Source organism: Kogia breviceps, chromosome 15 (genome assembly GCF_026419965.1).
Source record: "Kogia breviceps isolate mKogBre1 chromosome 15, mKogBre1 haplotype 1, whole genome shotgun sequence".
Lineage (NCBI taxonomy): Eukaryota > Metazoa > Chordata > Mammalia > Artiodactyla > Physeteridae > Kogia > Kogia breviceps.
In genome coordinates, this window is record NC_081324.1 from 63,195,256 (window position 1) to 63,466,931 (window position 271,676).

Here is a 271,676-nt window from a genome sequence, read left to right on the forward strand (position 1 = left end):
TCCCAAGGCCCAACCAGTGCTCAGAGCTCACACGCCAGGACACACAGCCAGGCCCAGGGGTGACCCTCGGTCTGGCACAGGGGCTCTGGACCCCCACCAGGCCACCATGATCACCCAGCACCTCTGGGACCCCCGTGTCCCCACCCCACCTAGGATGACCAGGCCTGATTCACAGGGAGGCCATGCACTTGCAAGAGCCTGGCACACTGTAGATGCTCACGGGCTGCCTGGCTCCACACACCTGACACCCCTTCCAGGCCCTGAGATGGGAGGGGTGGTCCTAGGGTGCTGGGCTGGGTCTTCAGGAGCTCTGTGCTGTGAGACCTCCAGAGCCCAGCACAGCCTCAGGCAGAGCACCTGCCCCAGAGGCCACGTGTGGGTCTGACCTATGGGGAGGGGTCAGGCAGGCTGGGGGCCCTGAGGGGCATGAGTGAGGCAGGGTTGCCAGTGACTTCCAGCTCTTTATTACAACACACCCTCTGTTAATCCTCACTCCAGCCTGGTTCCCAGGCTGGCTCGCAGGGAGCCCCTGGGTGCCCCCACCCCTGGTGCCCTAACCCCCTGCCCCCACCCAGGGATTATAGCTTGTCCAGCAGTGCTCCCAGCTGGGTCGGGAGCCCATGACCTTCTGGAAAGGCCCCTGCTTGCGGGAGATGCCCCATGGGGCGGCCTGGGGTCGATTGGTTGGCAACACCTGCTTGAGCGTCTTGTAATGAAATCCCAGAAATGAACTATGTGTAGCCCCCAGGATTGGTCTGGCACAGGACGGAGCAGCGGGTGAAGGGGCTGGGGGAGGGTGTCCCAGGAGGGCATGGCCTGGATGGGGGGTGCACAGTGGGTCTCACCCACGAGTCCCAGTGGGAGTCACCCCTCAGTTGGTGGGAAGGGGGTGTTGGGCTGGGTTTCCTTGTGGGATGGGGGGGACAACTGGAGTGAGGGAGTGAGGCCCAGACAGTCAGCTGCAGAGCCCCCCACTACCCCCCATCCTGTCTGTACGGAGAGAGGCCACGGGGCTGAGTGCCACCAGGGCTCCCCAGCCCACTTCCTGTGAACGTCCGCTGGGCTCTGTGGCCCCGGCCTACCACGCCCACAGACACTGGCGGAGGGGACTGCTGGGCACACTGAGGCCAAACCCTGCCTGTCCTCGCCGAGGGGCAGCTATGTCAGGACTTGAACCCAGGCCCACAGATGCCCCACAGATGCCCCAACTGTGCCAGGCTCCATACCCTCCTTTCTGCCATCATAAGGGGTGTCCAGGCCCCAACAGTGTCCATTCTGGACCCCGCTTGTGTGAGTTCACCAGCTGGACGACGTGACCTCTGGTGACAGTTCCAGCCCATCCCCCACCTCATCACTCACCCCACCTCTGCTCCACAGGCCAGGAAACTGTGGGGAGAACAGGGCGACGGCCACAAAGTCCCAACATGCAGTTCCTGAATGGCCTGCCCTGTGCACAGCCTCGCCAGCCCTCGTGGTGGGGTTGGGGGGCAGAGGTCAGGGCCTGTCCTCCGAGCCACACGCCTCAGGCAGGGGAAGCACCCTGGATCTCAGTTTACCCCTGTGAAGAGGGAGCGTGTGGTGAGGCGGGACCTTCCACTATGTGTGTGAGTCCACGGGCAGAAGGCCCCGACTGAGGTGGACTCTGGGAGCAGCTCCCTGCCGGCTCAGGGCACCCCAGACTCCCCCAAACACTCCTTTCCTGGGCATCTTCCTGATGAATACATATGCTGGAAGGTTAACAGGCAAATAAAAAGCACAGTTAGACTCAAGTTAACGGCACAAGTGGGTGTGAGATCCGGGGGAGTCCATGGCTGGACAAGCGTGGCCACGGCCACTTCAACACGCAGACGGCCAATGGCTCCGCAGCCTCAGGACAGCGGCCAAGGGGGCCCAGCTGACCAGGCAGTAACAGGGGGGTCCCCAAGCCCTCGCTGCCTGCAACCCTCACCCTGCCCACCACACTCTGCTCCATCCTGCATCTGCCCACCTGCTTCACTATTATTTACTGGAGGGTTTTCTTCAAATGGATTTTTTTTACTTAAATGATTATATTTTGAAAGGAAATCTTACAGCACAACTGGAAATGGAAAACAAGCATTGCAGGCGACAAATAGAAGGTATCCATACAAACAGAATGAAAACAAAACATGTTATGAAACCCTGCGAGGCCCGGACCCGCAGGTCTGCAGCCCTGATCTGGCTGCTCAGCTCCAGGCAGAGCTAGGAGGGCCACTGGTCCCGACACATGGGCGGCCCCACCGGAGGGTCAGAAAGCTCTTCCTTTACCCAAGTGGGCGCCTCCTGTGAGCACTGTCTAGTGGGGACATGAAATGACTGAATCTTGGCCCCAGTTCAGAGGAGGTGTCTGGGGATTGGGATCCCCACCTCCCACCGTCCTGGGCAGTCCCAGCCTCACCCCAAGCCCTTGTACAAGGCCCAGGGCAGAGCAGGAAGACGACAGCCCCAGCCTGGCAGCATCCACACAAAGACCAGGGCAGAGCCAGGAAAAAGGTTCCCCGGGGAACTCTGGGTTAAACAAGGTTAAGGGGTTCCCTGCAGGATTTCTCTGTGCCTTGTGTCTGTGTCCAGAGGTGGCCCCACCCAGCTCCAGCCTTTGGCCCTGTGCTCCCTGTAGGCCTTATCGGCACCTCGACTGACGTCCCTCTATCTAAACCAAAAAAGGAGAGAAAAAACATCCCACTCCTTCAAGAAGTTGCTTCCTGGGTGGCAGTCTCTATCTCTGGAGTCAACGGGGCCCAGTTGGTGGAGTGGCACCAGGACCAACACTCCCCACCCCAGCCCTGAGCCCATGGGAGCCCCTGAGAATCTCAGCTAATTGGCCCCAGCCGCTGTGTGCTACTCAAACAATTGGCAGCCTGTCACTGTTTTATGTGATTTCCAAGGTGTTCCTGGGATTGGGGACGTCGTGTTTTGGACCCAGAGTGCAATGGAGCTGCCAGGCCAGAGGCCAGCTGGGCCTCTGGGGTGTCCCCAAGCACCCCACGGGGACTCACACCCCCCTTGGTTCCAGTCCCAGACCTCGGGACTCCCTGCAGGGTCTTTCTGCTTGGGATGGGCCCCACAAGGGATGCTCCAGGTGAAGGCCCCAAAGGCACTGCTGGGCTCTCAAGGGCACCGGGGGGCTGCAGCTGTGATGGCCCCATGTGGTGGGAGATGGCACGGAACCAGCAAAACTTTTGCTTCCCAGGGGTGGTGTCGGCAAGGCTGTGAGCACTGCCAGGTCCACTGGGGACTGGTGATCTGGCAGGAATTGACCCCATGGAGGAAAGAGACACACTTGTGCATTCATGGACTTCCTCTGCAGCCCTGCACTCCTGGGTCCCAAGCCCCAGATGCCGGCCCCAAGGATCCCCTGTATCCTGGCCACCACTGGATCTGACCCCTCTGGGTTTGCCGGAAGCTGTGCTCCATACCAGCTGGGGGCAGCCGGCCCTGAAGGGTGGGGGCTCCTGTTCTGCCAAGAGCCATCTGTCCCACTGTGCACTAGGCACCCCAGGTGGGATCCTGTGCCAGGGACTTCAAAACAGCCACCTGCCCCCGCTGCCTAACCCTGAGCCCTTGAGGGGCCAGGGGCCTCTCAGAGGCCCTGCATAGAGGGTTGGGCCTTGGCTGTGGACCCTGGGCTACGCTCAGCTCAGCTCGGAGCCAGTCACTGTCCTGGGGGACCCTCGAGTCTGACCTGGGGCAGAGCCTGGGCCAGCTCGGGATGGGGGATGGGGGGCACTTGCCAGGGGCCCCATGGGGCAGACACAGGGCCGAGCTCAGCACATCTCGGAGTGGCTGGACTTAAAGGGCAGTCCCACCGGACATGGCCGGCCTGCCTGAGAGATACGGGCAAGGCAGCTGTCCCCAGCCATGGGGCAGGCAGGCAGGCAGATGGGGATACAGGAAGGACCAGGTGCACAGGAAGCATGCTGGCCAGGACCGGGCCCAGGTCAGCGTCGGTACAGTGTCCACGCACTTGGAAGATCTCATGCAGCCCAAAGGCTGGGCAGACGCAGGCCCCCTCTCTAGGGTGGACACACGAGTCCAGGAAAAGGGGACTTTGTCACCCAGAGGAGTGAGAGGTGGAGAGTAGGAGTGGGAGGGGTACAGCGCGGCCCACACAACCCATTGCATGGAGGAGGGGCCCACGGTCACAGGCTGACTGAGCCCCAGCCTCTCCAGGGAGCAGGGCCATGCGGAGGCCCCGTGGACCATGACGGTGATGATGGGCTGAGGTCCTGCCCCTCATCACTGAGCCGGCCCCATGGGGAAGCCTCCTCAGAGCCACCCGCCAGGGACTGGCCTCTCCCCAACCAGGGCCGTGGCCCAGGGGTGGGTGGCCCTCCCTGGGCTCAGGAGCAAGGGGCCCTCCAGGAGGGCCTCCAAGGAGGGTGCTGGGGCCAGGAAGGTGGCAGCCACGGGGCGGTGCAGGCGGGTTGGTCGGCCAGACTGGGCAGCAGAGTACGGGGACAACGGTTCTGTCCTGCAGGCACCTCACTGGGGTGCTTGGTTCCCTGTCACTGTGTCCCCTGGCGCTCCCATCCCATAACCGCCCCTGCCCTCTCCCAGTACAGACCCTCCCACCCGCCTCCTGGCAGCCCACGGCCCCCGGTGCCCCTCATCACAAACCCCGTGTGCCTGACAGCAAGGGGCCCAGTGACTTGGTGACACCAGTAAGCCTCCCTCAGACACCTCAGCCCCAGAGCACCCTCACTCTTTGACCAGAGGCCTAGCAGGGCGGTAAAGCCACGGGGACGGGCCCAGCGGCCCCAGAGCTCCAGCAGCACCCCTGTGGTCTCTGGCGAAGCTCCCCGCCCCCAGCATGACGTTTCCCGACAGGCTCCCAGGGCTCCAAATGTCAGTGCAGTCACCTGGGCGTGGCGGGGGCTGGGGGAGGGCCAGGGGACAGCAGGCACCATGACACAGGGCACCTGGGAGAGGGGTTCCCAGCTGGTATGCCAGAGCAAGTGCGACGGAGCTGTTGCCTTCTTGGGCCAGAGCTGCAGGGGTCCCTAAGGCCCCTCCCCCACGGCAAGCGTCAGCCCTGCCCCCCAACCCCTGTGCACAGAGTAGCCCCTCCAGGGACCCAAAACCAAGGCACCTTCACCTTGGAGGCCAAAGCACCAGACTGGGAGGTGTGGGAATGTCCATCACTCACCTCACCCCTCACCTCACCCCTCACCTCACCCCTCACTTCACCCCAACGACTTGCAGCCCTTCTTCCCTCTGAGCTCCTAGGTCACTGCCCCTCTCATTCCCCAGGACGATCCCTGCAAGGTTTGGCTTGGGCATCTGCATAGCCCACCTTCCACGGGGCCCTCCAGGCTCCTCCACCCTCCACCACCCAGAGCTCACAGGAGGGAAACCGAGGTACAGAATATCTCCAGGGGGCTCAGGAGCTGATCTGGAGCTCCCATCCCCGCCAAGCGGCCCCCATCCCTCGTGCTGGTCCTCAGAAGGCGAGTTGAGGCCCCCTCTGTCATTTGGATACCTCGCTTCCTGGGTGGTTAGGTTAGGGTTAGCGTCACACGGGACACACGGGCCTCCTGTGTCACAGTGTCCACGTCCACAACGTCCAAGTGCAGACCCCAGGCTCCTCCAGGCCAGGCCGCCGACCCCAAAGCCTCTCAGAAATGGAGCCGGAGATGGTGACTGGGGTCCCACACACCTGCCCTCCCCTCTGCATCCGCCAGCCCCAAGGAAGCCAGTCAGTGCTGATTGATGGGTGATTGTTTCACCTCCGACCAGCCTGAGCCCTGTAACTCGGGGCGTAAATCCCGGCTACCGGGTTTGGCTGACAGGGAATGACACGCAGAATTAAATGGAGGTGTAAAGTTTAACAGCCCGTCAAAGTGTCCTGAGAGGAGCCCGGCCCAGCGGAAAGCTAGTCTACATCCCCTCCAGGGGGTCCTCGCCAAGCCTCACTGTTCCAGCAGGCCTTTCTGTCCCCCTGCCCCGCCCTGCCCCACCCCACTTTGCCCCCAAACCAGGCTCCGTCACCAGCCTGGGGTCAGGGCCGCTCTGGGGGATCCACAGCAAGACAGCAGCTAGCATGCTCCCCGCGTGTGCAAGAGCTCACGTGTCCTGGTGTCCCCCTGTGGCCATGCTCCCTCAAGTCTCCGGGGGTCCACCTCTCCCAGGCCGAGCTCCGTCACCCTGCACCCTTGGCCTGAGGGGTCTGGGGCTCATGGGGAGGGAGCCCGGACTTCCCCCGGCCTCCCCCTGCCTTGGCCTCCTTTGCCAGTCAAGGTTCCCCAGACCCTGGGCAGAAGGAACGAGGAGAAAAGCCCTCCCGGGTCCCTGTGCTATGGACCGAGGTGAGGGCGGGCACCCATGACCCCTGGGCCTGGAGGCCCAACAGGCTAGTGGGGCCGAGGCTCAGCCCCTGCCAGGCCCTGTGCTCTGAACAGCAGGGCCCTCTCCTGGGGAGCACCACCGAGGCCCTGCCTTCCCCTCATCTGAAGATGAGGAACCAGCTCCGAAGGGCATGACCACACCACCTGCGGGAGCCCTCCTGGCCTGGGGAAAGATGCCTCCCGGGTCCCACAGGGGCTGGATGAGGACCCCGGCACCTGGCCGTGGGCTTAACACCCAAACCTCTTACTGGAGCAATGCAGAGCCCACCGTGAGAATCATCTCAATAAAAAGCCCCTTCCCCCACCATCAGGAACAGTCCAGTGGTTGCTATAACTTAATTGCCTCAGAGCTCCCTGTTTTGTAACTCAATAATTGTGATTTTGTTTCCTTATTAATGTCATTGTTTTAAACTTCCCCCACCACATTCTGCACTGGGCCTCCAAGTGCAGAGCAGAGGGGTACTCCACTAAAGAGGAGGATGTGGGAACAGTATTTCAGGGGCGAGAGAAACTCCGGCAGATGAAGGCCGGGTGTGCTTGGGGCAGGAAGATGGGCTGCACGAAGGCAGGAGGCGTGAGCATGGGTGCCGAGGGGGCTTGGATGCTGGGGGTGGGGGGGATTGGGGGCCACAGAGTCTGCACTGCCAGCGGCGGGGGGAGGGGAGGAGGATGAACTTGACCTTGGATGTGTCACGGTGAGTTGGAGGGGAGGGGCCTCCAGTGGTCCAGGGGACAGGGAGCGGGGAGAACCCTGCCAGAACAGGGGTGGGCGCTGCCTGCAGGGACGTGCACTTGGGGAGTCCACCGGCAGCCCCAGGTTCTGGGCCCTGAGACACCCCAGCCTCTCCCCAGACCCTGGGTGAGCTGCGCCGGCATTGGGAATTCGGGGCAGGTCCAGCCTGCTGCTGTGTCGGAGAAATGCAACACGATTAATTAGCCCCTAAAAAAAGCGTTTGAAGTGTTTATTGCAGGACAGCGCTCCTGGTTTTATAAGCAGATGGGGAAATAAAGTGGTGGGGATGACAAGCCGGGAACAGCTGCACAGGGACCCGGAACCTAATTCATAATTCAGCGGACTAATCAGAGAACATCTTCTGCCGGCACCGTAACGAAGGGACGTGAGGCCGAAACTGATGAGCTGCACCCGTGCCCTCTGCCTGCTGGGGGGCCCCGCCAAGGCGCCAGACCAGCCCCATCACGGTTCCAAGTGCCAAGCTCTGGACAAGAATTTTCTCAGCAACCACATTACTCATATATCCTCTTTCCAGGAGAGGAAACTGAGGCCGAGGGAGGCTGAGCCTGAGGAACAGGTCCTGGCGGGCGCACAGCCCCCACTCCCACCCCCCACCCCCGGGCCCAGGTCCCCCAGCCCTGGCTGTAACAACGGAGGTCACCCAGCTCCACGGCAGGAGAGAGAAGTGGTGGGGTAATGGGACGGGTATAGCATTCAGAGCTCACCAGAGCCCCTGGGAAGGCGGGTGGGGGCCAGGGTGGGGATGGGGCTGAGACAGAATTAGGGGCCTGGGTGGCACACGGGACAGCTCATGGGCCCCCCATGGGGACTGGGATCATTGAACATAAAAACTCAGGCATAGGGCTCCCCTGGTGGCGCAGTGGTTGATAGTCCGCCTGCCAATGCAGGGGACACGGGTTCATGCCCCGGTATGGGAAGATCCCACATGCCACGGAGCAGCTGGGCCTGTGAGCCATGGCCGCTGAGCCTGTGCGTCCCGAGCCTGTGCTCTGCAACGGGAGAGGCCACAACAGTGAGAGGCGCACGTACCACAAAAACAAAACAAAACAAACAAACAAAAAAACTCAGGCATATTCTATGAATCTTCCAGCTCCGACAGGAGCCCAGAGTTCACAGCAGCCATGGACTGTAAAAGGTGCAGGAAGAAATATCTGTGCCGCCTGGAAAGTCCTTGTTTCCTCCTCAGCTGCTATTAAAACAACGGGAGGTGAAGGGTGGGAGCCGGGTGACCCACCAGCCCCGCCAGCCCCTGCCACTCCCAGGGGGTTGGTGTGCCCCCTGCCCCAACCAGGACCTTCACCAGCATGCTCTGTATTCTCGTCCATGTGTCCCTTGTGTACCTGGCAAGATAGGGGACCCAAACGCCCTGAGCAGCTCATGGCCTCCCAGGCAGACACACCGGGTCAACTAAACCTTGCACAGGACTTTCCTTAAACACTTAAAACCACAGAGTGTTTGGTCCTTTGGCAGAAGAAGGCATGGGTGCCGTGGTGCCCCAATGGGGGATCTCAGGGGCCTTGTGGAGTTGGGCTTTGAGGCATAAGTAGGAGCTCGCCAGTATGAGAAGCATCTGTCACCATCCTCTGTGCCACCGGTGCTGGATGGGATCCAGACTAGGGTTAGAAAGGGAGCTCTGAGTCAGACCCTGACCCCAACCCCCCTTGGACCCCCAGGCAGGCCTGGTTGGGGACTTTTTCAGGAGGCCAGGCTCCTGGGCACCAGCTTTCAGCCCTTGGACCAGTCACTTCCCCACAGGCTTTGAGGGGAAGTCAAAGAAAGGGGAGAGCCTGTGCCTGGTCACCTTCCACAGGTGACAGACAGGCCCAATGGCTCCCATGTGCTCAGTCTGGGGGTCAGAATCCAGGCTGGGCTGTGGGGGCTGAGTTTCTCCTTTGTGTGACGTCCACTGGGTGCCACTCAGCACATCACTGGCCTTGGCGGGCTGGCTGCCTGGCCGGGCTCAGCAGGTCGCCCCTCTCCACGTGGCCATGACAGTGGTGAGACTCCTTAAGTGGCAGCTTGAGGCCCAGAGCAGGAGGCAGAAGCTCCAGGCTCTGAAGGCGCAGGGCCCAGCTCAGCATCACGTCCACGCTCCATCTGTGGTCAGAGCTATCCCAGGCCACCTGGGTCCAGGGAGGAACAAAGACTGAGGTCATGGAGTATCAGGGAACTCCTTGGGTTCCCACAGGCCCACCTCAGACCAGAGTGCCAGGGCAGGCAAAGGGGCAGAGGCCCACCTGGACCCCAGACCCCTGGAAAATTCGTCCAACTGAAGCTCCCGAGGTTCTGGGCAGATCACCTCGTGGGCTCCTTTCCGGAAGAAAATGAACAGAAAAGTCCCCAAGACTGTGGGTAAGAAGCAGCCGAGGGCCTCCTAGTCCTGAGTGGATCAGGTGTGTGATAAACCCAGGACCTCAGCAGGTGAACCCTTGCCAAGATGGGGTCTTGGTGCTGAAGTGGGATTTGGGCTCAGAGGCAGGGCCAGCTGCCTTCAACGCCTGCTGCCCGGCTGCTGTTTGCCGAGGATGCCCGGGCAGCCAAACTTAGCCAGCATGTAGCCCATCATCCCAGAGGCTGGTCCTCACCCACCGGCTCAGAAAGGAGACACATCTGCCCAAGGTCCCCTGGCCTGTAAATAAATGGCAAAGCAAGGGGGTGAGCCCTGTTCCTGGCTCTAGGGCCACACTTTGGCCACAGGCTGGCACTGCCCCTCCCCACAGCCAGGTCCCCGGAGTCCACATCTGCTATCTCCCACTCTTCCCGTACCTGCCAGGGGGCGGGCTGCTCTTGGTCACTCTCCCCCAGGGAAGGAGGCTGCTCCTCTGACCTTGGGCCCAGGGCCAGGCCCCTCCCTGGGCAGCTCAGAGCCCTGGAGGCTGGACGAAGGGCTGGATGTGACGGACCACCGGGCAGGGACCCGCTTGTGCTGGTCCAGTGACCCACGGTGGTGGCTGCCTCAGGACCGTGCCTCCGGCACTCCGGGCTCGCTGCAGAGTGCAGGCAGCGGGCAGAGCTACCCTCGGGCCACCACCCACACATTCCCTGTTTCGCATCCAGCGGCAGAGGCAATCTCGCTAAACAAACACACCCCGGATTAGCTCTGTGCAAACAGCAGCAACGCCACAGCACCAAAGAGGGGCTTGGAGAGCCAAACGCACAGTGGGGCTCTGGGGGCCGAGTCCTTCAGGCAGGAACATGGCAGGAACACCGAGCCATGGGGTGTCCCTGGGTTGGGGGCATGGGACATCTCCGAAGACACACGCCCGCCCAGCCCTCATGTGCACCGAGCTGGACACTGAAGGACCGTAGGGGCAGGGTGGACACGGCCCTGGTCTCTGGAGGGGACCAGAAAGCGTACCAGCTATAGAGGGAGTGCCCAGCCCTGTGGCACCACCAGCCTGACGCCAGCCCAGGCCCCCACACCTGTGCCTACCCCACCGCTGGTGCAGCTACCCCAACCCTGTGCTCTGCCCTCCGGCCAGGGCCGGCCCCACTTCGGGGGTCCCCCAGGCCCTATGTGGGAGCCCAGACCGGAAGACAGTAGGTGCCCATTTAATGGCCTCCATGGAGCTGCCCAGAGTGGCCTTTCCTCTAGTCCACTCCTCACCCCACCCAATTCCTCCTAGAACAGAACCAAGACTCAGGGGTGACAGGCCAACCACGCAGGATGCCCCTTGGCCCCTGAGAGAACCCTCACAAGGGCTGTCCTGGTCAGCGAGGCCATCAGGGTAGGAGCCCGGACCCCCAGCCTGCTGCCCTCCTGCCCAGGGGTCCTTCTGATATGGCCAGCTCCTGGGGTACAGGGCTCCTCCCTAGCAGCCTCTGTGCCCACGGCCCACTCCTGGGACTCCTGCCTCAGCCCTCATCCCCAGCTGCAGAGGAGCCCAAGGCAGGAAAATGGGCACCTGTTTTTGCGGTTTCCCTTTTCTCATTTTTCTGCACTTCCAGTTTTTCTTACACGGGAACGAGTTTCTCAGGTAATCAGAACAGAGAGTGCCAGCAGGGAGAAACCAGCCTCCCCTCCGGCGGCGGAAGCTGGAGGCCCAGGGCCCCAAAGGGGTCAGGCTCCCTCGGGCTGGGCCCCCACACGTGCGGCCCAGTGAAGGGCGCCCTCCCGGGCCCAGGCTTGGTGTCCTCCCTGTGTGCCGCCATCCATCCATCCATCATCCCGTTGTGTTCTGGGCCCCTCCCTGAGGACACGCCAGCCTCATTGCACTGCCACAGCGACGCTTGCATTAACTTGTATCTAATGGGATGCTTGGACATGGAGCGATTCCAGTTTAATTAGGCGTCAGGAAGCTGGGCATTAATTAAAGTAACAAAGACTCAGCACAACACGGGCGGGGCCTGGCTGGAAAGGCTGTGGCCAGGTGGTCAGGGGAGCCAAGCATGGCCAGCAGGGATGGCCCCACGCTCGTCCCGCAAGCTCTCGACCCCCTTAGCCCAGCATCCTCTAATCCTCTCCACCCTGGCCCACACGCCAAAGGCCATTTGGAGCCTCGCGTCCTGACCTCGCACGGCCACGGGCCACGTGCGGCCAGGGGAGGGGGCGGGGGACAAAACACGGACACTGTAGCCAGCACGGGTCAAGGCCCCTCCATCTCCCTCTGCTTGAGTTCCCTCACCTCCCGCCCTCTCACTCCTGCCTGGCCTCCACTCCCAGCACCCTGATCAAGAATCGCACGAGGCTTGAGTATTTGCTGCATTTATGAGAAGTGCTTTATCCGACTTTTAATTTTAAGGGCAGGAGAGTTGAGGGTTTATATTTCTTTCTCTAAGGAAAAACAGAAAACTAGATTAGGTGGCTTACTCTCCCACAACCCTGACTGTCTCCCGGGGTTTCCCTCTGCCCTGGGCTGCCCTTGAGGCCTCACGGGTATGCTGCCCCTCGGCCCCAGGACAGGCCCAAGAGTCCCTGGTCTAAGCCACTTCTCCCAGCCCCACACAGCATCACCTCCTTCCTCCTGGATATCTACCTCTGTTGATGTGTCCTGCTCTCCATCTTCACTCCCCTGAGGAGGCTGAACCTAGGGGTTTTAACTAAGGGGCACAGAGGCCCAGGTGTCCGATGCAGGTTGCTGGACAGCTGCTGCCTGATGGGCTCCAGGCCTCAAAGCCCACTTGAGTGAGAGGGGTTTCTGTTGAGGCCATGGGGCTGATTGGGCAAGAGCCGTGGACCCCAGTGAGGCTCAGCCAGGGGTCCTCACTGCAACAGCAAAAAGACCGCAGCCACCTCCATGGAGCCACCCCAAGATGCATGCTTTTCAGAAACTGCCAAGCCTGCCAACAGCTCCCGTTTCTGTGAGTACCTGGAACTCAGCCAGCGGGGCACGGACGTGGATGCCAGCCGGGGAGTGACAGGGCCATCCCTACCAGAAGGGCCCGGACAGGGTTTCTGAGCCAGGGCTGAGTGGCCTGGGCCAGAGTGCAGTAGGGCCCTGGCCAGCTCTGTGTGGAGAAGAGTGGGCGATGGCCTAATATCGACGTTTCCCATAATGGTGATCATATTTTCCCCACCGGTCGAGACCCGAGTCAATGGCATCTGAGTAATTGGAGATTGATTTTAATTAAGTCTTAGAAGTTTTGTGACTGTACCTGACAGAGGACTCCTTTTTGTGCTGCCGAGGGGACGGTGGGAGCAGGCCTGCAGCCGGCCTGCCCAAAAGGTGGGCAGGGCTGGCACCTGGGCATCCTTGGGCCTTGGCCTGACTCCCCCGTCACCCCCCAGGGCCGCCGTGTCCTCTGTCTCAATCTGCTATGATTCTCAGCCCGTGGGCAGAATTGGCCTGGTGGGGATTGGATCCTGGGGAAAGAGCCTGGGGGGGTGGGAAGTGGCCTGTGCTGGGTGCCTCCCCACCCAACCCGTTTCCTCATCTGGCCCCTGCCCCGTGGCCCAGGCCCCACTCCACAGGAAGCGTTGCCATTACTTCTATCCACCAGTTCATGGGGTTGCCCCAAACATGTGCTCCAAGGCTCCTTCCCTCCAAACCTCATCCTGTCATTTCCACCATCCCCAGGCTTCTCCCACCAGGGCCTGGGTCACCCCAGCCACAGACTACACCCCACACCTGCTGACCACAGGACTCAGAGGCCTCACCTGGGTTCCCTGCCCAGCCCCACCCACCCTCCAGAGCATCTCATGACAATGCCAGGAGCAGGGACCCTGCACATATCCCCACCCAGCCTCCCCCAGCGCCCCACCCTGGGGACCCCAGGCCTCCTGGCTGCCTCCCTCCACCCACCAGCTCACTGACAGTTTTAATGTCATGGAGGAGAGAAGGTCATTAGCAGGAATGGATTATTAATGAGGAGGCCTAATTAGGCAGACCACTGAATCACCAGTCTCACTCCAAATCCCTGAAAACTAACAGGGAGTCATGGAGCCCTCAGGGGGGTCCGCCAGGCTACAGGGGTGTGGGCCCCTGAGCACCGAGGACCCCAGTGGTGTCCAGGCCTCGGGACAGGGGTCCAAGGACTACCAATGCCATTTCCCTGGGGACCCCCAGCTCCGTCCACCTCTGGCTGAGCCCACACGTTTTACCAGCTGAGCCTCTGCTGCTGGGCCAGGGGCAGCCGTGGGCAGCACCCCACCCCCAGCCTCTGACCCCAGCAGGGGAGCCTAGGTGGGATCCACAGCACAGGCACTGCCCACAACAAATGTGTCCGAGTACAGCCTTGGTCCTCTGCCCTCGGGGCCTGCCCTGACCCCTACTGTCCCCCCCTCCCCTGGGGACAGAGGCAGCCTCTGCTCCGACCTGGGCCCACAGTGGGACTCGGTCTCCTCACAGTGAGAGGGAAGCTGGGGACAGAATCTGAGCGCACCCTGCACCCCTGCCCCAGGGCTGCGTGGAGGCAGCCCTCAGGACGGCTTGGGCCCCAAGGACCCTGGGAAACAGGAACTTCAGCATCAAGGTCAGTGCCTCACAGCTACCCAAACCCACTTCACAGACAAGGAAACTGAGACCCGGGGTAGGCAGCCCCAACTACAGAGCAGAGACTGGGACCAGGCCCCTCCCAGCCCCCTCCTGGCTCCTGGGATTGGTTGGGGTGCATCCTGGGACAGCCCGGCCCGAGGTCATCAGTCCCTTCCCGGCTGATGCAAGGAGTAGGGGGTGGGGTGGTGACAGGCAGAGGCGGGGAGGGCAGGTGGTGGGCAGACTCGCCCACCCCGCTGTGTCGCCCATGGGTCAGGGCCAAGGCCACTGGGTGCTCGCATGGGTGGACAGCCAACGCCTGCCCTGGGAGGCCATTCGCCAGGAGCAGAAGGAGGGTGGGCCCGTGGAGGAGCCTTAATGAGCAATTGAGTTTGGAGGAGCTGCAATCCCGCTAATGGCCTCAGAGCCGCTGAACTCAGAAGGGAACCATGATGGGTCTAATGAGGGGACACTGAGGGACACTCAGAGTAGTGACCCCAGGCCAGAGGTCAAGAGGGTCTGAATATGAGGTCCTGGGCTGGGCGCAGGGCCTTTGGGACCTTGGGAAGCCCTGAACCTCTTGGGGCCTCAGTTTACCCATCCAGGGGTGCCCTTGGAACAGGGCTGAGGAGGGAGGGGCGCACTCCACAGTGGGGGACCCGGAAGCCAACGCCAGGACCGCACCTGCCTGCTTGTCGCGCGTGGCGACTGTCTGTCTGTGTTGAGTGACAGGGGTCCCCACCCAGCCCTCCTTGTGGGGCTGCCATCTTCTCTTCGTTCCTCCAGCTGCCACCTTTTCCTAACTTGTGCTTTGAAAAACTTTAAACCCTCACAAAAGCTGCAAGAGCAGTTTAATTGGCCATCTGCCTGCCCAGAGCAGGAGATGGGGGACCTCTCTGTCCCACCATCACCTTGTGGCAGGCTGTGCAGAGACAGTACTGGCCCTGGCTAGGGCACAACATGGCTTTGAGGGCTCTGGGAGCTGTGATGACTTGGAGGAGGGGCATAATTAAGGTGGTCCTGCTTTGAGGCCAAGGTGAGGGGGCTGCAGAGTGCTGTCAGCTGGTAGTCTCACCAGGTGGGACCAGAAACCAAGATCAGAAAAAATGACTGACATGAAGGGCAGCAGGTCCCCAGGTCCTGCGCCTACCAGGGCTCTGGTCTTCCTGACATGCTGTCCAGGGCTGGGAGAGTCCAGAAACTCAGGGCAGCCAGTACCAGGCCTCCTTTGCCTGGAATTGCCCTGTTCCTCTCCCTCAGGTGAAGGCTTCATGAGACTGCAGGCCTAGAGGATTAGGGCAGCACTGAGCAACCATTCCACACTTTAGTGAGAATTGGTGGCCTGATCCAGGAGATGGCAGGGTAAGTCTGATAGCAGAGGGGTACTCCCAGGGCCCAGAGGGTCTACAGGCCGTGGGAGGACCAGGGATTGGCCAGTGGGGGCAGAGTATGTCCCTGCCTGCCAGCCTTGAGACCCAGGACACCTATAGGCACAGGGCAGAGACTCATGGGCTCACTGAGGCAACCCTGTAGCCACTCCACTAGCACCCAAGGGAGGGAGACAGGCTCCACCCACCAGGCCCAGTGATTGGGCAAGACATCCCTCTCTGCAGGCAAGTGTGGGGTCCTCACCGTCTGTGTGTGGGTAACATCCACCCCTGGGGTGCAGGCCCGGGAAATGGGCTACTCAGGGGTCCAGAGAAACCATACGTGGCCCGGATAACTTGTCCACCCCTCCCCCATGCCCCAGCACCAAGATTCCTGCAGTGTGCAGAGCATCAGCAATTTTGATGGGTTTTCATTTAACTTTTTCTTTATCACAATTACTTTGAAAACTATTAAGTGTAATTATTAATCATTAAGTAATTATTATCTGCTCTTATATTAATTTTCTGGTCATCGGGAGTGTCGCGAAGATTTAAGACCTTTGATTGTTAATAATATTTCCCAAACACGAGGGAGGTTTAATGCACCTCGATATATTCTGCCCTGCCTGGATGGAGCAGGAAGGGGCCCCCCACCGGGCTGCCCTGGCAGGGTTGCTCCCCCAGACGTCTGTCCTGGGGCCCAGGTGTGACCCAGCCCTCCCAAGCTCCCCTTAGGGCCCCCAAACACCTGGACAGGAGAGTGGCCCACTCCTGGTGTCCATGATCACCCCACACCCGCCAGCCTCTCTGAGGCCCTGGCACCAAGGCCAACCAGGAGGGTGCCCATCACAGGTCAGGTGCCACTGAGGGCCCTGCTGTCCCAGGTCAGCTCCAGGCCTGTGTACCCCCCCAGGCCTCACTGACCACTCAGCTCCACCACCATCCAGTGTCCCCAGGAACTCTGGCTGCAGCCCTGTGACCAGCAGACAAGCGAAGAGCCACCAGCAGCCCCTCTCTCGCTGTGTGTCGGCTCTGAGGGCAGGACAGTGGTGCTGGCAGCTGACTGGTGCTGGGGATCCCAGCGGGGACAGAGCTGGCATCGTGGGGTAACATTATGTGACACCAGTGACCTAGAACCACAATGAGTGCAAGCTCCCCGCTTACTTCCCGCTGTTCTCAGCAAGCTGACACGGTGAGGCCGCCGGCTAATGCTGGTCCACGACCCCTCCTGCTGCCCTTCATGGGCATCTTCCCACCCTGCCCTCATTGCCTGCTGCATAGAGGGCACTGTGTCACCCCATCTCACATGAGCAAACCGAGCTCAGATGCAGGAGACTGGCCCAGCTCTGGCTCTCTCGCCTAGGGCCACCTCTGCCCAGCGCCCGGGCCCTTGGCTCCCCAAGCACTGGCTGGGGTCTGAAGGGGAGGACAGCTGGGCATCTCATCCAGGCCTCCTTTGCCCTGGGGAGGCCAGCCTGTGTGACGTGGGTGTGGACGGACAGAAGGACTAGCAGTTCCTCTGCCCCCATGTGGCCAAAGACAGAATGTGGGTCAGTGTTGAGACAGGAGGGGGCACTGGGAGTGTCCTTGGGCTGGGGCCCCCCAAAGCCCAAGTCCTTCAAGATCGGCCAAGCCTGCCTCCCTCCCGCTCCACATGTCCCCCACAGACAGCCACATCCAACCTCCCCTCAAGTGTGATCAGAACCGCATAAAGGTGCCTGTGCTGGAGTGATTAGTGCCATCTGATGGAGGCTTGAACCCACGATCGGCTTTTCAACACGGTGCTGTGACAGTGGTGCTGATGGCACAGGCACAGTGGTCACAGTCATGGTGGAAGTGACGGTGGTGGTGGAGGTGGTATTGGTGGTGGAGGTGGTGGTGGTGTTGGTGGTGTTGGTGGTGGAGGTGGTGTTGGTGTTGGTGGTGTTGGTGGTTGTGGTGGTGGTGGTGGTGATGGTGGTTGTAGTGGTGATGGTTGTGGTATTGTTGTTGGTAGTGGTGGTGGTGGTGGAGGTGATGGTGGTTGTAGTGGTGGAGGTGATGGTGGAGGAGGTGATGGTGGCAGCTGTGGAGGTAGAGGTGATGATAATGATGGTCATGTTCATGGTGACAGCAGTGGTAATGAAAACTGATTCTCCAGGACCCAGAGTTTCCCAGACAAACAATGTCTTGGCCACAGTCCCCACGCCAGCCACTGGCCCCGTCCCTGCCTGTGGGCTGTCCCTAGAGGCATCAGGTAAGAGAGCCTAGACCAGGCCTGACAGCACAGTGGTATATCTTGAGCTGACAGACAACATTTAATCTTAGTTAAAAATAAATAAGTTCAATTATTGGAAAGGAAAAAAATAGCCTAGTATTTACTGCAAGTGAATCAAAGGTGATTACTCTGGGAAAAGTCCCCTTTTGGGATTCTGGGCACCACCCCCTGCTGTTAGGGTCACCACTGGCAGGTAGGGCCACCTTGCGGGCCTGATAGGAGGGAGCCCAGACCACCCACCCCACAGGCTGGGGCCTCCTTCCAGCCCCCTCCCCGGTGTGACTGGCTGGGCCAGCCTTGCCTCCCCTCCCTGGCCCCTGGTTGGGTGAGGTCACCTCCCCAGAACTGGCACCAGGGTCTGCTGAGATTAGGGGACCTGGCAGTGATCCCAGCCCCGACCCCAGGCAGCGTGGGTGATGAGCAGCAACAAGAGCCGCTGTAATTAGCGTGAAACGTGCCGCCTTTGCCAGGGAGGACAATCTCATCTCGGAAACACATGTAGGAAGCAAGTTCAATTTCACCCGAGGGGCCATAAAACCCTTTTCCAATCACCTGGAGCTGTTGGCTGCCAGCACCATTAATCCTGGGGCTGTTATTTAAAGCCAAGACATCACTCGGGGAAAATCAAGTCCAAACCCCACAAGGAGCCACTTCTGTTCCCACAGAGGCCCTGGGAGACAGACGAGGCCCGCCCAGGTGCTGGGTGGGGAGTGGGCGTCCTCGGCAGCTCTAGGATCACTTCATCTTGCTGCAGGCTGGCAGGGTCCCAGATGGGCCCATCTTGGGTGGAAAACTGAGGCCAGCAGCCCAGCCCCACTCCACCCACCTGCCCGCAGCAGACACCATCTTTCTTCCGGTCCTCAAACCAGCGACCTCCTGGCCTGATCCTCCCCTCCAGATTCCTATCATCCCACAGACTTTCTTTAAAAATCGTTTCCTTGATTACTGAGGGTAACAATGAAAACACGTAATTGAATCTCCAAGAAATTATCATTTTTATAACTTGCGCCCAGTTCCTGAGATAAATGAACGTCTCCCTGTATGGCGGGCGGCTCATGGCACATCAGCAAGGGGTGATCCTGCCCTTTATCACTGGCGTGGGGTCTTGTTAGGAAGAATGCCTCACACTGCCTCCTGGGAGGCACCTGGGCTCCACTGCACAGTCTGGAGTGGGCCGCGGTCGGCTCTGGAGGTGTGTAGGCAGTGGGTTCCTCTGCTTGGAAGCTGTGGGTGGTTGGTAGGGGATCAGAGACGGAGAGGGGTGAGGGAAGGGCAGCAGAGAGCAGGCCGGGCAAGAAGGGAGGGGGGTTACCCACCTGCCCCTTCCTGTTGACCAAAGCTGACCCCAGCAGCTAACTGCCCACTGGGCTGCGCTGGGCACCCAAGGGTCCTGGGGCATCTCAGGGTCAGCGCCAAAAGGGAGGGCGGAGTAGGTGACAAGTGTTTGAATGGTCAGTAAGTTTGTGAGCTGGTTAGCTGGTGGGTTTGGTGGTCACAGTTGGCTGGTGGCTGCGGAAACGTGCCTCTTGCTGGTTGGGTGGGTGGGTGGCCTTTTGGGTGGTGGGGAAGCTGAGATGCCCAGACAAGAGACTGCGTTTGCTACAAGTGTTGGCCACTGCGCTCAGCTGACCCACCTTCAGACAAAGGACCCAACAGTGAGACTATTCACAAGAGAAAGCTGGGAGGTGGGTGCTGGTCTCTGCTCCGTAGGGAGGGGAGAGGGAAGGCCCCAAATCGGTTTCCATTGTGGATGTCTGGGCGGACTCTGGCCAAGGGCTACAAGCTGGGGTTGCCAGGGGCCTGGAATACTGGCTCTGGAGGTCCGACCTTCCCCTGAAGCTGAGCCCTCTGGAGGAGCCCTGGAGGGGACCGGATAGGCAGCCAGGGAGGATGATGGAAGCCCCGTGGGGGGGGGGGGTGGATGGGATGACTGCACCCCACAACTATGTGCCTGCCTCCTTTCCATCCCCCACCGGCTCCCCCCACCCCCACCACTGTGGCCCTGCAGCCCAAGCTCAACTGGAGGCTCTGGTGGTATGGTCGGTGTTGAAGCCCCAAGGTCAGGTGCACAGTGTGACCTTGGTCCACTTCCCAGCTGTGTGTCCTGGGCCAGGCCAAGGGATGCTCTGACACTCCCTCATCACATCTCCCCATTCATGCAGGAATTGTAGTTAAGAGGACAGCCTGCCTGGGAAGGAAGCCAGGTTCAGGCCCCAAAAGCCCAGGGTTGAGAGAGTCTGTGTCCCCTCTAGCCTGCAGCCCCCAACCCGGGAACCCCCAACCCATGACACTGTCCTGACCCACTTCCCTCCGACTTCTGAGGCTCACCCCCAGAGCCCAGACAGCCAACTTCACCACCCCAGCAATCGGTCCCGCACCCCAAAACCCCATCTCACCAGGACAGAGCCCAGACCCTTGGCCTGGCTCCAAGAGTAGGGTGGCTGCCCAGGGGACTGAAGGCTTTAGAAAGGGATGCCCCCCCGGGGGGCTGAGGCACAGAAGCCTTGGGGGTCCAGTCCCAAGTCCGGAGAGCCTGCACTGAGAACCTGTCCAAGGCCCTGTCCCCAGCACGCAAGCAAACATCCAGTGTGTCCACCTTGATGATCTTGTGGGAGGCAGAGATGGTTCCAGACCTGTTCTCTGTGCCATCACCATGTGGGCACCCCAAAACAGTGGCTGTGCCCTGCTGCCTGGCCAGCCCATCACCCCAGGGCAAGGCTTGGGGCGGCATCTCTGGGCACACAGCATCAGCATCCCCCATCCCCACGCCACCACCACTGCTGCCTTGGGGGCTGAGGCAACGATTGGAGGTGGGGGCTCTTTCTCTCCAACCCCTCCGCCTCCTTCCTTGTCCCCCTGCACAGCTTCCCAGACACCCTGGAGACCATGCAGGTGACCACAACCTGCCCCTGCCGCACTGGCCCCCTAAGGGTGCCAGACGCCCCAGCCTGCCCCCTGCAGATGGGCTCTCACCTCCCAGCGCCTGAGCTACATTCTAGCCAAGGCCTCACAGCCTTGAACCTGGGACCCCCCTCACCAACTCTGGCTACCCACTGACAACCAGGCATCATGTGGCCAGCCCAAGGCTGCTGGCAGGGGGTGGGGGCGGGGTTCCCACACTGGGGAAGGTCCCCCCCGCCCCCCCAACCTCTGAGAGCCCAGACCCTGGGGAGGGAGCAGGCGAGGGGCCAAAGGAGTGTGGAGTGAGTCCCAGGGTCATTTATTTCAGTGTGAACAGTGGGATGAAACCAGCAGGAGGCATTCAGACCCCCACAGAACTGCAGATACAAGTGGGGAGGGGGTTTCTCCCCCAGCACTGCCAGAAGCTTAGGCCTCGGTGGAACCACCCCTGGCTCCTCCTACCCCTGCCCTGGGTTTGGGGTTCTCCAAAGCCTGCAGTCCGTCTGCAGAGTTCTGGCGCCATCTGGTGCTATATCCTGGGACCCACACAGGCCAGCCGGGAGAGGATGGAGCGTCCTTCAGAGGGAGGGAGCGCCTGGCACGGAGGTCTCCGTCCCTCACCTTACCCCCAGTCTCACTCAACCCCTTTGGGCCCATTGCCTGGACTCAGGGATGGACCCCAGGAGCTCACAGCCCAGCAAGAGCTGGCTAGGGGCAGAGGGTAGAGAGCGGGGTGGGCAGATGTCCTGGATTCTGGCCGCGGTATGGACTTGGTGAGGTGAGCCCAGCATTGACCATCAGGCGCTCTGGCCATGCTGCCTTCCCGGGCACCACTGTTGGGCTAGCAGGGGCAGATGGGCATGGGGGTATCGAAAAGGGAGTGAGCCTAGCTGGATGAGACCCTCTTGGGTGGGGGGGATCTCTGGGCTCAGGCAGGGTAGGCACACCCAGTTCACCCACCCTGGGTGCAGGGGACCCTGCAGCCGCAGCACAGCCACCACCCCAGGATTCAGCCCTCAGCACCCTGGCTGATGGTAATTTATAGAGAGTATTTTCCTTGACATTATCTCATCTGATTTTTTTTTTTCCCTGCACCGATGATCCATGGGTCTGATCACTGATTGAATCAAAACAGTCTTTCCTAATTTGCAGATAAAAGTTAGGTTCATGGAGAGCATTGCTTTAGTTTGAAATAATTTTCTCATAAATTTTGCTTAAATATGTAGTATCAATTATTGATTTTCTGCTTGACAAAATAAGTAAACAAGTAACAAGAATTATTACTGGAAAAAAAAATTTTAAGCTCCAATCAGATTTAGGCATAGTTTTCCAAAGTAACAGTTTCCATGGTTGTGATTTTACGTTACACATATACGGTATCATAGATTTGTCAGAAAATTATTTGTAGATCTTATGATAAAATACATTTTGACACTATCTCGTGGTGAATCTCAAATGTACAGTCTCCTCTGATTCTTAAATAGAAAATGTGAGCAGCAGCTGTCCAAAGAGTCGCCGAGGGAGGGGAGACAAATGGCCTGCCAAGCCCAAGCCCTGGGAGCTGCTCAGTCACAGCCTCTGAAATAGAACCACTGTGGGAGGATAGAACCCCATGGGCCCACCCCCAGCACCTCCTCTCAACTTCACCTGCACCCATTCCCAGGGCCCACCCCCAGCCTGTTTTCCATCCCGAAGGGCTGTCCCACAGGCTGGGGAGGGGAGGGAGCTGCCCAGCGTTCAGCTGCCTGTGACCGCTTGCCTGCAGTGTGCCTGCCTTCTGGCCCTGGGCTGGGGTGGTCACTCCCCAGGCTGCTCCCCCCCCACAGTCACACCCAGTAGACCTGTCCTCCTGGTTATGGGCCTAACCACCCCTTTGTGCCCCAAGAGGGCACAAGACCACCCTCAGAGCCCCATGGGTCCCAGCCTCAGGCCATCTGTATCTGCTACAAACTCAGAGCACAGGAGAACTGGGAGGCCCTGGGAGAACCACCAGGCCCTGGGAGGAGGTGAGATCTTAAGAGTGACCTGAAGCCCCAGAGAAGGGGGTGATCCCCAGCCTGGGGCTGCTCCAGGAAGCCTGCAGGGCCTGAGGGTCTGAGGGCTGGAGGGGGGGTTCTGGGCCAGCGCCCTGGTTAGGGGATACAGAGATGGGGCTCCTCCTGAGGGGCTGTGGCTGGTCCAGGGACCCCAAGTTCCAGGTCTGTTTCCCAGCTTTGGAAATAAGTGTGGGGCCTTGAATGTCGAGCCCACGGTGAGTCCTGGCAGGAGCAGGAAGGGTGCGGGCCTCCACACCTCCTCTCCCACCGCAGCCCAACCCCTGCTCACAGGCTCCAGGCTCCCTGAGGCTATTGGGCGTCATGGCAACTTGGGCAGGAAGCGGCTGCCATGGCAACTGGTGTCCAGGGAGGTGCACGCTGCATGACAAGGAGGGCCTTGGCCTGGCTCTTTCCACGACGCACTTGGGCCTTGCTTCCCGCCACGGCAAAGAAATCTGATGATGCAGACTCTCCCCCGCCCGCCCCATCCTGGAGCCCTGACTCAATTCAGGCCCCCACCCCAATCAACACGGATTTGCAGGGTGCCCCGCATACATTACCTTACCTGTCCCCATTTGTGGAAATGCCACCAAAGCTGAGGTTCCCTCTGAGAGCCCCCCACCGTTTGGGCCATTCTCAAGCTCAGGGCCACTTCGCAAGGACCACAGGGAGGGTGTGAGGAAGGTTTCAGGGTGTTGGGCTCTTCAGGGCTGGGCTGTGAGCCACCAGCAAACTTCCCAGATGGGGCACAGCCAGGGTAAAGGTTGCATCCAGGAGCATGGGGTTCTAGGCCGGGACACAGTGGGTGGGACCGAGGCTCCTGTGTCATCGGGTGTCCCAGGCACCCCCTCCTGCAGCCCCACCTGGGTGCCCTGCATGGCTCCCGAGACTTGAGGCCTCTGCTAGCAGTTCCCGAGTTGCAGCCACTGTCCTTGCTGTTATTACAGGGGGTCCCCAGTCTCCATGAGGAGATCCCCTCTCCCCATTTAATGTTCCCAGGCACCTGCTGGCACCTGACAAGGCGCTGCTCCCCGCCCCACCCCGGAGGCCCCCTCCTCCCCTGGTGGCTAAGCAGAGTCTGCTCAGGGGAGAGTTCAGGGGGCCGCTGATGCCTTAGTGAGGCTCCAGGCCCATTTTCGCGGCCCATCCCCAGCCAGAGCCTGTTGCTAATGCTTCACAGATGCAACCCTAGAAACAGAGTGACCTCCTGGGGCTGGGCCACCTGTGTCTAGGTGGACACAGCCTGTGGGCTGTGCATGCCCCCCCTCTGTGGTTGGCCCCCATCCGGCAGCCCCTGTAGTGTATCTGTCCTACAAAGAGGAGAGGAGTGAGACCACCGGCAGATAAGGGATATTGACAGACTTCTTCAGGCGGGAAGCGGGAAGCGGGGGCTGACATAGCAGGACAGGGGCTGACATCACCTGGGTGTGGAAGAGGCAGGGCAGCAAAACTGGGCTGGCTAGGGGACGGCTTGGGGTGGCCTGCAGCACGTGTGAGGGACGGCAGGTGATACGGGGACTGCCAGGCAAACTCCCCAAGCTGTCCCCCTCTCCAGACGTCTGCCCAGAGGCAGGAGGCCTTCCTTCCAGGGGACTGACTTTGGGACACCCCAGCTGCTAAAGGGGAGAGAAACTGCTCAGCTCCGTACTGCCACCCTATGCACAGGAGTAGAAAAGCCAGACATTTGAGGACAGGGCCTAATAGGAAGTCCTAGCATACAGAAAAAAAGAACCACAAAGAGAAAAAGCAAGAAGCAAAAGTTTCCCTCCCTGCAAAATCCACATTATCCCTAAAACAGAACAGGAAGCTCTGAAAGAAGAATAAGGGCACGCAAAGAACAATGGAGATGTATTGAAATTTTAAAGCACGATTGCAGCACTGCCTGTGGGCAGCAGTTCCAGGGACTGTGGGGCCCCTGGATTCCTGTGGGAAAATGCCCTCTGAGCTGACTCTGCCCAAATACAGCCAACAAGTGTGAGGTCAGAGTAAGACGCTTTCAGACTTGTGAGGTGTCTCATGATCTAGTCCCAAGGGGCAGATGGCTCCCAATCTCAGAGGCTAAAACAAGCACAAGTCAGTCGGGCCTTGGCGACTTGGCCGGCCCCACGGGATGGGTCTCTGTGGTCTCGCTGGGCTCTTCAACCCAGCTCCTGGCAGCTGGGGACCCACTGGGATGACCAGAGCCTCCCTCCCCACGACCTGGTATCTGAGAGCAAGGCCATGCCCCCCTCCCACCACAGAGGGTCCCCAGAGCAGCAAGACAGTCACAGCCCAACACACAAGCACTGTTCAGGTCTCTGCTGGTAAGACTCCACTGGCCCAGGTGAACCCCCAGGATAACCCAGAGCCCAGGGTCACGTTGCAGAGGGCCAAGGACCCGGGGACAGGAGGGATTTGTGGCTGTTTCCACCACACAGGCACTCGGGTTTCCACCGACCCACCTTTCTGAGGGCGCTGCTTGAGGATGTGCTTCCACAGAACAAGGGAGGGAACTGAGAAAGAGGAGGATGTGAGGCAGGGGCTCCAGGAGCAGAGAGGGTGTAGTGGGACAGATAGCACAACACAATGTTGTAGGAAGGGAGGAGAAACCATTGGGGGGCGGGGGCTGGATCTAGCTCTGCATGAGAGGCACGCTCTGCTGTCACTGAAAAGACCCCCAAAGTGGTGAAGAGCAGGCTGGACTCTGGTCCCATCACTGAATAGGCCATGGCCTCGGGCAAATGTCTTCATGCCTCAGTCCCCCGCCTACAGGGAGAGGATAATAATAGTCCTTGCAGGACCATCGAATGTTCAATAAATGATTTTTTAAAAAAACTTGGAGATATATTAGGTGAAAAGGCCAGGCTGTAGGATGATCTCTTCTGTGTGAAGAGAGAGAGACCATGAGACGTGCGGCCACCTCCAGAAAGGTCTCAGCCACTGGGATCACAGGTTGGGGGCAGGGTCACACTGGACACTTCCTGTTGTTTGACTTGGTTCTAACCACGTGTCTGCATGATCTGCTGTACATTTTAAGAAAATAGCTGAGGTGCGTGGGGTGGGGACGAGGTTACTTGAGGAACAGGGATGTGGTGGGAGGGGCCCTGCCAGCCCTGCTCTGACCACCGCCCAGCCCATTATGACCTACCTCCCTGGCCATGCCCAGGCCTTTGTGACAGGTGCCCCTGAGGCACCTGTGAGCCATGACACCCAGAGGGCCCTCAGTAAGAGGATGGCAGCTCAGGCCAGGCCAAAGCCTGGACCTGGGGTCAGGAAGGGGTCACAGGGAGGTATGGAGGGGCCGAAAACCCTGGGACCCCGTGGCCACTCCCACCCCCAGTGCCCCCAACCCCCAACTTTGAGCAGCCATGGAGGATGCCTGGACCCACCCTGCCAGGGGTTTGTAAGGTAGCCCTGCATGGTGCCTCTCAGCTCCACCCACTCAGTGGAGTCTGCCAGGACTTTCCCAGCCCCAGAGACAGGGGGTGGGGGGCCCAGGGTCGGTGACGAGGTACCTGGGAACTTTATCACAGGTGAAGAGGGAGAGATGCAGCGACAGAGGCCGCGAGACCACCCGGCGGGGGCGAGACAAGGACATGTAGAGACGGGGCTGTGGTGGGGCTGGCCCCTGCACTCAGGCCGAAAGCAGGGGACACCCAGGCAGGGGGCGGGGCCCAGCTCAGGGCCCAGACCCTGCCCTTGCCTGCCCCTGACCCTGGGGGCAGGGACCCCGACCTCCCCCAGGGCAGCACCCTCCCAGCTCCAGAGCGTGCTCCTGGGGCCTGCAGAGCAGTCCTTTCTCCAGCTGGAGCAGGAGAACCAGAATCTGGTGAGTGCGCTCACAGCCCTCCCAGGCCCCTAGCCCTCCACCACCGCCCCCTTCAGCCTCCTGCCTGCGAAGTGGCTGTTCCCATCTCTCTGCCCCCACCCCCAGAAAAGGCAGAACCAGGACCTGAGGGAGCAGCTAGGGGCCCTCCTGGGGCCGGGGCAGCAGTTCCCGCCCTTGCGCCCGGAGCACTCGAGCTGCACGGCCCAGACCTGGGTGAGTGCATGGCGGGGTGCAGCCCCAGCAGGACAATGGGAGGCTCTGGGGAGCTCCCTGTGGCTCCACGCGCTACCCTCACCCCACTCCTAAGCAGTTCTTGACCACGGATGCTGCTGATCGCCTTGGGGCTGAGCTGGTGGCTCCTCTGCAGCCCCTTGAGCAGTCCAGTGCCTGGCCCCTGAAGGACAGGGCCCCTCTGCAGCTGCTGCAGCAGGAGATGTGCCGGGGGAAAGAGTCCTTCGTGCAGCAGTCCCAGGTGGGCCCCGGAGGCTGGGGGCATGAGGGGAGGAAGGAGCTGACCACCTGCCAGCCTGCCCTCTGCCCACACTGTGCCTGCCCCCAGAACGAACTGCAACAGATCCGACTGTCCTTTGAGAGGAAGAAGATGGCCATCACCGAGGTGCCCACCTGCAAGGGTGGGAGGGGGCGCTGGGGCACCCACCTGTGATGTGCATCCTGCATGGGTCCCGCTCCTTGGAGTGTGACCCAGTCTCCACCCTCCCATCAGGTGTGGGACGGCGTGGCTGAAGTACACATGGCCCTGAACAACCAGGCCACCGGGCTCCTGGTAGGTCCCTAAAGGCGACACCCAGAGGATGAGGGGGCTGGGTGGGGGCAGTGGGGTTGGGGGGACCAGCTTTACCCTCTCTGCCCCCCAGAACCTCAAGAAGGACATCCGGGGTGTGCTGAACCAGATGGAGGACATCCAGCTGGAGATTCTGGGGTGATGTGCAGGGTTGGGAGCCAGCGGGGCCTGGCTGAGCCGGGATGGGGGTAGGTGTCCAGGTCAGGATGGGGTGGACCAATCTCTGACCCCTCCCCAGTTCCCCTGCACCAGACCAAGTGGTGCCAGGCTGAGGTGGGGGATACACGTGGCACTGACTGTGTGTCACCCCCCACCCCCGCCAGGGAACGGGACCAGTGCCGCACCCAGGTCAGGAAGGAGCAGCAGATGGCGTGCATAGGGGTAAGTCTCCCACCCCACCCTCTCCCTGGAGGCCCTGCTCGGGGAGCAGGAGAGGATCCCTGTGACCAGAATCACCCTTGTCCTGGGGGAGAGCAGGAACTCGCTCTGACTCAGCCCCTCTCCTGCAGAAGGCGCAGCTGCAGTTGGGAAGTTCCAAGGGCCTCAAATGCCAGCTCTGGTAGGTGGCCGTCAGAGCTCAGGGGCGGAGCCCAGTCCCCAGGGACTGTCCCCTGGGCACCCCCGCCCCCTGACCACTGCCGTCCACAGGCTGCTGGCCCTGAGGTTGCTGCTGGGCGCCCTGCTAGCCTGCACCACTGCCTACGTGTATGTGGTGGACCCCACGCCCTTCGAGGGGCTGGTGCCGCCCCTGCTGAGCCGCGCCACCGTCTGGAAGCTCCGGACCCTGCTGGGCCCGTTCCTGCGCCTTGAGGTGGACGACTTCCTGCCCTTCTAGGCCGGAGGCCCAGCAGCCCCAGCGGGGAGGAAGCAAGGCGGCTGGTGTGGCCCAGGGTGCCCAACGGCCGTGCCAGCCCCTGCCCATGGCACTGACACACACTGTCCCAGCCCAGAGCCTTGGAGGAGGGTGGAGGCGGGGTCTGTCCTGAGGGCTGGGCCTGTGGCTGGACATATAGTAGTGACACAAGGCCTGTGCACTTGTTTCTATGGAAACGGGGGCGGGGCACAGGAGGCTTTGCCACCTTCTCAGGCAGATCTTGCAGTGAGGGTTCCTAGGGGTGGTGCCCCTGCCTCGGCCCCCAAGCCCCATCTGCTGCCAGGGCAGCCTCTCCACAGGACGCCCCCAGACCACCCTGGCCACCAGAAGGGCTCTGAGCAGAGGGTGTGCAGAAGGGGATCCACTGAAAGTGAGGTCCTCAGGCCTCATCCCTGGGACTGGTGGACCTCGGGGATCAGGTTCTCAGCCCAGGCTCTGCTGTCCCTTCACATAAGCCACGTCCCTGTCTGGCCGACCACCCCCCTTCTCAAACCGGCCCAGCCACCACCCAGCCCCCGGCTCCTGTTCCCTCCCCATCCCAGGGTCCTGTCCAGTCCAGCCTCCTGGCACTTCCCCGAGGCTTGGAGGACAGGGGGACCATGCTGGTGGACAGAGCCATGGAGGTAAACACCAAAAATTTTATTTAGTGCATTAAACTGGGGCGGGGCAATACCTTTTAGAACAATAGAGAATAGCTTTGTGGCTGCTCATCCCCAAGTGGGAGAAACAGCCGCTGCCCAGGCAGAGGGGACGGCCAGGGCCCAGCTCTGCCCCTGGGAGCGTCCAGGCCCAGCTGGCTGGGGGCTGCAAGGCTGGGGGTGGCAGGGCCCTCTGAGCTTGCCAGGTGCAACATCTCAGAGTGAAGGAGTGAAGACCACCGGGCAGGGCCGGTGGGCTGGGGTATCCTCCAGCTGGCGGCTCCAGGAGCTTAAGGCATCTGTTCATGTGCTGGGTGCAGGGAGGGGGGAGTGTAGCGACCTGCAGGGGCGACCTGAGACCCACACCCAGCCCAACCCACAGAGGCCGGGGCTCCCTGGGAGGAAGTGGCGTGTAAAGTGCTTGGTCAGGCAGGGGGGTCAGGTGATGGTGACACCCGGGAAGGCTGTGCTGGTCCCAGCAGCTCCAGGGCCCCCACCTAGGGTTTCACACCCTCTGCAGCAGGTGGGGACTTCCTGAGCTGGGAGGGCACAGGGTCATGGGCCCTGGTGGGCTCGGTGTCAGTCAAGGTGCAGCTGGTGGAGAGGGGATGCCCAGCCCACACCCTAGGGTCCACGGCAGCCTGGCCTCTTGGGCCCTGTAGTCTCCTACTTGGTGTCCCGCTCGGGCCCTGAGAGGCTGGGGAAGAGGCTGGAGGCGGCCGAGTGTAGACGGCACACGGCCCCCCGGGGTGGCGCCCCAGTGGCCAGGCTCCAGGGGACCCGCAGTGATGAGCGGTCCACCGGGAGGCCGAGGTGGCACAGGTGCAGGCCGGGGGGCACCCTGGGCTGGCCACGCCGCCCCCATCCACGGCTGCAGGTGCCGATCCGCCCCCTGCGGGTTGCAGCGTCCCGTGAGAGAGAAGCAGAAAGGCGGAGGTCAGCAAGGGGCAGAGCTGCCCGGTTCAGGGTCTGAGGACCCGCTGGCCTCCCACGCAGGGCCAGCCCCTGCCCCAGTCCCCCAGCTCCTGAAAAGATGTGGATTCCCAACGCCCCCACCCCAGACACTTGCAGGGGGGACAGGAGATGAGCTCCAGTCTGCGTAGCTGCAGGACGGGCAGTCACTCCCTGCTCCTGGGATCCCGGGGTCCCTGCAGCCCCAGCTTCTCTCCAAACTCCCTGTTACTGCCAGGGATGACGCAGACTCAGGGAAGCCTCACGCTGGTCAGCCAGAGAACCGCTGGCCAGCCCCCACCCCCCAGGCCTCCAAGTTGGCTTAAGTCCACTGAAACGCCCACGCAGAATGTCCACGCCCGGACTGTCTGCCACCACCTCTCCCAGAGCCTGACCCCCTCTGCCCCCGCCCGGAGCCCCTGGCCTTGCTCAAGGAAAGGATCGAAATGACTCTTTTTCTTTTTTTAATAAAATTATAGATATATAGATGTAGATATAAAAACATAAAACAGACACAACGCAAGCAGACGCTGCCGTGTGCTTACTCTCGGGTCCCTGGCGCCAGACAAAACTCCGACCCCTCCCCGATGTGCTTTCCACGTGGGTGCCCAGGCTCCAGCAGGGCCTGGACTTTGCATGCCTCGGGTGGGGGGTCTCCAGTTTGCAGGGAGGGGACTCGGGGTCGCGTGGGCCCCCTGTGGCGGCATCCGGCCTCCTGTGCCGGCTTCCCCTGCCCCCATCAACTCCCACAAGAGCATAAAGCAAAGATTAAGGCTTCAATTAAAGCGAGTTTCCGGGCAGTGGGGGCAGCGGGGGCCCGAGCGTGAACACATGGGACGTGGCATGGCAGCTCAGCGCACAGACACGGGGACGCGCCCACCAGCTGGGCGAGACGAGACACACGGAGCCAGGACCCCACCCACAGCTGGCTGTCCGTCCGTCTGTCCATTTGTGCACCTGTCCGTCAGAACCCAGAGCAGTCCCGGAGCTGAGTGCCTGTGGGCTGGGCCTGGACTCCCTGCAGAAGAGTGGGCCTTGCCAAGCTACAAGCTTCCAGCGGGTCCCTGAAAGGCAATGGTTAGGAGCAGCTGGGCGGTGGGGCCCTCGGTCTGGGAGGACGGCCAGGGGCCCAGGCCTCTCTGTCCATCTCTGGGCCACAGTGACCCATGTGTAAGGGAAGTGGGTAGGGACTGGTCTGGTGACAACCTGTGCAGTCCACGCCCCCTTGCTGCCCCAGCTCGCGGGAGCAGGGCCACCAACACGCAGATCCTGCAGCCTCATGGCCCTTGGCCCAGCCGTGCCCTGGTGAGCAGATGAGTGGATGCACGGGCCGAACACGAGGGATAGGCCCGTGGAGGCGTGGTTCTCCTCCCGCTGATGCGTCCACACCAAGCCTGGGCCTCCTCTCCCGGGGCAGAGAAGTTGGGAGGGGGGCAGCCGCTGTGGGGAGGGGGGGTCCTGGCTCCCATGGCGCCACGGCGACGGGTGGCAGTCAGTCCTCACACCGAGATCTCGTATGTGGTCCCACCCACGCCGGACACCTTCTTAACGAGCGTGTGCCGGGCGGGGCTGGCGGAGGGCCCTGTGGGGCCGGTGGCAGGCCCCAAGCGGGCCAGGCCCGGGGACTGCCCATTAAGCTTACTTGGGGGGGTCTTCAGCTGAGGGTGGTCCCTGCATCAAAACAAGCACACACACGCACACACACGGTGAACACGGGACCATGGCAGGACAGGGGCCAGCGGAGGCAAGAGGACAGAGGACACAGACACAGACGGAGCACTGGGCAGCCCCTGCCTCTGACCCTGGACGGTGCCACACGGAAATGGGTGGGGGAGCAGAACCTGCCAGGGGAGGGCCATGCTGTCACAGGACACAGATGTCAGAATGGCCACCATCCCCTCCCAGGCCTCTCGGCACAGACCACAGAACACAGGGAGGCCAGGTGGATGCTGGCCAGGCGAGTCCCTGGACCCTGCCCTGTCCTGGTGCCCTGAGCTGGGAAGCCCAGCAGTGACGATGTGGCCTCTTCCCTGCTCCCTCCAAGGGAGACGAGGGGCTGCCCTTCTGCCCTCCAGCCTGCCCAGCACTGACCAGTAGCATGGACCTCGCTGCCCAGCATTCATGTGGGCAGGAGCCCCTCCCTCCCTGGGCTGCCTCACAGCTGCCCCCTCTGGCCTGTTACACCTACAACAGGAAGTCAACTGAGCCCGTGCTCACGGCAGCCAGGTGAAGCCCTGGTGAGCAAACGTGCCCAGCAGGTGCTCAGCTCTTGTACTTGGGCCTGGGACCAGCCTGCCCTTCTGAGACTCGGTTTGCCCATCTCTGAGCAGGGAAGCCCTTGCTTCCTGGGGGTGTGTGCCCCCCGAGGGCCAGGACCATGGTGCCCAGGGTGGCATGTTTTGCTGTGGGAGGATGGTCACCCAGACTTGACCTTCTGGACATGGACAGTGGCACCATCTCTAGAGGAAGAACCCTAGGGTCCCCCACATGCTGGGTCTGTGCCAGCCAGGGGAGAGTGTGGGTGTTGGGCTCAAGATGCAAATTCTCCTGCCCCTGGTCCCAGGACATGCCAGGGCGTCCTTGGAGCCAGGCTACCCTCACACTGGCCTCCAGGATCCTCCAAGGTGGGTGAGGCCCACCCCCCTAGGTAGCCTCAGGCCTCCTGGGCAGCCCCCACGTGCTTGGCCAAGAGGCCCTGCAGGCAGCCAGACACCTGCCCTGTGCCCGGCAGCTGACCGCACCCTGAGCACCCACCTCTGCACAGACAGCGAGGGCGGCGGTTCTGGGAGCTCCGCTTGGATGAAGGCGACGGCTTTGGGGCCCACGTAGGAGGGCGAGCGGGGAGTGCTAGGTGGGGACGGAGGGACCTGGCGCACGGGCGACCTGTGCGAGCCGCTGGCGGGCCGGGCCCCCGGGGCACCACTGTTGGCCAGGTCTGCCTGCAGGGAGGAAGAGGAGGTCCGCGGCGCCCGGCTCACGGCGCTGGACAGCGAGGACAGCGACGCCTGCAGCGCGGGGTTGCGGGCGCCCCCGAAGCTGGGCCCGGCCACCAGGTCGTCCCTGGAGCTGCAGCGCAGCGCGGGGCCACGGGGGCCCTCGGACAGCACGCTGGCCTGCTGCAGGCTATAGGAACTGGGTGCATCGTAGACGCCCGAGTCGCCAAAGAGCGAGTCAGCCTGAGAGCGCAGCAGCCGCTCACGCTCCTCCCTGTCCTTGCGCTCCTGGATGGAGGCCATGATGGTCCTGGACAGGTTGTCGTAGCGCACAGGTGAGGGCTCCCGAGGCCGCAGGCCCAGCACGGGGCTGAAGCTGCGGGGCGGGGGCCGTGGTGGGTCGCCTGCTGCCCCCGCGTGCAGGTAGGGCGAGCGGTAGCTGGCTGCGCCAGCTGAGGGGTGGGCCGGGCATGTGTGGCCCCCGGGAGAGCCAGGGTTCAGCAGGCTGTCGTAGGACAGGCTGCCATTGCGGTTGGGCAGCGCGTGGGGGGCAAAGAGGCCACGGTGGGGCGTGGGGGGCCCACCCTCAGAGCGCAGGGGCTGCAGGGCCACGTGGTCCCCGCCCCGCCGGCTGGCGGCCTTGAGGCTCAGGGAGCGCAAGGCGCCTGAGAAGGTGTCAGCAGCACTGAGTGGTGGGGATGGTGGGTAGGCCGCATGCAGGCTGCTGGGTGGGTAGTCAGGGACGTCCAGGCTGGGCTCGGATGCAAAGTCCAGGCTGTGGATGCTGTCCTCCCCCAGTGTCAGGGAGTCAGTGCCCGTGACCTGCAGGGGGAGATGGCGCACATCCATCTTGGCCCACCCACTGTGCCCTGACCCCTCACCAAGTGCTCTGTGCCCACTAGGAAGTTGCAATCCCAGTGGCATCAGGGGTGGCAGCAGGTGCAACTGACGAGCTGTTCCCAGAAGCTCTCTATCCCCTGTGCCCCACGGAGGGAAGTGGGGACAGAGTGGAGCAGAGCAGGGGGCCCCAGAATCTCTCCAGGGAAGGCTGTGCATCTGCTCCAGCCCAACTCCCCAGGGAGAGGAAGGGGCCTTGGGGCAGCCTTGGCATCAGGACCTCAAAGAGACTTAATAACCACAGTGACCCATGGCCTCTCCCACGCACCCCACAGCTGAGGGTCTGTGTGGGCAGTGCAAAGCAGATAGCAAGGCAGTGCCCTCAGAGCCCAGCAGCCCAGGGGGTAGCCACAGTGACAGAGAGGGGCCTTTTAGATTCTCCGTGATTCCAGGCACACAGACTTGGACTGGGACAGGAGCCTGCAGAAACTCAAAACCCAGAAGGCGCATGGGTGGGGACAAATATGGCCTCAGGGCACTTGGCCAACCAGCCAGACCCTCCATGAGATCCAGGACAATCCCAGGAAGGAGGCAACCCACCTAAGCCCCCTCATTCCAAGAAGGGCCACCGGACACTGGCCAGGGAGGCCCAGACTCACTGCCCTGACCAGCAGGCCTCAGAGGCAGGGTCAGGCAGGATATCAGTCCTGGAGGGAGTTCCCTGGGAGAGAGAGGCTGGTCCAAGTGTGCTGGCTCAGCCACAGGCCTGCCCTCTGGTGGCATGAAGGAGGCAGGCAGGCTGGGAACCTCAGGGGTCTGGGTGTCTGCTCAGGCCATCCGCTGCTCCACGTGAACGCAGAGAATAAATGTGCTTCCTCAAACAATCTCAAATTCCTCTGAAGCCTTCCCGAGGGCCCTGACGACCTTACAGAGTGACTAATGGTGGAATTCCAGGCATCCTGGCACACAGTGCCCCCAGGAGGCAGCTCCTAGAGCCAGCAGGCAACACTGGCCAAGGGCCGGGTGGCTAGGACTGCCTGTGCCAGCCCCTCCCAGGACACCAGGCCCTGCTCCCCTCTACCAGCCCCGGCTGGGATGCCCACACCCTCTGTGACCCAGGCGGGTCTTTCAGGGGTGAGGCCTGGGGTGGGGCGTCAGGTAGGATTCCTGGGGACACGACCTCCAGGGCGTGGCGAAGTCTGGGGGCGGGGCTCTGGAGCTTCCCGGGCGGGGCCTCTTGGGTGGAGCCTCTGGGGCGGGGCCTCGGGACCTCCGGGCAGGGCCAGGCCTCCTCACCTGCTCGCCTGGCCCACAGAAGGAAGCCTTGGTACCCGTGGGAAAGGCGGGCCGGAACTTGTACATGGCGGGTGTCGGGGGGCTGGTCCTCTGCGCCGACAGGGCGCTCTCTGGGGGAGATGGACCACTGTCAGACTGGGATCAGTCTGTGCCCCTCCCTCCGTTTGGCTGCCCCCGCCTCACCAGCACTGCCGGGGCGTGGGGTCTGCAGGTCGCTGCCAAATGTGCCGGCCTCCGCCTTGGGGGGCAGCGGTGGCCCCAGGTCCAGCGGCTTCTCATCCAGCCGGTCCAGGCTGCCCTTGGACTGGGAGGGGGCGCGGTCAGTGGTGTGTAGGGTACAGGCCACGGGCAGGGCTTAGCTGGGGACTCCATCCTGGGGCCTGGGACCTAGACCCCTCCCCCATTCCACCCAGTCCTTCCCCCTTCTACTCTTAGGCCCCTCCAACCTGACTGCTTCCCACCTCACCCCATCCCTTACCCCACCCCTGGGCCCCCACCTTGCTGTGGCCCAGGCCAGCCTTCAGCCCGTTGTCACTAAGTTTGACCTTGAGCGGTGCCGCCCGCTCCAGGAGCTCCGGCCGAAGGAAGGGCGGCTTCAGGCGAGCAGCAAGCGGCAGCCGGGGCGGCTCCACCACATACCTGCACCAGGGGCAGAGGGGTCAGTGGCCAGGGCATGCATGCCAAGGGCAGGACCCCACTTGCCAAAAGCAGAAGTGGATCAGGCTGAGGGCCCATGGCTGCCCACCCCAAACCCCGAGGAGGCCCACTGGACACCCGCCGGGCCTCACCGGGGCGCCAGGGGGCTGCACAGCACATGCTCCACGTTCCCATAGCAGCCGCGGGTGAAGGGATTCACACCCCCACGGAACTTCCCCGTCACCTGTGGACATGGGACCCCTCAGCCAGCCTGGCCAGCCAGGGTCTGGCCAAGGAGGGCAGGGGGGACAGGCAGGGACAGCAGGGGTTCCACAGAGGTGAGTTGGGCAGGGTCAGCCCAGGGGTGTCCCCCACCCAGGTCACCAGGGTCTGCCCCTGCATGCAGCTGTGGAATTTCTGGGCTCTGATTCACTGGTGGCTGCAGTGCCCACAGATGGGGGCGAGGAGGGGGGCAGGGCAGGTAAGACCCCACATGCCAAACCCCACCTGGCGTCTCCAGGGCCAGAGCTTCCCCTACCACGGCTGCACGTCAGCCGAGGGCCCCCACAGCCCTGCCCTGCCCCACCCCACCCCAGTCCCTGTACAGCCCTGGCTCCTCGCTCAGCCCGTCGGAGACCCTCCCATGCCCACCCCCATCACTGTATGGCCCCACCCAGGGTCTGCACCTGCTCATTGGTGGTGCGGCCCCGAGTGACCAGCACCACGTGGAAGCCAGTGAGGCCGATGACAGGGATGAAGAAGAGACCGGCCACACACATGACGGCCATGCTGGCCTGTTAAGGCCAACGGTCATGGGTGAGGATGGAGCAGGCGCCTGTGGACAGACTACCCGCCCCCTCCCCACCGCCCACTCAGGGAAGGAGACCCACTCCCTGGGGACTTCTGGGCTGCCGACCCACCCCTCCAAGCCTCGACTTCCCCTGTGAGAAGTGTCCCCGGTCCACATAGCCTTTGTGGTCAGGCCAAGGATACGTGATGGTGGTGTGCGCGGCACCCAGCCCCTCGGCATGGTTCAGCACGTAGACCAGGCCGAAGGCTACGACGCCCACCATGTGAGCACTGAGCGACAGCAGGAACAGGAAGAAGTAGCGGTAGTTGCGGCGCCCAATGCAGTTGTTGACCCAGGGGCAGTGGTGGTCGAAGTCCTGGGCAGGAACAGCGCGTCAGGGCACACAGCGGGCAGGGGAGGAGGGCGTGGGCTGGGGGCGGGGCAGGCGGTCACCTCCACGCAGTTGTCGCAGACGCTGCAGTGGGAGCAGCGTGGTGGGCGGTAGAAGTGGCAGGTGGCGCACCATTTCATACGGACCTGGATGCCCCGCACATCCACGTTCTTGTACAGCGGGGCCCGGAAGTCATCCTCCTTATCCTCGTCCTCATCCGCTGTGGGCCAGGGGCAGCACGAAAGTGACTTCCCTGGCAGGAGAGCCCCTCTCCAGCCAGCCCCACCCACGCACGCCCCACAAAGCCCCCAGCCAGGCTCTCCTTTGTCAGCCACTCATACTCTAGCGAAAGTCAGCCAGATGAGCTGCCCCAGCACAGGGCCCTACCTCGGGGGAAGACGCCAGGGTCCATGAAGGTGGCCATGCTGAAGTTGGCCAGCACAAAGAGGAAGAGGATGCCATTGTAGACAGGAACGGCTGGGGACACAGCTCGTGTCAACCATGGGCACCTGTGTTGGACAGTAGTGCAGAGCTGGATCTGGGAGTGTGGCAGGTGTGTGGGGAGGGGACGCGGGGCAGAGGAATTAGGCTTGGCCACACATGTGCAGTGCCCAGCATGGCAGTCAGGGAGACCACTGTTGCCACGGGCCCACTGCTTCTCTACTCAACACTCAGGGGCTGTGCACAGGCGCTGTGTGTGCCAGCCCTGACCCAGACACCCCTGAGCGTCTGTTAGGAGCTCAACTCCCAGTTGAGCAGACTGAGGCTCAGAGAGGCCCATGGGCCAGAGCCAAGCCACGTCCTCCTGCCCCAGCTGGGCATCTTTCCAGGTCCCCTGCCCTAGATGGGAAAGGAGCTGGCTCTGCCCATGTGCTCTGATGGGTAGAGGCCAGTGACCTGCCGGGCAGCTCAGGCCAGCCCTGGGCCTCACTCAGACCTGTCCCCAGCTTGGCAGGACCCTGTTGCCAGGGAGATTCTGGGGTGTGGTGTGGGGAGCCCCAATCCTCAGTCTGTAAATGCATGGAGGGGTTCATGCCTGCTCTTCCCTGAGGGGTGCAGTCTCAGGGCCTGGGCCCCGGGTGCATCCTCGCCCAGGCTGCCTCTTCTTTTTAGTTTGTCACCTTACTCTCCATAAGGCAGTGCAGAATACTTGGAGACTCTAAAAGCATGGCGCCCCCCACCCCTCCACCATCTCTCATCACCCCTCGCCACTTGGCTCCAAGGCTGCCCCCTCTTCCATGAAGCCTTCTCAGACTTCTGGCTCCCAGCAAAGGTCTCACACGCCTCCCTGGTGGACACTCTGGCACAGAGAGCATCTTCCTCAGGCCTCGCAGGACCTGACCAGAGCACCCCCTCACTGGAGACTTGCCAGTCCTCGGGCACATGGCCTGTGACCCCCTGTCCCAACCCTGTAGTGGGTCTCTGCCCACTAAGCTATTACAAAGCTCCTCTGGCTTCAGGCTCACCGTCCTTCCCATGGCTGCTGTGATAAGCAGGGGGCACCCAGTGGGTCTGCTTCCCTCCACGCACTCAGGTCCTCTGTGGAGCTGGGGGGCCGGTGGGGATCCCCTAAACCAGACTTGACCATGTGGACAGGGCATTGTGGCCACCCGCAGAGTGAGTCGTGCCCGTGGCCCTGCCCGCCCCCACGGCATACGCCGGCCACACTGGCACCCACGCCTGCCTTGGCTGGGAGCCAGCCCTGCCACCCCAGCAACCACCTCCATGGTAGCGGAACTTCTCTATTTTTAGTGGAAAGCAAGAGGCTATTTAAAGATTCTGCTCCCACGGCAGGCAGCACACTCGGCGGGCTAGGAGCCGTGTGTTGCCCCTTCCTCTTCTCCAGAACCTGCCGTGGAAGTGATGCACAGTCTGAGGACACGGGGTCCCTCTGCTAGGAGGTCTTCCTCCACCACCTCTGCCCAGGCAGCCCAGAGCAGATACCTTCCACACTCCCCATCCCTGCACGCTGGAGCCTGGCGTGCAGACAGCGCTCAATGTATGTTTGTGACCTCCGATCCAATGTCATTTGGCAGGATGATGCTGGGCGCCTGAGGCATGGTCTGCCCAAGAGGGTGGGAGGGGGCTAGGAAGCCCAGATGCCGGTGAAGACAGGTGAGAGAGAGCCAGGCACAGCCAGAACCTGGGAGAGGTGGGCACTGCGGACCCACCCTGGTGCTGCGAGCCAGCTCCCCACACGCCTTCTGGGAGGGCTGACCACGTAGTCTGTGCAAAAGGAAAACGTGGCTCTCGGGTACCTGCACTGTCGCACACTGGGAAGCCAGCCTGCTCTCGAGAGGAAGGAACTGGCCGAGAACGGACAGACACGCAGACATGAAGTGCAGCAGGCAGGCGGGCGCTGAAGGAGGGACGTAGGACGGGGCTGAACGCGGCCCTTCATCATTGCCCTCCGAGTTTTACCGGCAGATGTTCAGAGTCCACTGCCCGCCGGCCCTGCTCAGTGGACCATGCATCCCACCCTTCAGGCTGGGGGGTGGCGCTTCTGTCATCCCCATTTTACAATCAAGGGTATCCGAGGGCTTGTCGCCCAAGGCAGGGACTGAACCCCCGCCCTGGAGGCCCACACTGCTTTGTCCTCCCTGGGCCTCGATGACCCTGAGCGACACGGTTGGGGTTGGGGAGAGCAGCAGCTGCAAGGTGATGGAGTAACGCTTTCAATGAGGTGCTAGACGGCCTCTACCCAGGGTGGACACCACCCACCCACGGCACGCGTGGGCAGCACATACTGTGGAGGGCAGGGTGGGGCTTTAGCCGGTGCTGGGCAAGTCTGGGAGGGCATGGGTTCTCTGATTGGGACCTGAGCCACTGCACCCTCCACTCACCACCTCCAGCCCCCAAGGCTTCACTCAGACCCAGGATCAGGCACTGCCATGCATCCGTCCCCCCATCCTCGCCCCGGGGGCCTCTACCCCCAGGCTGTGCCATAAGCAGGGCTGAGGCCTGGGTCATGCCCAACAAGGACTGGCTCACTAGCCAATGCTGCCAGGGCCCAGGAACGGCTAAGTAGGGGAGAAGACGAAAGAACACACGCACATCCACATGAACATGCAGGGACCCATGCATGCACACATGTGTAGCATACACGCAGACACACACAATGCTCCAGGCGTACATGTGTGGATACTGCACAAGCATGCATACACACACGCACATGTGATCAACACAAAAGGCACGTGTGTGCCAACGTGTCTACGGATATGCACACTTGTGCACGCAATGGCACATTTGTACCCTCATTCACGCACAAACACAGATGCAGACTTGCCCCTCCTCCACTGACCCACACACCCCAGCCCTCTCTGGACATCTCTCAGCTCCCTGTGGGCTGGGCAAGTGTGAGGATGTGTGAGGACACACGAGCTCCGTGGGCGAGGCCTGGCAGGCAGCACTGCTCCGGCCGCCTGAGTCTGTGCCAGGCTCCAGGAGCACCTCTCTGCCCTCAGGGATGACACCCCACTCCCCTCCCAGGGAATGGTGTGCTCCAGGCTCGTCCTGCCGGGCAGGGGTTGGACACTGCCCACTGGTGGCAGACATACTGCAGGCCCCTCCCCCGGGCTGGCCCCCCTCCTGAGCCTCCACCATGGCCCCACCTGGGCCGGCGGGAGACACCGCCCAGCAGGACGGGGTTCTGCAGCGTAGCATGCGGCCTCGGCTAAATGCAGAATGGAAAATTTTAACTCAGACGTTTTCACTTAAATCAGGTTCTTCATTAACACTGACTAATGAAGCTCACACACGGGACACCCGGAACCAGAGGGTCTGCGGCCATTCTGCCCTGGTCCAGCCAGGCAGGGCCTCTGGCCACATGCACCCACCCTACAGACACCCAAGCGGATGGGGAAACTGAAGCTCAGGGGACCAGGGGTACACACAGCAAGTCCTGGCAGGAGGCTAACACCAAGTGTTCCCCTCCCCATATGGTCCCTGCCAGCAGCTCCATCCACCTAGGCCCGCCGCAGCCTGGCTTGGTCTTGGACTGGAACTCTCACTGTCCTAGTCTGGGCCTTGTGGCTGACTGGGTCTCTAAGCATAGGGAGAGCTCAGGCCCATCCTGGGGACCTGCCATGACATCCCAGAAGTCAGCCCACCGGCCCCAGACAGAGACAAGACAGCCAAGTGTGGGCCCCAGGCATGGGTATTCCACCAAGCAGCCCTGGCCCTCTGATGTTCACAGGGTCCCTGTCGTTCTGTAAGGTGGCTCCAGGAGGAGGAAGGGGAACGGGCAGAGACCTGGCCTCAGCGCTCTCGGACCCCTCCCAGCACTTGACCTGGCCTGATGCTGAGCCTTCTGGGGCCCAGAGGGACAGAACTGTACAAGAACCCAGGAAGCCTTCCTGGAGGAGGAGGGCCACCAGGAACCTACCCTGAGGCATGCTACCCATCCTTACGGGGGGACAGCCCCAGCTCTGGGCATCCTCCCCACACCCCAGCCTTTCCTGGTGACATGTCTGAATGTCCTGCTGGCCGAGCCCCTCAGAGAGCTGGCCCAAGGGAGGGGTCTTTGGTCCTCTAGGCCTGGGCTCCCCACCCTGAGTGACACCCGGAGCTGCTGCCTACGTGGACCTGTCTCAACGGGGCAACTCATATTTACTGAGTGTAGAGAGGGGGCCGGGGACTACTCAGCTTCCAGTGAAGTCCAAGGAGCAGAGCAGACAGAATCCTGCAGGGCCCCAAGGGCAGGGTAGGAAGGGCCCAGGAGCGGGTGTCTGAGTCTGCAGTGGGCCTGGGATTAGAAACAGGGCAGAGGTGTGGGTACCGGGGTGACGAGAGGACTGTCCCAAGAAGGGGACTGCTTGGCCCCCTGCTTACCCGGAATCAGCCCACTGTTGATGATATCATTGGGCCTGGGCCACCCAGCAGACCCCCTCAGGAACTACAACGCCAGCAGAACTGGGCTGGGCACCGGCCAGGGTCCTCAATGGCCATTCAGCCAAGGAATGTGGCCGTGGGGTGCAGGGATCCCTGTTCTGGGGGGCAAGTGAGGGTCCCTTGGCAAGATGATTGCTGCACCCGGACGCCAGCCAGACCCCTGCACCTCCATCTTCCACATGGTCTCTCAGGCAGAGTGAGTCACTCAGGGCAGGATGCAGGGTACGCCTGTGCTGCCCCGAAGCAACCCCGAACCTCTCAGAGCTGGGTCACTGAACCCAGAACCCAGAACCCCAGCAGTGAGAGCAGAGGGAGGGCAGGCAGCCTCCATGCCCAGTCCCTGGGGTGGGTCGAGTTCACAGGACACTAAGGATCCTCTGAAATCAAGAGAAGGCTCAGGACAAGCACCCTTCAGGGGGCCTGTGTGCACCTAAGGGGAGAGGAGGTGGGTGAGCTCCCTGGGGTGGGGTTGATCTCAGTTGCTTGTTGAACTTTTTCCCAGCATTTCGCAAGTTCTCATCAGAGAACGCATATTCCTTTTAAAGTCAGGACAAATGCTGAATTGCACTTGGGGAGTGAGAAACCAGAACCAGCAAGTGGAGGCCAGGCTGCAGGGAAGCAGGGCTGAGACTCCCTCAAGACCCCTGCCCAGGCCCCACCCTTCAGAAGCCTCAGCGGGACGCATCCAACCTCGGCCCGCGCCCGCTGCCCACAGCCTCATAGCCAGCAGCATCTGAGTGACAAGAACAAGTCTGCTCGCCAAAGCCAGAAATAAGCCTGTCCACACAGGCCTTTTTTAAACACACTGTTGGCAGCCTGTGGTGCCCACCCAGCCCAGCCTCCAGGTCGGGGCTCGCCTACCTCCAAGGTGCCCAGTGCAGCCTTCCGTCATTGTGCTGCTGCCCTCGCCCCGGCTAAGGTGAAAGGGTACCCAGCTGGCTCCTGCCCACCCCCGCCTTGGAACAGATGCCCCACTGGCTGCGGCCACCCCAAGCCTCAGGTCCCCAGGAAGGCTAGAGTTGTTGTTACTCTGGTGACCTGGCTGTATCCCAGCCCTAGGAATTGTGGCAGGAGGCGGTCGCAGACCTGCATGGCTGAAGTCTGGGGTCCCCAACCCTTCCCTGTGCCCTGGGGAGGGGAGGTGGCACGATAATGCAGAGGGAACTGTGGTCAGCGCCTGCCCTGGTCTGCACAGGCCCAGGACCTGCCTGCCCTCTTCCCCCCAGTGCCCACCGAGGTCAGTGTCCCTGGGTGTGGCCTGGCCTGGGCCCTCCAGCTGTGACCACTGGGCCTTCCTGAGAAGGAGGTCAAGAGAAGGCAGGGGGCACTGCCAGGCCAGCGTCGGCCGTGGCCATGGGGCAGGCACGTGGCAGCCGGGCCAGGCCACACCTACGCGGGAACAACTTGGCTCTGGTCTGGGGCTGGATGGCTGGGAGGGCACTCGAGAGTCGTCCTTGGCTCCTCCGCAAGGAGGGCTGGTGGCTCTGCGTGGCCCCCCTCCCCTGGTGGGGATGGCAGGGCTGCAGCCACACCCTGGGCAGCCCCCGCACACGCTCCCCTCCCCGGGCCGGCGCCTCGCACCCAGGGCCTGCCTTGTATGCTCACGGGGTGGCCGTCGGACACCAGTGTTCTCACACCCAGGACTCACCTGTCCCTGGCATCCCAGGACGGGCACGCTCGTGGCATCAGCCTTGGCCCAGAGTGGGGTCTCAAGTTGCCTACGGCCCTGGTGCCCCCACCCAGCCCAGCCCACCAGCCCAACCCCGGCCCTGGTCCCGCCAGGCCGCGTCCACCGCTGTGCGCAGCCCTGCCCCTTCTGGCCCCAGTGCCGCGGCCGACTCACGTGAATACGAAGAACAGGGTGCTGGAGCCGACCAGCAGTGCGGCCGCCGTGGCCACCGGGATGTACTTGGCGGGTTTGAGGCGCGTCCCGGGGCTGCGGGGCATCCTGGGCGCCGCGCCGCCGCATCCCTCCCCAGGGCCGGGCGGGCGGGGCCGGCTGGACGGGCAGGACCCAGGCAGCGGCGGTGGCAGCAGAGGAAATCCCACCTCCCGTGCGGCGGAGACAGCGTGCTGATGTCAGCGCGCCCCTTAAGGTGGACCGGTGGTGAGGGGCCGTGGGGCCGGGCGGGGCCCCCTTGCGACAGCCGGCCCCTCCCACCTGCCCAGCCTGCCACCTCCCTCCTCCTCCTCCCTCTGCGCTCGGGGCAGAGCCGGCGGCAGACCCTCCCGCGGCGGGGGGCCTCTCCTCCAACTCCAGGCTGGGAGCCCGTGACCCTCCGAGGCTATGCGGCCGCCGCGCACCTGAGGTCTTGCCCACCGGGGTACATACACACGGCGACTGCCAGGCCTCCTGTCCCCAACCCACAGGCCTCGGCACTGGAGCATGTAGGTCCCTTCCGGGTCCCTGTTTGCAGACCATTCCCTAAACACCTCGGAGCTCTTCCTGGGTAGGGCCCGCCCCACCCCACCCCACCCCACCCCACCCCACCCCACCCCACCCGCAGCATTTATGAGGGTGGGGGATCGTGACACTGCAGGGGCACCTTGGTTGTTTATCCCCTGCCCACCTCACAGCCCTTGAATCACAGGGCCAGGGGGCAGGGTAAGGAGGGAGGGGCTGCTGGTCCCTCTGCATCCCAGCCCAGGCTGCAGGCCTCCCAGGACAGAGTGGAGTGCCCCTCGGGAAGGGCCGGGCACCCTGCCTGTGCCTGGGATAGGCCCGCGGGCAGGCCCACCTCCTGCAGGAAATCCCACCCCGCGAGCACCGCACTGCTGTCGCTTAAGGTGGACCAGCAGTCTTGCAGTGCTGGGCTGCGCGTGGGCATACCACAGCCTCCACAGTGAGGACCGGCAAGTCTGTGCCCTCCAGCACATCCCGTCCCTGGGTCCTCTGTTCTGAAACCAAGACCCATCTGCCCCCTCCCCAGGTCGGAATCCAAGTGGGGCCCTTGCCCTCCCTGGCCCTGGGCATCTGCTTCTCTAAAGCCAGAACCCCGCGCAGCCCAGCAGCCACCTCCTCGGGCTACCTCCTCGGGCCATTCTGCACAGGCCCTGGGACTCCTCAGACTGGAAGACCCCACCTTGCCTTAAGGTCCTACCCCCAGCAGGCAGGGCCGTGAGCTGTTAGAAAGGAACCTGGGCTTGGGGGCCAGAACAGAGGCATTAATGCAGCTGCTGGACAGCAGAGGCGGTAATGGGCTTCCTCCCACCACCCCCAGTTACAGCCTCTGGCCCTCCGGGAGCCCACCCACCCCAGGAGGCCCAGGGCCCAGAGGTGAGCAGAGAGCAGACACCTCCTTGCTCTGCCCAAGCTGCCTCAGCCTCTGGTGGCCTCGGGGCCTGAGGACACACTGTAGCCCCCCCAGGCCTGGCCCTGGCTCCTGCCCTTTTGCGGTCCAGCACATGGAGGCCCCCGGAGGGCCTCCAGGTCTGTGCGGGGTGAGAGCTGTGCAGTGAGCACCTGTCGCTGGGCATGGGCAGGAAGGGCACGTGTCCCTCTTGAAGAGGTCCCTGCTGACTGCCTGGGCAGAGGGGTCCCAGGTGGGAGGGACCCAGTGAGGCCATGGCCCGTGTCCTCTCCTGAGTACAGCAGAGGGTGCCTGAGCTGCAGGCCAGGGGACTGACCTGGAACAGTGGCCATTTCGTGCCCCACCCCCACCCCATCACACACCCCCTCACACACCCTGGCCTCAGGGAGTCCACCTGGACATACACTGGCTGGGGGCTCAGAGGAGCCCCCACAGCATCCCTGATCGTCCTGGCTGTCACACCTTGCAGTGAAGCCTGGTCACAGCACGGCTGTGCCCCAGCCACCCTGAGGGGCCACCCCACTCAGGGTTCCCCCCTTGGAGACACATCTCCTCACCCAAGAGGAGGGAAGTCAGCCTGGCATTTTACAGTAAGTGGGATTCACTATGTACTACAGCCCAAAGCAGAGATGTTACACGTCCCTTCTGTGCTGGCAGGGGTGTCTGACCACCCTTCCCTGGAGAAGGACCATGGCCCAGCACCAGCCTTTCCGGTCAATGCATTGTGACCTCCACCAGCATCACGACTGAAATGGGGAGGTGCAAAAGCTTCCACGTCCCTCCCTGGGTGGGAAGGACCAACACAGGTGCCTGGCGAGCAAGCGAGGCCTTGGGATGCCAGCATGTAACCAAGGCCAGTGAGGTCTTCAGTTTGGCTTCCTTTGGAGGTGCCTCCACCAGAGGGGCCAAGGAAGTGAGGTTTAAACGGGACACGGGACACAGGGAAGACAGGCCAGGGCCGGGCTATGATGGAAGACTCTGATAGATGCTCCAGGGTCGGCTCCTGCCATGATCCTCCCCTTCCCCTGCGGGAGCTCCGAGCCCCAGGTGGTCTCCCGGGACACAAGCCATTACAGGCCTGACCATGTGCTTGGTGAACCTCTCTGCTGCTTAGGCCTACCTGCCTTACAGGACAAACTCCAAACGGCACTAACCCACTTGCATCCCTGAAGTCGTCCCTTACTGAAAGCTCCTGCAGATGTCCCCAGCCTCCACCCAGACGGAGGGCCAGGAGCACGCAGACAGGTCTTTTCCAAGGATGGCTGTGGGGCTGAGCCCCACCTGCACCCGGCACAACGCCAGATGTGTGAGCTGTGGACGGGTGGCTCTGCCAGGGCTGAGGGCCAACAAAAGATACCCGGCTGAAACCAAGGAACTCACTGGGTCTCTCTGTGCCACAGCCAAGGGGACCTGGTGGGCTTCCTCTCTCCTCCAAAGGCCAGGAAAAAACCTCCCTGCTCCTGGCCATGGGGCAAAGCAGGGCTGTTTAGGTCTCCAGGATAGCACTGGCTTCCCCAGGCTACCTGCCCCACCAGCACCAGCTCAGACGCACCGCGGCCCGAAGGCCACACAGCAGAGCATGTGTGACAGCCAAAGGGGCAGGAACCCACTGTCCCAGGATGGGGCCGACGCACACATGGTCCTGCCTCCATGCAAGTTTCAAACGTGTTGTTTATTTGCTATTTTGATGACTATAAATAAGTGTTTCCACTATGGAAAAGAAAGTTAGCACAGTACATTCTCACGACTGGGTAATGGATTTTCTGAAGTCGTCTTCATTAGGGCAAAAACTTAGAAAAAAACAACCTGAATGTTGGAAGTCAGTTCTTTATATAAAGTCCCTTGTAAAAACAAAACAGAATAAAAACAAAACAAAAATAAGGGTGCAGGGCAAAATTTTAAAAAAGAAAAAGGGAGAAGACAGGGAGAAAGAACACAATGGGAGCCGACTCATTGCTCCTCCTCAGCCACCTCCTTGGTCTCGTTCTTGGGCTCCTTGCCCTCCTTCACCGAAAGAGCTTCTAGCTTCTCAGCTACTTTCTCGGCACTATCATTTTTGCCAGATCCTGCCAAGACACAGGAACGTGGTAAGAATCACCACTCTGCCCAGCCCCGTGGCAGCGGACAGGCCACTTCCCTGTGTGCCTCCAGGTAAACACGTGCTCACGCCTGGGACCCCGCTCAGGATGCTTGGTGACCAGCATCGGGCCCTGAGTAAGCAGGTGACCACGAGGACCTCTCCAAGCCCCTGCAGCCCCTGGGAGACTCCAGGAGACGTCGTGACTTGGCTGCTAGGCCAGGCCAGAGAGCACGTGCACGGGGCCCCAATGGCTGGCTTGCCCCTCAGAAAGCATCCGTGTACCGGAGTGGCTGTGTTGCCCTTGACAGGTCAGAGTGGTCACAGCCCCCCGGAATGCTGCTGTGGCAGACAGAAAAAGCACCCGCCTGGGGCTGCAGCCAGGTGCAGAGTGAGTCTGCAGAGCCCCCCCGGGCGCCCGCCACCCCATGGGCATCTGGCACCTTTCTTTTCTCTCTCTTCAATCTCTTTCCTGCATTCTTCAAACTTCGTTTTGAATTTCTGTGCATCTGCAGAGATAAGAGAAGATACCCCACTACGGTCCCTGAGCAGCAAGGAGTACGTGTCTTGGTGGGTCTGAAACTCCAGGATTCACAAGCCCGTCCCAGGCTGCCCCAACCCTCCACCTCCCTGCCTGACTTGGCAACCATCTGGGCAGGGCAGGGTAGCCTTGCTCCTGCCAGGTGCTCTGCTCTCTGCTCCTGCAGGCCCCATTCCCAGAGCAGAGGCGAGGTCCACTCAGCATTGGATGTTCAGATACTGGGGTGCTGAGCTCCAGCACCCAACCAACCCCCCAGGGCCCACAGGGTGCTGCTTTTGAGAACCCGAGCTGGAAGGATGTCCCAGCAGGGGAGAAGTCTGCCTGGGCACTGCCTTGCTGGCACCCAGGCCATGGTGAGAGAACAGGTCGGCCTTGGGCAGACTGCCAGCACAGCCCCCTGTGAACTCAGCAAAGGAACTGCACTGTCATGGACTCAAGAGTCTGGGCCAGACCTCGAGGGCACTTAGATCCCTTCCCCGAGGGCCCATCAGACAGCAGGGCAGGAACAGTCCCCACCACACACTTCCCAACTGCCGTCAACTCTCCCGGGAAGGCAATAGCACTGGCGTTTGCAACCAAACCGCTACACCATTAAGAAGCAGCAACAGGCTGGCCCGGGTCTGCTTACTCTCGGCATTAAGGAAGCGGATGGCCAGCAGCTCCTGCTTGGGGCACTCGTCGGCGAAGTCTGCATGGGTATTCCAGACCCAGGCACGGTCACTGCCTGCGTTCGGCTTCAGCTCCATCATCGGCGTGACTGGTGAGAGAAGCCCCATGAGGATGGTGCAGCTGTCAAGCTGGCCCACCCACTCTGACCTCTGAAGGCCCCAAATGGGGCAAAACAGGCCTGGTTTGGGGTTTGCCAACCAGGCTTAGACAAAGTCCTGTGGGATCCGGATTTTACCCAAACCTCTGAAAACACCCTATGTTCGCTTAAAACCAGGACCGTCCTGAATCTGGGAACAGGGTGGCCCATTCCCTGACCACGAGGACACCTCAGCGAGGGTTTCCAATCCCAACTCAGCCAAGACCTCCAATGCCACCATGGCTGCTCACGCCCAGCCCCATGGCCCTGCCCCTGTCTGAGCAGCCCCCAGACCCAGGGCAGACATGGGCCACACGGTCTGGTGGGCCCAGCCCTTCCAGTGAAGGGCAAACACCACGTGGCTGTGTCCATGCTTGGCCACTCCATCCGGGACCTGGCCCACAGAAAGTGGGGAGCAACAGAGAAGCAGAAGCCAGGAAGCGATCACCCAGGAAGGCTCATGGTCAGACCAGGGCAACCAGGCAACCACTCTCAGCCTTGCACTGTCTGGGGACACCATGGGGAACGAGGCCACTAGAAGTGGACACCAAGGGCCTCGTGACCTGCTCGTATGTCACAGAAGGTTGAGCCACGGCCAGGAATAAGCACAGCTGTCCATCTCCTCAGACCTCACACAGACTCAAGGGGGACGAGCTCCCCAAGAAACGGGAGCACCCCAGAGCCACGCTCACCCCACGCCTCTGGCAGAAGCCTCCTGAGATACAGGACATGCCCAGCCCCAGGAATACGTCACATTTTGAACCGAGAGCGGTCATCCCAGCCCACAGACACCCAGTGAGCCTGCATTCCTACAGGGCACCCGGCCTGGGACCCACCTGCAGCTCACAGCAAACAACCCAGTGACTGGCCTGGCTCTGGGAAAAGCAGGGGGTCAGGGAAAAACCCCGGGTAAACACCTCAAATTGGGTTGGAAGACAAGGACCAGGTCAGAGGGACTGTGGTGCCAGGAGCCCCCTCCTTGCTCATCTGGCCACATCACCCTCCAAGGCCGCTCCCTCTGGTTCCTGCCAGGGTCACCTGTGTGCCCAGAGAAGGGGCCCTGCCCCGCCAGACACGTTTGCTACCAGACACACACTCACGGCTCCAGAGCAGCCCAGTGACCAAGGGACTGACATGAGGGGAATCTTACTGTCATCCCTTTGCCAGCCAAGCTGCGGGTGGCTTTCTCTGGACGCCCCACACTGTGCCCGGGGCCACCTACTGTAGTGGTTGGCGCAGATCTTGAGGGTCTTGTCCCTGCGCATGAGGAGGCGGATGGTCCCCTTCTCCTTGTGCTTCAGCAGCTTGACGTCCCCAGTGCCCCGCTCCTTCCACTCCGGGAGGTCGTTCTCTGAAGCGAACCGGAACAGCTTGGCCCGCCTTTGAGGAAAGCCATTGAGCAAGGGGTTAGGCAAGCACAGGAGACGATGAATGAGCCTGCACCCGTGGTGTCACGAGACACCCTTGCCTTTCTTTTTACTCCCAGAACCACAAGTCAAGACGTCAACAAGAGAGTGAGACAGCTCAACAAACTCCAGGTTTTTACCTCACAATAATAAAAAGGAAAAAAATTCCTACAGTTGTGACGTATTCCAACAGGAAGACCTGACCTCTCAGAAAGCCCACCATGTCCTGGGCAAGGCTGCAATCACGGGGCAGGGGGCTCCCTGGCATCCCCGGTGCCACAAGGCAGCACGGAAGTAGGCAGGGGCCGAGGAGCCTTCCCTCTGCTAGGAAGACAGGGCTGCAGGCCTCTGCTCAGGCCGCCAGGCTCTGGCCAACAGCCTGCCTTCCTGCCCAGAGCAGCCAGTCCCTTTCCTGTGGCAGACTCTGCTCTCGAGCTCAACTCTGTCAAGGGAGATGCATTGTCAGGAAGAAGCCCCATGCCCATCGGGAAGGCCCCACCCACTGGCCTCACTTCCCTCAGGACGCCAGGAGGTGCAGCAGCATTTCTACGCAGATCAAAGACCCAGAAAACCAGTGTCTTTATGGAGCCGCCCAGCACCCTCTGAGACCCAAGGGGTGCAGACAGCTCTCCTTTCCCAGGCCCTTGGGAGTGGTGGGGAGGGGCTGGTCTCTCCAGCCTCCCTGCCTTAGAGGGAGGAGTCGCAGTGCTGATGATCCCCTCTGCTTCCCTCCCGACTCACAGCAAAGCACTCAAACCATAACCTTGAGTCTTGGACAGAATTTAAAGGGGTGGAGAGTTTGCTTCCCCCTGATTTCCACTAACTTGTAGCTACATTAGCGTCTCCTGCGATCCTGCGTGTCCGCGCGGTGCCGTCACTTTGTTGCACACATCTGGATGCACGGCTTCTGTGACCACTGCTTCAAAGTGACACGGCCACCGTAGCTTCTTGTTGAAAGCACCAAGAATCACGTATGATTTTTAAAGAGTAACTTTAATGACTATAACACCGCCCACTCTCATTTGTAATTCCAGGCATTGTTTTGTACACTAAAAGTGTTGAACCGAAAATTCATAAACTTCAAAGTACCCCCACATTTAAGGAAAAAAGATAATAGTAAAGACCCAATGCTCAACCAGCAGCAGGGGGATGAGAGAATCTTAGAGGCAAGGGTGGCAAGGACAGGGGTCTTGGGGAGATGTCCCTTGTGGACAGAGTAGTGGTAACATGACATCTGGGAGTGCCCATGCCCTCCCCAGGACTGGCCTCAGGGCAGCAGGGAAACCCAGGACCTAGGAATGACTGGATTCTAACAACAGCCTTGATTTCCACATGGGAGTAGCCATCACAAAACCCTCGGTGTGGTTAAAGGTCAAGCAAAGACCTTGACACCCATAAAAACCAGGTACTTTCTTATACTAAAAATGTCTACTTCTGAAAAGACACCAACTTACTTACATTTTAAAAAGCTCCTCTTCATCTTCTTCCAGCGTTTTAATTTCTTGTTCAGGAAGAGAAACTATTGGTTCAAACTGGGGGTCATGGTTGGACTCGTCGGCATTCTCGGTGGAGGTGTCATGGTCCTCGTGAGTGTCCTGTGGAGGAGGGTGGAGATATGACCCTAGTGGCTACGCCAGAGCTCACCAGTGGCCACAGCCATCATCCCCACTAGTGAAGGGCCTCACCACAAAGCAAGGGATTTAAAAAGCCTTTCAACCCAAAGCTTTGCTCCGGGATCTACAGTGAGACACCGGACTCCGACACCCTCCCCCAGATGCAACAACCACACCTGCACAGACTGACTGGTCTCCTTAAACCCTGAAACTCCCAGTGCCGGGGAGAAACTGCCCCAGGGTCCTCATCTGTAAGATGCATATGCTGGTACTGCCACGCACAGACTAAAGACACAATGATGGAGGAAAAAGGACCCAGAAAGAAACACTACCCTTAAAACAAAGCAACCCTTTGAGTTTTTACTGGTTGAGAAAAATCTGTGTTCTTGCTTAAGGGGAAGAAAAGTTGTGATGGGTCTAACAGCGTTTATACAGAATTCACAGTTCTGCCAGCAGGCATACCTACGTTAGGAAAATTATGTTTATAACTCAAAAGAATTCACGCAAGAGCCACAGAATTCTAACCTAGTGCAAAGAACTAACTGTAAAGCACAAAGGATGATGTTTTAGGTAGATTGTCTCACGGAGCACGTGGCTTGGCAATCCATAGCCCGGGAGGCTAAGACACCCAGACTTAGCTCCCGGGCTCTGCCCAGAAACGCAGGCCTTCGCCGGCTCCTCGGCCAGATTGCACCGGGCCGCACGGCCACCCCCGGGCCCCCGCCGCCACAGGCCGCCCGCCGGGCCGCGCAGGAGAGGAGGCCGGTGGCGGCTCGGGGGCCAGCACCGGATGAATGGAGCTTTGCGCGGGCCGCGGGCGGGCGGGCGGGCGGGCTGGGGCCATCTCGGTGCGGGGGCCGCGGGGATCGATCGGGAGGCCTGCGCCCGCCCGCGGCCCGGCGGCCAGGAGCGAGCGCGAGGCCCGGCCGCCCCAAGGTCACGCGGCCCCGCGCCCGAGCCCGCTGGGCGGCTGGGGTTGGAGGCGGCGCGGGCCTCCCACGTGGCCACCGGTAGCGGCCCCGGCCCGCCCGGCCCCCGCCCCAGCCCGTCCGGCCCGGCCCGGCCCACCTTGGCGGCCGCCATGGGCGCGGCGGCGGCTCGGCTGGCTCGGTCGTCGCGGGCTCCGCGGCCTCTCGGCGGCTGGTCGCAGCTCCTTCCTCCGCGTCTGGCGCCGGCACCTCCCGCCCGCCCTCTCTTCCCTCCGCCCCGCGACCCGAACCCCGACCCCTGACCCCGGCGGCGGGAAACGCGCCGCGATTCAAAACCAGCGCAGCTTTATTGGCTCAGGCGGCGGACACTCTCATTGTCCAGCCCGCCCCACGCTTCCCGCCAAAACGCCCGCGGCGCATGCCCGGCCCGCCCGGAGGCCGGGGAGCGCGCACTCCCGGCGGCCCTCGCGCGCACTTCCGTCCGCGACTGCGCGCGCCCCTAGAGCTCGCGGACAGTGCTGGGGGTCCGAGCGGCGCGTGGCGATGACGTTGCCGGAAGAGGGGACGATAGAGACGCGCCGCCTCAGCTGCGCGCGCCGGCGGACGAGAGAGCGGCCGGCGAGGAGAGTGGCGGGCGGGGGCCCCTGCTTGGCGGGTTGTGCAGCCCGTGCCCAAGACCCGGACCTGAGCGCGGAGGGTACGAGTCCCGCCCCCGCCCGGGCCGGAGCAGGGACGGCCTCGCCGAGTCGCAGCCGCTCTCCGCGCGCCCCCCGTGTGCCAGGCCCCGGGCGAGGCAGCGGACGGAGCGGATGATGGGTGACGAACTCGACGACGAAGTACGGTGAAGGGAGACCCTGGTGGAGCTGGGGGCGGGTGGTGAGATGGGACGGGGAGGAATAGGCTCGTGGCGCGCGGGTCCCAGCCAGCCCGCCTGTCTGCTGTCTCCACGCAGGGCCGCGCGCGCGTGGGGGGCCCCGGCCAGGACGGCCCCAGCGCGCCAGGAAGCCCCGCGGCCCCGGGCCCCCAGCAGGGGGAGGAGCAGGCCACGGGGGCCGGGGCCGCGGGACCGGGTGCTCAGCCGGGGCCCTATAGCTACATCCGGGCTGGCCTGTTCACCTCGGAGATCTTCAAGCTGGAGCTTCAGAACGTGCCGCGCCACGCCAGTTTTAGCGACGTCCGGCGCTTCCTGGGCCGCTTCGGGCTGCAGCCCCACAAGACGAAGCTCTTCGGGCAGCCTCCCTGCGCCTTCGTGACCTTTCGCAGCGCCGCTGAGCGCGACAAAGCCCTGTGTGTGCTGCACGGCGCCCTGTGGAAGGGCCGGCCGCTCAGCGTGCGTCTCGCTAGGCCCAAGGCTGACCCCTTGGCCAGGAAAAGGCAACGGGAGGACCAGGGGGAGCCGCCTGCCACCCCCGCCACGTGCATCGCTGATGTGGTTACCCCTCTTTGGACCATGCCCTACGCGGAGCAGCTTGAGCGGAAGCGGCTGGAGTGTGAGCAGGTGCTGCAGAAGCTCGCCAAGTGAGTGTAGGTGCAGGCACTCCTGGGCAGAGCGCCCATCGGCGGCTCCCTGTGCGCTCAGCCTGCTCAGATACCCCTTTGGGGAGCCAGCCAGTAAAAACCCTGTGTTACCGGTCGGGACAGTGAGGTCCCAAAAAGGGGCCCAGGCGCTTGGGCAATTGGAGCCTAATCTCTGTCCCTCCTTTGCCCTGCAGGGAAATCGGGAGCACCAACCGTGCGCTGCTCCCTTGGCTTCTCTTACAGAGGCACAAACACAACAAGGCCTGCTGCCCGCTGGAGGGGGTCCGGCCATCACCTCAGCAGGTCAGGGCCTCTGCTTTCACAGGAGCTCCTCATGCCCAGCTCTCCCATTTCTCTTTTTGCTGCGCATCTGCTTATGGTTTTCATCAAGTGCTTGTTAGCTGTCAGCCTTCTGTCTTGGGCTGCCAGGGCCTGCAGGGGAACCAGGGCCTCGCTCACCGTCGTCTTTTGCTGTGCATCCTCCATGCACGAGTGCTGGACCGCTGGGGTAAGGGTGGGCGTCTCTGTTTCCTTCTTCTCTTCCTGCAGACTGAGTATCGGAACAAATGTGAGTTTCTGGTTGGTGTTGGGGTAGATGGGGAAGACAACACGGTCGGCTGCCGGCTTGGCAAGTACAAGGGCGGGACGTGTGCTGTGGCATCCCCCTTCGACACCGTGCATATCCCTGGGGCCACCAAGCAGGTGGTGAAGGCTTTCCAGGAGTTCATCCGGTGAGGACACGTGGCTAGGGTGGTGGCTCCAGGACATCCCAAGGCAGTCTTGGAGCAGAAGACCTGGGTCCTACCTGGGGGGTCTGGTGGGTGTGGCTGGAGGAGAGAGCAGGGATGCTGCTCACCCTATCTTGGTCGGCAGATGTCAGGGACTTAGGGCCATCTGTGGCTCCCACAGGTCCACTCCCTACTCGGCGTATGACCCGGAGACATACTCGGGTCACTGGAAGCAGCTGACCGTGCGCACCAGCCGCCGTGGCCAAGCCATGGCCATTGCCTACTTCCACCCACAGGTCTCAAGCGGGTGGCTTGCTGGGGGAGGGGTGTCTGGGCCAGAGCAGACTTTGACACAGTCTTATGGGCCTTTTCTACTGCCTGCTCCAGAACCTGAGTCCTGAGGAGCTGGAGGAGCTGAAGGCTTCTTTGGCACAGAACTTCATGGAGGGGCCGGGGAAGACCAGTGGGGTGACTTGCCTCTACTTCGTGGAGGAGGGACAGCGGTTAGTAGCCCAGGTGGGGTTGGGCGGGTTTCTCCAAGGACTGGTGACACCAATAGACCCACCTTTCTGCCCACAGAAAGACCCCCAGCCAAGAGGGCCTGCCTCTGGAGCATGTGGCCGGGGACCGGTGCATCCGCGAGGACCTGCTGGGGCTGACCTTCCGGATTTCCCCTCACGCCTTCTTCCAGGTGACTAGATCCCTGGGCTCTGGGCTGGTGCAGCAGAGGGGGGAGAGCGTCCAGGCAGGGAGCGGCCAGGGCTGCGAGGTCGGCCACCTGGAAGAAGGGGTACTAACCATAGCCACTTGCTAGACCCTGGTGACCACCTTGTGGGAGGGTGGCTTGTGGGCACAACACTGGGCTCTGGCGCTGGTGGGGTCTGTTATCTGCTGCTGCAGGGGTCCCATGGGTCCAGCTCTCGAGGAGGTGGGAGGGGGGTGGCCTTGAGTTGCTTTCTCAGGCCGGGAGACTGGGTGTGGAGGGAGGGGCCCTGGGGCCCTCAGGCAGTTAGAGGTGGGGAAGGGAGTTGGGGGGGTGACCAAGAGCACAAGCGCCTGGGGATGCAGACACTGGGGGGCTGGAGGGCAGCAGATAGGCTGCTCTGATGTGTAACCCACGCCTAGGTGAACACCCCCGCAGCTGAGGTGCTCTACACGCTTATCCAGGACTGGGCCCAGCTGGACGCAGGGAGCACGGTGCTGGACGTGTGCTGTGGCACCGGCACCATCGGCCTGGCTCTGGCCCGGGTGAGCCTTCCTACCCCACCCCAGGCTTGTGTCATCACCTGTCCTGTCATGACCCCCCAAGAGAACTTCAGACTGTTCTAGGTCCTCTTCCGCTACCCCCCAGAAGGTCTAGGGTTGGGAAGGGGCGCCATCAGTCTGCCCTGTTTTTGCTCCAGAAGGTAAAGAGAGTCGTGGGGATTGAGCTATGCCAGGAGGCTGTGGAGGACGCCCGGGTGAATGCCCTGGACAACGGTGAGAGCCAGCGGGCCTCGCAGTGGGTGGCAGGCCCTGTGCATCCCTCCACACAGCACCTGGGACCCACCCAGTGGCTCCTAGGGCTTATGGGGTGGGAGCAGAAAGGACCCCTACTGTGTGAACCTGTTGTGCACCCATGATGCCTGGGGCTGCCACACAGAGAAGGGTTTTCCTGAGCTGTCTTCTGGACACAGCTGGTTAGGTTTCAGGGGGAGGGGGGGTCCTGGGCCTCATGGCAGGGCTGCTGCTCTGCCATCTCCAGAGTTGAGCAACGTCGAGTTCCATTGCGGGAGGGCCGAGGACCTGGTGCCTACACTGGTGAGCAGATTGGCGTCCCAGCAGCTCATGGCTGTCCTGGACCCACCCCGCGCCGGTCTACGTGAGTGGTCTTCACCTGAGGGGTGGTGCGGGGAGGCAGAGGGTGGCCCACTAGGTTGCCTGGCCTTGGGCCCCTGTCCGCTCCTTGAGGGGGAGCCATTGGGGACTCTCCCTTGAGGGGTCTGTGCCTCCCCAGATTCCAAAGTGATCCTGGCTGTCCGCAGAGCTGAGAACCTCAAGCGACTCCTGTATGTCTCCTGCAACCCCCGGGCAGCCATGGGCAACTTTGTGGAGTGAGTGTGGGACCTGGGTGGACGGGGCCTCACCCCAGGAGACCCTGCTGTACCCACGCAGTTGACCATGTTTCTGCCTCCCATACAGCCTCTGCAGGGCCCCATCGAACCGGGTGAAGGGCAGTCCCTTCCGGCCAGTCAAGGCTGTGGCCGTGGACCTGTTCCCGCAGACCCCACACTGTGAGATGCTCATCCTGTTTGAGAGAGTGGAGCACCCCAATGGCATGGGGGCCCTGGAGCCCCAGGATCCTCCAGTCCAGCTCCCACCAGGGCCCCCAGGTGACACCCCAGCAGAAACCAGGGCCTCCCCTGCTTCTTAGTTCTCTGGGGCAGTGGAAACCAGCCCTTCCAGAACAGCACCCAGACTGCATCACGGGCAGAATCCAGGGGCTCCCCAAGTCCTTGCCCTCCCCTGCCTGGCATACTCAGGCAATAGCCACAGAGGGTTCAAGACTACTGCCCCTGTGGGTTCCTGTGGCCTGCTCCCCCCGCACCCCCAAAATGGGCCACAAGGGCTGGAATAAACAAGTGCTGAACTACCATACCAATGTTTGTGATGAGAACTCAGAGCCTGGCACACAGGGACTCCCCTCTATGCTCACCACAGGTGCAAAGGGGCAGGGCTAGGAGCGCTCATAAGAACTGGCCAAGTTGGAACAGTTTTCCCAGCTCTTCTTGTGGCCAAAAGTCCTGGTGTCCCAGCAGAGAGCTTGCTGTCTGATGAGACACAGGCCTCGTGGCCAAGGGCCAACTGTACACATGGCATGGGGAGCACAGAGCAAGATGCTACCCTGTTGTCCTTCCCCACCCTCATTGCAGTCCCATCCCCAAAGGGACATACCTCCCAGTGACCACAAGAGCTAGGGGTGGAGTTGGGACACTGCTTAGCTGCTCTAGCCTTCAGGGCAGCTCTGGCCAGTTGAGGACCTATAGCCAAAAGAAAAACAGACCAGCCATTTCCTTTTGGACAGTTTTGCTTTATGCATTCAGTCAAGGCTCACCCCTATAGCCATGGCCCAGCTGCCACCTGGGAGGTATACAAAGGGTGGTGGCCACCCATAAGTGGCCTCAGCACAGGCTCCCCCTGCCCTCTGCCCCTGCAGTACAGCTGTGTTCACAGGATACTTGCACCCACACATGGGACAGAGGAAGGAAGGACTTGGGGAGGCCTCAGTGAGGCTCACCTGCCTCCAGTGTGCACAAAGCTTTGGTTCGAGGTGGTGCATCTGACTGTTTTAAGGGCAAACAGTTATAGTCAAATGGTTATTCACAACTGCAGACAGCAGGACAGAAGCAAGTGTGTAATTATAGCAACTTGATTGCAGACTCTTTTACAAAGGTCAGCACAGGCGCCAACCTCAGTCACGGGGGGTGGCAGGGCATAGAGAATACTGTCTCCTGTAAAAACACCACACACGGGAGGTGTCCAGCACTGTGCCATGAGTACATGGTGCCCTGAACAGGTGCCAGGGGCGGGGAGCCAACGGCTCACAACCAACTTGGACTGCTGGGACTCAGTGGGAACAGATCTACCCCACACCTGTCCACAGGGGCCATCTAGTCACCTGGCTGCACCAGGCGGCTGTTCTCAAAATCCAGTGCTGCCCCAACATGCTTGCACCAGCTCTGGAGAGGAGCACCAGCATGTGAACGCACTGCACTGAGGGTCCTCGTTTCCTCTCAAGTCCATGAGCTAAAATGCGTTAACTGTTCACATCTGCTACATGATTCCAAATCTATCTTCTACTCTCACTGTAAAAGTTTCTTTCCAAATGCTAAAATATCATAAAAGCTTTAAAAATTGATGGGTGGACAGACTTGACTGCAAAAATTTAGTAAAAAATTGCCAGAGGCCAGCGAAGGTCAGGGGCCTCAGTGTCTAAGAAGGCATGTTTTGTGGGCATTAAGACTTACTCAGAAGAATGGACTGCACCCCAGCCCAGGCAGGGGCAGCAAACTGGGCAGGGACAGGTGCCTTCATCCACATCACAGGCAATGCATTTCAAGGCAAAGAATGATCACCTTGGTGGTTTGCCTACAGCCTCTGAAAAATTCTGATACTAAGTTGTGTTTATTTTAAACCAAACAGGTCTGAAATACTCCTTCCTAACTATAACTTTTTCAGATAAAAAGGAAAACCCAGGAGGCGGGGAAGGGGATGGGGTGCCAGCGTGCACCTTCTGGCCAGGTCCCTACGGTGCCCGTGGGATCCCCAGGTGCAGGGCTTTCTCATTTCATGTCATCCAACTATCATTTCTTGTCATCGCCTGTTACATACTAAAATTCATGAAAACCTTCATAACACCAGTCTGCAGCATGTCCACACAAGCAGAGGTCCATGGCAACCTCCCATCTCTGTGTCCACCTGCGTGGCAGGCTGAGTTGATGCTTTAACATGACCACCCAGACCTGTGGGTGGCCCCCAAGGAAGAGCTGCGTGGACCTGGCAGTGGCGGGGGACCACGGACTGGAGACCCGGGGCTGCAGAGTGAGGGCAGGTCTCCCCCGCAGTGGAGCTGGCAGCCCCTGAGCCTGGGCCACCAGCCATCACACGTCCACAGTGCACAGGGGCTCGCCGCCAGGCTGCGCAGATGCCACAATGGACATCTTGGGCTTCTTCCGCGTCTCCTCCTGGAAGAACAGCCAAGGTCAGGGATGTAGGTGACATGGGAACCTGCAGCCCAACCTCGGTGAAAGGCTGGTGGTGGGGCTGCAAAATGTGCGTGATCGTAGGGCACCATGTGCTGGCACTTCTGTGGGCATCAAGACACATGCCCGGGAGTGGAGGGTCAAGGAGGTCACAGCCACCAGGGATTTGAAGCTGCCCTGACAAGCCCCACGGGACCCCACATCAGCACACAGGAGGCCAGGGCCACCAGCTCTACAGCACTGCCACAGCCTGAGGGCATGTGCACGGGCCTCACCCTCTCCTCCGCCAGCCTCCGCATCTCCTCCTGCAGTTTGCTCAGGATGTGCAGGTTGGGCTTGTTCTTCCGGGCAAACTGCTGCAGCTCGATCACACTCTTGTCCGACGTCTCCTGGGGAACAGAGCCCGCTCGCAGGATCGTCTGGGGCCACCCCTCCCTTGATCTGCCTGGCTGGCTGCCTGCTGGCTGTCCCCACTTCTGCCACTGCCTCCTGCGCAGGGTGCTCCCCCGGCCCCCTTGGCCTCTGACATAGCCACTGGCCAGGCACTCAACATGCCCAGAGCCCTCAGGCAGGAGCGACCAGGACACAGCCTTGGCCAGGGGGACAGCACACTGCAGGACAGGACTCGCCCTGGCACTGTGGGGCCCAGACGCTGAGCTCCCTGCAGGCCCGTCCAGGGTGAAGAAGCCATATCTGAGGATGCCTGCTGGCCGTGGGTGCCACACTCCCCTGCCTCTGGAAGGACCCCTCGCCCGCCAGCTCCAGGGAGCTCCCACCACGGGCCCAAGCAGGCTTTCTCCCCTCACTTACAGCCCAGCACGATGCACAGAAGTAGAGCACAGACCTGAAGGCAGAGGCTCAGCAACGCAGGGCCAAGCACCTCAGGGCCCAGTGTCCCCTCCCCTCAACCACCCTGTCAGGCCGAGAGCAAGGAGCTCTTCACAGATGGCCTGGGGGTCACCACCCACAGTCCCCACCCTACACACCCACCACTCACTGGGGTGCTGGTGACCCCGACCGTTTCTGTAAACATAAGGGAAAAAAAATCAACATAAACCTCGCTTCCCTGTACTTCTCTCCGCCCCAAACACAAAAACCTAAGGGTATTGGCTAAAATCTTGAGATCTTGGCCCAAAGAGCAGAAACAAAACAGATGAAACACACTGGCTGTTGAAAGTTGGTGGCCGGGGAGAGCTGTTTGTGTGTTGTCTGCTCGCTCTCCCTCTAGCCCTGGCCCGCACCCCATCCCCTCCCCATGCAGCCAGAGCCCGACTCTGCCCCAGCCCCCCGTGCCAGCAGGGGGCCCCATTACCTGTTTGACCATCTTGCTGCTTTCACGGCCGTACATGCGCAGCAAGGAACCCCAGTTCTTGACATGTGGGTGCAGCAGCTGAAGGATCTTCTGAGAAGCTAACTGTTTCCCAACTCGCTTATTCTTGCCTGAGAGGAAACGTAGAGAGAGGGAGTCACAGATACCAGCCATCCACAGGGCCACCTCGTCCAGACAGGGGCACTCCTGATGGGAGGGGGCAGAAGGTGCAGCTGCTGCACTGGGCACAGCACCTCAGCCCTGCCCGTCCTGCAGAACAGCCCATCAGAAGCTGAGGGAGGTCAGGACACACCCAAGGCCATAGCTTATGAGAGCTCCCAGCCCCCAGCCCACATCTGCAGACACAGAGGACGCACCTGCAGGGCAGACACAGGGGTGGGGGAGCATACAAAGGGCATCCTGTGCTGGGGACATTTCTAGATGGACAGAAGGTGGGGCAAGGGTGCAGAACAGGCCTGGAGAGCAGCAAGGGCCTCTGGCTCAGATGGGGGATCTATCCTATGCCCTGCCCACCTGCTCAGAGCTGGTCTCAGCAAGGAATGCTGTCTGCAGGGCATGGGGCACACCCAGGGCCTGCTTGGTCATGACCTTCTCACTTACCCAGTGCTGGTCTGTGTTTACAACAGTTACACAAAGTTTCTTTTCAAGTAAAGTTATATCTAAACACCAGATTAGATGAAGAGCACAGTTGGTGCCCAGCAACAGCAGAGGCCCCTGCGGGGGACTCTGCTGCTGTCTTAGGAGGTTCCTGCTCCCTTTACAGGGACCGAGGGCTGGACAGGGGCAGCGGTGGCAGCCGCTGGGGAGCAACACAGCCCAGCCAAAATGACCAGCCCGGGGACGGGACACCCACAGCTGCACTCAGGCCAGCTGTGACTCAGATGTGGACATGAGATGCTGTGGGCACAACCGTGGGCAGTCAGCATACAGCTGAGGCTCGAGTGATGCCAGGGCAGTGGTCCCCAGGATCACTGAAAGCCTGTGTGTGGGTGTACTGGGGGAGGGGGGTGTGTCTTACACCAGCCGCGCACTGTGTGCTTGCCACATGCCATGACATATTCACTCTTCTGGTTTTTACCAGGAACCACTTCAAACTTGATAGAGGTGTCCCCCATCCCATGGTTTCTGTAGGAGAAAACAGACAGTAGGTGACATCAGCTGAGGGGGAGGAAATGGCTGCTTCCAGAAAGCCCTCCAAGGGCCCATCAAGACAGCACCAACCCTTCTCCCCAAACCGCTGCTCCACCCAAGAGGAGGGACTCTCCCACCACACGCCATCCGGCCCCTTGGGTGGAAGGGTGCTGGGCACCCCAGAGAGGCCCCTGTGCCCGATGGCCAGGGAAGCACCCCACCCCACCCACCCCCTTACCTTTTAAGGCACTCATGGAGGATCTGGTAGGGAGATAGCAGTCCAGCCTTGCTGGTCAGCTCATAGACTCGTGAGTCCTCGATACTGATGTGGTTAAAATACTACAAAATGAAGCAGCTGGTCATAGGGCTGGCCACTCCCGTGGCCCCGTGAAGTGGCTCCCGTGCTGCCACCTCCCCCAGGGGCCTCCTGTCCCCACCACTACCTCTTGGAGCCATTGCACCCCACATCCCACACCTCCCCGCCCAGCTGCCTGAGACACAAACGAGGAATGGCAACGGCCGGGCTGCCTGCCCGCTGGCCTGGGGAGCCCATCCTGAATCAGAGGCTGATCAGACGACTGGTCAGAAGTCTAAAGACACACAACCTTTGGAGAAAAGCTTGAAAACCATCATAAGTGAGGTTATAGAAGAGAGAAAGTGACCAGACACGGCAGAACAGAAACATGACCAAGGTTCTTAAGAGGCGACGCCCAGCTGGTTCACGGAGAAAAAGGAAGCTGGTGACAGGGGCATCGCCAGCCCAGAAGTGGCTCTGACCCCATGGCCTCCGGCTCCCACTCAGGAGTGTGGCCCCCCTCCCGGGGCGGCCATAACACAGAACCACACGCTCCTTTGAGGCCTCTCAGGGAGGTCCCTTCCCAGCCTGTCCAGCTTCTAGGGCTCCGGGTGTCCCTTGGCTTGTGGCAGCATAAACCCCAGCCCTGCCCTCTTCGTACAGAAGGCTTGGAACCTGCTGCTCTGGCAGGGAGGGGACTTCTTCCCCACCCAGCATCAGGAGGAGGTCCTGGTTCCAGCAAGCAGTAAATCATTCCCCTCTGAGCACAACCCTGCCCCCCCAGCACATCAATGGGTCCACCAGCGAGAGGCACCCCGAGCCCCTTAGTCAGGGTGTCTGCGGAGGCATCGCTGTGTGAGTGAGGTTGCTCAGACCCCTGGCCACGAGGGATGAACCCAACCCCCATCACCACCCCTCCCCAGGCACTGGGGGAGGCAGAGAACAAGGCTGGAGTCCAACCTCTGACTACATGATGGTTCCCCTGCAACCAACCCCCATCCTCGGGGATTCCAAAATTCACCTCCTGAACATGAACTCAGGCGTAGTTGAAGGGGTTAGAATAGAACTTTCCCTTCACTTTTATCAACTGGAACTATTTCAGGAACTGGAGACAAAAACCAAACGTTAATTTATTTACTACATTAGAAGGTCCCACCAGGAACCAAGGACAAAGACCAAACGTGTATTTTATATCACAATATCACAAACATACACACCTAACAGCCCCAAAATACATGAAACAACCTGACAAATGAAGGGAGCAATAAACAATTCAACAGTAACAGCTGGGGACTCAACACCAGTCCAGACAGAACAGAAGACCCACCAAGAATGAGAGCAGCAAACCCCACACCAGCTCAACCCACAGAGGCCTGTTCACTCCACTCAGAAACACAATGCACATCCTCTCAGGCGGTCACAACACAAGCCTCAATAAACTTAAAAGGACTGACTGAAATCACAAAAACTGTTTTTGAACCACAATGGAATTAAGTTAGAAATTAACAACCAAAGGAAATTTGGGAGATTCACAAATATATGAAAAGTAAATGCTCCTAAAATAACCGCTGGTTTAAAGAAAAAATTTACAAGAGAAATTAGGAAAATACCTTGAGACAAATGACAAAAGAAACATAACATATATTAAAGCAAAATTATGGGATGCAAAATAGTACACAGAAAAAAATGTATAGCTATAAACTCCATATTTAAAAAGAAGACCCCGGGCTTCCCTGGTGGCGCAGTGGTTGAGAGTCCGCCTGCCGATGCAGGGGACATGGGTTCGTGCCCCAGTTCGGGAAGATCCCACATGGCGCAGAGCAGCTGGGCCCGTGAGCCATGGCTGCTGAGCCTGTGCGTCTGGAGCCTGTGCTCCGCAACGGGAGAGGCCACAGCAGTGAGAGGCCCGCATACCGCAAAAATAAATAAATAAATAAATAAATAAATAAATAAATAAATAAAAAGAAGACCCCAAATCAATACCTTAATCTTAAGACACTAGAAAAAGAAGAACAACCTAAACCCAAGGCTGGCAGAAAAATGAATAATAAAGGCAAGAGCAAAAATAAATAGAGAATAAAAAAAACAATAGGAAAAAAAAATCAACAAAACTGGAAGCTGGATATTGGAAAAGACCAACAACATTGACAAACCTTTAGTCAGACTGACCAAGAGAAAGGAAAGACTCAAACTGCTAAAAATCAGGAATAAGGGACTTCCCTGGTGGCACAGTGGTTAAGAATCCACCTGCTAATGCAGGAGACACGGGTTTGAGCCCTGGTCCGGGGAGATCCCACATGCCACGGAGCAACCAAGCCCATGCGCCACAACTACTGAGCCTGTGCTCTAGAGCCCGCAAGCCACAACTACTGAAGCCCATGTGCCTAGAGCCCATGCTCCACCACAAGAGAAGCCACCGCAATGAGAAACTTGCACACCCCAATGAAGAGTAGCCCCTGCTGGCCGCAACTAGAGAAAGCCTGCGCGCAGCAATGAAGACACAATGCAGCCAAAAATAAAAAATAAATTTATATTTAAAAAGTTTAAACAGGGCTTCCCTGGTGGCGCAGTGGTTGAGAGTCCGCCTGCCAATGCAGGGGACACAGGATCGTGCCCCGGTCCGGGAAGATCCCACATGCTGCGGAGCAGCTGGGCCCGTGATCCATGGCCACTGAGCCTGCGTGTCCGGAGCCTATGCTCCGCAACGGGAGAGGCCACAACAGTGAGAGGCCCGCGTATCGCCAAAAAAAAAACACACAAAAAAACCCAACAATAAAAAGTTTAAACAAAAGGGTCATAACGGAATACTATGAATGTGTATTTGTCAATAAATTAGATAACCTAGATCAAGTGGGAAAACTCCTAGAGAGGCACAAAATTCCAAAAGTGGCTCAAGAAGAAGTAGAAAATCTGAAGATGTATAACAAGTAAAAGGATTGAATCAGTAAATAAATAACTTCAAAACCAAGCAAAGTCTAGGCTTGGACTGTTTCACTGGTGAATTCTATCAAGTGTTTAAAAAATTAATACCGGGACTTCCCGGGTGGTCCAGTGGTTAAGTATCTGCCTTCCAATGCAGGGGACATGTGTTTGATCCCTGGTCAGGGAACTAAGATCCCACATGCCGCGGAGCAACTAAGACCGTGTGCTGAAATCACAGAGCCTGCGTGCCACAACTAGAGAAGCCTGTATGCCTCAACGAAGACCCAGTGCGGCCAATAAATGAATGAATGAATGAATATTGTGCTTGCATGGTATATCTTTTTTTTTGGCTGCGTTGGGTCTTCGTTGCTGCGCGCGGGCTTTCTCTAGTTGCGGCCAGCAGGGGCTACTCTTCATTGCAGCGTGCAGGCTTCTCATTGCGGTGGCTTCTCTTGTGGTAGAGCACGGGCTCTAGGCTCACAGGCTTCAGTAGTTGTGGCACACAGGCTCAGTAGCTGTGGGGCAGGGCTTAGTTGCTCCACGGCATGTGGGATCTTCCTGGACCAGGGCTCGAATCCATGTCCCCTGCATTGGCAGGCGGATTCTTAACCACTGTACCACCAAGGAAGCGTGTGGTATATGTTTAAAAAAAAAAAATTAATACCAATCCTTCGCAAACTATTCCACACAATGAAAGAGGAAGCAACACTTCCCAACTCATTCTATGAAGCAAGTATTACCCTGATACCAACACCAACGACATCACGAGGGAAGAAAATACAGAACAGTATCCCTTATAAGTACAGCTGCAAAGATCCTTAACAAATACCAGTGAGCCAAACCCGTCAACGCATAAAAATGATTATACACCACGATTGAGTGGGATTTACCCCAGGAATGCAAGGTTTACCATTCAAAAGTCAATGAAACACCCCCCCACATCAGTAAAGTCAAAGACAAAAACCATGAGATCGTCTCAACAGAAAGAGAAAAAACAAAATCCAACACCCATTCCTGACAAAAACTGTCAACAAACCAGGAGTGGAAGAAACGTCCTCAATCTGATAATACTCACAGCTCACATAGCACGTGAAGTGAAAGAGGCCAGTCGCAAAGGAACATACATCGTATGATTCCACTGACAGAAGACGTCAGAATTGGCAAATCCAGGGACAGAAAGTAGATGAGTGGCTGCTGGGGGTTGAGGGGCTGGAAACGGGGAGAATGGGGGTGGCTGCTAATGGGGACAGAGTTTTTTTTTGGAGTGATGAAAATATTCTGAATGTACAAAAATCCACTGTACTGTGTAGTTTAACGGGGAAAAATTTATGGTGTCATAAAAAAGAATGCATTCTTCAGAGTGAGAAGCCCTTGCTACAAATAACCATAGGACCATATTTACCCAAAAAACTTTACAAATAGTTTTAAATGGTTCTTAACATAAAGAACAATCTAGCTTTTGCAGCCTCTGCCTCAAAGGCTCACTCCACCTTGGATCTGCTGTCAGCAGAGCATGGCTTCCTTCCGAAACATTTACCTGCAGCTTCTCACAAGCCTCCACAAGAACAAGGACAGAAATTTCCGACAAGAACATTTCCTCTGCTTGCAAAGACAAGCAGGTCTCCTCTTTGATGAAGTACAAGAGACGGAGCACTTGGCACCTGGACGAATAAACCCGAGCACAGCCTGACACCAGGGTGGGCTCATGACCCTCACCTCCAGCTCCTCGCTGTCTTTGGGCTTCTCCTCAGAGGTCTGTTTAACAAAGTCCGGGATGAGGATTTCCAGCGTGGCCCGGGCTGTGGAAAGAGGAACCCTGAGGGTGAGGGTGGGGTCCCCACGGCCGAGGGGAGCCTGGGCCCTGGGGGACAGAGCCTCAAGGGCCTGCAGGTGAGGCACGGGCAGAGGGTGCGGTGGGGAGCAGCAGCCGGGCCAAAAGGACACTCTGGGGAGGCGCCTGCAGGTCCGAGTGCAGGGGTGGCGGGAAGCCAAGTGCAGGCACCCCATGAACGGGAGTGCAAAACGAAAAGCACGTGGGGAGGAGCATGGGGTGTGGGTGGGAGGCGAGGCACCACGAGGATGGCCCCACTGACTATGGGACCCTCACAGGCTTCTGCTCTGAGACCCCAGGAGCACCCCACTTGTGAAGCAGGAAGAGCCTTTGGAGAGAATCTCTAAAATGGATAGGAGGCCTCCTGGGGACCAGGCAGAGCTTGTGAGCTCAGCACAGCTTCACACAGGGTCAGCCAGACAGTAAGGTGGGGTCCCTGCACCCTCAGCATTCGCCACCAGAAGAGGGCAAGGCCCAGGGGCACTCTGAGCCCCGGAGCACAGACACTCCACCAACCCGAGACTCGGTGAGACTGCAATAAACGCTCCACACTCCGTAAGGGGCAGAGTTGCTCTGAAGACAATGCGGCGATGGGGGCGCCAGGGCCTGGGGTGCATCCATCGCATGACTGCGATGTGGTCCACTCCCCAGAAGAGGCCAAATAACCCTGGTGCTGGGGCTAATCAGCTTCTGGAAAAGCATGCCGACAAGGTGTGCCGGGAATATAGCCAGTGGCAGGCCAGGAGCAGGAGGAGCATCAGGCTCCCACCAAAAACCACCAGCTTTCCGAAGGGCCTGCTTGGCTGTGTTCTGGGAGTGGCAGTCCCAAGTGTGGAGCTGGAAGGACTTGGAAAATGGCCCTCATGGACGTCAAAACCACCTGAGGAAGATGCCGCCTGTTCTCCTTCTCAGCACACCCCTGCCTTGCTGGGTTTAAACAGACGGATGCCCTGGGCTCAGGCAGCACAGAGCAACAGCATCTGTGAGTGCTGGGGACGGGGCGGGAGGTGCTGGCCCAGCCATCTGAGTGGAAAAGGGCCTTCTACTTTCATTTCTCACGTTTTACTTTTTGTATTTGAATCTTTTCCAGTGAGTACATAATTTAAAAAGATCCAAGTAGATGATTACATAAATAAAACAGACTTGCCCCAGCCACAGCCTTCCCTAGCCATTGGTGGGCCAACATGGGTCTCTGACACCAAGCAGGCACATTACCAGCTTTATTCTTCGCAAGTTTTTTGCTGCTTGCCGTTCCAGATCCATACGTCACACCATCGATGGTCACCGAGGCACCAAAAGGCTCACTTGGGTTCTCTTAAAATTAAAATTACCATTTTAAAACACACTTGCCAAGACGTTAAAAGCGTACGTGCACACACACAATCTGCTCACACTGACAGACAGATGAGGTGGGGGTAGGGCTGCTGCTGGAAGGCAGAGGCCTTGGGGGGTCCCTGAGGCACTGGGATGGGGCTGAGGGACAGTCAGCAGGCAGAGAGCATGGCCAGCAAGTCGAGGGGAACAGGGACCAACGTCTGAGAAAGATGGACGGAGGAGTGCAAGGGGTGGGATGCAGACACTGTGAGCCAGAGAAGCAGGAAGACGATGGCAGATGCTGAGCTTCTGGTTTTCACTAAGGAGTGATGCAGGCGGCCAGACGACAGCTGGTGGCCATTGCAGGGCTGCAGACCCTCCACCCTCGGAGGCACAGTGGGAAGGGGGTGTGGGGAGGTGACCATCTGATCCCTCTCGACCTCCCCTCTTGTTCCTACCCAGCAGAGGGGACTGACAGTCAGCTCCCGCCTCCCCAGCGGTGACCCCAGTGACATGCTTGATGCTTCAGGAGTGAGATGGGGAAGGTTGCACTCACCACATTCAAAGAAGTTGTACACAGGGCGGACCTTGAGGACACGCTGCATGTACTCGTGCAGGATGCAGACCTCCGACTTCCCATTGGGGTTGATGACAAACTCTACAACAAGAGGGGCCATCTCACCAACAGCAGAGGCCGCAGCGACCACACCCCAGCCCGCGGGCAGAGGATCTCTGTGCCGCAGGGCAGACACAGGCTGATGCAGCGCCCTTGGAACACACATCCCAGGAACATCAGACCTGCGAGTCCCGTTCACCTTTCTTCGTGGGCGCGTCCTGCACAGACAGAGTGATGAGCTTCTGATTGGCCGGCAGGATGGGCCTCTCTGACTCAGCCTGTTTTCGTTTCATTTCTCGGTTGAACTGCCGACGCTCAGCCCATGTCCTGAACTTCTTCACAGTAACTTGCTCGAAGTCAAAGCGCTTCTCCAGGTAGTTCCGAAACTCCTCAAGGTCTATATGGGATTCACCAGAGACCCAAGTCATGGGTGGAGGTCATGCCCCCCACCCAGTGAGCAGGACAGGTCCCAGCCACACGATACCCCCTTCCCCTTTCCTCTCCAAGGGCAAGGGAAGTAAAGAATCACGTCCCTTCATTCTGCCAGCTCAAATTACCCTGCCAGGTCCCCTAGGGACAAATTCCTGGCATGTCCTTTAGTTTATTTAGAACAAGAATAAGAATACAAAAATAAACAAACAAAAAGGAACCTTAAAAAAAAAAAAAGCCAACCACAACCAGCCTTTGGGACCTTTCTCCCCATACGGAAACAGGTGCCGGATGGCCAGCAGCAGCCAAGGCACCACGTGCCCACCGTGGCCTCCCCCACACCCTGCAGCAAGCAGGCAGCTCAGGGCCATGGCACTCGTCCCACCTCTCTCCCAGGACCCCAGAGCTTCCCATCAGCCTTGCTGGCGCCCTGCCTGCACCCCTCCTCCCACCCAGGCAGATGCCTGAGATTCCACGTGAGCTACAGAACAACGTGCTTGCACACTTAGTGACAAACCGAAACCACAGTTCTTTACACGAGTGCAGAGAAGCGAGTCTGGAAACAAGCGCCATGAGGTCAGAGGTGGGAGGCAAGTGTTTTCAGAAAAACAAGAGCACACTCAGGTGTGTCCTGCGTGTGCGGAAGGACGGTGTGAAGAGGCAGACCGCAAAGTTAGTCTTATAGGGAGGGCTCCCTTCCAGCTGGGTCCCGAGAACAGCCCACCCGCTGACAGAGCTGGCCAGGATGGGGAGCTAGACACCACTGTCCCCCTCCTCAGCAGCAGACCCAGCCCCTCACATGCAGGAGTTCCCAGACAGGCCGGGCAGTAGCACAGAGTGAGAGACCCCGAAAACCCATGGGGGCTAAGACAGCCTGCCAACACGGAAGAGATGCAGGAGGGACAGGGAGGAATGCCGCACACCTGAGAGCAACTGAGGGTCTGAGAAGGGGGTGGCATCCACACCACGTGGTGGAGACGCCCACTCTGCACACTGGTACACCAGGACTCCATGCGAGCATGTCCCATTTTCATGAAAAGCAAGACTTGAGGAAAGATCGTGAACATGACCAGAGAAAAAGGCCATCTGCAGGGCAGCACCAGTGTGCAGGTCAGGAGCAAGAGGTCAGCAGGCAGAATCTCCTAAGCTCGGGGAGATGGCCTCTCCAGCCATGCGGGAGTGGACAGGCAAGCACGGACAGGTCCCTTCCTCCTCAGGGACCAAGTTCACTCTGGAAACTTACCAACTGATTCATCTTTGCACACTTCCACCTTGGCCTTCACTTGCCCCAGGGCCCCGGGGGCAGCCTCGGCCCCCAGTGGGTCCTTCTCATCTGGGGGCCCCAAGTCAGCCCCCAAGGAGTCGGGCTCTTCCAGGGGGAGCTCCAGCTCTGCAGATCGGCTCAGGGGCTTGGCAGGAGACACCTCTCCACAGGGGGCGAGCTCGCTGTTTTGCTCCCTTTCCTCATTGTCTTTCATTTTCTTGTAATGCAGACAGGGGATGCTACTCAGAGGAGGGTCATGTTTCTGTGAACAGTGGAATTGCAACACAGATCACAAGGATGGCCCCAAACATCTGAACGTCCGATGCCTTTCACCTGCCTGTCTGGCTGCAACGCAACGTAGGCAGACATGCATGCTCCTCCTGCAACTTACGAGATTAAATTCACGACTGATGCGTCCCCTACCCGTATGCTTCCCGTTCCCAAGAAGTATGGCCTGGACCAGGTGACCACCCGAGACTCTCGGTGCAGGTACACAGGGACTCCGGAGTTATGGAACGTCATGATCCACCCGTCTGGCAGTGGTTCCGTAGGTGGGCGGCCACGACCTGCACAGAAGACAAGAACACCCTGCAATTACTTGTAACTGAGTAAGAACTGTCAGGACGTTTCCAAAGTTACAATCCGTGTCAGAAACAACAGCAAGGTGGACCCAACGTTACAGAGAACCTCTAAGGAGTAGGAGTGGGGGAACACCCCGCCCTCCACTAGAGAGAGCCCCACCCAGCCCCACCTGCAAAACTCTACTCTCTCTCTGCTGCTGTGCCTGTTCCTCTGGGTGTGACCCACAGCCTCCAAGTCCCTCCGTGCAGCAGGAAGCTGTCCACCCTGCTCACTGCTATACTCCCCGGCCTAGAATGGCACAGGCACACCACGGAGTCCAGAGCAGGGTTCTGCAAGACACAGGGCCTCGCCACAGCTCTGCCTCCACGGCTGGCAAGCACCGTGGACACTGACTCCCCGCCCACCTCCCACAGGTGTGGCCAGAGGCACTGCAGGGCCTGGGTAGGCTTCGCTAGTAACTGCACATATGTGGATCACTGCTCCCTGTGACCAGGTGACAAGCCTGTGCTGTTCGAGCTGCCACTGACAGCCCTGGCTCCTGAAAAAAGCACATGGCAAAGACTTAAGTAAAACTTATTTTTCTTACAGGTATCGGGAACACGTTAAAAATTCAGAAACAAAAGTGAAAAACCAAGTGAAATGAAATCTAAAAAGACACATATGAGATGAAAACAGCACCAGCTACTCTCACAGAAAAGGGAATGACACCCTTGTGCCGGGTCTGACTCCCACACGTGGCCAACACCAGCGGACAACTGTGTCAGGACGGCCCTGGGAGGGAATGTGAGGCTGGACATGCACAGACCCCGTCAGGCACCCCCATGCCCACCGCGGGCTGGGCTGGGAGCTGTCTGCAACCAGCTCTGGGCGAAGTAAGGAGAAGGAGGCACTCACAGAGCTCAAGGTGAGCACATCATGGGACAAGGCATGTCTGCGATAGTGAGCTGTCACAGAGTTGGCCCGGCTGCCCGGAGAGCTCGCGTGCATCTCATAGTCTGTTACTGTTCCTGTTGTGGCCGGCCCACTTGGCAGACGTGCGGCCCAGCACTGCCAACATGTCCGCTCCACAGCCAGGAGACTGTACACGCTGGCCACCCTCGGTTTCCTCCCATCACGCTGGCCACCTGCGTTGGTGCTCAGCAGAAGGTGTAACCTGTGTATCTGAGTCCTGTGTCCCTCCAGCCCCTTTCCACCACCCACCTGACACCTCCACCTAGACACTGAGAGGCGCCTCCAGGCCAAGACAGAAACAGACACGGAGCCCCCTCAGACCTCTCCACATCAGCAGGGGGGCTGCACGGGCCAGCTCTGGGAGCCCCCTGACCGCTCCCCACCACGTCTCTGACCCCTCCACCTCTGCCCACTCAAAGTGCAGGAGTCACACGTGCACCGCGAGCCGCGCTTTCAGACCAGACTGTGGAATGAGTTCTGCCTGCTTCCAGTGGCTCCCCCAACACTTGGCACAGAATCTAGAACCCGGACTGCAACCACTACCAGCCACCGTGCTGAGCAACCACCTCTGGGCCCAGCATCCATACCCCTGGATGCCCCCTCCCCAGGGATCTGCCCAACCCCCCTCAGAAAGCCTCTCCCCGCCACGCCACACAAGCCCAGCTGCTCTGGTTTCCACAGCACCTGCACCACCTGCAGCTGGGCCATCATGCATCTGGGTGTGTCCTCACATCTTGTCTGTTTCCTGTCACCAGACAGGACCCTCCTGGCCGCAGACGCATACCTGCTGCCTGACACCGAGGGCTCTCATGCCCGTACGAGCAAAGCCCCGTGAACACTCGCTACTTCCTAGCCCAACTTACTTTTGAGCACTGTTTTAATCTTGGTCATCATTGGCTGCACACTTGTCTCTCCGTCTGACGGGTGGTCGCTGTCTCCTCCGTATTTCTCCTCCATCCGCCTCTTTTTGGGAGCACAGAGGCCCTCTTCCAGCAGAGCATCAACATCGTTGTCAAAATCATCCTGCAAAATATGCTGTTCAGACACCACAGCCCCCCAGTGCCCTCCAGGCAAGGTCACAGTGTCACAGACAACGACACAGAAAGGAGGCGCTCTCGGGGGCCTAGGTGTGCCTCTATGTTGCGTGATCATCTGAAAAACAAATGGGATGAAACCGCCAGCTGAAGCACACGCTCAGGCAGGTGCCCGTGCCACCAGGGAGCGTGACCAGCAGCTCCTTCCAACTCAGTTGGGACAAGGGTACGAGGCAGACCTGTCAGCCAAACTTTTCATTAGCAAAGTTTGAAAACCTGGACTCCTGATGGCTTTCTCTTTTCACATTTACGTTTCCACCTCCTGTGGGTGTTCTTTCCTCTGCAACATCAGCTTTACAGAGATGCTGCGATTCCCAAACACCTCTCTTTGGGTTTTGCTAAGAGTGCTCCAAAGGAGGGGACGCCGACATACCTCGTAGGAGAACTTCAAGGCCTCTTCGTCCACTCTGTCTCTCTGCACGATCGCTTTAGTCGTGAGCCCGCCTGCTCCTTCTTCATCTAGCTCCAAATTGTCAGTAAAATCTTCTAACTCATCCAGCACTGCGTACTCCACTCTCTTTTCCTGATCCAGCTCATTCTCCTCATCCTTCTTATCCGCACTCTCACCCCCTACGCCTACCCCGTTACCAACACTCCCGCCAAAGGGACAAGCATGCACGTCTCCACTGACAGGGCTAAGGGCCAGACCGCACTCTGCCCGCGCGTCGCGCTCTGCTCCCGTGTACAGCACCTTCCTGTCCTTACTCCTGCAGCTCTCGGTAAAGCTCACGCTAATCTTTACATCCTTAAGCAACTTAAGGTCAGGGGAGAACTTCCGGACCGCAGGTGCGTGCCGGGCGGTGCGCGGGCTGTGGCCACTACAGTTCGGGTCTACGAGGAGGCGGGCCTTAGAGAAGGATCCTTTGGAGAGAAGAGAAGCTCCGTAGAAGTTGAGCGGGTCCTCAGCAGGGGGTTCGGCCTGTCCATCACCACCAGAGCCAACGTCCATTACCTCTGCATCACTGGACGTTTGCAGGGGAGGTGGTGGAGACTGTCCACGGGGCAGCGCTCGGAGGGGGCAAGCTTGGTTCTCCATCACCGCTCCTCCTGCGGGCTCACGCGGGAGAGGAGAGGGGCTCTCACATGTCTCCATAGTAAAAGTGGTTAAGACTATTTTAAAAGACCAGAGTTTTAAAAAACCTTACATAAATCTATACAGCTAACATGCACAAGTCCGTCGAGACCCGGGTGCCGTCCTGCCCGCGCTGCACACGCTGGCGGCTTAGTCAAGCTGGCCACATTGCTCTTTTCATTAATGTAGACAGCTTTTAGAACCACTGCCTCAATTATTGGAAATCACAATGCACTCAGCTTAAATGACTGATGACTAAGCGAGTCTGTCCTCAAGCCGGAGGGGCACCCGTCTTCCTCCACCTGCAAAGAGACGTAAAGGCGTTGTCACAACGCAACAGAGCCCTCCGTGTCCTGGTACCAAGAGCCCAGTGCTACTGACAGCGCAGTGAAAACTTAAAAGAATGCTGCCCAAAAAGAGAACCTTCTACGCTTCAAAACAATCAAACTTTACTTTTTTCTTTAAAACCTAAATTGTACCTTAAGTCCCAAATTGAATACTTTATTAATTGTCCACTGTAATTCCAACTTGAGAAGCACAAAGACCATATTATATTTAGGCTCAAAAAGGATTAAAAAAAAAAATCCTCCACTAAACTTCACCGCAGCACCCCCTAACTCAGTTTACAAGGCAAGCCAGCATGCAATGCAAGGCTGCCCTTTCCAGAACACACAGAAGGTGTGCGGCTTCCCTCCAGCACCAGAGCGACATGGATCCACTCACCTGCGAGGGCCGGGTCAGTCAGAGGGCAAGCGGGAGACCCTCGGCTCAACTCTGCGGCACTAGGGCCAGGGGCTCTGTCACCCGGGACCCTGGGGCACGTGGATGGGGACAGTGATGCAGCGGGCTGGGGGAGCCAGAGGTGGCGTGGTTCTGTTCCCGGGAGAGGTAGGGGTGGTGGCCGCAGGGAAGGGAGCCCAGCCAGGGTGGGTCGGGGGAGCCGCAGGAGACAGCTGGAGCCAAGGCACGGGGAGTCCTGGGAGCCACCCAGAGCCTGGCTCCATCCTGGGGGGCAACAAGAAGCCACCGGGAGTGAAGAGACCCTCAGGCCACAATTCAGTCCCTACTCGAGAAGGGAGGCCAACAGCTGTGCCAGGCACGGTGCCTGCGCCCTCGAGAACAGCAGAGACACAGAGTTGACCACACTGCTGAGTGGGAAGAGGTGGAGAGCTGGGACAAGGGGGCTCTGACGACCAACGAGGCCTCTCCCCGGAGGGACAGTCAAGCAGGGCCTGCAGAGGAGGGTGCCCCGAGCCTCTGGGCAGACCTGGCCAATGGGGCTGAGGCCGCCAGGACACATCAGCCAGGCGGTCACCCAAACCACAGGAGAGGCCACCCAGAGAGGGAATGCAGACGGAGAAGAGGGCTGAGGATGCAACTCTGGAGAAGCACAACGGAAGGGAAGACACAAGGCTGAGAAGGCAGGGCAGGGGGCCGTACAAACACAGGGGCCTGCAAGAGGGAGGGCACCCACCAGAGCAGAAGCACGTGCAGACACGCACGCATGTGCTCACATGTACACCCCCACACCGTGCAGACACACGCACAAACATGCCATATGCACACAGATGCAGACACATGTGCTTGCCCACGCCCACTCGGGGCAGCTTGCTGGTTGCAGACAGAACAGGAAACAGCAGACACCACATGTTTAAGAAGTTTACAGTGAAGGGACAGAGCGTGGTGGTTGAACTTTGAAGGGGACATAACATAAAAACCAGAGACTTGTTTAGGTTTGATTAATTCATCTAACAACTACCCAAAGACTACCTACTCTGATGGGGGCACTACCATGAACTACAGGGCAATGACCACTGACTCAATCTATTTCCTAGATTCTAAGATGTCTTCACATTTCTGATTTCAGTGGGAATTTAACACAATACCTCCCCCACAGGTATGTCTGTCAAAGGTGCTAAGGACCAAGGAAACAGCACACAAATGATGACAGACTCAGAAGCATGGTGATCGCTGAGGAGGCTGTAGCCAGACACACACGAGGAACACTAAGTGGAGTAGGGCCAGTCTCCTAGTGCCAAGAAACATCATTTCAGAGAAGGACAGAAGGTCAGCATACCCAGTGCTACAGAACACAGATGTGACCAGGACCAAAACCCTCGGCACCAGGCAGGTCTGCAGAGACCCTAGCAAGAGCCAACTCGTGATTCTGGGGCTGAAAAGGCTAACATGAAGAGATGTGAGGAGACGGGGCACTGAAGACACACTCGGCACAGGACAGGGACACCTGCTACCACGTTAAAGGTTAAGAGCAGCACGAAGCCAGGATGATAATCATAACAACTGAAGAATGGAAGCCTTGAAGAGCTGCAGAGTGGAGTCTCCAATGAGCCATGGAGAGTGTGGTCCTTGGAGCTCAGGGAAGCTGCCCAGCCCCAGGGGCAGCAGCTCATGCTGAGGGCTCCACAGCTGGCCATCCTAAGCAAGCTCCTTACCATCCCTGTTGCCTGTCGGTACTTATCAATACCTTCCAGGTGAAACACACATACCATTTTAGATGCTGAGGACATGAGACAGACAAAACCCCTGGCCACAGAGCTCACATTTTAGCAGAGAGACTGACAAGTAACAACTAAGAAAAACTGAGAACCGTTCAAGAAAAAACAAAACAAGGAGTTGGGGAAGGGGAGGCAGCTTCAAAATGGGTGGGCAGAAAAGGCCTCACAGCCAACGTCCACCTGAAGGTAGAGGAGTGGGCCAGGTAGGTAGCTGGGGTGGGAGGAGGGGACATTCCAGGCAACAGCGAGAAGAGCAAAGGCCTCCGGGTAGGAGCGTGGGGTGGCAGGTGACAGCAGTATGCCCAGGAAGGAAAGAGGAGGCCAGGTCAATGAGGGCGAGGGACAGCAGGACTCTGGCTCTTATCTTGAGAGATGGGCCACTGGACAGGAGGGTCCAAGCGGTGAGGTCACATGATCCAAGGTCAGCAGTGGCAACCAAACCTCAGGCAGGCCCTGTTCTAAGCACTTTAGGTACTGTCACTCACCAGCTCTCACACAGCACTGTGAGAAAAAGTTAAGGATAGAGAAATAAAGCAACTTGCTCGAGGTCACACAGCTAGAAAGTAGTGGAGCTGCTTTACCACCCAGGTAAGGTAAACTGGCTCCAGTCTGTACTGCCTCGGGATTACAGTCTTGCAGTTTAAAAGAACCACTGTAGGTCCAGAAAAACCCTAGGTGGGTGGACAGTAGCAGGAGCAAGGGTAAGAGCAAAGAAAAGAATAAACAGGCTCACCGGGAGCTTGGACCAGCATGTCACGCTGGAGGTGGTGAGAAACTGTCCTGAGGGTTGCATGGAGGCCTAGGAGTGCCTCCTTACTCAAGGACAGAGGTGTCACGTGCAGAGGTGGTGAAGGCAGCATGGGGAGTGTTTGGGGGTGAGTGAAGATCACAGTTTAGGTTTACACATGGCTACCTGGCATCAAAGTAACACGTGGGGATGTGGAAGAGGCAGCCACAGGCATAAGACTGCAGCTCAGAAGGGAGGCGAGGGCTGGAGGTGGAGATGCAGATGTCAAGGAGAGACGGCATTAAAGCCAGGAGACTGGACAAGATCACCAAGGAGTAGAGGGCAGCTCCAACCTGAAGCCGAGACTGGGCAAACCAGTCAGACTCACTTTCCTACCCCCAAGGTCACGGTTAGATTATAAAACCCCTGGGAAGTGCCCTGCACAGTGGTTGGCCACAAAGGGCTCAAAGGGTGGCTCTCCTGCCATCGGCCTCACTACTGCTTCAGATGACTGCTCACATGGATGCAAATCTTGCTTGCCAAGTGGACCATAAGCCAGCAGCAGACTTGCAGCAGGCTCCCCTGGATCCCAGCACAGGGTAAAACCGAGACGCTTGGGCAGTGCCCTTCACTGGAGTCTGCTTGTTGGGCTGGCATGGAGGTGCCGTCTGTGATGGTCCAGCGCTGTGGCTGCTGCCTTTCGCTCAAGCCTCTCGGCGCTGCAGCCTCCCGCCCAACCCAGCAGCAGTATGACCTCATCCCGTCCTTTTGTCATCCTCCATCGGCCTCACATCCCGCACTTACAGGCGGCACTGCCGACTGGCCATTCACTCCCTCTGGTGGGTGACCGCCTGTGGCAGGGTTTGGCCCACTCTATCGCTGCCAGGAAACAGGATCCCCGCCTAGCGGTTGGCCTGGCACAGTCCCCAGCCCCAGAATGGACTGTCGTGCACCGGGTAACAAGGTACATGCAAGCATGCAAACGACAAATCAAGTTCCTACCCTGAGCAACCCAAGTCCATCGGACGACACTTGACAGGTACCACTGTCAACAGGTTGCCACCTTCCACTTATTTCTATCATGGTCATTGTTACGACAAAACCACATCCTGATCACCTACGTGACACTCAGTCCGTGAGCATTTGGTGAAGACAGGCGACTTCTCAGATTTCCCAAACTGTGTTACACCCGGCAGGGTCCTGGGCGAGCACCGCCCCTGTTGGTACCTTTCCCGCCTGAAAGCCATCTACGGCTTCGGGGCCGCGGGACGAGGGGCCTCCTCACACCCCGGTGTCTGCCCGGGCGGAAAGCGACTGGCGCGGCGCCCCCCGGCTCGGGGCCCGCCGCCGCCCCCGGCCCCAGCCCAGACCCCGGCCCCGGCGGGCTCCCCGCCCGCGCTCCGAGGCCCGTGGCCATGGTGTTTCACAAAGGCCGGGACTCGGAGAGGCCAGGCCCGCCCGCGCTCCCTCGCCCGCCCGCCCGACCCCGGCCCGCGGCCTCGGCCCGGGAGGGAGGGAGGGGAAGGGCGCGCCTCACGCAGGCCGCAGCGCCGCCCGCCCGGTCGGCAGCGGGGCGCCCCTCGCGCCCCGCACCTACCTCCGGCGCCCGCGGCCGGCCCGAGCTGCCCGCAGCCCAACTGCAGCGGAGACCCCTTCTGCCCGGCCGCCGCCGCCGCCGCCGCCCTCCAGATAGGGCCGCGCGGGCGCTCTCCAGTCGGCGGGACCCGCCTGCCGCGCGGGGCAAGCGGAGGGCGGACCTTGACGCGCGCGGCCAATCCTGCGCGCGGCCGCCCCGCATTGGGGGAACCGCAGAGCGGGCTGCAGAGCCAGCCAATCGGCGGCGCGCAGCGCTCCCAGCCACGGCGCGCGGCCCAATGGTGCGGCCACGTGGGCGGGACCAGGCGCTGAGGCCGCGGCCGCGCTAACGGTCGCCGCCGGGGCGGGGCTCATGGCGCGGAGGACGGCGGCCGCGAGGGGCGCCGGGAACGGGGAGCGCGGGTGACGCCGGGAACAGGGGAGCGCGGAGGACGCCGGGAACCGGGAGTAGAGTGTGCCTCTCCGGTGTGGACGGTGCGGGCGAGACCGTACACATAGAGACATCACCCGTTTTCCATTTAAAAGCATTAAACGTAACCACTAGGGGGGAAAAGACAAGTGTGCGCAAGTGTCTGGCACTTTTCCATTTGCTGATACTGCGCTAGGAGCCTTGACAAAGGTGCTGAGCCGTGGAGCAGGGACCGCTCTTGCTGAGGCGGGAATTCCCAGGAACGCCAGGAACACGCTCTCCCGTCGGCAGCCAGCACGGTGGCTGCTGCAGACAAAAGCCAGGGGTGCTAGACAGAGGGCAAAGAATGAGAAACAGACGGGCGTTGTCAGTTTGGCTGAGTTGCAGAGTTCCCATCCGCCCCAGACTCTCACTAACTGCAAAGTGAATACAGTGATTTTGCAAGAAATAACCTGGGAGACCCCTTCACCGGGTGACCAAAGGTGTACCCGACCAACATCAGAGGATGCACTTGAAAGACGTGTGTTGCTTTGTGTGTTAATGATGCCTTAATAAAAGTGAAAAAAGCACCAGTAAAGGGAAGTACGGAGGGCTTCCTGAGAGGGACATGTATCCACATTAAAGCCCCAAAGGCAGAACCTGAATGTAATCATGAAGAAAGATCCAGCAAACCCATAGGAGGGCTCTTCTACCCAAAAAACGGGCCAGTGCTTTTCAGAAAGTGTCAGGATTGTTCAAGTCAAAGACAGACTGAGGAGCTGTCTTGGACTGAAGGAGAGACAACTAAGTGGGATGAGGGGTCTGAACTCAGACAAGGGTTATTAGCAGGACAGTTGGTAAAATTCAGAAAAGGTCAATGCTAATTTCATGGTTGTAATACAGTTGGGGGGACTTGGGCAAAGGATATTGGATTCTTTGTTCTATTTTTTCAAGTTTGTAGCAAGTTGAAATCATTTCCTAAAAAGCGGGGCAGGGGTGCTGCAGGTGGCTAAGCTGGAGGCCTACCCAGGCCCTTCCCTCCCTGCCTGCCCCTCTGTCAGGCTGCACCAGGGTACAGCACCAGGAACCCCAGTGGACACCGAGCCCCCTAAGGGTCTGGCTCCTGGACTCAGCCAGCTGCTGACCTTGTCCAGTGCAGTCAGAGCCCATGAGAACCCTCAGCACACCACCCTCCAACTAGCCACCTCGCTACACTTCGTTGCTTGGTAAGGTGGGGGCCCCACCTACCCCAGTCAGACCTGAGACCTCAGCCCTGCACGCTACAGCCAACTTCCACTCAGTCTGGCACCAACTGGGTGATGGACAAGGACCTTACCACGTGACCTCCCCACCATCCCCACCTGGCTGATGCCATCTGCTGGCAGATGAGACCAAAAGATGGGATGATGGGCGGGGGGGGGGGGGGGGTGTCTCTGTGGGCAGAAGGCCAGGAGCCCAGGCCCGATGGCATTAGACCCAAGGTCCCCTGTGTCCCTGCGCTGGCCATGTGTGCTCGTAGACATGCCTCTGCCTCTGTCAGCTCCACGCCTCCAGCCTCTGTGCCTGCACACCTCCGCTTGGCCATCCTGGAGCTGGAGAACAGAAGCAGCTCATCTGGGAAGGGGCAGTCTCCTCTGCCCAGGAGAAGAGACCCATGTTGGGGACTCAGGGATCAGATGCATCTGGTAACAAGCACAGAGGCCTTTCTGGGCATGTCAAAAGCAATTCTAGGAGACAGCTTCCCAGGGTCCCGAACCCACCTACAGCACCGACCTCACTTCCAGACACTGGCCTGAGCCAATGGGGCCTGGGAAGGGCCAACACTGTCATCCTCAGCTCTAACATCTACCTGGCCTAGGCATCAGGATACAGGGGTAGACAAGAGAGGAAAGGTCCTGACTTCCTGGAGCTCTTGTTCCAACAGGGAGACACACAAGAAACAGTCAATCAAAATGCACAGCACATCAGACAGCGCTTCCTGTTACAGAGCAAAGCAGAGCAGGGACCAAGGGAGGGAAGACTGCCTTAGACAGGTCGACTGCCTGGGACTTCAGCAAAGACCTGCAGGACACGAAGGGGAGTGCGGTTTGGGTGTCTGGGGAAGGAGCCCTTCAGGCAGAGGGGACAGCGAGCAAAGGCCCTGGAGCAGGAGCAGTGGCAAGAGCCAGGGCAAGTGAGGCGAAGGCAGGGGTGCCAGGCAGCAGGGTGAGCTGGGTGTGGCAGGACCCCAAGGACCACCTCGCCCTCATCCTCTTCCCTCCTGGCCTCATGGCTCTGCCTCCCCACCCACCTGGGGACTGAGGGACTGTTACTGTGTCTCCCCAAGCCTGATTCCTTGTGTGTAAAGAAAGGTCACAATTTTTTAATCTTGCTTGATAACAAAGTACAACAAGTGAGGGGCTTAAACAACAGAAATTTATTCTCACAGTTCTGGAGGCTGGACGTCTGAGGGCAGAGTGTCACAGGGACCTGCTCCCTCTGAGGGCTCCAGGGGAGGACGTGCCCCAGCCTCTCTCCCAGCTTCTCGTGTTCCTTGGCATGAGGCAGCCTAGCTCATCTTCACAGGCGTCTGCCTGAGTGCCTGTCTGTCCTTGTGTCCACGTTTCCCCCTTTTTATAGGACACCACTCATATTGGATTAGGGGGCCACCCTAACGATCCCATTTTATTCTGATTACCTCTGGAAAGACCCTAACAAGATCACATTCTGAGGTACTGGGTGCTGGGGTCCAACATATCTTTGGGAGGGCATACAACTCAGCCCATAACAAAAGAAACAAGTCTTGGGCTGCCCCTTCCTCAGGGGCTCCAAGCTGCCAGGGAGCCCAGGGCAGGCAGGGGCAGAGGGGACCATGACAAGTGTGGGGAAGCTTTTCCTGTGCAGGCCCGTCTCTGGGGCAGCAGCAAACATCTGAAAGGCTCTTTAGATGGCTTTGCACCCAGTCTAGCGGCGCCCCACGAGGGCAGACCTGCCTGGCCAGGGCAGGCGCTGGTGTGGGGACCTGGTCCATTCCATGGTGCGGGGTGGCCTGCTGAAGCAGACAGATGGTGTTGGCAGTGCCGGAGCTGGGAGCCTGGCTAGCCATGGCTCAGCTGGACACGTGGGTGGGGGCACAGGCTGCGTCACACTGGGAGCTTCTTCATGCCTGGCTGTGCGGTGGTGAGCAGGAAGGCAGAAGGGATGGAGAGGCAGGTTGGGCCCAGTCAAGGTCCACAGCCCACCCAAGCTGTCACTGCACTGAGAAGGCCAAGTCAGGTCGACCGCCGAGGCAGAGGGAAGCCTGAGTGTCAGCATTGGACACAGAACCCCCGAATGCCCGGCCCCAGGTGGGGACAGGAGCTCCAGGGTGCTTGCCCAAAACAAGGGCCCTGGGGTAGGATAGACTCCACCTGCTCTGTTACCTGAAGCCCAGCCCTTCCTGCCATCCCCCGGCCTCCACGGTCCAGCCCGTGTGCATGGCTCCCTGGGGCTCCCACCTGCACCCAGATGAACTCCTGGCTTCCGTCACAGTGCTCAGGAGGCCACGAGCAAAAGGGAAAAGTGGAAGAGACCTGCACCGGGATCTGGGCACCAGGAGCTCCTGGGGGCTCCCGCACAGCAGCTCTGGTCATCCTGTCACAGAGTCAAGGGCCTGGAATGCACTGGCTCACCACGGCCTCAGAGTTTTATTATCAGCATCTCACATTCAAGTACAGAGTTTTATGAAGTTTAACTCCCTAGGAGAAGGGAAAATGGCAGGGGCAGCTGTGTCCCCTCCCTGAGATGGGCCTGCCCGGAACCCATGACCCCCCTGCACAGGTGGAGGCCCGAGAGCCTGCCGAGGCGGCCCAGTACACATGGATGCCCCCTCACAGGATAGCTCCATGCACAGGACCCCCTGGCACCCACAGAACCACTGGACCCACCCAGCAGGCTGTGCCTCTGCTATGGAGGGGGTTTTCCTCATTCAAATGTGGCCCGTGTCCTCTCCAAGAGCAGGGCTGGTGGTCAGGAACTGGCTACGCCCAGGAGAGGAAGGGCCGCTTTGAAACAGACATCCACTCTTGTCAGGATCACAGCAAGACTTACTGGCCAGAAGCAAGACTTACTGGCCAGAAGCACGTGTGGGTGTTGAGAAGCACAGCTCTGCGTGTCTGGCTCGCATGGGGGGGTGCATGCCTGGAGCATGTGCGTGTCTGAGCACGTGTGCACACGTCTACTGCCTGTAACGTGTGCGCGCATGCATGATGGGTGTCACGTGTGCCTTGTGTGAGCTTCTGTGTGTGGGCCGGGGGAGGCACGGCACACCTGGGCCTGCCGCAAACCTGGGCCTGCCGCACACCTGGCCATGGGCCTCTGTCATTTCCGCTGGCACAAGGCTGGACTCCGAGCTTGACATGGGGATGCAAACAGTTCACACACATCAGAGGGCTCTGGCCCTGGGGGACGCTGGCCGAGTCACAGGCAGTACCTGTGACAGGGCCTCCCGGGAGCCCCGGCCATACCGGGTGGGGGTTAGCTCTGCAGCCTGAACTCGTGGGTGCTGGTCTCCCAGCAAGAGGGGTCCGTGCCCAGCATGCTTCGCTCTGTGAAGGTCACGTGCCCATCTGCATCCACAAGGATGACCGTGTTGGTTCTGAAAGAGAGCATGGGGCCTGTGTTCAGGCAGCCCACTGCCCCTGGACCCCTGCACGCCAGTCAGAGCCCCAAATGGATCAGACCAGAGGTGCGAGGGGCCTTGCTGGGCACTGGCCTGGCTCGAGATGGGTCACAAAGAGCAGCAGCCTCAGTCTCGGTGAGCAGAGGGTCCCCTGTGAGGCATCAGGGCCCTGAGCCGCGGGCCCTGCAGGCCCCTGCCCACAAGTCCTATCACCTCCCCTCTGAAACACCCCCAGGCCGCCCTGCCCACCCTCTGCAGCACGAGCCCTGATTGCCCACCACTCTCAGCAGGGTGGGCCCTGGGCTGACCAGGCACTTCCCCGCTCAGAACCCCCAGGGCTCCCAGCACCACCACCGGGGACTGCCCAGACACCTGCAGTGGCTTCTAGACAGGGTGGAGGTGGGGAGGAGCTGGGGAAGGTGGGCTCCTCCAGGGACAGGAGGGCGCACCAGCGGCCCATCCGTCATACCTGGTGCCGTAGTCCGGGCAGCGCACACACACAGCCGCGTACTTGCTAAGTATGGGCTGCACGTACTCCCTGCCCTGGTCCTCGATGGCCGGGTCCGGCAGCTGCCTGAAGGACAGAGGAGGGGTCACCACTGGCCACCCCCCAACTATCCCCGCTAACGCTCAGCCACAGCCCTGCAGTGCCTGAGGAGCCCACCAGCCTCAGAGAGGGGCTGGGAGAACCACAAGGGTCGTTCTGGGCACTTTCCAGGTCAAGGCCTCGAACCTCCATCTAACCTTTCACTCAGGGCTCCATTGTGGGGGCCAGGCTGCAGGACAGCGATTGCCAGCCAGTCCCTGTGCTAGGGCCACCAGGAGCTTCCCAGGGCCCAGGGACACGAGCTCACGGGCTCTGTCCAGTCAGAGCCATGCAGGCCCTGTGGAAGGACAATAGCCACCTCTCAGAGCTGAGGGAGCAGGTGTGTGTGTGTGTGTGTGTGTGTGTGTGTGTGTGTGTGTGTGTGTGTGTGGCACGGCACTCACGCCTCTTCGTTGTTGAGCACATCCAGGAGCTGGGCGGCCAGGGCATCCTTGGGGAGTGCCTGGCCCCGCTCCACGGCCTCCAGGAAGAGCCGCTTCCCGAAGCACAGCTTCCTCCAGGGCGTCTCCAGCAGCGCGTTGCTTAGCCCGTAGGTCCCTGCAGGAGGGGTTGGCTCGGCCAGCGTGTGGGGTGGGGGTGGGGGGACTCTGGCCAGAACTCCACCCACCCACCCCTTCTCTACACATGTCGAGGAACTCGCCAGGCCTCGGGGGTGGGTGATCAGAATCAACAGCGGAGGAAGGTCCGTCCATAAGTTGGGAGATCCCGATGTGGGGGTCCACCTGAGAAGGTCAAGGCTGGGAGCACCACAGCCTGAGGCCAGGAGGTGGCCCACTGGGGTCAGCCAGGGTCAGGGAGCCCGCTGACCTTGGCAGGCCCGAGGCATAGGCCAGGTCTGGCTGGGGGTGCCGTAGGGGCGTAGAGCAAGTTTCTCAGGACAAGTTCTCAAGAAGAGGCCCAGCCTCAAGGTGGAAAGGCCCCCAGAGCCTCTTCTCAAGAGGCAGCAGGGGCAGCCAACCCGGAGCCATGCGGCCTGAAAAGATGCACCAAGGACAGAGAGCCACCACCCTCTGCTGCTACTGGACTATGGGCCAAGTCTGACATGACTACTGCCACTTGGCACTGTGGGGCCCATAGTCACGCTGCCAGCCACGGCATCACCACACTGTATCCATCAGGCACCTGGCAGCCACATGCAAAGAACAGAGCAGGACCCCCACCGCGCACCACACACAAGAGTCCATTGAAAACATCTCAAAGACCTGAACATGAGAGCTAAAACCAAATAGGGGAAAAGCTACACAACCTCAGATTAGGAAACGACTTCCTAGATGTGACACCAAAAGCATGAGCAACAACAATAAAAATACATAAAATTGGACTTCATCAAAATTTAAAATGATGTACTTCAAAAGAGACCAACGAGAAAGGGGAAAAACCCACAGGATGGGAGAAAATATTTGCAAATCATGTAACTGATGAGAGATTTGTATTTAGAATATATAAAACAATTCTTACAATTCAATAACAAAAAGACAACCCAATTTAAAAACAAGCATAGGACTTGAATAGACATTTCTCCAAACAAGATACACAAATTACTAACAAGCACATGAATAGCTGCTCAACATCATTAACCATCAGGGAAATGCAAGTCAAGGCCACAGTGAGACCGCATCATACCCCAGAACAGCTGCAATCAAAAAGTCAGACAGTGACAAGTCTTGGCAAGGATGGGGAGAGACTGGAACCTCATAAGTTGCTGCTGGGAATATAAAATGGCACAGCTGCTTTGGAAAACAGTCTGGCAATTCCTCAAAAGGTTAAATGGTTACCTTATGATCCAGCAACTCCACTCCTAGGTCCACACACAAGAGAAATGAAAACGTTTCCACACAAAAACGTATAACAAACGTTCACAGCAGCATTTTCCACAATAGCCAAAAGGTGGAAACAACCAAGTGTCCTTCAGTGGATGATGGAGAAACAAAAGGTAGAAAATCCACATGATGGAATATTATTCAGCCATAAAAAGGAATGGAGCCCTCACTCACGCTACAACATGGATGAACCTTGAAAGCATTACATAAAGGGAAAGAAACCAGACACAAAAGGCCACGTATTGTCTGCATCTGTTTATGTAAAATGTGCAGGATGCGCAAATCCACAGAGACAGAAAGGAGACTAGTGGTTTCTAGGGGCCAGAGGCAGTGCCAGTGGGTGTGGTTTCTTGGTGAGGTGATGAAAATGTTCTGGAGTTAGATTTTGGTGATGGTTGCACCACTTTGTAGATAGAGTAAAAATGACTGAAGGCACACTCTAATGAGTGCACTGTATGACATGCGGTTATATCTCAATGGAGCTGTTGTTGTTTTTTTTAAGGGACATAGATCAGGCGCGGCAGGCTCAGGGATGAAATAGGACGGAGTTCAAAAGAATTCCTTCCAAGCAGCAATTTAGCAGAAAAGAAGCATCTCCAGTCACAGTTGAGGGCATCATGGGGTGGTTTCCAGATGCTTCCACAAAGGCCACAGAATTGCAGGGGGAGCTCTCTGCATCCTTTTGTGCCTTTTAGCTTCCAATTCTCTCCAGACAGCCAGGGACTCGGTACAGGGGGAAGGCAACCTAACCTGTGGGCAGCCTCATGTGGACCAGGTGAGGCCATGGCCACCACTGGCCATAAGGTACACGAATGGCCAAAAAACAGCCCCAGGAGGGAAATCAGCAGGGACCTGGTCCCTGAAAGTACTGGGGTCCTCACAGGAGCAGCCCCACCCTGTACCACCCACCAGAGCAGCCTTACCTGGTGCCAGGGCAACAGGCTCACGCTCCCCCCGGTTTCCATAGTAGCAAATGACATCTCCCTTCTCTGTGCTGCGAACCGGAGGGGAGACAGGGTCAGACGGGAGCCACAGGGCGTCCCCAACCCTCGCCACCTGGCAAGCCCCACAGCCCGGGCCCCAGCACTCGGGTGGCCCCATCCATGCAGGCACCACTGTTGCTGAGCTATCTGCCCCCCACCCCGCCCAGCATCGATCTGTGTGCCAACATGGGCCTGGCCACACCCCAACTGCCACTTCCCCACGTAGCCCCAGCCTCCTGCAGAGTCCCAGCAACCTGACTCCTGAATCTCACAGCCAGTGCAGGCGCCCTAGACTCGAGGGCCTGCACCTCTCTGGAGGACCTGCTCCTCCTGCCTCTAGGACAGGCCCCTCTGCCCCTGCTCCTGCCCTGCTCCCAGCCGGTCTGCCCCACCCGGGGCGGAGAAAGCTCCCGGCCACCATGTCCTCTGGTGACAGGGCCCATGGGTGGCATGGACAGTGTCATTGCCCCAGGAGCCATCTGCCAAGCCCCCTGCAGAACCCAAAGTGAGCCTCGCCACCCACTCTGTCCAGCACTCGGCAGTGCCCGACCACCATGGGGCCCGGGGTCTCTGTAACCAGCTGTGCCTGCACCTCTTTCTCCACTGCGGCACCTCTGCCACCAGACCACAGGGCAAGTGAGGTATGGCTCAAAAACGGGTTCCTCAGCCACAGAAGCGGGGAGGAGACGAGACGGAGGGGCCGGTCTGGCCTGTGTGCATCCCCAGCCCTACTCCAGCTCCCACACAGCAGGAGCTGGTGGCCCTCGCACTGCCCCAGCTTGGCTCCGAGTCCCCAGGACAGTGGGTCTGGAAGGGGCTCGGCCCTTGGGACACTCCCTGAGCCCACCAGGTGTAATGTCCCCAGAGAGGCTGCCACAGATGCCCCGGCTCCTGCAGCCTGCCGAGCCTGCAACCCGGCCCTGTGCGGCGCCTGGGGGCTGCATCCCCATCCAGTAGACCCACCTTAGGTCGGCTGCTATGAGGTTGAAGCCGTTGTACAGGTGGCCCTCTGCGGAGACCTTCTTCAGGTAGGACAAACTATCCATGTCTGAGGTCAGAAACTGGGCCACGAGTTCACCTGCATCAGGAGACACACGCCCATGGCCGGGGCGGTAGGACTGAGCCCCTCTCCCAGAGAGACTGATGGTCTCCCACGGGAAGTCCACACCTCAGCGACCTGGCAGTCAAGGAGGTCGGCACCAAGAACTCTGATTTTGAAAATTTTTCCTCTTGTGCCCCGACATGGAAGTCCAGCACGAGGGGAAAAGTCTTCAGTGGGGACAGTATATGTCCACCAGATGGGCAGTGACAACACGGCAGTCGGGAGCCATGCCATGGCCACAAGTGGGAGCCATATGGCCAGGCCGAGGGTGGCTCCCGGCGTTGCCAGCCAGGGGGCTTCAGAGCCCCACTTTTCGCCATTCTTCCCATCCCTCCAGGTGCCCAGGAAGCACCCCCTCGCCCCGGCCCTGTACCTCGGCCCCGGGCATCCCGGTCCAGCCGTGGCTGCAGGTAGTTGGTAAGTGCCGCCAGCTTGCCCCGCGTGTTGATGCCCAGCCATGTGCCGCCTTCCTTGCCTTCCTCCATGTCCAGCCCTGCGGCAACAACAGTGTCACCACCAGCCCAGCAGCCCTTGTGGTGAAACGGGGGCTGGAACTCTGCAGGTTGAGGCAGCCCCTGGGGACCATGGGTATGTGGGAGAGACCCTCGCCCGGGACAACACCTGATGCCCCTGGAAGCCCCCGGCCCCTGCACAACACATCCTGGTGCCAGGGTGGGCATCAGGCTGGGGGTACAGCACCAGCTCTGTCACAGAAATCGCTCCAGGCCCCAGCCCCGCATCCTGATCAGGTGTAGGGACACCAGCTGTCCTCCCTAGGCAGGACCCAGCCCTCGGTGGGCCCTTCACTAGGAACCCCGCAGGCTGCAACCCTCCATAACCGTGGGCCCTGCCACAGGGCCAGCAAGGCCACTACAGCCCCAGGAGAGTGTCTTCCCAGGCCAGAGGGGCATTTCACTTGACAACTGGAGTGAAAATAGCTAAGTCGTTAATATACTATTATTATGACAGTAATAGATTATAATAGTAGAAGAACTAAAAGCCACAAACATCTGAAAGAAGCAAAACTGTCCTTATTTGTACAAGATAGGATCGTATGTGAAGAAGATCCAAAAGATCCAAAAAAAACCTACTGGAATAAGTGAATACTTGGCAAGAACTGGAAAATGAAAATTCAATTAATCATTTACAACAGCACTGAAAGATTTTCAAAACACTTAGGAAAACGTTACAGGAAAGACGTGTGTGTGCTGAGGGATGGATGTCAGGTAGACCTAGTTAAAGGAGGAGTCTTGTTCCTCGCCGGGGAAGCTCACATGGTTAAGAGGACAGTTCTCCCAGAGTGTGGAGAAAAGGGAGCCTCCTACACTGTTGGTGGGAATGTAAATTGGTGCAGCCACTGTGGAGAACAGTATGGAGGTTCCTGAAAAAACTAAAAATAGAGCTACCATATGATCCTGCAATCCTACTCCTGGGCGTATACCCAGAGAAAACTAATTCGAAAAGATATATGCACCCCAATGTTCATAGCAGCACTATTCACAGTGGCCACAACATAGAAACAACCTAAATGTCCATTGACAGATGAATGGATAAAGAAGATGTAGTATATATATGCAATGGAATATTACTTAGCTATAAAAAAAAGAACAAAATAATGTCATTCGCAGCAACATGGATGAAAATTATTGTACTAAGTAAAATAAGTCAGAAAGAGAAAGACAAATATAATATCACTTGTATGTGTCATCTGAAATATGACACAAATGAACATATCTATGAAACAGACTCATAAACATAGAGAACAGACTTGTGGATGCCAAGGGGGGGGGGGGAGGGATGGAGTGGGAGTTTGGGATTAGCAGATACAAACTATTACATATAGGATGAATAAACAACAAGGTCCTACCGTACAGCACAGGGAACTATATTCAATATCCTATAATGAACCATAATGGAAAAGAATATACACATATGTATGTATAACTGAATCACTGTGCTGAACAGCAGAAATTAACACAATCTTGTAAATCAATTGTACTTCAATAAAAAAATAATAAAACAAAACGAAACAAAAAAAGGATGACAGTTCTCCCCAAATGACCAAGAGGGTGACCATGATCCCAGTGAAGACCCCGTGGGCTGGTGTTTATAGAAATTCATAAGCTGGCCCTGAAGTTCAGGACGTCCACAGCAGTCCCAACAAGCAGCAAAGCCACAGGGCTCACCTCAGCTGGTTCCCAGACTTGCTCAGAGGCTGCAGCACCCGAGACATGTCAGTGGGACACAAGAGTCCACAACGGTCCCACACGGATGTGATCAACTGACTTTCAGCCAGTATGCCGTAGTCATGCACAGGCCAGAGGAGGCCCACTGGTCGGTGCTGCGGGGACAGCCAGAGAGGTAGGCGTGGCTCAGTCCCTGCTTTGCACCACACGCAAAGTTTAATTTGAGACAAATCACAAACCTAAGCATAAACCCAAATCAGGAGGCTTCCAAAAGCACAGAGAGGAAAATATCTTTACAACCTCATGATAGGCAAAGACTTTGTGGGTAAGACACAAAAAGAACAAGTCACAAAGCAGAAGATAAACAGCACTTCATTAAAATAAAATATTCTGCTCACCAAAGGACATCATGAAGAAAATGAGACAGTGACACAATTATCCAGCAAAGGATTCACATCCAGAGCACAGAAGCCTCTGACAAACCAACAACTAGAAAGTGAATGAAGCTTCCACATCTGGCCAAACAAGAGTCCAGACAAAGAAGATAACACGGTGGAATTTCTGGAGATAAAAACTACAGTGTGTGAGATGAAAAATATGCAGAATGGGATTAAAAGCAGATTAGACACTAAAGAAGAAAAGGTTAGTGAACGTGAGTAAAGGATATGGCAATAGAAACCACCTAAAAAGGAGCAGGGACAACAGAGGGCTGTTAAGTGAACCAAGCATCACTGAAGGGCATGACCACTTCAGATAAACTGACACACGTGTGACTGACTGGGGGGCTGAGGAGAGACAGCAGGAGACGGAGGACCTGAAGAAACAGAACCCAGAGGTTCCTGAACGCCTAACAAGTCCCCAGCAATGCTGACACTGCTGCTACAATTCTGTGCACGCTGGGCGACGCCAGACAGAGGGAGGGGGTGGACCTTGGGGTCTCCCAGGCCTGAGCCGGGCGCGGTGGCCACAGGTCCACCCAGCACTGCGCTGCAGCAGGGCCACCCTCCCGCCTGGCAGGACCCGTATCAACGTGCCAGGGGCCACCTCCAAACCACTGCAAAGGGTGAAGGGCTTGAGTGGCTGGGGCTCCCCAGCGGGATGGGCACTGACCAGGGCAGGAAGCGTGGAGCCCAGGGGCCAGGATGGCCGATGGGCCCGATGGCCGAGGGGCCCAGGCAGGCTCACCCTTCGTCTGAGCCTCCATGTCCTCATCTACAAAGTGCCCCAGCAGTGCCTCCTGCCTCCCTCCCGAAGAATCAGCTCCTCGCCCTTCACCTCAACCGTCCTGAGCAGCCCCCACTTCAGCCTCCCATGCGTGCCCTGCAGCAGTGACACACACGGCCTGCCCTCTCCCCATGACCCCTTTGTTCCGTCCTAGCCCAGGATGGTCCTGGACATGCCCACAGGCTCCCCTCGGACCCCTCCCGTGGCCCAGCAGGCCTGCCCCTGGACCTCTGGGGGAGCCATGGCCGGCCTGACTGAAGACCCCACACACATGACCGTTGCGCCCAGATCTCAGGCAGCGGGGGCCTCCCCACCAGCCCCACCCCTTACTCCCGAGCAAGCAGGTATCCAAGGTCTCCCGAGCAGCTTCTGGTGAGGCCGAGACCCAGCCTCACCCTCCTGCACTCCCACCCTGAGGGCCCCGCTCACAGCTCTCCCCACCTCCTTCCAGACCCCCGCTTTGGTCTCCCCACTCCCATCCTCCTCCCACGCAGCACCACTGCCCGACCCCAGTCCACACCGGAGGCCTTCGTGGATGCTCCAGACGAGCTTCCACGCTCTGCAGGCAGAGGGTCCCTGGCCCGGCCGACACCTGTCTGCACGTCCTCCAAGTGGCCCCTGCCTACAGGGATAGGAGATGCTCCCTCCAAGGGGCCTGTGGAAGCCACTGGCAGGGCAGGCAGGGTGCAGTCACCTCCACTCCACCCCATGATGGGCTCCTCATTGGCTCCCCCAGCCCTGCCAGCTGGGCCTCTGCTCCCCAAACTCAGGCCGCTCTCCCTGGGGCAAGGGGTGCATGTGTGTAACAGAATCACATGCACATACACATGCATGTACACACACATGCATGCACGTACAACTATGATGCTCCGAGGTGACCGGTCTGAACTCATGCCTCACACGAGACCAACCACAGCGGATGGTGGATCCAAATACAACCCCCACCTTCCAGCTGCTTCCCCCAGGGATCCGGCCACGTGAAGCTGAGTGGGCGGTGCTGGGTGGACGGCGGGGACACTCACCGCTGAGGACCTCATTGTTGTTCCCCCAGAAGTCCGCAGCCCTGGAAGGCCGGTGGTAGAACTCGTCCCTGTTGGCAGCCAGGATGAGCCTGAGGAGAGAGCACGGCTGAGGGTCTCGCGTGAATGTGGAAGAGTCACGTGTTTCCTCTCGTTACCAAGACAACGCACCTTGGTAGGCAGCAACGTGGGCAAGTCCCAGAGAGGACTGGAACTGCTGTAAGGAGGAGACAGGTGGCTGCCGGCTCAGCCCTGCTCGCTCTGCCACCCAGAACAGGGCGCCAGGCGGGCATGTCCTCCTGCCCTTCGGTCCCTTCCCAGAGGACACCCTGTAAGCCTCCCACCAGTGCTCAGGGACTCCGAGGGCTGCTCCATCCCGCGCTTTGGGGTGTCTTTGGGAGGGAGCGAATGAGGACTTCTCTGTGTTTCACTAGTGTTTTGTATTATGAATCAAACAAGTATTTCTTTGGCAATTAGGAAAGAAGTCGATGTTTTCAGGGTCCTGGTTTTGAGGTAAGAAAACGAAGTTTTCGGTCAGCTTTGCCATTTAAAATAACTACGAACACAGATGGTGACAGTGGGTGGGGTCACCTCACAGGATCCCGTAGACCCCGGGGTCTAAGAGTGGCCGCCGAAAGACCCTCCAAGCACCGCAGGCGGGCACGGCACCTGGGGCCACAGTGGGTCTGAAACCAAGTTTGCTGAATCAGGGGTTAGATCCTCAGAAGTCTTCAGAAGTACTGCTTGCGTTGACTCATTGATTTCATGAATATCGGCTTGTGGTAAAATGTGAATTAACAGACACAAAATTGAAGGCAAAACCAGTGCTGGCACCCCAGGGCTCTGGAAGTGTCTCACCTGTGCGCAAGTGTCAACCCCCACCTGTGCCTTGCACGCCACCTTGGCCATAGGCGCTGGCACCGCCAGGGCCACCCTGGAAGCCTCACCACCCTCAGGATGCCCGCCTAGCCTGTGGCCTGGCTCTCCCTCCACACAGCTGGCTCTAGGGCTGCGCCGGGTTCAGGCGCAGGGGGCAGGGGCTTCACTGTCCCTGACATGAGCCGCAGCCATTCACAGAAAGATCCTCTGCAGCTCCAGCTGCCAGGCCCTGACCCGGACCCCACCCCCTGCCCCTTGCCATGTCGGCCCTGACCCCCTGGGACCCAGTCCGGGACCCATCCTGGCAGAAGCTGGCTAAGCAGCAGTCAGGAGAAGGACAGCACAACGCCCCCGCTCCCTGGGTGGGGAGACTTGGCTGCGGGGCCTGGGCCCCCCAGAGGGTGCAGTGGCTCCTGTGCCAGGATCAAGCGTCCTCCTTCAGGTGCCCAGCACCCCTCACGTGCCCGCTCATCTGACCCCTGCAGTCGCAGCGGACAGAAGGCTAAGCCTGAACCAGGCCAGTGCCATGGCTTCTGGTTCCCATTCTCGTGAAGACTCCAGAAAGGAAAACTTAGGGAAAAGAACAAAGCGAAAGAGCAGTGACTCTGTCCTCTTACTCCAACTGCCCATTTGTAGACAAGAAGCAAGATGTTTGCTAATCGCTAGGAGCCTGAAGCACTGGGTTGCTTTCATCAGTCACTGTTTAGCCGAACTGCTGGTGGGCATGATGGTACCACGTGGAGGCTCCAAGCGAGAGGAAGCCCCTCACTCCTCACTTCCGGGTCCAGCTGGGCACAGTCATGGAAAGGGTCTGTCACCATTTGAGGGGTGGGTCTGGGCACAGTCAGGGGAGGGATCTTCACACTGCCATGGGGAGTTTGGCAGCAGTGATGGGTGCACAGGCCAGGGATCAGTGAAGTGTCCAGTAGTGACGACCTCCATGGAAGCCACCCCAAAGGGCAACAGCTGGCCCAGCAGTCCCTCCAGGTGGAGCCAGTAAACGCATCAGCCTGTGGGTCCAAATGACATTTTGACAAAGAGGATGGTGATGTGACAGCCATGACAGTGCCATCCTGACTGGAGTATGCTGGTCTTCTATGCAGCCAAACATCTACACAAACGCAGCAGCTTAAATCAACGCTCACCCATCATCTCGGCCAGATGCTCAGCCCCGGGGTGACACAGGTGTGGTCAGCGGGGTCTCCGCTATTGCAGGGGTCAGTTCCTTGAAGCCATGTGACTGGGACCCCTGGTCTCGCCTGCCATGTGCCGAGGTCACTCGCCTCCTGGAGGCTGCCCTCAAGCTCTGGCCACGGGCCACTCCGAGGGCAGCAGCTTACTCCCTGAGGAGGGGCTGGTCCCTCTGTGGGCTGCCCCGATGAGGTCAGGCCCACCCAGGACACCCCCATCCCACGAACTCGGGGTCCCCTGATTCGAGATTTTCATCGTGTCAGCAAAATATGCAGGTTCCAAGTGCTGGGCAACCTCAGGCGTGGTGCGGGGTGCAGTGCAGAGGCCGGGACCCCCCAGGGGCGACCCCAGGAGGGCGCAGCACCTATGGGTGGGCAGGTATGCAGCCTGGAAGGCAGGTCAAACCCAAGGGTGCCTGGGGGATCATGCTGGGCAGTGCCTGGGGGGACATGGCAGTGGGATATGATGCAGGGAAGGTTGCCACGTCTGGAGGGATGGGCGCCCCAATATGGAGGGCAGTGGGCTGGTGACATGGGGGTGGGGTGCAGACGAGGGGTCCAGGACAGTCACGGCCCAGCCCAACATCAGGCCTGGAGCTGCTCTGCAGAGGTAGTTCACATGTACTCCCAGCTGCACTGGGCTGTCTCCCCTCTCTTCCCACATGCACGAGGGCACTTGGATGAATAGCCCACAGGACACACACTCTAAATTGGCTTCAGCCCAAGGAGGGGAGAGAGGCTTCAAGAACCCCACAGGCACGGCAGGGCTGGCAGGGCTGGCCTCATCTTTCAGGAACTAATTCTAGGGAGGCCAGAAAACAGGTTCCCGTGAGACTGGAAAGGACAAAGCCAGGAGCGGCACCGCCCACAGCATCAGAGTGAGGATGTCCCGCTCTGTTCTTCAGGACAAAGGTAATCTGTGTAGAGCAATGCTTACACATGGCAGGGATGACCTCAGACCCAGATGGAAGAGTTCTCTGCAATCAGCTGACCCTGGAGCATTACTGACACAGGGGTGACCTTGGCTCACAAACACAGATGAAAACAGGTGTGATGTTGAAGGTGCTGGAGCAGGGGACTATGTGGGTCCCAGGCCCTGGACAGGCTTTGTGGGAAGTGGTGTCCAAATGGACGGCGACCCTGGGTCTGGGCCTTTCCAGCTGCGGGGAGAGGACCTAGTCTCAATGATGCATGACGACGAAGCGCCACAGAGACCCACTCCACCACCCAACATGAGGACACGGACCAACGCTGCATGGAGCCTCTGGCACAGCCATCAGAAAACACACAAGGAAATCAACTTGGTGGTTCCGTGTGATCCAGGATTTTCTGATTCTGGGTATATACCCAAAAGGACTGAAAGGAGGGCTGGGACAGGTACTTGTACACTAATGTCCACAGCAGCCAAGAAGCGGGAACAGTACAGGTGTCCACCGACAGGATGGACGCAGATGCAAAATGTAGTCCATCCACACAAAGGAACATTATTCAGCCTTAAAAAGGAAGGAAATCCTGACACGTTACAATGTGGATGAACCTTGAGGACATTATATTGAGTGAAAAAAAGCCAGACACAAAAAGAAAACATATGATGCTACTTCCATGAGGGACTCAGAAGAGCCAAGGTCATAGAGACAAAAAGAAGGAGGGTGGGTGCCAGGGGCTGGGGAGGGGTATGGGGAGTCAGTGTTTGTTGGGGACAGAGTGTCAGTTTGGGAAGATGAAAAAGTTCTGGTGACGGTTACATGACAGTTTGAATGTGCTTAATGCCGCTGAGCCCTGCAATTAAAAATGGTAAATTTATGTCATGTATACTTAACCACAAACACACACACATACAAAGTACACTTCTGACATCATGGGTGGGGGACCGGCAGTGAACACAGTGATGGGCACTGGGGTGGGGGCAGAAGCTGCTGCATTGCCAGCCAGGGCGGTGACAGCTTAGGTGGGAGGGAGCCCAGGTGAGGACAGCCAGGCCTCCTGGCTCTGCGCCTGCCCCTGCCCACTCCAGGAGCTGGAGGCCCCTACTTGGTCTCCGATGGGCCCAGGGTTGGCTCACCAGGCTCTCCTCACGGCCCTGCTGCAGTGTCCCTCCCACAGCAGCCCCCCCCCCACTCCTCCTGTCCTAGTCCCACATCACACGTGAGAGCTGCCTACCCCGGAGCTGGAAGCCCCTCTCACCCTCCAATGCCATCAGGCTAGGACAACATTTGAGATCAATGCTGAGACCGAGTCACAGCCCGGGTACTGTCAGAGGCAGGTGCTGGCAGGACACAGGCTCCCCCTCCCCGTCCCTTCCGTTCCTTCTCACTCCCAGGAGAACAGGGGTGACCTCACAGCTTGGCTGAATCCGTGAGTAAGAACCAAGGCAGCCATGGACTCGGTGGCCATCAGGCCGCGTGTCCTCACTTGTCAGGAGTAAGGAGTGCCACTCTCAGAGCAGGAGGCGACAGCGCCAGGGATCCATCCACCTGTTGCCTCAGCCCCACTCCTGCCCTTCCTGGGGGCTCTGCAGTGGCTGCGGGTCCAGTTCTGTCAGCAGAGGGCGCTGGAGGGACGCTGCAGGGGGAGAGGCTTCTCTCCCAGGCACTGGGTGCGGCTTCCCCAGCAACAAGCACCCCAGACAGTGGCCAGCGCAAGCGGAGCAGGCAGACTTCCAGCAAGAGCCCAGAGAGCTCCCAGCCACCCAGTGTGCCACGGCTGTGCCCCCAGCAAGGTCTGGGTCTCAGCCCAAGGATGGAGGACAGGCTCTGCCTCAGGCACCCCGATCCCACAACAGTTTATATTTCCATGAGTTAGATGTTCCCTGCTCGAATCACTGCTCTGGAGTTCCATCCCCTGGCTGGACCCCGACTCACATGGCATGCTCTGTCGGGGGCTGTTCAGGGCCAGCTCCCAGCCCCCGGCATGGCCCTGCTGCCCACTCCCCTGCAGGAAGGGGACACTGGGCACCCCTTGTTCCCCGTTCCCCAGCCTGGAATGAGTTACTTCAGCCACACATCAGGTAGCAAGGAATCCCAGAAGCCAGTTGAAATGTTCCAGATCTTGAGACGATGTAAACTTCTTAGGCAGTCACACTAGTGGCTCATCTGTGGTTGAGGGTCACATCCCAGCCTCATTCTCCATGTGGATAAATGTTGGTGGATTCCCACCAGGGTGCCAGGGAATGGAGGGGCGCCATCCAGAGCCGGGGATCATGGGGAGGAGAGGAAATCGGACCGTGTGTGGCCCCTCCCTGGCCTCGGCCTACTGCCTCCTCCAGCTGGTTCCCCAGCTTCCCTGACCTGCCACCCGCACTCTGCCCTCACCACCCAGACTGCTCACTTGCCACAGGCTCCAGTCCCACAAGCCAGGTCTCGCGCCCTATCACTCTGTTCTGTTGCCACTTGATCCCCAGTCAGAGGTGCAGGGCTGTGCTGGACCCACGTCACTCTCCCATCCTGCTCACATGGCCACCTTCAGCGGCTCAGTCTTAGCATCTCTGCACATCAACTCAGGGTCCCTGCCCACACTGAGTGGCCACTGTGGGGGAGGGCAGGGCAGGGCCCGGGCAGTGTGTCCCAGGGCCTGGCCAATGCCCCTGACCCCGCACATGGAGCCCAAACAGGCACTGAGGATGGCGTGTTCCCAAGGCCAAGCAGGATAGCAGACGCAGCACGAGGGGGTTACCTGTACGCATTTTTGGAAACGGGGCGAGGATCGAACTTAAAGAAGATGATGCACATGGGTCCCCAAGGGGTGGCTCGGCTCACACAGGGTAACGAGGTCTGCAGGAGAAGGAAAAATGAGTTGAGTAAATGGCAGACGACAGAACTGCCTCCCAAACCTGCAAAGCTCCCTTGCCCAAACGGAACTGGTTCGTGATGCCCAGACCCTCGCTGGACGAGGAAACCATGTGTCGGCTGCCCTGACACTCGCCCATCTCTGTAAACACACTCCTGGGCACTGGCCAGACATTCCCCTGACGCCTGTGACCTCATTGGCCCTGGATTGTTGGCAATTGCTTCTGGTTCTGGGGTCTGAAACCGAACCCTTCCCACCTTGGGATTCATAGGAGGATGTTCCCACCACACCGACCCCGGCTTCAAAGCCATGCCAGCATCACGTGGTGGTGGGCGGGCATGGTGGCTCTGGTGTGCAAAGAGAAGCCAAGGAGGGGCTGGAGCCCAAGGCCAGCACCACAGACACAACCGTGGCTCAGAGCCACACAGTAGCTGCCCAGCGCACAAGGCCTTCAGATATCCCACCCTCCTCTCACTCGTGCTCACTGGTCTGGCTGGCGCGGGTGGCAGAGGCAGGGTTCACCCCACTATTTTCCCTGTCGGCCCCCACGGGCCCTGGAGGGACCTCCAGGATTCAGCCCTGTGTTCCTCCAGGCACAGATGTGGTGACAGCCTCAGAGGACCACCTTTTGTGGCTGTGCAGCTGAGGCGCTGCCGCGGTGACGAGCACCATCTGCAGCAGCCCGGGGCGCTAGGGGATGTGCACCATGTGAGACGGGCTGCCAGCCGCTGCCTCCCCCCACCCCAGGACGCTGGGCCACATGCAGTGCTGACGCAGAAGGGCCCTGTGTAGAAGGGTTCCCCAAGGTGATGGGAACAGGCTGGGTTCCCGCCAGGGTGGCCTGGCAATGTCCACTGGTGGCCATCATCCCAGGAGTGCCTGATGATCCCAATACTGATAGGCAGACTGTTGGGACCGACCTCCCTGGTAAAAGCAACTCCAAACGCTTGAAAGAAGGTGAAAAATCTTAAAAGCAACCATGAGCTGACAAGGTCGTGCAGGATTTAGCCAACATCTCAGAGAACACAGGAACCCAGGGAGGAAAGGGAGCAGAGTACAGCAGCAGTTCCTGCCCCAGGGCACTGGCCCATGGGGCAAACCGGGCTCCGGTGGCCTCAGGGGTGAGGGAGACAGAAGACACGGCCCAGGGCCGCCCCAGGACAGGGACCTAGGGTTGGGGGGTTGTATCCACAGCCACACCAGGGCCGCAGGGAAAGCGCACAGAAGTGGGGGTGGTCCCTGAGAAGCTCCATGTACAGAGCTAGGCCACACCAGGGGTCCAGGGACTTGGTCTGATGGGTGCTTGCACTGGCAGTGCCTCTGGGCACCAGGCAAACCGAAGTTTTCCTCTTCATACCAGACTTCCGAGAAGTCTCACAAATAATTTCAAGAACAAAAAGCAGTACAATAGAAGAACCACATAAAACAAAGCACCACAGCAAGAACCAGCAGCAGTCCCCACACGTCCCGTACACCAGCCACTGAGTGCGGGAGAAAGGAGCTCAGGAATATCTGCAGGGAAAGGACATGATAAAGAGTAAACGGAGGGTCCACCCCAGCACCAGAAAGACCCTTTAGAAACAGCAGCCCCAGTAAGTACGACTTAAAACTTGGCAGAGAATGTTGGAGCAGATTAGGCACAGAGGATGAGAATCACCCAGAACACAGTGCAGGGTGATGGGAAGCACATTGGGCGTCACAGGGCCCCATCATCCCACCTGTCCCGTGTAGCTGGCGGGGCTCCCAGCACCTGCCACGTGACCAGAGTCCAGAACAGAAGACACAGGTCCCCCACCCTGAGGGGGCTGGTCTCTCCCAGACACAAGGTTGCTCCAGGCAAGGTCGGCGTGTGTCATCTGTGGCAACCAGGATGGCCTAGGTCAATGGGAGAAGCCCTGCTGAGATCCCACCGCCCCCCACCCCGCCAGGACAGAGGGCTGCCTCACCAGGAACCCACTACTCTGGGCCGTCAAAGGAGGCCAGCATGCCTGCCATCTCCCTGACGCCCAGCCCAGGCTGCACGACCAGCACTGGGCGAGGTCGCCAGCCACCGCTGCTCACAGACCAGATGCAGAGCCCCCCAACTCGGCTGTAGCACCCCACCACCCTAGCTGGCCCAGGTGGGTGGCAGACAAGCCCTCCAGAAGGTGGTGGCAAGAAGGGCTCCGTGGTCAGAGGAAGGCTGCTGAGAGGTCTCCGGGCAGCTTGCTGCCAGAGGTGTGGGCGCGGAACCCAGGGCAGCGGTCTCAGTGAAGAGTGAAGACGCGGTCATTGGGAGGGAAGGACCAGAGGAAAGCCAGCCCCTGGGGAGGAGACCATCAGGAACTGCCTTTCTCTCCAATCCCTCACCCCCCACTCGAGCCAGGCCTGCTGCCAACTGGCCCCTCCCCTTCCCGCTTCACTCCCACCACCCCCAGCACCCTCCTTCACAGGTCCTGTGGGTTTAAGGCCCTTCTCCCATCCTTCCCCCACCCAGGCTGAGCTCCAACACCCTCTTCAGGGCCTGGCAAGTCCTCCCTGACACCCCTGCTGACTTTCGGGGCTCCCAGAGCAAGCCCTGGACACACCACTGCCATCCCACCACTGCACTGCAGCGGGGCACTGATTGGGGCATCCTGCCCGGGGCGCTCCGCCGCTGGGAAACGCTCCCTTCCGTTCCCAAGGCTCCCAAGGCCATAGAGTGGGAAGGTGAGGTGGGGGGAGCAGTTCAACAGGTCCCACTGCTCCAGGTAAACTCAGAGCTCCTCCTCACCAGGTGACACCTAAGCCTGTCAGGAGGAAGTCACCCTGAAGAGCACCTGGGCTGGCAGCTGCCGAGGGAGGGGGTGGTGACTGGGGCAGAAGCGCACCAGCTTTCTAACACCATCCCCGCCCCGCCCATCTCCACCTGGAGCCCCCGGGGTGTCCACAAGCCCATGTCAGAGCTCTGTGGCTGCTGGGGCTGCCATGAGGGTCGGGTGGCCAGAGGCAGAGCCAGAGGTGGGCAGGAAGGTCCCAGGGCCTGATGAGGAGCCTCACCACAGGCCTCAGCGACCACAGGGTGAACGTCACCTGGAGGTGGGCAAAGCCTGCGGCTTCAAGCGATACAGGAAGCCGTGCAGGCCCAACGGGTGTGGAGGCCTCTAAGGATGGCAGTCGGATGCCACACGCCTGCCCTCTGCAGGTGAGGGGGCTCCCTCCCTCCCCCTTGCTTGGCCCCACGGCAAGCAGGATGGCAGTGGGGGACTCAGGCCAGGAGAGCAGGGCCCCCACCCGATGGGGCAGGTGACACACTGACCTGAAGGAGGCCAGGCCCCAGTGCCACGGGGCAGGGGAGGGACAGCTGGGGACCCCCTTCCCAGGTCGGGCACATCCTGGGCAGGCTCCTCTCTCACTGAGAGTTCAGGTGGTGCCAGAGGCCACATGGGGGCTCTGGGGGATGGGGGTGCCTGCTGGCTGCACTCGAGGTGACAGTGTGGGCACACGTGGGGTCTGCTGACCCCTGTGCATGCTCTCAGGATATCCCGGGCACTGGACCTGCCCATCTGCACCCCCTGGCACGCGAATGAGCTGCTCCAGCCATGTCACGGAAATGCTCGGCAGCCAGTGTGCTCCTAAGCATCTCTGCTGACCCTCCCCAGGTGCGAGCAGCCCCCAGGAAAGCTCACAGTGGGGCAGCCGGCTCCATCCTGGCCACAGTCCTGGAATCACTGTGCCCATGTGTGTCTCGCTGGGGGGCTGCCTTACAACTGCCTCGCATACAAGGGTGCAGCCAGGCCTCAGACGGGCCCCCATGGAAAGAAGACCCCAGACGGTGGCCTGGGCTGAGGGGAAGCCTCATGGGTAGCAGTCTGAGGGGGCCTCCCAGGACCAGAGCATGCAGGCTGTGAGATGGCCAAACATCCTGACAAGTGCCCGGGGTGCCCACGTAGTGTGGCAGTGGGTCCCTGGGGCTGGTGGTGGAGAGAAGCCATCTTTGTCACCACTAGGGTTGGGCATGTTGTTCTGTGCTCACCGCAAGGCCCCGAAGGATGGCCCCCGCCCATGGCTCCACGTACTCCACAGACATATGCTCCATCACATGCACAGGACCCCACCACCCTGTCTTCTTGCCACCTGGCCGTGTGGTTCGCCCACGCCCGGGGTAGCGGCATCCCCCACCTGCCTGCTGCTGCCCAGGGTACGTGCGCCTCTGTCCACTCTTGCCATCCAGCTTCCACCCATGCAGAGCAACACAACAGGGCCCGGCACGCACATTCTGCAAACAAGCTGAGGACCTTCCCGACAGGTGTCTTCCTGTCTCCCAGGCAGACAGCCGGCAGGCGGAATCACTGGGCAGGGGGTGACGCTCTTAGATGAGCATGCTCAGCCAACTCCCTCCAATGTCTGGCGCAGGGGTGTCCAGCACGAGGGTACCCGCCGCCACTGTTCCCCCCACCCTCACCACAGTGGCAGGAGATGCTCAGGTGGTCTGCTGGCATCCCCCAGCAGCCACTGGCACACCGTGCCAGGATCCAGGGCCTCTGTCCCACAGTGCAGTGGCAGTGGGGTGGGGTGGCCCAACCCTCTGCCTGTTCTGCCTCCATCGGAACCCATCTGTCCTTCCACAGCAAGTCCCCCGACTTGTACTGCATGGCTCTCGTCCTCCTCATCCCAAAGCAAGAGCCCCTTTCTCTTGATTTCCGTGCGCGGTTGTGTTTGGGCTTTGTTCTAGGATGTATCCAGGGTCTGCCTATGTGGGAGGTGTGAGCCACGGATCCCCATGCTTCCCAGCAGACAGGCATGCTGCCTGCCACCACCTGGCCCACGCCCTGGACACCCCACCACTCGGCCCCTCAGCCCCTGAGCTTCGGCACACGCTGTGGTATCTGGAAGGTGAGTCTCCCTCTTGGCTTTTCACAGAAGCTTCTAAAACTCCGACTGATCAGGGCACACCAGGCACTGTGGGGCACCTGTGTCCATTAAGTGACACAGACAAGCAAGTCCACAGCCCGGAGCTGGAAGCCAGGCTGTCTGTCCATAGCGGTGTCCACCTGCCTGAGCAGAGTGGGGCAGAGCAGGACCCCACCCATGACAGCATACCACTCGGTGCTTGTACGAGGCAAGGAAGAAGCAAGACTCATACGTGGGTACAGAAGTCAGGGCAGGCCACCTGGCCAGGGGACAGTGGAGACCTGCAGGGAGATGTTTGGGTGCTAGTGACGGTGTCCACACCCTGATCTGGATGGCGGCTGCATGCTGGGCTCACTCTGCACCATCCCTGGAGCTGGACGCCGCACACTTCCGGTAGGGAAAACAGGATCATCCACCTGGAAAGCTGCCAATGAGGAGAACATGGACAGACCCTGCCCTCCTTCCCTGCTGGCTTTGAGTTGCTACTCTGGGTGGGGGGCACTGAGGGGTGAGGCAGGAAGAGCAATTCTCAGGAGACCGGACAAGGCGGATCCAGCCCCAGCTCAGAGCTCCTCAGAACAGGACGGAGTGGCCGGGCTGCCCTGAGTTCTGCACAAGGACCCACAAACTCAGGTGACCACCGGGTGGGGTGGGGGCCTGTGCCCTCGGGGAGCACTTCCCTCTGTCAGACAGAGGGGAGCACGCTGGTCAGAGGCAGCAAAGAACGCAGGGACGCACGCGAGCAAGCAGGAACAAGGGGGCCTGGGCCAGCGGGACAGTGAGGCCCCAGGTCCCAGCAATCAGTCTCCTCTGGCTGTTCCTTAGGGCTCTGGGCAGGGGGTGACGAAGCCCTAGAGTCGGCGGCTCCACTCCTTATGCCCAGCACCGCACACATGTGGAGGAACGTGGTCAAGGCCAGCCAGCCTGTCCATCTGGCCTTGAGCAGAGGAGCTGGGCACCCCACCCACCCTGCACAGGGCAGAGCAGGACCGCAGGAGCTGCTCTTTACAAGTGACGTGTGACGTCCCCCCAGGCTGCCAGCAGAGGAGGTAAACACATGGGAACACACTGTTGCTGTTCCAGGGCCTTCGCTGAGAAAGCCCTGCCATCCTAATCGTTCCAAGCAGCCCGCCACCCCCCCAAACACTGTGTCCTCCTCCCCGCCCACGACCTAGAACTCCACAATCTATGCTCTGTCATCTGGCTGATAAGTAGCATTTCACCATGACACATTTTCTATGGCGACACTCTTTCCTGAGATCTTCAAGATGTGTTAGGAGCACTAATTCAGCTTCATACCAAGTATCATTGTCCCTTCAAGGTTCAAAAGGGCAACTCAAATGAGGGATACAGTGAGCCACGGCGAGCTCTGGATGCTCTGCACCCCGGCCCCTCCTGGCAGGAACACAGCTTGCCCACAAGGTGGGGGCCAGCCCGGCCTTATGGCAGCCCCTATGGCTCACATGGTTAATCAGGGAGGAAGGGGGCATTCCCACCAGCCCCTCGAAAGAGGTGGAAGCAAATACTTATAGTAGGCATGGTCTTGAAGACCCAGCAGAGCCGCCCTGAGTACCAGCCGACACCAGGAGGTGGGGGCTGGCCTCTTTACTTTTAAGCGTGTATCCATTATTTCTGCAACCTAAAAACAAAAGTTGAGAGGGAAAAAAAAAAAAGCTTCATCGATACCCTGAAAAGGGAACTCAGTGGTCCAGGGGTGACCTCATTCTCTCAGAGCCCGTCACCAAACCCCGAAGTTCAGACCAACAAACTGTCCTCAACACCGGCTGACATGTTGCCAAAGGATGGACCCAGTCCTCGCACATCTGGTGTGTCAGTGACGAGTGTGGCCCTATTTGTAGCAGCCCACCTACCTCCCTGCCATGGGCTACTGACATCTTCGGAAGCAGCAGCATCAACGGACAGGCAAGTGGGACCAGGAGGCGCCTTCTAGAGCAGCAGCCAGCACAGGAATAAGTCCCCACAACACCACATGTGACTACACCCAGGGTAAACATGATCAAAGTGATAGCCCAGAAATGAAAACACAAAGAAAGCGTGAGGCAGTAATACGGCTTAGGGGCTGGGCAGCGGGGCAGAGCTGACGGCTAGTGGCCTGGTCTGAGGGGCCTGCATTCTGCAGACACACCAGTAACACAGAGCCACAGGACTGCAGGACACATGCTTTTGAAGTGAATGGTCAGGGGTCCAAGGGGGTGGGAGCACCAGGGCAACATGCTCCACCCACTGGGAGCCTTGGGAACCTGGAAAGGGGGGAACAGAAGCTCTGCTGTGTCCACCTGCCAACACAGCCACCCTCCTGCAGCCCCACCCCACACGAAAGGTCACCTGACGCAGGAAGGTTCTTGGAAGAGGGGCTCAGGAGGAGAGGCCAACCCTGGCTCTTACTGACCTTGGAAACACCGTTGGCCCTCAGCCTGAGTTTTCTTCGCTGTGAACGGTGTCTGGCCAACAAACACTTGCCGTGAAAGGCTGCCCAGAAGACTAAGGAACAAGCAGCAAAAAGCGATTCCCAAGAGCTACCAGCTGCAGGCACCCCTTACAGCACCATTACTGCACAGCTGCCGCATGGAAACAGCAACAGCAAAACATCAGTGGGCAGGTCCGCAGCAGGATGGCAGGGCAGGCCTGGCTGACCATGTGACATCCCCAGTGGAGGACACAAGGGGGCTTGAGCCTCAGGGACCGGTCCAAGGCCAGAAGGCCCACTTCAAATCTGTGGCCCAGAGGCGAGCGTGGAGTTGCTGGTCCGGAAGGAGTCTTAAAGCCCAGAGGCTACAAGGTCTTGCCCAGCGTGCAGCTCTGCCCAGTCCCCTCCGCTGACGCCCTGGGGAGAAGGTCTGAGTACTGAGCCACCCCAGGAAGACCGTGTCCAGACGCACAGATGACCTGGCACTTGCTGCCTCCCCAGAGAGACATCAGCTGTCACCCGCAGCAGGGCGCAGGAAGGGACCAGCGTGACTCAGGGCTCTGGGGCCGACAGCCGCGTAGCCCACCCATCCTCGCCCCGCGGTGACCGCGCAGCTCCCGGCCGGCCAGTCTGCCCCACCGAGGGACACCGGCCCTATCTGCGGGGCCCCTGCCCCACCTAGGCGGGGACACTGGAAACGCCTTCCAGGAATGGGAGGGACGCTCCTTCGGCCGGGGTCGGCTTGGTCTCCCCGGACCGGCCGCTGGATTTGCGTTCACCGCCTCGAAAAGGGAAAACTGAGGCAGGGTGGGCTGTACGGCCGCTTCCGACTCCGCGCCCCACTTCCCGAGACCCGCTTCCTGACTCCGAGCCCCGAGCACCGCGGGGAGCGCAGCCGGCCACCCGCCGCCGGCTACCCACCGCCCGCAGTCCGCCGCGTACTCACCGCCTCCGCCGCCGCCGCCGACTTCCGGGTGCTGCGCCCGCGCGCCGCAGCCACCGCCCAGGCCCCGCCCCCCCACCGTCTGCGCGCTCTCCATTGGGCAGCGCGGCTAGGGGCGGGGCGGCGCGCCGCGAGCCGGAGCACAGTTGGCTGCGCGCACCATCGCTCCGGGCTGCACCTCCCGGCGCCCCGCCCCCGGGGCTGCGCCAAGCGCCCGGCTGCGCCTCGTGACCCCTGCGGCCTTTGCAGCTCGCTCGGTTCGGACACCGGCCCCTGGGCCCTGCCCTCAAGGACATGTCACCTGCCCGCCCAGCGTCCCGCGCTGCACTGGGCCCTGCTGGAGGCTCTGCAGGGATGCTCACTGGTGGGGCCCTGCTCGCCCCCTCCATGCCTCTGAACTGGCCTTCTTCCTCATTGCACCCCTGACCCCTGACATCCCTGCCAAACTCAGGACAGACCCTGGACCGGCCACTGCAGCCTTTCTGCCGGCTTGATCTGCACCGGGTTACAAGTGAGCAAGAGGCTGGGAAGGGGCACTGACCCAGGCCCTTGCAAGAGGACAGAGTCGTTCACTGGGCTCCCTGCGCACATTGGCCTCTGAGCTGTGTCTGGGGTCTAAGTGCAGAGAAAGTGGGAGTCAGAGGCCCAGGGCTTGCTCCAAAGTGGGCCCTCAGCAAATAGTTATATTAAGGTTAATAACAATGTGCTAAGGGCTCTAAACCCAGAGTTGCAGGACACAGCTCTCATTTATCCCATTTTACAGATGCAAACATCAAGGCTCAGAGCAGTTATGTATGTCACTTGCTTGAAGTCAAAAGAAGGTGGCAAGTAGCAGTGGCTGGATTAGCTCCACAGCCCTGCGTTGAGGTTGTAGGTGCCCTGATCCTTCCTTGGAGCACTGACGCCCTGTGAAAACTGGGGCTCAGAGAGGGCAAGGGTCTGGCTGGTAGTAAACACAGGCAAGAGTAAAACCCAAACCTGCATGACACCCACAAAGGCCCATTCCACCCCACTCTCTTGCCATCTCATCTATGTTCCTCCTGGAACTCAACAAAAGCCCTTTACAGGTATGGAAGCCAAGGACTCCTGACATCCAAGGACTCCTGGCCAGCAGGCGGCAGACCCAGTGAGATACTCAGTCCTCCCTCCTGCCATCTGGCAAGAGAGTCATGCTGGGTGGGTGCCAGTAATTCCCCTCCTGGCAGCTGGATCATGCAGTCCAGCCAAGAGGTAGTAGTGTTGAATAAGCAGGACCTGGGGGGCTTGGAGGCGAGTGACCATGCCCTGGGGGATGGGGCAGTAGCTGCAGTGGTCTGCCCCAAATCACTGGGCCAGTGCCTTAGAGGGGTGGGACACAGACTGGTCAAGCCCTCCTGAGCAGTGCCTTCCCATTACCTGCATGCTTGGTGTCCGTGGAGGTTTAAATCCCACTTTGCCATCGCCCAATGAGATGCATCTGGGTGGGGGTGGTCTCAGGACTACAAGGGGTTCACTGCTACCCCACCTCTAAATACATACATCCAGGGGCTTCCCTGGTGGTCCAGTGGTTAAGATTTCACCTTCCAATGCAGGGGGTGCAGGTTCAATCCCTGGTCAGGGAGCTAACAAATTCAATAAAGACTTTAAAAATGGTCCACGTCAAAAAAAAAATCTAAAAAAAAAAATACATAGATACATCCTTAGATGGGGAGCTCATTACCTTGTGTGGTCACCCTTTTTATCTCATGCATCTGCAACTGTTGGGAAGTTCCTCCTAATATCTTGCTGAAACCTTTTTCTCCATGCAGCTTTCCTCACATGCCCCAGGTATGTCCCTACAGAGTTGGCCAGAAGCCAGGTAGAGAGGGTGAATGGAGGAGACCAGGCTACTGGGCCCTGTGGCAGTGGTCTAGGGGTAGAGACCATCTCTCCTGCACTCTGTTTCTGACCCCCATCTGCAGCCTAGATCATGGTGGGTCCTCATGGAACTGGCACTGCCTGCCCCGACCCTCTGTGCAGCTGGTGAGCCAGCTTGAGGGCAGACAGGTCTCTGGAAGCCTGTCAGGAGACGGGGGGGGTGGGGGGGGTAGGGATGAGGGGGGATGGAGGGAGTCCTCACTTGGGCTGATTTTCGTGCACAATTCTCCCCTTTGCCCTCTCAGCAAGGGTCTGTCCAGACCCTCTTGCCACCATCAGCAAGTGTGTAGGAAAGGGGTGGTGCTGGGCCACAAGGTCATTGTGAGAGGAGGGGCTGCAGGAGGACCAGGGCCCAATGCCCTTGGAGAGAGCCACAGAGAACTTTGGGCTAATTAAATCCACTCCTAAATATAGGAAAGGGTCTGCCATGTTCTGAAGAGGGACCCTTCATTCTGCCCGCCCAGAGCTTCAAGCAATATCACTGTGCCAGGGTGCCAAATGGCTGTCACTTCTAGTGCTGGTGACACCTCCAGTGCCAATTCCAGTCAGTTGGCTGTGGCTGCCTGGCTCTAAATGGCTGCTGGGGGTTGATTTGTCATGTATGCCAGGGTACAGGGGAACCCAATGTGGTACCAGTGGTGAATTCTGGCCCCAAATAATTTCCTTTTCTTCGTTCTGACCAAGGAACTTCTGGGTGAACACAGTGGACCCCTGATGTGGGTGGATAAGACATGAATGTCTCTCCCCCACCCCCCACCCCCCACCGCCCAATTAGCACTGTGGTGGGCCACATGGCTCTGTGCAGCCTTGAGGAATATGGTGAGCTGAGGATCTGGTCATCTCCAGGTGCAACCAGAGCAAGAACGGCTTAGAACCACGCACGAGCCAGGGTCACTGGTCAGGGACCCCCTGAAACAAGCCCCAATGGGCAGCATCCACACTGGTGCCCCCTGCACCCCAAAGTTACCTGGAGCTGGCCTAGGGTTGTGGTACCATTTGTGGTCATGTGTGTGCCCTGTGTCACTGCAGGGACCAGGTGGCTGCTCTCCACCTGGCAGGGAAATGTAACCTGTGCTAAACACAACTCGGGTGGCTGAGCCCCAGAGGGATCCTGCATGACCCCAGGTAGGGTGGAGGAAATGGACACCAGAAAGCGGGGAAAATGAACACACAAACTTCTCCCCAGGCCCAGACCTGTAGCCTTTCGGTGAGCCGCGAGAGGGAAGCCAGTCCCTGGGGCCCTGCAGGATGGGCTGAGCCCACGGTGTCTATCGAGTCATCCCTGAGGTGTCTGTCGAGTCATCCCTGACCGAGGAGGAAAACTGCTGTTCACCGAGGGGTCCCTTTCTACCCTTGGAAAAACTGCCAGCCCCACCCACTCCGGCCGCCACAGTGGGAAACCTGGGGCAATGAGGGTGGTCTCAGAGCGCCCGGGCCCCGGAGTCAGATGGACTGGGTTGGTACCCCGGTGACCTAAAGCTAGTGAGAACCTCTCTGAGCCTCGGTTTCCCGCCTGTAAAATAGGAGGGCAGCAGAACGCTCCCTCGTGGATTGTGGGGAATACAATTGACGCTGCAGGGAGGGCGGCGCGCCCAGCTCCGGGCCAACAGCAGGCGCTGGAGCAGGATACCTGGGAACTGGGGGTGGTGATGGAGACGACCCGGCCCGAGTCCGGCGATGGGGCGCCGGGCCCGCTCCCTTCCCCACTCGGGCCGGACGGTCCGGGGACGTCCTCCGTCAGAAAGCGGCCGGGAGGGGGCGGCCTGCGAAAAGGGCGGCCCGCGGCCCGGGCCTCAGCCGCAGAGGTCCCGGCAGGTGCCCGGGCCTCCGTTACTCCACGAGGGGCCGTGGTAGGCAGAGACGGACAGCCGGAGTGCCCAATGGCAAGCCGGTGTCTCCCAGCGCCCGTCCAATCGGTGCTGGCTGCCGGGCCTCCCGACCAATGGAAACACTGGCGGCGGCGGGGCGGGGCGAGGGTGTCCGCGCCGGCAGGCCCTCTTTGCGCACGGGCCGCGAGAGGGGCGGAGGGCTGGCCCAGGCTGCGCTGGGCTCGGGGCGTGAGTCCTGCACCGGCGCTAGCGGAGGCCCCGGGACAGTCACTTGCGCCCGCCCGGGGACGGCGTGCGCCGAGGGACCCGGGGACCCCCGTCTGGGGCGGGGGCCACGCTGAGGCGCCGCCCACGCCGCGCTCCAGGTAGGCTCGGGCTGGGGACCGGGGTCGGGGCCGGGATCGGGGCTGCGGGATGGGCAGGGGCCCGAATCGAGGTTCGGGCAGGGGTCAAGGCCGGGGGTCGAGCCTGGCTCTGCTCCACCCGCACCGAGCCCGCGCCGCGGCGCGCAAGACCCCGGACCGACGGGGGCGGGTCCCTTTGTGCGCAGCCTCGGGTCCTGGCTGACCGGCCGTGCGCCTCGGTCCGCGCGCCCCTCAAGCCGCGGCCCATCATGAGCCGTGTCCTCTCCCTGCTCTACCGGGCGCCTGGAGCTGGCGCCGCGCAGCCACGGAAACTTTCCATCGGCCGGAGGGGCCCGGGGCGGGGGAACTTTCCTAGGGCGGCGCGCCGCCGGGAAGCACCGGCACGGCCGGGCCGAGGGATGTCCCGGCGCCGCGCTGCTCCCGCCGCCCAGAGGACGAGGGCGGGAACGCTGCCTGGGTTTCCTGCCCGGAACCCCAACCTGGGTCCCCCTCCTCGCCACCCCTGCGCCCTGTCGGCGGGCCCCCGGACCCCTGGCTGAGGCGTGTCCCCTCCACTCGTAGTGGGACTCGGCCCAGGTTTGCTGTGATGTTACTTACCCTAGGAGGGCAGCCAGAGATCCCCAGCCTTCCTATTTTAATATTAAATAATTAAATATTGGGTTATTACAATATGTCACCGTTTCTAACGTCTGCATAACGTGTCCCAGTGGAAACGGAACTCGGGGACTCCAGCGACCTTTCCCTTTAGACCCAGGCGTGTTTAGGAACAAGGAAAAGAAAAGAACTGCCCCAAGGGTTTCATTCTTTAGGATGGATTCATTGTATAATCCCTCACTCACACCCCTTTCCCGAGTCACCGAGCAGGGCACACGCCGGGTCAGGGTTTATGAACCCAGGGGGTTGGATGGTGACCGGCTTAGCACCTGTGGGGCAACCTCCCCCGTGAAGACACACACAGGGCTGCACTGGGAACCTCCACTCCCAGGTCCAGGCTGCCAGAGGTCTGCTCACCCCAAGCAGGTCCCACCTGTCCTGGGCTCAGTGTATCTGGACCTGGGACAGTGCTGGACCCACAGCAGTCAGTTCCTGAGCAGGTGGTCTGGACCTGGGGTCTGGCCACAGTGTGTGGGGCTGTGAATTGGGCAGTCGTGCTTTCCCCCAGCCTTGCCCTGTACCATCCACAGTACCCTGTCTGTTCCCTGCTGACCCATGCCCCCAACTCTGAGGTCCACTGGCACCCAGCACAGGGCTGGGCACAGAGCACTTGCTGTGCTCAGGACTCTGGTCCTGGCCTGGGGAGGAGATCACATAAGCACAGCCTGGCCAGCCCTCACCCCACTCTCCTCATGGGCACAAGTGCCTGTTGACCAGGTGCCTCCTAAGTGAGCTGGGCCAGCCCTCAGTCCTGCCAGGTTAGAGCTGCCCCCCAATCTGCGCTGTGCTCAGGGGTCCCTTTGCATCTCCCAGTTTCCATGGGGGCTGCACCTCCATCCCTGTTTGTGCTGCACAAGGATTCAGGTGGGTTCACTCCCCTTCATCCCAGGAGACAGGCCTGGGACCACGACCAGTGGGATCCTGCACTTCCAAGAGGAGCCAAGAACTGTAGCGCAGAGGGTGATGGGGACACCAGGCCCAACAGAGCTTTGGCCAGCCCCTAGCATGTGCCCTGGGCTGGCGTCAGCAGAGGGAGGGAGGGGGCAGAGCTGGGGTGCTGTGGGATGCCAGGGAGGCAGTGAGGGGTTCTGGGACCTTCCCCAGCAGTGGCTCGGGTCGGGGAAGGCATCTGTTCCCTTGCTGCCAGCTTCCATCAAAACTAAGATTAGGTCTCGGCCACTCTGCAGGAGCCCTGGAATCAGAGAGTAACCAAGAGAGACTCAGGGTCAGGAATTCCTTCCTGGGGCTTCCCGAATGGGAGAGCTGCACAGCTCAGCCTATTTCACAGGTCGGAAAGAAGAGCCCAGAGCTGGTGGACATCCACATCACCTTCAGGGCTCCCAGCCCGGGCTGTGTGTGAGGCACAGTGCTTACCACTGCCCCAGTGGACCCTGAGGGGCCAGTGGCCTCTAGCAAAGCAGCAACAAGCTGAGTGCAGCCACCAGAGGGCACCCAGGACTGCCATGGTCAGCAAGACTGGCTCCACCCAGCCTCCCCCAGAGGTGGAGACCCTTCCCAAGGCACCCACCAAGGCACCCACTGGGAGGCTGGAGTTCTGCTTACTCCAGGCCCCCTGTTCAGGGTGGGGAGCTGGAGAGGGACAAGGACCCTGGGCAACGCCCCTCAGTACCCTGTGCCCTCACTGCCTCTGTACAGCAGAGGGAGGCCGAGGGCTGGGTGGCGGGGTTGTTGAGCACAGGCTCCAGCAGGGGCCATCGAGGTGGGGTCCGCCTTCAGACGTGTGCCCTAGGCACCTCCCTGGCCCCCATAGGCCATCTTACCACTGCCCAGGGGTCCCAGCAAGGTCTCTGCGTCTGCCACTCAACGCAGGGCTGTGCCTCTCTCTGCCTCAGTGTCCTCTGTAAAACAAGGGTGCAGCCAAAGTGGTGCCATTTCAAGATGTGCACAGAGTGACCAGCGGCCTGGAAGGGCACGTCAGGATTTGCTGTGGCGGAGAGGACTCAAGGCTCGAGTGCAGAGCAAGCTCTCAATCAGGCCGGCCTAACCCTCACCCGGGCTCCTCACCACTCACTGCGGCCCTGAGCTGCCTGCCCAGCATCCCCCCAGCCTGGGCCCTGTCCCTCCGCCGGACTTGCTTTGTGCACATGGGGGCTGCCTCGTGCTGTCAGACATCTGTGGTCTATGCTGTTCTGGTTCTTGGCCAGCCCTTGCAGAGGCCTCCTGCCCCAGTCGGGGACACAGCAGGCCTTTTCAAGGCTGGGGGTGGGTCCCTTGGCCCCGAGGCTCTTGGTGCAGGGTCCTTGGCAAGGACCAGCTCTGAGGGGTGCTAGAAAGGGCTCCCTGAGACAGGTACCCCCACCCTCTCGGCACAAATCCCATCAATGCTTCTACCTTCGTATCTCAGACCTGTCTATCTGTCTGTCCATGGCCCCAGGGCTCTTATGAGGTTCTGTTCCCCTCACCCCCCATCTGGACAGTGCTGCTGAGATGAGGTGCCCTGGGGACACAGACCTCACCTCAGGTCCCACCGCCACCCTGCATACCCAGACCCTCCCTGCCCCCCTGCTCCCACCCTCCTGCAGGAAGCTCCCTCGGGCCCCCTCCCCACCTGCAGCCCTGCAGATGCCCTCCCACCCCCCACGCTGGCATTAACTCCCGGCCCTCTGCATTTGTGGAGTTATTGGCCTGCTGGAGTCCCACGAGGCGGGAGCCACATTCTTCCTGTTGGCTGGATTGGGGTGGGGGGGTGTCCTAAGGGCAGGAAGACCTGAGTTCAAATCCTGCCCCACCGCTGCCTTGCCTGGACCTGGTTTCCCCATCTGTAAAATGGTGTCTTAGTCTGACCCCAGGCCCCTAGTGAGAGTCACCGAGATGATGGAGCAGAGCCAGCACTGGGGAGAGGCTGGCAGTTATCAGGACTGATAAGAAAGGCACGTGGTTCTCCATGGGACAAGGTCTATGTGAACGTTTAAGCCAAAAGCAGACATGCCCCAGAAGCATCACATTCTACGCAAAAGCTGATCTCTGAGCCTCAGACCTCGGGGTGGGAGCAGCAGGTCCTGCTGTGGGTGGGGAGGGTGCAGCGGGTGGGCAGACTCCCAACCACGCCTCCCCTCCCAGGTGCTCATGCACGCACATGTACACACGTGCACACACACGCCTGTCTCGAACTCCCCGTTCTTCCTTGCCTCTGGCCCTGGCATCGTGATCTCCCCCCATGATCCCACACTGACTTGAACCCCCTCCCTGTGATGAAGGAGCTACTGTGAGGCAGAGAGACCCACCCGCAGGCCCACAAATGAGCCATGTCCACAAAGGAAGGTTGGACAGAAGCTTGGAACAACCTGGTAAACACTGCAGAGCCAAGGGGAGAGAGCTTCTGCCACTGATCTCCTGGAGGTGGCCTCCAGCCTGTCTGTGGTGCCCTGTTTTTCATTTTTACAACACAAACACTTTGGCAGCATCCCCAGATCTAGACACAAGGAGAGGGAACGCGTCCCCAGACCACTGGCCGAGACAGGAAGCTGCATGGTCCTTGGTCCGGGACTGAGAGGCTGGCTGCTGGCCTAGGAGGGACACGGATGGGGGCTGGCCTCGGGGAGCCTCAGGAGAGGCAGGCAGCCTGTGCCCCAGGGCAGGTGAGGGGGGCAGACCTCTGGGGGCCATGACACCCTGAACAGGCCAGTGGGATCCTGGTGTGGGAGTTTATCACAACAGAGCACACCCAACCTCTGGAGAAGGGAGACGTTATCATCGGCTCAAAATGGTCAGGGTTTTGAAGGATAGTCAACAGCGTAAGAAACGCCCAGGAGGGACCATGGCAGCTGATGCAAACTGTAGACGAGACAGTCCCAGTGGGGTGGGGGTGAGAACACGCACGGTCGTGTGGGAACGAATCTGTCTTGGAGCACCACCCGATGCCTTTGGGTCAGGGATGACAGTGCCCAGCTGGGGCTCTGGCCCCATACAGAAGGGACTTAACCCTTCCAGTAGGCTTCACCAGGTGCCCTCTGGTTCCCTGCAGGATGTGAAGCCAGCCGGATGGGTGTCTGGACATGCTGACCTCTTCCAGGGACATCCCCTCCTCACGGGTGGTGGGCCGGTGGGTGTGGTCCATGGAGGGATGGACTGTGGCCTGAGTGGTGTGTGCTTCCAGCCAGCCTCAACTCGGGTGGGTACAGGGCCCTGGGCTGGACAAGGCTGGACGTGGGGCCTCCTGCCACCCCTACTTGAATTCACCGATGGCCTGGGTATGGACCACAGATACTGGCTTGAGGGACAAGCGTGCACTGGGGACAACCCACCAGGACATTAGCTGGACTGTTCCGCACCCTCCTTGACTTGGATGCCTGGCACGGTGGTGTCTGGTGTTGCACAGGCTGTCAGCTTCGCTCCCGGCTCAGGGTAGTCCCTGCTGCACCAGGGAGGTTGTCGCTGCCAGCCAGGACAGGCAATGGGCCCACATGCCACGGCTCCTGGAGGAGGGCGCTGAGGCTGGAAGGAGGCTTTGTCTGAAAGGGCCAGATGGCCTCTGGTACACACAGCCACCCTGGGCCACCGTCGGAGTGGGGAGGGGCCGTGACTGCTGTGATCATGGCGAGGGCACTGGTGCTGGCCCTGCTGCATGGGCTCCTCTGCTTATCCAGGGGCACGAGGCATGGTGCCTGGGAAGTGTAGCAGGGACAGAGGCTGAGTGGTCCCTGTGGCCCCCAGGACCCTGTGTGGTGGGAAGTGAGCCCTGCTGGTACCACTCTGTCAGTTTGCTGTGTTGCCTGATTTGCAAAGTGTGGTGGCCACTTGTGCTGCTCCAGTGTGGGAGCCCAGGCCCCAGCCCGGCCCTCTGCCCCTGCCCCGCCCAGCCCTGTTTCCGTGGGAGGCTCAGGCCACCCAGCCCTGTGGATTCTCAGTGTCCCTGGGCGTCCAGCGTGGACAGCCTGGCCCAGCCAGCTCCTCACTTGGGTGGTGGTGAGAAGGCAGTGGCTACAGACTCAGGAGCCTCCAGACGCCTGAGTGTCCTGTGCTGAGGGCTGTAAGACAGGCGAGGTCAGGGGGCCTGCTCCTTCCTCTTGTGTTCCACAGGACCTTGGGTGTGGCAACCTGGCAGCCAGGCAGGTGGGAGGACCAAGGTCTGGGCAAGCATCTCAGTGGCCAGGCTGCTGGGCCACGTGGGGGCTTGTGGATTGGGATGAAGAGGTCAGCCTGTTCCAGGGCTTGCTGGGCCAGAGCACCAGGCCTTGGGATGTGGCGTTGCTGGTGGCACAGGTGGCATGACATCTGGGGCCTAGGGTGGCAGGGGCTGGCCCCCACCCCCCTAAACTTCTGGTGGACCACCGTGCCTCAGATTGGCAGGCCAACCAGACACCAAATGGCAGGCAATGAGGTCTGTGGGAGGCTGCCCACCGCCTCGCCTACTGTGCCTGCCCTTGCTGCTCTTCCTGTCCCTGTTTCTCCTTCCTCCCTCGTGCTCCTGGTTTTCTCCGTTTGTCTCTGTCCCTCTTTCTCTGCCTCTTCCTGTTTCCCCATCTCCTGCGCTTCTCGAGTCTGGTAACGGACTCTTCGTGTCTGCCGTAGGCACTTCCGCACAGCCTCGCGGGCACTGGTTCCACCAGCCTCACCTGGGCTGAGGGAGGCTGTGCCTCTGTGGCCGCGGCCTCTGTGGCCGCGGCCCCCGTGGGGCCTCTTGGGGCCACAGCCGTGCACAGAGTGGGTTCTGCCTTCATCCGTCTTTCTTCAGTCTTTTAATTTTTGCTTATGATGGCTTTCGTTTTCAAAAATTGTTCAAATTTGTCACGTTTTGTGTGGAATCTGTGGAATTCTTCCTCCTTCAGTCCTTCTGTTGTTCCACACGTTGTCTAGCACGTGGCCAGATAAACACACATCCGTCTTCTCCTGTCGGTGTTTCCAGGTCAGCATCTACACTTGAGATTTCATCCATCTAGAATTTACTTTGACATAAATGTGAGGCAAGGGCTGAACTGTGTTGATATGGTTGTATCTGAACAGTTTCTTGACTGATGTTTTCTATCACCAGGAACTATATATAAATGTGACATACCGCATCCTCAGGTTCGAGGTGCCTGTGGCCCCATTAGGAGATCAGGTCGGGGCCTCCCCTTGACCAGTCTCTGTTCTGAAAAGTCACAGGCAGCCTCGCGCTTGCCCTGCAGATGCTGGTTGGTCCACGCAGTTGGGGCCTCTTCCCCGGGACCCCCGGTGTGCTGGCCTGTGCGCGTGTGCATCCCGCTCCGGTTTCCCCAGGTCTCCAGCCCCTCTGAGCCTCCTTGGTTACTGAGAACAGGTCCCTGCTGTGGGAAGGCCCCTCAGAAGCCCCCACAGTGATCTGGGCCCCTTTGCAGCATCCAGCCTGTGAATGCGTGACTCCTTGTGTCTGGGAGGGCATGGGCTGTCCCACACCCGAGTGGCTTTGTCATGCTGTGGGGGGTGAACGGGCCTCTTCCTCTAGGGTCGCGGGCTTGGCACCCCCAGGGCCTCCAGTGGCGGCACCACTGGGCCAGGCACACGCATGCCTGTTTGTGTCTCAGTTTGGGGCAGGTCAGCTGGTCCACCTGCCTCGCAAGCATCTTGCCTGCGTTGCCAGAAAGCCAGGTGCTGGCCCTTGCCTGTGGGCGGCCCTCAGCTAGGCATCCAGGGGTCTCTGTGATTGGATTCGTGGGTCATTCCCCAGGTGGGGGGGCTCAATGTGAGAGGCAGGAGCGAAGACCACGGCCCCAGAGATGCCCCCAGCCCCTTCCCACTCTAGAGCACATGCTTCTCAGGAATAACATTCTACGAGGCCGAACTTGGATTCAGACCTGGCTCTGCTCGCCCTGTGGGGCTCAGCGCGGGTGGCATTTCGTGCTGACCACTGTGTTATGGTGCGAGAGCCATGCCAGCTTCTGACTGTGCCATTCCTTGCTTAGGGTGCCTCACGGCTGGTGGTGTGACTGCGCTGTGGGGCCCAGGCCACCAGGAGGGACGGTGCCACGCCAGCCATGCTGGGTGGTCTGTGCAAGCCTGGGGTGGCCACTGGCCTAGTAGCTCTTGGAGCAGCCCCTGCCCCTCAGCTTGCCCCTGGGGCCTCTCCTTGCCACGCCAGCCACAGTCAGCTTCTGGCTGTTCCCTGGCTTGCTCTGCTTTGTTCTCCTGCCTGGACTGGACTGTCAGGCTGCTGAGGGGCCTTTCTTCCCCAGGCCCTGGGCGTCCGTCCCTGTCCCTGCGTGACCTTCCACCAGGGCACCCAGAGTCGTCAGCTCCGCCCTGAGTTAGGTCTTGTTCTGTGGGGACACCCCCCTGCAGCTCTGATTTGGGGAGGCTGAGGCCCAGTTTCTTTCCCCTACAGGGAAGGCTGCCCATTGTCAGGTGGGGAGGAGACACCCCGCCCCCATGGCACGTCTTGCCAGGTTGTCATTTGCAATTGATGAGTTTGGTATTTCAAATATGCCTTTAGTTAAACTTTTTCTTTTCAAAATATTTTCACTCTCAGTGAAATCCTAATTAGGCCATTCATTCGTCTGAATGTACTTGCTGCTCTCTGCATTTTGCAAGATAACGAGGCTTCGAGTGGGCTGCCTGCCAGCCAGTCCTCCGGGGCCTTTGCTCTGTGCCCTGCAGGGAGAGGCTGGCAACCTGTGACCCCCTGCATCCATGGGCCCTGGGCCGCAGTGCCTGGGGGACACCGAATGTGCAGATGGGGACACTGAGGCCTGGGGTGGCAAGTCGTCTCTGACAGCCCGGGAACTTTGCACGATGTTTCCTTAAGGAAGTACAGAGCTGAGTTTACTCTTTCAAGATCTCAAGTTAAGGAAGAAAGGGAAGCACCCTGTTAACAAAGCTGTCAGCTGGTCCTCGCCATAGAAGAACTTCTGCAAACAAGAGCCGATAGTTGGGCAGCAGGGTCCTGCAGCTGACATCTGTGCATGGATGACGTCCAGCCCCTCTGGGATGTGGGCAGTTTGGTGGCAACGTGGACCCTCCTCAGTGCCGCCTTGGGTGTGTCCAGTGGGGGCCAGGCCAGGTGGCCTCCTTCCTGCCCTATGGAAGGACAGCAGCCTGGAGGCTGGGTCACAGAGCCCAGGGAGAGCAAGTCGTAAAGGCTAGGGTTGACATGACCGCAATCTGCTCAGCTTCTTTCTGGGTGGAAAGCTCAGACCCCAACCCGACCCCGACAGCTGTGCTGGAGGCTTCTGTTGGGGGTCGCTCCTGGCCATTTGTGGGGTCCCTCGGGGACCTCCTGTGCCAGGGGAGTTTGTTCCCAGGATCCATTTTCCACCACTCCTGTCTTCCCTCTTGACAACTTTGTGTCCTTTTCTGCCCGTTTGGCAGGTCTGCCTTGGGTTTGCATCCTGCAGCCTGGGGACAGCGTCCCGGCTGCTGTTTAGCTTCTGCCATGTTTTTCTTCAAATCCCCACAGGATCCTCATCACCCACGATCGGTCCTTCTCTTTATAGTTTGTTCCCAGCTCATCAGTTCAAGGCCGTCTTTAACCTTTTGAGGGCACATCAGCTGTTCCCTGATGTTTGTGCTGTAAATGGCAGCTCTCCTGGGTCCCTGGGGGGCAGCAGGGTCTACCCTGGGCCCTGGGGGCTGTGGCAGGTCTGTGCAGCCTCGGTGTTTCTGTCCAGGGTCCTGGCCCGGCCATACTCCCCACTCCTGTCACAGAGACACTTTGGTGTGGGCTGAGGCTGGGCACCTGCAGGCTGTGGAGCCAGGGCAGGCCCCACCTCACAGGTCTTGGTGGGGGCAGCCTTGCCAGGTGTTCAGGACAGGAATGCAGTCTTCCCAGAATGCTGACCCCCAGGAGCCTGAGTCCTACCTCCCCCAGCACAAGGACCTGTCAGGAGTGTCAGGTCACCTACCATCCATTTTCCTGGGCAGGCGAGGCCCCACAGGGCAGCCTGGGTGCCTCTGGGGGTGTGTGTGCATGACTTTGTGGGTGGCTGCACGCGTGAGCCTGCGGGTGGGTTTAAGGAGGTCCCCAAATTGTCAGCATGCCAGCTGCAGTGTTCTGCGTCCTGGTGGGGGCAGGGCACACAGACAAGTCCGGTTCCCAGCAGGCTGTCATGGTATGTGGTGGGGTGGGGTGGGGAGCCAGGCAGGAACACTGTGGGTGGGTCCCAGAGTCTGCACTTGGTAGGGGCGGGGTGAAGCCCCCTGCCCAGTTCCACTGGGTCATCATTTGCATGTAAAAGGCAGGACTTTGCTCTCAGATGGAGGCTGGTGGTGTTGTCTGGACCTGTTGCCATGGGCACTCCCGGGCTTCAGGAGCACTGAATTGGCTCCCAGGCAGGCGAGGGGGTCTGGAGCAGAGAGACTGGCATCCAGCTCAGCTTCTGGGAGAGAATGGGAGTTCCTAGGGGCCCTGGGAGGAGCCAGTGCTGGCTGGAGGCCACACAGGACCCTGGGCAAGGGCAGACCAGGGGGGACCAGGCTCTTTGATGCTGTGGCTCAGGAGCAAGGATGGAACCTCCCTCCACAGGGCGTGCTCTGGTCTCTTACCTACACTCCCCTTTGATCCATCCAGGGCCAGGTGACCACAGCTGCCCTGCCTCTACCCTTGGCAGCTGGAGGGTCTTTTGACACCTGTCATCCCCTGGCCTGTGGGTACTCCCTGCTGCAGGGCCTGGAGTCTCCCTGCTGGGCCTGGAGTCTCCCTGCTGGGCCCCGGTGTTGTTCCCGATGAGGGAACAAGGGACCAGTTTCTCACTCTCACACTTCCCAGGGAACCTCCTTCTGGAAGCTGAGCCCCAGGCCCCATCTCCCTGGATGGTGAAGGCCCAGGCTGGGCTCTGTGGGGAGGTGGACCTGGTATTGCTGACAATGGTCTGTGCAGGCCTGTCCCAGTGCCCAGAAGTGTCAGCAGCTTGCAGGAATGCTGGCAGGGAGGCAGGCGGGTGGGGTGTGGGGGCATGAGACAGGGCCTCCGCGGGGTGCAGGGGCATCTCATCTGCTGACCATGAGGAGCACTGCCATGTCAGGGTTGGCCCCTTGGCAGCCCCCCACCCCCGGGCCCTGCGTGGATCTGCCCACAAAGGGGCAGATCTCTCCTGGGGCCAGCTCTGCCTCATGTTGCCACCTGGGGGCTGTGACCCCCCAGCCTGGGGGCTTAGTTAGCAAAGCTGCAGTAGGTCACATTGAGGTCATTTAGGGAGGGCTGCCCGGCAGGGCGCCCAGCATGTGGGGGCATTGCGAAGTGCCTGGTCAGCAGTGGCCAGGGTGGCATGGGCCCACAAACTGGGACGGGGAGGGGCTCCATGGCTGGGGTGAGCCTCCCTGACTGCAGGGCCAGGGCACAGATAGGGCAACACTCTGGGGTGGGGGTGGGGAACTCTGCGCTCGGTCCCTGTCACTGTGCCCTGGACCCACACTGCCCTCGGGGTCCCATCTCCCAACCCCTGGAATGAGCCCGGCCACAGTGATGTTCCCTCTTGCTCACACCTGTCCGGAGGTCCTGGCTGCAGCAAGTCTACCCCAGTCCACCCAGTTGGGCTGGCTGTGTTCCCCCAGGGCAGGCAGGCGAAGATGGGGGGCCCTGCAGCAGGGCAAGGCAGGGCAGGACCATGAGTAGGGCAGGTCCGGATACATGGGCAGCCCCTCAGCAGGCCTGATGCCAGGCCGCGCCATCTGACCCGCTTGCCTCCCGAGGGCTCCCTGTGCCTGGTTCCCACCCAGTCCTGAGTCTGGTTTCCCGTCTGCCAGGGAGTTTCCCCACTGCCAGTGCCTCTTCCACTTATCCAGGAAGAGCATGTTTCTTGTCAAATGGCGGAAAGGCCGTGGGAAGTCCTCAGGCCCCCACAGAGCCTCTCCTGGGGCCCTGGGGCTCATCCCAGAGACACTTCCGTGGGCAGCTGGGCAGCTGGTGCCGGGGTGGGTGTCTCAGCCCCTAACCACCAGGCTCTCCTGCTTCATCTTTCTTGGCTCTGCAACCTTGGTGGGGGCTGGGCTGAGGGGCTGTGCCTTGCCCCCCAGAGACTTGCCACAGGCTCCCAGGGGCTGAACCCCCGCTGCCCCTCAAAGGGGCTTTGTGCCACCACAAAGAGGCTCTGTCCCTCTCAGAGAAGCTTGGGCGTTACCATGGTGACAGAGGGGGCCTGGGAAGAAGGGGTCCAGCATCTTGAGGGAAAAAGGGTGTTCCAGGCAGAGGGCACTGGTGCACACAGGCCACTGGCCCTCAGCCTGACCGGACAGCTGCCCCACCTGTGCCTTCGGGGGGTGTGGTCCTTGGGGTCCCATGGACCCCTTGGCCCCTGGATAGGAGCTGGGCTCCCAGGCCCTGGTGCCAGTTGGATCTGTTGGGTTTGGTCCCTGTGCCCACCTCAGAGCACGGTGGGGTGGGGCTCTGAGCCTGGGCACTCAGTATTGCCCCCTCGCTGCTCTGCTCTCCCTGAGATGGAATGTGGGGAGCCACCTCCCAGAGGGACCCTAGGGGGAGGTATGGAAGCAACAGGCCAGCCCACCCCACACAGTGGGGCACCTTGGGGTTCCCTGGGCTCCCCTCTCGTGGCCAGGCTGGAGTGGGTAGGCTGCTGGTGCAGGCAGAGAGACCACCAGCCCCAGCCCTCCCTGCCCTGCCCTTGGGGTGCCCCTGGCCTGGCTGCTGCTGTAGAGACCGTGGAGGAGGTGGGTCCTCGCTGCCCAGACCCCACACTTGGAGCCTGTCAGGCATTGCCCTCGGGCTTTGACTGCAGCTGGAATCTGCGTCAGGTGCAGGAGGGGCAGCCTGGGGCTGGGGGACTGCTGTCCATCGCCATCCCACGAGTCCACCCAGAGAGGCAGGGAACCCGGAGACTTGGAATAAGTGTTTGTGACCTGCCCTGGCAGGAATCTCAGATCAAGACCCTTTGGGGGCCGCTGGTGGGGGCTCCCTGTGGCTCAATCCTCCCAATGAGAAGGGGCAGCAGCTGGATGCTCACCTACACCTTGCCCACCCTCCTGCCAGGGCGAGGCCTCCTCTGCCATGTCCAGCCTGCAGTTACCTGGCCATTTCCCAGCCCTGGCCCTGTGCCTGCCCCCAGGCCTTTAGCTCCCAAGACCTCGGGCTCCGTGGGCTCCCAGAAGTGTCCCTGCCTTGACCTGGCTCCGAGCCTCCTGCATCAGCCTCCCCATAGCCCCTGGTTCTCCTGGACCACCAGTCCAGCAGCCCCTGCCCTGGGGCTGACCCTTAGCCCAGGGTGCCCCATCAGTGCAGGGCAAGAGCCCCTTGGGAAGAACCACCCAGACCGTTCCCCCTGCACAGAGTAGTTGTACTCTGGTCAGTGGGTGCTGCTAGGTGTCCACAGGGACAGTTTGGGGGCAGGAGGAGGTCACTGAGGGGCCATCTCTGTCCACCTCCCATGCCCATGGTGTCGGGTCCAGGTGGTGATAGGGTCACCTCCTCTGCTAGGGAAATCCAGTTTCCAGGCTGAATTCAGTTACAGTTCTCCCAGCTCCCTGAAAACCTAGCTGCTTCCCTCAGGTGGCGGGAGGCAAACCCGAACCCCTGGGGAGAGTTCCCTGGCCTCATGCTCACTTGCCTGGCCTGCTGGGGTTGGGGAGGGGCACCTGCTTTCTCATCTCTTTACTTGCCGTCTCATGAAGGCAGTAGCTCCTAGAACATGGGTACATGCAGAACTTTGGACCTGCTGCAACCTGCGGGCCAGGAGCCCTCCACCCAGAGCACCGCTGCGGCCGACACACCCTCTTTCCAGTGTGTGTGTGTATGTGTGTGTGTGTGTGCGCGCGCGTGCACGCACGCGTGACCATTTTCACACTCATCCTTCACATCTCATCTCTGGGCCACATGCCTTGTTGATGACCTTTTCCCACCTCGATTTGGGGGTCGGTGTTAACTACTGACTTATATAGTCACCGTATAGATGGAGATCACTTTTCTACTGGATGTTGTGAAGACGATCCCAATATGTTGACAGTATTTTCTTTTTCTTTGTCATTTTCTCCTACTTCCCATATCATGGAAAATTGCAAACACAACAGTGGAGAGTAGTGTGGCATGTCCCCATGTGCCCACACATCTTCCGCAGCAGTGGAGCCGTGTCTACATGTACAGTCCCACTTGTCGTCTGTCTGAAACGCTCGCTACACTTGAAAAACAAGCCACAACCACAGCACGTGGCACTCTTTCTGGATGTTTAGAAATGTTTCCTTCTCACAAAGGCGAGCTGGTCCTTTTTCCTTGGCAGTTCCCTCCACTGCTTTAAGGTCAAGAACGGACTCTTCCCATCCAAGCCCCACCACCACCCTGCGACCCCTGCATTACACCAACTACGGGTGACCCTGTGGTCCTGGCCATGGCACAGTGCCCGTCCTCATGGGCTTGGCCAGATGCTGTCCCCGTGGCTGTGGGCACCATCCAACCACAGCAGGGGCGGTAGGGTAAAGATGGGCACTTGTAAGGCCTGGCCAGTGCTGGGAGCATGGGGGGGACACCGTGCACTCCCAGGTGGGTGGCCTTCAGCACTCCTGCTGCCTACTTTCCTCCCCATCAAGTGGGTGGAGCCAGGGCCAGGGAAGGAGGCTCCACCCGTAGCCAGTCCCCTCCCTCCCCTTGTGAAGGTTGGGGCAGTGGGCAGTGTGCCAACAAATGGCCGGCGAGGGGTCAGCACTGGAGCCCAGGCCTCCCGCCAGCCTGACCCATAGGAAATTCCTCTAATTCCTCAACCCAGATTGGACTCCGTCCCCATAATTTGATTTCTGGAGCAGGGTTTGGCTGGACTCCTTCTGAGGAGGAGCGGCTGATTTAACAGGAAGACGCGGAGTGTGGGCATGGTTTTGGGGGAGGGTGGGCATCTCCCCAGTTTCTCCGTGTGCCTGCACCCTCATGGGGGAGCGAGCACTGGCCCGCCCCAGCAGGCTTGGGGGCCCCTTCCCAGGAGTGTTTCTCAGCCTCATCCTTGATCACCCATTCATCCACCCAACTACGCGTCCACTCATTCCTCCTGCCCGCCTCCCGTTCTCCCCCCACCCTGCTGCCTCGGTACCCACCCACCCTCCCATGCAGCCCCCTCCTGGCAGCCTCCACACGTCCCCTCACTGTTCATCTGTGTCCCATTCCACCCGGTCTCCTGCCCTTCCATCCCTCCATCCACCCAACATCCACCCACCTGGGGCCACTCCTGGGGTGCCGAGGCCTGGACACATGCCCCAGGACAGGCTGCCTGTGTCTGCATGGCACATTCGTCCCCGTCCTCTTCCTAAATCCACCCCATGGGTGACGAGCAAGCGTGGTGAGGAGCAGCCTCCACCGAGGACTCAGGAAGCTGGTGGCTTGGTCTGGGCAGGGGCGGGACGGGCCTGCCCGGCAGGCAGTGTGGGGCCCTCGCAGGGGAACAGAGGCTGGGAAGGCGTTGGCCAGAGGGGAGAGCGAGGGTCACTGAGGTCCCGCATATGGCACTTCCCTGGCAGCCCCCAGGCCTCCCGGGACAGCAGAGGAAGTGGAGCCGACCTCTACCCAGGATCAGCTGGGTAAAGCATCTTTGAAGTCTCATGGTCCATCTTAAAAATTCATGCATATTTTGCCTTCCATGTTATCACGTGGGTCTGCAGCCGGCCCACCACCCCCATGCTGACCACCACCTCTCCCAGCAGGAATCGTTGCTGTTTCATTTGTGTGACAGGTGCTGGGGAAGTGGAGCCCAGCCCTGGACCCACGCTGGTCTCTTCCCTCTATGGGCCTTGGTTTCCCCAGCTGTCGCGGGCATTGGGGGAGTCTCTGTGCTGTCTTTTCACCTTGAAGTGCACCCGCGCCCCTGGCCCAGCTGGCACTGGTGTGGCCGAGCCCAGCGCTGACCCTTCCTCTCCAGGGCTCTGTCCTTGCAGCTGGTTCCCCAGGGGCCCATGAGCAGCAGAGCTGACCCTTCGGGGGTGCTGCCAGCCATGCCCAGGCCCCACGTTGGTATGGGCTTGGCGGGCTGGCCTGGGTCAGGCTTTGTGCTGCACATGGAGCCCCCGCGTGGCCTGCACCCCACCTGCTGCCGTGCGCCTGGGTCTGAGCACACATACTTCTGCTGCTCTTTGCCCACAAAAAGCAAACATGCTGGTCAGCCAGGGAGCAAGTAGTAAGGAAAAGTGCTGGCTCTGGCTTGTCGTTGCAGCTGCCAAGCCCCTACTGACCCCACCCGCTCCCCGGGGGCCCACAGGGGCAGCGCTGGGCTGGGGCCCGGGCAGTCTGACTCTCTCCATACGCTGGGCCTCAGGCGCCCAGGCCCCTGCCCTCAGTCTCCTTCGGGGTCGGGCGTCAGGCACATGGGCTACTTCTGGACACGGAATCTCAGCCAGGCTGTATGCATGGGGTAGACACCGCCCTTGCTCCCAGCCAGCGTGGCTGGGAGTGGAGGTGGGACCGCTGGTCTGCAGGCCCGCATCATCCCCGCACCTGCCTAGGTGGCCAGGCACCCAGCGGCTGCAGAGCAACTTCTCACTCCCTGCCCACTAGTGCGCCGGCTCTGCCGTGTGAGCTGTGTGGCTACAGACAGGTCCCCCGCTCTCTCTGGGCCCCAGCGTCCACCTCAGTGAGATGGGCCTGTGCTGGTGCCATGAGGGTGGGGTGAACTGGCATGTGCTTTGGACAGCAGAGGGCCTGGGAGGTCTGAGAGTTGGTCACACCAGCTCTTTCTTTCCTTCCCTTCCCTCCCCAGCAGGCTCTGGGACGCCCATGGTCCAAGATTCTGCTGGGCCTGGCAGGAAGCAGGGAGCCCGGGTCAGAGCCCCACACACCACAGGGAGGGAGCCGGCTGCTTCCGGCCAGCCTTGGATTAATGGCTTTTAATTTAGAATTTAATCAATGTGGCTTCTCTCCAGAGAGCTGGATGCTGTGGTCTGGGAGTGAGTCATGTGATCTGTGAGTGGGGTGGGCAGGGGGCCCACGACAGCCTCTCCAGGCCCCCGCCCTGGCCCCACCCTGACTTGCTCTGCTTTGCCTGCAGTCAGCCAGCGTCCTGGTCATGGAGGACTGCAACGTGCACTCGGCTGCCAGCATCCTGGCCTCAGTGAAGGAGCAGGAGGCCCGCTTCGAGCGGCTGACACGGGCATTGGAGCAGGAACGGCGCCACGTTGCCCTGCAGCTGGAGCGTGCCCAGCAGCCTGGCATGGGCAGCGGTGGTGTGGGCAGTGGGCAGCCCTTGTCGATGGCCTGGCAACAGCTTGTCCTGCAGGTAACAGCCCAGGGACTCAGGAAGGGTGAAAATGGCCAAGTGGGGAAAAAAATCAAGGGGCCTAGGTGGACCACAAGCCATCATGCAGTGGCTTATTGCACGACCTGGGGCCTCTGGGGAGGGAAAGAAAGTGGGATTCCAACCCCCTTGGGTATGCAGGGCATCATGTGACAAATGGGCAGAACATAGCCCGACCCTCAGAATAGCACTTTCCACTTGTGTGAGCCCTTAGGGCCCAGGCAGCTGGGCAGGGTATGTTCAGGGTGCTCAGCAGTCAGCCTGGTGACACTGAGGGTTTTGCTTCCGTGGAGTCTCCCTGCCTTCGTTGTCTGCATCAGTCAGTGGGTCAGCCCCAGGTGAGGCTTGAGCAGGGCTGAGTCTCTGCCTGTAGCCCAGCAGGTGACTGGCCATTGCCCCTGCTCAGCCCCAGGAGGTGTAGAGTCTGGTCTGCTCTTGGCTAGGCCCTGAGAACTCTGAAGTTGGGATGTACAGTCAGGTCAGGAGGCCTCGTGGGGTCCTCCCGACACGAGCTATGCCCCAGTACTGAACCTTCAGATGGGGCAATAGCACCTGGCTCCCGGGGTGCTGGTGGGGGAGGAGGGAAAGCCACACCTGGCGTTTGCTGTGATTGTTGCAGTTCCTATGATTGACTGAGATGCAGGGCAGGGCACGGGCAGAGCTCCAGGGAGCCAGACGGGCTGCTGCCTGCGGGGGCCTGGCACATATGTGCTGGCGGCTTGGGGCAGCCTGGACCTCTGTGGCTGGAAAGGGAGGGGGTTATAGGTCTTGGTGGAGACTGGCCCAGTGTGCTAGCTTCACCTAGCCTGGGCGTTTGGGGCTCAGAAGCAGTGGTATGTGTAAGGCTGGGGGACCTGGCCAGTGACTGCCCCCAAGCCTTGATGTCCTCATCTATCAATGGGTGATCCATATGCACGGCCCAGCATGGTCCACAGTCAGAGCTGAAGACACATCTTCAGTGGGCCCAGACACACTGGGTAGCTGTCTTTCCAAGCCAGCTGGTGCTGAGGTGGCCGCACAGCCAGTTCATGGGAGGCTGGAACTGAGGCCAGGTGGGTCTAGGTATGAGGGCCACCCCTGTGGCCCCCTCGACCCCAGGCACTCCAAAGGGTGAGGGCTGCACCCCCAAATTTGGGGAGCAGAACAGCCCACTGGGCCACACAGGGACAGTGGCAGCCCATGACCCCAAGGCCACTCTTTAGGCTCCAGGCCCTCTTTCCAGCCCTCCCAGGCCGGAAAGGGCTCTGGCCTCCAGCCCAGAGGGTGCTGCTGAGGGTTGACGCCCCCGTGGGAAGACATTCCCATAGCCTGGAGCTGCCCTGGCCTCCTGAGGGCTGCAGCCTGAAGATCAGGCCACCACCCTCCCCGCCCACTACCCCTCCCCACCCAAGGCCCTCCAAGCCCTGCCCTTGGTTTTCTCTCTTGGGAGGAGATGGTTTCTCAGGCTGAGATCGGAGAGAGTGTGTTCCCAGGGTTGTAGCTGGACTAGCAGGGCTGATGGGGAGGCAGCCACATCCAGCGGGCCAGGCCTGGCAGCCTCCATGCCAAACCTGCTTCCCAGACCCATCTCAGTGGGAGGTACCTAGTGACCCACCTGTGAGCCACGGCTGCCTGGACCTGGTCCTCAGTGTCAGAGCCCGGATCTGTGCAGCTTGGAGGCTGGTGGCAAGGCAGGTAGCTGGGGCTGGGGAGTTGAGAGTCTGGGGGTGCTGCTCCACAGTGCTGGCTGCCTGCCCTTCATCCTCCAGCAGAAAGGGTCGCCTCCGCCAGACACCTGGAGCAGGCTGGCTGGAGCAGGACTGGCCCTCACCCAATGTGTGTGTGTGTGTGTGTGTGCGGGTGGTGGTGGGGGGGACACCTTTAGGGACCTGGCCAACTTTGTGCTGGGCCAAGAGGGGGATTAGGCTAGGGCAGTAACAGATGGTGAAATTTGGGAGAAGACAGAAATGACTCACATGTAAGCATCCAGGCCAAGTTCCCTCAGGGCAGTGGTACAGTCTTCTGCTCCTGCCCCAGGTAGCTCCATGGATGGAAGTTACAGGGGGACAACTCAAGGGACACTGAGACTCAGAGGGACATGCAGTGGACACCCAGAGTGCTTGAGCATGCTGGTTGCATGGCCTATGTGCATAGAGTGTCCTAGAAGAGGAGTGGGGTCTGGGGAGAAGCAGGTAGGAAGCAGAAAGCCAAGGCTAAGGCCCCCTCTCTTGCCCAGCCTGCTTAACCTTTGTGGGCTGGCCCAGCTCTGTTCAACCCAGAGCATAAGTCTCTTGCTCTTGGTGTGAGAGCCGTTGGCTTGCCTCTGTGGGGTATGACCCGAGAGGGCCCCAGCCCAGGCCCTTCCTGTGTCTACGCTTCCCTTTGGCCAAGCCAGACCGCCAGGGTGGCTGCACCTCCATGCCAGGCTGCTGGGGGTGGGGAGTGCACCATAGTAGGAGAAGCCCTGATTAACTGCCCCCTCTAGCCACCACTTCCCAATAGGTCAAAGACATGGAAGATAGAGGATCTGAGGCCAGCTGGGCCCCACGAGCTTTCGCCCAGGGTCACCTAAGAGCTGTGCTCCCTCCCCTCTCTTTGATCTGCTCTGACACCTCTCAGAGGATGGGGGACCCCTGGGCCTCTGTGACTTGATGGGGAGAACCCAAGACAAAGTGGGTCAGTGCAGGCCCGGGTTGAGCTCTGTAGGGACGCTTACTGGGGAGGTGCTGGAGGGTGGGCAAGAGCCTGGAGCCAGATCTAGGAAACCTGAGCAACATCGGCATCAATACTGTCTTATAGGCCACCATTTCACAGCTAGGGGAAACTGAGTCGCAGCCGATATGGGCAGCTTGTGCCAGGAGGGTGGTCTTGCAGGATACCTTAGCGGCACTGGCCCCTGCACTGTCAGAACTGTTTCCTCAGCTGCAGGGGTAGGGCTGTGGGCTCTTTTACTGGGGGTAAACCGAGGCCTGGGAAGGAGGACTCGGCGGGAAAATGCTACCCCCGCGGTACGGGGGTGGGGAAGGGGAGCCCTGACTGGCCTGACCGCAGGGGCAGAGGACGACCCCGGCCCAAGGCTGCAGGCAAGCCCGGCTCTGCGCTGGTCGGGGCGGGACTTCGCCCCGCCCAATTGGCCGCCCGCCGCCCCGCCCCTCCCGGGTGAGACCCCAACCGATTGGCTGCTATCCACCCCGCCCCAGCTTGGCCCTGCCCGATTGGCTGATCGCCTCACCGTCCCGCCCCTCCCGATTGGCCGCTGGCCGCGCCTAGCCAGGTCGGCCCCGCGGGGAGCGTGTCCGCCTAACCCGAACCGAGCGGCCGAGGCACGGCAGCCGAACCCAGACCAGCCGCCGCCACCGCTGGCTCGCGCCTCCCGCGCCCTGTCCGATGCCGGCCGAACTCAGACAGGTTGGAGGGAACTTGGTCCCGGGCGGGGGCACTGTCCCGGGGGCCGGTGGCGGAGGGCGGGGCGCCGGCCCTCCGGGAGGACCCGCTTTTGTTCGTGGAGCCGCCGACCGGAGGCAGCTATTGTCTGCGCCCCCGGGCCGGGGTCGGGCGGGGCGGCGGAGTGAGCGCGCCGCCGGGGGTGCGGGGAGCTGGGAGCGGGCGCACCCGGGCCAGCGCCCGGGACAGGTGCTTGGGACGGGGTAGTGAGCAGGGCCTTCACGAGCAGCCCCTCTGCGCAGGTGGGAGGCCGAATCTGGAGAGGGCGGCGCGACTAGACCTCCCCCAAATTCACAGGGCCCCGGCTCTGGGGGCCTCGTAGGAGCTTCGGAGCTTTAATGCAAGCCGGGTCTGCCGCGGCAGCGCACGTGGAGAGAGGGCTGGGGGACGGCCCTGCCCACGTGCGGAGGCGGAGGGGGCTTCCTCTCAGCACCAGCCTGGGGGAAGGCTCGGGGGCAGCCTGCACTCTTGCTCAGAGGGGTGGGGTCCCCTAACAGGCGGGGAAACTGAGGCAGAGTGGAGGAGCAAGAGGTAGATCTCCTACACACCTGCCCACCTGGACAGCTAGGTGCCTGCCTGCCCCAGAGATGGAGAGACCAGTTCAGGGGAGCTGGGGGAATGTGGGGCCACTGTGTGCCTGATGGGTGTGGGCTGGGCTTGGGAAAGCTAGGGTGGGTGATGGCCCACCCTGCCATCACCCACAAGCTTGCTCCCCCAGTCTGCTGGGCACCCACTGCCCCTTGGCCTCTTGGCCACTCAGCGTGGGCCTGCGCCCTTGCAGGTGGACTGCTGCTGTGGAGGGGGGAGCTCCCGGCCAGCCAGGGCTGGGTTCGCCACTGTGGGCACCAAGAGAGAGGATGTCTGTAGTGGCCAAGGACTTGCTCCCTGGTGGGAGATGCTTGCCTGGCTTGGCCTGGACTCCATCCAGGATGGCCACTCTGGGTGGGGGGCTGGTATTCCTCCACCCCTTGGTTCATTCATTCAGCAGCAGCCGTCTCGTGCTCTCTGAGAGCCTGGACAGGGGGTTGTGGGAGCCAGGGGTGGGATCCCACCTTAATCTACCCCTTGCGTGTGCTGATGGGGCTGTGGACAGGGTGGGGCAACCACCCCACATCCTGTTCTTCGTGATCCAGACCATGGGTGCTTATCTCTCAAGGGCAAGCATTGCAGGTGGATCCGTGCCTCTGGGACCCCAGTCCAGCTCCCCACCAGTGGTGACTTGGCTTGTTTCCTCTGTCCCCTCCTTCCGCCATTCCCACATGTGCCCCCAGAGGCTGCTGTGGGCTTTTGCCCAGGTGTGGCCCCTCTATGTCTTGTCCCATGTTTCATTTTTCTGTGCCTCACACACTTTAGACCTGGTCACAAAGTCAGAACTGGCACTATCCCACCTGTCCTGTGGCCTGGACACCCCGGGTCCTTCCTGTTTTCATACAAGGAAGCTGAGCCCAGGTGTGTGACGGGGCCAGAGCCCTGCAGCTCTGGGGCTCTGGAGACCCTCTTGAGAGCAGTGGTTGGGTCCTCCTTTCTGGGATACTGGTCACTCCCGCCCCTGCTTGGAGTCCTGGGCTAGGCCCCTCCCACAAGTTCATAGGAGCTCATGGGAAACTCCAGAAGTGGACAGCAGACCCTTGCTGGGCCAGGCCCAGGGCCCCTGGACCAAGTGGACCATGGATGGGAGGACCATGGGACAGATTTGGGCCCTGGGGAGAGGTGATAGGAGGCTGGACGGTCATCCCAGCAAGAGAGGCAACGATGGTGCCAGGGCAGAGGGAGGGTGAGGCAGTTGACAGGACTTGGTGGGATTTGGGGTGTGGGGGAGGCTTCAGGTGTTGTTCATGTCTAGGGTATGAGGGAAATCTGGGGCTGCAGGGCTGGGGGTTCCTGAGGTGGGCCGGCCTGGGTAGGTGGCCAGGGGACATGGGGCCCTAGAGCAGGGTCTTGAGGCCAGATGAGGATCCAGGCAGCCTGGTCAGCAGCCTCTGTTGAGAGCTGACTGTGTCCTGGTCAGTCAGTCTGTGACCCCATGTCCTCACCCCAAAGACGTTTCGGAGGCCCAAGCCAGAGGTCGACCTTGGGCTCCTTCTACCCTAGGCCTCGGATCCCCCACCCTCCGGCTCTGAGACTCCCATGGTAGATCCTGGGTGGTTGGTTGAGGAAGTCTGGACACGCAAGTAGAAGGCAGGAGGGGATGTCAGTGCTGGGTGCTGTCGGGAGAGCCTGTGAACTGACGTGCCTGGGCCTGGGAGCCAGGATGGGTGCTTGTGCACATGTTTCCAGGTCCCTTTTTGCATGTGTGTGCCCAGGCGTGTGTAACGGGCTGGGCCTCCCCGTGATCACCGGCTGACTCACGCTCCCGCCTCCCTGCCCACCGGGGTGAAGTCATCACCATTTTTAGCTCCCTGAGGTCATTTGCCAGTCAGGGCTCTTAGGGCCTTGGGATCCCGCTGCCGGGCTGCCCGGGCTGGGTGTTGGTGGCTGATGCTTCAGGATTGCCAGGCCTTGTTAGGCCCCTGGCTCTCCTGGACCCCCATCCCTTCTTCCCCCCAGTTCTGCATTGTGTCTGAAGGCTGGAGTGAGAAGCAGCAGCCAGGCCCTGCTGGCACTGAGGTCCAAGATGCGTACCCCCTGTGCCACCCTCTAGCAGCCCAAGCCTGGCCAGTGGGTAGGGGCTCTTCTCGGAGAGGGTTAAATATATGCAAATGTATGCATACCTTCTAAGGGGTCCATACTCCTGGCAGTGTCCTGGACAACCTGGTCCCCTCCTGTCAGTCCTGCTCGCTGCACTCCCTGTGCTTTGTAGCCATGGGGCCTTGCTGCTCCCCCCCTTACCCGGCTGAGCAGAGAGCTCACTGCCAGCCACACTTTTGCTCCCACAGTTGCCAAGTGCAGATGGGGCGGCCGAGGCCCCAGCAGGGACATGCTGTCCCTGAACCTCTGCTCCAGAACCACCCCAGCTACCCAGTGCCCTCAGAGAAGAGCCAGGCCACCCTGCCCAGCTGCATACAAGCGTGTCCCCACCCCAGGCCTCAGTTTACTTCTCTTTCCCAAGGAACAGCATCCCTCCTTCCTGGTCAGGTCCCCGACACACATACTACTTGCATTCTAGGACTAAGAAGGTGGCAGCCAAGGCTGTCGCCCCAGAGGGGTGACATGTGACTGAAAGGCCTGCTCTGTGGATGCCTGAAATCCCCCGTTAGCAATTTGTGCAGTTCTGTGTAGTCCTTTCCCCTCTGTCAAGCCTCAGTTTCTCTTTTTCATAAAATCACATATTATCCTCCGAGGCCCTGCTTCTAGGGGAGGGGGCACATTCTGTGACCTCTTCCTCTGTCACCAGAGCCTGAGGGATACTCCTAGCAGGTTGGTGCATGTTTCTTCCTGGACCCCTGAAGAGGCTGCAGGGGCCCAGAACCTCAACACTGTGTACATTTGGGGGGACATGCATTCCTTTAGGACAGTACCCCAACCTGGGGAGACTTCACACCCGAGGCCCTCGGGAGGCAGGCCCCGAGGGCAGCCCTGGGCACCTTGCCTTGCATGCTTTTGGGCCCGGGGGCAGGAGGCCGGCCCTGGGCACCTTGCCTTGCATGTTCCTGGGCCTGGGGATGGGAAGGTGGCCCTGGGAGCCTTGCCTTGCACGTTCCTGGTCCCAGGGACAGGAGCAGAGCAGGGCTCTGGTGCCAGGCAGATGCGGGTTGAGCTGCTGGCCTTTCCTGGGCCTCAACTCCCTGTCTGTGCAGGCCTCAGGGGCCTGGGGCCCAGGCGGGGACCCATCCCACAAGGCACGGGCCTGGGCCCTGGAGCAGGACCTGTCCTCCTGCTGACCCGGCCCTGGCTGCCTGGAATGTGCTCCCCCGCACCCGCCCACTGCGGCTTGGGTTTCAGCTTCTACCCGTCCTGGCCAGATGCTGATCCTGGAATGTTGGCATGGTTGGGGGGACCCAGGTGGTCAGAGGTCTGGGGTCCCTGTGCCACTCAGCATAGCAGGGGTCCAGCCCAGCTGTGCTGTGGGCTGGCCTGTCCTCTCTGAGCCTCAGTTTCCCCACTGGTGAGTCTGGCCAGTAGGCCTGTGGGCTTTAGAAGAGCCTCTCTCCAGTGCCATCTTGCCTGCCGGGATGTTGGAAAGGGGGGCTGAGAGCTGAGGGCCAAGGCTGAGGAGACCTGGGGGTATGTGGGGAGGGGACACCAGGGTTCCCATCAAGGATCAGCTGGGCCCCCATTGGCCTGAATCCACCCTCACTGGGCTGTGATATGACACCCAGAGCCTCACTGAGGGGCACCAGCCACTGGCCCAAGTGAGGTAGGGCCAGGCCCTGCCCACTCAGCACCCCAAGAGTATCTGGGCCGGAAGGGGCGAGGGTATTTTGGTGCTCCGAGTGCACAGGGAATTCTGGGAGTTGGGTATTTCTGTCCTGCGAGGGCGTCTAGCTGGCCTTGGGGATGGTGGGAGCCTGGGTGTGGCCACAGGGAGTCGGTGAACAATGCTGAAATTGCCACCCTCTGCACTCAAGGTTTCTGGGGTGGGCAGGGAGAGGCACAGGAAAGAGCCATCCTTTAGGGAGGGCCCAGGCAGGGGTGATGAGTGACGTCAGGAGAGCGTCCTGCGGGTGCTTGGCCCCACAGGAGCTGTGGCATCTGGGCTTACAGCTCAGACAGGGCTGCCCAAGACTGCGCTGCTGGGCCCAGGGCCTTATCCACTAGATCAGCCCGAGGAGACCCTGGGATGGGGACCAGCCCCTCAGCTTTCAGAGGCAAGAATGTGCTGCTGTCTTCACCAACAGGGGCTGAGACAGGCCCTGGGGCAGGGGAAGAAGGCCCTCCTGGCATCCAGGCTAGCACGAGCTGGCCCCAGGGCTGCTGAGCATGGGGTCCTCCCACCAACACCTGTCCCCTTGCCCAGGAGCAGAGCCCAGGCAGCCAGGCCTCTCTGGCCATGATGCCAGAGGCGCCTGAGGTGCTGGAGGAGACAGTGACGGTGGAAGAGGACCCTGGCACCCCCACCTCCCATGTGTCCATCGTCACGTCGGAAGATGGCACCACTCGTCGCACTGAGACCAAGGTACACCTCGCCTCGGTCTCCTGCGGGCCACCCGTTATTCAGGTGGAGGGCTGAGGCCACCCTGGCCTCTCAGGCAACCAGCCCACAGGCTGCCCCCTCACCCACCAGGTCACTAAGACAGTCAAGACGGTGACCACTCGAACAGTGCGCCAGGTGCCCGTGGGCCCCGATGGCCTCCCCCTGCTGGACGGTGGCCACCCACTGGGCCCCTTCACCGACGGCCCCCTGGACCGACACTTCCTGCTGCGCGGGGGTGGCATGGCGGCCACGCTCTCCCGCACCTGCCTTGGCAGCGGGGGCGGCTTTCCTGACGAGCCCCGCGACGTCCCCAGCTATGGCAGCCTGTCCCGTGGGCTGGGTGTGCGGCCTCCGCGCGGAGGCCCCCTGGGCCCAGGCCCCGGTGATGGCTGCTTCACGCTGCCCAGCCGCCGGGAGGCCTTCCCCGCGGGCCCTGAGCCTGGGCCGCCAGCCGGCCGCTCCCAGCCCGAGCGGTTCCAGGCAGAGCCGTATGGCTTGGAGGACGACACTCGCAGCCTGGCTGCTGAGGACGAGGGGGGCCCGGAGCTGGAGCCTGACTGTGGCACAGCCGCGCGGAGGAGGCCTGACTGTGGGCGGGGCCTGCGCACCAGGTGAGCCCCCATGCGCTGTCACTGCCTCCAGGAAGCCTGCCTTCCACTCCTTGCAGAGTACCACACGGGTAGTCTCACTGCGGGGCTTTGTTAGTAACGCACACGTTAGTTTGAATTGGCCTTGGCTCTTCTCGGGGACAGCGGCAAGGGCGGGCTCTGGGCTGTGGGATTGCACTGGGCACCCTCCCTGCGGGTCTGGAGCAAGAGAAGCTGGTGACGCGCCCATGCCTGCTGCCCCTGCTCCAGCCAGATGGCCCGGAAGACACAAGCCCAAGGGGCCCAGGGCATTTTTCTGAGCTTGGGCCCCAGCCCCTCCCCCATGCACAGGAGCACCCAGAACCCAGGCCCTGGTCCTTCCCTTGCCGCTGTAGCCCTTGGTTCTGTCTCCCCTGCCCTCAGCTTCTCTCTGTCAGGTGGGAACATGACCACTGCCTGGGTCTGGATTATGCTGTGTGGCCACAGGCGAGACACTCGCCCACCCCCAGCCCCAATCCCTCACCTAGGAAGTGGGTTTGACATCTTGTGCCCTGGAGAACTGGTGGCCTGAGGCCCCTCAGATGGTCCTACCAGGCTGGCCGTGTGCAAGGGGTGCACTAGCCAGACATGGCCTCCTGGGGAGGTTGGACCCCAGTCACAGACAGATGTTTCGTAGAAACACATTTAGCTGGGAGTCAGGGAAACTGCCTGTTGATGGGAGTGAGTGAGCTCCCATCTGGGAGGCATACAAGTTCTGATGACATTGGCTGGGGTTTGGCTCTATCACTGGCTGTGAGTTTGTTCTTGCTGGGTCGGGTATGACTCTCAGCACTGACGATGCTCTAGGCCCAGCCCTGCCCCATGGGTTCATGGTCCCCCGGAGAATGTGTGATGGGGCCACTTGGGGGCAGGGCCAGCCAGCAGCCGCGAGAGGACGGTCATGCACCGTGCTCGCCTGCACAGGGCCTACGAGGACGTGGCAGGCGATGGCGGTGAGCTGATGGAAGAGCGGCCCCCCTTCCCAGCCACGACGGCACCCCTGGCCCAGCCGGAACATGGCAGCCTGGGCAGCCTGGACCGGGCAGTACGGCGCTCTCCCTCGGTGGACAGTGCCCGCAAGGAGCCGCGCTGGCGGGACCCCGAGCTGCCCGAGGTGCTGGCCATGCTGCGGCACCCCGTGGACCCCGTGAAGGCCAACGCGGCCGCCTACCTGCAGCACCTGTGCTTCGAGAATGAGGGTGTCAAGCGCCGTGTGCGGCAGCTGCGGGGGCTGCCGCTGCTTGTGGCCCTGTTGGACCACCCGCGGGCAGAGGTGCGGCGCCGGGCCTGTGGGGCGCTGCGGAACCTCTCGTATGGCCGGGATGCTGACAACAAGGCCGCCATCCGGGACTGCGGTGGTGTGCCTGCCCTGGTGCGCCTGCTGCGGGCCGCCCGTGACAGCGAGGTCCGCGAGCTCGTCACAGGTGAGGCGCCTGGCCACCTGCATCGCAATTCAGTCGGGAGTCAGGCTCAGGCACTGTGTCAGGTCTCTACCTCTGGACTCGGCCGCCACAGGTGGGGCTGGCGCTGGCCCCGTCCCTGCCAGCTCCCATGTCCCCACCGTGACTACTCTAGTCTAGGTCCTGCCTCTTTGGTCCCCCCCGGCAGGGCAGTGGTGGGGACCGTGGCTGGTCAGGGTCATGTGATGACCCCCTCTCGGAGTGGCCCCGGGAGCATAGTCCCACCTGCCTGGGTGGCTGGGAAGGGGTGGGGAAAAGAAGGCACATGCCAGCTCCAGGCTCCCTGCCAGCCCCTCCTATGTGTCCTGGCCTCTAGGGGGCTCCTTCCCCCCCGGGGAGCCCCTTCTCGATGTGGCATGTGCATCTCACCCACACCAGAGCAGCACCCAGGGCCTCTTGTGGCTTTTGTCACTCCTGTCTTCTGGTGTGAGCTGGGGCCCGAAGAGGGCGGGGTGGGTCCTGAGCTGGTCCTGTGGGGACAGTGCCTGGGGTCAGCACTGGCCGGTTGATGGCACCCTGCAGGCACACTCTGGAACCTGTCGTCCTACGAACCCCTGAAGATGGTCATCATTGACCACGGTCTGCAGACGCTGACCCACGAGGTCATTGTGCCACACTCGGGCTGGGAGCCAGAGCCCAACGAGGACTCCAAGCCACGGGACGCTGAGTGGACGACTGTCTTCAAGAACACATCAGGCTGCCTGAGGTGTGGGTGGGGCCGGGCTCAGGTCCCCCTCGAAGCCTCCCAAGGCTGTTCCCAGCCAAGGAGGCAGGAGCCAGGCACCAGAGCCTGCATGTACACCTGGGGACAGCTGTCCTAGGAATAGCCACATCCGTGTCCCAGATAACATGGAAGACAACTAGCCACCCAGGCCTAGGCCAGGCCTAGGCATCAGAGCCAGGTCACAGTTCCTGCCTGAGTCCTGAGAATGTGCCTGATGGGGCTGTACTCACCTCACCCCCACAGGCAGCCTCTGGATGTCTGCCACTCTCCCATATACCCGTGCTCCATCCCTGCCCAGCTTCAACCCATCCCTGTGACACTCAAGGAGGGGGAGCTAGGACCCTCCTCTCCAGTCTGCCTCAGAGGCCTCATCCCACCTCCTTGTGACCCCTGCCCTCCCCCCACCACCCTTGGAGGCCCTGCAGAGACCTCACAGGCAGTCCTGCGTCCCCTCGGTCCTGCCTGTCCATCAGGATATCCCCCCATGGCCCTCTGGGGTCCTTACCTCAGCACAAGGTGGAGCCCTGAGCTGCACAGATTCAGGCCTCTGGATCCACTTCTGTCCCTTTGCAGTTCAGCTGGGAGTCAGGGGAGGCCCCCACCCCACACAGATGCCAGGCCAGGGCCCCCTCCTGGGATCCCAGCAGTCAGGCCATTGCTGCTTCACCTTCACTGCTAACCTCTTCTCATCTGCTAGCAGCCCTAACAGCGTGGCATAGAGCACATTCTGCAGATGAGATGAGATGCTGGAGCTGGGGTCACAGGGCTTGCTCTTGGCCACACAGGAATGTGAGCTCAGATGGTGCAGAGGCCCGGCGGCGACTCCGTGAGTGTGAGGGGCTGGTGGACGCACTCCTGCACGCCCTGCAGTCAGCTGTGGGCAGGAAGGACACGGACAACAAGGTAGGCGGGGAGGCCCTGGCAGGCCCCAGGCAGGGTCAGCCTCGCAGCCTCCCATGAAGGGTCGGGGAACGGAGCAGGAGCCCTGGACTATCCAGGCGGCACAGGGGACAGGTGTGTGGTGCGGGGCAGCAGGTGTGCCCTGAAGCTCTGGACCAGGTCCCGCGTGTGGTAGGTGCTCCCCCCTCGTTCCTCAGCCCCTCCCTGGGTTTTGCCCGAGTGGGCCTCTAACCCAGGCCTCCGCATCCTACACCCACTCCCTTCTGCGCTCACGAGCTGTGGCATCTTTCCTGGGGTGGGGGGGTCAGTGTTCCGTGCCCCCCAGCAGTACCCTAGCCCCCTCTCCCTGCAGTCGGTGGAGAACTGCGTGTGCATCGTGCGGAACCTCTCCTACCACGTGCACAAGGAGGTGCCAGGGGCTGACAGGTACCAGGAGGCCGAGTCCAGGCCCCCGGGCAGTGCCATGGGTGCCCAGCGCCGGAGGAGGGAGGACGCCGGCTGCTTTGGTGGCAAGAAGGCCAAAGGTGTGTGGGTGGGACTGGGGTACTGCTCTAGGACCCCCGATCCTGCCAAGCTGAAGGCCCTCCACACCCACGGGGGACAAGTTCAGGGAGCCAAGGAGGGTGCCCGGGACCACCTGTGCAGTGGTCCCCCCTGGTGCCTGGACCCAGGCTCTCAGCTCCAGGAAGGGCCTGGGGGCCCAAGTTTGGAAGTGCCGAGGACAGCGCCGCCTCTTGGCATTGGCAGGGCACCCGAGGACCCTGAGGAGCCCAGGGGGCAGCACCCCACCTGCCTCATGCTGTCCCAACCTCAGGTGCAGCTGCCAGGGGTCTGTACACTGCCTTCACCTGCCCCACTGCGTTGGCCTTTTCTGATCCCTGTCCCACTTATGGGCACTCAGTCCCCAAAAGTAATTGGGGTGAGAGTCCCCGTCTCTCTGTCCTATACTTCCTGGGAGGGAATGGGGGTGCTTCCCGCTCAGGCTCCTCTCCTCTCTCCTGTGCTTCCTCCGGCCGCCCAGAAGAGTGGTTCCATGAAGGTAAGTCCCTGTTTGTCCTGCCATGAAGGCCTGGTGGGTGCAGTGGGCACCAGGGACCCCCTCCCCACCCCCTTTGCTCAGGCAGCCATCTCCATGACAACTGCAGGACCTTTCATCCTTGGGAAGGCCCCATCCCAGTCCCTTCTCCAGGCAGCCATCTCCATGGCAACTGTGTGGACATGACAACTGCAGGAATGTCAGCCTGGGGCTGGTCAGGAGGCTGAGGGGCTGTCCCTCTGTAACCTCAGAGCCGAGGGTGGATAAGGCCTGGGCATGTCCATTCCCAGGGGCACTGGGGAGCAGAGTCTGCCCCTCCGATGGGATGGGCCAGGTGTGGCTCAGATGGAGGGACCATGCAAATGCCCCAGGAGGCTGAGTAGGGCAGGCCCCTGATTATCTGAACTCAGCTCTGCCTTCCGAGAAGGGAAAGGTTCCTCATCTGAGCGGGAGGGCGGCCAGGAGGTGGTGAGCTGGCTCTCACGGAGGTGTGCAGGCTGAGGCTGATGGGTGTTACGTGGGGCTGCTGCAGGGGCCTGCGGGTGGGGGGTCTCCTGGCCAGCAGAGCCCAGGGCCAGGTCCTGGCCCCAGACAGGAGCAACTTTCCCCATGAGTGGGACTCTTGGCTCCAGCCCCGCCTCACTGTGCAGCCAGGCAAGTCCTGTCCCTGCCAGCCCTTGGCTTCCCTGTGTGCACCTCCCTGCCCCAGGCTGGGCTCCTGGGCCCCTCAGTTCACACACATGGTGGGCCCAAGGAGCCCATCGGGAGGATCTGCAGTGCAGTTCCCAGCACCCGATGGAGGATGAGTCCCGGCAGCTCAGGCAGGGCTCAGACCTCCCTAGGCTTAACTGCCACCATTGCCCTTTGGGCAGAGCTGCCTGCCTGCCTGCACTCAGAACGGTACTCTGTTCCCAGGCCTCTTGGTGCCCAGTCTTGGATGTCGGGGTGCTCTCCCCACCCCTCCTGACACATACCTGCACCCTGCAGGGTCCCCCTTACCTTCCACTGTCCTCTGTTCCAGGGAAGAGGGATGGTGAGATGGAACGGAACTTTGACACTCTGGACCTACCCAAGCGGACTGAGGCTGCCAAAGGTGAGCGGTGGGGGGTGGAATCCAGGCCCAGTCCTGTCCAGGAGGTAAGCTTTGTACCACCAAACAGGCTGCAGGGCCTTGGGGATCCTGTGGGGAAACTGAGGCCCACAGGTGTGGGGTTCCCCAGAGGACTGTGCAGTCCCTGGGCACCTGCTCAGGGCTCAGAATCAGGGTCTGTGCCACAGGTCATTTCAGGCAGGGTGTGGGCGCGGAGGCAGGGAGGAGCCAGGCACTTGCCAGGTCACACAGCACATGAGAGGCTGGCAGGGATTGGAGCGAGGGCTAGCTGGGCAGGGCCTCCTGTGCCAGCCGAGGAGCCCAGGTTCACTCCTAGGGGTTTTGGAGCCCCGAGGTGCAGTCAGATCCAGTTGGGAGGCTGGGCAAGATCACCCAGATCGTGTGGGGGGTGCAGTTCCAGTTTCTCTCCCCCTGTGTCCATCGGAGCCCCACTCTGTGTGGCACTTCTCTGTGCACTGGGAATCCAGCCTGGGCGAGAGAGGTCTGCCCTGCAAGCCCAGATGCCCAAGAGCAGGGTGCAGCAGTGCAGCCATGGGAGGTCTGGGGGGAAGCATCACAGGCAGAGGGACCAGCCCATGCAAATGCCATGCAGGGGCAAGTGCTTGGAGCATCTGGGGGACAGGAAGCTGGAGTGGAGGGAGTATGGGACATGAGAACTGGAGAAGGAGTGATGACATGTGGGGCTTGTGGGGGAGGGGAGGAAATGTCCAGGGACACAGAAGCCTAAATGTGGGGGCAGACTTGGAAGGCCGCTCCGCCCTCCTCTCTGGAGCACTGTGGGGTGGCTCTGCTGCCAGGCTGGAGCCTCTATTGATGAGGAACAGGAGTGGTTGAGTGGCTCTGACAGGGAGGGTGGGCCTTATATACGAGTTGGGGGGCTGTTGCTAGGGAGTCTGAGTCCTGTTGCTAGGGGAGCAGCCGTGGTTACTGCCTCCCTCCCCACTCCAGGCCTCCCGGAAGCTCCAGCGTCAGGCAGGTCCCATTTCTTTGGCAGTGGGGTCAAGGAAGAATGACCTCGCTTAAACCCACTGCTACCTCAGAGCCTGGGTTGATTGCCTTGTGAAGTGGGAAGGCTTTTTACTCTTCGATGGCTAAGGGGTGAACATGTTGCTGCTAAACATTCCTGATGATGCCACAGCCATCCTGGGCCACAGCTCACCCTTCCCTGGGAGGGCTGAGGAGTGGGTAGGGGGTGACAGGGCAGCCTGGGTGACTGTGGTCTGCGGGTGCTCCATGCGCAGGCTTCGAGCTGCTGTACCAGCCCGAGGTAGTGCGTCTCTACCTGTCCCTCCTGACCGAGAGTCGGAACTTCAACACTCTGGAGGCTGCGGCCGGTGCTCTGCAGAACCTCAGTGCCGGCAACTGGGTGGTGAGAGGCCAAGCCTGGCAGGGAGGAGGCCGAGGGAATCCCAGGAGTATTCCTGGTAGAGATGCGGGGGGAGCTGCTGGGGGAGGGCTTTGTCAGGCAGGGGAGAAGAACGGTCCAGCCGGAGGGGTGGTCAGGGCTCAGGTGGGCGAGTGTCTGGTGTGTGTGGTGCGGCCAGCACTGAGCACACCCCGCACCCCCGCCGCAGTGGGCCACGTACATCCGCGCCATGGTGCGCAAGGAGCGCGGGCTGCCGGTGCTGGTGGAGCTGCTGCAGTCGGAGACCGACAAGGTGGTGCGCGCTGTCGCCATCGCCCTGCGCAACCTCTCGCTGGACCGGCGCAACAAGGACCTCATCGGTGAGGGCGGGGATGGGGGTCTGGGGCCCGGGCCACCCGCTCCTCGCGGCCCCCCTCCTGCCGGCGCCGGAGCGTCCTCACAGCCCCTGCCTGCAGGGAGCTATGCCATGGCCGAGCTTGTGCGAAACGTGCGCAGCGCGCAGGCACCCACACAGCCTGGGGCCTGTCTGGAGGAGGACACAGTGGTGGCCGTGCTCAACACCATCCACGAGATCGTGTCTGACAGCCTGGACAACGCCCGCTCGCTGCTGCAGGCCCGCGGTGTGCCTGCGCTGGTGGCACTTGGCGCCTCCAGGTGGGTGGGCGGGGCTTAGGTGGGGCAGGAGGTGCCCCCAGGTGGGCGGGGCAGGGCCTAGGTAGGGGCAGAGCAGGGCCATCTTGGCCAGACACTGACCCCAGCCCGGACCGCAGCCAATCGGTGCGCGAGGCGAAGGCCGCATCCCACGTGCTGCAGACGGTGTGGAGTTACAAGGAGCTGCGTGGTGCCCTGCAGAGGGACGGCTGGACCAAGGCACGCTTCCAGGTTCGGCCCACCCTGCCCTTCTCTCTCACTTCGCCCAGGCTGGGTACCCCGCGGGAGCACCTCGACCCACCCCGTCTGTTATGTGCCCTCCTCCCCCTAGTCGGGTTCTGCTAATGCCAAGGGCCCCAAGGCACCACCGAGTCCCGGAGGCTTGGACGATAGCACGCTGCCGCTGGTGGACAAGAGCCTGGGTGAGTATGAGGCAGGGGTCCATCCTGAGGTTCAGTTGTGTCCTTCCACCCTGTTGAGGGGTGGAGGGAGGCCGACCTTCTTCCAGGAAGATGGCCCCTTCCCTTCCCCTCCCCAATCCTCTCCATCCGTGGTGTTCACCTTGGCACCAGGCTGAGGCCAGCCCTGGTCCCCTGCCACTGCTGCAACCAGCCAGCCACCCGCTCATACCTTGCAGACAGCGAGAAGCCAGGCAGCCGAGACGTGATCCCCATGGAAGCACTTGGCCCAGGTGAGGGCAGGTGCAGGTGCAGGCTGCTTATTCTCTGTGTGGGGAGGACCTTCCGAGAAGGTGTGGTTGGAAAAAAGATTTGGTTTAGGGGTGCTCAGGCGTGAGGGGTGGAGCAGCCAGGGAAGGGTCACTGCCCAGTCAGGGTGTCCTGTCTGTCAGCTGAGGGGGCAGCTGGAGGGTTCTGAGCTGCTGGTGGGGAACAGGGCAGAGGCTGCAAGGCCCACCGCATGGGAGGGGCCGTGAGAAGGCCTGGCTCAGAGCGGGCTAGGTGGGGGCCCTCTCCAGATGCACCCTGGGCTGAGAGGGAGATCCATGCCTGGTACCTGCCTCAGAGTCCTCTCCTGCTTCCACCCCACAGATGGATACTCCGCCGTTGACCGGAGGGAGTGCAGGCCTCGAGGCAGTGACCCTGCAGGGGAGGCCTCTGAGAAGGATTTGTTGAAAGTGAGTGGCTGTGGGCAGGTGTCCAGGGAGGTGGTGTGTCCGGGGGTCACCTGGAGAGGGGCCCAGGCAAGGTTTGGTCTGGGGCCTGCCTGGGGTGGGGCTCACCTGCAGGGCAGTTGGGCTAGGAGACCCGTTCGGGGTATGGCCCTTCTGCCTCGGGAACCTCACATCAGAGCCAGCCTGTGGGTGCAGGTGGTTAAAAACTCGCACCACTGGGAGAGAGGGGGCCCGGGACAGAGGGTGCATCTGCACCCTCCTCTGCATGGTCTCGCCTCCAGGGCAGCCCCTGCCATCTGCTCTGTGCCAACCCTGCCTCTCCGAGCCCCGCTGGTTCAGCTCCCCTGGCCCTCAGGCCTCTCCTCGCATGCACCCCGGCTCTCGCCCTGCCCTGCTGACCAGCCCAGCCCCCACTCACCAGCTCAGACTAACCTGCTCTGTTCTGCCTCTAACGCCCTCCTGCCCACCGCCCTGCAGCCCGACCCTGGCAGGAAGGCTCCTCCTCCTGGGCCCAGCAGACCCGCGGTCAGGCTGGTGGACGCCGTGGGGGATGCTAAGCCTCAGCCTGTTGACTCCTGGGTCTAGCTTGCATGCCTGGTACGTTCTTGTTCTCATCTGGTGTTTGTCCTCTGGGTGGGGTCTTCTCTCCATCCCGTCTGCCTGCCTGCCTGCCTGCCTGCTCCGCTCTCCACACGCTCCCCGCAGGACCACCTTGAGCTCAGCGGGCCTGAAGGCCCAGCGGAGGGAAGCCCAGGCTAGGGGCTGAGGGAGGGGCCCCCTGGCCTGCAGCCTGGCTCAGGCCCTGTGCCATCAGGGCCTGGAGGTCACGGGGTGAGAGCAGGGGTGGTCCACACCTTCCAATGCCCCCAGCACAGGGAGGGCCCCCTGAGGACCACCCGAGGCAGCCGCCTTCACCCACGCGTCCATCACCCTGCTACCGGGCCTGCTCAGCCTTCCCCTCTTCCTCCTCAGGGCCTGAGCCCAGCCGTTTGCTCTTAGGGTCTGATCTTGGAAGAAGGGACCTCGGGGAAAGGACCTCCAGGCAGCCTGCGCAGACCCCGCCATGGAGCTGGGAGCCCCGGGCGGTGGGGGTAGGCAGCTCCTCTTTCCCTGGAGCTGTGGGTTCTGGACACGACTGCCCTCCCGCCCTCGCTCCCCCCTTCTAACTCCCGGGCGAGTTAGTTTACTGATATGGTGCTTTGTGCCAGTGGGAGCCTGGCGGGACCCAGGGCCAGGCACCCGGCTTTGCTTTGGGGCTGCCGGGGCCCCTGAGGAGCTGGGTGGGGGTGGGGCCCTGGGGCCCCACAGCCAGGCAGGGAGGGGGCTCAGTGAAGGGAGTCTGAACCCAAGGGTGGAGGGGCTTCCCTGGGCCCTGAGTGGGGGGCGACCCACAGAGAGGCTTTGGAGGGCCCTGCCCACCCCCGGATGCCTGGAGCGCCTTCCCTGCTCGGCTCTGGCCCCTGAGTAGCGCCTCTGGGACTGACCTTTGGCAGCAGTAGTGGGGGACTGCTGTTCAGTGCCTCCTGTTTGTGACTTAAAAACAAGAAAAACACTAATGAAAACAATTAAAAACAAAACCAAAATGAGACTATGGGTAAACATCTAAATTTTTGTAAGAAAAATTAAAAATTTAAAATAACAACAAAGGAACCTCCTGTCTTCCGAGGCTCAGCTGTCTCCGTGAGCCGCTCCCATCGTTTGCTGGGTGTCGGAGGTGGCCAGAGGTCCAACCACTTGGGGGCCTTGGGGCTGGAGCACCAGGTCAGAGCTGGGGTCACCTGTGGATTTAGGTGGATGCAAACCAACTCTGCTTCATCCCTTGCCAGCTGGGTACCTGCAGAAGTGCTGCAGCAGGTCTGAGTCTACTCTCTCTTCCCCAAACTAGGCCAAGTGGGACTGGGGACGGTGCATCCCCTCAGAGCCACACATGGGCCCCAAAAGGCTAGGCACTGGACAGACCACATCTGGCACTGCTGCAGGGCCGTGTCCACCTTCCCCAGCACCTGCTTGGTCAGAGATGGACCTGCAGGCTGGCTGACTGCCTTGTTCCGGTTTCCCAGGTGGGGCTCACCCCAGCCTGCAGACATCCCCATGGGGCTGTAACAGGTGCCCTCGGCCTGGCCCCGGGAGCAGTACTGAGCAAGGCCAACCTCTGGCACTGCTGCGCCAGTCTGCAGTGTTAGCATCTGGCCAAGGGGAACAGCTTGTGTTTGGTGCAAAGCTGAGGACACCAGGGGAAAGAAGCATCATCACAGTGGCTGAAAAGAAGCACTCAGTTCATCTCTTACCTAAATATTTAGATCTTTAATTTCTATTTTACTATCTTTTAAACATGATATTGGTATATAAGATTGTTAACAGATGATTTTAGTAAAGAAGTTGCATTTCATTCTTAAAAAGGAAGTGAAAGAACTCCGGAGTCAGAAGTGTGGGGTGAGCTGTTGGTTATGGTGACATCACTGAGGCATTGCTGCCACCTGGTGACGGCAGACCTCAAGGGCAGGCTGTGTGAGTGCACAGCCCCAGTTCTCCAACTTCTGACTTCCTGAATCAGAAGCCTGACTGGAATGCTGGGGGGTGGGGGTGGGGGTGTGACACTGTCAAGGACACCACCTGCCTGAGCTGGCCTTTACAGTCAGATACTTTCCAGATTTACTGCAGTGATTTTGCAAGGTGAGCTGGTCACACTTCGGGTGGACCCACATGCAGGGGCCAGCGCGGGCAGGCCTGGGCCTCGCAGGCCTTGAGAGTGTTGCACTGAGGACAGACGCACACATTGCAGACATGGGGCAGCTAGGAGTAGGGCCACCACACCCTTCAGAATCTGGCTTGGCCAGGCAGCTGGGGCAGGGTGGGCGGTCAAGGCTGCGCAGGGCTGCCTGGGCCCTTGTAGACAACCTTCTCCAGGCCGTCCACCACCTGCGAGTACTCAAGGTACGAGCTGAAGTGCGTGCACTCGAAGCAGCTGCTCCCATGCACGTACTCCAGGAACTCTGGTGTCCCCGGACAGATGACGTTGTCGGCCAGCAACACTGTCCCCTTCCGCAGCAGGCCACACTCCTGCAAGAACAGACAGACGGTTGGAGGAGGTGAGGGTGGGCTGACCCCAGGTTAGGCCACTCCTGCGCCAGCTCCTCACTGGCAGCGGCCACAGCAAGAAAGGGCTGTGCTGGGCAGGGGTCTCCTTGCTTCTCCTGCATCCTCAGTACAGCAGGTGCTTACTAAGCGCTAGCTGGAAGTGTGAGTGGAGGAGGTGACGGGGCCAGGATTGGGAAAGCCACAGTGGTGACTAAGGCCAGTGGGTCCCTTGGTCACCGGGTGCCAGGAACACGGGGCTCCTCCAGGTCAGAGAGATGCCTGGTGCCCAGTGTGTGGGCTGCTGTCAGTGGTCACTGGAGGTTCAATCCGGCCTGACCAGAGTGACTGTTGCAGGTCAGAGATGCGGCACACCTCCCCACCCACCCACAAGCCTGGCCCTCGGGTCCACTCTGAGGCACCCCATTTCCACCAGCGCCTGGGCCCTGGGCAGCTGGCCAGTGTTCCGGGCCTGGGCTCTGCAGAGGGAGGAACAGCTGGACCTCCCGTGTCCCTCTGCAGTCTCTCTAAGCTGGGGGAGGGAGATGCTTAGATTACATCAAAAATCAAGAGTAAATACCTCGAGAGGAAATGTTTGCCTGGGGGAGGGGGTGAAGGGATGGCCCAGTTGTTCTGTGGGAAGCTCAGAGTTTTCTTTACATGATCATTAAATAAAGAAAAAAAAGAAAGAAAGCAATCCCAAACACAGAAAGCAAAATCAAGCAAGGGCCCCAGGCATGTCTTGACAGCGGGACCACAGGGACAGACGGGCACCCCCTGGTGACTTAGGAATGCGGGGTCCACTGTGCAGCCCTCCAGTCTCCCTGGTGGTGGCTGCCTCCTTTCCAGCCCATGGGCTGAGTGGGAGGCCAAGGGCCCTCAGGCTAGAGTAGAAAACACAGCTGTGAGATCAGTGAGGCTGGGACAAACCATGAGCCAGAATTTGAACAAAGTACCTCTATTGAATCATGGAGCGTTTCTCTTAGAAAAAGAAAAGGAACTTCCCAGCAATCTTGATGAGAAAGGGCAGCCTGGGAGCAGGCGCCCCCCAGCCCTGCCCAGCCCCAGGAGGACATCTCAGGTCTGGGCAGGAAATGCCCAAGGCGAGCTGGAGCTCGTGCTGAAGGACGCAGGTGGACAAGGTGGGCTCAACAAGTCAGGTGCTAAACCCACAAGTTAATCATGGAGGAGGGATGCAAAAGCCGGGCTGCCCGGCTGGGGACAGAGCCCTGGAGAGTTCTGGCCAGAAGCCCACGTCCGAGTAAGGCTGTGTGCTGGCCTCAGGGAGGGAACAGCATTCAGAGGACCAGAGCCGGGTCCACTGTTCCCTGACCCTCCCTCCTTCTGCCCAGGGTGTGGGCTGGGCTGAGACTCCAGCCACTGTGTGGCTTCTGTCTGTCTCTGGGGGAAGCCAGCTGCCCTGCTGGGAGGACACCCAAGCAGCCTGTGGAGACGCCCGAGCAATGGGGGACCGAGGCCGCCTCAAAGCAGCTCCTGGTCTGAACGGCCACCTTCCCTGCCAGCCCCTCACCCCAACCCAGGGGGAGCAGCCAGGCCCAAGCAGAGCCCGGCTGCAGGGCTTTAGGGCGCACGTTCCCAATTCACAACTTTTCTTCTTTTGAGATAATTACCAGCTTTGAACAAGTGGCACTGAGAAAACTATTAGTTTCCTAGTTACTAAGGGCAATATTTGCTGCTTTTCTATCAATGCAGGCCCCGTAATTATCACACACCCCAAAGCTGATGAAACCTCCCCTCCCAGTGACGCAGGCCCAGCTGCTCAGTTACCCAGATGTGCTCCCTGCGGCCGCGCCCGCTCTGGCCCGAGGGCCTCCGTGCCAGCCCCCCACTGCCACCTGTCTCGGCCAGCACAGGTCCCCGTGCAGCTCCTGGTCTGGGTCCCCTGCACCGCCACCCCTCCCCACTCCACACAGCCAACAGGATCTCTCCGGAAGACAGGTCTAGCCTGCCCTCACCTGCCTGAAGCCCTCCTCCGTGCCCTGCCTGTGTGGTCAAGCTCTCCACACACAGCCCTGGCCCACTGCCCCCACCCTGCCCAGTCCCAGACCATCCTGTACCCTCACACCACCCCAGCCAGGGCTGGTTCCTTCTCACCACATCCAGGCACCAGGCCCACCACACTCATGCCAACACCACTGGTGCAAGGTCCTGCCCGGCCCCAGCTATGGCTCAAGCAGCCGTGCCCCCCATGCCCACGGTCCCCCCATGCTGGGCGATGCCAGGCCTGTGGGGGAGCTGAGGTGGGCAAGCAGGGGACTGACAACAAGGGTCAGCCCCATATGGCTGCCGGGCTGGAGGCCGTGGTGGGGCAAAGCATCCCCAGCCACTGTGTCCCCTTGACCACCCAGGAGGGACAAGGTGGTGGTCATCAATATTGAGTTCCACTCACCTGGGGGCGAGGCAGCCCCCCAGCTACCACGTGGTGCCAGAGGAGCAGCTGGCACTGAGGCTGGACAGCCTGGGGGTGGGCACGGGGGTGGGAGCACAGGGGGCGTACAGCAGGGAGCCTGAGGAGGAAGGTGGGCAGGAGACGCGTCTTTCCCTGGTCAGCACCTGCCACCCAGTCAGGAGAGCCGCGTGGTCACTAGGCTGCCTCTCTCTTGTCTCCCCGGCCCAAGCCCTTGAAGCCCTGGGTGTTCACCCCTCCCAGCCACCCTGGCACAGGCTGCCCTGCAGGGATCGCCGTTCCTCCAGTCTCCACCCCGCCCAGGGCCCCGCACTCCCCTCCACGTCCTAACCGCAGGCAGGCTGGCCCAAGCCTCCCCCGCCAGGGCCGCCCTCGGCAGGGCCCATCCCAGCCGGGCGGGCGCGAGGCTCCTGTCAACTATGAATTGGCATTTTCTATTGGCACTTATCATCTACCTCTACAAGGATTAAATCATTTGCTGCTGCTGTAGCTGCTGACTGTCAACACCCCCTGAAAGGAGTTCAGGTAGAGAGCTAAAATGAGGCACTCTGCTCTGGAAAAAACTGGCAGAACAGGTCTTCAGATAGATATTTTCAGGAGAAGATTTTATAAGCCCAATTCTTGTATTTCCTTGTATCTAGAAAAACACTAAAATCCTTCATGGTGATGACTGCTCCTCGTGACTAGCAGAAACATTTGGCAAAAAAATATGCGCTCGATCGCATGTACTCCCCCTTCACCAAAATCACATATATACTGACCTTCCCCTCTACCTCTTTGGAACAGTTTCTCGGAGCTATCGGGGGTCCTGTCTCCCAGGCTGCAGTCCTCATTTAGCCCCAAATAAAACTTAACTTGCTACTCTCACATTGTGCATGTTTTTTTAAGTCAACACTCACCTCCAGGAGGAGCGTGTCTGGCAGGTATCTGTCCTTCCAGTGATCGAGGAAGACCATGTCCACAATGTCCACGTCATATTTCTTCTTCAGCTGGGGGATGATGTCCTCGGATGCCCCAACGACAACGGTCACCTAGAACAACAGACCCCCACCCAGACCCCTGAGTGTCCAAGGGGCTTCTGGGAGAAAGGTTCCTGCTCTGCCCCTCCCTCTGGGGGCCTTGGGAGTCTCCTGCTCTGTGGACCAGGGCTGCGGGCCAGCTGGGTAAACGTGGCCTTGAGCCACCGGGGTGTGGCCCAGGCCCTTCCTGCACTCCTGGCCCCTGGAACCTGTGTCCACATCTGTCACCTGAGGAATGGTGACGCACCCTGTCCTGCAGGCCTGCGAAGTCCACCATCTGCTGGGTGATGGCGGCGTAGTCAGGGTTAATCTCGATGGTGAGTAGCCGGGCGCCGGGCAGAAGCAGGCGGGCCATTCGCACAGCCGAGTAGCCACAGTAGGCACCCAGCTCCAGCAGCACCAAGGGACGCTGCTCCTTCAACACGGCGTCCACGATCTGGCCTACGGAGGGGAGTGGGATGAGCAGGCAGGGGGTGACCCACCCCAGTCCTGGCCCATCTCCTTCCTGACTGAGAAGCAGCCCCTCCCAGTGCCCGGCCCCTCAGGCCTCTGTTTTCGCACACGCTTCTCCCTCTCTTTCCCACCATTTCTCTCTACCCCCAACTCATCCTAACCCAGAGCTGCCCTCTGTGGAAGCCCCCAGACATGACAGACGTGACAACCACTGTCCAGCCCCCACTCTGCCCCCAGGCTGCACTCAGAGCCGCCCCGGCTCCCTTGAGCTGGACACTCTCAGAAGGTCCAAGGGGGCTGGACAGTGGCTGTCCCATCTGTCCCCAGGGCCTGACTCCAGGGGGTGTAGTGCGGCACTTGCCTGTGCCCCAGGCTGGAGTCCAAAGGTCAGGAGGCAGCCCAGAGGGGGCCTGGTGCCTGTGCCTGCCAGAGTCCAAGGGTCTCCATACACCCTCAGGCCCAGCCAGGACACCCAGGGACCCACTGCCCGCCCTGTGCTGACACCTGGCTCTGCCTGACGGCCTGCGAGTGCAGGGCCCACGTGGAGACTCTGCTGTTGCCTCTGACTGGCATTGGCAAGGGGCCCCCTGAACAGCAGCACCTCCTGGGGGGGTTTATCAAATGTCTCTCCCTCCCGTGGGGACAGCGACATGGGTGTCAGGGCTCTGTACAGCCCCTGACCCTCACCTGTGCCGGCCGTACCGCCCACCTTTCTTGTCTCCCACGTTCATAGCCCACTCCTTCTGCGAGCAGTAGGCGTCGATGGTGTCCAGCACGCTCTGCGGGTCCCCGGCCACCGCGTGCTGCAGCACGTGATGCAGAATGCGCTGCTCCTTGCTGTTGCCCATGAGGAGGTTGCGGACGGGGTGCAGAACAAGCTCGTTCCAGCCAATGATGAACAGGCCCCAGAGTCGCAAGGCCTGCAGCAGCCACAGCAGCGCCAGCAGCACCAAGACAAGGGCGCCAGCTGCCAGCAACAGGGGCGGGGCCTCCAGCATCCGTGATGGGGCAATGGGCAGGGTTCTACCCGGCCTTGCAGCCTGAAGGACTCCTGGGAGCACATGGTCACCACAGTGTTAATAACTTGCCCTCTTGGCTGACTCACGCTCTCAGTCTGGGGGTGTGGCCACTGCCCCCCCAGCCACCCCCACGAGCTGATGGAGGTACAAGGTTCAAGAGGCCAGCCACATGCCTGGTGGTCAGCTCCAGGTGAGCAGAGCTACAGCCCCGCCCACCTGCAAACCACTTCCTGCTGGGGCTGCGTCCCGGGGTCCAGAGCGGGTGTGTCTGGCTTCCCCCAGCCCCATGGCTTCCCAGGCAGCCCTGACAAGGGACATAGCTGGCCTGAGGCTTGTTTACATGGCACAGAGGAAGCCGGCCTCACGCACAGCCCCCTTGGGCACTCACACTTGGGACAGTCCGGGAGCTCGTGTGGCCCTGTGAGTTTCCAGAGAAGGACACAGGGAGCCCCCAAGTCAGGCACACAGGGCACAGCCCATTGGCTCTTCCCATAGGGGACAACCACACAGGGCCAGTCTGTCCCCTCTTCCCCTTTGAGGAGGAAGGCCACCTTGCCACCCACACCACAGTGGGAGCGAGACAGGCCTCCCCCTGGCAAGCGACCCTTTGGGCAGGTAGCTGTGGTCCCAGTCAGATGAGGGGCCCGGGGCTCCTGAGACACGGCAAGGCTGAGCTGGCACAGAGCAGAGACCTTAAAATGGAAAAGGATGAAAGACAGAGGAAGGTGGGAAGCTTCCATCAGGGCTTGCGGTCGCACAGGGGTCATGCACAGGAAGGGGCCACACAGGACCCCGCTCCCCAAGAAGCTCCCATTGCGAAAGACACATGGGAAAGGGGGCAGGCCAAGGATCTTGGAGGGGAGATCCCTCAAGGGCAGCTCAGGGCTCCAAACCCCAATGCCCTGGGCCATGAGGAGGGGGCCTGGTGGGCAGAGCAGGGATGAACAGGGGAGCATGGACACCCAGACGTCTGAGTGGTCTCGGGCCACATGGCCTGTTTACACCAGGCACAGTGAGCACGTGGTCAGCAGGTCAGAGTCTGCACACACAAAGGCCCGGGTGGGGCCCACGCCCTGCTCTCCTGCTCCCAGGCCACTGACCAGACCTGCCTCCTCAGACGGCTCTGCCCCCCACACCCCTCCTCTGAGCTCAGCAGCAAAGCAGATGGAATTTGTACGGGGTTCTCCTGCCTTTAGGTAATTTAAGCAGGAACCATAACCTGAAGGTGACCAGAGTCCTGGCATGTGGGCCCCTCCCGGAGGCCGGCCTGGCCCTCAAGTGAGAGCAGAGAGGCAGCGAGACATAGCCTGGAGCATCCCCCAGTCTGGGACACCGGGGACAGCCTCCCTGGTTTCCCTGGTCCTGGCACTGCTTCAGGCTAAGGAGGCACATGCCCCATGGGGCAGGACGCACCACCACCCAGGAGGCAGGTGGGAGAATCACAGGGGAGGCGCCGTGGGTTAAGGTACAGTGCTTTCTTCCAGGGACAGGTGACAGGACTCAACAAGAAGGGGCTGAGTGGCCTGAAGTGACCAGAACTGCTCACTGTGCTCCTTTCTGGGAGCTTAGGAGTCCCTAACCACACCTGTGTTGCTTTATGTACCATGACTATCTTCACTAGCGGTGGTGAGATGTTGGGTCATTTTTATTTATTCTCTGGATTGATGACAAAAACTAATAAATGTTACACATAAATATCAAAAATAAGAAGGAATATTCCGAGGACTTCCCTGATGGCTCAGTGGTTAAGAATCTGCCTGCCAATGCAGGGGACACAGGTTCGAGCCCTGGTCTGGGAAGATTCCCACATGCCGCGGAGCAACTAAGCCCGTGCACCACAACTACTGAGCCCATGTGCCACAGCTACTGGACCCCACGTGCCTACAGCCCGTGCTCCGCAACAAGAGAAGCCACCGCAATGAGAAGCCTGCGCACCACAACGAAGAGTAGCCCCCACTTGCTGCATCTAGAGAAAGCCCCCATGCAGCAATGAAGACCCAACGCAGCCAAAAATAAATAAATAAATAATTTTTTTAAAAAAAAGAATAAAGCCACTGAAGGAAGCCACATTTGGAGGAAGCGCTTCAGGGCCATGGAGAACCCTCTGTGGGGAAACAAATAGTGGAGGGCTCCTCTTGTTTCAGGTATTCGTACCCAAGTGCCTTCTGCTCTGCCCTTCCAAAGAGCCATGGTGAGGTCACTCGTTATACCCAGCGGTGGCCCTGGGACCCTAGGATCCCAACGCCCTGCTTGGCTCTGGGCCCAGGGTGGGAGATAAAGAGCCCCAGTTACCCTGACAGGAGGACAAAGGGGCCGTTGGCCAGAAGGTAAGAGCCGATGACCAAGGGGCACCCTCAAACCCTCTGTTTCTGTGTGTACTAAACACGCCATGATGGAAAGGTTTTAAGGGGCTTGCAAAGTGCACTTTCGAAACATGGTTCCCGACCGCAGTGAGGGGAAGGGGCAAAGCTCTGTGCAGTATCCTGTGTCCTGTTCCCAGTGGCTCTCGCCTCAGGACAGGGGCAGTCCTGGGAGAGGCTGCCGCGGAGGTCTGGTTTTGCTGAGGAGGCTGGACCTTCATGAGGCCTCCACAGATGACACATTTAGCATCATGATAGCGAGAGGGAAGTTGAGGGAGTCACAGATAAATGAAAAGACATCCCATGTCCGTGGACTGGAGATTTGACATTGTCAGGATGTAAACAGTGCCCAGCGTGACCCCTAGATACAATGCCACTCTCACCAAAAAAGTCCAATAGCATTTTTGCAGAAATAGAAAAATCCATCCTAAAAGCCATATAGAATCTCAAGGGACCTACAATAGCTAAAACAATCTTGGAAAAGAACAAAGTTGGAGAACTCACACTTCCTAATTTCAAAACTTACCACAAAGCTACAGTAATTAACACACTGTGGTACAGACACATAGAATAAAGGGACAGAACTGAGAGGCTGGAAACAAATCCTCACATCTATGATCAAATGATTGTTTTACAAGGTGCCAGGACCACTCCATAGGAAATGGTTCTGGGACAACTAGAGTTCCACCTGTGAAAGAATGAACTTGGACCCTTACCTCACACCATATACAAAACTAACTCAAAATGCATCCAAAACCTAATTTTAAGAGATAAAACCATAAAACTCATAGAAGAAAATGTAGGAGTAAATGTTCATGACCTTGAATTTGGCAAAGGATTCTTCGATATGACACCAAAACCATAGGCAACAAAAGAAAAAGATAGAATTTCATTAAAATTAAAAACGTTGTGCATCAAAGGACACTATCTAGAGAGCAAAGGACAACCCAGGGGATGGGAGAAAATATTTGCAAACCACATATCTGATGAGGGTTTAAAATCCTGAATATATATAAGAATTCCTGCAACTCAAAGACAACAACCCAGTTAGAAAATGGGCAAAGGACATGAATAGACATTTCTCTAAAGAAGATACACCAACAACCAATAAGCACACAAAAAGGTGCCCAACATCACTAGTCACTAAGGAAATGTAGATCAAAGCCACAAGGTACGACTTCACACCAATTAGGATGACTTCCCCCAAAAAAGGGAACATAACGAGTGTTGGCGGGGATGTGGAGAAATCAGAAACTCGTGCACGGCTGATGGGAATGTAAGACGGAGCAGCTGCTGTGGAAAAATGCTGGTGGTTCCTCCAAATGTTAAATATAGAGTCACCACATGACCCAGCAATTCCACTTCTGGAAGTGGACCCAAGAGAACTAGGAGCAGGGACTTGAACCTACACTGGTCCACCCACGTTCTGAGCAGTGTGAGTCACAGCAGCCAAGGGACGAACTAATGTAAACGGACGAATGGACAAAGTGTGGTCTATCTGCACACTGGGGCATCACTTGGCTAATAAGATGAATGCAGCCCTCATTCACATCCCACAAGGAAGGAAGTGCTGACACCCTGCTCATCACAGATGGACCTAGAGGACATTATGCTCAGTGATATAAGCCAGACACAAGAGGATAAATACTGAAGGTTTCCACTCATATGAAATTCCTACAAGAAGCAAATCCACAGAGACAGAAAGCAGCAGAAGTTGCCAGGGGCTGGGGAGGAGGAGGGTAATTACTGCTGAACGGGGACAGAGCTTCTGCCTGGGATGATGAGGAAGTGCTGAAAATAGTGGCAATGGTTACACAACTATGTGAATGCACTTAATACCACCGAACTGTACGCTTAGAAATGGTTAAAATTGTAAATTTTAACTTATGTTTTACTACAGTAAAAACAGTGGAAAACCAAGAAAACAAGCCACCCTGTTTCTGGTCCTCCCTATTCCAAAAAGAAAAAGGGACACACCACTCCCCACTAGGAAGCAGGATCCATAAAAACCAGCCCAGCTCCTGGTCTCTCTGTCTTCTGGCCGCCTGCCCCGAGACTGGGTGCCTGGGGGAAGCCTGCTGCCCGCCCCACAGTGCACACTCACCCCCTTCTGGGAGGAGGGGAAGGTCTTCTTGTCCTGAGCTTCCTCCAACACCTCCAGTGTATGTACATACCCTGCATCCATCTCCCCAGAGACAGCACGTGGACCTGCTGCCCTCTCTCCCAAAACCACCACAGCAACAGCCCACCCCACAAACCTTCCTTATTATAAGCCCGTTATTTTTATGGCTGCGCTGGGTCTTTGTTGCTGCTCACGGGCTTTCTCTAGTTGCGGTGAGTGGAGGCTACTCTTTGTTGTGGTGTGCAGGCTTCTCATTGGGTGGTTTCTCTTGTTGCGGAGCCTGGGCTCTAGGCGCACGGGCTTCAGTAGTTGTGGCTCGCAGGCTCTACAGCGCAGGCTCAGTAGTTATATGGCGCACGGGCTTAGCTGCTCCATGGCATGTGGGATCTTCCCAGACCAGGGCTCGAACCCGTGTCCCCTGCATTGGCAGGCAGTTTCTTAACCACTGTGCCACCAGGGAAGTCCCAAGCCCATTCTTAAGTGTTCTCCCTGCAACCCCCAAACCACGCCCTCCCTCATCTCCTATCACCACTTATCCTCCTGGAGATAGTCCCCCCAAGGACCCAATGCAGACGCTGTCCAGGGCCCTCACTCCCCTCAGACCCAGGTGGGAACTGATAATCGGGGCACGGACACCCAGAGCCATGGGATCTTCAGTCCCGGGGTTCCGAGGCTTGTCTGAAAGGTCCATCAAGACACTGGGAATGCCTCTGGACCCTCTGCAAAGAGCTGAATGTGCTGTGGTGCCCGGGTGGCCCTCCCCCTATTTGGAGAGCAGCGGACACCTGGGCCTCAGCCACACTCATGGGGAAGCCGGGGGAGGGCCATATGGCACTTGTGTGGGGGCTCCAGGAGCCACACAAGGCTGGCCAGCCTCCTGGAGAAAGGGCTTGAGGGGCACAGCGTCCCCAGAGGGCAGGCCTCAGAGCACAGGCAAAAGTGTGTGGGTTGGCCAGGGTCCTTGTGAAGGGGGTCCAGGGGCTGGCTGCCCGAGCTGGGGGTCTGCCGGGGACACGCAAAGCTGTGCACTCAGGCACTGCCCATGTGCACCCCGTGGGATGCAGAGGCCCAGGGCCCACAGGCTCATCTCCCTTCCCTGTGATTCTGGCTCCAGACACGTCCGCAGACCACAGTGAGGACAAGTGCTGCCCCTGAAGCAGGGGGCAGGGGAAGGCCAGGGCACCTCCTGGGCTGGAGTCCCTCCTGGCCCTTGGGGGCCACTCTGCTCCTCCCTCGGGACTCCCTGCAGCCCCGCTGACGGAGCAGCACTCGGGCTGCCTCTGCCCACTTCCTCCTGGTCGGCACAGCATCCTTGCTAAGGATAAGGTGGTCTTGAGTGGCTCCCCTTCCCACTCCCTCCTCCCCCAGCTCCTGCCTCCTCTGCCCTCTGTCCCTTCCCGGCCTTTCCCCTCCCCCCAGCCCCTAAAATCCCATAGCCCCTGAAACCTTGGGCCCTGCCCCACTGGGGGCTCTCATGGGATTCAGGGACCCCCCGAAAGCAACCACTTGACGCTGAAAAGGAAAAAAAAGTGAATTGGAAACATTTAGTCTACACCTCCCTAAGATTATATATCAGGGAAGAAAAAAATCTTAAAGGTGTCCCCACAGATGCTGGTGGGAAGCTTTAAGGCCTCATATGGAACAGGTAATTAGGCTGCCCCACCTGCCACAACATGATTCGGATAAAAATATAAAACGAAGCAAAGACAAGGTCCAACTCTTATATAAACTAGTGAGTTTTACATAATTGTATTTATGCCTGACGCATAGCTAAATTTTTTTTTAAAGAAAACCATCTCTGTTTGCATCTGTCTGTATGTTTATGTAAGATTATATGTTTTTATATATATATATGATATTTCCCTACCTCCAGATGGTATTACCAAACCAGGTTATAAAATTCCTTAAAGGAGTTCTATCCTAATTGGCTTCGAGAGGAACAAGCACTTACATAAATTAATCTTCCTAAAACTCCCGAAATATAAGAACCAACTCAACTGTTTTTCAAGTTCCTGTAATTTGGTAAATCTTTGCTAAATAAAACTAGTTTAATATTGTTCATTTCATAAAACAGGTGTATCTTTAGAGTTGTCAACATTAAACATAGTGCAAATATACATTTTTATTCTACTTGGTTTACTAGTCAAATAGCTAATATTTTATCCACTAGACATTTACAATTTTACACGTAAGTTTGATTTTAATCAAATCTAGTCACTATTCTGACAAACTTTAGTTCAATAATAATTGTGTTTTATAATGTGTCTGCCTAAAAACAGTTTACAAAATCTTTTTGGTAACTTGCAACCTTAGAATTATGCCAAGTTAGGTTAAATAACAGATATTCATTGAATATCTAAATAATTTCTAAATAAGATAAAGTGCTGAGGATTTCCCTGGTGGCGCAGTGGTTAAGAATCCGCCTGCCAATGCAGGGAACACGGGTTCGAGCCCTGGTCCAGGAAGTTCCCACATGCCGCGCAGTGACTAAGCCTGTGCACCACAACTACTGAAGCCCGCGCGCCTAGCGCCTTTGCTCAGCAACAAGGGAAGCCACCGCAATGAGAAGCCCGCGCACCGCAACGAAGAGTTGCCCCCACTCGCCACAACTAGAGAAAGCCTGCGCACAGCAACAAAGATCCAACTCAGCCAAAAATAATTAATCAATTAATTAATTTAAAAAGATAAAGTGCTGAAACATTCATGATTAGGCATAAGTTTAAGTTTATATACTTTTGGCTTCTCATGTTTATATGATACAAAGAAGCTAAAGACATTTGGGTGTGTTAATAAACATATTCTTGCCACAGTCAAACAATCTGTACTCTCAAAAGCATCTACCTTACAGATTACGAGATGTTATATTCATAAAATTGCTAATCTGCTACAGAATACTGGGATATGACAGACAATTTGCAATTGCCTACTTCCTAGTTTTCTCTGTAAAATAAAGGTTGCTAATGGTTAAAAATTATAATCAATGTGTGAGAATAAAACTACTAGATACAAAGCAAAGGGAAACAACTTGGTACACAAAGTTGGAAAATAGGATGTGTTCTTATGTGAAAAGTATGCAGAGAATGTAGGATGTGTTTTTGTTAGGGGAGGAGAGTCATTTTGTCCTCAAGTAAAATAAAAAAGAGGGAAACAAACCTGAATGGACACAGAAAGTGGTGGAAGGTTTGTGGAAAAGGAATTTTGTGTTGTGAGGTTACAGCTGGTTAAGGTTAAATGGATTTGTATACAAAGTTTTCTTAAATGAGCTTTACCATCAATAGCATACTGATACAAAACTAGAACTTGGCTTCCTCTCTGTTAAAATGAGATTTCTTGGATTATTGGTCTGCTTTGTGTGTGTGTGTGTGTGTGTGTGTGTATGGTACACGGGCCTCTCACTGTTGTGGCCTCTCCCGTTGCGGAGCACAGGCTCCGGACGCGCAGGCTCAGCGGCCGCAGCTCATGAGCCCAGCCGCTCCGCGGCATGTGGGATTTTCCTTGACTGGGGCACGAACCCGTGTTCCTTGCATTGGCAGGCGGATTCTCAACCACTGCGCCACCAGGGAAGCCCTGGTTTGCTTTTAATAAGAGATTGTAAAAGGTTTCTATCTTTTGAATAATCTTCCTAGGAAACAAAGCTGTGTCTTAAAATAATTCCCTGTACCCCTCGTCGCCATTCGGGAGATCTGAGTGTGCCCCCTGGTCAAAAGCCTAGGTCTGCAGTCCTGTTTCCTCCTGTTCCTACTTCTGAGCTCCCGTATTGTCACTTGGTTAAGGAGATAACTGAGTCTTGTTCTGCAGTGAGCTGGGATCCTATTTAATCAAGTGTTCAAACCTTCTGACACTTTGGACAACTCTGTCTTCCCAAAATCAATCCTAAATGAAGTCTGGATCTCAAAATGGCTTTGGGATTTCCCAAAGGGTCCTTGGAAAATCTCAGTGGCTTGTACTTTTACCTTGTAAAAGAAGAGATGTTAAAAATAATTAGGTCTGTCTGTTATGGTATACTGCATGGGAAGCACTGTCAAATAAGAAGAGAATCTTAACTTTCCGTAAGTTATATTTGTACAGGTAAACGCTATTAATATAAATATTTTAGAAATTTTGCTTGCTTTCCATATGTTCTGGTATAATGTTATCACTCATAATTATAGTTAATATTTAAAATGGTGTGTATGTTACAGAAACACCCAAATTTCCTTGTCAATTGTGTTTTTGTGATGACCTCTCATCAGTTTCTTTTTTTAATTTTTATTTTTGGCTGCATTGGGTCTTTGTTGCTGTGCACGAGCTTTCTCTGGTTGCGACGAGTGAGGGCTACTCTTCGCTGCAGTGCGTGGGCTTCTCATTGCAGTGGCTTCTCTTGTTGCGGAGCATGGGCTCAAGGCACGCAGGCTTTAGTAGTTGTGGCACGCGGGCTCAGTAGTTGTGGCACGCAAGCTCTAGAACGCAGGCTCAGTAGTTGTGGCGCACGGGCTTAGTTGCTCCATGGCATGTAAGATTTTCCCGGACCAGGGCTCGAACCCATGTCCCCTGCACTGGCAGCCAGATTCTTACTGCACCACCAGGGAAGTCCCTCTCATCAATTCTTTAACCACAGCCATTTGAAGTCTTTTGTCAGCTGCAGGTAACTCTGTTTCACTCTGATGCTTCTCCAAAGCATTTGTAATCAGCTACAGGCCAGGGGGCTTCATCCTCAACAGAAAGGGCCTGTCTCAGAGACCTGCAGAAGGACTGGGCAGGGACCTCGGGCAGCGCCATCCCTCTGGACTAAGGATCAGAACCCAGAACCCAGAACTCTAGTGGAGAAACCCACGGGCCCAGGAACTGCTCTCCTAAGATCAAGCAGAACAAAAATTAACTACATGACACAGTGTTCATTGCAGCTGTATTTACAATAGCCAGGACATGGAAGCAACCTAAGTGCCATCGACAGATGAATGGATAAAGATGTGGCACATATACAATGGAATATTACTCAGCCATAAAAAGAAACGAAATTGAGAGCTTCCCTGGTGGCGCAGTGGTTGAGAATCCGCCTGCCGATGCAGGGGACACGGGTTCGTGCCCCGGTCTGGGAAGATCCCACATGCCGCGGAGCGGCTGGGCCCGTGAGCCATGGCTGCTGAGCCTGAGCGTCCGGAGCCTGTGCTCCGCAACGGGAGAGGCCACAACAGTGAGGCCCGCATACCACAAAAAAAAGAAACGAAATTGAGTTATTTGTAGTGAGGTGGATGGACCTAGAGTCTGTCATACAGAGTGAAGTCAGAAAAACAAATACCATATGCTAACACATATATAGGGAATCTAAAAAAAAAAATTGGTTCTGAAGAACCTAGGGGCAGGACAGGAATAAAGATGCAGACGGAGAGAATGGACTTGAGGATGGTGGGAAGGGTAAGCTGGGATGAAGTGAGAATGGCAGGGACATATATACACTACCAAATGTAAAATAGATAGCTAGTGGGAAGCAGCCGCATGGCACAGGGAGATCAGCTTGGTGCTCTGTGACCATCTAGAGGGATGGGATAGGGAGGGTGGGAGGGAAATGCAAGAGGGAGGAGATATGGGGATATATGTATATGTATAGCTGATTCACTTTGTTACAAAGCAGAAATTAACACACCATTGTGAAGCAGTTATACTCCAATAAAGATGTTAAAAAAAAACCACAAAACTACATGAGACTAAGTAAACTGACAAAGCATGATTATAATTTTTATGGCTTCTGTTTAGAGTACTGTTGGCTCTTTTCTTTTTTAAGAGTTATTTATTTTTTAAATTATTATTTATTTGGTTGTGACGGGTCCTAGTTGTGGCAGGCCAGCTCCTTAGTTGCAGCTCGAGGGATCCTTAGTTGCGGCTCACTGGCTCCTTAGTTGTGGCATGAGAACTCTAAGTTGTGGCATGAGAACTCTAAGTTGCAGCATACATGTGGGATCTAGTTCCCTGACCAGGGATCGAACGCGGGCCCCCTGCATTGGGAGTGCTGAGTCTTATTCACTGCACCACCAGGGAAGTCCCTTGTTGGCTCTTTAATGTCCCATTTTCTGGATATTAGAGAGAAAAATAAAACTTTCCCTTTTCTCTTAAGCTGTCTATGACTCATAACAATCTAGTAAGTTACACTTCTGTAAACAAAATTGAAGCATTTATGTTTTTCTCTGCACCTGATCCCTCCAAAAATCATTAACTATTATTGAGTATCCTTATTTTCATGGCAATATAGTTATTTGCATAGGTTTAATAAGACTCTGTCTTCTTTGTGATAGGACATAACTGAAAATGTTGGTTTTATTACCAAGGAATGTCATGTTTGAAAATGACGCATGGATTCAGCTATGACTGATGGTTCTAAGGAACTGCAGTCACTTTATGAAACCAAGGCTTAAAAAGCCCTTTGGAAAACCCAGCCTGGTGCTGGGCATCCAGGGTCCCCAGTCTCCCAGGGAGCGAGGAAGGTTGCCTCCTACAGGCCTAGGAACCCTGGGATATTGGAAGAACATTGAGCAGACAGGAGTTCACTCGAGTCTACAGGTGAATTCTGCTGGCACTTTCTTGACTTCCTAGCCTTGGAAGCTTCTAAATGTACAATCTGAGATTCCTTGTAAAAAATTCCACGAGGCAAACTTTAAAAGGGCTGTGTGTCAACCATTATTCTTGCTGCACTGACATAAAGAATCAGCCCAAATCTAGTGAGACCAGAGCTATTTTGTAAACAAGAATAATCTTACTTTATCTTTGATCAAAAATGGAAGTAACTACAGAGAGAAATTTTCTCTCAGTGGAGAAAATAATACACCTTGTGGGTCATCAGAGTCCAGTCCTATCTGTTGCCTTTGAGGTTTTATTATCTGCCTGTTCGCTGGACTGCACTGCCGACTTACACATTTGTTAGCATTCAGCAGATCCCCAGGCCTTTCCATTTCCTTCAATATCTTGTACATCTCTCCAAATATCAATTTTTCCCATTTTCCTCCCTCCCTCCTGGCGTGACTGCCCAGACCCATCCTGGGACTCAGGTGTCGTGTAGTTGCCCTCTTCCTCCAGGGTCTGAAAAAGCCCTGGAAGCTGAAGGCAGGTAAGGTGGCAGGAACTTGAGAACCGGTCACCACTGCCCATCACATGTGGGCCACTGCGTGAGCCCACCAGGATGCCCACGTCTCCCGGGCTCTGCTCCGGACAGAAGTAGCCTTGCCTGCGACTCTGAGGTCTCCACGTCATCACAAACATTCACAGGCAAAAATCATTCACAGGGAAATCTAGTGGACTGCCACCGTGGCCTCACTCCACCACCTAGAGACCTGAGAGCTCAACGTCTAAAATTTTCTCAACTGGCCGGCCTCAGGACTCAAAACCCGGGTTTACTGTTGGCTCTGACCATTCACTAAGGAGGCGCTCGCTGACAGAACCCAGCCAGGCCCCTCTGAGTCCTCTTCTCCAAGAGGCCTCCTGTAAAGACTGGAACAAACACTGACTGCGTTTCACAGCTAGAGGCCACTTCCCTACAATGCCCTGGCCCCGCACGGTGCCCGCCTGACAAGCTCATCACTTCTAGCAACACCGCCCAGCTTCTGCAGGAGGGCAGGAGTCCAAGTCCAGTTGGCAAACTCAGGTGGGAGTCACATGGACCCACGCCTCTTCGCACTTTTTGTATTTTCCAGCCCCTGAGTCTCGAGCCCCGATGCCCCCCCCACACACACTTAAAAGGCCCAGTTGCCTCTGAGCAAGTCTGGAGGGTGCTGGGGTCTTTCCCCAACTGTGCAGTTACCAATGTCCTCTATGTTTATCTGACCCACTCTCCTGGCAAGCCCCTCGGACCCCTCCAGTAGTGGAGGCAGCAGTGTGCAGGAATCCCACTGTTCAAAACTCAAAGGCTGGTCTGGGGCAGGTCAGGGCCCAGGCTACCCCTTCCTGGTAGGGCCACCATTTCCACAAAAGGAAAGGACCCAGGGCATCCCGGGGCCTGTGAGAGCTACCAGTTGGCTGGGCCCCTAGCCCAGGCCCCCACGGGTCTCCCTCTCCGAGGACCCAAGGACAGTCAGACCCTGACTCTGCAACCCATTCCCATAGCCAAGCCCTCCCAGAAACCACCATGCCTGGGGTCAGGGTCTTCAAGCCCTGTGGTGGCCTCTGTGCCCAAGTGGACTTTCTCTCTGCAGCACGACTCCCCCTCCCTCCACCAGCCTAGTGCCACCGCCCCCCACTCATGTCAGGAGACCCCCCCCACCCCATCTCCAGAGAGCCCCCCCCGCCACTTAAGGTCTAGAGACTCCACCTCATGTCCGGAGACCCACTTCAGATCCGGGGACCTCGCCATCCTAGGTCCTGGGACCTCACCCCAGGTTGAAGCCCCCCTCCATGTCCGGAGACCCCGCCCCAAATACGTGGACCCGCCCCCCCACTTAGGGTCCGGAGACCCCCGCCCCAGATACGTGGACCCGCCCCTTCATTTAGGGTCTGGAGACCCCCACCTCACCTCCGCCACCCCATGTCTAGGGACGTCCCCCGCCAAGGTCGGAGCCCCCGCCCCAGGGGGATCCCTCCACACGGATCCGCCCCCTATTCGAGGCTCCTCGCCCCGGGTCGGAGCCCCTCTCCCCGTCCGGACCCCGTCGGGTGGGGCACTGGCCGCGCGCACCAACCTCTCGCGTCTCCGTCGGTCGTCGGCGCAGGCAGCGCGGCGGGCAGCCCGACCCTGCGGAGGCCCCAGGCGGCGGCGATGGCGGCGCTGCGGAGACCTGCCGGGCGCTTCCGGTGGCGCGTGCGGGCCGTGCCGGGCGGAGCGCGGGGCGCGGCAGGTCTGCGGGGCGCGGGCTGGCGGGCGCGGGATCGGGGTACGCGCGGGGAGGCGGGGCGGGGGCCGTAGGGGTCCGCGCCGGCTCCCTTTTCCCGCGGGGAACAGAGTGGGGAGAGTGGCCGCCTCTCGATCCCCCGGCCCAGCGTTACCTGTGGTCCCGACCGTGGTGACGGTGGTTCATCTCCCGAGGTCACCAGGTTTCGCGCCCTGCGCACCCCACTGGCCAGGCCTCCCACCTCCTCCCCAAGGCCCCTTGAGCGCCCACAGCAGGTGCTCAATAGATGCACGTGCAGGGAATCAAGGAGGGGACGCTGAGTCCGGCGGTCTGCGCTCTGTGGGTGCCATGGGGGAGCGGAGCACACTCAGCTGGTCCTCCTGGAGCCATGAAGGGTCATGGACCAAACCAGACAGCAATTCGATGACCGCGAGCGCTGGGCCTGCTAGGGTAACACCGGCTGGGCACACAGGGCGGGGGTGGGGTGGGGTGGTGGTTCCTGGTTGGGGGGCTCCCCCAGAGCTGGCCACAGTGCCACCATATCTGCCACTGTAGTGTGGCCGGTCTCACGCATGACAACATGCTCCCCACCACATCCCTGCAGGGACCATTCCCCAGACCCTATCCCTGGACTGCCCCACAGGGAGTGAGTGCTGAGGTGCTGGAGCAGGGACGGGGGAGGGCTCCTTCACAGATAGGGTGCTGTGGGAGGCAGATTGGCGGCCCTGGCCAGCTGTGTGCCACCCTGGCCTTGGAGAACAGGGCTAGGTAACCCTGCGGAGTCTGGGGAGGCAGTCACCAGCTCCTGAGGTGGGGACGGAGGGCTGCTCTCGGTGGCTTTGATGGCCCCTGGGCCCCCCTTGCTGCACGTGTCAGGTGGGACCTTCACGATTAAAGCCCTCAGCCCTCATGCTGCAGCTTCTATGACAGCCCAGGCCATACAGGCTGGCAGGAGGCCATGCACCCAGAGTTCTGCCCCCATGCTTAAGGGCAGAAGGGGGACCCCCTGGGCCAGGGTGAGGAGGAGCCAATAGGGCCTGGGGACGGTGCCAACACCTAGTCAGCAGGGTCTGATTTTGAGCCTCAGCCTCCACTTCAGCCCCGGAGCTCCTGATAGGAACATGCCTGCCCCATTCAGGCAGGGGTGGTGGCAGACGTGATCCCTGAACAGGAGCCAGAGTGACCATGATGCCGGTGTCAACTGTCCCCTAACCCCTGCTGCCAGGAGAGAGCGTGCAGGGGGGACAGCTGTGCAGATGCTCCCCCAGGTGGCTCCCGAGGTGGCCAGCGGCCTGTGGGTCCACGGGGGCCTCCACCTCCCCAGAACACTGTTCCCGAGGCCTCGCCGTCTGGCGGGGCTCCACTCTTTTCAGGCCCCGTACCAGCCGCTGTGTTCAGGGAGGAGCAGAAAATCAGAAGAGGGTGGGCTCAGGACACAGGGGCAGACACACCTTCCCGGCTGAGCCCCTGCATGCGGGGAAGGGAGCCAGGCTATGAGGTGCCCCAGGGTGCCCCATAGAGTGCACGGGTGCATCCCCAGCTGACACCCTAAGGGCAGCACCCGCCCTGCCCGTCTTGGGGTCCTTCAGGATCCTTCCTCCTCCACAGGCTACCCAGACCCCCCAGGTGTTTAAAGGCAGATTTCCTGCAGTGGAGCCTACAAAGGCCCCACAGAGGCCTCTGCCAAGTGCTTATCAGACAGAGAGGGCTGCTGGGCGTGCACGTGGGGAGAGCCCACCGCCAAAGATAAGCCCACAATCCACGCGGCCAGCTGCTCGCTGCTCGCGCTGCCCTCTGCCTGATAGAGTAGGGCTGCAGGGTGACACAGCCGAGACCCTGTAGCGGCAGCAGGAGGGATGGGCATCTGCCATGGAAGGTAGGGACATTCTCCTGGTCAGAGCCTCCCTGAGCAGCGGAGATGAGAGAGCAACTGGATGCAGCCCCTAGCTGCCTCGACCTCCCTGCCTCCCTCCCCACGTCCTGATGATCTTCTGTTATTTCTTCCTCCCTCCACAGGGAGTGGGCCGGAGCCTGCTGCTGGGGGTCCCCAGCTCGGGGCTGTCACAGGTTGGCCACACCTAAGGACACACCTGCCCTTGCCGTCCCCCTGCTTCAGTTGTCTCTGGCCTGCTTTCTGTGCCAGCATTTACAGGAGACGGATAGCGGCTTCTGCAGGGAGGAAGGACTCCAGGGCCCAGTGTGCCGGCGGCAGGGGTGGAGAGTGCAAATGGCCTCCAAGGAACCCAGAGGTGTTTCAGAGCTGCTGTCCTGCCAGGCCCCGCTGGGCACTGTGAGAGGCCAGGCCGTGTTGCCCAACGCAGGGCCCGCCTTTGTTCTCCCTCACTGGTGACAAAGGGTGACCTTTACAAGGGAAAGACAGATGGAGTCAAGACAAATGTTTTAATCCCGTGTCTGCTAAAATGGTGGGTGAAGTTGAGTTCAGGGCAGTCCTGCCAGTTCAATTACTTTCCTGATGTGGGGAGGTGGGGATTACACCCCCACCAGCCTCACCTGCTTAGTCTTGGGATCTGGGCAGACAACATGCACCCCGTCATTGCCTCCTGCCTGCTGGGGGATGTGTGGTCACCCCATACCATCACAGGACGGGACTCCGATCCCCTAAAGTGGACCCTGTACCACATTGGAAACTGTGGCCTCCTGGGATCGCGCCCCAGGCTGCTCCTGGTCCTTCCTTCTCAACATCTCCCCCTCACTCCTGCAGGGCGGCAATGCTATGACCTCCTGGTGATTGGCGGGGGATCCGGCGGCCTAGCCTGTGCCAAGGAAGGTACGTGTCCTGCGTCCTGCATCCCGCGAGCATGGCAGGGCCTCCAGGCTTCTGGGTCCCCTGGAGAGGACAGTGGTGCTCTCCGGGCTGGGTGGAGATGCTCCTGAGCAGCCACGAGCTGAATGCATTGTCTGCAGTTGACCCGCTCCTCCCCGCTGCAACCCCAGGCAACCACTGATCTGCTTTCCCTCATTGTAGATTAGTTTGCATTTTCTAAAATTCTGTTTAAATGAAATCATGCTGTGTGTATTCTTACTTTCCGGGCTTCTCCCACAGAGCACAATTTTTTGGAGATTCATCTGTGTTGCTGTGTGTATCCAGAGTTCATGCCTTTTCATTACTGATAAGTATTCCACTGTATGTCTAGACTACATTTGGTTGGTTCATTCGCCTGTGGATTGGGTTGTTTCCAGTTTTTGGCTGTTGTGAACTGTGCTGCTATGAATATTCGTGTGTGTGTGTGTCTGTGTGGATGTGTGTTTTAAATCCCTTGGATAATCTCCTAAAAGTGGAACAGCTGGGTCATGTGGTATATCTCTCATTTAGGTATTTTTTCATTTCTTTCAGCAATATTTCGTCATTTCAATATACAGGCCTTTCATATCTTATGTCAGATTTATCCTTAGTGTTTCATATTTTTAAAACAGCTTTACTGAGGTACAAGTCATACACCATACAGATCACTCATTTAAACTGCCTATTTCAGTGGATTTTATATTCACAGAGTTGTGCAATCATCACCACCACCAATTTCAGAACATCTCATCACCCCCAGGTACTCTGTACCCACTAGTAGTCACCTGTCCCCCTCCTCTCCTCAGCACTAGGCTACCACTAGTTTCCTTTCCACCTCTATGGACTGGCCTGTGTTCTGGATGTTTCATAGAAACGTGTGGTTTTGCTCTCAGCATGATATTTTTAGTGTTCATCTGTGATACAGCACGTGTTAGTACTTCGTTCCTTTTTTAGGGCTGAATAGTGTGGATGAACCACATTTTGTTGATCCACTTGTCTGCTGGTGGATGTTTGGGTTATTTCTGCTTGGGGCAGTTGTGAGTAATGCTGCTCTGAACATTCCTGCAGGTTTTGTATGGACGTGTGCTTTTATTTCCCTTGGGCAGATTCCCAGGAGTGGAATTGCTGGGTGATAGGGTAGCTCAAGGTTTAACCTTTTGAGGAGCTGCCAGACTATTTTCCAAAGTGTCTGCACCATTTTATACTCCCACTAGGAAGTGTGGGGTTCGAATTTCTCCACATTCTCGCCAACACCTGTTACTGTCTTTTCTATCGTAGCCCATCCTAAGTAGGTGGGAAGTAGGTGGTATCTCATTGTGGTTGACTTGTATTTCCCTCGTGGTTAATGGAGCATCTTTTCATGTGTTTATTGGCTGTTTCTATATTTATGGAGAAATGTCTGTTTAGAACCTTTGCCCATTTTTAGGTTGGGTTGTCTTTTCATTATTGAGTTATGAGAATACACACACACATACACACATATATTCTGGATATTAGATCCGTATCAGATGCATAATTCTCAATTACTTTCTCCCATCCTGAGGGTTATCTTGTCACTTTCTTGATGGTGTCCTTTGCAGCACAAAAGTGTTTAATTTTGATGAAGTCAGTTCATCTGTTGTTTCTTGTGCTTTTGGTGTCACATCCAAGAAACAGCATCCCGATCCAAGGTCACAAAGTCTTAGGCCTGTTTTCTTCTGAGAGCCTCACAGCTTCAGTTCTTACATTTAGGCCTTTGGTGCATTGTGGATTAACGTGTAGACGTGGTGAGGTTGTTGCCTCCAGGTTTGAGACATGCACCTTTCCGTGTCATGGTCCCTCTTCAGGTGACACTCTCCCACCAGTCACGTTCCACTTCTACATGTTACAAACACCACAGCATGTTGTACAATTTTTGTTTAAACAGTGACCTTTTTAAAATATACTGATTATTTTTTTATTGTTTTAATTTTTATATATTTATTTATTTGGTTGCACTGGGTCTTAGTTGTGGCGGGGGGCTCCTTAGTTGTGGCTCGCCAGCTCCCTAGTTGTGGCACGCAAACTCTTAATTGCAGCATGCACGTGGGATCTAGTTCCCCGACCAGGGAACGAACCTGGGCCCCCTGCATTGGGAGCGCAGAGTCTTAACCACCGCACCACCAGGGAAGTCCCTAAATAGTGACCTTCTGAAGAGATTTCAGCGATAAGGAAAAAGCTAACACATCTGCCCATGTGGTCGTCATTTCTGAGGCTTCCGTTCCTTTCTGTGGATCTGAATTTCCACCCAGTATCATTTTCCTCCTACTGGAAGGACGTCTGTGAACATTGCTTGTCGTGTGGCTCTAGGGGTTATAAATTCTTTCAGCTTTTGTGAGTCTGAAGACATCTTTACTCTGCCTTCATTTTAAAAAGATACTTTCTCTAAGTATAGAATTCAGGGGGACGGTACAGCTGGCCTTCTGTATCCGCAGGCTCCACATTCACAGATTCAACCAACCACAGATCAAAAAAATATTTAAAAAAAAATTCCAAAAAGCAAAACTTGAACTTGCTGCATACTGGCAACTATTTATCATTTACATGGTATTTACAACTACTTACGTAGTGTTAACGTTGTGTTAGGTGTTATAATCTAGAGATGGATTAAGGTAAAGGTTACTGCAGATGCTGCACTGTTTTCTATAAGGGACTTGAGCATCTGGCTGCTCCTGGTTGTCCCAGAGCTCATGAGAGCTCTTTCCATTGTGGATAGTTTCTATTCCTGTTTTCAAATTCACTAATAAAAGAGTGTGCTATGTGTACTCGACCATGAACCCCACTCGGTGCAGTATTCATCTCTACAGTTCAGCTTGGGTCCTTTTTTTATCTTCCATGTTACTTCTTGACTTTTTGAACATGTGGAATACAGTTAAAACACCTGTTTTACTTTTTTTTCCACTAATTCTGACGTTGGTGTCAGTTCTTGGTCAGTTTCCATTGACTATTTTTCCCTTTAAGGGCTGTATTTTCCTGCTTCCTTGCGTGCCTGGTAACTTTTGTTTGAGTGCCAGACACTTTGGACTTTACCTTGCTGGTTTCTGGATATTTTTATATTCCTGGAAATATTTCTGAGCATGTTCTGGGATGTAGCTACAGACAGTTTGATCTTTTTGAGTCTTCTGCTTAAGATTTGTTAGGCACTCTGGCGCTGTGCCCAGTCTAGGTCTAATTATTCTCAACTGCTGAGGCATGACCTTCCTAATGCTCACCCAGTGCTCCAGGAGTGAACGTTTCTCCAGGCTGGCTTCTGGGAGCAGCACTGTCCTGGCCTTAGGTACTTTCCCCTCTCTCTCCTCTCTATCCTCTGTCCCAGGAACTCTCAGCCCGGGAGCCTGCTGGACCTGCCTGGGCCCCCTCTGTGCTGTGTCCTGCAGAATCTCTGGTCGTGGGGCTCACCTCATCCCTTTCCTGTCTCTCAGAGATCACTGGCCTTTGTTTTCGTTTATTCAGTTTCTTGAAACCATTATTTCGCGTATTTTGTCAGGATTTTTGGTTATTTTGAGCAGGACGCTAACTCTGGTCCCTGTTGCTCCATCCTGATCAGACCTGGGAGCCGGGCGTTGGTATATCTGAGGTGTCCCCTTGGCCGGAGACTTTAAATCAAGCACTGGGATCCCATCTTGATTCAGTTGAATGAAATAGTTTTGTTAATAAAGACTTAAAATTTGGTTCTAATCTTGGTAGCTGGTAGCCATGAATCAAGCATGTTCTGTAGTGTTTCAAACACTCGTGGGCTTGTGACATACAGATGGGGCGTGCCCTCAGGGCCGTCATGGCCAGGGACCAGGGCTGGCTGATGTAGTGCCACAGGTAAGCCAGTGGGAAGCCCGTGATTAGTCCTGGCCTCAGAACCTGGGGCTTGTGGCTGAGGGAGCCTGCTGACAGCTGGGGGCTCCAGGCAGGGGTGCAGTTTGGAGCACTGGTCTTGGGGCCTGGCTGACCTGGACCTACATTTGACCTCTGAGCTTCCATTTCCTCACCCTGAGAGGAGGCAGCAAATGTCCACCTGGGGGCTCTGACCAGGGTAGACCGAGGGCCACCCCACATGGTGTCTGGGGAAGAGAGGAGTGAGGGAGGGCCTGGGGAGTGAGCCGGGGGCCTCCCTGTGGTGCCTTCAGGGAGTGTGCTTGGGTTGGGCCCTGGGCCTGTGTTGGACCTGCAACTAGGTGGGGGGCGGTGGGGGGGGCGTCCCAGCACTGCTGTGGTGGGTAGTACAGAGCCTGCGGTCAGGAAGAGGTCGGGGTGCCCATCTGAGGGCAGCATAGCTGGGGGCAGAGGCAGTGGGAGACCCGGCTGCATAGCTCGTGGGCAGCTGCTGGCCTGGTCCTTCCCCAGCCTCCTCTGGGCCTCATGGTCTCCTGGGGTCCCCGACCCTGAATCAGTCCCTGGTTGTACTCACCTGCCTGCTTCTCTGGTCCTTCCAGCCGCTCAGCTGGGGAAGAAGGTGGCCGTGGTGGACTATGTGGAGCCTTCCCCCCGAGGTAGGCAGCCCCTGCCGGGAGCCGCGTGTCCTGGGGAAGGTGGGGGGCCATCACATACAGAGGGTGGCTGAGCCCTGGACTGCTGCCCAGTCTCCGGACGTCGTCCTACTTCTCGGGGAAGCTGCCATCACTGTAGGTTCCTCATCCTCCTCATTAAAACCAAGTCTGGGGCTTCCCTGGTGGCGCAGTGGTTGAGAATCCGCCTGCCGATGCAGGAGACACGGGTTCGTGCCCTGGTCCGGGAAGATCCCACATGCCACGGAGCAACTAAGCCCGTGAGCCATGGCCGCTGAGCCTGTGCGTCCGGAGCCTGTGCTCCGCAATGGGAGAGGCCACAACAGTGAGAGGCCCGCATACCGCAAAAAAAAAAAAAAAAGAAAACCAAGTCTGAATGCAACCGCAGCTGGCGCGTCCACACGGCAGGTTCACCTGGGCCGCGTTGGAGTTAAAGCAACTAAAAGGAATTGGAAACGGCTCTAGAGCAGGGCTGGCCTGGCTGACCTGAACCCTGTCTGTGTGCTCTTCCCACCTCCCCAGGCACCCGGTGGGGCCTTGGTGGCACCTGCGTGAACGTCGGCTGCATCCCCAAGAAGCTGATGCACCAGGCGGCACTGCTAGGGGGCATGATCCACGACGCCCCCCACTACGGCTGGAAGGTGGCCCAGCCCCTGCACGACTGGTGAGGGCGCGTGGGGGACAGCTGATCCCATCAGCCTCGCAGGAGCTGCGGGTGTGATTCTCACCTGGGGGCACCTCTGGGCCCCCAGCAGTGGGCAAAGTCTAGAGATGTTTTTGGTGATCTCCACAGTGGGGGCTGCCCATCCCCTGGGTGGAGCCTGGGATCCTGCCACTTGCCCCACGGTGCCGAGGACACTCCTGGAAGGATGCTTGGCCCAAAGGCTGCAGTGCTTCAGGCCTGGCGGGTGGCACGTGGTCCTCCGCTCGGAGCCCGTCGGTCTGAAGCCCCAAACCTGGCCTGGGGGCGGCAGCCGTGGGGACAGACGTCACCTTTACCACCTTGAGAAACCCCTCTGCCTCTGGGCATTTCTGTTAAGAGCTGTTTGCCTCTAATAATCTGTAGCAGGACCCGCAGCTGACACTTGTGTGGTGGCTTTAAGCATCGTGCTTTGTGTCAACAGGGGGAAAATGGCAGAAGCCGTTCAGAACCACGTGAAGTCCCTGAACTGGGGGCACCGGGTCCAGCTGCAGGACAGGTACTGACACCGCACTAGGCTCTGGGCAGGTCCTGGGGCACATGAGGACTACCCAGGAGGAGGAGGCGTGAGACCCGGGTTAGAAAGCCTGGCCACCCTCGCCCCTCGCAGTGCCTGCTCTCCCCACCTCACCGTCCCCTCCCTGCTGGGCATCCCCCTCAGCAGCAGGAGGTCCATGGGTGTTTTGTGGGGAGGGTAACTGGGTGTATGTGGGGGCCTCCCCTTCCTGGTGGAGGGTGTCCAGGTGACAGGACTGACCTCAGGGGAGGCCCGGCCATCTCTGTCCTCACACACCGGGGCTGAGCTTGGGCCCTTAAGACACCCCTGCATGGCAGCTGTGGTCACCACGTCCCGGGGAACCCTGGGGAGACAGCAGCCACGCCCCATGCTTCCCGGTGCAGGTCTGCACACTTCTTTTGCCCCTCGTGAGCCATGGGTGGCCCGAGCTCACATTGTAGCCATCTGCCTAGTGCTCCCTATTTAATCCTGAGGTGATGCCTCATTTGCAGAGGACATGTTTGAACATCCTATTTTTATTTTGCAGAAAAGTGAAGTACTTTAACTTCAAGGCCAGCTTTGTCAACCCACACATGGTTTGTGGTGTCTCTAAAGGTGGGGAAGAGGTGAGCACCTGCCTCCCGGGGCCCCAGGGGCAGCACGGGCCAGTCCGCGGGTCAGTCTGTGGCCCAGGCGGGTGGACCTCAGCTCTGCTCAGTCTCAGTGCTGTCCTTGGAGATCAGCGATGCTGGGATTGATACGACGTTCCTCTGGGCCGAGGCCAGTCTAATTCTTTGTGAAGGAGGAAGTGACCACACCAGGCTGCCCACTGCTTGGGCGGCTGCAGCCCTGCAGGGGTTTGCGGGGATTCCAGGAGACCTTACTCCCCGTGCGATGCTGTGTAAACTGTGAAGTGCTTGGACTTAGAGGCTCTCCTGCCAGTCCCTGGGGCTGCTGCCACAGGGTCCACACTGCAGGGTGGAGGCTGTGATGGGGAAGCTGGTGGAGCCCTCGAGTGGGGACCGCAGGTGACCTGGGTGACTGTGGCTTTCTCGGTTTCTTCTCAGACTCTGCTTTCGGCTGACCACATTGTCATCGCCACCGGAGGGCGGCCGAGGTACCCCACGCACGTGAGTGTCCTCAGGAGCCCCCACCCCCCACCCCGTTCATGGTCTGGTGACATGCACCTCCCACTCCCCCCTTTCCTCCAAGTGGCCCTGTGCTCGCGGCTGTCATTTTCCACTGCCCGTGCTCTCGAGTGCCCTTTGCTGAGCCAGGTTCCCACATCCCCACTTGGCTGAGTCCCGAGAGTGGCTCTCGTGTTCCTCGGCTGCTGGGCCGGCCCCCGCCTGCCCTCTTCCTGTCCCCACATCACTTCTCCTCTATCTCCCATGTTGATTCCTCCTTTTTAGCCTCAGAATGTTGGAACGTTTGGGACTTAAGCCTTGTTCCTCCTCCCCCAAACCCAAATCTCGTTCTTTAGTTGATGTGAAACTCACATACCATAAAATGCACCCTTTCAAAGGGTACAGTCCAGTGAGTTCCAGTTTATTCAGAGTCATTCACCCGTCGGTCCCACTGCTGAATCTCAGAACGTTGCATCCGCCCAGAACGAAACCCTGGCCCCATCAGCCGTCGCTCCTGGCCCCAGCAGCCTGCTCTCTGTCTCTGTGGATTTGCCTGTTCTGGACGTTTCACATCAGTGGGATGAGATGCATGGCCTCTTTGACCAGCTTATGGCTGAGTGATGTTCCGCGGTGGGTGTGACATTCTGTTGTCCGCTTGCTTGGTGGACCTCTGGGTTGTTTCCACTTTGTTATGAGTGACGCTGCTGGGAGCCCATGTGGATGCGAGTTGTCCCTTCTCCTGGGCAGATACCTGGGGGTGGAGGTCCCAGGCCCCGGGGGTGGGGGGCAGCCTTACCGTTTACATCCTCACCTGCAGTGCATGGGGTTCGTCCTTTTTGGTTTCTTCCTGTGTCTTGTGATGTTTTGCTGAAAAGTGATCATTTCAAATAAAATGACATGTTCACTCTGGAAGCTAGGATCTCCCTCCACTTTGGGATTTCGTTTACTGCTGCTTGGCTGTTGGGTGATTTTTCTGGACCGATTTTGTAAACTCTTTATTCTGTGTCCTGTGAGGCTACTGAGGTCTCTGCTCAGTGGCCAGCGAGTGACTGGGCAGAGATGTACTTAAATACCAGACCCAGGAAGTCTCCCCATCTTTGCAAGGCGCCCCACCCTCAGCGCTCAGCCTGGTGGGGGACGCTCTGCCTTCACCCCCACCACCTGCTTCTGCGGGGCCTGGAGGCCAGTGCTCAAAGCCGCCCCAGACCCAGACATAGGCCCAGACAGGCGGATGGGGAGGACCAAGGGCATGGTTCTGTGTCCTCGCAGACTCTTAAATCTGAACCTCTGTCCAGTTCTGTGCTTCCACTGGAAACTGGAGCTGGGAGGGCGCCAAGGCAAGTGCACACTCCCATCCTCAGGACCGCGACACAGGCCCTGCCACCGTCAGCCCAGCAAGAGCAGCCTCCAGAGGGGACCAGACAGCTGTGCCAGGTGGCCCTGGGCAGGATGTGTGGCTCCATAGGAGGGGAGGGCGCTTGTTCCAGTAGCCACATAGGCAGGGGCCAAGTGGTGACCATTAGTGATCCCTCACCCACAACTGGGCCCACGTTGGCTCCACTCAAAGCCCCTGATGGCCATGGTCAGTTCCTGGGACCCAGGGATCAGCTCAGCTCCACCCTGCACGTGGCTGCCAGAGTGCCTGCGAGGGGACTGGCCCGGCCTCTCCCTGCTGTCCGCTTGCCTGAGGGGTGGGTGGTGGGTGGGTGTGGTGAAGCGGGAGCCTCGGGTCCTGGGGAAGCTGCTCAGCGGCCACTCTGCTCTTGGCTGCCCGCTCCGGTGCCTGCCAACACTTGTTGTGTTTTAGTCCCTCTGCTATCCAGACCTTTCGATCTTCTTGAGCAAACTTAAGAAATTCCTGACTTTATTTTTTTTGCCAATTGGAACCGTAAACTGTTTGAAATCCGTTTCCTCTCTCCCAGCACATCTGACTCTCAGGGGCCATAGAGAGGACATGTCCTGTGTCCCCCACCTGCTAGGGTATGGGGTGACCTGGACAACTCCCGGGCACAGGGCCCACCATGCTGTCCCTCAAGGGCCCCCTGTTGGTCGCATCCAGCCTCCAGCCTTCAGCCTGGCGCCCTGGGATCCGGCCCACCCACTTCACCCCTCGTTCCCCACAGCCCTGGGTCTGGATCTGGGGGGAGTCCTGGAGATCGAGAGGAAGGAGCCGCTGCCCCAGGCCCTCCAGGGAGCGGCCATGCCCCCTGTCCCAGAGACCGCACCCGAGGAGGTGCAGCCACATGTGGACAGGTGGTTCTGGCCCAATTGTGTCTGCAAACTGGGCGTCCTCTGAGGGAGCCCTGGGGCAGCCGGGGACGCGGGCCTCACATTGACCCTTTTCCCGGATAGATCGAAGGTGCCTTGGAATACGGGATTACGAGTGATGACATCTTCTGGCTGAAGGAGTCCCCTGGAAAAACGTAAGGCCTGTGGGTGCCCAAGGGGCCCCACTCCGCTGTGCACACGGCCAGGCAGGGATCACATGCCGCTGCCCCTCTGTAGTGCATTCTTTCCCGCCTACCTGAGGGAAGGGCAAAAAACCCGGCCCTGTGCCCATTTGGGGCTGACGCTCTCCTAGGACTGAGTCACAGTGCGTGGCCGTTATTGTCTGCGGCACAAGTTTTCACCAGGGTTCCCAGGAGCCGCAGGTCCCAGTGGGTCCTCAGGGCCATCTGGGTGGGCGGGTAGGTGGGTGGGCCCTGGGGAAAAGCCCTGGTCCCCCTCCGGCTCCATTTTCATCTGTTTGTCACCTGGGCTTCCCTGAAATCAGCAAAGGCTAGGGCCACCAGAAAACAGAGCCCAGCTGTGAAGCCAGGCCTGCAGTGTGACTGGCGCCCCCGTGGCCAAGGGCCGGGTCCACTCCTGGCATGGGGTCCAGGTCTGGGTGCTGCTGCCTGGGCACTGAGACCTCATGCTTGCAGGGACCATAGAGGCCACCAGAGGGCGACAGAGGCTCGGCCGTCACAGTGCTGGGCTGTGGGGGACCAGCTGCCGATGGCCCGAGGGCATGCCTGGGGTGGGCAGGCGTGTGCAAGTGTGCATGTGTCAGCATGGGTGAGGGCATGTATGTGTACACGTGAGCACATGTGTGGGCACGTGTGTGAACATGGGAGCACGTGTGTGAGAGCTTCCGCGTGTGTTCGTGCCGCTCTGCTTGTCCCTGCTATCCCAGCCTCATGAGGTGTCCTTGTTCAGGGCTGCGTACGGCCCCTGGCATGGGGGTGGCTTGGTGTGACCTCCCACCACTCGCGGCCACCTCGTTGTGAAAGGCTGCAGTGAAAACCCCCACGTCCGTCTTCTTGTTGTCTGTTTCTTACGTGTCGTGTGTGCAGTCAGTGCTGTGTCCACAGTAGAGAACTGCAGTCCCGGCTAGGCGCCTGTGCTGCACTCTCTGCCTGATGCTGCCTCGGCATTTCCATGGGGCCTGAAGGGAAGGGAGACTCTCCTGCTCCCTGGGGGGCGGCGGAGGGAGCGCAGCCACTTCCATCTGCAGTCAGGCTCCTGGCCCCGGCCACCGCCTCACCTCGCACAGGGCCCCCAGGCTGTGGTTGGTGCTTCGATTTTTCTGATGTCACACTTATCACGTTATCTCTTTACGCCATAGTATCTAGGTTATTTGTTGTTTTGTCTCTGACTAGTAGGTTAAATGTGGCCTGGTTTCATTTGCGTTTGCTATTATGTGGTCTTTTGTGTAATTATTGGCCATTTAAAATTGAGTGTGTGAGTCGTGAGTGTGTGTCTGTGAGTGAGCCTGTGTCTGTGTCTGTGAGTGTGAGTGTGTGGCTGTAAGTGGGGGCTGCTCGCTCCTGGGCCTGCTCCCTGGCTTTTCTCTTTCTTATCTTCCCACAGGTTTGCTGTCAGGGCTGAGATCCCGTGTTGTTTACAATTGCAGATTTTCTCAGCTTGTCTTTTTAACTCATGTAACATACAAATGTTTTGTTCTTTTTTTTTTAAGTGTAGCTTAGGCTCTTTTACACTCAATGGCAGCTAGATTCATTGTGTGTTCAGGAGGGCCCTTCCCCGCCAAGATGGTTTTTGACAAAAGCCCTGGATTTCCTGTGGGTCCCAGGGCCTTGGGGTGTCTGCAGCACATCTGCGGCAGAGACGGGGTCCCATGCGTCCACCACCAGCCCCTCCCACCAGCCTGGAAGCTCCTCCAAGCGGAGCCCAGTCCTGCTCTGGCCCTGATTCGGGGTCCCTACTGCCGCGCAAGTGCCCAGCATGGTCTTCAGACCTGCGTTGTTTTCTTGCGCATTGATTTCTCTGGGTCACTGAGGCACTTTGCCAGCCTCTCCGAGGTGGACTGTGGAGACCGTGGTGCTGATGGCCTTCAACCTGCGGCCGCCTGGACACTGGCTCCCCGCTCGGTGCTTCTGGCCTGGCCAATGCCGCCCGTGTGGCCCGCTACTTTCTGCCCATCACCGAAGGCCAGCAGTTTCTGAATACTGGTCTTTTCTTAAATTAGTTCCTGTGTGTTTTATTTTCTCTTGTTTGCTATTTCCCCGTTACATTCTGAGAGCCAAGTCTACCTCCAGGAGGGGCCAGTGTCTGGCAGCTCTCACTGCCCGCTGCTCACCGGAGGCCGCACAGGCCGGAAGGAGGCCCGGGCGCAGGGGCCCCGCACAGCTGCCCCCAGTGACCACGTGCTGGGGCAGCGGCCTGCGCGGCCAGGAAGACAGCCCCAGATATTGGGGTCAGGAAAGTGTTTATTTTCTTCAGAAAAAAAAAACGTTTAGAAGACTTTTTTTAAAAAGCTCTTTCGTTTAGAAGGAATCTAGGTATGTTATTGTTTAAGGAAAAAAGTGTTTGCAATGTATCAGTCACCCGTTCCGTTCTGAGCATGATTTATGTGAGGAAATGGTTTTTTTAAAAATTAAGCTGGAGATATATCCCTGTACGATGCTTCTGTGAAACGCAGCTTTTGTGCGGAGCTGTGGATGCAAGTTGTAACAGTGTGATACGGGAGTCAGTGTTTACTCCTTACATTCCTGCCCGCAGTCAAAATAAGCCCGAGGGTCTACAGTAGCATTTCTGTATTTTATCAGCTTGGGCTGGGCCGGGGGGGCCTCTGCTCACACTCCGAGGGGCTGTTTCTGCCAGATTTATTTGCCTTATAAATATTCCCCGTGTTTATTTTAACTCGCCTTTAAAATGGAGCTGAAATGAATATGGACCCGAGGGCTGCCCCTGGCCCTGGAGGCCTCTCGAAGCCAGGCGGGACCTTCCCACTTGGACCCGGCCAGGAGGCCAGCTGGCGGCCGAGGGTGCCCAGCGTGCCTGGCCTCAGCCTGCAGCGGTGGAGCCTCCACTGGCCGGCTCCCAAGGGCCCATGGGCTCCGTGGTGTCCTGTCTTCCTGGGTGTGGGGTGTGGGCCACGGCTGGACTGTCCTTCAGGGGCGTCTGCATGAGGCTGGGTGGCCAGCAGCTCAGGTCTGGATAGCCAGCCCTCAGCCTCTGCTGTTGCCCCACCCGCCTTTGCCCCTGACAGTCTTGGTGCTTTCTGGACATCCTGTGTCCAGCTGCTCCTGGGGGCCCCGAGCTCTGTGGCCCCAGCATTTCCTGCACTGGCGGGACAGCTGCAGGGCCCCCATGCTGTGTGGGTGCACCCCCAGGGAGCGGATTGGGGCCTTCAGACTCAAGAGGCAGGTGGAGAGCTCTTTAAGCTGGGGCTCCAAGGCCTGAAGGAAGGCTTTGTTTCTGCTTCCTCCCCCTTCAGACTTTGAGAGATCCAACCCTGTGATCAGCCTAATCCCACGGCAGTTACACCTTGGAGTACAGTGTTTGCAGCACTGAAGGGTACACGGGGGCTCCCCGAACACACACACAGCTGAGCGGGGCTCTGGGTGCAGGTGGAGCCCCCGTGGGGTATCCTGCTGTAGTGTGAGGCCGTGTGTCCAGTCCTCAGAGGCCCCGCCTCCCCAGGTCCTCCCTTTGCCGGCAGGGCCTGCCCTGGGCACTGTGCCTTGGCACCAACCTCAGCCCCACCCAGGCTGGGGTCTCCTAGGTGGCCGGCAAAGCCCATCTGCAGCTTCAAACCTGCCAATAAAAACGCAGCGTCCTTTCAGGGCTGCCTGCACCCCACCCGCAGGCGCCAGCTCCATTTTTGCTGTTTTCTCACTCCAGTCCATTTGAAGGGATTTCTCTGGTTGAGACCTTGAATCCTGCATTTTTCGAAGAATAATACTTATTTGATGAATTGGGGGCAGGGTGGAGTGAAAACCAACACTGTTGACCATCTTTCCTCTTGGAGACAAGATGAGGCCCAAGGTGACCATCAGGGCCAGTGGACGCCTGCCCGCTGTGAGGTTTCAGCCGCCCATGCTTGGTCAAGGACGCCCACTGAGGCCCGGCCTGGCTGGCGCCTGTCCCCCAGATGTGCCCTTTGTAGGCAGCTCGGAGCCAGTAGCCTGGGGCTGGGGGTACCATGACCTGGAGGTGGGAGTAGGGGGCCCACCCCGCCTCCCTACCCTGCTCTCTGCAGGGCTTGGGGAGGTGCCCGGGGGCTGCAGGAACAAAACGCTTTTGCCAAAATCAGGAGACCATGTTGCTGCGTTGCCTGGAGCTGGGCTGCAGGCTTCAGGCTGCAGCCACCCCCACCCCCCAAGAGGGTCTGCTCTACGGATACAGGAAGGCTCGGACGAGCAGGACAGCCCAGCAGGCGGGCAGTGAGCTCCCCGGCACTTGCATGTCACAGTTGCCCAGGCCGTGGCCACCCTGAGTGGGAGCACAGGGTGCTGTGAGTTGCACCCGGATGCTCTTCATTGGTCCTTGCGTTGGGGCAGGATGTTCAAAGCAGCTCAAGCCTGTTTGCATTTTAAATAACTCGTAGTTTCATATTTTAAAGAAAGGCTTGTCCCCTTCCCCGTACACGTCGAGACTGAGGGAGAGCAGGTTGTGTAACGTTGAGTGTACCCACGCGCAGACATGTGCATTGTGCCTATGTGTGTGTGCCTCACACGCCGAGCTCTCCCCACTCACCCTGCACAGGATGCCAGCACAGTCCTGTCCCAGCTCCTGAGAGGAAGCCGTGTGCCAGTTGCTTCCCGCAGGGCACCGGCAGCCATATTCCCAGAGATGTGCTGCTGTTTGAAATGGAATTATATCATTAGTACCTGCTGGGATCAGAGCTGACATTTGCTTATCCATCCTTGCATCACCTCCTCTCGTTCAAAGGCTGAGGGGTGATCTGACAAGCCCACCCACACGCCGCCCAGGCTGGGAGCCTCCACCCTGTTCAGTTCTGTTCATGTGTACACGTGTGCAAGTGTGTGTGTGTGTGTGTGTGTGTGTGTGTGTGCAAGTGTATGCATGCAGGGTGTGTGCAGCTGAGGATCTGCTGGGTCCCAGCGTCCTGTGTCCCTCTCCCCGGCTGCCCTTGCTCGGGGAGCTGACTCTCCCAGCCACAGGCCTGTGTGCAGTGGGGCTGGGTGGGCATGGGGTGGGCCATCTGCTTGGGCCCCGTGGTCCCAGAGTGTTCTGCCCACAGACAGGGCTTCCAGGAGCCGCCCCACATCTGGTGCCTCCCCTTCTGTTTCCAGCCTGGCTGCAGGAGGTCCAGAGGAACCCAAGGCAGAACTTTCCTTAGGAGAGAAGGAAAAGCCTCCTGCTTCTTCTGACTGGGCTTCGTCCATGTTCGTCCCGCCTCCAGGCCCATCCCCAGGACTTGCTGTTTTGTCCCTGGCCACTCATTCCTTCGCCACCAGGCAATTTCCCAAACCAGCAGCTCTGTTTGTCATTCACAGCTGGAGCTCTGGGAAGTGGGCTTTGTACATTGGGACAGCCTGTTTGAACAGTTAGCTGCAGGGACTCTGCAATAGTGACACGTCAGCTGACAGGCGCCCTGCATGAAGGCTGCAGGGCCCCGTCCCCCTCAGAGCCCCACTAGGCACGGCTGCATGCATCATGGCGGCCACGTGTGAGACTCAATTTCTCTCTCTCCATCTCTCTTACAGGTTGGTGGTTGGGGCCAGCTGTATCCTTTGCTGCGTGCAGGTGACAGATAGACAGCTGTGTTCACCGTCCTGAGAGTGGAAGCTTGGGCCCCAGGCCCGCCTACCCCCGTCACCACACTCTCTCCCATGGGGCTTGCCCTCTGCCACCTGGAACCAGGCACTTACAGGCACTTACAGGCCCACTCAGGGCCGATGACCTGTGCTCGAGGGACAATTTGAGGTTGACCTTTGAGGCTGGGGCTTCCTGAAGGCTCTTACTGAGCCACTTGCTGGCTGGGCAGCTGGACACAGCCGTGAGGCAGACGGTCCTCCCTGGAGAGCAGCCCCACTCAGGCCGGTTCCTTAAGAAGGAGCAATAACACCAGGGAGGGTGGAGGGCGTGTCTGCAGGAAGATGGAGACACTGAGGTCTGGGCACATCTTCTGTCCTTCACCACACAGGCCCCTTGGTTAACTTCCAGGGAGTCTGGACAGAGGCCCGTGGAGGCAGAACCCGCCTTGCCTGTGGGTGCTGAAGGGAGCCTCCACCTTGCCCTGGATGTGTGTTTGAGAGATGGGGGTGGTGGGGAGGGTGTCTCTGCAGCCAGTGTTGGAGACTCTTCTGGGCTGCTGGGGACTGGTGGAGACGGGGACTGCTGGCGGGGGCACTGGGGGTCTTGCTGCCTAGCTCCCATTAGCGTTCCTTAGCCTGCTCTGGCAGACGTGGCCCTGGAGTGCGCTGGCTTCCTCACTGGGCTCGGCCTGGATACGACTGTCATGATACGCAGCGTCCCTCTCCGGGCCTTTGACCAGGTAATGCCAGGCCGGTGTCCCTTCCACCTGTTGCCTGCCCGGGCAGGTGCAGGTGTGGGCTGGGAGCGAGGTCTCAGTCTTTAGAAACTGGCCCTTGAGTCGAATGAGGAGATTGTTGGCAAAATAAACACCTGCCAGTGTATTGCGGCAAGGGTCAGCACGTGGGGAGCATGGCAGGGACCAGAGGGACACCGTGGGCGTGCTGGCCAGCTCACAGGCTGTGAGGTCAGGTCACCCAATAGTAAGCGGCCGGCGTGTGTGAGCAGAAGTGCTGTGCTGGCTTCCTCTCTGAGCCCCCTGAGGTCCGAGGTGCTCCACCATCCAAGGGCAGCATGGACAGGGAGCAGGCGACTGCTGGCGAGGCCCTGGGTGACCGTCACGGGAGATGGTGGCCCGGCCACCATGGACTGGAAAGATGTGATGCTGAGCCAGGCCACTGCAGCCTCACCACCTCCCCGTCCACCATGCAGGGCAGCACCGGCCCTGGGGCGCAGACTCTCTCCCTGATGGTGGACGTGCCCACGTAATGAGTGCATGGAGTTTTTTTTAAACCAAAAACCCTCCAAGGAGATGTCACTATAAAATCCAGGTCTCGGTTGTCATTGTTAAGACACCAGGCTCCCGGTGCCCTGCAGAGATGGGCACTGTCCATTACACAGCTCTGGGGCAATGCACCCCTTGGTCAGTGCACACACCCGAGCACCTGCCATGGGGACATACGTCCAGGGAAGGCCTCGAGCCTCATGCTGGACGCAGGCGGAGTTGGAGCCTGAGAGGCAAAGGCCCGCAGGGACATGGAGAAGGGGGCCGATGAGGCTGAGCTGGAGAGCCGGGTTGGCTGGTGGTCATGGTAGCAGGAGAGGGAGAATCTGCAGGTGGTTGGCACACGGAGACGGTGGGGTCACTAGGCTGGAGTCAGGGGAGAGGGGGGAGAGCAGGCTTCATCCAGGTGAGGCCTTGTGGCCTGCGCACCTGTTCCTGGGGGACAGACAAGGCTCCTCATGCTGGGGTGGCCCCTGAGTCAGGGGAGTTAAACAGTAACTTGTATTTTCTCCTGATGGCTTGTTCGAGCCCCCACCGTGGCCCTGGGGGCACAGCTACCTGGGCTGGGAGGGAGGAACCCCCTGCAGCGCCTCCTCATGCTGTGCCACCTCCCCTAGCAGTTGTTGGTGGGAAGCAGAGATGCCCACCTCCACTCCCAGCTACCCCACTGCTGACCCCAGCTGGGGGGGCCAGGCAGGCAGAGCCCGGGAGAAGGGGTGTGTCTCTGCCATTTCAGTGAAGACTCAGTTAACTAACATCTAAAGAGAGTCCAGAGGTCACATGCACCCTAACCGAGGGGCTTGGGTCCTCAGATTTGGAGGGGGTTGGGGTGCCAGAGGCTCTCCCAGCTCGGCCCTCAGCTCTGTGGAAAGCAGGGCACTCAGAGCGGGGCAGCCTGTGTGAGGCATCCTGGAAGAAGGCGTGGGGCCCTGACCTCTTCCTTTGGACAGGCTCCCCTGGGGCCCCGGGCCTTTTCAGGCTGTAGGCCCAGGTCCTCTCCACAGGCCTCAGCAGTGACACTCCCACTGCTGCCCGGTCCTCAAGGCATGTCCTCTTGTGCTTTGCAGCAAATGGCTTCCTTGGTCACAGAGCACATGGCAGTTCACGGCACCCTAATCCTGAGGGGCTGCACCCCCTTGAGGGTGGAGAAGCTCTCAGATGGGCGGCTCCAGGTCACCTGGGTGGACCTTGCCTCCGACAAGAAGGACACAGGCACCTTTGACACCGTCCTGTGGGCCGTAGGTAAGGATGCTCAGGACCCCGTGCTCCTGCACGCACTTGGGGGACCAGTTGCGGGACCAGGTGCTCCATCGCACACTCGGGGGACAAGGCGTGCTGTCTTCCCCTCCACTGGGTATCTTGGCCCCCTTCTCGCCACTCCTGGCACTCGTCACCCTGCTGGCTCTGGGGTGGGAGCTGGATAAAGGTTATGGGGCGGCCCTGACCAGCCTCGCTCCTCCTCCGTCCTAGCACACTGTGCTCTCCTGGTCTTTCTTCCCCAGCACTCCTCGTTCTGGAAATGAAAACCAAGGAAGAGCTGTGGATGGTGGGTCGAAGGCAGCTGGGTTTTCGTCAGGGAGGCTAGTTAGGCCTACGGGTGGTTTATCGAGGCCTCGCGTACATTTCCTACCAACTTTAAACCTTGGTGTAGATGTGTTTTTTTAGTAAATTAGACTTGTTTTCCACCGTAGCTTCAAGATAGCTATTTATAACATACAAACGATAATGGAGTTTTTACTTTTTTTCACTGTTTTAATGTGTGAGTAACGTAAAATTTACTATTTTAACCATTTTTAAGTGCTCAGTTCAGTGACATTAAGTACATTCACACACCACCCTCCATCTCCAGAACTTTTCATCATCCCAAATGGAAAGTCTGTCCCCATCAGGTAACCCCCCACCCCCTCCCAGCTCCTGGCCCCCACCCTCCTACTTTCTGTCTCTGTGACTCTGATAACCAGGTCCCTCAAGTGAGTGGGACCCTACAGTGTTTCCCTTTTTGTGTCTGACTTACTTCACTGGCATCGTGTCCTGGAGGTCATCCATGTCGTAACCTGTGAAGGTGGGCAGTACTGCATGTGGCACACTAGGCTCATCTGGGCATTTGCCGGTGGACCCTTGGTTTGCTTCTGTCTTCTGGGTGTCTTGGAAAATGCTGCTGTGGACAATGGCACGCAGAAGCCAGCTGCTGTTAATACGTGAACGTAATGGAGATGCGAACGTAATGGAGACGTGTAGCTTCTAGCCAGCTTCTCGTTGCTTCTGACGCGTCCCCCTGGCCGCCTTCAGCTCTGTGGGTCATCTTGTGTTAGGAGTGGGTGTCCTCCCGGCCTTGCCAGAAATCACACTTTGCAGATTTGCAAAGGCAGTGCCTAGTGATAGGGCAGAGGCCCCGGGCCTTTCCCAGCAGGGGTGGGCTGGCCGCCACCCTGCCTCCCGTTCCCCAAGAGGCACCTATTTGTGAGGGTGAAGGCCAAGCAAGAGTGGCCACACAGAAACGGCTTGTTGGTGACCTTGTCGGGCACACTCCCTCCCAGGCTGGGCCCTCCCTGCACCCAGCTGCCCCCACGGAGAAGGGGAGAGTGGATGTGGGGGGCCCCTGCCAGGGCCGGGACGGTCAGCCTGGAGAGGAATGGGCTTTGAGGGTGGAGCAGAGAGTGCAGGCGCCGCGAGGGGCTCCCCACAGAGGGGCTGCAGGTCCTACTCCCGAGGGCATGTGGGCTCACCTGCCGGACACCCACCTGCCTTGGTGTCTGCGGCCCGTGGGCTTGGGACCCTTTTTCCTGATCTGTCAACTTGCATTTTAAACGTAGGGACGGTCAGTGTCTTCGTTCTCCCGTGTTTCCAGCCTTTGGGTCTCTTCGTGCTGAGCCCGGTCACTCATCCCCCATCTGGGCCTGGCTCTGAGTCCGTGTGGCTATCAGACTTATTGTCCCGCTCCACAGCACTCGGCGAGTGTGCCGAGCCCTCAGAGGGCCTGTCCCCCAGCGTTCGTCCACCCTGGCTGCCCAGGCCCCCGTGTCCCCTGAAGTGGGCCCAGGCAGCAGTGCAATTCTGAGAAGCTGAGATGCTCAGAGTAGTGGGAAATCAGAAAATGAAATAAACTCTGGAGGAGTCAGCAATTCACTTCTGAGGAACAAGGCAAAGATCTGAAATGCCCCAGAGTGAACTTACTGCCTCTTGACCAAGATCCGCTAAATTACCAGAGGAAATGTTCTCGACCAAATTGTAAAAGTAAATTTTACGTAGGTTTATTTTGATGAACGCTACTCAGACCCAGAAACTTAAACTGATGGTTATTAATTTAAAATCCGTTCTAACTGGCGAGGTGGCTGGTTCCCCCTCCCACTCGCACCCCATCCTCCCGCTTGGTCCCCAACGCCTTTGTACTGAGGCGCGGGCCTGCACCCAGATGCCATCAGCTGAGCCCATGCTGCTGGCGGCAGCCAGAGGGCGAGGGGCCAGGCCCTCGGAAAGCCTCAGGGTCCTCCCAGCGTCCAGACGACCCTGGTGGGCGGCAGGCAAGGCCCCGGGAGCCCTCCCCAACTGGTTTTGTTTTCTGTATTTTCAAAAAGAGCATCCCCCAGACAGTCTGCCGGGCGTGATTGATGCTGGGGGTGGAAGCTTTTCACAGTCCTTGGCCTCTGACCTTGCTTTCCGAGGCGGCGCTGCGGTGGCGGGTTCCTGGCACGCCTACTGGGTCTGCACGGGCAAGTGCTGGCGGGGCCACTGCTCCTGCCGGGTTTTGTAAACATTCAGGAACCATTTCCCAGTTTAACAACCGGGAATGTTCTCCACCCATTTACCAGGTAACCCTTGAACCAAGCATTATTTCTACTTGCAACAAAGGGTGATCCTGGAGGTCAAAATACAACAACCTGGGCGGCACGGCTGAGGAGGCAAAGAGCTCACAGACCGTAGGTCTGCCCAGACGCCAGTGCTGCATCCACACCGGCTGGACTTGATGTGTTAAAAATGAAAAGGGAAAGATGCGCCTCGTGCCCTGTGGACGGTCCACGTGGACGGCCTTGGCCACAGCCGACGAGGCTCGCAGATGCAGAGATGGGACGTGGGCCCTGCAGTCTGCCAGCCTCTTCCTCAGTGCAGCCTTGATCTCCATGTGGTGGATTAAACACATTAGCAGCTAAAGCAGTTAATTGCTGTGCAGGGGGCCGGCTCATTGTTTGTCTGTGAATCACCCACCCACACCAGGTGTCTTAGATAACAGGCTGGGAACTCGCAGGAGGAGGATTTCCTGTCTGCAGATGTGCCGATTACAGTGCTGAGTGAAGACAGTCAGCCCGCCTGCCGCAGGCTCGTGTTCACCCCTCATAGTTAACCACTTGTGGCCTGGAGCCTGGCTGTGGCGAGGGTGTGGGGGGGCAGGAGCAGGACTGGCTGGCCCTGAGTGGACACCTCCGAGCAGGAACCCTCAGCTTCCGTGTAGCTTCCTCTTGTTCTAAAGAATGGCTGGAGAACCATGGCCTCGGAAAAACCAGGAGCTGCAACGGTCCCGGATCCCTCAGCATCTCCAACCTCCAGGGAAGGATGAAGGCTCTGGCATGTCCATCTCTGGGCCACAGGAGCCCTGCCCAAGTTGCAAGAGTCCACCCAGGTGGCCACAGTTACAGGGTCCAGAGTGCCTGCCTCGAGACAGGGCAGGGGGAGTCAGCCCCTGAAGTCATCTCCTCTTCTTCCGGCTTTGTCTTAGCAAAAAAGCCATCGCCGTTTACCTGCGTCACGTTTGAGCCTCAAACGTGGGGAAAGGGAGCTCGTGAGACCTGACTCAGGACTGGAGGCCAGCTTCCCAACTGCACCCAACGACCACACTGAAGCCCGAGGCCACAGTGATGGGGCCCCGAGGTGCCCATGCAGCCGGGGCCCCTTCTCCGTCCAGGGCCGCCTCTTGGAGGTGGGGGGGGAGCTGGTAGTCTGAGCGCAGATGCAGCCTGGTTGGGCCAGCCTCGGGCCAAGGCTACCAGGCCTGTTCCCCGGGACCACGTCTTGCTGTGGCTGCGGGAGACCCCTGCGTAGCTGTGTTCTCTTAGGTGGGGACCCCGCAGTGGCCTGGCTGTGCCCCCTGGGAGGGTCGCCCAGGGTGGGTCCCTGCCTCCCGGCACTTTGCCCGGGCTGCCTGTGCACCCTTGCTGCGGTCTGTCTGACCACAGCCCGTGCTCACCTTTCACACTCCTGCCCGCACTTAAATCTTCCCTCATTACACGATCCCCCTGCTCTTTGGGAAGTGTGCTCCAAGGAGGCGTGAAATTGGAGGGAACGCCCGTCTTCCTGTAATGGGAGGCAAGGGGCACGAGAGAGGACATGTGTCTGGTTGTCTGCTTCCCTGTGTGCTGCAGAGCAGGTAGCCATGACCAGCTGGTGGTTCTCCCAGGGCAACCAGAGGAGGCTGGACTGGCCCGGCAGCAACAAGCGCTCTCGGGCGCCACGCTGCCCTGGGTGTCCTGGGCAGTCGGTGCTGGGAGGGAGGGCCATCCCAGCTTCGAGGCACCAGGGCTCACACAGTCCCCCCAAGGGACTCTGGCCAGCAGGCGAGGGGCAGCTCCAAGGGCAGGGTGTGTGGACATCGCCTCCAAGGAGGCCCGGGTGTCTGCTCGTATGTGGGGTTCTAGTGCTCTCGTCATTTGTAGTAAGCACGGCAGCAAGTCACGTGGGTTTTAAGGAGGAAACTCTTACAAGGCAAGAGAATCACGAGGATGTGTATAAATGAATGAAAAGGGCAGGATCGGACATTCTCAAGAGGAGACATAGCTAATTTAACATGTGGCCAAAAAAACACCGAATTTTACTAGTAGTCAAAGAAGCGCAAATTCAGTCCTCACAGTCGCCCCTCCACCGCCCTGCAAATGAGCAGAGCCCACTGCCACTGAGGAGGGGGCAGCCTTGCTTGCACCCCGAAGCCCCCCTGAGGATGCCATCCTCATCCTGGGGGCCCACCAACCCTGTGCAGTGCGAGGAGCAGGCAGCCCACGTGCCAGACAGGGCAGTGTGTGACTGTGACATGCAGGGTGACTGGGACAGGCCTCCACCAATCGTGGGAGGAGCACTACCTACACACAGGTGCAAGGGAGGAGATCGGAGGACGACGTGACCGTTGCCATGTAAGCCCAGCCTGGGCCTGAGCTGGCGCCCGAGTGACCAGCCACCGGGTACCCCCCCGGACCCCACACCCATTCTCCATCTTCCTCTGGGGCTCTGGGCCTGAGCTGAAAGGGAAGGCATGATCTCCTGCTTTCGGCATGAGGGGGCAGCACGGCAGAGGGTGTGGGCCTGTCCCTCCTTGTGTGACCCCTCTCGAGGGCTTGCCCACCCCAGGCCTCACCCGCCAGGCCCAGCTTCCAAGCCCTGAAGTGCCCGCGGCTGCCCCTGGGACTTCGCCTGCTCCAGCCCTTCCCTTCCTTCACTGTTCATTCTGGAAGCGTCAGTGGAGTGCCTGCTGCATGTGGCCTGTTCTTCACTGTACTGCCCCCCAGCCCCCATCAACCATCCATTCTTTTCACCAGTGGCCTGACTCACACATCCCACATACTTTCCAAGTTCACGTATGCAGAACGTCCTAAAAAATCCTGGCTTCAAAATAGACTGCAGAGGCCACCTAACTCCAGCATATGTTACTGTCTCCTGTTACTACTTTCAAGTTTATCTTTATTTCCTTTGGGATCTGGGATATGGTTTGCTGGCATCTGCAAGGTGTGTAGTTACCATGGTTACCACAGACGCCGGAGGAAGCACTCTTGACCTCCTGTGACCAGCCAGGCAGGGGTGCAGGGGAGAACCCGGGACAGCGTGGCCGGCGTCAGAGCAGCTGATCCAAGTGCTGCCGGCTTTGCCCTCGGACTCTCCAGCTCCAGCCCAGAGTGTCACCGGGAGGCGCAGGGCCTGGGGGCCTGGGGAGGAACCTCAGGACTGAGCTATGAGCCCCTGCATAAGTGACTGTCGCCCACTAAGCCCATGCCCTCCAGTCCTGCCTGTGGGGCCAGCTCCTTCCTCTCTGGGATCACAGTCCAGTCCCCTCCCAGCTGCCCACTGGGTCCCCAGGCACCTTGGCAGGATGCTGGGCAGGTGGCAGGTACCACTCTGCACTCATGGGTCTCTGTCAGGACCATAGGGCCAGTACTGGTGCTGTCAGAAGGTGGGGCCCCCCCGGCCTTGCACTGCCTGTGTGCAATCTGATGGCAAAGGGCGCTAGCCCTCAGCCCCCGATTCCTGGGGCCGAGCTGAATGCAGAGGCGGGAGCCATCGGCTCAAGAAGCAGGCTTAGCTGAGCCTGTGTTTTGACTTCCCACCAGGAGAGCAGCTGGAGAGTTAAGGCTCCTCTCCCTGGGCTCCACCAGCTGCCACCCGACCTCTGGGGCCTGAGCCGTGTTAGCTGTGGGAACTGTGTCTTTGAAGCCATGTGTCCTGCCGTCGGGATCCCCCAGCCACGGTGATGGGGGCCACCCGCTGCCCCCCTGGGGTCAGGCAGGAAGAGCGGCCCTTGCCAACCTGGCTCGACGAGGCCACATCATCTGAACCTGGAGAGAAAGGGTGGTGAGGCAGCTCAGCTGTGATGGGGCCCAGGCTGTGAGCACACAGAGCTGGCAATGCCTGGCATTGCCCCTCCTGGCCTCTCCCCCAAGAGTAGGGTTCGTGCGCTGACTGCCTGCAAGGATGGGTGGGTGTGCAGTGCAGACCCTGGAGGTCTCGGAGCTGGGGCTGCCCGGGGAGTGGGGGGGCGAGGTCGTGCACACTGTCTGCCTCCTTTGGGTCAGCTTGCGCGCCACGGGTGCCGGGGAAACGGCCGCTGCCAGATGTGGGGACACGAGGCCACAGCCTGGTGGCAGAGAGAGGTAAACCCACGTGGAGCGCCATCCTGCCTCGCACAAGCTGCAGGAGGGGTGTCTTGGTGGGGGCGGAGGCCAGCCCGGGGGGCCACGTGAGGACCCTGAGACACCCCTGCCGAGAAATGCACACAGGGGATGGGGCCCCAGTGTCTGTGAGGCCTGGGTCCTGTTTCCGACTTCCCCTTGGGCTGATGCCTTCAGAGGCTGCAAGGTCCTGTCGGGCTGAGCCTGCGGCCGTGCTGATCCTTCCCGTCCATCACTCCACCATGTGGCCTGGGGTACCTGGCCCCTTGGAGTCCGGCCCCTTCAGCGGGGAGGGGCTTAGGGGTCACAGTCTGGGGCTGGGGGCACATCGCCCTTGGTTGCTGCTGCTTCTACACCCTTTCTGTGGTCAGAGCCAGGAGACTTGCTTTTTTTTTTTTTTTTTTTTTTTTTGTGGTATGCAGGCCTCACTGTTGTGGCCTCTCCCGTTGCGGAGCACAGGCTCCAGACGCGCAGGCCCAGCGGCCATGGCTCACGGGCCCAGCCGCTCCGCGGCACGCGGGATCCTCCCAGACCGGGGCACGAACCCGTGTCCCCTGCATCGGCAGGCGGACTCTCAACCACTGTGCCACCAGGGAAGCCCGCATTTTTTTAAAAGTCATGAATTTCCAATTCAAAGTTGATGTTACCGATTTTGAACCATCCTCTTTGAGTGACATGTAGGACCTGTTAGTATCTTCACTTGTGGGGACGTGACCCTCGGAGGTACAGTTCCAACGTGGGTTCGCAGGGTCTCCTGAGTTGTCTTTCCACGTGTTGTTACAATAGGCCCCTTTGTTTTAGGTTGTTTACGGGTTATAGGGATTTTTTTCCATGTTTAATTTTACTTTTTGAATATGTATACGTATAAACTGTGTATATGATATAAAGAAACAAAATTGTATCATAGGATGTGTTTAGGAGGGTCTTATTGCTGACTCTCCATCCACCCCATTTCCTCCCCATTCCTGCTCCGTCCTTTCATTGAGTCTCTCTGCAGGTGTTTGTGTGTGCACATGTATACACGTGTATGTGTACGTACATACATGTGTGAGCGCGTGTTTGAGGCCCTTGGTGCTGTTGGTGCTTGATGTCTTACCAATTCTAAGTGGACATTCTGAGAAGGGTTTTAAATAAAACAAGGAATCTCGGTCAGAACCACTAATGAAAACCTCCCAGACTTGCTCTTTGTGTCCTTCAGGCCGAGTTCCAGAAACCAGAGGTCTAAATTTGGAGAAGGCTGGTGTGCGTACCAACCCCAACACTCAGAAGATCCTGGTTGACGCCCAGGAAGCCACCTCCGTCCCCCACATCTATGCTATCGGAGACGTGGCGGAGGTACGGCCTGCGCTGCTTCCTCCCCCCCACCCCATCCCCCGACCCTGTACCCCTGCCTTGTGGCTCACATGGGCTCTGTGCTGAGCCCCAGGAGGACTTGGCATCACCCCCACCTCCATGCTCCTCCTCTCTGTGGACGGGCGGGCAGACGAGGGGGCACCGTCCACAGATCCTGCCGTGAAGCTCCTCATGGCAGGAGCTCTGAGGGATGGTGTATGTTTGCATACCATGGAGCGGCCTCTACCTCCTGGCCTCGGTTTACCTCTGATCTTGGGCGGTCAGCACTCCCATGAGCCTGGCTTGGGAGGCATCGGTCAGTGGCCCCTCTTATGGGCCCAGCAACACCGGGGGCTGCTCAGCTATGGGCCCCAGCGCCTCAGGATCAGTCGGCCTATCGTGCACGCGTGCATCGTGTCCCGAGGAGGGCAGCCAGGGCAGGGTCCCAATCATAGGCTGGGCCCCCAGACCTAGCAGGCATCTCCATGGTGCCGCCACAAAGCGCCAGGAACTGGGTGGTCAGAACAGCAGAATTTGTTCCCTCCTGCTCTGGAGGCCCAAAATCTGAGGTCAAGGCATCAGGGCTGCACTTCCTCCTCTGGGGAGGACCCTCCTCGCCAGGTCCAGCTTCTGAGGCCCCGGGTATCTTCACAAGCATCTCCTCTGGGGCCGGCCTGTGCCTGGAATTAGGGCCACCTGAATCCAGGCTGACCTCACGTCAGTCTTCACTTTAATTACCCCTGCAAAGACCCCAACTTCCCAGGAGGGCACAGTCTGAGGTTCTGGGGGGACATGAGTTTGGGGGTGCTGTGAAACCCACAGTGGTGTTAGTTTACGTTCTTTCTTCACACATTGAGCACCAGGCACTTTTCTGGGTTCTGGGGTCACTGCAGGAACAGACAGAAGTCCCAGCCCTCATGGAGGTGATGTTCTATCACAGTCACAGATGACAAGCAAATGAGCTATTTCAGGTGTCAGGAGATGCTCAGTGTGGGGGTCAGAAAGATGACAGTCATCATCGATGCTGTGGGACTGCCTCTCCCTCAGCCTCCCCAGCCTCTGCTGCAGCTTGTGATAGGTGGAGGGCTTCCAGAGAGCCTGGCACACACATGGAGACGGGCGGGGCGGGGAGGCCATGCACGGCTGGGCCTCCTTTTGTTCCCGAAGGGCCAGCCTGCTCATCTGGAGACAGTCTGTCCTGCACTACAGCCTGGCCCTGGTGTCCCCATTGTACCAGAGGGGCCGCCCCTGCCATGGCCAGTGCTCAGATGGGAGCCAGTTGGCAGCCGCTTGAGCCTCGAGCCCCACATGAACCCAGGCTCATGAGATGCTGCGTGGGAAACAGACCCCTGTGTCGTGACCACGGGGACAGCCCGCTGGGTGCGTCAGAGCTCCAGCCGCTCCCCCCACTGGGTCATCTGGCCACCTAGTTGACCCATTGGTGTGGACGAGACTTCATGCTTGCTCGCTGCCCCAGGGACCTGGCCACTTAGCTGGGCAGTGCTGTGTCTTAAAACACTCAGCCTGCTCCCTCAGAAAGGTCACTCTGAGCAGCAAGAAGTGTTAACCCCCAGGGGTCTGGCGAGGGGAGGCCGTGGTTCAGGGAGACCTCGTGTGCCGTGTGGGCTGTGTCCCCCTTAGTCAGGTCGGTGGAATGCACGGGCTGCCTACGCACTTTATCGCTGCCGATCTCCATTCATTTCTGGAATGTCAAACAACATCTGCATTTCCTGCTGCTGCAGGGGTGATTGGCAGCCAGCCCCAGGCCGATGCGTGTGGGGACACAGGGGCTGTGTCACCCCCTGCTCCCCGGCAGGACACACCCTGGGGCAGAGGCCTTCATGGAACGGAACGGTGTCCGATCTGGGTTCGGTAATGGGCTTGACGTGCCAGACAAGCTGCGTGTGGGAGCCCACTGCTGCTCCCAGGGCCCATCTTAGCCAGAATCTGTCAGTGCGAATGGGTAGATGGTGGCTGGGTCCCTTTTGAGCTTTGTTGTGGGGGCAGCTCTGCAAAGGCACTGACATGAAGAAGGTGTTCTGAGAGAAGTCACAAGTGGGTACGGGCAGTGTGGCCGGTGTGGCTGGGCTCGTTAGCGGCTCACCCCCTTTTCCAGGGACGGGGGCCATGACCACAGGTGTCTCCCGCTGAGCAGGACAGAGGGGAGCATTCGGGAACAAGCAGAGGCAAAATGCGTCTGGGGGAGACGCCCCACTGGGAAGGCGGTACCCCCACTGAGGGTCAAGCTGAAGTAACTCCGTGCTCCCACCTTCCAGGGGCGGCCAGAGCTGACGCCCACGGCTATCATGGCCGGGAGGCTTTTAGCCCAGCGGCTCTGCAGTCGGTCCTCAGACCTGATGGACTATGACAATGTGAGTGCCCCTCCTCTTCAGATGCCACTTCCAGCCTGCGGGAGCTGCAGCTCGTTCTGGGGGTGCACGTGTGTCTCTGAGTGTGAGCATGTGCGTGTGTGCGTGTGTGCCTGTGTGTGAGGTGCAGCCCGGGAACAAGAGAGGGGGTCACCCATCCAGGGACTAGCCTGGACGGGCATACCCCAGTGAGCTCTTCACTCTGGTGCCTTATCCCGGCCCACCCTCCAGGTTCCCACGACAGTCTTCACACCGCTGGAGTATGGCTGTGTGGGGCTGTCAGAGGAGGAGGCCATGGCTCGCCATGGAGAGGAGCGTGTGGAGGTGAGTCAGGGCCCTGGGGAGGGGGCTGCCAGGACACAGGCCTGTGTGGCCCTCCACCCCGTCACGGCCGCCCCACACAGAGGCCCGCGGCAAGCGGGAGTGTTGGCATCCTGCTTCCCAGGGCCTGCAGCTTGGCAGGGCGGGGCGTGGGGCCCAGAACGATGGCTGTGATGGGCTGGCGGTGCTGGCGGGCAGCCCCGGGAATGAGGGGGCCTTTGGGCTGCGGCCCACCTCAGTGGGGTGCATGTCTGCCTTGACCTGAAAGGCTCCTCCTGCCCTCCGACCTCTGCTCACCTCCACCCCTGCCCTTCCGCCCCCACCTGGCCCTGTGCCTCCTCCACGAGTCTGGTCCTTGTGGGCCTCTGACAGCCCAAACCCAGGCATCCATCCCGGAGGGAGGGGTTTGTCATCAGATGGGGGTTTCTCTGGGGTCTGCTTTGGCCACAGCGTGTGCCCCAGGTAGCCTGGTAGGCTGTGGGTGCTGTGGCAGCTTGCAGGCGGGCTGGGAGAAACCGGACCCACGTGGCCACCAGAGCGGCCGGGGGCTCTTTGGGAATGAGCGCCCCGGGCTCCAGTGCCTGCCCTGCATCCCTGCACCCCGGTCCCCTCCATCAACGGCACTTTATTTGCTATTTTTGTTCGATTCATCACAAGTGTCCTGGGACATGTGTCCATGGCATTCCATGATGTTGTTTTATGTTTCACAATGTTGAATGGCGAAATGCCCTTTGTTTGTTTTCTTTTCAATTCTGTCTTCGTTAGAACAATATTCTCTGAAGCTGCATTAATTAATAATGGCTGTGCAGCACATGTGAGGGCTCTGCTCATTTTTTACTCGGCCGCAGCCCCGAACACGCTATCGGCCCTTCTCAGGCGCTGAAAGCCTTTGTCCAGCAGCTCCGGTGGGGGCCGCGCCTGCCCCGCCTCCTGGCTCGAGTGAGGGCCAGGCAAGCACCGAGGTGCCCGAGGGAGGCCAGACCGGCGGTCGGGCCCCCCTTCCACCGCCCGCGGTCGCCCCGTCCATAACCTGCAGCGTCCACCTGGGCTGTGCTCCTGGGCGGTGCCCGTGCCTGCACTGAGCCTCGGGCTCTGGGGCAAGTCAGAAGGTGGCCAGTCTGGCACCCGTTCTGCTGCTGTAGTTCTTGGGGGTCTTGGGCCTGGTGGGAGAGGGTCTGTCCGCAGGCTGCTGTGCCGGGAGGAGAGGGGTGCTTCTGAGGCCAGCCGAGCCTTGTCCTTGCCCCAGACCACAACCTGCGGGCTGAGCGGGCAGTTCCGCCCCCCTCCCCACTGTGCCCACAGCCTGTCGAGCTGTAAAATGCCCCCGGGGCTTATTTTGCTGTAGCCACTGACCCAGGAATCGGTGTCTTGTCACCCAGGTTTATCACGCATATTATAAACCACTGGAGTTCGTGGTGCCTGAACGGGACGCGTCCCAGTGTTACATAAAGGTGAGCATCCCCATGGGCCTGGCCGGGATGAGAGAGAGCCCCCACAGCCGCGCACGCCGCTGCTGACCATGTGCCTTTCAGATGGTGTGTCTGCGGGAGCCCCCACAGCTGGTGCTGGGCCTGCACTTCCTTGGCCCCAATGCTGGCGAAGTTACTCAAGGATTTGCTCTGGGGATCAAGTAAGTCCACAGGAATGTCAGCTGTTACGTGACACTCAGGCTGGGGTCCCCCAAAAGTCAGCGGCACCACTGTCGGAAGTCTGCCGCATCAGGGTCACTCGTGGTCATGGTTTCAGAGAGGGTCTGCCCAATGGGACGGGTCCGGTCGATCACCTGAGAGGTGGCCATGTCCATCTCTGGCCAGGCCACCGGGGGGAACAGGCTCGTGTCCCCAGCCAGCCCTGAGGGGCATGGTGGGTCTTCTCTGCTCAGAATGAGGGTTGGGGGCTGAGTGCCCAGGCAGTCAGGAGCAAGGCCTCTGCATCAAGTGTGCTGGGAGGGCCTCCCAGGGGGCACGTGTCCTGTGGGGCCAGTCCCAGCTGCAGGCTGTGCATGGCGGGGCCCGTGTTGTGGAAGCTCTGGTTTCTGGGTATGAAGAGGCCAGGCAGCTGGTGAGGGGCTGTCAGACGCAGGAGGGCTGGGGTGAAGCAGAGGAAGGGGGCTGAACTCAGAGAAGAGGGCGAGTGGGCCTGTGCCTGGTGGGCTGGGAGCAGCAGGAGGCCAGGCCAGGCAGGTGGGAGGTGGGCCTGGGGTGGGGCTGTCTGGCTACTGCAGGCTCGGGGTGTTTGCTCCAAGGGAGGTGGGGCGGGGCCAGCATAGGTGTTGGCAGGTGTTCCTGGCTGCCAGCTGGAGAAGAGAGGATAGGGGCCAGGGCTGGGGGACGGTGAGGAGACCATGACTTCCCAGCTCTCCCCCGTGTGCTGCCACCTGAGGATGGGGGCGGGGGGGGACTCGAACACGCCTCCCTGCACTGACTCGTCCCCCGAATCCCCTGTCCCTGGCGTGCAGGTGTGGGGCCTCCTACCAGCAGGTGATGCGGACGGTGGGCATCCACCCAACCTGTGCCGAGGAGGTGGCCAAGCTGCGTATCTCCAAGCGCTCGGGCCTGGACCCCACCGTGACCGGCTGCTGAGGCTAAGCGGCCATCCCTAGACCCAGGGTGCTCAGCATGACTTCTGACCCCACGGCCAGGCTCAGCAGAGGCTCAGAGCCAGGTACGCATGCAGGGTAGGTCCTATGTTTAAGGGGAGTAGGGTGCCACTGTGAACTGCTCTCCAGGTGCAGGAGAAGCTGCACCTGCCGAGAGGGCCCCCCCAACCCAGGGCACTCCAGACCCCAGCTGGGTTGCTGCTGCTCCTCATGTGCAGGCGGTGTCTGGAGGCCGGTGTCACCCTGTAGCGCCTGTCCTGGGGGCGGGGGTGTTGGGGACCCGGGGTGTGGAGTGCTCAGTGGGCCTCCCTACCACCTGCCCCGCTCAGAACAGCCCAGCTCCTTTCTCTCTTGCCCAGAAGGTGGAGACGCAGCCTCGTGCTCAGAGCCGCCCACAGTCTGGTTCTGTTAGACTTTGCAAAGCCAGGCTGAGTGGGCTGCCAGAAGCCCGGGGGTGTGATGTTTGTCCTGAGCCTCATCTAGGAGGAAATAAGCAAGTCCCTGCCTGACTCCAGCCAAGGGGATGCCTGTGGTTGGGGCCTTTCCGCCTGTCAGCCTGAGAGGGGCATCCCCTGGCTGTCCACCCCTCCTGGGTCGGGGTCCCGAGGGCCCCGGGGGACTGTGGACAGAGCAGTGAGCGCCCACGGGATGTCCACAGGTGGGCGTGAGGGGCCAAGCCACGGCAGAGGATCAGTGGGCAGTGGGCCAGGCCCAGAGCCTCTCCTGGGGCACCCAGGGCACTGGCTCCTCCACAGCTCCTGGACAGGGCTGCCTCTGATGAGCTTTATCATTTCAGGGTGTTTCTAACAGTTATGCACGACCTGGTGGGGCAGGGCCACCCCTCAGCTGTTTTCTGTCCCCCGAGAGTCCCTGTGTGTGGGCGGGTGTGGGGACGCGGGGCCACCCCATGCTGACCCCCGTCCTCGGCAGGCAGGATGCTGGAGGCCAAGCTCGGGCGAGCCACGCCCCTGCCCAGTGCATCTGGACCAACCGCCGAGCGCCCTGCAGGGATGGCCCAGGCCTGCATCTGGCACCCTCGCTCATGCCAGATGATGACGACTTGCGCAGAAACCCCCCGCGGGCTGCCCACGTCTGAGTCCACTGGCGTTTCCAGGGCACAAATAAAGAGGGTGTTTTCTGGAAGCGTGCCCTGCCCATGATGTCCCCGATGCGCCCGGGGTGGCCGCCCGTCCATCACCATGGGGAATCCCTTCTGAGTAATGCTGTGCCGGCGTCAGCGTGTGGGGGGTCCCCAGCACCCCGCCCTGGAGGACCCCGCCTTTCCTCCTGGAGCAGAGCCTCCTGGGATCGCAGGCTGTGTTCCAGAGCCACCTGCCAGCACATGGCGGGTGACAGGAGTGGGATGGTGCTGAGGCCCTGTCCCCCGAATGTTCCGCTTTCCCGGGGCCCCATCCAGCTTTTCGGCTGGGCTCAGGCTAATCCCGCACACGGAGGCTGATGGGGAGGGAGGCCCCCGGCACCTGTCAGTCACCGCGGAGAGATGGCGCTGACAGCGACGGGCAGGGCCCAGCATTGTACTGGGGCTTTAGCGGCGGTTAATCTCGTGTCTTCCCTAAGAAAACATCACTTAGTCTGCCGCCCGGGAGCCCTGGGTGGGACCCTGCTTGTCAGCGAACAAAGGAATGTCTTTGCGCCTTAATGGGCCTGCGGGAACTCAGACGCCGCTCGCGTGAAGCGTGTGCAGCGGCCTTCAGACGCCCCATTGAGACGCCAAGTGCCGGGAGGGGCCAGGCCTCTTGACAAATGCAGCGCGATCAGCCGTGTCCCGTTTAACGCCCGGCTGGTGGCCCTGCGAGGAGGTTCCCTCTGCGCTGGGCGTGGCCTCCCAGCCTTGGAGGCAGGGGGCGGGCTTTGCGGGGTCAGCTGACCTGGATGGGAGGGGCCGCCCTGGGCTCTGGGATGGCCAAAGAGGGACCTGAGGCGGCCTCGCGGCTTCTTGTGATGCCGGGTGATGCAGTCGGGCTGGGAGTCCCACGCACCTGCCAGGCGGCCGCGCCACATCACTGCCCCTGCAGCCCCTTTCCTAGGGCAGCCTCGACCCAGCTGTGCCTGCGACATCCTCTCTCTGGCCAGTTCACGCAGCCTGTGTGGCCACCGAAGGGAGAACAAAGCCCCCACGGTGCTCGGGACAGCCCTGGGGCGCTGCCAATGTGGAGGCCCCTCCCCCACGCGGGGCTCAGCCCCTGCCCGTCGCAGGCAGGGGCCTGGCCCCCCTTGTAAGCATCAGGAGCCACAAAGGGCCCGGCCATGTCCCCCATGCCCCCTGCCCTGGGGGCTCCAGTGGGGTGGTGTGTGCAGACCCAGGCTTACCTCGCTGACCCCCAGCCCCCCGCCCTGCACTTGGGGAGGCACCCACTGTACTCTTGGGTCTCAGGCCGGAGCTGGGCACAGGGCATTCTGTCCTGCTTGTGTGTCCCTCAGGCTTGCCTGGCTCCAGGGTTGCTCACTGCGTGGCCTGAGGCCCCTCCCTGGGCAAAGCCCGGCTCCAGTTCCTCCTCCCAGGGAGCGTAGGGAGGGGCCAGAACCCCACAGGCCAGGTGCTCTCCACCTGGGCCCAGGGCTGCCTCCTGCACCTTGGCATGTTTTTATGGTGCAATGAAAATATGACTTTAATTCCTCAGATTGTTCTGTGTAACCTACAATGACCCCGCGATGTCCTGCACTCATCTGTGGCTGCGGGTTGTGCAGTGACGTGGGGGAGCTGCCGCTGGGGCCAGCCCACTCCTCCCCTGCCTCTCCCTCCATTGGGAAGCCCTCTGCTGCCACCCCAGTCCTCCCCCAGCCCCCTGAGGTGCTGTCCCCGAGGTCCTGGGCCCCCGGGGAGGCGGATACACAGGGGAGGGTGACTAGTCCTCGAGGGCTGGGCTGAGGGCTGCACACCCTACGCAGGCCGTGGGTGCCCCCAGCATCCCACAGCCATGTGGGGAACCCCAGTGTTGCTGGGTGGGTAGCAGGGAACACCCACCTCACACATGCCTCAGCCATAGTTTCACGCGGCGGCAGGCCTGGCTGAGTAGGTGACCGCCAGGTCCAGCCAGGGGCCCTCCAGGCAGAGTTGCCCTGTGAGAAACAGCCGTTGTCAGGTGGTTGTCATCTGTCCTGTGGCCACAAGCCAGGCAGCAGCTCAGAGACGTGGCTGGTGTCCTGGCCTGAAGCAGGCCCCAATGCTGGGCCCAAGACCCTCACCCACCACTCACTGCCTGACGCTGAGCTTCCAGGAACTACCGCGGTGCAGGTGGCCCAGGGCCCTGCAAGAGGGACGCTGTGAGTAGGCTGGGCAGTGCGCTTGTCCAGAGGCCCAGGGCCACCAGGCCGCATGACTGAGCCCTGTGGACCCTGTTCAGGCTCTGGGCGCCCGGCCCACCCCAGTCAGGGCACCCCCCACTGTGAGGCCTCAGTGCCCCGCACATCACTCACGGAAGCATCTGGTTCTTACGAGTCTGCCATGAGAGGCTCCTCCATGCTGGCTGGGTCTGGACCAGGCCACCAAGAGCCCCAGGCTGCCCCCACTCATCCCTGAGCCCCTCTGGGAGCCCTGGGCTCCTTGCTGCCCTCACCTGAGCCATGGCCTCTTCCTGCCCAGCTTGACCAAGCCTGCCCTGACCTCCACTGCCCACCTCCTTTCTGGTCAGTGCCCACCGGTCCTGCTCGGCCCACCCTTGGGTCCTAGTCTGGGTGCACATGGGGGGATGCTGTGGGCCAGTCACTGCCAGAAACAGGTTGGGAGATGCCCCCCTCCTGGGGGTGAACAAGCCCAGCAGGGTGCCTGGGCCCGAGGTGGCCACATCACAAACAGCCCCACGAGTGTCCCCTGCCCTGTCTCTGCTGTAGCCCCAAGGTCCCACAGCACATCCCTCTGCTGGCCCAGTCCTGTCAGGAAGCGTCTTTGGTGGAAGTGATGCCTGATCCCAATGGCCACAGATGGCACCCCCTTGGGCTGGTGCCATGGTGCCTGGAGACAGTAGCTGGGTTGTCCGCCCCGAGTAGCCAGGGTCCGGCAGGAGACCCGCTCCTGCTGACACACCAGATCTTTGGGGCAATACTGGGAGGGAGGAGACTGTTTTACAGATACTGCTTCTTGGTCTGCAGGAGCTTGGCCTCAGAACAGGTGGGCTGTGGCCTTTAGGCCTGGGTCTGACGTCTGTGTGGGGAAGCACAGCCTAGTCTGCCCTGATGCAGACCCCTGCTCTCCCCATTTGCTCTCCCCAGGCCCACTCCTCCCCGTTGGCTGGCCCTCCCTGTGGCCCAGCTCCTGGACATCTCTCGGGTTTCTGGGCCTGCCCTGAGGGCTCTGGGAACCCTGCACGTCCTGGGCCCCAGCCAAGCACCTGTGCCTTCCCCGGGCCAGCAGAGCATCTTAGAGCTGAGCCCGCCTAATCCCAGCCCAACGTGGCTTATGGTGCTCGGGTGTCCCTAATCCCGAAACCCAAGACCGGCTCCCAGCAGCCATACCAGCACTGTCCAAGTGGGCAGCAGGAGGACCACCTCCCTCTGCGTGCCTGTTGTTTGCAGCTGACCCCCACTGGGGACAGGGCACCCGCAGGGTGAACACCCACCCAATCCTGACGAACGCAGGTGAGCTCAGGAACCACCGAGCTCTCACTGCCTGGCTGGTCCTGCTCCAACCTTGCCCCAGGGCTGCCCAGCGGCGACAGCAGAAGCAAACAGGAGAGGCAGGCCTGGCTCAAGCCTTGAGACTGTGGCCTCTAGGGTTTCATGGGACAGTGATCGAGCCTGCAGTTCCATGAAATTAAGTTTGTTGGGGTTTTTATTCCTAATAAATTTGGGATCTTTATGGCATAAAACTGATGATCAAGTAACACCAAAAGCTTGGGAATAAAGTGGAGCCATGAGCAACAGGCACTGTGGCCTTGTTACGTAGCAGCTGGGGGTCAGGAGCCTGCAGGGCCCAGCTCCCTGCCTGGCCGCCAGCCACTGACCCAGCCAGGGCTCCAGGCACTGGGCATGGCCCCCCACGGGCCCCCTTTTCATAATTATGTTATCGAGGCATGCAGCCCATGATGGCAAGAATGGCTAATGGCCCCTGATGGTCTTAGTATCTTTGAAGAATTTTCATACCCATAAGTTCCCCCAAAGCAGATGTAAGTGGCTCCTGAGCTACCAGGGTCAAGATGTGGGACAGAAGGCAGTCAAAGCAACATCTGGACGTGTCTTCTTTGGGCCCCCACCTGACAAGTGAGAAGACTGATGCCCAGACCCCCAGGTGCCCCGTGGGACATGAAGGTGCGGCCAGGCCCCCGCCTGTGGGAGAGGGTGGATGGGAGGCGAGGCCTCTCTGGCCTCAAAGGCGCATTGTCCTGCCCCGGTGGCTGGAACTGGGCCGGGTGATTATAATAATAACGTCCTGACGCTCAGCAAGCGGTTGGGTTTCCATAGCTCAGGGAGTATCTGGTTTTCAAAGGGGAGACATTGTACAAGTGGAGTGTTGTTCACATCAGCCGTTCTCTGCAGGTCAGAGGCCCGCCCGGCGCCTGCCTCCTCCCAGAAGTGCATGCCTGGGCACACCGGGCGAGGAACTGCACTGGGAGGCCCTCCCCACCTGCCCTAAAGGGCTGCAAGGACCAGGTCCTGCCGCAGGGAGGCATAGTGGGATCACTTCCCCCATGGCACACACCTGGCCCTTAAGCCTTTGCCAGGCTGTGCCTCCACCTTCTGCCTAGCCAGCCCCCCTCCTTGGTTATGATTCAGTGCAAGGCTCTCCCTCCAGGAAGCCTTCCTGGAATGGTGTTTCTCTCTTGCCCTAAAGGAGCCTCCCTTCCTCATGTCTCTGTCCCCAGCATGGTGCCTGGTGTGTAGTAGGTGCTTGAGGCACAGCTGTTGATGAACCTGGGCGTGAAGCCTTTACGTTGTGTTTTCCATCCTGACAGGATCCGAGGAGCCTGCTTGGCAAGGTCTGAGCTCCACACACCGTGTGTCCATGGAAAGGGGTGCAGCTCAGAGCCGACCTGACGTTCTGCAGCTTTCCTCCTCCAGTTCTCATGTGCCAGGGCCACACAGGGGAGCAGGAGGCCAGGTCTGCCCCAAGTGTTCCACTAGGTGCTGTGTGTCTTAACGTACAGGCAGGCATAGTTGGATTGGTGCTTGTGAGACAGATGTACAGGGGGCAGAGGGGCTGGTCTGGGTGGTGTCTGAGCAGCTTGTATAAAGCTAACTTTTTCGCAAATAAAAGTGATCAACTCCACACAAAATAGAAAAGATACTGTCTGAAGGCACTGAAGACCAACCAAAAGCAATCAGAAACTAGAGGGAATCCAGCCACTGGAAAAAGAAATGCACTGAGTGAGATTCGTGTGTATATGCTTTTCCCCTGAGGGCCCTCCCTAGGGCAGGGCACCAGTGACCAGAATGGGAACAGGAAGCTGTAGTCCTGTTGGCTTGAGGTGCCAGAGGACAGCTGGGGTCAGCCAGAGCATCTGGAAATGAGGGAGAAAACCCCTGAAAACTTGCATGTAAACTCCCGTCAGATCCTTGGTTGATGACTGAACTGCTCGTGTGGGAACAAGACTCAAGGAGGAGAGAGCAGAGATTTCAGTAATCATCCACTGCAGGGGGACAGAGAGTTTGGATCTCAAGTCCCACCAAGTCACAGGGGCTGTGCAAATACTGTGGGCCTTCCCCTGAAACCACAGCAAGTCCACACCTTAGGAGAAAAAATTAGGTCCCAAGATTAACGGGTTTGTGTAGGACTAAAGGCAAAACTGCAACAGATCCACCCTCACAAAAATAAAACCATGCCTCCAAAAGTTCAAAGTGGAAGGCCTGCTGAAACAAAGGTCAACACACTTCAGAAGATTACAAACTCCAAAGGCTCTACAAAATGCCATCAGTGTCCAGAATGCAACTAAAAATGACTAGACGTGTGAGGAACATGGAAATGTGATTCCTAGCCAGGAGGAAAAAGCAGTTCCTAGAAACCAGGAACAAATGACCAGAGCACATTTGAACAAAGAAATGGCAGGAATGGTTCTGGGTTCTTCTGTCACCAGCTGGCTCTAGGGATGGGCCCTGAGGAAGGTCCAGGGGGCAAGCAGCACAGGCAGTCTTAACAGGCTGGCAGTCCTCAGGCAGCTGGCGTCACCTCTTGGGCTGCGTGTCCCTGTTTCCTTGCTGCCCTGGCTCTGGGGAGCCACAGACCTGACACCAACCCTGAACACTTCAGAGCCTGACGACTGCCTCTGGGACTCCCAGTTCAAACACACATCAGGTCCAATAAGCACATGAAAAGACGCTCAACATCACTAGTCACTAGGGAAATGCAAATCAAAACCATAAGGTACCACATCACGCCCATTAAGATGGCCATTATTTAAAAAAAAAAAAAAAATAAGAAAAGAAAACGCAGAAAAGAACACCTGTTAGTGAAGATGTGGAGAAACTGGAACCCCTGTGCATTGCTGGTGGGAATGAAAACTCATGCAACCACTGTAGAAAATTCGGCAGTTCCTCAAAAAGTTAAACATAGCATTACCATATGACCCAGCAATTCCACTCCTAGGTATATACCCCAAACAACGGAAAGCAGGGACTCAAACAGATATTTGTATACCCACATTCACAGCAGCATCAGTCACAACAGCCAAAAGATGGGAGGAACCCAAGTGTCCACCAATAGATGAATGGATAGACAAAATGTTGTATATATGTACAAAGGAATATTATTGTCTTAAAAAGGAACAATAATTCTGATAGGTGCCACACCATGGATTAACCTTTAAAACATTCTTCTAAGTGAAACGGCGAATAATATGTGATTCCAACTACATGAGGTACCTAGAATAGGCAAATTAACATAGGCAAAGTAAAATAGAGGTTACTGGGAGCTTGGGAAAGGGGTGGTGAGGAGGAGTGTTTAATGGGGACAGAGTGCCTGTTTGGGGTAATGAAAAAGTTCTGGAGATGATGGTGGTGAAGGTTGCATAATAATATGAATATACTTAGTGCCACTGAATGTACACTTAAAAATGGTTAAAATAAATTTTATGTATATTTTACCACAATTAAAAATATATATACATAGAAGATGGCCTGAATAACAAAATAAAGTTTTGGACCCCAAAAGGTATTTTCTGATGGTGTGGCCCAGTTGGGTGGGTGTGGTTGGGTGTTTTGCACAAGTCTGCTGCCCACTCTCCCTCCGCTGACTGCCCTGAGTTGGCCTTAGCTGCCAAACTGTCGGGAACTCCCCCTCTCCTTTGAAGCAGGAAGTTTAAATTATCAGGTCAATTAGGAAAGACACAACCGAAAAATACAAGTTTCATTCACACTTCCAGGAGGCGTTTCCTGGCTGGGTGCCACCTCTATTATTTTTGGCGAGGCTGCTGAAAGCCCCACAAACCCTGAGAAGGTACAGTGTAATCTTTGATTCCGTTTCAAGGATCAAAGCAAGTGAGTTTGGCTGTAAATGCAGATAACATTTCAGAGATGGTTTCATGAAAGAAGTCGCTAGACCAGAGCAGAAAGGGAGCTGGTGTTACATCACTTCCAGTGACCTCGGCCGCCTTGGCTCTGGTAACCTGTCCCCACCTCGGGGCCCCAGGGCACGAGGTGCTAGAGGTCTCGCACAGGTAGGGCACCAGCTCTCCCCGGCACCGGCCCTCCCAGTGCCGGGGCGCTGGCTGGGCAGTCGCTCGGGGTCCAGCCTTGAGGTGTGAGTCGAGCCAGCCCGCCCACGGCGAGGGAACCGGGCCCTCAGGGGACGGTCCTCGGGGCCAGCCCCGCCCTGTCGCTCCTGGGCGCACTTACACGTCCGGCCCCGGCCGGGTCTCCAGCTACGGGTACTCTGCGGGCACTCCGTCCAGGAAGCGCTGCAGCCCCTCTGTGCCAACCCTCCCTGGTGCCCTCGGCCCTCAACATCCCTCCTGACGCTCAGCAGTAACTCAGGGCAGTGGTCGACGAGTCAGTCCCTGAGTCCCAGCTAGAGCCAGGTGGGTGTCACGATCCCGCCGCACACAACCGTTCCTCAGCGCCGCGCGCCCCCGGCGCCTGCGCACGCGGCCCCGCCCTCACGCCGGACTCGGCCCTTTCTGCGCCTGCGCACGCGGCCCCGCCTGCTCTCGTGGCACTCGGAGCGGCGTCCGGCTGGGCGCCCTCCCATCAACCCTCGCGCCCTGCTGCCCTGCTGGCAGGGCCCGGAAGCGCCTGCGCGACCGAGGCTTCACGACGCTGGGCGCAGCCGCGGCGCGGCTGGGAGGCCAGCGAGGGGCGTTCCGGGTGCCGGCGCGGGGACGTAGGGGTCGGCCGCGCGCACGCAGGGGGCGTGGCCGCACGACAGGGCGGTTCTGGGACTCGCGCTGCTCGTGGCTGCGGTCGCTTGCTGCGGCCGGCGGGTTAGTGCGTTGGGGTCCGCGCCCTTCTGTCCCTTCCCGACCCCGGCCCGCGCCGGCCCTGGCCTCGCCTCACGGCGGCCGGTCTCGTCCGTTTTGTAGGTGCGCTCGGACTCGCTGTCGAGGGAACCGGACCGTCGTGGCGCCGCGTGGCCACCGGTAGGTGGGCTTCGTGCGGCGGCGCCTGAACCGGGCGCGGCCTCGGCTCCGCGGGCGCACGCTGTCCTGTCCCGGGGAAGGGCCGGGTCCTTCGGCGCCGGACAGGCTGGGGACCTCGCTCCCCGAATTAGCGAGAGCCAGGCGGGGCGGGGTCCCGGGCGCCCACGGCAGCGGTTGCCTTCCCTCACAGGGGGCAGGAGCGGGAGTGGTTCGTGGTCACCGGTTTTTCAGAGTTTGGTGAGGAACTGGACTAGACGGCATTTTCCTGCTTTCTTGGGTGTCTGTCGCCTTAGTGTGTTTTTAGTGTTAGGATGGGACGGGCTTTCGGGTGGAAGACCCCCCACCCCCCGCCCCGCCACCAGCGTTGGGGGTTGGGGAGGCAGGTGCTGGGGGCCCTGGCGGCTCCGAATGCTGCAGGCCGCCCTGGGAGGTCCTGGGCGGAAAGACCAACAGACCGTGCCCCCTGGAGGAGCTCCCGCAGTTGGGGGTAGGTAAATACGTGGGAAGCCTCCCTGAAGGTGAGTGCAGACTGGCGCCCCTAGGTGGGAGCCGGTGGAGCAGTGGGGCGGGGTGTGTGTGTGTGTGGAGGGCTTGTTGGGGAAATCGCGCCAGGAGGGGTGAAGCAGAGAGCGCTCTGTGCAGGCCAGGAGTGGACCTCGTGTTGCAGGGAGACTGGGGAGGTGGTTACCCTCAGGCTGGACTGCGGGAGGGCTCCTTGCATCCGACAGGAGCTGCACCTCCTTTTATGTTTTGCGCCTCTTTGGGCTGCTCAGGGGTGATGGCTACTGCTTTCCAGGCCCTTTGCAGGGACCACCTTGGGGTGGGGAGAGTAGACAGAGCAAGTGGAATTTAACTCAGGGGATTGGATTCTGGGCTGTTGACAGGGAGGGGAATGCAGGGAGGATGTGTTTGGGGTGGGGGTGGCTGCCCTGTGAGTAGTGACATGAGTCTGGGAGACACAGGACTGGTGTGGGGGTGGGGGGAAAGCTGGAAGGCACACAGGTAGTGCTTGCCATGTTTTTTGGGCTGTGATGTAAAAAGATCTTATGACACACATTGCACCTGACGGTACAGTGCTTGGGTGGCTGGGAGACAGTTCACAGGACTGTGAAGCTAGCTGGTAAATGGCGTGGTGACGTGTGGTGGGCTCAGCTGCGTCTGCCACTTACTGGTTAGTGTGTGTGGCCACAGACGAGTGACTTTACTCACCACTGTGCCTCGGGGGTGGCGAGAGGACCAGCCTTGTCAGGGGTCAGTGTTGCGCATGACTAGAACCATCAGTGAAGGTTGTTATTGTCACTCTCCTCCTGAAATTCTTTGACAGCCATACAGGCCGTCCAAGGAAGCCCAGGGGGATCTGATCTGGCCCCCTTTTCTTCTCCTGGGATTGACATCACCGCCATCACATCTTGCCCTTGAAACATCCCAGGTGGTGTGTATGTGCCTTCTGGGACCTCCCAGGCCGGCCTCTGGGCCCCCTTGCATGGAGAGCTCCTGGTGGGGGCCCAGGGTTGGCTGCCCAGTGGTGGTGGTTGGGCCTAGTTCCCACTCTTCCCACCTTGTTTTTGGACAGATCGCCTCGGATGGTGGCCTGCGCCTGACAGTCCCATCAGCTCTTCTCAGCTCTTCTGAGGCAGCAGTGGTCAGCTCCCCGCTCAGCACTTGCCTGGAGCACCCCTCCGCAGCCGTCTGTCCCGTTGTGTCTGCGCGCCGCTTCTGCCCACCCTCTGGGCACCATCCCTCCCTCCTCTCCCCCTTCTTTCTCTAGTTGACGTGGCAGCTCCCGTGTGCTCCCAGCATGCCTCGTGGCCGGCGCCAGGGCCCTCGCAATCCCATCCGGGCGGCAGCCAACTACGCCAATGCACACCCCTGGCAGGTGGACGGGGCCACTCCTGGGGTTGCGTACACCCCCCTAGTGGATCCCTGGATTGAGCGGCCCTGCTGTGGGGACCCTGTGTGTGTGCGCACAACCATGGAGCAGAAGAGCTCAGCAAGTGGTGCTGTGGGCGGTAAGCCCGCAGAGAGGTGCCCCCCGGCAATGCGCGTGGGCCCACGGCCCCTCAGGGTGGACTTCCACTGGGTGCCCGGCTCGGACCCAGGCACCTTTGATGGCTCCCCTTGGCTGCTGGACCGCTTTCTGGCCCAGCTGGGCGATTACATGTCCTTCCGCTTTGAGCACTACCAGGACAACCTCAGCCGCGTCTGCGAGATCCTCGGGCGCCTGACAGGCCGAGCCCGGGCGTGGGCAGCCCCCTACCTTGATGGGGACCTGCCCCTACCTGACGACTATGAACTTTTTTGCCAGGATCTTGAGGAAGTTATTCAAAACCCAAACAACGTTGCTGAGTACCACGCTGCAAGGCCCTGTTCTTTGCCTCTGGCCTCGAGCCAGCCACCAGTGGCCCCACAGCTGCCTGTGGTGATACAGTACTTAGCTAGGTTCTCAGAGGCCTTGGCCCTCAACATGGGCAGTCCCCCTAGGTCTGTCCCTGCTGCTCTGGCCACCCCCACTGTTTCTAGTTCCAACTCCACATCTAGAAATACTCTATCTGAGCAGCTTCTAGCCATGGAGAGCAGCCCTGGGCCTGCGGAGCCTCCTGCCTTGTCCAGCTCTGCAGGCAGCGCTGGTCCTGGTCCCGTAGGGCCATCTTCCTCCCAGCCAGGGGAGGCGGCCCCCAAACCTGTCCCTGCAGTTGAAGAATCTGCTGAACCCCCTGCCCAGAAACCAGGTCCCACTAACCCAGGGGGTCCGGGACCCCAGGAAACAAAGGAGGTTTCTGAGACAGAGGCAGGCCAGGAGGCATCCTTAGGTACCCCACAGGGGGCAGTGGACACCCCAGCGACCCCAGGAGAGCCACCATTCTGTCCCATGCCCCAGCCCACAGCACTGGATTCCGAACATGGCCTGGGCAGGTGTGGCAGTGCCCCCTTGTCATGAAGTGGCCTGTGTGGCCAGGGAACCCCACGGCCCCCTGTCAGGACAGTGGGGTATTGCCAGCTAACTCTAGATGGGGTGCACCAGGTAGTGCCCTGTCTCCTTGCCCCGTTGCTGGTCAGGAGATGCACTTGTTTGGCGTCTACTGTGTCTGAGCACAAACAGCTCCCCTTAAACCCCCACCCCAGGACACAGCAGGACAATGGCCTCTACCCTGTGCCCCTCATTCTCCAACTCCCTCAGTGGCCCAGAGGCTGCCTCCCACTGGGCTCTTGGCTGCATCCCAACACCTTGTTGGGGAGTGCCTTCTCACCTGGCCTGTTCCCGCTAGCTGGAAAGAGTTGCAGAGATCAGTCCCCATCAAGTTTGGGAGTAACTACGCCCCCCCCCAAACCCACCCCCTTCAGTGCTGGCTGGGACTGGACTGGGTCCACTGTGCCACCCCTTTTGGACCTAACTCTTGTGGTGTCTGCTTTGACTCCTACCCTAGTCTCTGCTCCCTGTGTCCCCTATCCTCTGGACTGGATGTTAAGGAAGGCTGCATGGAGGAAGCAACTGCTTTCATTATTCAGTATAAGTGGGAGGGTGTCTTGGCAGAGAAGGGTGCTTCCCTACATATGGGCTTACCAGCAGCCCTGGCCCATTGGAACAGCTTTAATGCAGGAGGGTGGGGTGGGGGCTTCCTTGCCAGTCTCGGCTCCCTTCTAGGCATTTGCTTGCTGTGTTATCATCTAGTCTTGTTTTGGTCCATGCTGCCCTCCCCTCTGCTCTTCAGCAGTCCTGCCTCCACACCCACTCGTGCACTTGGCTGCTTCAGCACTCACACCCAGCGCTGTAATGACTTGTGTATCTGGATGGACTGTGAGTCCCTAGGGCAGGGCTCCCATCAGTCAACCTCGTGTCCCTGCTACACAATCGGTGCTATTAAACATGAGTTGGATCCATGGCTGAGTGAGTCCTTGTCCATCAGTGGGAGCAGAGCCTGGGCCCAGCCGCGAGCACCCGGTCAGCATTGCAGGTGTGGTTCATGACAGGGGCTTGGATCACTGCAGGGTCTGGCAGAATGGGTGGGAGTGGGAGGCTTGGGAGGAGTGCGGCCTTGAGTACTCGCTTCCAGGCTGGCGGTGAAGTGAGGAGCAGGCAACAGACCAGGGCTGTGAGTCCCCAGGGCTGAGGGTGGAGTAAAGGAGGACCTACTCTGCACAGGGAGGGTTTTCTAGTAACAGCTGACTGGGAGGCTTCTCCAGCCCAGGTCAGCACAGGACGGGCACAGTGCATCTGCTCTGAGGGGCAGATAGGCAAACATTTCAGGTCCCTGTGGGTCCTGTAATTGGGAAAACAAAACACCTTCCTGGAGAGTAGGAAAGAAAAAGAAGTGGAAATATAACTGTAATCAGAAAGTCATTTTAGGAAGGAAAGTAATAAGCAAATAGTAAAAAATTTTAAGTAAAGTAGATGTTGGGATTACTTCATTTAGTAATTTGCTTGAAAAGGTTCTGGGTTTAGGTGGTTTTATTTTGTGAGTTATTTTACGGCATAGACACCTCGTAAGTAAAATAGCTGCAAGTCTTAGAAGTAGGTGGGAAGCTGATATAGCCCCAAAGTGAAACAAGCAAGCTGACAAGAAATCAGTGTGCACCCTTGGTTCTGATCCAGTGGAGAAATATGGATGTTCCAGCCCAGCTTGGTCACACTGCTGCCCCCATGCTATTGCTCAGGCCTGGGCCCTCCTGTAGGCTGTCCTGGTCAGCTGTGGCCTGGCCCACCTGTGGGTCTGGTGTCATTGGCAACATTGGGGCCCCAGAGCTGCCCTCTGGGGCGGGTGGCCCCGTCAGCAGCCCTCTGCACAGGCTGCCTCTCCTGTCTCCACTTAGTGGACCTGGAGTGAGTTCCCTCAGCCCAAGATTGCCATCTTCCCTTCTGACCCCCTGTCTCACTGGGGGCCTTTTCCCCCTCGGGCCCCAGACGGTTCCTGCAGGCTCGGGTTATGGTCCAGCGTACCTCTCATGAGGGTCAGGTCTGCCATGGCAGGCCCAGGGGCTTTGGGGAGAGACTGGACAGATGTCCCGTGGAAAATGAGTTCTGTTGTTGTGCCCTGGCCATGAAGAAAAGGACGGGGGGGCAGGCCTCAGTTGTGAGGGCAAGATCACCCATTCCTGGGGTCGGGAGAGGGTGGGAGGGCGCTGGCCTTCCAGACAGGCAGCACCTATGGTTCCGCAAAGTGACTGCCCCATCTTTAGCTGGCACTGTGCCCTGCCTTTGGGCAGATGTGATGACCCAGCTGCTCTCCTCTGGGGGGGGGGGGAGGAACACAGGGCCAGGAGAGGGGGCTCTGCTGTGTGTGGCAGGAGAAGGGCCCTTGGGTCGTGGCAACTCCCGGCTCTGCACACGCAGGCAGCCCACTCGGAGGAGGGTGCTCTGGGCCTGGCAGGGTTGCTGGATGTGCTCAGGGCGGGTGGTGCTGGGGCGTGCCTTCCAGACCATTGTGTCTGTCCCTCGCTTCCCTTGGAAATACCCAGAGGTCTCGTTTTCTAAAGCTGGAACACGGCACTGTGGGAGGGTTTGTAAAGCGTCCGTGTCCAAGGAAACTTCTAACACTGGAAGTGTTGAGGATGAGGTACTGTGAGATACAGAACATTTTTTAAAGCTACAGGAACGAAAGGACATGGAAATTGGTGTGGAAGAATGAGTAGAGAACTTGGAAATAAAGCCGAATAAATACAGGGGTTTAGTTCACGCTGGCAGGGCTGTTTCCAGTTAATGGGGGTAAAGTGGATCATTCAGTGAGAGGACTTGGAGCAGCTGGTCAGTTGTCTGGAAAACAGTGAAACTCACTCTGTGCCAGCCGTGCTCCAGGTGGATTAAAGATTTGATGGTAAAAAGTCACAAAAGCACCATGAGGAGGTACGGGCAGATTTTCTGCTGTGATTCCAGGATTCGAGACGTTCTAGGTGCCGGGAACTGCAGGAGGCCTCTGGGTACGCTGAACCCTGGCCCGCGTGCAGGTGGCAGCTGCTCACTTCACGGTCTCTGCTGAATCATGAGCCATCGGAATCACCGGTCCTCAAGGGGGCAGGGTAGGACTGAGGGCCCAGTGGGGGTCACCGCCTTGTTAACAGCCTGGAGGTCCGGCAGCGAGGAGTGCGGTCACCAGGCTGCTGGCGCTGTGTTGGTCAGGGCGGGCCAGCTGTGCTGCAGGAACAGAACATCCACATCGTGGCCACCCTGTCCATTGTGGTCCCTCGGGCCGTGCTGATAGGGCTCTACTGGCTACATTTCTCCATGACCGCAGAGGCTGGGGAAGGACCGCTGTGAACCACTAGTGGTGCGCGTCACTCCCCTCCGTTCGCCTGGCCTGAGGGAGCTGTTGTGCCCTCCCGCGAAGTGGGTGGGGCCCTCAGCTCTGAGCCACGGGACACAGCCGTGCAGCCATGAGGGGGGCCACGTGGGCCGTGGGGAGAGATGCCCGTGCACACCTGCTCAGGCTGCATGGCCTAAGCAACAGGAGGTGCTTCCTCCCGGTCCTGGAGCCTAGGCATCCGAGATCCAGGTGTTGGCAGGGCTGGCTGCTCCCGAGGCTCCTCACCTCGCTGTGTGCCCGCCCCCACGATCTCCCTCAGTGTGTCTGTGTCCTCGCCCCCTTATGATGACACCGGTCCTATTGGATCAGGGCCCACTATATGACCGCATTCAACCTTAATCCCCTCTTTGAAGCCTCTGGACACAACCATGTCTGAGATGATGGGAGTGGAGCTTCAACATGGGAACTTGGGGGAGACAGCTGGGCCATCAGAACGCCCTACGTGGATTTCTTTGTTTTCCATCTTTGCAGTCTTGGGCAGTGCTGTCGTGAGCATCCTTCTGACGTCACCCCTGTGTGCAGAGCTGCTGCAGCCCCGAGCAGCACGTGCCCAGTTGTTCTGTATCTGGGACCCCTACAGAGGATGCGAAGACATTACTCTGTATTCCCAAGTTTAAACATTTTTCCTTTCACGTGACTCTGGAATCTCCTGTCCTGCAGGGCGCCCTTGACAGCCCGTTCCTTCTCCCCGGGTGCCCTGTCTCCCTGTTGGCCGGGCCGTAGGAAGGTGAAGAGGGACGTCCCTGGCTGCTTTCCACCTGCGTGTCTGAGCAGTGCCAACCTGGGCCAGCGGTCGGGAATGAGCCCGCGCCCTTATACCTGCCTGTGCAAGTGGCAGAAGTGAGCCACAGTGCAGGGACACCTGCTGGCCGCTGGGAGTGCCACATCAGCCCCCGAGAGGCCTCAAGTGATAGCACCCTTCACCACCACCATGCTTAGGGGCCCCTCTCCAAGTGGGACTGGTTTCGTGGGAGCTTCCTGGGCACCAGCCTGTGGGCATCGGCCCCATCCCAGGCCCTGGGGAGGGCCGTCTGGGCACTGTTGTCAGCCCTGGGGAACTGGCCCCTGTGGAACATCCCTCCTGGTGGAAGTGGGCCCCAGAGGCCAGTGCTGGTGCCTGGGAACGGTCCCACTTCTTGTAAAACATGGAGCTTTTCTGTGCATTCACTGGGAACAACCAGGGCGGCAGCCCATTGCTGGCCGGTCCCACCCCAGCCCGTAAGTGCCAGGCAGGCCGGCTGAGAACTCCCAAGTGGCCTTCCTTCCTGCCATCTCCAGCTCCTGGACCAGTGGCTCCTCACCCTGTCATTTCCTCCTGGCCCGGCAATGATGGCCTGTCTCCCCATCCCAAGGAGTCCAGTTGGTGCCTCCAAGCCCTCAGCTGTAGGAAGCCCTTCGTACCTTGTGTTGGTCAGGCTGCAGAGGTGCTTAGGGGAGAACAGGCTGTGCTCATCTCTGCCCAGGCACCCATCACATCACGTGGAACTTGACCCCAGCAGAGGAGCCTGGTCCTCCGTGGCCATCTTCCCCAAACACGGGGCAAGTTGGAAGGGGCATTCAGAGCCCCCAAGGGGCTTCACACGAATTGCTGGCAGCTGCCCAAGGGCCCGGGATGCTGCCCCAGGGAGGTAAGGTCAGCGCTGCTGCTGCCTGAGCGGTGGATCCTGCCAGAGGGAGCAACGTCCCTCCCAGGCTTTGCAGGAGCAGGTAACTTGCTCCTCTTGGATGGAACAAGAGGCTCAGGCCCAGGGCAGGTGGGTGGCTGTCCTCCCCAGGCCTCAGGAGCACAGCACTCAGTTACACTTTGGAAACTCATGTCCACAGCCATCCCCGAGTTTGCTTGTGGACCCTCCGGCTCACGGGGAGGTGCCCTGCCCACGGGGGGCGGGGTGGGTAGGCTGTAGTCGGGACTCGGGGAGCTCCTGCTGGCTGGGCTCAGGAGTCTTCCCTGTGCACGTGCAGAACAGCCAGCACGGGCCTGCCAGCCTCAGGCCGTGCGCAACTGGGCACAACTGAGGCCACCACCTGGGCTCCTGGGCGACACTGTGCCAGAGGCAGGCAAGCCTGGGAAAGGGCTATGGGGGTGTTCCTGGTCTCCCCCCACCCCCACACACACGGTCACATCAGGCCCCGGGAGGCAGGCATGGCTGGATTGGGGGATGGCAGTGTAGGGATGGTGGCCGGTTCCCGCCTCCCCAATGGGCTCTGAGGCCCGCTAAGCACAGGGCGCTTGTGGCACCATCCTCCTCCCCACCCCCTACCCGGGCCAGGGAGTTGCCTCCCCGGAACCCCTCCCCAGGATCCGCATCTTTGAAGCCATGGATACTGACAGAGGATTCAGTGAATCCAAGGTCGCCAGCCGGGCGTTGACAGATGCCCGGCCACGATACTATTTCTGATTTAATAACCGAATGGGAGGCTGGCCCTTGGTAATAATTAGGGCTAATTACTGAGGAGGTGTTGACAGAAAGGCTGAGAGGAAACAAACTACCTTTATCCCTGGGCTTAGAGTCAGATTACACTGTGCTATCTGCCTCTCAGAAAGGAGACGCTTCAATCACTCACCAGAGGCTTCAAAGGGGAAGGGGCCCTGGCCGTGCACAGGCTCAGGAGGGCTATGAAGCACGCCTTTGACTCCGAATGGCCACGCAGAGCCCGCTCCAGAGATGGTTTCTTTGTGAAGTTTGAGTTCCCTGGGCAAACCTGCCGCTGCACTCGGACCTCAGCGGGGCTCTGCAGGCATGGGCAGGAGGGGGTGGCCAGGGCTGGTGCTGGGGCCAGGTCCTCCCTGGGCTGGGCCCACGCTTGGCAGTCCGCAGGAGGGCAGGACGGCTGGTGCGTTTTCCTTGGCCCAGGGAGCGAGCTGCAGGGAACAGGGTAGGGCTGTCACCCAGCAGGCTGTCCCCTGTCTCACCTGGACCCCTGAAATGCGGCTTCTCCACAGCATTGTGGGCCAGTCCGGCCTCCTCGGAGGGGGCTGTGTCCTCGGCCTTACTTATTGGGGGACCGCTCCTGGGGTCCCGGGTGTCACTCACTGGGCCGCCCTCACCCAGTGAGCCAGTGCCGTGGACGGGACGCTGACCCACAGGGACCTCGGCGACGAGATGCTGACTACCTAGAGGGTTGTCCTGTGTTGTGGGCTTGTTGCTGACGCGCTGTGTGCTGACTCCCCTGGACCTCCCTGCGTTTCAGAGATGGGGCAGGGGCGGTGGCCAGACCTCCATGTCCTGCTGTGAAGCAGGAGGCTTCCCAGTGATCTGGCCTGGACCGTCCCGGGGCTGCCGCATCTGTAACGTGACTTTCAGGGGCCAGTTCTGGGATTTGGGCCTTGCTGTGGTCTGAGCTGATCAGGAAGGTACAGGGCGATGGGGCCTGCTCAGGATGGCCTGTCCAGGTGTGGCCTGGGAGGTGCAGAAGGACTGGGTCTCAGTTCCTCCTGGCCTGAAGGACTGGCCAGCTCAGAGTTTTCCTGCTAGAATGGCCGTGCCGCACGAGAGAGAAGGGACTGCTGGGTCAGCATCTCCCTTCCCTGAGTGCTGCTCTGCTTTGGGAGTAACAATGAGCATGAAGATGATAAAAGTTACCAGTAAATTGCTTAGCTGAGTACTGACTACCTTGTGTTGGGGGCGCTATTGATGGATTTAAGTCTATTTATATTAGGGCAAAAATAGTTTGGGAAATCACTTTAAATAGGAGAAGCACTTAAAAATTGGTATTAAATCTGTTTAAAGTCACCTTAACTGGAATGAGAAATTGGATCTAAAGCCAGAGAAATCTAGGCAGGAAACTGCGTTTTCATAATACCTTCATATACCTTCATATAATACCTTCATATAATACCTTAGTGGTAAATCAAATACCATTAACTGTAGGTCAAGAAAAAATAGCCCCCAAATATTGTTCAATATATGTTATTTGAAAAATAGCCTCCTGGAAAAAGGGCCAGGAGGGCGGCGGACCAGTGGTTGCCCCGTGCCTGGAAGGTGCTGGTGCCCCTCCCCTTGCGACCCTTGTTGCGTGGGGGACGGCACGGTCGTCCCGTGATGAACAGCCTCGAGCACTGTGATCCACCCAAGTCTGGAGCTTATTCCGATTTCCTTAGTTTTTCCTCGTGTGTCCTTTTCCAGGACCTCAGCTAGGACCATGTGACACTTGGTCACATCCCCTTGGGCCCTTCTGGGCTGTGATGCCCGAGACAGTTTCGAGGCGAGTACTCTCCGCTGGGATTTACCATGTGTGTTTCTCAAGATCAGCCTGGAGTCTGGGTTTCTAGGAGCAAGATCTCCAAGATAAAGGGCCATCGCACCGTGTCAGACCCAGGTAACGTGCTGTCAGCATGACCTTGATCGCCTGGACGGTGGCGGTTGTCGGGTCTCCTCTGTGAGGAGGGCTGCCTCCACACACACCTTCGCAGGCAGGGGTCCAGCTCCACCGCCTGCAGGTCACTTGGAATTCTGCTCAGATTTGTCTGCTCTCCCCCTTGGTCTATTTCTTCAGTCATTTCCTGCATCACTGTGGACTCACGGTATCGATCAGGACTGATTGTTAAGACACGTACTTACAGGGAGTCCCAACACATGTACAGAAACTGCTCCACGTTCAGAGCCTTCCTCTTGCTGCCCCTTGGTCATGAGCCCACCCCTGACCCCTGACCCTGGCCCCTGGCACCTCCAGTCACGCTGTCTACCTGGCCCTGCCGTTTCCAGAATGCCGTGTGAATAGGGCCAAACAGTATGTAGCCTGTTACTTGCTCTGATTTTCTGGGGAGGCGTCCATGGTGTTGCGTTCATCAATACTTTCTTCCTATTTTATTGCTCAAGGGTGTGTTGTCATTTCGCATTTGGGCAATATTCTGAATAGAACAGACCAGTCAGGTACAGGTGTTTGTTTGCATGTATGTTTTCATTTCTCTAGATTAAATATCCAGCGGCAGAGTGCTGGCAACTTGACGATCGGCTGTTTTGTGCTCCAGGGACCTGCTGGGCTGTCATCCAGGGCGTGTGTGCAGTTTGTATCCTCACCGGCGGCTCAGCGTCCGTTGGCTTCCTTGGGGGTTTGTCTTCTTCATTTGAACTGTGTTGTTTTCATTTGCATTTCCCTAGAGGCTAAGGATGCTGAGCATCTTCTTGTGTTTATTTGCCATCTGTACACCTTATAGGTGAAGTGTTGTCTGTTCAGATCTTTTGTTTAGTTGCTGTTGAGTTTTAAAAAATATTACTGATATACTAAAACGTGCACATATTTAAAGTGGATAATTTGATAAGTTCCAACACCTGTGGAAGCATCACCGTACCCAAGACATGAATGTGCCTGCTGTCCTTAGGGAATCCCTAGGGTTTCCTCCCAACCTTCGACCTTTGTAAGGCCTCTCCCCACTCCCTGCAGCGCCCCTCCCCAGGTGCCATTCATCTGCTTCCTGTCGCTACTGGGTAGTTTGCACTTTTTAGAATTTTATGTAAATAGAATAGGGTATTTACTCTTTTTTTTCTGGCTGCTTTTAGTCTATATATGATTTTGAGGTTGATTCGTGGGGAGGCGTGATCAGTGCCCCTTTGTTGTTGAGTATGGGTGTACAGCAGTTTGTTCAGCCTTGATGGATGTTTGGATTGTTCCCAGTTTGGGGCTTTTTTTGGAGAAACAGCCACACTTTATTCCAAAGCCATTGTACCAGTATGTTCATAGGAGAGTCCCTCTGCTTCACGTGCTTCCCAGGGGCCAGGGGTGTGGTCAGTCCTTAATGTGGGCCACTCCCATAAGCGTAGTGCAGGTGACTGTGGCTTTCGTTTGCGTTTCCTTGATGACCAAAGCTGGTGAGTATGTTTTCAGGTCCTAGTTTGCCATTTGCATATCTTCTTGGCTATAGTGTTTATTCACATCTTTTGCCCTTTCTTTTTATTTTTTTGTTTTTGTGGGGGTTTTTTTGCGGTACGCGGGTCTCTCACTCTTGTGGCCTCTCCCGCTGCGGAGCACAAGCTCCGGACGCGCAGGCTCAGCGGCCATGGCTCACGGGCCCAGCCAGACCGGGGCACAAACCCACGTCCCCTGCATCGGCAGACGGATTCTCAACCACTGCGCCACCAGGGAAGTCCTGCCCTTTCTTTTTAAATTTACTTTCTGTTTTTATTTACTTTTTCTTTGCTTTCCTAATGAATTTTGTGGATTCTTTATATATTGTGGATTCATGATTTACAAATATTTTCTCCCAGTCTGTAGTTTGTCTTTTCATTTTCTTAACACCATCTTTCAGAGAGCAAAAGTTTCCAATTTTCTTGAAATGAAATTTATCCATTTTTCTATTGTGGGTCATGCTTACTGATAGTTTTTAAAAATCATGAATGGATATTGAATTTTGCCAGATGCCTTTTCTGTGTCAGTGTAGCTGATATGGTCTTGTGTTTTTTTCGTCTTTAATGTGTTAATGTAATGGAGTTATCTCTATTGATTTTGGAATATTGAATCTGCTTTGCGTTCCTGAAGTAAACTCTAGTTGGTCATAGTGTATCCTTTTTTTTTTAAACTTATTTATTTTATTTTTATTTTTATTTTTGGCTGCATTAGGTCTTCATTGCTGCGCATGGGCTTTCTCTAGTTGTGGCGAGCGGGGGCTGCTCTTCATTGTGCACATTGCACTGGCTTCTCTTGTTGCAGAGCACAGGCTCTAGGCATACGGGCTTCAGTAGCTGTTGCACATAGGCTCAGTAGTTGTGGCTCGCAGGCTCTAGAGCACAGTCTCAGTAGTTGTGGTGCACAGGCTTAGTTGCTCCACGGCATGTGGGATCTTCCCAGACCAGGGCTCGAACCCATGTCCCCTGAATTAGCAGGCAGATTCTTCTTAACCACTGGGCTACCAGGGAAGCCCCCATAGTGTATTCTTTTTATATACTGCTGGATTTGATTTACTTTTTTTTTGAGGATTTTTACATCTGTATTCATGAGGGATATTGGCTTGTGGTTTTCTTTTCTTGTACTGTCTTTATCTGGTTTTGGTATGAGGATCATGCTGGCCTCATGTTCCCTTTTTTTCTGTTTTCTGGAAGAAATTATATAGAACTGGGGCTATTTTCTCTTTAAATGTTTGGTAGAATATGCCAGTCAAGTCATGTGGGCTGGAGTTTTCTTTTCTTTGCAAGAATTTTAACTAAAAATGCAATCCCTTTAGTCGCTATAGGGCTATTCAGGTCATTTCTTCTAGGTGACCTAGAAACCCCCTAGTCCGTGGTCTTCAATTTCTATTTCATCTAAGTTGTTGGATTTATGTGCACTGAGTTGTTTATGGTATTTCCTTATCCTCCTTTTAAGGTTAGTGGTGTCTGTAGTGATAACCCTTCTTCCATTATTATAATTTGTTTCTTCTCTTTTTTCAGTTGTCAGGCTAGCTAGCGATTTATCTATTTTATTGATCTTTTTAAAGAACCAATCTGTGGTTTTGCTGATTTTTCTCTGTAGTTTTACAATTCTTTGTTTTATTTATTTCTTTTCTGACCTTATTATTTCCTTCCTTTTCCTGGCTTTGGGCTTATTTTTCTCCTCTTTTCTAGTTTCTTGAGGTAGAAGCTAGGTCATTGATTTGAGACCTTTCTTCTTTTCTTTCTTTTTCTTAAAGAAAACCTTAATTTTAATTTTTTTTTTTCCACACTATGAGGCTTGTGGTACCTTAGTTCCCCAACCAGGGATTGAACCCAGGCCTGCTGCAGTGAAGGCACAGAGTCTTAACCACGGGACCACCAGGGAATTCCCCCTTTCTTCTTTTCTAATTTGGCATTTGATGCTACAAATTTCCTCAAAGTCCTGCTTTTAGCTGCATCTGACAAGTTTTGATATTTTATATTTTCATTTTTATTCAGTTCAAAATATTTTCCAATTTCTGTTGGGACTTCTTCTTTGGCCCATTGATTATTTAAAAGCATGTTGTTTGTTTTCCAAATATTTGGAGATTTTTCCAGTTGTCTTTCTGTAATTGATTCCAGGTTAAATCCATAATGTCAGAGAACATTGTGCGCTTTTGGTTCTTCTACATTTTTTTGAGATATAATTGACATATAACATTGTATTAGTTTCAAGTATACAACAATGATTTGATAGTTGTATATATTGCAAAATGATTGCCATGATCAGTCCAGTTAACATCTGTCACCTCACATAGTAACAAAGGTTCCTCTACATTTTTTAAGGTTTTTTTTTTTTTTTGGCTGCATTGGGTCTTCATTGCTGCACACGGGCCTTCTCTAGTTGTGGAGAGTGGGGGCTATTCCTCGTTGTGGTGCGCGAGCTTCCCATTGCAGTGGCCTCTCTTGTTGTGGAGCATGGGCTCTAGGTGTGTGGGCTTCAGTAGTTGTGGCTTGCAGGTCCTAGAGTGCAGGCTCAGTAGTTGTGGCTCACGGGCCTAGTTGCTCTGTGGCATGTGGGATCTTCCCAGACCAAGGCTCGAATCCGTGTTCCGTGCACTGGCAGGCAGATTCCCAACCACTGCACAACCAGGGAAGCCCTTAAGATTTGTTTTAAAACACAGGATATGGTCTATCTTGATGAACGTTCCATGTATATTTGAGAAATATGAGTTGTTCTGTTGGTGGAATGTTCACTTCATGTCAGCTCAGTCCAGTAGATAGATAGTATTAGGTCTCCTGTACTATTTTCTGGCCACTTGTTGAGTTGATTGCTGAGGAGGAGTTTAAGTCTCCAGCTGTGATTATGTATCTGTCTACTTCTGCTTTATTTCCATCAGTTTTTCCTTCATGCGTTGTGAAGTTCTGCTGTTAGCAGAGTACATGTTTAGGACTTTTTATGTCTTCTTGATGAATTGATGCCTTGTGTCATTGTGTGTTTTCTTCTCCCTGTTAATAGTCCTTGAAGTCTACTTTGTCTGATAATAATGTATCCATTATACCTTTTTTTTTTTTTTTTTTTTTTTTTTTTTTTTTTTTGTGGTATGCGGGCCTCACTGTTGTGGCCTCTCCCGTTGCGGAGCACAGGCTCCGGACGCTCAGGCTCAGCGGCCATGGCTCACGGGCCCAGCCGCTCCGCGGCATGTGGGATCTTCCCAGACCGGGGCACGAACCCGCGTCCCCTGCATCGGCAGGCGGATTCTCAACCACTGCGCCACCAGGGAAGCCCTCCATTATACCTTTTTTTTGTTATTTGTATAGTATATCTCTTTTATATTTTTACTTTCAATTTATCTATGTTTTTATTTTTTTTATTTTATTTACTTATTTATTTTTTGGCCATGCTGTGTGGCGTGTGGGATCTTAGTTCCCTGACCAGGGATCGAACCCATCCCCCCTGCATTGGGAGCACAGAGTCTTAACCACTGGACCACCAGGGAGGTCCTCTATGTTTTTATATTTAAAGTAGGTTTCTTCTAGATAATTTACAGTCGGGCTTTTTAAAAAATAGCTTATAGTTGTTGGGTCTTATAGTAGCATGTTGAGAGCATTTATGTTTATTCTAGTCATTTTTATGGTTCTATTTAGGTCTTCCATTTTGTTTTCTCATTTTCCTGATGCTTTGGCCCTCTATCCCTTCTTTCCATCCTTCTTTTGGATTATTTGGATATTTTCAAATACTCTGTTTAAATTTTGTTAGCTTTTTGTCTGTATCTCTTATATATTATGTTTTTAAAAGTTAGTAGAAGCCTTACATCCATATGGGTCCCCTTACCCTCCCCCCTTCATGTTACAGCTGTCAGATTGCAAACCCCAACAATATACATGTTCACTTAAGAGGTAGAAATTTGTCTTTTAGTTTACCATTTCTCTTCCTCTATCTTCTTGGAGTTCCACATTTCTTTCTGATCTTTCTTTTGAGCTGTAGAACCTTCTTTAATATTTCTTTTAGAGGATATCTTCCTGCAAGAAATTTCTCTTGGTTTTCCTTCACCTGAAAATATCTTTATTTTGCCTTCATTTCCAAAAAATAATTTGCTGGATATAGAGTTCTTTTGTTTACTCTAAAGATGTTCCACTGTCTTCTGACTTCCATGGTTTCTGATATGAAATTCATGTTCACACAGATGATTATTTCCCTATGTGTAATGTGCCATTACTGTCAGGATGTTACTGCTGTTATTTTTCAGCAGTTTAATTATGACATGAATATGGTTTTCTTTGAGTTTATCCTGCTTATTATTCATTGAGTTCTTGAATTTATGCATTTTTGTCTTTTCCCAAATTCGTGACATTTCGGGCATTATTTATTCAGGTAATTTTCCTACCCCATCTCCTTCTCTTCTCAGATTCCCATGCATGAATGTTGGAACTTTTTCTATTATTCTGCAGTCCCTGATGCTCTAATCATTTATTCCAGTCTTTTTTCTTTCTGATCTTATATTGGATAATTTCTTTTGACCAGTCTTCATGTCACTGACTCTTTCCTTTGTCATCTCTGATTCCATTATTGAATGTCTTTGTTTCAGATATTGTATTATTTAGTTCTGGAACTTCCTTTTTTAAAAAAAAAATTTCTCTCCGCTGGGAACGTTCTTTCATTCATTTCAAGTGTGTTTACCTTTGCCTCATGGAGTATAATCATAAAACCTGCTTTAAAACCCTTATCTGATATTCCCAACATCTGTACTGTCTTCAGGTTGGCATCTGTAAATTGTCGTTTCCTTTGAGAATTGACCTCATTTCCTGATTCTGTGTGTTGAATAATTTTGTGTTGTATCCTAGACATACCCTGGACTGGGTATTACATTGGGTCCTCTGGAGAATGTTGAGTTTCGTGTTAACAGGCATTCAACCCAGTTAGATTGTCTCACCCTCTGTGGGCTACAGTTTTACTCTCATTTCCATTTTCAAGGCTCTTGATACACTGCTTTGGGTCTGTCCCACTCACCAGCCACTCTGGGGTCAGCCTGAGACTTGGGCAGTGGTTTAGGTCCTAGTTCAGGTCTTAAAGCTGGTGCTGCTTTGGGTCTATCCCACATGTATGCAGCTCAGAGAAGAGCTTGGGGCTTTTGTGGGTTCATTCACAGAATTAAGGGATCTTTTTCTTTAGCTCTCTCCTCTCTGCCATTCTCATACCCACATAGGATCTGGCAGGATTCTTTCTCCATGGTTCCTCTGACCAGAAAGACAGGGGTCTCTCAGAGTCACTTCTTCCACATAGCTCTGTGTCCAGGGCCCATCCTCGGGGCAGGGCCAAGAGAGAAGAGAAACACAGGCCATCAGGGAGTCAAACCCTAACTTTTTAGAATCTAGGATTCTATTTGACTATATTTCTTGTATTATATTTTATGTTTTTAACCCAGTCTAGGACTTAAACTAATATCAGTGCAGAGAAAAATTGTCTCTCCAAGTTTTAGCCACCACTGCCTTGCATCAGTGCAACTTGGACCCACACTCAAGGCAGTGCCCCAAGACATAAAAATAAAAGCAGGAAGCTTGTGCCCATTCAGATCAATTCTCCAAGTTTTTGCTTGCCTCCAAAGTCTGTCTGCTATTGTTCACTTTTCAGAGTTTTCAAGTAATTGCCGTTTATATTTTGTCTAGAGTTTTTAGTTGCAATTGGCCAGATAGAGAGGAGAGAGCCTGCTTCATCCTGGCCAGAACCAGAAGCCTCTTAAGGTGGTATTAATTTACATTTCTCCATGAGTGAGGTTAAGCATCTTTTCTTATGTTTATGGACCATTTTCATATCTTTATTTGTGAATTGTCTATTCATGTCTTTTGCCCAATTTTCTATTTGGTATTTAGTCCTTCTTTAATTTTGAAGACTTTATGTGTTTTAAAGATACTTTGATTTTTATCTCTCTTGATGTGTAAAAGTTAAAAAATTTATTATTAAGTATTTTATCTTCTTAGTTGGTATTGTAAGTGTGATTTTCTCTGATGGGTTATTGTTTGCGTACATGGAAGCTGCTGAGTTCTCTTTGCTAGTTTTATTTGCTGCTACTATCACTGAAGTTGTCCTTTAATGTTTGTTTTTTCGTTTGTTTGTTTTTTGGCCACAGCCATGGCGCACAGCATGCAGGATCTTAGTTCCCGAGCAGGGATCGAACCTATGACCCCTGCAGTGGAAGCACAGAGTCTTAACCACTGGACCTCCAGGGAAGTCCTGTTCTTTTAATGTTTGGATCTGTTTTATCATTGATTATCTGGGGCTTTCAATGTATACCATCATGTCATCTGGAAGAGAATTTAACATCTTCTTTTCCAATTCATATGCCTCTAATTGATTTTTCTTGTCTAACTGAATCAGCTTAAACCTCCCATACAATGTTGACTAGTAGTGTAGACAGTGGGTATCCTGATCTTAATAGAAATACCTCTGATATTTCTTCATAAAGTAATGTGTTGGTTTTAGAACTAAGAAGGGTGTGTGTGTGTGTATGTATGTGTGTGTGTGTGTGTATGTATCATAATCATTTTTAAGAAACCCATCAGTTTGTGTTTGCTTAAGTATTTTAATTAAAAATGGGTATTGAATGTTGTCAGAGGCTTTTTCAGCATCTATGGAGATAATCATGTGCTTTTTCTTCATAAATCTATTAATATGATGTATGATATTAATGGATTTCCTAATTGAACCAACTTTGCACTCTAGGATAAATTCCACTTGGTCAACATGTATTATGTTCTTAATTTGATGTTGTATTTTGTTTGCCAATATTTTATTTGCTATTTTTGTATGATAAGTGATATCAATCTCTATTTTTCTTCTGACCAAAGCTTTAAATATATCTGATGAATCTTGGTATGTAATGTTGTTTTGTCATTTTAAAAAATTTATGGTTTAAGTATTTCCCCTTTTACCTAGAAGTCATTTAATAAATTTTTTAAAATTTTTAGTTGGAAGGATCTTTTTGGTTTTTATTTTGTTAATTTTTTGGTTTAATTGCACTGTGATCATAGAATATTGTTTATAATGTTAATATTTCTTCTTTGCGGAACTTACTGATGTTTCTTTTGTGATGCAGTATATGATCACAGAGACTGCATTCATGTGCCCTTGAGGAGAAGGTGTAGTGTCTGTTGTCAGAGTGTGGAGTTCCCTACAGTTCCATACTGTTTACCTTGTTGAATCTTCTGTCTCCTTACTTATTTTGTCACTTGGTCTCACTTGTACTGACAGTAGTATATTACATTCTCCAATTACTAGTGAGTTTTTTTCTGTGCCTCTTTGCATCTCCTGTAGTTTGTGCTTTATAAAGGTGTTGTTTCTGTTACTTAGTACATAGATGTTCATACATTCATTGTGAACCGCAGCTTAGTATTAGGAAGTGTCTGGCTTTGTCAAATCTGTTGCTTTTTGGTTAGAATTAAACTTTTTTTAAAATTTATTTATTTATTTTTGGCTATGTTGGGTCTTTGTTGCTGCACGCAGGTTTTCTCTAGTTGTGGCGAGCAGGGGCTACTCTTTGTTGCAGTGCATGGGCTTCTCATTGCGGTGGCTTCTCTTGTTACGGAGCATGGGCTATAGGCCGGTGGGCTTCAGTAGTTGTGGTGCACGAGCTTAGTTGCTCCGCGGCATGTGGGATCTTCCCAGACCAGGGCTCAAACCTGTGTCCCCTGCATTGGCACATGGATTCTTAACCACTGCACCACCAGGGAAGTCCCTAGAATTAAACTTTGATGTCAGTGTTTCAACTCCTATTTTCTCACTGTTTCCATTTGCCTGACATACCTACCTTTGTCTATCTTTAATTTCAGCCTTTTGGAATCACTTTAATTTGTTTTTCTTATTGACACATATCCTGAGTATGAGTCCTTTATCAGATATATGTTGCAACTATTTTATCCTTGTTTCTAGCCTCATTTTTTACTTCCTTAATGTCTTTCAAAGAAAATCATGATTTTGAACTTCTTCCGTGTGACATTGGAGTTTATTCATTTTCAGTTCTGTGGAGTATTCTGTCATATGAATGTGCCAGAAGCATCCCATTCTGCAGTTGATGGTCATTTGGGTTGTTTCTAGTTTTTATTATTATGCACAATATTGCTATGAACACTCTTGTACAAGTCTTTGTGTACCAGTGTGCAAATTTCTTTAGGGTGTTTAAGCGTGGGGTTGCTGGGTCATAGGGTGTGCCAGGTGGTCCCTGATTGTTTTCCACAGTGATTGGTTCCACATAGGCCCCTCCGACGTGGTACACGGCTCCAGTTGCCCCACATCTTGGTCAGCATTTGCCAGGCTGTTTAATTTTTGGCTAATCTGCTAGGAGTGCAGTTATTTCACACTAGGGTTTGACAGGCATTTCCAAGATTATTAATTAGGTTAAACATCTCTTCCTATGTTTGTTGGGTATTTATGTTTCTTGTGAAACATGTGTTCAAGTCTTTTGCTCATTTAATGTTTGGTGTTTGCTTCTTTATGGTATTGATCTGTATCTTTACAGATCAGTACTTCTGGATACAAGTCCCGTGTGGGTTTGTGGCAAGTGTGGAGTAGTGAGTACTTGTGTTCACTGATGGCGGGCATTTTGCCACATTTGCTTTATTCTCTGCCTGTTTACTTGTATGTAGCTAGACACAGGTTGAGGGTTTTTTTCTGAAACGTTTGAAAACAGATTGCAGACATAACATTTCATCCCTAAAATGCTGTATCCTAGGAATAAGGGCACTCTTCTACATAAAATACCATTGTTTTCCCCAAGAAACTTAGCAATACTAATTCTATATTATCTGCAGCCTGTATTCAGATTCCCCCAGTTGTGGCCCCTGTTTCTGATCAGTATCTAATCAAGGTTCACACATTGCATTTGGTCGACATGCTCTTTAGTCTCTGAATTTAGAAGAGTCACCCTGCTGTTTCTCTTGACCTTGACCTTTGCCATGAGTCTGAGCTGGGTGACCAGTCTGGGCCCCCGGTGGATATGTCTGGAGGTTCCCGCACGTTGCTGGCATAGGTGGACGGCGTTGGGCCCTTGGGAGATGAGTGATGCAGGCTGTTTACTGTGGGCGGCCCGCTTCAAGGACAGTGCCGGTGGTGACAGCCCGGTGTCCCCTCATGAAGGAGCATTTCCTCTGTGATTCATAAATGACCTGTAGGCACAGCAGATCTCCTGCTCCCAATAGCTTTTCCCCAGTCGGGTCATTTTGCGGATCTGAGAGGTGATGCTCTCTGCTTGTACGTTCAGTTCCATCTTTTTATTTCTTTAAAGCCATGAAGCGTTGTATTTCACAGACCTGAGCGCTCTGCTCGGGTCCAGGTCTGCGCCTGCGGTTCCTGGTGCTCCTGGTCCTCGCAGTGCTGGGCCTCCTTGTCTGCTTTCACGAGTGTTGGCTGGGAGCCGCCATTTCCTAGGGTTTTTCCTGTGAATTCACTGAGGCCTGGGTTGAAGGGGTCCTTCTGAGAGATGCACAGACTGCAGTTGGGGGGCCCCAAGGTGATGTGATTTGGGGCTGAGAGCTGAGGGCGGTGACGTTCTGGAATCTCCGAGCACAGCTTTGGTTCTGGTTCAGCCTAACACTGAGCCCATGACCCCGGGGACCTCATCTGTAGGGGATACTCCTTCGAGATTACCCACCTCCAGAGGTCTCAAACTTTGTCCCTCGTGGACCTGGGACTCCAGGTCCCTAGGGCAGCAGGTGCCCTAGGGCAGGGCCAGCTGCAGGCTTTGTGGCCCTGCCCATGCTGCACTCTGCTCCCACACCAGGGTAATGGGGAGGCCGGGTCCCCGCTCCACAGGAGTAACCCTGCGGCTGTCCTCCGTCTGTGGGCCAGGCCTGGGTGGCTCTGGGGGCATTTGTAGCAATGGTGGAAAGGCTGTCAGACTGTCTCTCTTTTTAATTTTTAAAGGAATGTGTCTCGCAGAACCCAAAGTTGTGCTCCATGGATTAAGTTTCAGGCTCCTTTGCCCTCTGGGTGGGGGGAGAATGACAGGCCAGTGGAGGGGGGTGCAAGGCCCGTGGGGGGCAAGGCTGGTGGGCGGCCATCATGCTCACCGCTCCGGGCGGCCTGGTGCCAGGAGATAGGATAATACGATTATTCTCAATTAGATTAATAAAGAATAATTAGACGTCATAAATCAAGTCATCATAGAGTATTGTCATGGGAAAAATATGTAGCTAGAATTAATTAGTTTTCAAATAAAGTGTTTACTTTAATTGCTTGAAATGATGGAGCCCTTAATTGCCGAGGCTTCGTCTTGGCCTGAGCGTCTGGCTGTTGTAACAACATGACGGGTTTATTCCCTACGTCCGGGGAAAACAGTGGAGGAGGACTCGATTTCATCACCTGGGAGCAAGCCTGGTGCAGTGAGGTTCTGGAAACACCCGTCAGGCCGCAGGCAGGTGGCAGGTGTGGGCTGGGTTTCTGCTGGCGCTGCCCAGGGCCACCATGCTGCCTGCGTGTGTGTGTGTGTGCATGCGCACATGTGTGTGTGTATGTGTGTGTGTGAGCACGTGTGTGTGTGTTGGGGGGCTGCACGGTGGGAGCCTGTGCAGGGGGTGGCCTGTCCCTCTGCCCCCGGAGCCCCTTCCCGATGGCCCACTCCGGCCCTTTCACATCCCCCCTCTGGTGGCTGTGTGGGTGCCTCCCCCCTGCTGTGTGCAGGCTGGGTGGGGACTGTCCCAGAGCCCAGCAGGAGAGGCCCCCCCAGCTGCCCCAGCTCCCGGGGGGTCCGCCCCTAGACGTCCCCTCTGCACCCTTGGCCCGGCCCAGGGCCTGCGGGCAGACAGACATGGCCCTGGCTGCCTGTGAGATTGGGGTGGCATGGTTGGGGTGGGCTCGGGGGGGACCCTGGCAGCTTCAGCTTCTCCTTTGGGGTGGGTGGGCCCAGCAGGCCTAACACACAGGGCCGGTGATTTGAGGAAGGATCTGTCCTCTGAGAGCAGCCCTCCAGGGGAGTGGCTGGGTAGCTGGGCCCTGCCCCTTGCCCACACACCCCTGTGCCGGCCCTTCTGCCCCTTGGTGGCAGCGTGCAGGCCCTGGAACACTTCGAACCTGAGCCTGGGAGGCCTAGAGCAGCTCACCGGATGGTTCCTTGGGTGGATGTAACAGATGGAGGTTGCGATGAGCAGGACCGGGACCCGGCGGGCCGTGTTTGCAGCCAATGTGACAAAGACCGGGGACCCCACACACCTCTGACTTGGCTGGGAGGGCTCGTTGGCGAGGGCCCCCCGAGGGAGAAGCTGGAGCGAGGCCTGGGCAGAGGGCAGGACGAGTGCTCCCAGTGTGTGGACAGCTGGGACAAGGAGGACCCTGCCCAAGTTGGTGGGGGGTGTAGGCACTGCTGCCCTTGCCTGGGGACGGCACCTGTTGGGACAGAGGGTGCAGGGGTGGGCAGCATCCAGGGATGCTCCTCTGCCTTCCCGAAGGAGGACAGGTGAGTCATTCACGCCCTTCCTTGGTCCCCAGGTGACAAGCATGGCAGCCCCACGGCTCCCACCACCAGACCCCCAGTTTGTCCTCCGAGGCGCCCAGTCGGCGGTGCACGCACTGCATTTCTGCGAAGGAGCCCAGGGGCAGGGGCGCCCGCTGCTCCTCTCAGGGTAAGTACCCCTGGCCCAGGGTGAAGTCGGGGGGTAAGGGGCTCAGGCTGCCCATCACCCGGGCACTCTCCCTCGCAGAGCCCTCAACACGCTGTCCCTTCGGGCCTCCCCTGTGGAGGACGCAGGGACACAGTCTCCATTAGAGGCGCCAGGCAGCTGGCACTGTCAGTGGCAGCCTCCCCGCCTCTCCAGAGAAGAGGCTGCCCAGGGCCCTGCCACCCTCCCTGTAAGAGGAGCACGTGTCCCCTGGTTGTGTGTTCAGAGCTGTCCCCTGAGCTGGGAGCTGCTGGCTGCAGCACCTGACCCACTGGCTGCGTGGTGTCCAGCCCACTCCCCACCATGCCCGAGCCTGACTGGCACTTGTCTGAACAGGTCCCTGCGTGGGCTGGTGCACATCTGGAGCCTGCAGACACGGAGGGTGGTTGCCACCCTGGACGGCCATGGGGGCCAGTGTGTGACCTGGTTGCAGACACTGCCCCAGGGGCCCCAGCTCCTCAGGTGAGTCTTGGTGGCAGTGAGCCAGGTGTGGCCTTCGGGGGGTGTTCCATGAGCTTTCCAGGGGAGGCCCTCGTGGCCTCCCCCAGCTGCCAGGACGGCCCCAACAATGGCAGAACCGGGTGACTTGTCAAGGGCAGCGCAGCCCGGGTCTGTGGGCCTTCCGGGCGGGTGCCCATTGAGAAGAGCCCAATGGACGCTTAGGATGGCTCTGTCCGAGCCCACCCTGGCCTGCTGGGGCCCCCAGGGAGAGGGCTGGGGGCCAGTACTTGGAGGAGCCTCTGCTTCCCTCCTGCAGGTTGTGGGCCCGGGTGTCCTGATAGCCACTCTGCAGCGCAGTTTTCTCCCTGGCTATGGAGCCATCTTCCCACGAGGCAGGGAGGACTGGTCGCCAGGGTGGCACAGAGCTGAGCCTAAAGCTTCCTCAGGCTGATGGGGCCCCACTCCCTGCCCAGTGTGGCTGCCCCAGGGGGCACCGGGAGGCCGTGCAGGTGCCAGGGCCGTGGAACTCTGGGCTGCCAATGTGTGTGGGTGGGAGATGGCAGAGCGAGGGCTCTGGCCCCCTGGCAGAGGAGATTGCATGTGTTGACGCCATGGTGGGCCAGGACTAGGGAGTCTGGGGGCTGGGCAGCAGTGAGGGAGGGTCCTGTGAAGGTGATGGGCTGGGACCCCGGGTGGGAGGTGGGCCAGGAGGCAGCAAGAGGACGCTGGTGGGTGAGGGAGTAAGTCAGGGGGCTTCTCTCCTTCCCCTGGAGAGAGGGATGGTGAGGGCAGGGCACGGACAGGAGGGAGCGGGGGCCACCTGGCAGCCAGAGCGACTGCCGTCTGGGGCGGCCCTGACATCTGCCCCTGTTCAGGGGTCCCAGCTCTCCCACCCCCGCCAGAAATCTGCCAAGTCAAAGAGGGCTTTCCCAGGCGCCCTCTGCCCCAGAACTCCCAGGTGGTTCTGCTCTCCTGCTCCGGACTTGGAGCTTGGACACCCGGGCACTGTGGAGCCCAGTCCCCAGAAAACAAGGCCTCTTGGGCCCCCAGTGGCTTCAAAGCACTTTTGTGTGGGACTGAAGCCGCTCCCACTCCCTGCAGGTGGCTGAGGCCCCAGGAGTCCTGGAGGCCATACCCTGGGCGTGTGTGCTTGTCCATCCATCTCAGAGCCTTGCTCCTTCCCTGCCCAGTTGCCCAGACACACCCCTCACTGCAGGGGCCCTCACATGGCTTTGCTCTTTCCCTGATGATTAAAGTGGATGCTGTGTCTGAAGATCCCACAAAGCTGCTGGAAACTTCCTCCTGAGGTTTGAGCCGAGGTGTAAGCCCTTCTGGGCCCCATGCTCCTCTGCGCACCTTGGGCTGGCCTTGGGGAGCCTCAGGCCAGGAGTTCCACCCCTTGGAGAGCTGGCTGGTGCTGTGCGGGGTGGCAACTCCAGGGGCGTCCTGCGCATGTGCATGGCGGATGGCGCTGTGGGGGCCCCGCCTAGGTAGGTGCAGACCGCGCAGGTGCTTGGATGCTGCACTAGAGGCCGGGGCCCAGCTGTGTTTGGAAGTCAAGCCTCCAAAGTGGCCCTTGAGGGGGAAGGTGCCCTTTCATGTCAAGCGGCTGGAGGACAAAGCTGGGAGCCAGGGCTCTGCAGACACCCCAGCCACACCTGTACCCCTGAGGATGCACCTGTGCCTCAACAGCTGCCTGGGTGGGCTTGTTTCCTTTTTCCTTTATTGGGAAGCATGATGTACTTACAGGAAGGTGCACAAGATGAGTTTCAGACCATCTTGTCACAGGTGGACACCTGGGCAGCCACTGCCTGCCCCACGCCTGCCCAGCGGCCTGTCCTTATCCTCAGGAGGCAGCCCCTCCACCTCTTTCTTGCTTTATCGTCTGAATATGCATCTCCAAAAAGCATAGACTCGTTTTATGTTGTTGTTGTTTTTTAACCTAAATGGAGCAATATGGAGCAGCTTTCTTTGTGTCTGATTCTGTGTCTGTGAGACCCGCCAGGGTGTGCACGGCTGCAGTGTGTTGTGTGGGCCTTTCTGTCTTATTCCTCTGGACGTGTGTACCCAGATTCCTCACCTTTCTGTGTCGGTGGAGATCTGGGTTGTCCACTTGGAGCTGTTGTGGATGAGGCTTGAGAAGACTCCCACCGGACCTCCTGGTGCCAGGGGCCCCCGGATCCAGCGGTGGGGCTGCTTGGAGGCCACCAGTGTCCTTGATGGGGCTCCCACTGGCCAGCTGGGATGGTTAGGGCACAAAAATCAATGAGAACTGTGGATGATGACCCATCAGTAACACAGGAATGTGTGAATCCAGACTGATGGGAGGAGAGAAGAGGCGAGAGCCCACTGTCTGGTGGGTGTGCCTTGCGGACGTGGAAGATGACCGTCTGCAGGACTGGCGGGCAGTACCACTGTGGGTGGAGGCGCTGGGTCATCTGAGGCCAGGGTGGCAGATGTCACAGTGTCTTTCCCAGAAGTGCCCACGGTGGGGGGAGGGGCTTTGAGTGAACACATCTGGCAGGCGCCTCTGTCCAGGTGACCAGGGTGGGCAGTCGGCCTTGTGTGCAGTGTCATCCCCTTGCTTTCCTCCCCAAACGTGGAAGTGTCACCCTGGGGATGACACGCACACACACAAGGGACAGGGAAAGGTGCGGCCCGTCCAGTCCAAGGGCCTGGTGAGCACTGACCAGCCCAGCGTTTGTCCCGGGGCCCCGAGCTCGCCACTCCGTGACTGGCACTGACACACATAGGCTGTGCCAAGGTCCCTCACTGTGGGGAAAAGCGTGGAGGTGGCAGTGCAGCTGGGCGCGTGTACAGCGTTAGTAGTTAGGGGTCCAGGCAAAGGAGGCAGGGAGCCACTGTTCTGGGGGTTCCTTAGATACAGGCCAGCCCTCCCTCCCTGTGTGGCCGCCCTTGGCCGGGGCCGGCGCCTCCATGTGAGAGCACGGTTCCCACTGCTGCTTCTCTCCTGAGCTCCACTCAGACACGGTGTCGACAGGCCTCACATCCTCTCTCTCCTGCGTCGCTGCCGCTTCAGGCCGAGCGACTCCTGCTCCCCAGGGTCCAGGCACATCCTGCCAACACCAGTGGTTCTCCAGACAGAGCTGGGGTCTGGATCAGGATCGGGTGCCCTGGGTCCACCTGGGGGGCATCCATCCACGCGGCACTGAGGTCTCCCAATGGTGTGGGTAGATGCTGGGCCCCATGTGCCCTCCTGTCCCCTTCCACAGCTCCAGGACCGGCCCACTGTCCTGTCCCCTTTGTCCCCACTGGCCTATGCTGCTGCTTCTTCCCTTGTTTGTCTGGACCTCACCCCTTGGGAGGAGGACGGGAGGGCGGTTCTGTGGGGTGACCCTCACGTCGGCTCAGCCCCGGGGTTTCTTGGGGTTAGACTGGGGAGGTGGGCTTTCGGGAGGAAGCCCTTCTCGTCCCCTTGTTGGGGGTCTGGGACATCTGCGGGGCTCATCCACCTGGGGAGTGTGTCCACGGTGTCCCACCGGCAGGGACCATTCCCTCTGCTTCCCAGGCTCCTAGGAAGTGAGTCCCGAGGCCCAGCAAGGAGCATTTCTGGTGAGTGTCAGAGCCGTGCAGTGGACAGTGAGCCTCAGGGCTGCAGACACCCTGTCCCTCCGTCCTCAGTGTCCTCCCAGGGTCTCTGCCCCCACAGCTGTGCCTGGGTTGGTCTCACAGGGAGGGTTTCTCCTCCTCCTTTTATAGCATTCTACTTTCACTGGAACTCTTCTGTTTAATGGGAATTCTCCTCCCTGTGTATATATGTGTTCACTCATGGGTCTGGGCTCGTGGAGATTTCTTTTATTCTTGGGTTAGAATTTCATTCTACTGTTTTTTTTTTATTGCTGAGATTGTTCCAACTTTAGTGCTTATGTCCTTTGGACATGCCCTTTGTTTCATTTTTAAAAGTATTTCCTTATTTTCTGGCCCTACAGGGTGCTCAGAACTCATCTTGGCCCCCCACCCTGCCCCAGCTCTTGTTGTCTGGGGGAAAAGGGATAAGAAGCCAGACCGGGCACTGGGTGTGCTCATCACTCCTGGGGTGTCGTTGCCTCTGGGTCTTCTCAGGGGGCAACCTGGGCTCCCTGTGTGCACCTCTGCGTCTGTCCGTCTGTGTCTGTGTTTGTACAGACATGCTCTCATACCGACATCTCTGACTCAGGGCCAACACCTGCCGGGCTTCTTGGTGACCCGGCCCCCCGCCCCTACTCCTGTCCGTCTCTGTCCAGCCCTACTCCTGCTGGACATGTGAGGGGGTCTCAGGATTGCTAACCCACACCTGTGAGAACACCTACCAGCCAGAGTCCCGTGTCTCTGTCCAGTTCCTCTGTCTCTAACCAGACAGTGCCTAGAGGACACACTTCCTGAGTCCCTCAGGTCGGCTCTCATATGCTCTCCCCTGAGCACCGAGTGCTGGGCATTCACCTCTGTCTGCAGCTTGTCCTGGGCCCCTGACCTCCTGGTGGGTTTTTTCAGTTACACACAGAACAGTTCACTCTTTGCAGCGAGTTCTGTGGGCAGGACCCTGTTGTCCTCCGCCCCTGCAACCTTGCCTCCCCCAGAGGGTCACACGGGTAGAAGTGCAGCCCGCCTTTCAGACGGGCTTCCTCCCCGTAGCAAAGGGCATCTAATTCCTGTGGGTGGCTGTGTGTCCCTGCTGCTGCTCTGGTGCTCAGTGAGATCAGTTGCGGACGGATGCTCCACGGTGGGTTATCAGCCTCCTGCTGGAGGGCTGTGTCTGGTTTGGTGAGCAGAGCTGCCGTGCACATTCGCTTACAGGTTTTTGTGTGAACGTAGGTTTTAAATGCACTTGGGAACATTCGTGAGGGTGGAGTTGCCAGGTGGTCACAGTTAATTCACAAAGGGGTGGAGGGCGGGAGGGGTGGAGGGCCCACAGTTTGGCAGCACAGGGAGCAGCAGGGAGACCACGGGAGGCGGGCCATGGAGCCTGTGCCATGGGGCACCTGCGGCCTCGGTCTGCAGCCTCCCCAGGCCAGCCCGTGAGCGTGAGCTGGCATCAGGCGTCTGGACTGCAGACTCATGTGCGGCCCTTCCTCAGCTGAGGTGCCCCCAGGCCCTCCCCAGGAAGTGTCCCCTGCCGTCCTGTGGCCTCCGGCCGACCACAACACACTGACATTTGTCCTCACCTGGGAGGGTCACGGCCCGTCTCCTCTTATTTTGGCAGCCAGGGCCGCGACCTGAAGCTGTGTGTGTGGGACCTGGCAGAGGGCAGGAACGCCGTCGTGGACTCTGTGCTCCTGGAGAGCGTGGGCTTCTGCAGGGCCTCTGTGCTGGCTGGGGGCCTGCAGCGCTGGATGCTGGCTGTGCCGGGGAGAGGCGGCGATGAGGTGAGTGAGCCACTTCACCCTTAGCCCCTGGCTGCAGGAATGCTGTGCCCCGAGTGGCTCCTCAGGCCAGCCTTGGCCTGGTCACCTGAGGTGGCCGTGGTGCTGGGGGTCGAGAAAGGGGCCCAAAGTGGGCCAAGGTCTCTGGGAGGCCCTGGCACCCAGCCAGGAGCAGCACGGGATGGACAAGTTCAGGGCCCGAGGCTGTCAGGGTCCTTGGGAGCAGGCAGTCATTGAGGGAAGCCCCAGGCAGACCCCATGAGGTCGAGGTAGGCCTCAGAGTCAGGACAGCAGGGGAGGGCGGCCTTTTGGGATCAGAACTGGGCACTGGCGTGAGAGGTCTTGGGCAAGGCTGAGACGTAGGGCGTAAGGGCTGGCACCAGGGTGGCAATCGCAGTCACAGATGAGCAGGGCCCGTCAGAGGATAGAGTTCCTGGGGGCAGTGGGTGGGGTGGAGCCCCAAGGTCACTGTCAGATGGAGCTCAGGCTGAGCATCCAGCAGCGATCTGTGGCAGGGACTGGTCAGGCTGGAGAGTGGTGTTCACACCCCAGGGACAGAAGAGGCAGAATCCCCAGGGGAAGCAGAGCCCAGGACGGGGTGCTGGCGGGGAGCGCCGAGGACAGGGGGATGGGGGTGCTGGTTGGAGGCAGTGGGGGAAGGAGCCCCAAGTGCAGCGGGACGGCCTGGTGGGTGGGGGCCTAGGGGTGCCGAGAGTGGGCGTGGGTCCGGGGTACATGGTGCAGGGGGAGGGAGGCCCCTGCCCACCGCCCACGCCCCGTCCTCCCTGTGTCCCCTGCTGCCCTGAGGGCCTGTGCGGCGGGCGGGGCTGGGCAGGGAAGCAAGCCCTGCACCCGGGAAGTTTGGCCCCCACCCAAGAGGAGTCGTGAGTCTTAAAGCAGATTCAGCTCATAAATAATGAGGCAGGAACAGGCATCTATTTGTTCATGATGGCGTTTAAGTCACCAATTAGGAGCTACATGCAATTTTCTTGCCAGTTTGCCAAAAACCTGTTAAAAGTTTTATTAATGTGAAAAGAGAGGGCTCTGCTTTCTCCTGGTGGCAGCAGCCGGGTGTCGCCGAGCCTCCTCAGTGGTGGGGGCCGGACCACACTTCCACTGAGGTTGCCTTCCGCTGCCCCCGCCAGCCTGGCCCGAGACTGCTTGTCCCCTCTGCTTCTCTCCGGCTCCCCAGCTTCTGATACAACCCCCCACCCTCCCACCCACCCACTGCCTGGGAGCCACAGGTCTGGAAGCCTTGCACATTCTGGGAAAAGGGCTGTTTTCCATGTTCCCACCTGGAATCAGTGCCACTGGCCTGTGCCCAGACAGAGCCAGGCCCGGCCGTCTGGGTGGCCACGCTTGCCCGAACCAAACATTTTTCCTTCTGGAAACAAAACTTGCCCTTGAATGCCAGGTGGAAGCATCCCGGTGTGTGGGAGGCCCCGGCAGAGTGTGGAGCCCCTCCTGGGACCACAAGGACCAAGGGGCACTTGTTCTGGATGCCAACACTGCACCCCCTCTCATGGTGCCTAGCCCAGGCCTGGGCTTCCCTGGTGTCGCCCTCACTCTGGGCCACTCGCCTGTGCCCGATCCCCCCGCCCTCGCGCCTCTCCTCACTGCCACCAGAGGGGTCTCCTGAGCCCCCAGATCGGGGGTGGGGGCATCCCTCTCTGACCTGGGATCCCCCTCCCCCATCACCCAGCAGCTTGTCCTCCTTATGTAGTGACGTTTTAGGAAGCTGGTGTCGGAGCAGAAATAGGAAAGCAGGCATCCAGCCCCCAGCGCCATGCTCCTTGACCTTCCAGGACCCTGCCTTGGCTGGGACGGGCTTGAGAGCCTGAGGCCCAGCCAGTCCCCACCCCTGCCTCCCTCCCACTGACCTCGGAGGACAGAAGGGCTCTGAGGGCCCCCTCCTCTTTGGTTTGCTCGGTCACTTCTGGGCCACACTCCATGCCACCGCATCCTCCTGTACCTCCTTCATTTTGCTGGAGCTTCCCCTGAGCTTCGTGGGTGCTGCAGGAACTCCTTCTAGCAGCTTCTAATTCATGGCGGGATGACGCTCACATCACTTAGGTCCTTTTCCGTCTCTTTGGGGCAGTGAGGACAAGGTGTCTGGGGTAGATGCTGGCCCTGCAGGCAACGTGATACGGGCGGAGGGGGCTGTGTGTGCATGTGTGTGGGCGTGTGTGTATACACGTGTGCACGTGCATTAGTAAGAGCAGCAGCAGGGCTACGCCTGCTCTACACTGCATGGTTACACTTAGAGTACACCCTGGGGTTTCCTCCTGGGGGTTCTGTGCCCCGGGTGTCAGAAGTAGACCAGCAGGTGTAGGTTCTGTCCCCTTGATGCCCCAACACGTCTGGACCTCAGACTCCTCATCTGCAAACCTGGGGCTGCCCCGTGTCGATGAGGGGTGCCCTGCAGCTCTGCGTGGCGCACACTGTTGTTGGTGGAGCCTCCCCAGGAGGGTGGCCGCAGCCACCAGGTGGGGACATGTCACCCAGCTAGGCGCAGGAGGGGCTGTGTCAGCGTCAGGCGACACTGAGCACAGGCTGCACACAGTGGAGGAGCAGGCGCTGGGGTCCCAGGTGTGCAGGTCTGGGTGCCATGTGACAGTCCGGGAGGGCTCAGGGTCATCCATGTGTGGGGCCCGACCAGGAAGGAGCGCCAGGAGGAGGGCAGGAGGCCGAGTGAGCTGAGTCAGCACTGTGGGCCAGGCCACCTGCTTGGCCAGGAGGTCAACGCAGAGGAGGCCTGAGGTGGCTGCGGGGCAGTGGCACCGCTCGAGGGACCTGCTGGTCACTCATGAGTGACGTGTGCATTCCACACAGCCCAGCACCTTCCGATCCCAGGAGCCCGTGGGTCAATGCAGGAGGCATGGCCTGGGTTCCCAGAGGCGCAGACAGGCCCACAGTGGCCGGGCTGAGGCCTCAAGAGTCTCCTGTTTGTGCAGCACAGACTTGACTTGGCTCTGGCCCAACTCCGCTTGTTTTCTTACTGTCAGGTTCAGATTTTGGAGATGCCGTCCAAGACGTCAGTGTGCTCCCTGAAGCCCGAGGCACAGGCCAGGCTGGGCATGCCCATGTGCCTGCAGCTCTGGCAGGTAAGGCCCAGCGCCCGCCAGCCACGCCCACCGACCACACCTGCCAGCCACGCCCGCCAGGTGTGAATCATGCCCATTAGGGACTTGGTTCCTCATCACCTACGGGCACTGGCCCCTGGGAGGCGTGTGCACAGTGTCCTCCTCAGCCTTGGTGTCCCCAGCCCTCCAGCCCTCTGCTGCGAGGACGCCTGCAGACCCTTTGGGGATGCTGGGCTCGTCCTCGTCTTCTCAGGGCGGTGTGGGAGACAGCGACCCCCTTCTGGGGGAGCCACATGCTCCCATCTGGTCTGCTCACTGGTGCAGCCTGGCGTGGGGCCGGGAGGGGGTGCTGACTAACCCTGCAAGCCTGCACGGCCCCTGCGTCGCCGGGATTAATTTTTGTTACTTCTTTGCCGTGTTGAGGCTGGAGTGGGCTTAATGTGCTGGCTTTCCCTGCGGCCACACTTAGAATTTATGATCCGCGCCATTTCCTTCTTTCTTGGCTCTTCTCTCTGATTAGAGAGGGTCTGGAGGCATCTCCTGGGGCTGCGGCAGAAGCCGGGGGGCAGTGGAGTCACAGGCCTGAGTCCCTGCAGGATGGGTTCTGGCTCCTGGGATGAGCCCGAGGCCTGGGAGGGACCCTGCTGACCAGAGGGGCAGCTTCCCACCCCCAGCAGTCAGCACCAGCTCAAAATGGGTGTCTACTCCTGGGGGCAGCAGAGCGGATGTTCTGGTGCATTCACGTGGAAAGAGTCTCGGCAGCATCTTTACAGCTGCAGAAGCCACGGGGAGCAGGTCACTGACCAGGGCTGTCCCAGATCGCTGCCTACGGCCTGTTTTTCAGCTCCGAGGAGCTCACCTGTGCCTCCTCAGAGCCACCCCGGGCTGCCTGGGACCAGGGGGAGGCCGTTCCTGCCCCTGCTGTGACTCTCCATACGGGTTAGACGGCCAGGCTCGCATGGTTTGGAGGTGTCTATGTGCCCACAGGGTCCCTGGGCCCAGGGCTTGTCCCTCCAGGGCCCTGCCCTGTCTTGCAGTTGGTGTCCCTGCCATCTCTGAACTGAGAGAAACCCATGGGGGAGGGGCGTGAGGAAGTGGGGGCTCTGAGACTCATCTGGATGGCAAAGCTGCTGGTGCCGGCAGGCGTGGGGAGGGGTGGCGCCTAGAGGGGCAGCGGAGCCTGTGGAGGTGGCCTGGTGCTCACAGGCCCCGGGCGGGACGGGGCTGCATCCGCTCACCCTCCCTCCCTGGAGATGCTGTCATTGCCTAATCGTGTAAGAATTCCATCAGAAAAATGTGCAGAAATGGGATGTACAAACTTGTCAAGGTAATTGACGTGGTTGACAGAAGGACAAATCGAGTTGTGTTAGTTGATACAGATCCAGCGCAAAGCATCCTGTTAAGAAAAGTCTATGCTGATTTGAAATGTCCCTTTATTCCTCGCCAAGCCTGGAGGTCCATGTTATAGCTTATTGATCTGAGTGTGGCAGAGTGGCCCGATGTGGGATTCCTTTCTGAAACATTCAGAGATTTCTTGTTTTGCTCCTGAGAATGGATGGCCTGTGTTGTTAGGTTGATTGTCATGTAGGAGGTAAGAGGTCATCCACACCAACCATCAGAGCAGGTCCTCCAGTGCGCCCCCCTCCGCCCCCAGCCAAGGGCTCCCCGGGAACCTCGAGGTGCTGGGGGGCGCCTCAGGCTGGCACACCCAGGGGTGGGGGGGGACGCAGAGCAAGCAGAAGTCAGCCTGGCACCCAGCGCGTGGCCGCCAGAGGACTGAGGTCCCAGAGCACTGATCCGCCTGTAGGGTCTATCCTGGGGGGCTGCAGGGACCCTGCGTGCCAGGAGAGAAGGTGGAGGGGCCTCAGTGCAGGGGCAGAGCCTGGCACAGGGCCCTGTGGCTGGTCTGGCTCCTGCCCTGGCCGCGCCCTGTGTGCCTGCACAGGGGGCTAAGCGGTGTGCAGCCTCTGCTCCAGCCTAGGCACTCTGAGCTCCCAGACCATAGGCAGTGGGGGAGTCCTGGATGCAGGAGGAACATGCGGGGTGGGGGCTGGGGAGCAGGCTGGGCCAGGCAGTGCGGTGGGAAGCCGGTGGGAGGACACAGCAGTGCCCCAAGGGGCACGAACCCAAGGGGCTCCGGCAAGTTCCTCACAGCTGCTTTCTTGGACTCCTCCTTCCTGCTTTTGTTTTTGGGAGCACATGTTATCATCAGAAAAAAGGGCTTGTGGGAGGCATCCTCCAGATCCCAGAGCTGGTCTTCACGGGGCTCCCCTGGCTCCCCTCACTCTGTGGGGCCCTGAGACATACCCCTCACACCAAGCACGGCGAGCTCTGCTTCCTGGGGTTGAGGACATAGCGTCCACTCATGTTAGACACTCACGGTGTGCGACACCTGGGCGTGGAGCCCCTCTGGGTGGGCAGCGAGCTCCAGCAGGTGGGCCAGGAGGGCCTGCCCGGGTGCTGTTGGCCATGCCTAGGCACACGGCTCAGCACCAGCCTTGCCCGCCAGCAGCGGGGCCCCCATTGGAGCTGCAGGCGACCCTGGAGGCAGCCTTTCTGGCGGCCCCCAGGCCCTGTGTTCACCGCTGGCCATCCGGGGTTTGAGAGCCACCGGCTGAGCTCCTGGCCTCGGGAAATTCTCTGCTGGCAGGGGCCGCTTTGTCATTTCTGAGCACTGGGAGCTCAGTGGAGAGCAAAGGTGCCGGGTCCTGGCGGTGGTCCCGGGACTGGGCACCAAGCACGGGGTGGCCGCTCTCAGTCGGTGCCAGACCGACCCAGGGTCCCCATGCTCCCCTGCAGGCGGCTGCGCAGCCCTCTGACCCGCGCCCTCATCCATCACGCGGCTCGGCCGGCGAGGCGCTGACTCTGCAGCCTTGACGGTTGGGGGGCTTCCGCGGCGACGTTGACAAAGTACAGAAGGTTCATTTTTCATTGAGACGGAGCTCGAGATTTTCTTTGGCCGGCAGTTCTAGACAGGTGGCCAGCCCCGCCCAGGGGTGGCCGCACATCTCGGCCGGTGGGAAGGAGCGGGAGGACCAGCCAGTGTCCCAGACCCCGACCGCAGGCGCCCCACCCAGCCCGCACTGGCCCCAGTCTGGGTGTCGGCCCCCTGGGGGTGTGCAGACCCCCCAGGGCTCAGTGGGGAAGGCAGCCTATCTCAAGCCCCTTCTCTTCCAGAAGGCCCGGGACCCCCGAGCATCCCCCAGCTGACTGCAAGCTGTCCCCACAGGCTGACACCAGTCCCCGCCCTCTCCTCCTGGCCGGCTATGAGGACGGCTCGGTGGCCCTGTGGGACGTCTCCTCACGGAAAGTGTGCAGCCGCGTCGCCTGCCACACAGAGCCCGTCATGGGTCTGGACTTCGACTCCCAGGAGGCCAGGGGCGTCTCAGGCTCTGCAGAGAAGGCGCTGGCCGTCTGGAGCCTGGATGAGCAGCAGGCCCTGCAGGTCAGTGGGCCAGGCCCGAGGTGTCATTTATCCTGCTCTGCACCAACAGTCTGATGGGCTGGAACAATATTTAGGCATGAAGAGGACTTGTGGCAGGTCCCCAGTTAATTAATCATCGGACCCGGCGCGGGCAGGCCTGGCGGGCGGCAGGAGAGGGGCTGGCGCTCATGAGCCATTCACAGGGTTTGGGTTTCCCTCAGACCTTGGCTAATAGCGGTCACGTCTTGTCCATCTAGAGGAAAGGCATGTAGAATCCAGGACTGTGCAAGCCCGTTTGCAAAACTCAGAGGAATTTGGTCAGTAAGGAACTGATCAATCAAAAAGAAAAAAAAAAAGAAAGAAAAAAACCCAACCTCTACATGGAGAAATCCCTGAGTGAGGCCCCTGTGGCTGTCTGCAAGCTGCCGGGGGGCAGTGGGAGGGCTGTAATGGCTCAGTGGCTTCCCATCCCACGTGGCTGGGGCGCCCTTGGGGGCCACATCTGGGTGCCCAGTGCTCAGCCCTGTTGGGAGGGGGGGATGGAGTTGGCTGGGAGGGGAGCCTCCTGGCCAGGCCTCAGACGGGGTGAGGTCCTGGGGAGTGAGGTGCTGGGTGTGCCCTGTGCCTGTCAGCCCCCTGAGGGTGGCCTGAGTGCACACTGGCTTCTGCGTGGGGACGCCCCCATTAGCCAGGAAGCCTCAGAAGGCTGAGACCTGACCACGGCCCGCTCTGCGAGCCCAGGTCTGGTGGGGGAGTGGGGCCCCAGCCGGGAGCCGTGTATCCCACCTCCTGGAGCTCTGGAGGACAGGGCCTGTGGCTGCGCCCTCTACAGGGGCTACGTGGTCCAGGCTTCCCTGCAGACAGGAGACTGCAGGAAGAGGGCATCTCTCGGGCCCTCCCCAGATGGGAAGCCTTGCCCAGCAGCCTGGGGCCCCCAGAGCCAGGGAAGAGGCCCTGTGCACTTGGGTGGGTGGGAGAGGGCAGGCATGGGTGAAAATCGGGAGAGACTGCCATGCCCAGCAGGCATTGCCATGCCCTGGGTGCAGGACAGCGAGGGGCAGCGCTTTCAGGGGTGGGTGAGGAGTCCTGGGCAGGAGCTAGGGGCCAAGGGCTGACTCAGCAGGGAGACCTTCCATGCGGCAGCTGGAGGGACCGCTCTAGCTTCCTAAAAAGCACAGTCCATGGGAGGACCAAGCTAGAACCAGAGCGAGTGACCGTGGCTGCAGGGTCTGGGCAGGGTCCTGAGAGGGGAGAAGCCCTGTGGAGTCCCGGGGAGGGGGGAGGGGGAGGGAGGGAGGGGTCACGTGACACATGGGGACAAGGCAGGTATTCCAGCTTCCTTGGCATCGCCCCCTGCCCCCCACGCCCACCCCCCGCCACAGACCAGCCTGTGCCACGCTCACCTGACTTGCAGTAAAGCAGCTTCCTGTCCATCTTCCTGTCCTGTGTCCCAGCGAGTCCACAGAGGCCCTGCGGGATGGGGTCAAACAGGCCTCCCTATGGGGCTGGGGCCGGCTGTGGGGGTGGAGCTTCTCCAGCCTCCATCGCAGGGGAAGGGTCTCCAAGGCCTTGAAGTCCTGGATGTGGGTGGTGGGAGTGGAAGTCACCATGGTGCTCATCTTTAGAACTGGGGTGGAGTCACGTGGTGCTGGGTCTTCATGTTCTGAGCCGTCAAGGACACAGAGCCTGGCCAGGCAGGCATCGGGGTTCCCCCCACACCCTCCTCTGCTCCTGCCTGGTGGGAACCAGGCAGCGACCCCCACCCCCCATGAGGTCCAGTGCTCTGTCCTGCTGTGGCTTCAACTTCAGCCCAACTTTGCAAAGGCCTAGAGACCCAGGTGGCTCTCCTGAGGGCCCCACCAACTGCAGTGCCCCCAGGCCCTGCCCCCAGGACCCCAGGAAGAGGCTCCTCCTGCCGTCCTGGCGCAGGTCGGCCTGGTCTCCCCTGGCTTGTTGGAGAAACAGCTTCAGGAACTTCAGACTTAAATTTATGGGGCATGTTCCAGCACAGAGCTGGATGTTCACTGTGCAGATGAATTGGAAAGTCAGAGCATAGGGAGGCCAGGCCAGCCGGGAGGTTGGTGGAGGCCGTGCGCAGCCGGGGCCTCTCTCAGCGTGCATCCCAGGAGGCGCCACTCCTCCCTCCGACCGTGCCCACTGTGGCCTCGCCAGAGACGTCCATGTCCCCAGAGGCCCAGACACCTTCAGGTCCTGGAATGCAGGCCTCAAGGAGGAGGTGTCAGGGCCTCGAGGGCCTCAGCGTCGCGGTGTCCGCAGGCACCTCTCCCTGGGCCCTCGGTGCCTCAACTGGCCCTGAGGCGCTGGCCGTGGAGCCACATGGGCAAAGATGTGCCTTGCCTCGCGGCAGCAGCTCTAATGAGCCCAAATCAATCTCCCCAGGCGGGTGGGCGGGCGGGCGCTGCAGAGGCGCAGATGGGGCTCCCGCGTGGAGTGAGGGTAATGGGAACCAGATGGGGCCGTGCTGCGCGCGCATTCCTGGCACCTGAGGTCATGTGCTGCGAGAGCCACTGGTGGCCGGGATCCTTCCTGGAGGGTCCTGGTCCGAGACGGGCTTGGCCAGGGGCCGCGGCGGTAACTGGAGCCTTCGGCCACCCTCTCTAGGACGTTGGACTCTCACCCACCTGTAGGGACTGCTCACTCTGCTCCCCTCGAGCCTGGGGTCTAGGCCTTGGCTGGCGTCAGACACAGGTGGTGCACAGACCTGCCCCTCCCTCCCACACTTGGGGCAGGGTCCACGGCCTTGAAGCAGGGGCTGATTTACAGCTAGCGGTATTTCTAGGCCCTGAAGTAATAACTAGGCCCCCACCCCAGCCAACCCAGGCTGGAGTCAGACGACCACTCTCCCCCACCACGCCCACGGCTGGTCGGCCAGGCGTCCCCTCCTCCCCGCTGCGTGGCCGCTGCCTGCCTGCTCCCCAGCCCTGCCAGGAGCTTCCCTCTAAAGTGTCAGTAGCTGGTGCGAGGGAGACCATGGGGTCCTGAGCTGAGGAGCTATGGGCACCCCCCCACCCCCCCACACATACATCTTGGGACACCATGGCGGGGCTCCGGCCACCTTGACCACACTCGGGTGCTGGTGGGCCCTGATAGGACTGGTCCCTTCCAGTCCAGGTCCCCACTGAAAGGGCCTTGTGCCTTAATTCTGAGCTTCCAGGAGGGACTGCGAGGGTGGGGGCGCATCACTCCTGTCCCCTTTCCCTTGGGCCGTCCTGGGCATCTCAGCCCCTCCCAGGTGGCAACACTGGCATGGATGCGCTCCGCTCCGCGCCCGACTCACAGCCAGCCACGCAAGGACCACTGCTCAGGCTGCTCTGCAACTCCCCGGCCCCCACCTGGGCTCCCAGCTCCACCAGCAGACAGCAGATTTGGGCAGCCCTTTACTCCCTGGGAAATATCCCCATTGTTAACAAATCCACCCTGAAGCAGGGACCCGAGTAGGTTCTGGCGCACCCACTGCTCCGAGCCCAGGGTGGAGTTCCTGGGAGAGGAAGAGTCGGGGGCTGTGACGTTCATCTTGTCCTTGTCCATGAATCGTGGCTCAGGCTGATGCACTCCTGCTGCGGGCACAACGTGTGGGCTTTGCCTTCTCATGTGGGCATGGCTGCACCAGCTTCCGAGGAAGGAGGTAGTGGGGGTGAGGGCCGTGCTGGGCACCCACCCGGTGAGTGGGTTATGGCTGCTTGTGTGCAGCACAGTCAGGAAACACTGAGCCTGGATTCCTCTGGACGAGAGCGTTGGAGTGGCAGAGAGCACGGGACATGTGGGGACGCTGCTGGTTGCCATGGACGGAGAACGGGCCCGGGACATCACGGGCCTGGGCACTGGACAGAGGCCACAGGAAGGCAGGGCAGGCGTGCGTGGAGGGGCTGGATGGGTCGCTGCAGGGGCGCTACCCACATGCCGACTGCACTGACCTTTTTCAGTTGTTTGTGATTGCATCCCTGTTTTATCTGCAGGTCTGTCCCCTGTCCATTCCTGACCAGGCTTACGTTTGTTTTCTTTAAACATCTTTTCCCCATTTCCCGTCTACCTTTCTCTTCCTCCCCTGAGTCCTCCAGGCTCAATGTGCAGCTCTGACCGGGATTCATCACATTCACTTCTGGGCGCCCGATTTTTCTTTGTTCTCTGACTGCAGAGCTGATCAGAGTGTTTTTATGTTTCCAAATGTTTGATTCTTTCCCCAGTTATTTTTTATTTCTAGGCTTCTAACTTGATCCATTTGTGGTTGGAGAACTAGTTCTGAGTGATAGCAACTCCCTGAAATGCCAGTAGGTTCCCGTGGCCCCCGTGCTTGGAAAGAGGTATTTCTGCTGCACGCCACCCAGCTGCGCCTACCCCTCAGGCAGCCGTGTGGTTCATGTGGGCCACGTGGGTCGAAAGTCATGCCTGCCCCAGCCTCTGGGGGGCGCTCTTGCTGGGTCCATCTTGGTGACTTTCCTGGGTCCTGTGTGTTCTTGGTCTGCATTTTGAATCTTCCTGGGGGGTTGAACTCTTGTTATCTCTGGAAAGGATTTTTGCCTGAAAGCCCATTTCAGCAACGATTCACATAGCTCAGGCCAGGTGTCTTCCGGCTGCTGCTTCCTTCTGTAGCTTTTTTCCATCTTTCACCTTCAGCCTCCCTTCACACACAGGCGTCCCCCTCGTGGGCCAGCTGTGCACACGACCTCATTGCACGGGTTCTGTTTTGTCCTGTGCGCTCTGCCTGGACATCTTGTCGGGCCCTCTAGTGGGGCTCTGCTTTTTCATGCTTTGCGACAACCTCTGCCTTTTCTCTGGAGCACTTGGTTTTCTTCCTTCGTGTGCTTTGAAGACACGTGGTCTCCGGTGACCCCCATCTGCTGGGGACTCGTGGCGTCTGGTCCTTGCTCCTGGTCATGTCGTGGGGCTTCTCCTCGGCCGCTCCCGAGACGTTCTTTTTATCTGTGGTTTTCAGGGGTCTGGCCTCCCTGAGTGACATTGTCCCATGGCCCCCGAGACTCTGGTCAGTTTTCTCTCTTCTTCAGGTCAGATAATGTCCATTGATAATGTCCCCTAGTTTACAGACTTTTAAAAAATAATTTCCAATCTGCTGTTAAGCCTGTCCTACACATTTTTCACGTCAGTTATTAGCTTTTCAGTTCTACATTTTCTATTATTGTGCTTTTTTTTTAAACAAGACTCTATTTTTAGAGCAGTTTTAGGTTCATAGCAAAATTGAGAGGAAGGTACAGAGATTTCCCATATACCCCTAGCCGCCCCACTATCAACATCCCCCGCCAACAAGTGGAACATTTGTTAACAATCGATGGAACTACACTGACACCTCATCATCACCCAGAGCCCGTGGTTCACATCAGGGGTCACTTCTGGTGATGTACATCCTATGGGTTTGGACGAATGTATAATGACATGTGTCCAGATGTGCAGTGGTATCTGGTTGTTGTCATTTGCATTTCTCTGATGACATACGATATGGAGCATCTTTTCACATGCTTATTTGCCATCTGTGTATCTTCTGTGCTGAGGTGTCTGTTCAGGCTTTTTGCCCATTTTTAAATTGGGTTGCTCATTTTCTTAAGAGTTCTTGTGTATTTTGGGAAACAGCCCTTTATCAGATGCGTCTTTGCAGATACTTTCTCTTAGTATTTGGCTTGTCTTCTCATTCTTTCAACAGTGTCTTTACAGAGCGGAAGTTTCTAATTTTAGTGAAGTCAGATTATCAACTGTTTCCTTTATGGATTGTGCTCTGGTGTTGTATCTAAATACAAGGTCACCTAGGTTTTCTCCTGTCATCATCTAGGAGTTCTGTAGTTTTGCAATTTACATTTAGGTCTTTGGTCTATTTTGAGTTGATTTTTGTGAAGGTGGCAGGTCTGTGTCTGGATTCATTTCTTCTCATGTGGACGTCCAGTTGTTCCAGCACCGTTTGTTGAAAAGGCTACTTTGCTCCTGTGTCAAAGGTCACGTGCTTATGGGGGTCCATTTCTGGGCTCTTTGTTCTGTTCCACTGATCCATTTGTCTGTTCTTCCACCAACATCCATGGTCTTGATTCCTATAGCTTCACAGCAAGTTGTGAAGTCGGTCCTCCTGCTTTGCTCTTCACCTTCACAGAGTGTTGGCTATTCTGAGTTGGTTCTGAATTTCCATTTCTCTGCTAATAGATCCTGTCTGTTCACTCATCAAGACAATTTTTTGGTAATTATTTGCATTTTCTTTCATTTTTTGGAACATATTTAAATATTGCTTTAAAGTCTTTGTCTGATATGTTCTACACCTGTGCCATTCTGGGCTGGTTTCCATTAACTGCTTTTTTTCCTACTTCTTTGAGTGTCTAGTAATTTTTGTCTGTGCCAGACATTGTACTGATGGAGATGGAGACTGGATTCTGTTACTTTGCAGAGCAATCACTCTCATCCCTGCGGCTGTTCACCTGCACCATGGGCTTGGCTACCACTCTGTCAGGCAGTATGTGGGGCCCAGGGTCATCCCCAGGCTCCTGTAATGCGTGGGACTCACCTTCCAAACTGTACCTCCCCTTCGCACTTGTGGGGCTTGGTTTCCAGCTTCATCATGGTTGGCCAGAGTAGGCCCAACCAGGGCGTGATGCCTGCCCTGCAGCACAGCCACGTGGGGTCTCAGTTGGTCTTGTGTGGACACACAGATGTCACCCTCGACTGCTAGGTCCAAGATCACTGTTGATCTCTTGTATTCGTTCCCTTTAGCCCTGCAGCAGCCACTGGCCAGTTAACCTTGTGTGGTGCCCTGAGTGGGCACAGCCCAGCCCTCACAAGGACTCGTGGGACCCACATGGCCTGCAGTCCCTCCCCCAGGCCCCTCCATGCTGCTGCCTCACCCCACGGGTTCCAGTGGCCCCACCCTCTGATCACCTCCTTGGCTTCACGTGGCCGCTGTGCTCCGCCTGGACTTTGCGGCCAGACATTCCCCCAGCAGAGAGCTACTGGGCCTCTGGGAGGCTCCCCTGTCAGCTGCCCTTCCCGCCGGTGTTGGTGCCTGGACGCAGTCACGTAGTGTCTTTTGTCCAGTTGGTGGTTGTTGGCAGCACACGGAGTGGTAGTCGCAGCTTCGTGAAGGGTGTCTGTCTGCTGAGCAGACATTCGCGGCTTCTTGTTGTGAGCTGTACACACTCTGTCGTTGTCAAGTGTGGGCACAGTCTTTCCGAGTGCTCCCTCGTCCCCGGGGTGGGCCCCGACTCTCTCGTCTGCTGGCTCCCAGGGCTTCTTGGCCAGTCATTCTTTTGGTGTCTCTCACGTTCACAGCACACATTTGGCTTTAACTTTAGAATCCAGTCAAAAGTCTGTTGAGTATATTTTTATTCCTTTTCAGAGAAATACAAGGACAAATACTAGGAAACGATTACACCTGGGTGGGGAGAGGAAGTGAGGTTGTTTTGTCAGCACCTCAGTGGGTGTCAGATAATCTCTGTAGAATGAGGCTGACTGTTGTATCTTCGACCCAGATGACAAAGATGAGCAGATCAGTGAACTTCACACCCATCTCTTTTGCTGCCCTCCCGTATTTCTGTTAGTTACACAACCGGTTCTGTAGCCTTGATCCCCGTATTGTCTCAGGCCTAATCCTGCAGGGGACTATGTTCCCTACTCTCTGCCAGGCCACTTGCTGCCGTTCCCCTGTTTTCTCCTAAGAGACTGGACTTAATCTCCTAGTTCTCCAGGAAGAGCTGATGGGACGCATCCCCTGGGTTCTTACATGTTCACAAATGCTTGTCTGTTGTTCTCATACCTGAGCGACAGTTTGGCTGGATATAAAATTCTCGGGCCTCCCCTCCCAGCTTCGCAGGCGTCACCCCGCTGTCTGGCCCAGACATGGCCCAGACGTGGCCATGGGCCATTCTACCCTCACGGTTGACTTGATCCTTTTACCTGACAAAAGGACTAATCAGCTTTGCGTCCAATGACGTTATCAAGCGCATCTTCCTGTGACCACCCTGTAGCCTCTCTGTGGATCCTAAGACTTCAGTTTCTAGAAGCAAGAACAGATTTTCTAAATGGCAAAGGTCAGAGCAGCTGCACGGCCTTCCACATCTGCTGTTTCTCTCCAGTGGCCGCGCCTCTGTCCCCAGGTTAGGTCACGCCTGCCTTTGCTGTCTCTTCCGATTCCCCTCGCTTCTGCAGTGTTTGCTTCTCTCGGTGCCTGTGGATCAGACTCCCTCCTCTGGGTTTGCTCTCCTGGTTCTTGTTTTATGGAGATCATTGCTTCATGAAGTTCTGTTTTGCTGATTTGCAAAAGTGTCTGGTGAGTGTCTGGGTGCTTCCGAGGAATGCTGCCATCTTTCGCTGCGTTTCTTTCCTCCTTTTCCCTGTGTTGTCTTTGAAAAACATGACTCTCCCTGAGGCTGCTCTGGGCCAACAGGAGGTGAATTCGCAGAGAAAGGGGAGCTGCTATGGGCACACCAGGGCAGCAAGGACTCCTGGTGCCCACGGCTGGGCCAAGGCAGGATGAGTGGAAGGATGTGGCCATTTGGGTCATCACGACGATGGCCAAGTGTGTGTTATCAGCGTGGGGCAGAGCTGCCAGATGGCCCCGCAACGGTTGCGCATCCAGCCCCAGGCGGCCTTCCCCTCGCATGCCACACAGGGCTGCCCTCCCCCCGGCTTTGCTGAAGTTGGGGTTTGCGTTCCGTCTGCTCCTCCTGCTTTGGGTGCGGTGAGGTTTCACGAGAGAGGACCCACGGACCTTGCTGCCGTCCAGTGAGCGGTGCTGCCTGGATGCTGGGGGTCAGTATTTCCTTGGGGAAGGGCCCAGGCCGCAGTCCACTGAGGTCTGTCCTGTCTCAACGCGAGGGTCTGGCCAAGGGCAGAGGTTGCCTGTGCTGGCTCCAGGAGGTGGCAGTAAGTTGACAGGAGCGCTTGGCTCCCTGTTCCTGACGGGGGCGTCCTGCTAGAGCAGGAGGCGCAGAGGCAGGTCTAAGAAGTCACCTAACGGTTCTCCCTGCCGCTCTGATCACAGGTGCGTGGGACTCATGTGCTCACCAACCCCGGGATCGCCGACGTCAAGATTCGGCCAGACCGTAGGATCCTGGCCACCGCGGGCTGGGACCATCGCGTCCGTGTGTTTCACTGGCGGACGATGAAGCCGCTGGCCGTGCTGGCCTTCCACAGCGCCACCGTGCACTGCGTGGCCTTCGCTGCCGACGGCTTGCTGGCCACAGGGTCCGGGGATCAGCGCATCAGTGTCTGGTCTCTCTACCCGCGCACGTGACTCGTGGCTCCTTGTCAGGACACTTGGATAGTGGGAAGGTGGTGCAAGGGGTCAGAGGCCATGGGCCACGGGCCCCACTGGTCATGGGAAGAGCCGGTCATTCGGGCCTCCTTCCTGCATTGGACCTGCTCCCTTTCATGAAGCACAGCGTCTGTGCCACGGTGACTGCCATTTAAAGCATAACCAGGCCAGACACTGGGCACCAGCGACCCAGGCGAGAGGCCGACCCGGGGGCGCCTGATAATAAACTTGTTTGCAAACATGCAGGCTTGAGGTACGAATTCACCCAGGTGACCCCCTGCTTCCCCGGGTGGTCAGAGCCCAGAGCTGTCTGTCCTCAGAACCTCCACTGGGCAGGGTGGCTGGTCCGTCCAGCAGGGATGCCAAGTGTGGGCCCCGGGTCCTGGGCTCCTCACACCGCAGACGGCCAGGAGCTCCTGCATCACAGGGTTGAGCCTGTGATGGGCTCCTGACAGGAGTGTGGCAGGGAGAGGGCTCCCAATGGGGTGGCTGGGAAGGCACAGGGCTAGGCCTCCAGCAGGACCAGCAGGAGGAAAGAAGGGCCACCTCGTGGAGTGAGGCCGAGAGTGGCAGGTGGCTGTCCCAGGGTGGCTTCTAGGCGTAAAGCCCAGCAGCTCAAGCGAGACAGACGGGGACCAAGGGCACTGTTGCAGCCACTCACACAGGGCAGCCACTCACACAGGGCAGCCGCCAGCTGCTCCCACGTGGGGCCGAGCCCAGACCTCAGGAGAGCTTCTCTCAAGGCTGGGCTGTTGATTGGGAAGGAATGGGACCCTGAAAATTGGGATGGGGGCTGTGGGCAGAGCCCGACCAAGCTGGGGGCCACAAACCCCTTCGTTCCATCAGCTTCTTTGCCCCCTTCACACCCTACCTCAGGTCAACCCCCTTTTGGCTGCAGGACCTGAATGGCCTCCCCCGAGGCAGGAGTCCGAAGGGGCACTCAGGACCCCCCTACTCCACACTTTGCTTATAACCAGACTGGGTCCCAGCAGGCCCGAGAAGGTGGGGTCTGCGGTGGCTGCGCTCCAGAAGGGCTGCGTGGCTTTCCCAGGCATCTGGAGAACACGTGTGCATCCAGGTGGCGGGATGCCGAACCCACTGGAACAGGGCCCTGCTGGAGAGTCTGGCCTCCAGGTTCAGCTCGGGGGCTGAAGGGCTCTGAGGTTTGGCTGATTGGTTGAAGCAGGGACCATGAGGGACACAAGTGGGGTTGAAATGCCAGCACTGCGTGGGGTGCTGAGAGGGGGGCACTGAGGGTGTTGAGGGAGCTTCATGTGAGACCAGCTTGCCCTCCTCGGGCTCCAGAAGATGTGCCTCCCCACAGCTGTGAGGGCCACCTGCATCCTTGGAGAGATCTGTGGTCACTCTTCCCCGAAGGTCAGAAGCGGCAGTGGGGACGGGTCCTGGGGCCGCGGGGCCTCGTGGTGGACAAGGGTCCAGAGCTGCAGTTGTGGGCGGATGACCCTGGGCCCCGGCAAGAGGAGCCAATCCCCGTGGGCGGAGCAGAGCGTTCTGGATCAAGTAAGCAGACGTCTGACCCGGGCCACCTGGACCAGCAGGTATCTGCCCCGCGACCAGGCCCAGGCGCCCACCACACTGCCTGCAACCTGTACTGCTGATCCAGCCAGGGGCCCCCAGACCCACACCCCTGACTGGGGGGCTGTGCACCATCCCAGCTCAGGGACGGGCCTCCCCATGGGCCCGTTGGACAGAGGTGCTGCCGGGTTTCCTCCAGCACATCTGGGAGGGGCTGCGGCCCCTGGGATGTTGCAGGGTGCGTGCCCATCCAGAGGGGTTTCCACATCACGAGTGCCAACAAGACGGGCGGCTCTGTTTAGGCTGCAGAGACTTGAACCCCGTGTGTGGGGCGTCCTCTGGGCACTGTGGTCTGCTCAGGACCCCACCCTCTGCCTTCTCCACGGGAGGCAGTAGGGCACTGGGTGCCCCTTTCAGTAGGCCGACCTCTGCTTCTCCGGCCTGGCCGGGCTCCTGCATCTCACATGTGCCCCCACCCCCAGCAAAGCCAACGTTCAGGCCAGCGTCCCCTCCCGTGGGTCTGTCCTGGAGACTGGACCAGAGGCTGGTGCTAAACAGCAAAGGACTCTGTCTCAGGACCCACTTGGCCTCCTCACTAGAGCATAGCTGTGAACACACCAGTCATTCTGCGGGTCCCGCCGCAGCTGTGACCCCGAGATGCCGGGCGCTGGGCTGGGGCAGCCTCTAAAACCAGGCCATGGCTGAGGACGTGGTGCCCATGCCCGCTTATATCCACGCCATCAGCTCAGCGGTCCTTTGGCAGAATCACTGAATTCACGAAAACAGCTGTGGCAGCGTGTCCTCCCGGCAGAGGGACAGGGAACCACAAGAAGCCAGAGGTGCCTCCCAAGCGTTGGGGGTGAGCTGTGCGTGCTGCCTGCCGTGACTCAGCCCCGGAGGGGGAGAGGGCTCGGGAGACACAGTGTCCATCCGTACCTGGCCCTCACCTCCGTTGAAGGCACAGGCAGAGGCTCCCAGAAGATCACGGCTGCTGGCCCTGAGCTGGGCTCTGGGCTGCCCACCAAGGCCACATTCTGTCAGCAGTGTCCCAAGGACATCTTGTGGCCAAATCTCCATGTACGGGGCCGAGTCGGGTTTTCACAGTCCTGTCAGACGCTCAGGACCAGAGGAAGTGGGTCTTGGGAGACAGGCATTTCTCCTGAGCTCGCCACTGCCTGGCCCTCTTCCAGCCGCCTGGCACTCTATGGGTGGGTCCCATGGTCATCTCAGCATCGCGCTGCCCCAGCCCCTCTTGGACAAGCAAGAGGTCAGCGGCGGGCCAGGCAAGTGACCAGGGGATGCAGCACAGTTGGGAATTCTCACCTTTTCCTGGGCTCCATGAGCTTCAAGAGGTCTGAGAAGTTCAGACTGCCATGTGCTCTGTAAACACGGCCCCGGGGGCTGGACACTGCCATGGAGGGGTTCCCTGGGGAGGGCTGTCCTGCAGGCTGCTCTGTGCCACATGCCGTGAGCGTCTGCACCCCCAACAAGCAAGGCTGTTAGGTGTTTCCCACCCACGTCTCTGCAGGAGCAGCTCTGGGAGCGGTGTGCAGAGAGGAGACGACCCAAGGTTCTTTGGAGGCTCGGAGCTCAACCAGCTGGCACCTTGCGCGGAGCCTGGTCTGTGGTTAAGCTGAGCAGGCTGTGCACCTGGGCCAGGGCAGGTGTGCAGCCCCCTCCCCGCCCTCCCTGGTCTCCTGTGTGTTGGAGCTGCTTGGCACTGCCCAGATGCGGCCACCCTCACACCAGCTCATCTGGAGACCCCTCGGGATCCAGGCAGGTGGGAAGCGCATGACTGGACGGAGCTGAATGAGGTGGGAAGGACAAGGCGGCTGCTGTGTGGTGGGGCCGTGCCCACCAGGTAGAGGCCACCAATCCCGAAAGGATCCACTCGGGGAAGCATCTGAGTGAGAGGCACAGCCACAGATGAAGAAGCAGGACAGACTCATGGTGGCTGAACTGGAAAATGAGTAGGCGCTCCTGGCTCTTCCCTCATCCCACCAGGACGCAGGACACCTGCGTCCAGGGCCAGCACCTGCCCTGGGTGCTCAGTCTCGGAGCTGGAGGGCAGGTTCACTCTCTGTGTCGCAGCCCGGCGCCCTGTGCACAGCTCCCGGACCTCGGGCCCCAGGGCCAGTGTTCATTGCCTGCCCTTCACAGAGACGTGTGTGGCTCCTGTTTTAAAGCAGAGCTGCTTCTGTGGCACTGGGCAGACGGGGGTGGGGGTGGGGTGAATCTCGCGGCTGCCACAGGCCAGGATGTGTTCACAGGGGCCAGGAGCAGTTCTGAGTGTCCAGGGGCCACCATGGGCATCACGGTGACAGACACTGGTTCTGTTCAAATAGGCCAAGAATCCTCATCAACACTCTAATAACAAAGTGTGCCAGAAACGTACTGTCACAGCAGGTAGCCGCATGCTCCTGAAGACTCTTTTGCCCCAAAGGTCTGCATCTCCACAGTCCATAGGCTGGAATCCTAACCCCCAACATGATGGCGGTTGGAGGCAGGGCCTTTGCGGGGGTGACTAGGTCATGAGGGTGGAGCCCCAAGAATGGGATTAATGCCTGAACCAGTATGTGGGCCCTTGCCTGACCCCAAATCCACCTTGGTCTTAGACCTCCAGCCTCCAGAACTGAGCAGAGTCTCTGACTGATAAGCTGCCCAGCCCGTGGTATTTTGTTATAGCAGCAGGAAGAGGACAGGATGACAGGATGCCTGTGTGCTTGTTGTTTGTCAAGATGTGCATGTTGAGAAGTTGAGTCCCTCGTCTGGTCCCGTTGCTGGGATGTTAATAATCAGCCCAGACTCGTGAGTTGTCAGTCAGGAAGGCTGAGGGCCCACCGGGCGGTTTGTCTCTCTTCACGGGACAAGGTGGCATGGGGGCACCGCACATGGGGTGTCTTCGGGTGGGCTCTCGGTGTGGCGGCCTCGAGGGGAGTCATTCTTCGTGGGGGCACCGAGGGCTTGGCCAGCGAGCCAGGCGGGCACCCAGAGCCACCTTTGCCTAGCCCTGGTGTGTGGGAGACACAGACCCCACCTCCTGATGGAGGGCCTTAGAGTGTTTGTAGCCTTTACAAAATGAGACCCCAGAACTGAGGACGCGCCTTGGAGGGAGAGAAACAGGCGAGAACCAGCTTCCGCGAGTCTCTCCTGAGACGTTAGAAGTAGACGTGAGGCTGTCATTTTGTTAAATGTTTAGAAGAGGGCTTCCCTGGTGGTGCAGTGGTTGAGAGTCCACCTGCTGATGCAGGGGACACGGGTTCGTGCCCCGGTCTGGGAAGATCCCACATGCCGCAGAGCGGCTGGGCCCATGAGCCATGGCCGCTGAGCCTGCACGTCCAGAGCCTGTGCTCCACAATGGGAGAGGACACGACAGTGAGAGGCTCGCGTACCACACACACACACACAAAAAAAGTTTAGAAGAGTTTTTAATGAATTTGCAACCAATGTTTAAATGTTGGGGAAATTTTGCTTTATTTTATTCATAAATTTTGATTTATGAACTGAGTTAGAATGTGACTATATAGGGAATTACCATTACACAACGTACAACTTATCAATCTTGAGAATTTATTGAACAATTGACTTTTTTTTTTTTTTTTTTTTTTTGGAAATTTCAAGAGGAGACCAAAATGAAGGGAAAAACCACAGCCCTGTGTAGCCAGCTCCCAGCTTCAGCGTGAAGCAGCGGCCTCCAGGTATCAGGTGAGCTCTGGCCCCCGGGGCCTGCAGCCACTTGCCCAAAAGATGGGATAGCCCATCAGGTGGGCCTGGACAGACCCTTTCTGGATACACATCTCTCCTTGTGGGCAGGATGAGCCAAGGCCAGAGCTGTGCCTGCTGCAGTCTTGCCTTCCTGGCCGTGACCCCCAGCCCTCGATGGCCCTCTTTCCTCCCTGGAGAAGTAAAGAGGGAGAAGGTACTGTTTTGTGATTAGCTATAAATAACAGACCCGAGAGCTACACCAACACACGGACGAGCTCAGACACGAGGTGTGGAGGGAGGAGGGGCAGCACCAGGGTGGGGTCCGGTCAGGAAGGGGTGAGCAGGCCCGGCTCCATCTTCATGGCGAGAGGAGCTGCTTCATGACAGCTGCAGTCCACCCGGTGTGGCCGCCCCGCCCCTCGTAGTCGCCCCGTGGCCCGGCCGCCCTGTCTGTCCTGGTGTCTGCAGCTCTGCCTCTTCCGAGTGTGGAGACAGGTCCCACCGTGTCCCGTCTCCCCAGGCTGACCAGGCCGCCTTCCCCCCTCGCCTGCATCAGGTCCTGTGGATGGAGGGATGAATGTCTCACCCACCCCCTGCCGGGCTCACCTGGCCGTGTCCTGGTTTTGTGGACGTTGGGGTGCGTCCCTATCCATCCGTCCCTCGTGGGTGGATGTGCTGCCGTGAGGCTTCACGCACCAGCCTGGTCATGCGCGGTCCTGAGCAGGGCCAGCTGGACACGCCCCCAAGGGGCCTTGCCTCTGCTCAGCCTGTCCTGAGCCCCCTGCCCTCCCCAGAGCATGGCTGCCCCAGCCAATCCTGGTGGGCATCCCTGTCCCTCCCTGGGGGACATGTGGTCCTTTAGAGCAGAAACTGTGTCTCAGCAAACACTGTGGGGCGGGCACGAGACGTACCTGGAAGTGTCGCTCTGGCCCCTGCCTCTCCCCACCCTGGGCCTGGCCCCCAGAGGGTCAGAACTCCACAAACAGAGGGAGAGATGCTGGGCAGGCCAGAAGGGGCCAGTGGAGGGGCCAGCAAGAGCCCAGCTCCTGGGGTTGAATGTCAGGGGTCGGTGGTCGGCACAGGCTCTGACTGTGAAGCCTCAGCGACTTTCCTGGTGGTTTCAGAGGAGCAACAGGGGTCAGTGAAAAAGATCCCACCATCGCCTGCCCTGCAGGTCCCTTCTGCTCCAGGGCCAATGGGACTGGCTGGGCTCTGGTGCTGGCGGGGGCTCTCTCCCGGGTCCTGACCCCACACCCAGGTTTGAGCCCAGGGCTGGATGGCCTGCCTTATGGCAAGTCTGGGTCCCTGGGCACCAGGGGGCTCATGGAGGGGGCTGAGTAGACCCGGCCTCGTGGACACGTAGCCAGGAGAGTGGCTCCCCTGGGATGGGCGCTCGCCCACCCAGTTGCCACCCAGCTGCATGCCAGGCAGGCTGAGGGGCTCAGAACACTGCGGCCACACTGCGAGACCCTGTGACACCTGCCCTGAAGATTCCTGTGCACTGCAGGGGACCAGCCTCCACCCACCCCGTGTGACAACCGACAGTGTCTCCAAATGCTGCCCAAGCTCCTGGGGACAAAACTATCGTGTGAAAATCTGCTGGTTTAGAGACAGGTGAGGACTTGATCAATTTGAGATGAACAGCATGGTTTTTTGCAAACTGTGGATAATCCAGAGGTTTTTAATTGTTAAATATACATAAATATACATTAAAAATCATTGCCATTTTAACCATTTTTAAGTGCACAGCTCAGCAGCATCAAGTACACTCACACTGTCCTACAGCTGTCACCACTGTCACCTTCAGAACTTTTCATCTTTCCAAACTGACACTCCGTCCCCATCAAACACTAACTCCCCCTGCCCCTAACCCTGCCCAGCCCCTGCCCCCCACCATCTACTTTCTGTCTCTGCATCTGACAAGCCCAGGGACCTCATGTAGGGGGAACCACACAGGATTTGTCCTTCTGGCTCATTTCAACGAGCATCACATCAAGGGTCATCCATGTTGTAGTGTCAGAATGTCCTTCCTTTTTATTTCCCTGTGTGGACAGATCATATCTTTTTATTCCATTTTTCAATTGATCAGTTCTATCCATTGATCAGCTATTGACAGGTGGGCTGTTTCCACCTCTCGGCTGCTGTGACTTGAGCTGCCCTGAGCGTGAGTGGACAAGTGTGGGTTCAAGTCTCTGCTCTCAGTTCTCTTGGGTCCACTCCCTGGAGTGGAATTGCTCAGTCATATGGTAATGCTATGTTTCACTTTTTGAGAAAACTCTAGTTTCCCATGGCATCTGCACCAGTTTACATTCCCACCAGCAGTGCACGGGTTCCAATTTCTCCCCATCCCTACCAGCACTTGTTATTTTTTGTTTGTTTTGTGTTGATAATATCCATCCATCCTAATGGGTGTGAAGTGATCTCTTGCTGTGGTTTAATCCAGGTTTTACATTCATCGTTATTTTCTGGGTGTACACATGATAGGATCTCTGTCTTCTGGGAACTTAATTCCCTGGGGTGAGACACATGCATGGAAGCAGCTGGCCACTGGAGGGACCCAGCCACAGAGTGCAGGGTTGGGCCGGCTTCCGGGAGCGAATCGGCCTGGTCAGCACGAGGAAGAGGCTGTCCCAGCCCACCTGAGACAAGGCCCCTTCCTGGCAGCAATGGCGTCAGGCTGCCTGATGCCTGGGGGCTCCCGTCTGCAGCCCGCCCATGAGAGGGCAGGATTGGCCCCCGTGACCTTGGACTTAGGAAAGCAGGTGATAGCAGGACAGTGACAGTGGCAAATGAAGCCCAGGCAGCTTTGGGGCCAGCCCTGCAGCACTTTGCGGGCACGACTGGGTGTCCAGCTCTCCTGAAGGGGGTGCTGACTGTGTCCTGGGCCCCATCTCTAAATGGACCCTCCTGGCCAGCCACCCAAAGGGAGGGAGGGCTTGATCATCAGAGCCAAGGAGGTGAAATGTGCCTGGGACACCCCAGCCCGCAGAAGGGGAAGCAGGGTCGCCACCCGCCTCCTCGGCGCGCTGGGTCAGCTCTCGGGTAGCGCTGTCTGGTCAGGGAATACAGCAGCAGGCACGCGTGGGGCGTGGCCTCTCCTTGGCCACCCCCGTGGACAGTGACTTTGCCCTAAATGGCCAGAGGCTTCTCGCTGGCATAGGCCGGCCGCGGGGTGGTGGGTGGGTGAGTGCCCGCCTCCTGGCTCAGCGGCAGCCCAGTCCCCACCTCACAGGCTCTCCCAGGAGAAGGGCCCAGCCAGAGAGCTTCCAGACGGGCCAGCTGCGTCTTAAGGAAGCTGCCTGTTTTTCTTAGCCCCTTTAAGACTCCACTCACTGTTACCAGAAGGGTGACAGTTTGCACAGACGCGGCTACTTCCATATTTTGCTTCAGCCTCACAGCCATACCCGGGGGCTCCGAGTCCCCAGCACAACATTGGAGGGGAGGAGGTAGTGGCCTCACGCCCGACCCGGGTGTGTGGGGCTCCTGCAGCCCTGAGCCCCACCTGCTGGCCTCAAAGGAAGCGGCGGCCGGTCAGCCCTCGGGCACACTAGGGGTCCCAGCGCACTAAGGCATGTGGGAAGGGCTTGTGTTATGGGCAGCAACCCAGTCTACCAGGCGGCCCCTGCCATGGAGAACCTGCCTGCCCTTGGGGACACCCCCTCTGCTGGGGGAAGGTCCAAGTGCAGCCGGCGCCTTGGAGAGACCCCAAGTGCTGTCCTCTCCCTGCACGAGGCCTCCATTGGCCTGGCTGCCATCACCACCTTCACTGGGTGATGAGGTCACAAAAGGTCCTGGGAAAGAACCTAGAAAATGCATCCTGGGATAAAGGTTGGGCTCTGAGATGGGAAAAAGGGGAGAGGAACTGAGGTTAGGACAACCAAGAAGAGCCAGGAGGAGGCTGGGAAGACAGGAGTGCTGGGAGGGGCATTGTCCTGGAGGGGCCAGTGCTGGGGGAGGGGCTGCGTAGGATGGGGGTCTCCTGGGGGTGTGGGGTGATGGCTGTCTTCAGGGCAAAAGGGTAGCCTCCAGGGCTGCACGGGCCCTACCCACCTACCCAGTGGGCACACACACACGTGGCTGAGAAAACGAGCCTTTCCTCAGGTCCGGCCCCGTCCACCGGAGGTGCAGGCTCCTTCTGATGCCACCAAGGAATAATGAGCCTTTGGATGTCCAAGATGGCATCTCTGGATCACTGGCATGGAGGTCCTCGCCACAGGAGCGCCTGGCTGTCCGCCAGCCCAGGGGTCGCCATGGTGGGGCTGGGAGGAGGGGGTTAGGTGTGTGCTCCGTGCAGTCGAGAGCTGATAAAGGATGTCAACGTTCCTCTTTATAATTAAGAAGATAATTTATTCGCTGCTATTAAGACCTCAGCTCCTCCCGAAGTGGGCTGCTTTCAACAAAATACCTTTGGTTCTGCTGTTTCCCACACACAGACCTGGCAGCAGTTAAGTGGAGATGCCGAGATTCCGAAGTTTCATCTCGTGAACCCATCTGGTTTGAAGTAGTACAACAAGCAGGAAAGGGAATTGAATCAAAGGCACAATTTGAGTTTTCCTAAATACAGAAAACGTGTGAGGTAGACCAGCAAACACCCCCGTCGTCCCCTCCCAGGGCTGGGCCGTGTCCCCAGCCTGTTCCCAGCTGGGCCTGTGTCAGGACGCAGAAGCCGCTTCCATATTGGGGAAGGTACATGGGGACAGGCCTGTGCGGAGGTTCTGCCCGGGAACCCGCAGAACCGAAGGGCCTCACTGGGCCCACACAGAGGAGGAGGGGGCGCACCATCACAGTAGGGAAACCAAGGCCTGGGCCTGTGGAACCCGGCTCGCCCCCTTTGCACCCAGCTCCAGCTGGGCCGCACTCCTGCCTCCACGGGAATCATCCTTTTGGTCCTAGAAGAAGCTCCCGGCCCCCACCTCCCTCTGGCCGTCTGCACGTGGCTTTGATCTGCAGCAGCACCTGGAGGGCAGTGCGTCACCCTCCCCCACCCCTACCCCCGTTCATGGCCCACATACCCTCTGGACCTCCCCAGCCCCAGGGAAGGGGCTGCAGCTCCACAACCGCCAGGGCCCTTCCCTCCTCAACTCGGGCCTGAGGACCACCGAACAGACCACCTGCATCCCACGGCTGGCAATGCGGTGCAGGGGGTCCATCCTGAGCATTGTCACACTAGCGGGGGCAGTTCTGTGGGGTCACAGGGCTCCAGAGCAGGGGCTCTGGGGACCATTTGCGCTAGGGGCACGGGGAGGGCAGGCAGTTCCCAAGCCTCCCTGGGAGCTGGGCCCTTTACATCCCAGACACAGGCTGTGGGACGGAGGAAGGCAGCAGCCAGCCCAGGGAGCCGCCTGCTGCTGGGCATTGTCACCCCACACCCCAGGGTCCTTGGGCTCCTGAGACCCCTGATGTGGGGCCCGAAGGCCCCACCCTCCTCCACTTGCTCCCGACTTCCCCTCTTTCACACAGTGGACGTTGTTGTTCTTTGAAGAGCTTTGGGATTGAAGAGTCCAGAGCCCCTGGACCAGAGCTCTGAGGTCCCTCCTGGTCCTAGCTCTCGTCCTCGCTGCCCCAGCAGCCAGAACCTGGGGACAGGCAAGAGGGGTGGAACAGGGCCTCTGGGCCGACAGGGAAATGCAAGGAAGATGCTTGTGGGGGCATCCAACAGCTGAGGGTGAGCCCCCGAGGAGGAGGGGCGAACAGGACCCCAGCCGCACACAGAGAAGGGTCGGGGTGTGGGAGGAGGGGCCGTAAGAGGGAAGATGATGGACGGTCCCAGGGAGGATGCCTGCAGCTGAGGGTGCTCACCAAGCACTTTGGTCAGGATGAGTGAATGAGAGAGGCCCGAGTCCCTTCTGAAACGCGAAGCCCACAGCAGAGGCTGGGTGCCCCAAGCCAACCCTTCCCTCTGACCCCCAGAATGAAAGGCAGGGTGATGGCGGTCTGTGGGGGTGATGGGCAGCACAGCACCCACTCGAGAACAAACAAGCACCCTTCACCGGAGACTGGACACTGGTCTGAGAGAACCCTGACCGGTGCATTATGGCCAGCTAGGCACCCAGCTCACGACCCGCATATGACAATTTCTCAGCCAGGCCAACTTACCTGTGGGGGCAGCGGAGAGAGAACCCACCTCTGGGGGCCGTTCCCCAGGGCAGGCAACCGTCTGCAGCGTCTAGCCCACAGGCCGCCTGGCTCTCGAATGCAGCCGGCCGGGAGCCCGACGTTGACCTTTATTCTGTCCCGTTCATCAGCACGTGCACGGCCCCGCATCAGACAGCAGCAGGGCTCTCCCACTCCAGTGGGTAGTGATCTCGGGAGGGGCCACGCTCAACTGAGTCCTCTCACCTGCAAACGCCAGGTGCCAGCGTTGGTTCAGGGGAAGCATCTCCTCAACTTTAGCTTTGAACAAAACCAGAAAAGAGATTTCTCCACCCATGGTTTTCCCCCAGTCTGGATGGTGAAAGTGTGCAGTGGGGAGAGGGAGGCCTGAGAACCACAGTGGTCCCGAAGGGGTGGCCAGCGCCCACAGGGAAGACTAGTTCAGCAGGGCAAACCACGGCCCATCACTCCTGCAGGCCTCCCAGGACAAGGGGTGCTGGGGGCATTGTGGCCTCCAAGCAGGGGAGCCTAGTGGCACAGCTGGCTCACCCATAGGGAGATCTGCAGTGGGGAGTAGTAGTGTCCATCAGGGGTGGTGTCCAGGGCTGCCCTCAGGAGTGCATTCCTGAAGCTCTGTCCACGAAGCCCGCTGGCCACTCAGGCAGTACTGCAAGTCTTCATGCCCGGGCACCAGGTGCCTCATGAGGCACTGGAGGGCCCTGGCTCCAGAGCTCACCCTTCAGCAGCCTTGGTCACCACCTCCCTTCCTAGACCTGCCTCAAGGGAATGGTTCCTGCTGTCCAATTGCTAAGCTCTAGGTCACTTCCGCCTCCAGGACCAACACATCCGAGAAAAAAGAGTCCAGTGCAGGGCAGGCATCAGGAAATGCCTGGCTGTGTCCTTGGAGATGTGGTGCCTCCTGGCAGCGATCGACACAAATACACTGGGTCAGGCACAGAAGGGGGACAAAACCTCAGCCACTAGCATTTCCCGTCCGTCTCGTGTCCAAGTCAGCAGCCTTGACGTTGACAGGCTGTCAGCTCTTCCTGCCTGGACTCAGGAAGGGAGGGATCAAAGGGTTCCTCTGGCCCCATCCCTGTTGTTGAGCTAATAGGTCCCTCACCACCTGGCCTGGGAAAAACGCTTCACAGGCAGGTTTCAAGATGACTCATGACCACTGTCATTGTGGCACTGTCCAGGTCACTCCATGGGGACACTCACAGCAAATAAAGTCAATAAACAGGGGAAAACGCAGGCCTGAGCCAGGGCCAGCCAGGGAAATGCTACAAGAGCAGAACTACCTGTTTTTGTCTTTCCGATAAGAGTCAGGGCTTCTCCCCTTCCCAGCCCCCAACGGACAGGGTCCTGTCCCGCACGACCAAGACCGTTATACCAGCTTCCGTGGAAAAACACACAAGACAGGCACCGGCCTGAAAACAGGCCAGGGGTGTGGGCCCAAGTCCTAGAAAAGGGACAACCGCCAAGTGAGGAATTTAACAAGGCCGGATTCACACCTGGGGCCACAAGGTGGCAGTGGGGGAGGGGCGCTCTGGCCGGGCTGGGAGGGGCGGGGAGAGGACGCAGGGAGGCGTGGCCGGGAGGGGGCTGGGAGGAGGGGCTCTGAGCGCACCTCAGGGACCCCCGCCCCGCCCAGGACCCAGCTGCAGGGAGACCCGGAGTCCCCGAGTCAGCCCGGACTCGCTCTCCCAGAGACACCCCGCGTGATGTGACTGAACGCAAAGAAATGGACACTCAGGCAGCTTCCAAAAGAGGCGAAACCATTTATCAAGGCGGCGCCGGCGCGTTATCTACAGTTATCTACAAATATCTACAAGTATCTACACCGCCTGCAGACGGGTTCTCGGGTCGTCTACACTGCAACTGCCAGCCGGGCCGGGGGACGTCGCGGTCTCGCGGAAAACAATAAATATCACTTCCTTCCGGCGCGAACCGCGCACTTTGGCACTGGCGGCGCGGACCCCGGGCCCTCGGGGCCGAGGAGGGACCCGCGGTGGCCCTGGGGCCAGGGGGCCAGGGAACCAGGTCCTTGGACAGCTCTGGGGCTGGCGGATGGAGGCCCCACGGCTTGGAGGCCCGGGAAGGGGGCCTGCGGTGGCCCCGGGCTGGGTGGACCGGACCCCCAGGCGGGCGCCCGCATTATCTGGGGCAGTAGTCGTAAGAGCCGGGCGGCGCGGCCCCGGCCGATGAGTACATGCTGGCGGCGGCCGCGGCGGCGGCCGCGGCGGCGGCGGCGGCTGCGGGGCTCACGGCGGGGTGGTGGTGCGGGTGCGCGTGCGGGTGCGCGTGCGCGTGGAAGCCGTGGCCGCGCAGGCCCGGCAGCGGGTAGGGCGCTGGCCGGCTCTTGGCCCCGAGGTAGTGGTCGTAGGCGGTGGCCGGGTACTTGTAGGGGTGGTGGTGCAGCGGCTCCGACGCGCCGGGCGCCTCCAGGCGCAGCTCGGGCTGCGGGGGGCTGGGCCGGCCTCCGGGCGCGCCGGGCAGCGGGACGCCGGCTCCGGGCAGCGCGGGGCTCAGCACCCGCGCCAGCAGCTGCGGCGGGTGCGCCGGGTCCCCGAGCACGGCCGGGCCGCCCGCGTCGCGCTCGAATTCTCGCCGGGCCTCGGCCGCGTCTGCGGGGAGGGCCGAGGGCTGAGCCGCGAAGAGGCCCGCGAGAGCGCGCCCGCCCCCGCCCCGCGCCCCTGCCCAGCCCCCGGCCCTCCGCGGGGGCCCGCGCCCTCCACTGGGACGGCGGGCGGGGCGGGCAGGCGCAGCCGTCGGGCCCGGCGGGCGAGTGCGCGCTTGCCCGCCGCCGCGGCCGTTGTGCAACCGGCGCGCGAAGGCCGCGAGCGCCCCTGCGGCGCGGGCGAGGCCGAGCGCTGCCGTCTGCCCAGATCCCACGACCCCGGCCCTACCTTTCTCCGCGCCGTTGGGCTGTGTGGGGGAGGCCACGGGGTTCCGCGAGCGCGCAAAGGCGCTCATGAGCGGCAGCGCGCCGGGCCGATGGTTCCGGGGCCTGCGGGAGGGAGGTGGGCAGCGGGTTAGGGGGCGCCCAGCTAGGCGCCCGCGCGCTCGCTGTCTCCTGGGGGACACTCACCAGTCCTCGGGGTCGCAGTCTCGGAAACCTTTGGCGAAAGGGTTACTGGCGATCTTGAGCTGGGTAATCTGCAGGGAAGCGGGCACTGAGCACCCGGCTCCAGCCCCTGCTCTTAGGGCCACCGGACCTCGGTGGAGGGGAGGGGAGCGTTAGGAGAGCCCTCCCCCACTCAGGAAGGGCCCCTCTACTCTCGGCTGACCAGAAATGCCTGGCCCACAACTGCTCCCTTCCCCGAAGGGGTTGTGCCTCTCTCCTGGGGCAGGGGTGCTGGGGAGACCCCTTTCTCACTAAGGAAACTGTCTTTTCTATCCCAAGTGATTAGGATAGAGACCCTGTGCCTCCGGCTGGGATGGGAATGTAGTCACTCCCCCCCCCCCACCCCGCTGTGGTCCAGAGTGGAGGGGCACCCTAGGAATCTGGGTAAACCACGCATCAGGCCCCTGATGGGGCGTTTCCGGAATGGTTTGGAAAACAAACTTTCAGGCCACAGTGACAGTTCCCCCTTGAGAGGTCAACCTGATAGGAGGCTGGTCCCGCCTGCAGCAGAGGGGAGGGGGCTGCCTGAGGCTCTGGGGGTGGGGCTCCATCGAGTGGGGTTTCCAGGAATGGAACCTTCTGTCCCCCAGGCAGCAACTGAAAATTGCACCCCTGCCCAGAAGTGTTGACTGGGCCACCCCGGGCCTCACCCGGTGGTTCTGGTAGGCAGTGACCGCAGTGAAGCGTGTCTCCTCAAACACAAAGGTTTTGAAGTTCTCCTCAGCGTATTTCTCGCTGTCTTTGCGCGGGTCCACATAGACCACGTGGAAGCGTGGCTGGTATCTGTGCATGGAGTTGAGAATAATCTGGAAGAAAGGTGGTGAGGGCTGGTTTCCTAACCAGCCAAGGTCTGGGCGGGCAGTGAGCTTCCAGACAAGTCAGCAGAACCATGAGCTCCCAAAAGGAGGCTGGGCCGTGGGGCATCACCCCCTGGATTCCAAAGGCTGCTGCCCTCAACCCCACCCCGCATGGCCCCATCCTTTCCAGTTAAAAAGCCTCCAGCAAAACACAAGGAGTGGGGCGAGGGAAGCAGTGTGACCCACCAGTCCCCGGAGCCCCTGACCGGAGGGCTAGCTCTCCTCAGCCTGTCCCTCATCCACACCCAAGCTGCCCAAGCTCTGCTCTGGCTCCCGTCAGCAGGGACTCCCGAGGGCCTGCTGGGGGACAGGGCGGTAGCCTGGGGGGTGTCGCTCACATGGCCATTGTCGTCCAGCAGGTTGTTAGTCAGCTTGAGCTTGTCGAAGGAGACGATTTGCTTCATCCACTGTGCCCCCTTGGCGGGTGAGTCGGGGTGGTAGTGTACGCGGCCGGGCGTGGCGGGGTCTGCCTTCCCGGCCACCAGCCAGGATGAGCTGTGGAAGGCGTACCTGGGACGCCGGGGCAGGGGCCACAGCATGCTGGGGTGAGGGCCTTGCCGAGGGAACCCCGAAGGTGCCTCTGATGAGGTTCCCACAGGTGAACGGGGAGCTTTTCCAGGGGCAATGTGAGGAAAGAGAAAACTCCCCGTCCAGATACACAAGCGGCAGGAAGCAACCAGAGGGAGGAAGCCGGGCCCTGGCGCCACATTTCGCCGCACGCGGGTCGCTGCTCTGGGCCTCCTGTGTCGCCGGCGCGGCGGGAGCCCAGATTGGGCCACGCCGGCGGCCTAGGGCGCAGGGCGGACCAGGTTCTCTTTATTAATTGCTGTTAATTGTCCGGGCGGCCAGGCCCGCCCTGCATAATCTTTCCTGGCCACCCCACCTTTCCTGCCAGCTCTGGGGCCCAGCGTTCCCGGGGGGGTGGGGGAAGGGACAGGGTGCTGGCGCTCACCTCTCGGTAGAGGGGGACATGGAAAAGGCAGGGGCTGTGCGCGAGGGGCCAGCCGGTGGGGGCCCAGCCTTCATGACCCCCAGAGGGCCACTCCCCAGAACTGCTGGGGGTGGGGCGTGTGGGTCTGGGGTCTGGCAGGAGTGGGGAGGGGGCACCGGTCACTACTGTCCTGAGCCACCCACCGGCACCAGCCTGGTCAGGCAGGGACCCACCGCCCTCCAGGCCCGGCTGGCCGCTCACCGGTAGCGCTTGTCGTCCACGGGCACGAAGTCCATGAGGAGCATGTAGTCGGCCATGGGGTCCATGCCGAAGAGCTTCACTTGGAACGTGGGGAACATGCGCCTGGGGGCGGTGGGACCTCAGTCACCTCACGTGGGGGAGGGCAGGGCAGCCCACCTCCACCAGCCCAGGACGTGGCCTCCCCGCCGGGCCGGCAGCTGTGCTGGGTGGGGAGGCCCCTTGTCACATCTCCCCTCACTCGTCTGCTTGACTAACCCGACCAGGCCCCTGCCCAGCCGAGAGTGAGTGGACGGCAGGACAGCCCCCTGCCCCCTTTTTAGAAACACAACAATGGCGAACTCAGTGCTCGAGCCAAGCCTCCACTCTTGAACATAGGCCTTTGGCTTCTTCCGCCAACTTTGCCCGTGT

The 271,676-nt window shown here is 58.8% G+C and overlaps 12 protein-coding genes and 1 non-coding gene across 54 annotated transcripts in view; 6 read left to right on the top strand and 7 right to left on the bottom strand.

The window, feature by feature from the left end:
- Window positions 1–25,862: 25,862 nt before the first annotated feature.
- Window positions 25,863–28,036, top strand: CCDC188 (coiled-coil domain containing 188). The gene is given in 9 exon segments (XM_059040738.1): window positions 25,863–26,399; window positions 26,505–26,612; window positions 26,767–26,871; window positions 26,959–27,015; window positions 27,124–27,183; window positions 27,275–27,339; window positions 27,525–27,582; window positions 27,711–27,760; window positions 27,850–28,036. Coding segments are annotated over 9 exon segments (1,227 nt in total).
- A 662-nt stretch (window positions 28,037–28,698) lies between these two features.
- On the bottom strand, window positions 28,699–43,516 carry ZDHHC8 (zinc finger DHHC-type palmitoyltransferase 8). 9 transcript variants are annotated; one of them, XM_059040193.2, is made up of 11 exons: window positions 43,281–43,516; window positions 36,935–37,056; window positions 36,610–36,767; window positions 36,360–36,532; window positions 36,053–36,155; window positions 35,519–35,610; window positions 35,228–35,369; window positions 34,914–35,034; window positions 34,731–34,840; window positions 32,419–33,419; window positions 28,699–29,605 (listed from the first exon to the last, which is right to left on the bottom strand). In XM_059040193.2, exons 1-11 carry the CDS (start codon window positions 43,382–43,384, stop codon window positions 29,380–29,382), a joined length of 2,352 nt encoding a protein of 783 aa, XP_058896176.1. In that variant the 5' UTR covers window positions 43,385–43,516; the 3' UTR covers window positions 28,699–29,379. The 9 variants fall into 9 exon arrangements, with proteins under 9 accessions (XP_058896176.1, XP_058896180.1, XP_058896182.1 ...); XM_059040197.2 differs by having other exon boundaries at window positions 36,694–36,767; window positions 43,281–43,474; XM_059040195.2 differs by lacking the exon at window positions 28,699–29,605 and adding an exon at window positions 30,112–31,335 and having other exon boundaries at window positions 43,281–43,511.
- A 2,885-nt stretch (window positions 43,517–46,401) lies between these two features.
- RANBP1 (RAN binding protein 1) lies at window positions 46,402–52,529 on the bottom strand. 3 transcript variants are annotated; one of them, XM_059040046.2, is made up of 6 exons: window positions 52,259–52,529; window positions 51,036–51,172; window positions 49,394–49,551; window positions 47,995–48,123; window positions 47,269–47,334; window positions 46,402–46,814 (listed from the first exon to the last, which is right to left on the bottom strand). In XM_059040046.2, exons 1-6 carry the CDS (start codon window positions 52,271–52,273, stop codon window positions 46,699–46,701), a joined length of 621 nt encoding a protein of 206 aa, XP_058896029.1. In that variant the 5' UTR covers window positions 52,274–52,529; the 3' UTR covers window positions 46,402–46,698. The 3 variants fall into 3 exon arrangements, with proteins under 3 accessions (XP_058896029.1, XP_066870538.1, XP_058896028.1); XM_067014437.1 differs by lacking the exon at window positions 52,259–52,529 and adding an exon at window positions 51,716–52,080; XM_059040045.2 differs by lacking the exon at window positions 52,259–52,529 and adding an exon at window positions 51,775–51,835.
- LOC131742961 (small nucleolar RNA SNORA77) lies at window positions 47,101–47,226 on the bottom strand. Its single transcript, XR_009331620.1, has one exon. It is a non-coding gene; the product is annotated as a small nucleolar RNA SNORA77 (small nucleolar RNA).
- Window positions 52,530–52,679: 150 nt separating the features above from the next.
- Window positions 52,680–57,002, top strand: TRMT2A (tRNA methyltransferase 2 homolog A). 2 transcript variants are annotated; one of them, XM_059040044.2, is made up of 12 exons: window positions 52,680–52,955; window positions 53,072–53,637; window positions 53,832–53,940; window positions 54,187–54,368; window positions 54,547–54,661; window positions 54,753–54,868; window positions 54,945–55,056; window positions 55,491–55,613; window positions 55,769–55,844; window positions 56,110–56,226; window positions 56,362–56,458; window positions 56,547–57,002. In XM_059040044.2, the coding sequence occupies exons 1-12, from the start codon at window positions 52,929–52,931 to the stop codon at window positions 56,776–56,778; spliced, it is 1,872 nt and encodes a 623-aa protein (XP_058896027.1). In that variant the 5' UTR covers window positions 52,680–52,928; the 3' UTR covers window positions 56,779–57,002. The 2 variants fall into 2 exon arrangements, with proteins under 2 accessions (XP_058896027.1, XP_066870537.1); XM_067014436.1 differs by lacking the exon at window positions 56,110–56,226 and having other exon boundaries at window positions 52,711–52,955.
- A 412-nt stretch (window positions 57,003–57,414) lies between these two features.
- On the bottom strand, window positions 57,415–78,941 carry DGCR8 (DGCR8 microprocessor complex subunit). Of its 2 annotated transcripts, XM_067014688.1 has the most exons (15): window positions 78,779–78,931; window positions 74,012–74,240; window positions 73,240–73,913; window positions 72,636–72,795; window positions 70,663–70,805; window positions 70,219–70,501; window positions 68,746–68,943; window positions 68,487–68,588; window positions 67,832–67,930; window positions 66,502–66,584; window positions 61,807–61,907; window positions 61,456–61,562; window positions 60,420–60,547; window positions 59,383–59,496; window positions 57,415–59,089 (listed from the first exon to the last, which is right to left on the bottom strand). In XM_067014688.1, exons 3-15 carry the CDS (start codon window positions 73,900–73,902, stop codon window positions 59,006–59,008), a joined length of 2,265 nt encoding a protein of 754 aa, XP_066870789.1. In that variant the 5' UTR covers window positions 73,903–73,913; window positions 74,012–74,240; window positions 78,779–78,931; the 3' UTR covers window positions 57,415–59,005. The 2 variants fall into 2 exon arrangements, with proteins under 2 accessions (XP_066870789.1, XP_058895928.1); XM_059039945.2 differs by having other exon boundaries at window positions 73,240–74,240; window positions 78,779–78,941.
- A 3,870-nt stretch (window positions 78,942–82,811) lies between these two features.
- TANGO2 (transport and golgi organization 2 homolog) lies at window positions 82,812–110,589 on the bottom strand. Of its 5 annotated transcripts, none has more exons than XM_059040052.2 (9): window positions 110,370–110,589; window positions 98,487–98,584; window positions 92,749–92,837; window positions 88,690–88,809; window positions 88,178–88,292; window positions 87,155–87,225; window positions 84,795–84,948; window positions 84,274–84,378; window positions 82,812–83,780 (listed from the first exon to the last, which is right to left on the bottom strand). In XM_059040052.2, exons 2-9 carry the CDS (start codon window positions 98,540–98,542, stop codon window positions 83,660–83,662), a joined length of 831 nt encoding a protein of 276 aa, XP_058896035.1. In that variant the 5' UTR covers window positions 98,543–98,584; window positions 110,370–110,589; the 3' UTR covers window positions 82,812–83,659. The 5 variants fall into 5 exon arrangements, with proteins under 5 accessions (XP_058896035.1, XP_058896034.1, XP_066871181.1 ...); XM_059040051.2 differs by lacking the exon at window positions 110,370–110,589 and adding an exon at window positions 106,847–106,949; XM_067015080.1 differs by lacking the exon at window positions 110,370–110,589 and adding an exon at window positions 105,883–106,856.
- A 129-nt stretch (window positions 110,590–110,718) lies between these two features.
- ARVCF (ARVCF delta catenin family member) lies at window positions 110,719–146,798 on the top strand. Of its 9 annotated transcripts, XM_059041111.2 has the most exons (19): window positions 110,719–110,933; window positions 127,466–127,693; window positions 136,032–136,190; window positions 136,299–136,819; window positions 137,759–138,258; window positions 138,817–139,000; window positions 139,804–139,921; window positions 140,271–140,442; window positions 140,940–140,957; window positions 141,976–142,047; window positions 143,307–143,434; window positions 143,640–143,790; window positions 143,887–144,085; window positions 144,202–144,313; window positions 144,414–144,504; window positions 144,720–144,773; window positions 145,132–145,217; window positions 145,692–145,811; window positions 146,187–146,798. In XM_059041111.2, exons 2-18 carry the CDS (start codon window positions 127,484–127,486, stop codon window positions 145,797–145,799), a joined length of 2,883 nt encoding a protein of 960 aa, XP_058897094.1. In that variant the 5' UTR covers window positions 110,719–110,933; window positions 127,466–127,483; the 3' UTR covers window positions 145,800–145,811; window positions 146,187–146,798. The 9 variants fall into 9 exon arrangements, 8 of the variants coding, with proteins under 8 accessions (XP_058897094.1, XP_066871157.1, XP_058897099.1 ...); XM_067015056.1 differs by lacking the exon at window positions 145,692–145,811; XM_059041116.2 differs by lacking the exon at window positions 140,940–140,957.
- Window positions 146,799–147,496: 698 nt separating this feature from the next.
- COMT (catechol-O-methyltransferase) lies at window positions 147,497–166,659 on the bottom strand. 5 transcript variants are annotated; one of them, XM_067015087.1, is made up of 5 exons: window positions 166,637–166,659; window positions 152,899–153,240; window positions 151,984–152,177; window positions 151,617–151,748; window positions 147,497–148,274 (listed from the first exon to the last, which is right to left on the bottom strand). In XM_067015087.1, exons 2-5 carry the CDS (start codon window positions 153,185–153,187, stop codon window positions 148,074–148,076), a joined length of 816 nt encoding a protein of 271 aa, XP_066871188.1. In that variant the 5' UTR covers window positions 153,188–153,240; window positions 166,637–166,659; the 3' UTR covers window positions 147,497–148,073. The 5 variants fall into 5 exon arrangements, with proteins under 5 accessions (XP_066871188.1, XP_058897195.1, XP_066871187.1 ...); XM_059041212.2 differs by lacking the exon at window positions 166,637–166,659 and adding an exon at window positions 166,333–166,620; XM_067015086.1 differs by lacking the exon at window positions 166,637–166,659 and adding an exon at window positions 166,333–166,430 and having other exon boundaries at window positions 152,899–153,900.
- Window positions 166,382–201,040, top strand: TXNRD2 (thioredoxin reductase 2). Of its 3 annotated transcripts, none has more exons than XM_059041166.2 (18): window positions 166,382–166,488; window positions 169,205–169,270; window positions 173,731–173,787; window positions 174,325–174,466; window positions 174,927–175,001; window positions 175,546–175,624; window positions 176,066–176,128; window positions 178,478–178,548; window positions 184,081–184,100; window positions 184,780–184,871; window positions 186,482–186,656; window positions 194,475–194,611; window positions 196,885–196,980; window positions 197,209–197,301; window positions 198,678–198,749; window positions 198,831–198,928; window positions 199,757–199,962; window positions 200,828–201,040. In XM_059041166.2, the coding sequence occupies exons 1-17, from the start codon at window positions 166,410–166,412 to the stop codon at window positions 199,878–199,880; spliced, it is 1,539 nt and encodes a 512-aa protein (XP_058897149.1). In that variant the 5' UTR covers window positions 166,382–166,409; the 3' UTR covers window positions 199,881–199,962; window positions 200,828–201,040. The 3 variants fall into 3 exon arrangements, with proteins under 3 accessions (XP_058897149.1, XP_066871167.1, XP_066871166.1); XM_067015065.1 differs by lacking the exon at window positions 166,382–166,488 and adding an exon at window positions 166,781–166,932; XM_067015066.1 differs by lacking the exons at window positions 194,475–194,611; window positions 196,885–196,980; window positions 197,209–197,301; ... (2 more) ...; window positions 199,757–199,962; window positions 200,828–201,040 and adding an exon at window positions 189,224–189,311.
- Window positions 201,041–209,073: 8,033 nt separating this feature from the next.
- RTL10 (retrotransposon Gag like 10) lies at window positions 209,074–213,300 on the top strand. 3 transcript variants are annotated; one of them, XM_067015072.1, is made up of 3 exons: window positions 209,074–209,265; window positions 209,365–209,421; window positions 210,995–213,300. In XM_067015072.1, the coding sequence occupies exon 3, from the start codon at window positions 211,220–211,222 to the stop codon at window positions 212,357–212,359; it is 1,140 nt and encodes a 379-aa protein (XP_066871173.1). In that variant the 5' UTR covers window positions 209,074–209,265; window positions 209,365–209,421; window positions 210,995–211,219; the 3' UTR covers window positions 212,360–213,300. The 3 variants fall into 3 exon arrangements, with proteins under 3 accessions (XP_066871173.1, XP_058897174.1, XP_058897176.1); XM_059041191.2 differs by lacking the exons at window positions 209,074–209,265; window positions 209,365–209,421 and adding an exon at window positions 210,746–210,853; XM_059041193.2 differs by lacking the exons at window positions 209,074–209,265; window positions 209,365–209,421 and adding an exon at window positions 210,746–210,850.
- On the top strand, window positions 209,224–255,001 carry GNB1L (G protein subunit beta 1 like). 6 transcript variants are annotated; one of them, XM_059041202.2, is made up of 8 exons: window positions 209,224–209,269; window positions 209,365–209,421; window positions 233,019–233,152; window positions 233,525–233,650; window positions 238,830–238,992; window positions 241,995–242,093; window positions 245,302–245,517; window positions 254,486–255,001. In XM_059041202.2, the coding sequence occupies exons 3-8, from the start codon at window positions 233,028–233,030 to the stop codon at window positions 254,735–254,737; spliced, it is 981 nt and encodes a 326-aa protein (XP_058897185.1). In that variant the 5' UTR covers window positions 209,224–209,269; window positions 209,365–209,421; window positions 233,019–233,027; the 3' UTR covers window positions 254,738–255,001. The 6 variants fall into 6 exon arrangements, with proteins under 6 accessions (XP_058897185.1, XP_066871176.1, XP_066871174.1 ...); XM_067015075.1 differs by lacking the exons at window positions 209,224–209,269; window positions 209,365–209,421 and adding an exon at window positions 219,955–220,037; XM_067015073.1 differs by lacking the exons at window positions 209,224–209,269; window positions 209,365–209,421 and adding an exon at window positions 229,238–231,948.
- Window positions 255,002–267,853: 12,852 nt separating this feature from the next.
- Window positions 267,854–271,676, bottom strand: part of TBX1 (T-box transcription factor 1) — a 7,757-nt gene continuing 3,934 nt past the window's right edge. For all 5 annotated transcript variants that reach the window (XM_067014901.1, XM_067014900.1, XM_067014899.1 and 2 more), the window contains 6 exons: window positions 271,269–271,370; window positions 270,415–270,586; window positions 269,870–270,025; window positions 269,184–269,251; window positions 269,002–269,102; window positions 267,854–268,719 (listed from right to left, as the gene is read on the bottom strand). In XM_067014901.1, the coding sequence (XP_066871002.1) occupies window positions 268,250–268,719; window positions 269,002–269,102; window positions 269,184–269,251; window positions 269,870–270,025; window positions 270,415–270,586; window positions 271,269–271,370 (1,069 nt within the window). In that variant the 3' untranslated portion in view covers window positions 267,854–268,249. The remainder of the gene's footprint in view (window positions 268,720–269,001; window positions 269,103–269,183; window positions 269,252–269,869; window positions 270,026–270,414; window positions 270,587–271,268; window positions 271,371–271,676) is intronic.

What these genes read in the sequence shown, in the direction of transcription:
- ZDHHC8 (XM_059040193.2), bottom strand. Translation starts at nt 43,384, where the DNA reads ATGCCCCGCAGCCCCGGGACGCGCCTCAAACCCGCCAAGTACATCCCG. An exon ending in ACCCTGTTCTTCGTATTCAC is followed by an intron (nt 37,057 to 43,280) that starts GTGAGTCGGCCG and finishes TGTCCAACACAG; the next exon opens with GTGCCCATGGTTGACACGAG. An exon ending in CCCTGGCGTCTTCCCCCGAG is followed by an intron (nt 36,768 to 36,934) that starts GTAGGGCCCTGT and finishes CCTGGCCCACAG; the next exon opens with CGGATGAGGACGAGGATAAG.
- RANBP1 (XM_059040045.2), bottom strand. Translation starts at nt 51,798, where the DNA reads ATGGATTGCCAAGCCACGTGCTCC. An exon ending in ATTGCCAAGCCACGTGCTCC is followed by an intron (nt 51,173 to 51,774) that starts GTGAGACAATCT and finishes CCTCCTCCACAG; the next exon opens with GACACTCACGAGGACCATGA. An exon ending in GAAGAGGAGCTTTTTAAAAT is followed by an intron (nt 49,552 to 51,035) that starts GTAAGTAAGTTG and finishes CTTTCCTCAAAG; the next exon opens with GCGGGCCAAGCTGTTCCGGT.
- TRMT2A (XM_059040044.2), top strand. Translation starts at nt 52,929, where the DNA reads ATGATGGGTGACGAACTCGACGACGAA. An exon ending in GTGACGAACTCGACGACGAA is followed by an intron (nt 52,956 to 53,071) that starts GTACGGTGAAGG and finishes GTCTCCACGCAG; the next exon opens with GGCCGCGCGCGCGTGGGGGG. An exon ending in GGTGAATGCCCTGGACAACG is followed by an intron (nt 55,845 to 56,109) that starts GTGAGAGCCAGC and finishes TGCCATCTCCAG; the next exon opens with AGTTGAGCAACGTCGAGTTC.
- DGCR8 (XM_059039945.2), bottom strand. Translation starts at nt 73,959, where the DNA reads ATGGAGACATGTGAGAGCCCCTCTCCTCTCCCGCGTGAGCCCGCAGGA. An exon ending in AAGACAGCGAGGAGCTGGAG is followed by an intron (nt 61,908 to 66,501) that starts GTGAGGGTCATG and finishes TTCATTTTGTAG; the next exon opens with TATTTTAACCACATCAGTAT. An exon ending in GCAGCAAGATGGTCAAACAG is followed by an intron (nt 59,497 to 60,419) that starts GTAATGGGGCCC and finishes TCTGTTCCCCAG; the next exon opens with GAGACGTCGGACAAGAGTGT.
- TANGO2 (XM_067015078.1), bottom strand. Translation starts at nt 105,385, where the DNA reads ATGCTGCTGCTTCCGAAGATGTCAGTAGCCCATGGCAGGGAG. An exon ending in CAGTAGCCCATGGCAGGGAG is followed by an intron (nt 98,585 to 105,343) that starts GTAGGTGGGCTG and finishes CTTCTCCTGCAG; the next exon opens with ACCTCGTTACCCTGTGTGAG. An exon ending in CTCATAGCAGCCGACCTAAG is followed by an intron (nt 87,226 to 88,177) that starts GTGGGTCTACTG and finishes TCCGGTTCGCAG; the next exon opens with CACAGAGAAGGGAGATGTCA.
- ARVCF (XM_059041111.2), top strand. Translation starts at nt 127,484, where the DNA reads ATGGAGGACTGCAACGTGCACTCGGCTGCCAGCATCCTGGCCTCAGTG. An exon ending in AACACATCAGGCTGCCTGAG is followed by an intron (nt 139,001 to 139,803) that starts GTGTGGGTGGGG and finishes TTGGCCACACAG; the next exon opens with GAATGTGAGCTCAGATGGTG. An exon ending in GGAAGGACACGGACAACAAG is followed by an intron (nt 139,922 to 140,270) that starts GTAGGCGGGGAG and finishes CTCTCCCTGCAG; the next exon opens with TCGGTGGAGAACTGCGTGTG.
- COMT (XM_067015087.1), bottom strand. Translation starts at nt 153,187, where the DNA reads ATGCTGGAGGCCCCGCCCCTGTTGCTGGCAGCTGGCGCCCTTGTCTTG. An exon ending in GAACGTGGGAGACAAGAAAG is followed by an intron (nt 152,178 to 152,898) that starts GTGGGCGGTACG and finishes TCCCCTCCGTAG; the next exon opens with GCCAGATCGTGGACGCCGTG. An exon ending in TCGCAGGCCTGCAGGACAGG is followed by an intron (nt 151,749 to 151,983) that starts GTGCGTCACCAT and finishes CTGTTGTTCTAG; the next exon opens with GTGACCGTTGTCGTTGGGGC.
- TXNRD2 (XM_059041166.2), top strand. Translation starts at nt 166,410, where the DNA reads ATGGCGGCGCTGCGGAGACCTGCCGGGCGCTTCCGGTGGCGCGTGCGG. An exon ending in GCCCAGCCCCTGCACGACTG is followed by an intron (nt 174,467 to 174,926) that starts GTGAGGGCGCGT and finishes TTGTGTCAACAG; the next exon opens with GGGGAAAATGGCAGAAGCCG. An exon ending in AAGGAGTCCCCTGGAAAAAC is followed by an intron (nt 178,549 to 184,080) that starts GTAAGGCCTGTG and finishes TCTCTCTTACAG; the next exon opens with GTTGGTGGTTGGGGCCAGCT.
- RTL10 (XM_067015072.1), top strand. Translation starts at nt 211,220, where the DNA reads ATGCCTCGTGGCCGGCGCCAGGGCCCTCGCAATCCCATCCGGGCGGCA.
- GNB1L (XM_067015073.1), top strand. Translation starts at nt 231,838, where the DNA reads ATGACGGGTTTATTCCCTACGTCCGGGGAAAACAGTGGAGGAGGACTC. An exon ending in TGTGCCTGCAGCTCTGGCAG is followed by an intron (nt 242,094 to 245,301) that starts GTAAGGCCCAGC and finishes CTGTCCCCACAG; the next exon opens with GCTGACACCAGTCCCCGCCC. An exon ending in ATGAGCAGCAGGCCCTGCAG is followed by an intron (nt 245,518 to 254,485) that starts GTCAGTGGGCCA and finishes CTCTGATCACAG; the next exon opens with GTGCGTGGGACTCATGTGCT.